We start from the raw sequence: 288,358 nt of genomic DNA, 5'->3' as shown, positions 1-288,358 counted from the left end.
TCATAAATATTGTTCTGAGATCACATCCTCCTTGACTTTAAAACAATAACTCTTTGTAACCCAAATGTTTTGTACACATTTATAGATCTTCCTATATACATATTTGATTTCCTATATAATTCCTTTTTATTTATGGAATGTTGAATATGACATAAATAATTTGATTGGAAGATTTGGGTAAGTGGTTAGCAACAATCTGCATGATATTTGGGAATCTGGCAGGGCCCTCTCTAGTAAATGATGGAGCAAGGGCCACCTGGAAACATAGATCACACCGCAAGGCTCTAGCCAAACACATGCAGACAGAAACAGGTTAAAGTGAACAAACATACACACAAACACACATACAGAGACACACACAAAACTCTGAAGGAAAAAGAAAGCCACCATAGGGCAATTTATAGCTTGGGGATATGTCTTAAAAGGCGGCCCCATCTTTGCGTTTGTAAAGGAACATACTCAAAATCCCTTTTCCATTCATGGATGCTAGTCTTGATTCACTATTTAGCATACATTCCAGGCTTCCTTGTCTTTAGGCAGTTCTGTTTTCGAACTTAACAGATATGTCCTTATTCAATTTCTCCTATGTTTTATACGTTAACTCACTCACAAGGCAGTGAGTGGCGCCTATCAGGCAGAGTTTGAGGATGTATGGTGACTTGGCATCACCTCTGTTTATTTTTCTCAGACATGTGGCACTCCTTTTCCTCATAGCTAGTATTTCTTATGAATCCACTGGAGTATATCAGAGTCTGAGAAAAAGGTCACCAAACCTGTCTCTAAGTAACTTCCACATATTAATGTGAGCTTATAAATCCGTGTATGGCCTCGTTTGCATGAGGGCGCAGAGATCGCTATTATTATTACTCCTATACTAATTGGCAAAGTCATCTAAAAGATTTAATTATCCTCCTAATACATAACTTACTGCCAAAGATTAAGAATTTAGAGCCCATTTAGTTTTGAAATAATGGATTTTTAAACCCACAAAAGGTACTTGAATAGATATTTCTTATGAATATTCTAATAAGAAATTATGCTAATAGCAACTGCTAAAGCTAAAAGTTGTTGAGAAGATTAATTATTTATAATATGCCATGAGCAACATGAGACAAAAATATATAATTCTTCAATCTTTAATGCTCAAGAATTTTATTGATATATTCTTGATGAGAAAAGAAGCAATGATTAACCTTCAGAAGTTTAGAAAAATATTTTAAGAAGAAACAAAAAATTTTTCAATATGTGTTTAAATGTTATAGCTTATCTTCAGCAAGTGCTATACAATCTATAAGATGCTTTTGTAAAAAATAGACTTGGTTTTAAACCACTAATTTTAAGAAGAAACAGAGGACTTACTCCACCAGCTATTAAGATTTATTATAAAGCTAAAGTAATATGTGTGGCATTGTTGCAAAATAGATAAATAGGCCAGTGGAACAATAAAGAAGGTCCAACAACTGACACACATATATAGATAGATGATGAATGACAAAGCCTATACTTGATTGAAAAGGAAATGACAAAAAATGACCTTTTCAAAAGATGGTATTGGGTCAGTTATACACCCACATGTAAAAGAAAAAATAAAATTGACTCCTACTTTCAAACATGCTCAAAAATTAATTCCAGGTTGATTGTTACTCTAAATGTAATGTACAAAACATTAAATCTTCCAGAAGTTAGGAGAGAAGAATATTTTCATGGACTCGAAATAGGTAAGAATCACTTTTTTCGTTATCATTAACCATAATAGAAAAAAATTGATAATTGGATTACATTGTCAGAACATCTGTTCAACTAAAAACACTATTTTTAAGAAAGAGAAAATGCAAGCCACAGAGTGGAGAAAACATTTTCAACACGTATAAGTAACAAAGGGCTTGTATATAGTATATATATGTATATATATAGAGAGGGAAAAAAAGCTCTTACAAGTCAATTTTTTTTAAAATGGCAGATAATCCAATAAAATGGGTGCTGGGCTGCACCCTGCAGGCGTGCAAGCCCTGTACTTGTCCATCTTCAAGACACAAGGAAGAGCCTGAGTCAGTAACAGAGACATCAATGGCTTAATGGATAGGGGGATCTTACATATCTAAAGCAAGGTTCTGGAGCACTGTGGAGTCACAGTGCAGATGGCTAGCAGGATGAGGGGGAGGGGAAGGTTACCAGTTATAGAGGGAATTGGCTCATCCGTTACCAGGGAAACAAGCAGAGGGTCATGCCCCTTTGATAAAATATCATCGTAGAGATAGTTCTGACCTAAAGATTCGAACAATCACTAGCTGAGGCCCAGGGCAAGTATGTAAGCATTTACTGATTAGGCTCTATGATTAAGCGGAAAGGCCAGTCAGCTGAGTAAGGTGTGGGCAAGGCAGGGACTGGTCAGCAGGGGATGTACCAAGAGCAAGAGAGCAGCCATCTTGAGTGGCCTGTATGTAAACAATAGCACTATATAGTTCTATAGGGAAGAAATGGAAGTACACTGTTGACAGGTTCTTGTATTGGGTTGGATAGTGTTCCCCAAGTTTTCATGTTCTTCCTGGAGCCTCAGAATATGACCATGTTTGGAAATAAGGCTGTTACACATTTAATTAGTTAAGATACGATGAGATCATACTGGAGTAAGTAGGATAGGTGGGATCTTAACTTAGTATGACTTCTGTCTTCACCAGAAGAGGAGAAGAGCCACAGAGACAGAAAAACAGAAGAAAAATGCATGTGACAACAGGCAGAAACTGGAATGAGACAGCTATAAGCAAGGAACACCAAGGATTGCCAGCCACCACCAGAAGCCAAGGACAGACAAGGAAAGATTCTACCTAGAGTCTCAGAGGGAACATGACCCTGCTGACACCTTAATTTTGGACTTCTAGCTTTTAGAACTGTGAAAGAAGAAATTTCTGTTGTTTAAAGTCAAACAGTTTATCGTACTGTTACAACAGCCCTGGAAAATAAAATACAGTTCTTACACTACATGTGAAATATTATATCACTCCAAGGTAGTCTGTGATAAGTTAAAGAGGCATACCATAAATCCTAAAGCTACCACTAGAAAATGCACTTGACAAAATCTAATATTCATTCCTGTTAAAAACAGACAGAAAGCTAGGAATAGGAGAAAACTTCCTCAGTCTAATATCAATAAAATTCATCCGTGATCAACCTAATACTAACATCACACCATGAAAAGTTTCCCCCTAAGATTAGGAACACAGTAAAGATACCTACTATCAAACTTCTAGTCCACATTGTGCTAGGGGGTCTAGCCAGTATAATAGGGCAAGAAATAAAAATAAGAGACCCTATTTATATAATAAAGACAGAATTTAGAATGTCTTTATTCATAGACAACATGATCATGTATGTGGAAAAATTGATAAAAACTACCCAAAAATGCTATTCAAACTAATAAGTGAGTTTAGTAATAGTTATTTAGCAAGGTTCATTGAGCTTCTTGCTTCCAGATACAAGATCAATATACAAAATTTACCTGCATTTCTATATACTAATAATGAACAATTGGAAACTGAAGTTAAAAGCAAAAATAATGCCATTAAAAATAGCACCAAAAATATGAAATACTTAGAGATAAAGATCTGTATAGTAAAAACTACAAAATATTGCTGAGAGAAATTAAAAACTTAAGTAAATGGAGAGACATATCTGTTCATAGGGTATATCTCAATGTTAATGTTAATGTTAATATTAATTACATTGATATAATCAATATTTGAGTCAGTTTTCCCCAAATTAATTATAGATTTGTTATATTCCCAATAAAAAATCAAGTGCTCTATTGTATAAAAATGGATGTTTGGCATCCAAAAGATCAAAGAAACAAAATAGTGTCTAGAGATAGACCTAAACATATACAATCAACCAATTTCTGACCAACAAAGAGAGGCAATTCAGTGAAGAAAAGATAGAGTTTTTTTCTTTTTAACAAATGATGCTGGAATAATTGTATCTGCATATGCCAAAAAATGACTTTGATTCGTACCTCACCCCACATAAAAAATTTTAACTCAAAGTTGACCGTAGTCTTAAATAAAAAATGAAACCACACAACTTCTAAAGGAAAATATAAGATAAAATCCTTGTGAACTTGGGTTAGATACAACAAACACAATCTACAAAAGAAAGTAATTGTTAAAGAGTATTACAACAAATTTAAAACTTCTGCTCTTCAAAAGACACTATTAAGAGATTCTTGTGTCCCATAGAGAGGGAAAAAATATTTTCAAAGCCTATATCTAAAAAATGATTTCTTTCTAGAGTATATAAAGAACTTTAAGAACTCAATCCTAAGAAAAGACAACCTAACTCTAAAAAAAAAAATGGACCAAAAATAAAAAAATTAGACACCTCACGAAAGAAGGTATGCTGATGACAAATATACACATAAAAAATGCTCAAAAATATTAAATATTAGGGAAGGGCAAATTAAAATCATAATGAAATATCACCATATACTTATTACGGATATCACTACATATTTCTGTTAAAAGACTAACATTAAAAACACTGGCAAGTTTGTGAAGCAACAGAAACTCTCATGCACAACTTCTCCAGAGAATGTAAATTAGACACAACTGTTTTGGAAAACACTTTGGCACTTTCTTTTATTTTTTTTTTAATTAGTCATCCATTTTATACACATCAGTGTTTACATGTCAATCCCAATCTCCCAATTCATCACACCACCACCCCCACCCCTGGCCGCTTTCCCCCGTTGGTGTCCATACGTTCGTTCTCTACATCTGTGTCTCTATTTCTGCCCCGCAAACCGGTTCATCTGTACCATTTTTCTAGGTTCCACATATATGCGTTAATATGCGATATTTGTTTTTCTCTTTCTGACTCACTTCACTCTGTATGACACTCTCCAGATCCATCCACGTCTCAACAAATGACCCAATTTTGTTCCCTTTTATGGCTGAGTAATATTCCATTGTATATTTGTACCACAACTTCTTTATCCATTCGTCTGTTGATGGGCATTCAGGTTGCTTCCATGACCTGGCAATTGTAAATAATGATGCAATGAACACTGGGGTGCATATGTCTTTTTTTTTTTTTTTCGGTATGCGGGCCTCTCACTATTGGGCCCTCTCCAGTTGCGGAGCACAGGTTCCAGACGCGCAGGTTCAGCGGCCATGGCTCACTGGCCTAGCTTCTCTGTGGCATGTGGGATCTTCCTGGACAGGGGCACGAACCTGTGTCCCCTGCATCGGCAGGCGGACTCTCAACCACTGCACCACCAGGGAAGCCCCATATGTCTTTTTGAATTTTGGTTTTCTCTGGGTATATGCCCAATAGTGGGATTGCTGGATCATATAGTAATTCTATTTTTGGTTTTTCAAGGAACCTCCATACTGTTCTCCATAGTGGCTATATCAATTTACATTCCCACCAACAGTGCAAGAGGGTTCCCTTTTCTCCACACCCTCTCCAGTATTTGTCGTTTGTAGATTTTCTGATGATGCCCATTCTAACTGGTGTGAGGTGATACCTCACTGTAGTCTGGATTTTCATTTCTTTAATAATTAGTGATGTTGAGCAGCTTTTCATGTGCCTCTTGGCCATCTGTATGCCTTCTTTGGAGAAATGTCTGCTTAGGTCTTCTGCCCATTTTTGGATTGGGTTGTTTGTTTTTTTAATATTGAGCTGCATGAGTTGTTTATATATTTTGGAGATTAATCCTTTCTCCGTTGATTCATTTGCAAATATTTTCTCCCATTCTGAGGGTTGTCTTTTCATCTTGTTTGTAGTTTCCTTTGCTGTGCAAAAGCTTTTAAGTTTCATTAGGTCCCATTTGTTTATTTTTGTTTTTATTTCCATTACTCTAGGAGGTGGGTCAAAAAATATCTTGCTGTGATTTATGTCAAAGAGTGATCTTCCTATGTTTTCCTCTAAGAGTTTCATAGTGTCTGGTCTTACATTTAGGTCTCTAATCCATTTTGAGTTTATTTTTGTGTATGGTGTTAGGGAGTGTTCTAATTTCATTCTTTTACATGTAGGTGTCCAGTTTTCCCAGCACCACTTATTAAAGAGACTGTCTTTTCTCCATTGTATATCCTTTGCCTCCTTTGTCATAGATTAGTTGACCATGGGTGCGTGGGTTTATCTCTGGGCTTTCTATCTTGTTCCATTGATCTATGTTTCTGTTTTTGTGCCAGTACCATATTGTCTTGATTACTGTAGCTTCGTAGTATAGTCTGAAGGCACAGAGTCTGATTCCTTCAGCTCCATCTTTTTTCCCCTCAAGACTGATTTGGCTATTCCAGGTCTTTTGTGTCTCCATACAAATTTTAAGATTTTTTTGTTCTAGTTCCATAAAAAACGCCATTGGTAATTTGATAGGAATTGCATTGAATCTGTAGATTGCTTTGAGTAGTATAGTCATTTTCATAATATTGATTCTTCCAATCCAAAAACATGGTATATCTCTCTATCTGTTGGTATCATCTTTAATTTCTTTCATCAGTGTCTTATAGTTTTCTGCATACAGGTATTTTGTCTCCCTAAGTAAGTTTATTCCTAGGTATTTTATTCTTCTTTTTGCAATGGTAAATGGGAATGTTTCCTTAATTTCTCTTTCAGATTTTTCATCATTAGTGTATAAAAATGCAAGAGATTTCTGTGCATTAATTTTGTATCCTGCAACTTTACCAAATTCATTGATTAACTCTAGTAGTTTTCTGGTGGCATCTTTAGGATTCTCTATGTACAGTATCATGTCATCTGCAGAGTGACCGTTTTACTTCTTCTTTTCCAATTTGTATTCTTTTTATTTCTTTTTCTTCTCTGATTGCCATGGCTAGGACTTCCAAAACTATGTTAAATAATAGTGATGAGAGAGGACATCCTTGTTTTTTTCCTGATCTTAAAGGAAAGGCTTTTAGTTTTTCACCATTGAGAATGATGTTTGCTGTGGGTTTGTCATACATGGCCTTTATTATGTTAAGGTATGTTCCCCCTATGCCCACTTTCTGGAGAGCTTTTATCATAAATGGGTGTTTAATTTTGTCAAAAGTTTTTCTCCCTCTATTGAGATGATCATATGGTTTTTATTCTTCAATTTGTTAATATGGTTTATCACATTGATTGATGTACGTATATTGAAGAATCCTTGCATCCCCGGGATAAATCCCACTTGATCATGGTGTATGACCCTTTTAATGTGTTGTTGGATTCTATTTCCTAGTATTTGGTTGAGGATTTTTGCATCTGTATTCAACAGTGATATTGGTCTGTAATTTTCTTTTTTTTTGTAGTATATTTGTATGGTTTTGGTATCATGGTGATGGTGGCCTCATAGAATGAGTTTGGGAGTGTTCCTTCCTCTGCAATTTTTTGGAACAGTTTGAGAAGGATGGGTGTTAGCTCTTCTCTAAATGTTTGATAGAATTCACCTGTGAAGCCATTTGGTCCTGGACTTTTGTTTGTTGGAAGAATTTTAATCACAGTTTCAATTTCATTACTTGTGATTTGTCTATTCATATTTTCTATTTCTTCCTGGTTCAGTCTTGGAAGGTTATACCTTTCTAAGAATTTGTCCATTTCTTCCAGGTTGTCCGTTTTCTTGGCATAGAGTTGCTTGTAGTAGTTTCTTAGGATGCTTTGTATTTCTGTGGTGTCGTAACTTCTCCTTTTTCATTTCTAATTTTATTGATTTGAGTCCTCTCCCTCTTTTTCTTGATGAGTCTGGCTAATGTTTTATCAATTTTGTTTATCTTCTCAAAGAACCAGCTTTTAGTTTTATTGATCTTTACTATTGTTTTCTTTGTTTCTAATTCATTTATTTCTGCTCTGATCTTTATGATTTCTTTCCTTCTGCTAATTTTGGGCTTGGTTGTTCTTCTTTCTCTAGTTCCTTTAGGTGTAAGGTTAGATTGTTTATTTGAGATTTTTCTTGTTTCTTGAGGTAAGATTGTATTTCTATAAACTTCCCTCTTAGAACTGCTTTTGCTGCATCCCATAGGTTTTGGATTGTCATGTTTTCATTGCATTTGTCTCTAGGTATTTTTTGATTTCCTCTTTGATTTCTTCAGTGATCTCTTGGTTATTTATTAACGTAGTGTTTAGCTTCCATGTGTTTCTGTTTTTTACAATTTTTTTCCCTGTAACTCATTTCTAATCTCATAGTGTTGTGGTCAGAAAAGATGCTTGATATGATTTCAATTTTCTTAAATTTACTGTGGCTTGATTTGTGACCCAGGATGTGATCTATACTGGAGAATGTTCCATGTGCACTTGAGAAGAAAGTGTAATCTGCTGTTTTGGGATGGAATGTCCTAGAAATATCAATTAAATCTATCTGGTCTATTGTGTCATTTAAAGATTCTGTTTCCTTATTTATTTTCATCTTGGATGATCTGTCCATTGGTGTAAGTGAGGTGTTAAAGTCCCCCACTATTATTGTGTTACTGTCGATTTCCTCTTTTATAACTGTTAGCAGTTGCCTTATGTAGTGAGGTGCTCCTATGTTGGGTGCATATATATTTATAATTGTTATATCTTCTTCTTGGACTGATCCCTTGATCATTATGTAGTGTCCTTCCTTGTCTCTTGTAACATTCTTTATTTTAAAGTCTATTTTATGTGATATGAGTATGGCTATTTCAGCTTTCTTCTGATTTCCATTTGCATGGAATATCTTTTTCCATCCCTCACTTTCAGTATATGTGTGTCCCTAGGTCTGAAGTGGGTCTCTTGTAGACAACATATATATGGGTCTTGTTTTTGTATCCATTCAGCAAGCCTGTTTCTTTTGCTTGGAGCATTTAACCCATTCATGTTTAAGGTAATTATCAGTATGTATGTTCCTATGACCATTTTCTTAATTGTTTTGGGTTTGTTTTTGTAGGTCCTTTTCTTCTCTTGTGTTTCCCACTTAGAGAAGTTCCTTTAGCATTTGTTGTAGAGCTGGTTTGGTGGTGCTGAATTCTCTTAGCTTTCGCTTGTCTGTAAAGCTTTTGATTTCTCCATTGAATCTGAACGAGATCCTTGCCGGGTAGAGTAATCTTGGTTGTACCTTCTCCCCTTTCATCACTGTAATTATGCCGTGCCACTCCCTTCTGGATTCTAGAGTTTCTGCTGAGAAATAAGCTGTTAACCTTATGGGAGTTCCCTTGTATGTTATTTGTCATTTTTCCCTTGTTGCTTTCAATAATTTTTCTTTGTCTTTAATTTTTGCCAGTTTGATTACTATGTGTCTCAGCATGTTTCTCCTTGGGTTTATCCTGTATGGGACTCTCTGCACTTCCTGGACTTTGGTGGCTATTTCCTTTCCCACGTTAGGGATGTTTTCGACTATAATCTCTTCAAATATTTTCTCGGGTCCTTTCTCTCTCTCTTCTCCTTCTGGGACCCCTATATGCGAATGTTGTTGCATTTAATGGTTTCCCAAAGGTCTCTTAGGCTGTCTTCATTTCTTTTCATTCTTTTTTCTTTATTCTGTTCTACAGCAGTGAATTCACCATTCTGTCTTCCCGGTCATTTATCCATTCTTCTGCCTCAGTTATTCTGCTATTGATTCCTTCTAATGTAGTTTTCACTTCAGTTATTGTATTGTTCATCTCTGTTTGTTTGTTCTTTAATTCTTCTAGGTCTTTTTTAAACATTTCTTACATCTTCTCGATCTTTGCCTCCATTGTTTTTCTGAGGTCCTGAATCATCTTCACTATCATTATTCTGAATTCCTTTTTTGGAAGGTTGCCTATCTCCATTTCATTTAGTTGTTTTTCTGGGGTTTTACCTTGTTCCTTCATCTGTTACATAGCCCTCTGCGTTTTCATCTTGTCTATCTTTCTGTGAATGTGGGTTTTGTTCCACAGGCTCCTGCAGCCTATTTTTGAACATCTCTGAGGATGATGTCTTTTCCTGGCTCCTTGGGTGACATTGTCACCAGCTGTGGCTCGTTAGATGTGCTGGTTTTCTGAGGTCAGGCTCTGTGCAGGTGTAAGTTCCCACAGGGTCCTGCTTTCTGCTTCCCAGTCTGTCCTCCTCTTTGCTAATCAAAATTCTCTCCTTTCCTCAAGTTCAGCTCAAGTGCAGAAAGTTCTTCTGACGTTCTGGAGGAGGGGAGAGGCTGCTAGTGTTGGAAGGTCTCCTGCAGAGTTGGGGGGTGACTCTGTCTCACCGTGAGGACAAGGACACTTGCAGCAGAAGTTCTGGGAAGTACTCCTTGGGTGTGAGCCATGCCAGAGTCTACTTTGGCACTTTCTTAAAAAATTAAACATATGACTACTTCATGACCCAGCCATTTCTCTCCTAGGATATTTCTTTACCTAAGAGAAATGAAATCATATATTCATACAAAGACTTATACATAAATGTTCATAGACACTTTATTAGTAGCACATCCAAAAGTAGAAACAACCCAAATATCCATTAATAGGTGAATGAAGAAACAAATCATGGTGTATCTATACAATGGAATACTACTCAGTAACAAAGAGTGATGAAAGTGATGAAATATCAATTCATACTACAATGTAGATGAATCTCAAATAACTATGCTAAATTTTTAAAAGGCAAAAAAGAGTGCATATCCTATTATTCCATTTATATGATATTCTAGAAAGTGCAAACTACTTTTTAATGACAGTGAGCAGACTAGCAGTTGCCTTATTGGCAGAGGGGGAGGAGGAAGGGATTACAAAGGAGCAAAGGAGCATGAGATAACTTTTGGTGGTGATCAACTTGTTTACTATCCTTACTGTGGTGATGGCTTTATGGGCTATACATAAGGCAAAACATATTAAATTCCGTAATTGAAACATGTACAATTTGGTGTATATCAGTTCGATCTCAATTTTAAAGTCTTTGTACATTACTAAGCTATTTCTCTACAATATTTGCAAATATATTCTAGAGGATTGATTGTTTACCAGAACCATATCTTTTGAGATTATATATTAAGTGGCAGAAGATAACATTGTTATTTATAACACTCCTTTTCAATCAATAAAGAGTAGCCTCCCTCTCCAATCAGAGCTACTGCTCAAAGTATGTTCTTTTCAAATATATGTAACTTAAATATTTGAATTAAGAATATTATTATTGGGCTCCTCAGTCCCTTTTCTCAACATTTATACAAATTATCTACTCTTACCTCTCAATGAGAATATATTATTCATTATGAGAGACAACCTGGGTGACAAAATGAAGGTCACGTCAGACAGCCAGAATTCCCCATTTCCTCAACTTCATTTATTAAGTGACCATGGGCAGTCCGTTAACCTTCCTGAGCCTTGGTTACCTACTAGAAATATCAGGACATTAATTCCTCCCAGAACTACTGCTACAGCAGATGATTTGTTAGGGGCGCTTCTAGTTCAAACAGCCATGACACTACATATATTACCAAAATTTTAAGTCAGACTTTTTTAATAAGTCAAGGTCATACAATGATTTTTTAGAATAACATAATAAACATCAAAATTATGTAAGAATCCATACAAAATTCTTTCTACTTAGGAAATATCCTTCTTCAAAAGATGACAATTTCTCCTAATGTTTATTTTATGCACCTTTCAATGAGGTCATACAGGGAATACAGGCATTTTAAAAATATTGATTTAAAAATTCTTCTTGGTAATATTTCTAAAAATTACCATTCTAACCAGAAAACACACACACACACACACACACACACACACACACACACATACACACACACACACACACACACACATATTTAGCACTTTCAGTTGATATTCATAGAGTTTTGTAGCACTTTAGGGCAGTAAAGGACTTGAGAGATCAAGATGTTTTAACCTTCTCATTTTAAAGTAGAAGAAAAAAACAAAAAAACCCTGAATCCCAGAGGTGTTAAATGACAAATCAGAAGCACTCTGCTATATAGCAGAATTTGGTGTGATGCTCTAATCTACAGAGAATTCCTAGAGCAACAAAAAACCCTATTTGTCCTGAGGAAATGTTCGGATAAAGATGTTCAATTCTTACTGTCTAAAAATAAAGAATTGTCTTATTGAAATTATCAAAATAGACTTGATCCAGTGGCCATATTTGTCCATTCAATAGGGATTCACTTTTAAAATGTATGATTCGGTGTTATATTTGACCAAAGATAGCTGGAATGTTCTAAAGTTGTCTTCACTTTTGTCATTGTGAATAGCATGTTTCATCCATTGTTATCTATGAGAACAGAGAGATATCACCCATATGGATCCCATATAGGCAGATAATCTTTTAAACTAATGCTCTACCTTTGTATTCAATACTATTTCATGTGTTTCCTGGAAGCTGTTAGTAATTACAGTATTTTATTCTGTCCCTTTAGGAAAAGCATTTAATGTCAACACTAGACATAAAATACTAGGATTGATAGCTAGTTAGATTTTTCCAAGATATACTTATATTTCTGATTAATACCTCTAAGCTGACTAGTATTTAATGCCTTGCTGGGATGAACAGAGATAAAGTAATCGTATAACCTTTCATTGTTTTGTTGCTTTCAAGAATTAGAAAAATCAATTCCTTAAATTCCTGCTTCTCATAAATTTTGTTCAGTCAAAAAAGTCTAACACAAATTCAGTACATAATGCAAGGTCATTTCTTAAATATAAATATTACATATTTCTTAATCCCTTAGAAATATTGTTATCCATCAAATTTGGGTAATGTAGCAGATATTGTGTCTTTCCATTACTTTGTGCAAAGATTTCAAACTGTAACTTTCCCTAGCCTAGTCTGTTTCTTTCTGTTCAACTTCAACAAGAGGAAATGTTCTGATATTACAAAAAGATGTAATAGTGTTCTCTTGAGTTTCTTGAAGATCATCTGTTCTGTCAGGCATGACGTAATTCGTCAATGATTACTGTAAAGTCCACTGCAATGAAACAACATGCACCAACAGCCATGTTGTATCAGTATGTTGCAGGAAAGAGAGTGGGGCACGAGAGGATGGTCATGTCCCAGGTCTCAAGCACGTCCCTGGGATGGCTGCCAAGTGTGGGTTCTTGACTTTGCGCAGGAAATAATTCAAGAGTGAGCCATAGTAAAGTGAAAGAAAGTTTATTCAGCGAGAAACACATGCCACAGACAGAGTGTGGACCATCTCGGAAGGTGAGAGCGGCACCAGGGTATGGGGTTGTCAGTTTTTATAGGGGTGGTTAATTTCATAGGCTAATGAGTGGGAAGAATATTCCAGCTACTTTGGGGAAAGGGTGGGGATTTCCAGGAATTGGGCCACTTCCCACTTTTTGACCTTTTGTGGTCAGCCTTGGAACTGTCATGGTGCCTGTGGGTGTGTCATGCTGATGTATTACAATGTTGTTGTGTTACAATGAGTATACTGAGGCTCAAGGTCTAATGGAAGTCGACTTGTCCACTATCTTGGACCTAATTGTTTCTAACCAGTTTATATTGTGTCCTCAGGCTATGTCATTCTTTTAAAGGTTGTGCCATGCCTCCTTCCTACCTCAGGTAGGCAAACAAGCCACACAGCAACCATAACCTGAGTCTACAAAAAGCTTAGATTTCAACATCAAATCAAACGTAAAGATAATTAACATAATGTGCATTGACGTTTTTCAAAAAGAGTAAATACATTTCATGTTGACATTGTTTCACCAGTGTGCAAAAGGATTTCTTAGGCCAGATGGGCAGTTTTTCTTTGTCTATTATTCTTTTGTGGTAATATTCTAACCCAGCCTGAATTAATACAAAAGTCAAGGTTATAACTTTTCTCTTCTCTTAGTTTATTTTTCAGTGTTTATATACCATTTCAGAATAAACATATTTCTCTAATGCAAGGCTGTCTTTTTGTTATTTTTTTAATCCTCTATACTACAACGTATGTGCAAATTTACAGGTGTTAAACTGCGTATGCCTTTATTTCTAAGAACTATGATTCCCAATCAGGCTGAGTTTCCTCAGGCTTTATCACATTTTCCCTTTGTTTTCTTCTGTTGTTCATACTTGTGTGGTCTTGGCTAAATACGTTCACCTCTTTCCTACTCCCCTATTACTTTGCAAAAGAACCAATCTTATTTTCCTTGGAATCTGTAAATGCTTAGGTTTCTACTGAGAGGTGGGAAAGAAGGAGCTTCTGGAGGAAGGAAGGAGTAACCCCATCCAGATACACTGGTTTGGAAGGAGAAAGAACTTCCTGACATTTGGGAGAAAACAGGAACATTTCAGGTAAGAAGAAATATACTTCTTCATGTCTCAATTACTGGGACCTTGAATTAGTGGTAGCCTACAACAGTTCCCAGTAAAAGACCTTCATCCACCTAGAAAAAGATACATACTCTTACCTTGAGTGGAAATAACTCCTCTTAGAAAACCATAGATTATATGGAGGGAATAATATTAGAATGCTAGGGGAAAAGGGTAAGGATGAAATGAAAAAAAAAATTTATTTATAAATTAGTGATATCACTAGTCTCTAGCGAAGACTAGAATATGCAACAGTTAACAGAATAGAAATTCACAAGGTACCATCTTTAATGCATTTTATTTAAAATTTTCAAGGTATACGTACCCACTTTTGAAAAATGCATATCATGTCACTGTGGGTTCAGTCATACTCAAATAATTCTTTAGTTTTGCATGTTCCTCAAATCCTTGATGTATTACCACTGGTAGATATCAGGACTGAATGCTTATCACCTAAAAATATAGGATTCTGGCACTCAGAACAGGAAAAGACAGGTAAAGAAAACCCCCAAACTTAAAAGCAAATGAAAATGGTATTTAAAGGAGTTTTCTATTCATGAATTATTCAAATGGGAAACTTAAAAAATTACTTATTCAAAGGCACGAATCAGTTCTGCAATATCCTGCCTCAGTTACTCAGAGGGTCACTGATTTGTTGAATGGTAGAAAAAGAAGTCACCAGAAATGGCAAAATCTATGACAATTTTAAACAAGTGTTTTATCAAATTACGGTCCATGAACTACTTGCATGAGAATCATTGGTGTGCTTTTTGAAAAAAAAATGCAGAGTCTTAGGCCTCATCCCCAGAGATTTGAAGTCTACGCAGGAAGAGGCTCAGGAATCTGTTATTTTAACCAGCTCTTCAGCCTATTTTTCAGCTACCTTAAAACTTAAAGATCTGTGCCCACCACCCAGTTCAGAGATCTCCCTGTGAAAATATAGAAAGCATCCTCTATTCTAGGACCCTAAAACCTCAGGGACATGTCTTTTAAAAAACTATCGAAACCAGTCTCCCAACTCTATCCCCATCCCCAACTCTGTAACCTAGTATTCTCTTTTTCTTCCTCCAGAGTAATTATTCTTATCACATTTTTTCTAACTAAAAGCTGAGGTCCATGAGAGCAGAGATATGCCTGACTTAGTCACCTCTATCCCCAGTGCCCAGTAACATAGGCACTCAAAAGTTAGTTGTGGATTTAACTGATGAATAAATAAACAAAAAAGGCAAAAGGATCCATTGATCGTAACTGAAATGACACTCTAGTAATATGGAATTTTTTTTTTTTTCCAGTACGTGGGCCTCTCACTGTTGTGGCCTCTCCCGTTGCGGAGCACAGCCTCCGGACACGCAGGCTCAGCGGCCATGGCTCACGGGCCCAGCCGCTCCGCGGCATGCGGGATCTTCCTGGACTGGGGTACGAACCCGTGTCCTCTGAATCGGCAGGTGGACTCTCAACCACTGCACCACCAGGGAAGCCCTAGTAATATGGATTTTATTATGGAGTTAAACTAGATGTTAGTAGTGTGTGTGTGTCCAATTACAAATGAAGTCTTCCCTTTGTGGGTGAGAAAACTGAAGTACAAAAGCCTTGTGCAGTTATTTCCAGTTTATCCTGTGAAGATGGCAGCATTTTGGGTGCCATCTCCATTGTGGATCTGTTATGCAATCAACTCCCTGATCATCACTCATAACATCTGGAATAAGGAGGCCCTTGGTGCCCCTTTCACACCAGATTCGGAAATAGAAATATGAAAGTTTGGTAATTTATGAAAGAAACATAATCAGCAAACAACAGAGAAATAAAGAATATACATTTCACATGGTGATCAGATGCTCTTCATTTTCCAAACAGTAGCATAACTCCTCACTAATTCATGGAACCATTTTGCAGGGTTCCAGCACTGCTGTGAAATCCTACTACACTTTCTTTCTGTAGCATCAATATGACAATCATATACTTTCTGCCATATACTGTTATTTAACATAGGGTGTTCCCCATAAATAAACTGTGAGCTGCTTAAGAGGTGAAACAGTGTATTTTACTTATTGGAATGTTAATTTCTCTACCCACTAAGAGTGTAAAATGGTGTTAAATTTGTAGTTAGCTTTCAAGAAATATTTTTTGAACAAATAAATTAATAAATGGACTGTACTGGGTTGAGTCACTCAAAAAGAAACACAAACCACAGAGCAGATTGTCCAGAAAAAGAGCTATTAAAATTGAGAAAGAGCTCTATTTCTTTGCAGTTAAATTGTTCAACTAAATCAAGCTAATTAATTATAATTAGACAGAAAAACTATTCAAAACTGTATTTTACTTTGTTTTAATTTTTCTATGTTAATACTGTATAAATAAAAGCTCTCCTTCTTGACTGCAGTAAATTTAGAGACCACATGTAATAATGTCTCATATTCACAGCACTTGGTCATAATAATAATTAATTCTCTCCACATTTCTAAAATTCACACTTTCACTATTTCCATAGAGAACATTTTTAAATAAAGTTTCTTAAGAGCTGATATGGCTTATCTTAAGTTAAATAGAAAAGGCCCAAGGCCTCAGTCACAAAGTAAAACTCATCTCTGTAAAACAAGATATGTCTGTCCGCATTTCTTTGCACAGAAAAATAATCTAAAACAGAGTTAAAATACATTTGGGGCCAAGGAGAGTTTCTTCACCACATGCTGTGAGTGTGAACATTTTACTATAAGGCTTTGGGCCTTCATTTTTGGTTGTCATGAGCCACTTTAAGGATCTATTGAGGGGCTTCCCTGGTGGCGCAGCGGTTGAGAGTCCGCCTGCCGATGCAGGGGACACAGGTTCGTGCCCCGGTCTAGGAAGATCCCACATGCCGTGGAGTAGCTGGGCCCGTGAGCCAATGGCCGCTGAGCCTGTGCGTCCGGAGCCTGTGCTCCGCAATGGGAGAGGCCACAACAGTGAGAGCCCCACGTACCGCAAAAAAAATAAATTAATTAATTTAAAAAAAAGGATCTATTGAAAATTACAGATTTCTCCAAGGCAAACCACACCTATACACAAAATCTTTATACAATTAGGAGACATTTTCTGATCTATTTGATGCTCAAGTCAAGACCCACACCCCACCTTAGGAAAGCCATTCATTTGTAATTGCTAAATAAACATGTTTCTACATACTCTGTTGGAGGCCAAAATAGGCCCTATTTTGAGGTTTCTCTTTTCTCTGTTAGCCTGTTCCCACCTTCATAGCCTGCCTTAGCATTGCTGCAAGGCTGCCATCTCAACTTTGAACTGCATCTCATTCATGGTATTTATCTGTATGTCTTGGTTTCCACTCACCAAAATCCTCTTTTTCTTCCATCATTGCTCATGGTCCCACATGATCCAGCTGCACGAATTTTTATTCACTATGACAAATTATTCACCTTGGAAATTGTAATGTCTTATTATTTTTCATTTTTAGAACTAAGGTTACATGCCAATGACTGATGAACGGACATATGCCAACTATCAAAGTTCCCTGGGTGCAAAGTCCTAATGTAACCCATGTAGCATAGCCAAAATAGAAATTTCTACTTCATTTGAAAAAATTGTCCCCATTGTGCAACCATAACATTCTAAAGGGGATACACATTGAATAACATGAGAGTAAGGAAGCATTTGCCTAACTAACCACAGCAGAAAATATTAGAGATGGAAGGGGGTGTCAAGAGCAGATTCTCTTCAGAACTTTTTTTTTAATTTATTATTATTATTTTTAATATCTTTATTGGAGTATAATTGCTTTACAATGGTGTGTTAGTTTCTGCTTTGTAACAAAGTGAATCAGTTATGCATATACATATGTTCCCATATCTCTTCTCTCTTGCATCTCCCTCCCTCCCACACTCCCTATCCCACCCCTCTAGGTGGTCACAAAGCACAGAGCTGATCTCCCTGTGCTATGCGCTGCTTCCCACTAGCTATCTATTTTACGTTTGGTAGTGTATATATGTCCATGCCACTCTCTCACTTTGTCACAGCTTACCCTTCCCCCTCCCCATATCCTCAAGTCCATTCTCTAGTAGGTCTGTGTCTTTATTCCCGTCTTGCTCCTAGGTTCTTCATGACGATTTTTCTTTTCTTAGATTCCATATATATGTGTTAGCATACGGTATTTGTTTTTCTCTTTCTGACTTACTTCACTCTGTATGACAGATTCTAGGTCCATCCACCTCACTACAAATAACTCCATTTCATTTCTTTTTATGGCTGAGAAATATTCCAGTGTATATATGTGCCACATCTTCTTTATCCATTCATCCGATGATGTACAATTAGGTTGCTTCCATGTCCTGACTACTGTAAATAGAGCTGCAATGAACATTTTGGTACATGACTCTTTTTTTTTTAATTTATTTTATTTTATTTATTTTTATTTTTGGCTGCATTGGGTCTTTGTTGCTAAGCGCGGGCTCTCTCCAGTTGCGGCGAGCAGGGGCTACTCTCCATTGCGGAGCGAAGGCTTCTCATTGTAGTGGCTTCTCTTGCTGGGAGCATGGGCTCTAGGTGTGCGGGCTTCAGTAGTTGTGGCACACGGGCTCTGCAGTTGTGGCTCGCAGGTTCTAGAGCACAGGCTCAGTAGTTGTGGTATATGGGCTTAGTTGCTCTGCGGCATGTGGGATCTTCCTGGACCAGGGCTTGAACCCGTGTTTCCTGCATTGACAGGAGGATTCCTAAGCACTGCACCACCAGGGAAGCCCCACATGACTCTTTTTGAATTATGGCTTTCTCAGGGTATATGCCCAGTAGTGGGATTGCTGGTAGTTCTATTTTTAGTTTGTTGATGAACCTCCATACTGTTCTCCATAGTGGCTGTATCAATTTACATTCCTACCAACAGTGCAAGAGGCTTCCTTTTTCTCCACACCCTTTCCAGCATTTCTTGTTTGTAGATTTTTTGATGATAGCCATTCTGACCAGTGTAAGATGATAACTCATTGTAGTTTTGATTTGCATTTCTCTAATGATTAATGATGTTGAGCATTCTTTCATGTGTTGTTGGCAGTCCGTATATCTTCTTTGGAGAAATGTCTATTTAGGTCTTCGGCCCATTTTTGGATTGGGTTGTTTGTTCTTTTGACTTTGAGCTGCTTGTAAATTTTGGAGATTAATCCTTTGTCAGTTGCTTCATTTCCAAATATGTTCTCCCATTCTGAGGGTTGTCTTTTCGTCTTGTTTATGGTTTCCTTTGCTGTGCAAAAGGTTTTAAGTTTCATTAGGTCTCATTTGTTTATTTTTGTTTTTATTTCCATTTCTCTAGGAGGTGGGTCAAAAAGAATTTTGCTGTGATTTATGTCATAGAGTGTTCTGCCTATGTTTTCCTCTAAGAGTTTGATAGTGTCTGGTCTTACATTTAGGTCTTTAATCCATTTTGAGTTTATTTTTGTATATGGTGTTAGGGAGTGTTCTAATTTCATACTTTTACATGTACCTGTCCAGTTTTCCCAGCACCACTTATTGAAGAGGCTGCCTTTTCTCCACTGTATATTCTTGCCTCCTTTATCAAACGTAAGGTGATCATATGTGCGTGGGTTTATCTCTGGGCTTTCTATCCTGTTCCATTGATCTATATTTCTGTTTTTGTGCCAGTACCATACTTTCTTGATTACTGTATCTTTGTAGTATAGTCTGAAGTCAGGGAGCCTGATTCCTCCAGCTCCGTTTTTCTTTCTCAAGATTGCTTTGGCTATTCAGGGTCTTTTGTGTTTCCATACAAATTGTGAAATTTCTTGTTGTAGTAATGTGAAAAATGCCAGTGGTAGCTTGATAGGGATTACATTGAATCTGTAGATTGCTTTGGGTAGTAAAGTCATTTTCACAATGTTGATTCTTCCAATCCAAGAACATGGTATATCTCTCCATCTATTTGTATCATCTTTCATTTCTTTCATCGGTGTCTTATAATTTTCTGCACACAGATCTTTTGTTTCCTTAGGTAGGTTTATTCCTAGATATTTTATTCTTTTGGTTGCAATGGCAAATGGGAGTGTTTCCTTAATTTCACTTTCAGATTTTTCATCATTGGTGTATAGGAATGCTAGAGATTTCTGTGCATTAATTTTGTATCCTGCTACTTTACCATATTCGTTGATTAGCTCCAGTAGTTTTCTGGTAGCATCTTTAGGATTCTTTATGTATAGTATCATGTCATCTGCAAACAGTGACAGCTTTATTTCTTCTTTTCCGATTTGGATTCCTTTTAATTCTTTTTCTTCTCTGATTGCTGTGGCTAAAACTTCCAAAACTATGTGGAATAAGAGTGGTGAGAGTCGGCAACCTTGTCTTCTTCCTACCTTAGTGGAAATGGTTTCAGTTTTTCACCATTGAGGATGATGTTGGCTGTGGGTTTGTCATATGTGGCCTTTATTATGTTGAGGAAAGTTCCCTCTATGCCTGCTTTCTGGAGGGTTTTATCATAAATGGGTGTTGAATTTTGTTGAAAGCTTTCTCTGCATCTATTGAGATGATCATATGGTTTTTCTCCTTCAAGTTGTTAATATGGTATATCACATTGATTGATTTGCATATATTGAAGAATCCTTGCATTCCTGGGATAAACCCCACTTGATCATGGTGTATGATCCTTTTAATGTGCTGTTGGATTCTGTTGCTAGTATTTTGTTGAGGATTTTTGCATCAATGTTCATCAGCTATATTGGCCTCTAGTTTTCTTTCTTTGTGACATCTTTGTCTGGTTTTGGTATCAGGGTGATGATGGCCTCATAGAATGAGTTTGGAAGTGTTCCTCCCTCTGCTATATTTTGGAAGAGTTTGAGAAGGATAGGTGTTAGCTCTCCTCTAAATGTTTGATAGAATTTGCCTGTGAGCAATCTTGTCCTGGGCTTTTGTTTGTTGGAAGATTTTTAATCACAGTTTCAATTTCAGTGCTTGTGATTGGACTGTTCATATTTTCTATTTCTTCCTGGTTCAGTCTCTGAGGGTTGTGCATTTCTAAGAATTGGTCCATTCCTTCCAAGTTGTCCATTTTATTGGCATAGAGTTGCTTGTAGTAATCTCTCATGATCCTTTGTATTTTCGCAGTGTCAGTTGTTACTTCTCCTATTTCATTTCTAATTCCATTGATTTGAGTCTTCTCCCTTTTTTTCTTGATGAGTCGGGCTAATGGTTTATCAATTTTCTTTTATCTTCTGAAAGAACCAGCTTTTAGTTTTATTGATTTTTGCTATCGTTTCCTTCATTTCTTTTTCATTTATTTCTGATCTGATCTTTATTTCTTTTCTTCTGCTAACTTCAGGGTTTTTTTGTTCTTCTTTCTCTAATTGCTTTAGGTATAAGGTTAGGTTTATTTGAGATGTTTCTTGTCCCTTAAGGTAGGATTGTATTGCTATAAACTTCCCTCTTAGATCTGATTTTGCTGCATCCCATAGGTTTTGGGTCGTCGTGTTTTCATTGTCATTTGTTTCTAGGTATTTTTTTATTTCCTCTTTGATTTCTTCAGTGATCTCTTGGTTATTGAGTAGTGTATTGTTTAGCCTCCATGTGTTTGTATTTTTTACAGACTTTTTCCTGTAATTGATATCTAGTCTCATAGCATTGTGGTCGGAAAAGATACTTGATACAATTTCAATATTCTTAAATTTACCAAGGTTTGATTTGTGACCCAAGATATGATCTATCCTGGAGAATGTTCCATGAGCATTTGAGAAGAAAGTGTATTCTGTTGTTTTTGGATGGAATGTCCTATAAATATCAATTAAGTCCATCTTGTTTAATGTATCATTTAAAGCTTGTGTTTCCTTATTTATTTTCATTTTGGATGATCTGTCCATTGGTGAAAGTGGGATGTTAAAGTTCCCTACTTTGATTGTGTTACTGCCGATTTCCCTTTTTATCGCTGTTAGTATTTGCCTTATGTATTGAGGTGCTCCTATGTTGGGTGCATAAATATCTACAATTGTTATATCTTCTTCTTGGATCGATCCCTTGATCATTATGTAGTGTCCTTCTTTGTCTCTTCTAATAGTCTTTATTTTAAAGTCTCTTTTGTCTGATATGAGAATTGCTACTCCAGCTTTCTTCTGATTTCCATTTGCATGGAATATCTTTTTCCATCCCCTCACTTTCAGTCTGTATGTGTCCCTAGGTCTGAAGTGGGTTTCTTGTAGACAGCATACATATGGGTCTTGTTTTTGTATCCATTCAGCCAGTCTATGTCTTTTGGTTGGTGCATTTAATCCATTTACATTTAAGGTTATTATCGATATGTATGTTCTTATTCCCATTTTCTTAATTGTTTTGGGCTTGTTATTGTAGGTCTTTTCCTTCTCTTATGTTTCCTGCCTAGAGAAGTTCCTTTAGCATTTGTTGTAAACCTGGTTTGGTGGTGCTGAATTCTCGTAGCTTTTGATTGTCTGTAAAGGTTTTAATTTCTCCATCAAATCTGAATGAGATCCTTGCTGGGTCGAGTAATCTTGGTTGTAGGTTTTTCTCCTTCATCACTTTAAATATGTCCTGCCACTCCCTTCTGGCTTGCAGAGTTTCTGCTGAAAGATCAGCTGTTAACCTTATGGGGATTCCCTTATGTGTTATTCGTTGTTTTTCCCTTGCTGCTTTCAATATTTTTCTTTGTATGTAATTTTTGATAGTTTGATTACTATGTGTCTTGGTGTGTTTCTTCTTGGATTTATCCTGTATCGGCTCTCTGTGCTTCCTGGACTTGATTAACTATTTCCTTTTCCAAATTAGGGAAATGCTCAACTACAACCTCTTCAAATATTTTCTCAGTCCCTTTCTTTTTCTCTTCTTCTTCTGGGACCCCTATAATTCGAATGTTGGTGCATTTAATGTTGTCCCAGAGGTCTCTGAGACTGTCCTCAGTTCTTTTTATTCTTTTTTCTTTATTCTGCTCTGCAGTAGTTATTTCCACCATTTTATCTTCCAGGTCACTTATCCGTTCTTCTGCCTCAGTTATTCTGCTATTGATCCCTTCTAGAGAATTTTTAATTTCATTTATTGTGTTGTTCATCACTGTTTGTTTGCTCTTTACTTCTTCTATGTCCTTGTTAAACGTTTCTTGTATTTTCTCCATTCTATTTCCAAGATTTTGGATCATATTTACTATCATTATTCTGAATCCTTTTTCAGGTAGACTGCCTACTTCCTCTTCATTTGTTAGGTCTGTTGGGTTTTTGCCTTGCTCCATCATTTGCTGTTTCTCTGTCTTCTCATTTTGCTTAACTTTCTGTGTTTGGGGTCTCCTTTTCGCAGGCTGCAGGTTCGTAGTTACCATTGTTTTTGGTGTCTCTCCCCAGTGGCTAAGTTTGGTTCAGTGGGTTGTGTAGGTTTCCTGGTGGAGGGGACTAGTACCTGTGTTCTGGTGGATGGGGCTGGATCTTGTCTTTGTGGTGGGCAGGTCCACGTCTGGTGGTATGTTTTAATTTTTTTTTATTTTTGCGGTATGCGGGCCTCTCACTGTTGTGGCCTCTCCCGTTGCGGAGCACAGGCTCCAGACACGCAGGCTCAGCAGCCATGGCTCACGGGCCCAGCCACTCCGCGGAATGTGGGATCTTCCCGGACCGGGGCACGAACCCGTGTCCCCTGTATCGGCAGGTGGACTCTCAACCACTGCGCTACCAGGGAAGCCCTGGTGGTGTGTTTTAGGGTGTCTGTGGCCTTATTATGATTTTAGGCAGCCTCTCTGCTAATGGGTGGCGTTGTGTTCCTGTTTTGCTAGTTATTTGGCATAGGATGTCCAGCACTGTAGCTTGCTGGTCGTTGAGTGAAGCTGGGTCTTGGCGTTGAGCTGGAGATCTCTGGGAAATTTTCACCATTTGATATTACATGGAGCTGGGAGGTCTCTTGTGGACCAGTGTCCTGAACTTGGCTCTCCCACCTCAAAGCCGCAGTGCTGACACCTGGCTGGAACACCAAGAGCCTTTCATCCACATGACTCAGAATAAAAGGGAGAAAAAATAGAAAGAAAGAAAACGGATAAAATAAAATAATTAAAATAGAAAATAAAAAATAATTATTATGAAAAAATTTTTAAAAACACAAAGGACAGACAGAACCGTAGGACAAATGGTAAAAGCAAAGCTATACAGACAAAATCACACACAGAAGCATACACATACACACTCACAAAAAGAGAAAAAGGGGAAAAATATATATATCGTTGCTCCCAAAGTCCTCCTCCTCAATTTGGGATGATTCGTTGTCTATTCAGGTATTCCACCAATGCAGGGTACATCAAGTTGATTGTGGAGATTTAATCCGCTGCTCCTGAGGCTGCTGGGAGAGATTTCCCTTTCTCTTCTTTTTTCGCACAGCTCCCAGGGGCTCAGTTTTGGATTTGGCCCCGCCTCTGCGTGTAGGCTGCCTCAGGGCGTCTGTCCTTCGCTCAGACAGGACAGGGTTAAAGGAGCAGCTGACGGGAGCTCCGGCTCACTCAGGCTGGGGGCAGGGATGGGCACGGAGTGCGGGGCGAGCCTGCAGCGGCAGAGGCCAGCATGACGTTGCACCAGCCTGAGGCGCACTGTGCGTTCTCCCGGGGAAGTTGTCCCTGGATCACGGGACCCTGGCAGTGGCGGGCTGCACAGGCTCCCGGGAGAGGAGGTGTGGATAGTGACCTGTGCTCGCACACAGGCTTCTTGATGGCTGCAGCAGCAGCCTTAGCGTCTTATGCCTGTCTCTGGGGTCCGCGCTGATAGCTGCGGCTCGCGCCCGTCTCTGGAGCTCCTTTAAGCAGCGCTCTTAATCTCCTCTCCTCCCTCATCAAGAAACAAAGAGGCAAGAAAAAGTCTCTTGTCTCTTCGGCAGCTCCAGACTTTTCCCGGACTCCCTCCCAGCTAGCTGTAACGCACTAGCCCCTTCAAGCTGTGTGCACGCCGCCAACCCCAGTCCTCTCCCTGGGATCCGACCGAAGCCCAAGCCTCAGCTCCCAGTCCCCGCCCGCCCTGGCGCGTGAGCGGACAAGCCTCTTGGGCTGGTGAGTGCTGGTCGGCACCACTTTGCCCTCCGCACCCCTGTTGCTACGCTCTCCTCCATGGCTCCAAAGCTTCTTCCCCACCTCCGCTACCTGCCATCTCCACCAGTGAAGGGGCTTCCTAGTGTGTGGAAACCTTTCCTCCTTCACAGCTCCCTCCCACTGGTGCAGGTCCCGTCCCTATCCTTTTGTCTCTGATTATTCTTTTTTCTTTTGCTCTACCCAGGTATGTGGGGAGTTTCTTGCCTTTTGGGAGGTCTGAGGTCTTCTGCCAGCGTTCAGTGGGTGTTCTGTAGGAGTTGTTCCATGTGTAGACGTATTTCTGATGTATGTGTAGGAAGGAAGGTGATCTCCGTGTCTTACTCTTCTGCCATCTTGAAACTCCTCCTTTTTTTAATCTTCAAAAGGACATCATTTCCTTTAATTGACACCGAGAAAAACATTCATGCCTTTAAATTACCGGTTTTTCCCTGATAGCAAAATGAATCATCAAAGAAAATTAATTGCTGCACAATCAATATCTTATTTCATTTATTTTACTATTGGAAAGCTCATATTTTAAAAAAATAAACAGTTTATACTAAAACATAATGATGAATTCTTGGTGTTAAAATATTCCTGCCTTTGCTATCAAGTGGAAGATAAATTTGCTCTCTGTCTCTGTCTCTCAGATTTAAAAAAAATGATAGTATTGAGTGTCAAAGATATTGTATTTTGATTTTCTTCTATGTCCATTTTATTGATGAATAAACATGGAAACATTCATGATGAGGAAAGAATCCTAAACCACTGATACAGAGAAAGGAAAAATGATGGGTTCCAAGCACAGGAAAGTTGACATCCATCTCTTATGTAACCTGCATGGGAAAATTCATTTCTTTTCTTGCTTTGGGACACTGAAATTCTAAGCAGATCAAGTACCAAACCAAAAAAAGACATTTGGTACATCTGTTCAGCTGCTAGGCTTCAGCTTCTTGACCTGCAGGATAGGAATGTTCCAGGAGCCAGCTACCCAATGTGCAGTCTGCAAATCAGCACCATGGGAATTACCTGGAAGCTGGTTGGAAACAGGGACATTCAGGCCTCCACCCTCCAGAGACTTTCAGAATCAGAGCACATCTTGTAATAAGATCCCCAGGTGATAGTTTGGTACATTCCAGTTTGACAAGCATTGATCACGACAGTTTTTCCCCAAGACCTGAAGGAAACCGTACTGAAAAAAAAAAAAAAAAATAGATGGCAACTTTCTCTCTGCATTTTAAAATCTCCCACTTATTTCACAGAAATAATTATAACCCCAGGTTGTCTGTCTCTGGGAAAGCACATGTGGCCACTTGTGAGTTCAATTAAGAAATAAAAGACATGGTTTTATAATCAAAAAGTGTATAGAAAATGTAAAGAAAAAAAAGAGCGAGACTGAGTAAGGTTCTTTGAAAATTTGCCCATTTGTTTTCTGTGACAGGAGAAGATGAAAATAGATTGACTTCTCCAGAAAGATAATAGGGAAAATTTGCCTAAGAGCATGCTATTGAAAATAAGATACAAATGCAATGAAGGAGAGCATTGACAGGTAACAAGAAAACAAGCACAGTATAGGAAGGATGTTTATTGTAATGCCTGGGTATATGTAACGCTGTCATGAATCCCAAAGTCGATTTTCCTTTCTTCTGAGGCAATGGTAACTTGAATAAAACAAAATAAAAAAGAAGAGAACACTCATAGTCTACAGCTGGACTGAGATGCAGAAGCAGCACTACTTGGCAACCGTGTTGCTTAATGATATTAGGACAATATCATTTGAAGGGAGAAATATGCTCTTTCCACTTGCTGACTCTCTGAAATGTCTACAAGGGTATAAAACGTGAGTAATAATGGAGCAGATACATCTGAATTTGTCAGAGAAAGTGCCCCACTGCACATAGCTCAGAAAATTAGAGCTATATTTTCCTCAAATGTTTCAAATAAGAAAATCCAGTTGAATGCTGTGGTTTGCTTAGTAATTTTTCAGTGTAAGTTTGGGGTTTTTTTCCCCCTGTTTTTGGCTGTATACAGCCTATGGGTTTTGGAAAGAAATAACATTGCCAGAGGAATACAAACAAAGTGAGAGGAAACCCATTCTCGGTAAAGCAAAGGAAAAAGGGTGCTTTTTATAAGCACTGATAATGTTCTCCATCAACAAATGTGTCTGTGGTAGATGGATACAAAATACTTTATCCTGGGACTGCATGGTAGGTTTTAGCTTCCCTTGCCTAAGCTAAGAAGTTTGGTATGTCTTTTTTTCATGATATCAGCAATTTGAGCAAATCAAAAATTTTGGATAAAGTTTTAATAAAAGTAAAGAGACTGGGGGAAAACCAGATCTGTCACATTCAGGACAGGCTTATCCCAAGTAGATACCTAAGCAGCTCAAAAATAGCAATGAAAATTAAACTACACAATGATATTTTGGGAATAGTGATTGTGAATGTCTAATAAGTTTCTAACATCCCCAGGGCAATGCTTCATTTTCTAATATGTTCAAGCTACTTTTTGGAAGTCTTTTTAAGAATGGCACAAGCTGTTTGCATATACAGAGGATTCTAAGACACTATGTCTATTAGCAGGAGCTCCAGGATTCTGTGAGGAGGTCATTCTGAAGAGTGTTTAAAGGGCATACAGAAAGAGTGAAGGCCGCATGTCTTAGCCCCTTTGAAGAGTAAATTTGGAACAACTTTACGCAAATCATGGTACAGACCCTGGAAACCAATTATCGAAAATACTTAAACTTAAAGCAACAATGCTTTCTTGTAAGCAGCAAATCTTCATTAAATCTTTTAGCATTGATTACTTTCACATGATTCATTTTGAACTCTTCTTAATAATGTGAATTTAATGCATAATTTCTTTGTAATTTTTACATTTTACATTTTTTAATTACCGCATAATCACGGGTGAAAAAAAGTATCTTCTATTTGGTCCATTTTATGAGGCTAAGCAAATAAATCTATAAAATAATTTATTCTGCTAGTGGCTTGGAAACCTTATTGTTGATATGACAACTATAGCATAATAAATCAAATTACCACTTTCTTTCATTTGCATGTAGAAGTCATACATTTTCAGAAGAAAAGTATTCTTTCATTTTGCTGTGCTACAGTGACATCTACAGAAAGAAAAATCAAAATGAAAGAGCTTTCTTTCTTTTTTTTTAATACTCTAACATAAAGTACATTAAAATTCCCAGCTTTAAGAAATAAGTTTAATGTTTCCAATACAAAATCTTTTTAATAAGTACCCTAAAAATCTCAGTGGGCCTAATTTATAGAAGCTTGTAACTTGTGCTTCCTGAAAAATCTAGCTAATAGCAATTTTCCAAGCAAAGTTAGTCATGTTAATTGCAAATAGAAGTAATTATTTCCTTCATGAGGATCAGTGAATACTTGAATTTTTAGAAAATCAGCACTTGTAATCAAGTATAAATAATCACTTGTCTTCACCGCTTTTTTCAAAATGTCTCATTCTACATGTTGCGATCCATTACTACAGATTACTATAGTTTTTTTTTTTTTAATTCCCTGTCCACTTTAAAATAATTTGAACAAGTAACCCTTTGGGCTTAGAGCTGGGGGGAGAGCAGGGATAATATAAGTCCTGATCTCCATATCAAATAAATTATAAATGAGACCTTCTTTTATTTCTCATTCAACCAAATATCTATCTTCTCTGACTACAAAGAGTGATGGAGAGAAAAAAGATCTTAATTTCTATGTTCTAGCGTCCATAAGTTATTCCATCTACACCTCATTAAAAAGAACATGAATGGAAATAATTCTTTTTTGTCAGGGTCACTACCACGCAGCGATGTTCAAGAGAAAAATGTCATTTTGAGCGGAACATATTGAAACAGGCCCCTTTCCTCCAGGGCTTCAACATATCCCACAATGACAGATCTGTGTGACTTCGAAGAGGTAGTAAAGTTATGTAAAGCAGTACAACAAAAGTTTTTGTATTAGTGGAAAGGAATCTTTCAAAGATCCTGTGTTATGAATACTTTCTCATTGTCTGTTCTTGCCTTACAAAACAGATCAAGGGGAAAAGGGATTATGACATTGTCATTGTCATCATCATCATCATCACCACCACCACAATCACCATCATGTTGTTTTGTATGGGGGAGAATGTAACTGCATGCTATGGTCGTGTTTGATAGGATAGTAAGGAGTCTGGCAAGTGTTGGGGCAATCATTTGAGAAAGAAAGGAATTTCAGTTCAAGAAAACAAATTAAATTATTTCAGCTGACACTTACAAAACACCTGCTACGTACCATGCTCTGTGTTCACTGGCAAAGTGAACGTAGAAGTGAGATATCCAAAAACATGGAAATTATTCCTTGGAATGGTGATGTCCTAAAGGGCTCAGTAGAGATTTGTCTTAAAAATAGCTAGACGTAGATAACTAGATATAGATAGAGAGAGAGAGAGATTAGATAGATGATAGATAGATAATAGATGGATAGATAGTTGATAGATAGATAGAAGAAACATTTTCCCTCCACAAAAGGCATTACTTTTGGAATTTGGATTTTGTGTTTAGCTTTGCAGGAACAGATTTAATTCTTAGAAACGGGTATGATTCCTCCTGTTGTATTATTTTAAATACACAGAATTGGTGTTTATTAGAGAGGATATTGCTTCGCCAAAAGCAACACCTTTGCTTTTCTCTGCTCCTGGCATCACACATTTCAAAAGTACATGATTCAGGGCTTCCCTGGTGGTGCAGTGGTTGAGAGTCCGCCTGCCGATGCAGGGCGCACGGGTTCGTGCCCCGGTCCGGGAAGATCCCACATGCCGCGGAGCGGCTGGGCCCGTGAGCCATGGCCGCTGAGCCTGCGCGTCCGGAGCCTGTGCTCCGCAACGGGAGAGGCCACAACAGTGAGAGGCCCGTGCATCACAAAAAAAAAAAAAAAAAAAAGTACATGATTCAATATGTCAGAGGCTCTTTCTTTTGAAGAAAATCCCTTAATCCTGCCTTCATCTAAGAGGCACTGTGCTCATTCCAGTAAACCCCACTGGAGCATTCTGCACAATATAGAAGGAAGTCCCCTTTCACAGGGCTGCTCCACTCACATTTAGCACTGGTCATAGCAAAGATCCCAGGGCAATCCCAAAGAAAATGCTAAAGAAAATAGTCAGTGAAGCACAAATGATGGAATGCTGATAAATGTTGATGTTAGGGTTGGATTCATGAGGGGTTTGTGATATTACAGTATGCATCTCACTATTGAAATTTATTAAAGGAACATTAAACTTCACAACAGTGACTGAGATCCTGATTCTATGACAACTGATCTACTTCACTGTTCACTATAAAATTTAAAACCCGTTTGCAGTGAATTTGTATAACTTCCCTTTCAAAGATCACTAGATAATAAATCCAATCTAAGACTCTATGCAAAGTTTATACCTGTGAGATAGGACCTGGTAAATCATGCAGAAATTAGGAGTCATCTATGTGATTCAGCTTCTCTTTTTTCAATGACTATCACATATAACACAGAAAATGGCTTCTAGGACATGACTGGGAATCCTCGGAGCCAGGCTTGGCACAAGTATGTGGCAGGTCAAGAGCTAGGAAAATCCAACAGATATGACCCAAGGAAACAAGCAAAATCAAACTTTTAAATTTACAAACTTTCCAAAACCTACTGTGCCTGCCTTTTCCCCACTGACTCTATTTACACCCCTTATTTTCCCACTTCTATTTCCTTGGGCACCCTGGTTCAACAGTTATTCTGATACTTGAACCCCCTATTTCATTTCTAGTATGTGACTGATCCTGCATCCTTGCTCATACTTAGATATTGCTTCCTCAGGGGGGTACCTGGGGCCCCCTTCTCTGAACTGCCTCCTCTTGCATTTCTCCAGTCAAAGGCCTGCTTTCTGGGCTCTACTCCAATCCTGGCTCGGGCCAACGTGTTCGGTCGGGCTCTGACAGGCAGTCTTCTCTCTTCGGGGGACTGCATAAGTCAGCAATATGAACTGGCATTGGGGAATCTGAATGTCCTCTCACTTCTACCTCGTACATTGCAGTTTTATCTGGCAAGGTCAGCGAATCCCTCTGAGTGTCAGATCTTCAGTTGCGATCCAAAAAGTCACATTTTACTGATATTTCATAAATATTCAAAACATAAGAGCTTCAAAAGACATAAAAGCCAATGCAAGTTACCACCTGTACACATTGTATGGAAAGCCACTGCTGAACTAGAGAGTCCATATTTGGTTTAGAGAATGGTTATGGCCTCAGACTTCACTTAGTTATTCTTCAGTTTGAGAATTAAAATATATAAGTACTATGTGACAGTGTGCAGTTATACAAAACGCTAGCATATGAAGGTACTCAGATATTATTATCTTGATTTCTGAAACTCATGCATACGGTTACACAGCAAATACATATTCAGCGCCTTTTATCCACCAGGCCCTGTGGCAAGGCATCCTGGGATGACAAGGTGAGCATGACAGACAGGGGCCCTGCCTTAATGGAGCTTTCGGTCTTGCACAGAGGAGTGGAAAATAGACTGTGATAAAATGATCATCAGGTGTACATTTTAAAGTAAAAGTAATTACTATGAAGGAAAATTATAAGAAGCCATAAACCCAGAGTGAGAGGACCTGATTTTGTCTGAGGTCATTTGAAAAGGCTTTCTAGGGAAAGTGACATTTTTGCTGAGATTTGAAAGGTAAGTAGGAATTAATTAGGTAGGGAGAATGATTGTGAGTAGGAGAGAGATTTTCCTGGCAGGGGAGATTCACATGTGGAAAGGCATCAAAGAAGCTATATGCCTTTGAGAAATTTAAAGAAGACCAGGGTGGCAGAGGCACTCAAGGGGGAAGAGGTTGTCTCATAAGGGATACAAATTCCCGGTCACTGTGGCTATGAAAACCTGTGAGAGAAGATGTACAGGTTGTATACAACTAATGACTGTCTATATATAGTTACTAAGTTTGTTTATAGCTTTCCTAATACTTAACCCCAGGTTAAATTATGTCGCCTAATTTAATTTGTTTATGAGGAAAATAATTTCCTCTTATTCATTTTGTTGATTTCCAAAATCACCTTGAACTGACTGAAGGATGTTCCCCTCTGTTTACCACTTGCTAGTAATCTACAAGTTCTCTAGTTGTCAGTAGCTGGCACAGTTCACTTATCTCCCACAGGTTCCTTGGTTTATTGGCAAGAATTACAGTGTTTTAGTCATTGAAGTAAAACTGGTAATTTTACAGACAAATAAAGTGATACTTATATTAGCTCATGATCATTCATTTCTTACTTTGTGTCAGGAGCTGAAATAAGTACTTTATCTGGTGAACTTACCACAGCCAGAACGGGAACCCACATTTTCTGATGGTCAGCTCGGTGGTCTTACTACCACACCATGTTCCTCTCTCTACCATTAATCGTGAGATACACACTTAGAATTTAATATAGCAGGAACATGCGCGAGACCTAGGGATTTGTTTAGGACCCACTTGTGTGAATGTCAGGTATAAAGCAGAGGACAGGCTTATCGCTGAGGAGGACTTCTTGGGACAGGGCAGCTGGCTATTGTGTTCTATGATTAGGACCAGTGAAGAGAGAAGTTCTAGGGAAAGAAAGGAAATGCATCCTCTGAAAAATAAAATTGAACTTCATTATGGCTGTCAGGATCCCAGGAGTCTTCTCAAGAGATACACTCCTTTTTAAAAGGCAGGAAAAAAATAATTATTCAGTAAGTTTAAGCATCCTTGCATGCTTCAGACTAGGTTGGCCACAAGGGTTTAGGAGCACACAAGCTGAGGTAAACGAGTCTTTCAAATAACTTCTCTCTCTCCGAGATCAGGGCTCTGGTTACCACTGGCGACATTTTTGCTCTGTAAAGTAAGGCAAGGGATAGGAAAGAAATCAGTGCCATCTGGTCTCTGTAACAAAGGGACCCCACATTTCATTTGGCCTAACAGTGGAGGGGTATATATATTTTCACAACAAGCTACATCTTCCATTGAGGGAAGGTATTTATTATGTCTTGCGCAGTTGGTGTCTGAATTATCGTGTGTGTTTTAGATATAATCAGTAATACAATTCCCACAAGACATAACACCAAACATGAAGCATTTTCTATTTCCACTATATGACACAGTGTGGAAAGAAGATGAAAATGGGCTGCAGTCTTGTCGCTACACCTACATAAAGCATTTTAAGGGAGAAAGTGTTTTTTTCTAAAGCAGTTCTCTAACGCTGCCTGTAGGTTTTAACTGATAAGCAAATAATTTGGCTTCCTCCTTTGTGGTACCTAATTAACCATACATCGACTGGAAAATATGATTATTCTTAAAGAGATCCTTCCCAAATCATGTTTATTGAGTCACCTGCATAATTACTGTCCTATGATTCGTTTCACATTTTATTCAAACATACCATATTACATATGGTTATATCGATTCATTTATTCATTTTTCAACCAATATTTTTGAGTAACATTGAGTAGGCGGTAAAGACACAGTTCTCATAGAGCCAGAATCTAGAGGAGGCTTAAAGATGTTACTTAAATCGTGCAGATGAATTTCAAGTCACATCTATGACAAGTACTTTCAAGTGTTACAAGAGATTTTGAGAAAAGAGATTGACCTTATTTAGGAGGCCAGAAGAAGCCTTCACCTTGCGTTGTGCAAGAGCAGAGAATGAAGCATTTCCAGTGGAGGAGAGAAGGCTGAGAGAAATTATGGAAGATGGATGGGGAAGTCAGAGTGATTGGAAAGAAAGAGGAAGTGGCCGGGACAGTCTTGTCACAGATGAGAATGGAGAAGGTAAGAGGAGACCAGACTGGGCTTCAAAAGTCATGGTAATGGGGTTCAGTTTACCCCATGGGAAGCACGTGAATGACATATCAGATTTGCATTTTCAAAATTTAATTTGTCTCATGTAGAGTATAAGTTAGGTATAGAACAGGGTAGATCACGGAGAACTGTGGCTTGAACGAGATTGGTTCTTCACATGAAAAGAGAATGGAAATCAAAAAGAATTGTGTTTTGGTGATTTACGAATTTCTATAGCATGTTACTCTAAACTAGTATATTATGATCTCTTAGGAACTCTGAAAATATTCCTGAGCTGTCACCAGCTTCCCATTTCCATATCAGCTCACTCTGGAACTCTAAGCCCAATGCAGCTGCCCTGAGAACAAAATTTTCTCCTACTTTTTTCCTCACAGAATCTCTGGCTGGTATCATGTAATTCAAACTGTAGGTGGTATTACTATTTTTGTCCAGTCTGGCATGTCACGATCATCACGCCTCTAGTCCTGGAACTCATGTGGTTTGAATTTCCATTATGTGCAACAATTTTCCTCTCCATTTACTAGACATTCCAGTGTTCCCAGTGTAATTATGAGAAAGATAAGAGCAGCTAGATTTTAATGTCGCTTGTTGATGATGGACTTTTCTACACTGGCATAGTGTTTGTTCTTATCCTCTGTGTGATCTCCAAGCGCAAAATTTTCTTAAAGTTCTATCGTTGAAGATAATAGATTTCCTTTTTTCTCTGAATTAGATTTGCTCATTTTTTTTCTTGGTTAAGAAATACATTTACTAATGATTAATAGTACATAATTCATGTTAATTGTCTTAATTGTCTTTTTTTTCTATATATGTTAACACCTGCTAAGTACCTCCACAAAGGCAGTTTCTGGCAGTAAGTTTACCCTCCCCGCCAAAGCAAATGTTAAATAAACACTTGTCTCACTAAGGAGCTCAAGAACAATGAAAAAGTCCCTTCATTTTTGAGTTGCAATTGCCATTATGTTCAAATTATTGCCATATAGGATTTATGACTTCTCACTCTCAAATATATATATTTGTTTTAATTTAAATTTAATTTTTTTTAATATGGGACAAGACTGAGTCTTGCCAAAATATTTCAAAAGCATGCTTTTTTCTACAATGTTTTGTAATTCATTTACTTAGGAAATCACAGCTCAGATGCAGCATCTGGTTTTCAGTGAGTTCTGGCATTTTCCCCATTTTTCCATCTGGATTGACGAGGTACATGTCAATCAAGTGTGAAGCCAAATGTCTCACAGCAAGCTAGAGTCTGGTCCAGCAATAAAATCCAAGAATTCTCCTAGTGCAAGCAGTGGACCGTGAGCCTTCTTTATATATGGATATTGTTTTACTAATTCTATATTTAAACATGGATTACTGCAGCCCTGCTTCTGTTAAAATTGCACTTTTGACTAAAGATTGCAGTCATAATAGCCATCATTTTAGAGCATCTGTCACACCACACGTCCAAGCTAGCAATTTTAATATTCAGCAGCGTGGCTTCCTTTGGTAAGCATACATCCTGTTTGGAAGGCTACACTATACAATCTACCACTAAAAAAATGACCAGCAAATAAAAATATATCCTTCATGAAGAAGAAAGTACAAGATTTTGTGGAAGAAGGTCTAAGTTTAAGACTCAGTTTTTTCGCTACCTGACTCTATGATCTGAGCAGAATCTTTAACCCCCTGAGGCATGTTCAGCGTCTTTAAAATGGGTGAAAGTACTTATGTAACTCAAAGTAGTGTTATGAGAGAATAAAATTTAAATGGCAGTTTGCTAATAAACATAGAAATACTTTAAATATCATATGCAGTTAATGGCAGTCATTACATTGGATTAAGCTTATGATGTTGCTGAAAATAGAGAAGAAAAAAGATCATTGGCTAGTGATTATATCAACTTCCTACTTAAATGGTTACATATAGAGTAAGATGGGGCCCAGGATATGCTCATTAAAAATTCAATGTGTGTGTGTGGCTTTCCTGTTCTCTGTGACAGAGAAAGCATTGCACATCGAACGTTCTATGGACTCTTCCACATTCCCTAGTTTCTTGCAGTCAGGTAGGTCTTTGTGATTAGCTGTGGAAAAGAGCTTTCAGTAGACAGGACCCATGTCACGTCCAGGAAAGATTTAAGTCCTACAACTCAATATGCCAGTAACCTCTTCCCTTACTGTATTATTTATTGCTATATAACAAATCACCCCAAGATGTAGTGGCATTAAACAACTCACATTTCTTTATCTCCCAGTCTCTGTGGGTCAGGAATCCCCCCTGATGCTGGGTCTCCTGTTTCAGGGTTGTTCACAAGACTACAGTGAAGATATCAGCTAGGACTGGGGTCCCAATTGAAAGCTCAACTTGTGATGGGTCCACTACTAATCCCACTTCTGTGGTTGCTGGCAAGAAATCAGTTCCTTGAGGGCTGTTGAAATGAAGCCTCAGTCTTTTTCTGCCCGTTGGCTGGAGGCCACCCATGTGGATCCACCCATGTGGATCTCTCAACAGGGCCTCTGGCTTCATCAAAGCCAGGAAGAGAGGGAGTCTACCGGTAATACAAAAGCCACAACTCTTTGTAACCCAATAATCAAAGTGTCATGCCTTCCACATTGTTACAGTCTACTGGTTAGAGGGAAGTTAATCAAGGCAGGGGAGATTTCACATGGCCATGAATATCAGAAAATGGGTATTCTAGTAGGCCATCTTAGAAGCTGCCTGCCACACCTACCAAAAAGTCTATCTAGAAGACAAAATAGCCACCCTCAGCTTGATTCCCCAATGACTGTGTAGAGCAGAGCCTTACTTGTGCTGGATGTGTACCACTGAGATTGCAGGGCATTTTGATACTGTGACTAATATAACATATATTTCATTTGACCCCTATGGCAATAATCTATAACATAAACTAGGCAAGACATTTCCCAAATGCAGCTAAGAGAATAGACTCAGAGATTAGGGCATTTTTTTCAAGGTAATAAAGCAAGTTATATCAAAACCTATGCACATTGAGGGCTTTTGACCTCAAAACTTGTGTTCTTTTCTTTTACACTTTGCTATAATGATGTGTCAGTTAGAACTCCTCTCACTCCCCATACTGCCACTCCTTTCTTCCCTAAAGAATGAAGTGCAAACTCATAGAATGGCGCAGGTAATTTTGTATTTCTTTTTCTGACTCACCCAAGCAGAGTTACTTGATGTATCCTCTATGCGATTGCAAAGTTTGCTCATACATCTATTTTAGCACTTATTACCCTGAAGTGGTATTTGTGGTATTGTTTATATCTGTACCTCTTCTAGATGGTAAGCCCTGTATGAGCAGAGGACCTAACTTACTCTTTTATTTCCATAGCAAAACGTATGATGAATTTGGAAAGCACTTTATATCTGATCAATAAATTTTGGGGAATACTACAACTTAGATATTTTACAAATTCCACGTCAAGTTCAAACAACAGAGTACGCCATTTACTAAATTTAAAAATAGCAACACAGATTGGTAGGTCAATCTATGTAGAAAATAAAAGCTAGTTAAGAAACTAATAAAGCTCACAATGACTCTTGTCACTGAAAGATTCCAATTGCAATGGAATATTTCAAATATTTCATGGATTTCATATTGTAAAGAGTTCAGATTCCCTTTCTTCTCAGATTAATCTCCCAGTAAAATTCCATTGCTCCTGTAGAATTTACGAATCCTTACTCCCTGATGATGGTGATGGTGATGATGATATGGTAACACCATCAGCACCTATCCCATGCCAGACATTATTCTGTCTGTAAAATGTGCTATCTTTTTTAACCCCTATTAAAAATAAGAAGTACCATCATTTCTCCATTTTATGTCTACAACTTAGAAAAAGGAAGAAAATTGCCCAGGATCAAACTGCTAGGAACTGGCTGGGCAGAACCTGAGCCCGTTGTGGTTAACACCAGAACCAATGTTCTTAATCCCATTCTGTACTGTCACCGCTGCCACATAGACCCAAACACCACTGCAGCCTATGGGCACCCTTTCCTTCTGACCTGGTACCATAATGGAATCAGCAATTCTACCTAACATGACTATATTCTCCAAACTTAAACCACACCTATTCTAAAACAATGTGGTGGAGTAGTTGAAATTATGAGTCTCAAGAATAGTCCAAGACATAAGATTTTATACTCTCACCTTTCTCCCGCAGAGCCTCTGACCTAAGCAAGCCTTGTAAAAAGACAAAATGGTTCCCAGCTTTTCTTCCAGGTTTTATTTTAGCCTCTTAACTGTCTAGTGTCAAACCCTGCTCTAAAAGAGAGCACAGTTCTAGTTCTCCAGATGGGCATCCCACAAATTACTGCTCTCAACCAAAAGAGCTCAAAAGACCCCAAGAAAATAATTCCCACAAAAATTTTAACAGTCCTGAGTCTCTCTGGTAGCTTACTTTTGAATGGAAGTACTTTGGGCTAGGATAATAGCATGCACTAGATCTAAACATCATGAGCTTCTTCCTCCTTTTCCAAGGGATCCATTGTCTCTCTACCTTCTCTAAATCCACACATTGGAATGGCAGAATAAGACGGCTTGATTTTCTTGATAGTTCCAGACATTTAAAATTGTGTCTGCATTACTCAGATAGATTCATTTCTCCCCTTCATCTTGCTTGAAAAACATAGCATTTGAATCTAAACCCTATTTCTCCCAAATGTTCTCAGGCTGGTCAAATGTTTAAGGCATGTTAATATATACAAAAATGTTTCCTGTCTAAGCACGTGTTTTTCCCCACACATCCCTGTTGTGGCCAAGCGCAGAGAGAGGGATGAGTGAAACTGACGTTCAGAGGCACTTGACTCAGCTTATTATCCACTCGCAGCAAGAAGATAAAATGGCTTTGTAGGGCTAATCTGGTGCGTTAGGCTGTTTTCAAGCAGAATCAGAGCTTTAAGAATGGTGTACGGCCACCAGCTGACAGATGAGAATCTATTCTACTCTTGAAACTTCCAGCCAAGGAGATTCCTTCGCGTCCTTCAATACCCTTTAAGGGAAAAGTGCACTATTTACAAAACTGACTGAAATGGGGGCTCATGATTTCCTTTGCAATAACTAGCAACAATGTAATATTGTACATTCTTTCATAAATGATGATGTGAAAATATAATAGTAAAATAAAAAGCAATAATGGGGCTTCCCTGGTGGCGCAGTGTTGAGAGTCTGCCTGCCGATGCAGGGGATGAGGGTTCGTGCCCCGGTCCGGGAGGATGCCACATGCCGCGGAGCGGCTGGGCCCGTGAGCCATGACCACTGGGCCTGAGCGTCCGGAGCCTGTGCTCCGCAACGGGAGAGGCCACAACAGTGAGAGGCCCGCATACTGCAAAAAAAAAAAAGCAATAATGACAGGCAACATTTAATGAGTGCTTATTATTTGCAGGCACCATGCAAAGAACATTACATGTGTTATCTCATTCAGTCTCCATAATGTAAAAAGGAAATGTTACCAGAAGAAACCAGACTAAGAAGTTAGATAATTGCCCAAGGTCAAAAACACAGCTTTTTATGGAATTATGATTCAATCTCTGGCTTTCTGATTTTAAGTCCTAAGTTGTTCTGCTATACTTTCTTTTGAATAAAATATACATTCAAATTTTATGACACTTCCAAAAATTTTAGAGCCAGACTAATTTTGTGAATCCAGAGGAGGTCCTATGTTAGAACGAGAGCATAGAGATCATTCTAATTGCTCTCCCTGCTTTCACCATTGCAAATCTATAGCTACTGTCAACTCAGCAGCCAAAATGATCCTTTGAAACATAACTCTGATCATGTCACTCCTCTGGCTTGAATACCTCGAACGTTTTCTCCCTCATACTAAAAGGCAGAATAAAAGCTCTCCCCAGTCTGCTCCACACCGTCTACCCCCTCTCTCTCTGATCTCATCTTCTACCCCTCCCTCCTTGCCCCCACAGAGCTATACTCACCTCCCCGTGGTCCCCTGAACACACTCTCCCTCCTCAGGGCCCCTGCATTTGCTATTTCTTCACATTGAAATGCTCTTAGCTTGTGATCACATGGCTGGATCTTTCACCTCCTTGAGGTTTTTGCTCAAATACAATTTTCTAAATGAGACTTTCTCCGACTACCTTTTTATTTTATTTATTTTTATTTATTATTATTATTTTTTTTTGTGGTACGCGGACCTCTCACTGTTGTGGCCTCTCCCGTTGCGGAGCACAGGCTCCGGATACGCAGGCTCAGTGGCCATGGCTCACGGGCCCAGCCGCTCCATGGCATGTGGGATCTTCCCGGATCGGGGCACGAACCCGTGTCCTCTGCATCGGCAGGCGGACTCTCAACCACTGCGCCACCACGGAAGCCCTGACTACCTTTTTAAAATCACAATCCCCTTCTGACTTCTCTTGGCATTCACTGAACCCCTTCCACAGCACTTACAACCATCTAATGTATTATATTTCACTTACCATCTCTCTCTCCATGAGAACTGAGACCTCCGAGAGAAGGGCTTATTTTTGGTCTATTTTGTTTGCTGTCCAAATCTCGAGTGCCTAGAACGGTCCACGACACATATTAGGCACTAAATGAATTCTTGTTAAATAAATAGAAGAGAATAAATGAGTGAATGGTGTTCACAAAGACCACAAGGCACATTATAATACCATTCTTGACTATATTCTATTAGCAAACTGGAAAAACATGTATTTGAACTGTAAATGGGAAATATGATCTACAAACCTATGTAAAAATAAAGACTAACCTTAAGGTAATTTTACATCAAAAAGGACAGAAAGATCTCTCAAGAGCACATTTTAAAGTTGTTAAATGGCCAGATTGAGAGTTCACAGAAGGACAAAGACATAAGATGAACCATGCTGATACTGTGAATAGAAAGTGCTACAGACAGAGCAACTAATAAAAGTTACCAACACAAAATGTCATGTTCGGAAAAATCAAGATTACAGTGTCATGACTTCATTGTTCCTGTCAATTGAGAAGTGTAGGAAATTAAGTAAAATTTAACCAGGAACACTAGTGAACAGACTGACAAGAAGACAAGGGAATAATAGCTCCACAGTCATGACTCACACACACGTCAATTTGTGCTTGCTCTTTACCAGTTTCACATTAAAACATGATAGAGAAAGATAAGAGGGAAATCCAGCCACACAAGACCTCTATGAGCTTGTCATATGAACATCAGAGAGATCAGAAATCAGAGAGAAGAGTGATCCTTAAATAATTTTTGAATGATCATTAATTCCTCACACTGCCAGCCATGGAAAAGAAGGCAAACTAAAAAAGTGAGCTGGGGCTGGGAAAACATTTGTGAAGCAGCATTATATCCCCAAATACTCATTGACTTGCTTTTTACCCATCTTTCCTTGGTACCTAAACCAGCCACACTTTGTGAACTCGGCTTTCTCACCGAATGGAGTGTTCGTAAGTTCCTCTCTACTACTATCTTCTCCAAGTATAATGGAAAAAGGCAAAAAAAAAAAAAAAAAGGAAAAGAATTCCAAGAGCTCGGCAGAGGGAACCATTCTTTTTACTTTGGCAGTGATGTGCAGCTCCTTGGCAGGCGGCACTATTAGTTAATGTCGTTAGCACTTTGGAACTGTCTATGACTTTTGTCATGTGTTTAAGCTGATTAGCCCCCTGGGTGACTTTGGCTTTCAAGGCAGCATTTCCTCTGACAGCTTGATGAGGGTACAGATGTCTGGACAACAGATAAAGTTCTTAACCCTTATTTCTGATTTGGTTTCTGCTCAACTATTTTGATAGCACCTGCAGACTTATAAACAGAAGGCAATCGTTTGTAATGTTTTAAGATGCTCACTTACGGGCTGACCACTATTGGCTAAGGCAAATTTGCATCAACAGATGCACAGAAAAATGTGACTCTTCTTTCACACTCTAACTTACTTCACATGCTAAACTCTGTAGATTCAACCTCTGCAATCTCAAATTGGCTCCAGCCTTTTCATTGCCATTACTGCTACCCTTCTCCACCCTGTTTCTTATGCCTGAAAACAGAATTAGCCTTCTACCTCCTCCTTCATGATATGAGCTCATTTTCAGGTTTATATTCTACTGTTTCCATCCAAACGATCAACGCTCCATCCAAAGTGGAATAATTTCTAATTCCTGATTATACCCACTGCATTCCAGGCTCTGTGCTTTTGTTCATGATTAATCCACTTAATATATTTTTCTATAATTCTTTGTTCGAAATCAGTTTTTTAGCCACAGCTAGCCATTGTGATATATATTTTCTTTCATAATTTTAAATTTAACATATCAAGTCCTAGTTCTGTTTTTCAAGCACCTTTAATTATTCCTATATATGTTCTCCATCCCATTAACCTTACACACTGCTAACAAAATTCATTTTCCTGAAGAACAAATCTTAACTGGCCATAAAATAAAATTCCAACCCACATTGATATAAGCTGTTATCACTATAATAAACCCCTTATTTTCATAATGATTGTGGTACTTGTGTTTTCCTGACTGAACTATGACTGATACAAATCCAAAGTTTAAAAGCACAGATTCTTTGACTCAATTATTTTTTAATTTATCTATTACAAAAAATACCCATCCAGGTACACAAAGAAAATGGATAGCATTGTTCAATGTTTCACTGTAATCACAAAAATTAGAAAACATTGAAATATCTATTAATAATGAAGTAGTTAAATGTATTTTGAAACATTCTTATGGAATACTAGCAGCAGTTAAAAATATGTCTAGATCTAAATGGCAATCATCAATATGAAAAATTTATCAATATAAATTGCAAGTGAAAAACAAAAAGTTGCATAAAACACATACCATGTAAATAATTCTTAATGAAAACAAATGCTTTGAAAAAATTCTGAAAGAATTTGCCATAATTTTTTACTTCTTGAGAACGATGTATGTTTGAGCAATGGGAATAAAAGGACACTTTCTTTTGTACTCAGTTTACCTTTATTTGAATTATTTGTTTGAACTATTTCAGAGAAATTTATTCAAGTGCTGTGCATTTATTTTAAATAGTATATAAGAAGGCAAATGTCTGGCCTCACAGTGGATGAAAAATGGAGACCTGTTGTGTTATTTTTTATGTTTGTTTTTTTGTTACTAAACAACCACATCAGAACAAACAGCTTATTGGAATTACCTAGAATGCTAATTTAATTTTATAGGGCACTGGCAAAAACAGAAAGATCCTCTCAAGCAGCCCTGGTCATCCTGTCTAGGGTATAATCTTCCATTTGGGGTACCACATTTCATGAGGAAAATTAATAACCAGTGTGGCTCTGAAGTAGAATAATCCATGTGGTAGTTAATTTTACATATCAACTTGACCGGACTAATGGATGCCCAGATAGGTGGTAAAATATTATTTCTGGGTATATCTGTGAGGGTGTTTCCAAAGGAACTTAGCATTTGAATTGTTAGACTAAGTAGAAAAGATCCTATTCACCAATGCAACTGGGCTTCATCCAGTCCACTTAGGTTCTGAATAGGAAACAAAAGGCAGAGGAAGGGCAAATTTGCTCTCTGCTTAAACTAGAACATCCATCTTCTCTTGCTCTCAGATAATCCTGGTTCTTAGGCCATTGGACTCAGATTGGGACATACACCATTGGTTCTCAGATTTGGACTAGAGCTATGACGCCACCTTTCCTGGGCCTCCAGCTTGCAGACAGCAGATGGTGGAACTTCTCTGCCTCCATAGCTCTGTGCCAATCCCTCATAATAAATATCTTTCTGCATATCTCTACATATGTATCTTACTGGTCTGTTTCTCTAGAGAACCCTGACTAATACAATGAGGATATAGAACCCATGGGATATGAAAAACGTTAACCTCTGAGAATGTTTACACTGAACAAGAGAAGGTTCTATCATTTAAGTTGTGTTTAGCTAGAAAGCATCAGACTACCTGCATAAACAAACTTCCAATATATCAATAACAAGATAGCCCCTGGTAGTCATTTTCAGGATGAGTTACTTCGCCAGATCTCTATGATTGTTTTAAATTTTCTACTCGTAGTTGCAAAACGACCCCAAGAATCATATACTTTCACGGAAATACTGAAGGGCAAGAAGAAGAGGAGGAGGGGTCATTTTTCCACGTTCACTTGTTAAGTATAGTCAAACAGAACCTCTGCCTGTCCACACATCAGCCACACAGGAGAAAATGGCCACGTGATGATACCATGTGAACTGAAAGCCTGTAGAATGTATTCCAACTCTAAGCTTCTAGGTTGTCCAAGTACCTCCAAAATCCACTAATCAATATAGGCGAAGCAGCCATCCAGCACTGTTAGAGAAGTAGAGAACAGTCTTATTTTTATTTCTTTTTTTTTCAGTTTTTTAAATTGAAGTATAGTTGATTCATAATGTTGTGTTAGTTTCAGGTGTACAGTAAAGTGATTCAGATATATATTAATATGTATATAGTATGGTATATATAAGTAAATTTTTTCAGATTCTTCTCCCACATAGGTTATTATAAAATATTGATTATAGCTCCCTGTGCTATACAGTAGGTCCTTGTTGGTTATCTATTTTATATATAGTAGTGTGTATTTGTTAATTCCAAACTCCTAATTTATCGCTCCCCCACTTTTCCCCATTGGTAATCATAAGGTTGTTTCCTATGTCTGTAGGTCTATTTCTGTTGACCTTATTTTTAAAGAACCAAAATCCAAAACTTGAAAACAGGTTATCTAGCCAGCAAAAAAAAAAAAATAGCAGTTTAAATAAGTTTATACCTTATTTATTAAGCACCTGGAATAACAGTGGTGTCACATTCAGGGCAGAGAAAAAATAATCATTTTGCACAGTTATAAATGTCATTTAGAAATCAGAAAATTGCTAAAGGTTTCCCATGTAAATTTTTTTATAAACCAATCTAAATGTACTATTATTGTGCCTTGAGATATAAAGCACATCTTTGTAGGCACATTTTTAATTATTATTTTAGAGTCTCATCTTTAAATTCAGTACCATATTCCCAGATTCTGTTATTTCTCCACATGTTCAGCCAATTCTTTTCTGTCACCATTATCTACTAAGCCTCCTCACTATGTGAAACTCATCGTTATTTCCAATTCACATCCCTGAGAAGATGGATTTAGGAGCTAGATAGTGATTATACCATAGTAATTTATAAAGGTCTTTTTAGAATTGGTCCATTTTACATGTGCTAATGACAAGCCCACTGAGTTTTACTTTATCCACTATTACTAAACCTGCAGAGATGTTTCCCAGGGTTTCAGCCTTAATGACAATGGAAAAGCAGATGGGAGGACCCATTTATAAAATCTCAACATCTAGTTTATTTACTAAGCAGTAAGTACAGGCTATTATATTGACTCAGTTTCTTTCACTCTACCAAACATCCAAGGCTATTGAATAATTTCTTCATTATTTGCTTATTAATTTTAAATCTAAGTACTAGATTTATGTTGCACTATCATCACCTTTTAAATCTAAAATGCTGTGTTTATCTCTTTATCTTCTCTCTTGATATATGCCTTATCTATCAGCTATAAATTGTCATTTGATTTCTAATACATACTTTATGACATTTGACCAGCTTTCTGCTAAAAATGAACACATCCATCTCTCAGATATTAACATTAATCAACAGCTAGCCAATGACAATGGCTTGATTTTTTTAAAGGATTAATACTCTTTAATTACATTAGTAGATTTTTTTCAGTTATATATATATATTTTTTCAGATTATATTCCATTATAGTTTGTTACAAGATATTGAATATAATTCCCTATGCTATATTGTAAATCTTTTTTGCTTATCTATTTTATGTATCGTGGTTTGCTTCTATTAATCCCATACTCCTAATTTATCACTCCCCACCTCCATTTCCCCTTTGATAAACATAAGTCTGTTTTCTATGTCTGTGAGTCTGTTTCTGTTTTGTATATAGATTCATTTGTAATATTTTCTAGATTTCACATATAAGCGATATCATATGATAGTTGTCTTTCTCTAACTTACTTCACTTAGTATGATAACCTCTAGGTCTATGTTGTTGCCAAAAACAGCATATCATTCTTTTTTATGGCTGAGTAATATTCCATTGTATATACAAACCACATCCTCTTAAGCCAATCTACAGATTTAGTGTGATCCCTATCAAAATATCCATGACATTTTTCACAGAACTAGAACAAATTAATCCTAAAATTTATATAGAACCATAAAAGGCTTAGGATTGCCAAAGCAATTCTGAGGAAAAAGAAGAAAACTGAAGCTGTAATCTTTCCAGACTTCAGACAATACTGCAAAGCTGCAGTAGTCAAAACAGTGTGATATTGGCACAAAAACAGACATATAGGTCACTGGAACAGAAATACCCACACTTTTGGTCAATTAATCTATGACAAAAGAGGCAAGAATATACAATGGAAAAAAGGAAGTCTCTTCAGCAAGTGGTATTGGGAAAGCTGGTCAGCTAACTGTAAATCAATAAGAATTAGAACACTCCCTCACAAAATATACAGAAATAAATTCAAAATGGTTTAAAACCTAAATATAAGACATGACACCATAAAACTGTAATTCAAAAAGACACACCATCAAAATGACTAGGAAAAATTAATTCTCCAAATAGAAAATACATAACTTCATAAAAATATATGTATGATTTAAAAAAATCATCATGAAGCTATGATTTTGCATGCTGTGTATTGTTCATTAAAAGTACATCCTACATTTTAGAGAGAGCTTTCAATAAAGCTAAGATGCAAATACTGAAAATTCTGAAAATTAGCTTTTTTAGCCAGACACTTTCTTTCTATTTTTTGTTTTTTTAAAGAAGATATTGGGGGTAAGAGTTTATTAATTAATTTATTTACTTTTGCGTGTTGGGTCTTCGTTTCTGTGCGAGGGCCCTCCCCAGTTGTGGCAAGCGGGGTCCACTCTTCATCGCGGTGCGCGGGCCTCTCACTATCGCGGCCTCTCTTGCTGCGGAGCACAGGCTCCAGACGCGCAGGCTCAGTAGTTGTGGCTCACGGGCCTAGTTGCTCCGCGGCATGTGGGATCCTCCCAGACCAGGGCTCGAACCCGCGTCCCCTACATTAGCAGGCAGATTCCCAACCACTGCGCCACCAGGGAAGCCCAGCCAGACACTTTCGATAGCTGAGCTGGGAGAGCTAACAAGTGTTACTCTCTACAATTTCAGAGTTAGAGGACACAGAGCCATAAAATAGTTTGCTTTTTCATTGGAATATCTATATTTTGAAAACAATCAAAGCATGTGGAGGTTTATATAGCTCCAATATTAAACCGCCTATAAAAAGGATTAAGAGTGAAAATTAAGTATGTTAAACTAACTTTCTAGTTTTGTTGAAATGTAGTCACTTAATTAAGGGAGGTAATTCATAAATCTCCATGCTTTTTTCTTAAAAACTGAAACCCAGGGCTTCCCTGGTGGCGCAGTGGTTGAGAGTCCGCCTGCCGATGCAGGGGACACAGGTTCGTGTCCCGGTCTGGGAAGATCCCACATGCCGCGGAGCGGCTGGGCCCGTGAGCCATGGCAGCTCAGCCTGCGCGTCCGGAGCCTGTGCTCCGCAACGGGAGAGGCCACAGCAGTGCGAGGCTCGCGTACCGCAAAAAAAAAAAAAAAAAAAAACTGAAACCCAACACTTAAAGAGTCAGGAAGACAAAGACTCTCATCTGAATGACTGAAACACATGACATACACACACACACATATACACATACATGCACGCACACACTCATACACCTCTGTCGATCAAGTGGAAATGCATTAATATGGTTTCTTAAATTTCCATCTTATAGTCATTATCAAGAACCAGTCGGTCATTATTACTTACAATGTCACTTAAAAATGCATAAGATAATCTTGTTTAATTAATTTTTGAATAAAACCAATTATAAATAAACTCATATATGTTGGGGTAAAATCCCAAACTAGAATAATCCTCCAACTTCTCCTTTGAGGGTGATTACTCTCATTATCTACCACAAATAAAACTATGGTGATAAATAATGAGAGTAACAATATACTTTTTAATTCAGAACGTTTTTGCAGGGACTTCCCTGGTGGTGCAGTGGTTAAGAATCTGCCTGCCAGTTCAGGGCACACGGTTTCGAGCTGTGATCCGGGAAGATCCCACATGCTGCTGAGCGACTAAGCTCGTGCGCAACAACTACTGAGCTCGCCCACCATAGCTACTGAAGCCTGCATGCCTAGAACCCGTGCTCCACAACAAGAGAAGCCACCGATGAGAAGCCCGCGCACCACAATGAAGAGTAGCCCCCCGCTCGCTCACCGCAACTAGAGAACGCCCACGCAGAGCAACGAAGACCCAACGCAGCCAAAAATAAATATTTTTTTTTAAAAAAAGAATGTTTTTGCTTTATGGACTCCCTATTTCCTTTTTTTGTTTTCTTTTTCATCCTGAAGTCCAAGAATGTAATGAATAGTATGATGATTTATATGTACAAATAGCTGGAATGGTATGCTTAATAAATCAAAAAAATCATCTAAATATTGTCAATATCATTAAAATTATAGAACCAAACATGTCTCAGGAGGAGAAAACTCATCATTTAAAATGCATAGTGAGTAAAGTGATTTTGACTTTCAAAACAGACACATTTCATTCAGCATATAAAATTTAAGTTGGTGATTCTTATCTAATACAGTTAGGAGAATTTTAATTTGTATTTTAAAATGAATTGTACTTGCAAACAAGATTGTAAATTGAAGTCTTGAACATCATAACTGTCTTTTAAATTGTCAGAAATAGGCTTGAGAATTACCCAAATTAATGTGCTACAATTACTTTTATGATAAGTTTTGATCAATTGTACAGCATATTTTCCCAAAATTATCAGTCATAAAGAAAAGCCTTCAGCAAAGATGAAACCTAAAAATAGTTTATTGCATTCACATTTACTCAGAATCTTAAAAAGATGCTCATTTATGTTTTTTATTCCTCTATATTCAGATGATTTTCTTGACCTCATTTCCTATATTATCTCTAAAGCAATATACCGGAACATTTCTTGATGTTTGACTTAATTTTTGCAACACAAAACTTTCAATGTGGAACCAAGATAGGTAATTATCTAAAAAATATATTTGCATTTATTTGCCAAAATTCATTTTTCAGAAGTGCTTTGTTGTTGCAAACGATAGCCTGTTGGAATACTGTCTCCTTTTAATTAAAGAGCAGTCTGATTTCTGTGAGCTTTTATAATTAGCAGAAGCAAAATAAAACTATGTCTCAAACCTTTCTCAGCCAAACTGTAGCAAACACCTAAAACTTTGAAAGATTAAAAATTGTGCCCAAGGAAGAAGGAATCAGTTTTGTAGAGACTAAAATTTATACAATTGGGGCTGGGGGTGGGCTCTAATAAATACAATATTACAGACACAGAATTAGGCCAAGGAAGGAGCTAGTAAGGAGCCCTACAGCTTCCTATTTATTAACTTCATGGCAAACTCACTCTGACTATTCACTAAAAGCATATCTATATACTTATTTTTAAACTGGTAAAATCACCTAATCCATATTAAATCTTCTATCACATTTCAACAGATTGAAAATTAAGGATTAAAACCAATTCCAATGTGGAAAATAGGTCAAGTGCTGCCAGAGATAAATATCATGCTGAAAAATAAATCTTTATTACGAACAAAAACATCCCTGAGCATTAAGGTAAAACCTGATCATTACAGAACTCTAACCATCACCTCCCCCTTTGGAATCCTTAAGTTATGGGAAACCAAATGGCAACTTATTTATTGCTGTTGTTTTTTTTCTTTTAAATCTAGCCAAAGAAATTAAACTCCAATGGTTCCTCCAAGTGTCAAAAAAATGTATGATAATACAGTGAAATCTGAGGTAACACAAATGTTGAAAAGAAAGAAAAAAAGTCTTGTTTTGGAGCTAAACTTACCGTTAAATTATGATTCTGCCTCTTACTGGAACCTGAGGATATAGTTTAATCTTCCTTAGACTGTTTTCTCATCTGTAGAAGGCAGACCATAACCCTTACCCGAAAGCAGTCTTGCAAAAATTAGAGCTAATTTATGCAAAATGTTAACCTGTAGGAGATTAAGGAAACAGTAGTTTCTCACCCTGTAATTGTCAGTAATACTATCCTCTAACCCTGTCTATAGGTAGTTTCACTTTGACCATATGTTTATGCACAACTGACCAAAGCAATTAAAGATATGACTCACTCTTGCCATTAGTATTATAAAGCTATGGACAAATTGTGTGTGGCTATGATTTTGTCCATGATTCAAATCAATCTGGCTAGACAGGTTAACCCCAAAATCACATTCAAGTGAAAGCTGAAATTCTACTCAAACATTTTGCCATATTCTAGAACAAACCAGAGAGATTGGTGACTTCTGTTTAAGATGCAGAAAGCTGAAAAGTGCATTGCTTCTACCATTATAACAAAAATAACCAAAATCTCAGGTAATCAACAAATCCACAGCTTTCTTGAACCCATCAGAGAGCTGTGGTCTCAGAACAAACAACTGACCTGAAATCTAAGGAGAAAAGTTGCCTCCAAGAAGAAACAGTATAGGAACACTTGTTTACCCAGGGGACAATCTACCTGTTGCCAAAGAAGATGGTAAGAAGAATTAAGGTAAAATTGTTAACCCATTTCTAAAGGCCAACTGTAGGCAGGAATGAGAATACAGAATCCCTGGGGGCCAAAACACAAGGGAGAGTTCACATCAGTTCAAAGATTTTTCAAAGACTTCAAATGATGCTTACAAGGAAGACTGGGTAGCAATGACAAGGCCTGAGAAAACCTCCTTCACTGTGAGGGTGTTAAAGAAGATAACAGCAGTGCTGTAGAAAAAAGCACAAAAATCCTTCCCCAGATTCTTCTCATCTATCTCTCCTATGGAAAAAGACTTAGACATCTGGGTTTAGGGCAGTAAAGCCTGTTGCCTTTAGAGCTGAAGAACCACTGCAGCTGGGGAAAGGAAACAAAAAAATAACCCTCTAATCCTGGGGCTGTGTGTGTCCTTGGACAATACCATGAGATATCTCAGCAGGCTATTTTGTTGTTGTTGTAGAAATTGGCAAGATGATTTTTAAAAACAAATAAACTAAATTAGCCAAAAAACTTAAAAAAACAAAACAAAGTTTCAGGTTTACAATAACTAATTTCTAACTGTATAACAGCAGTCAGAATAGTTTTGTGTTAGAATAAAGATAAACCTATGGACCAATGGAATTGAATGGAGAGTTCAGAAATAGAGATAGATTTACACATATATGTTCAATTAATTATCAGTAAGCATGCAAGGAAATTCAATGGAGAAGGAATAGTTTTTTTCAATAAATGGTGCTGGAAAAATAACCTATTCATAGGCAAAACAATATAGAACCTTCATTTAAGCGTCTTACCTTATATAAAAAATCAAATAAAAATTGATCATAGAAAAGACCCATTAAAGAACAGATTGATAAATTGAACTTCATCAAACTTTAAAACATCTGCTCTTCAAAAGACAAGGTTAAACAATAAAAAGACAGGCCGTAAACTAGAGAAAATATTTGCAGACCACTGATACAAACTGATAAAGGGCTTATATCCAAAATAGATTAAGAACTCTTAAAAGTCAATAATAAGGGCTTCCCTGGTGGCGCAGTGGTTGAGAGTCCGCCTGCCGATGCAGGGCACGCGGGTTCGTGCCCCGGTCCGGGAAGATCCCACATGCCGCAGAGCAGCTGGGCCCGTGAGCCATGGCCGATGAGCCTGCGCGTCCAGAGCCTGTGCTCCGCAACAGGAGAGGCCACAACAATGAGAGGCCCGCGTACCGCAAAAAAAAAAAACGAAACAAGACTGTGATACCACTACACTCATATTATAATGGCTAACCTATAATAGATATAAAGTGCTAGTGAGGTTGCAGAGCCACTAGAACTATATCTTTCTGGTAGGAATACAATAATGGTAAATCACTTTTGAAAATATTTTAGTAGTTTCTTATAAAATTAAGCATACATTTACCATATGACCCAGCAATCTTACTCCTTGGTATTTTCCAAGTGAAATGAAAACATTTTTTCACAAAAAACCTTATACATAATGGAGTGGATGGGCAGAATAGTCAAGAAGGTACCAGTCACATCAAGCAGCCAGGTCCTGGAGGCCTCTATGGGCATGAGATCCCTCTTGCCCATCCAGAAATATCCAGTGCCCTTGCCTGTTGAAAGCCCTTCTGTCTCTGGAAGAAGCACCAACAAGAATTAGTAGGAGTCCCAGTGGCAATAAATAAACCAAGCAGACCAAAACAACATGTCAAAGGCTCTATAAATTACACTGCCTTTGGAAACACAGCCCACAATAGGCCAGGACTTAACAGGTTAAACACAACAGGATAACTGCCTATTAAAAGATTTAAATAGGACCCCAAGTCATTGTCAAAATATTGGTTGTGCTATTGTACTATAGTTTTGCAAAATGTTACCATTAGGAAAAACTCAAGATCTCTTCATTATTTCCTACAAATTCATGTGAATTTAATAATATCTCAAAACAATTAAAATACAAAAAGAAAATCTATATATAAATGTTTTTATAGCAACTTTATTTGTAATTGTCCTAAACTACATCCAACCCAAATGACCCTCCCCCGGAGAATGGATAAAATAATGGTGGTACATTTATACAATGGGAAACCAATAAGCAATAAGGAGGAAAGAACTACTAATACACACAACAGCATTTTAACATCACAAATGCATTGTGCTGAGTGAAATAAGCAAGACTCAAAAAGCTACATATTCTATAATTCCACCTATATAACGTCCTTTCAGAAGCAAAACTATGGGGGAATAAAATCCAAAGATGGGCATGGGAGTAGCAGTTGACTCTTAAGGACATGATAGAATTTGGGGGGATAGAACTTTATTTTATTTCCTATCTTTTCCTTTTTTAATTTTATTTAATTTTATTTTTTTTAACTTTCTGAACTGTTTGCTATAAGGGTAGATTTTGTTGTATGTAAACTTTACCTTAAGTAAAGAAAATGGAAGAAAGGAGCCACATTAGTTTCCCCTGAATATGCAATACTGATTGTGATCATAAAATATGGTACCATTATGAAGCCTATAAAAACATTAAAACTGCAATCGTAGCATTCTTTAAAATCACCCACAATCCTGCCATCCCAGGATATCACATTCTTTCATTTTTCCATGTATCACCTATGTTTACTATAATTCTTTAACTGAATTCAACATATATTCTGCTTTTCCCACATAGAAATAAGCATTTTTCAATACAAATATAGTCAATATTTATAATCATCATTTTCCACCTGTACATTATTCCATCTAGTTAAAGTATAATTGACTTAACCTTTCCTCAGTAGTGGACTTTTGGGCTGCATTAAATTTTTTTTAGTATTATAAGCAAAAATCCATTGAACATCTTGATATACATAGCCAATTTTTCTTTAGATTTTTTTCCCCTAGGGGTAAATGTCAGTGCATGGAATTATATCCATAAGCCCTTAATTTTTCTTCATGCATGTTGCCCATTTTTCATAAAAAGATTTTTACTTATTTTTCCATCCACAGTGGAAATTGAGCAATTTTATAATCTCTCATATTCATTGGGGTATATAGATGTTTATATATATAGATGACACATTATATATTTTATATAGCATAGATTTATATATAGCATTTTAAACTTAATATGTGTGAAACGGGGTATTTTGCTTTAATTTTCATTTTTTTGTGTATTACTGATCAAATTATGTCAGAAGTTTGCTTCAAACTTTTATCCATTTGAGGTATAGTCTATCCATGTCCTTTGTCCATATACATTTTTAATATACAAGCATAGCAATTTTGCCATGAATCAGTAGTCTTCCCCTAAATGTTCCCTTCTGTGTTTTGGTCAAATTACAGTGGGAAACTCTACTAAGTAAAATTAAGCTAAGGGCCATGCGTTGTTCATCAGTTACTTGCATAGTGGCTGCCATATACCAGATGCTCAAAAAATATTTGTTGAAAGGAAGGAAGGAAGGAGGGGAGGAAAGAAGATGGGAAAGAAGGAAGGAAAGAAGGACTCAAGGAAAAAGCAATTATAAACAAGTACCAATCATCTTAACAGGCAGGTCTGGGAGAAGTCTTTCTGAGATAATCCCTAACACTGAAAATTATGTGGTCCTTATTCTCTCATGAGTCCCCTAGGCTTGAATCCCATAATATTTCCATTATGTATCTACAACTGTATTGCTGCTTTTCTCTGCTTCAGAGGAACAATTACAAAGAGAAGCACAGACTTAATATAAATTACTGACCTCAGTAAATTTTCATTCTAACAATGAAATATATACAAAAGTGTTTCTCAGCCAACAATATCAATAAAATGAAGCAGATAATTTGGAACTGAAGAATCAAAAAGTAGTACCCACCTTCAAATATATTGCTGATACAGATGGAGGAGTAAAGTCACATTGAGAAGGTTGCCATAGTCACAAAACTTCCTCTAGCTTACCATATGTTGCTGATTTGAGCTTTCTTTTCATTAGAGGAATTAGGATGCCATATTTTCACCCTTTTACATGTTGACCTATTCAACTTTAAAATGTGTTTTTTCTGGTAAGGTGAGCATGAAGTGTCATCTCTAACTGGGATACTACATTTCTATTCAGCAAAAAGTAACAACTCCAGGTATTTGGCTTTCGGGGTTTTCATTGTTTATATTGTAGAGAGGAAAAAGTGCTAAAAGTAGGGGAGGTTTGCTACTAGACCCAAAATACTCAGTTTTGTTGCGTTTTGTGTTTTAACTTCCACTCTCTTGCCATTATACTGTATATGATACCAGTCTTATTCAGATGAGACATTTTTGTTTGCCAAGTGAGATGACAAATGTAACAAATACATTTCTGGCAGAAGGGTGGAAATAGTGAGAAAGCTATCTTTGACAAGGAGTAGCAACATCACAGATTGGTGGTCACATGTGAGAACTGTACTCCACAGAAACATCTTCTCCCACCCCACCCCCAGAAGAATAGCTCCTGGGATATTGGTGGTCCATCTGGAGTGCTCAGAGCCAATTCTGCTAAATGCAGGAGGATGGTGTGTGCATCAGAGCAAAGCTGGAATAATCCTGGCAAGTTAGAAAATGATAATTGGTGACTGACATTGAAGGTTTTCAGAAAGGACAGAATCAAAGAACATCTCTCTTTTTACTATGAACGATGGAGCTTTGCGTTCGACTGTCACACTAAATCCCCTTGTGCTGTAGCTTTGTAAAATGAAAGCAAACATTATTTGGAACATTAGCTGTAAGTCATGCAAAATTCTGTAGCTCCAATTTGCATTTGAATAATAAATTGAAAAGAACCCAACAAATACCAAGTCTGCAACAGACTAATAGTGGAAAATATATTCTTAAGAATATTACCATCCAAGGTCACAAGGGATACAAATGAATGTTGGAGTTCAGCATAAAACTGTCCAGTATTTCATTCATCAATATTTACGAAAATTTGCAACTGATTTATGATTTCCATTTCTGGCATTGAATCACAGAACAGGAACTTTTCAAAGAAACGAGTTAATATTGACAATATATTTCATTGTTATAAAAACTGATAGAATGTCTCAAAGTAGAAAACTAGCACCAGAGAATCCCAGGGATCTCCAGAATGACATACCTTCCAAACTTTACCTCAAAGACAAAGAAGACAATTTGGGATTATAGTAAAAAAATAATAGAGAAAAAAATATGACTGAGGTTAAAGACAGTGTGGTTAAACTCTGTGGGATCAGGGGAACTACTATAAAAGAAATTATTTGGAGGAAAACCTTGTGGGAAGAGACTAAAGAATTTTTTGACACAAGAAAGTAGGGTGGTATTGGGGAAGATTTAGTTTATTTATTTACTCACAGATTCATTTGTCAAAATATTTCTTGAGTATATAATGCTTCTGATCTGTCTGGTAAGATCTAGAAATAAACAGGTAAGTATAAAATATGCATTTTTAAAAGATTTCATAAATCAGTGGGAAGACAACACGGAGAGAGAGAGTAAAACAATGTGAAAGTCCTTCAAGGGAATTATGTACAAGGATATCATTATTAAGAGCAGCTCTAACCTCTTCTGGTCGACTGTGATGCCTAAACTAAATCTTTTTTTAAATTTATTTATTTATTTATTTATTTATTTATTGGGTCTTCATTGCTGCGTGCGGGCTTTCTATAGGTGCAGTGAGCAGGGGCTACTCTTCACTGTGGTGAGCAGTCTTATCGCAGTGGCTTCTCTTGTTGTGGAGCACGGGCTCTAGGCACACGGGCTTCAGTAGTTGTGGCACATGGGCTCAATAGTTGTGCTTTGTGGGCTCTAGAGTGCAGGCTCAGTAGTTGTGGCACACAGGCTTAGTTGCTCCGCGGCCTGTGGGATCTTCCCAGACCAGGGCTGTAACACGTGTCCCCTGCATTGGCAGGCGATTCTTAACCACTGTGCCACCAGGGAAGCCCCCTAAACTAAATCTTAAAAGATGAATAAATGTTATGTGATCAGCTCAAGAAAAAAAGATCCACAATGTAATTTTAAATGTTCATTATTATGATACTGAAAGTCAGACAGACATTTAATATTAATGATAAGAGGTATTAAGAATACAAACTATTTCCTCACCCTTATGTTGACTCTGAAGACCTGATGACTTTAACCTTTCATCTCCAACATGGTTTTCCTTTGCTCATTTACTGCCCGGCTGTTTGAGTTAGAATACCCGTGTAAACGAGTCTGATTCTCAGGAATTGCCTGGAGGTCCAGTTGGTGCTTTCACTGCCATGGCCCAGGTTAGAGTCTCCAGGTTAAACAAGACAGTGGTGGAAAAGGTAATGTGTGTGTGCTTTTTGCTTTCAGGTGTATAAGGTCAGGGCTGCTGATTTTTGGCAAAAGGCCCCAAAAGAAGTTGTTGAGGAACCCCTTGAAATTTTAAAGGACAAATTAAGAATTTGCTGGACAAAAGTGGTTTCCATACTTTACTCTCTCAATCTTATGAAGGTGATTGTTACGTGTTTGGATTGAGGGATGTGTTGGAGAATGGGAGTAAAACTACAATTAGAAAATTACAATTTGGGAGATTATAAGATATTTAGAATGTCTGTTTCTTAGAATTAAGTTTGGTCTAGGATATCATCTGATATGCAAATGTCACATTGTGACTCCAATTAAGTTGCTAGAATTTCTGGCAGGGCAAAGTCCCTGTCCCCTATAGTCTCAGATCACATTATTCCAGAAAACTGGAAGTCATAGAAAGGCCTCAGGTTTTAGAGAAGAAAACAGATTCCTGTGATCTGAACACAAGGCAGCCACTTGCAAAAATTTCTCTCTCCATTTTCACATCTAGAGACTCTTCCTTATGCTCCCCCCACTTCAGCCTTCTACATTGAAAGATGTCAACAAGCCCATGAGGAATGTGCCATATTCTTCAAAAGTTTCAAAAAGTAAAAACCAACCATTACTTCACCACCATTTTTTTAACCACAATTTTGAAGTACACTAATAAGCGAATGCCAACCACACACACACACATACCAAATCCCCCTGAATTCTACAACCCAGAGTAATAATTATAAATAGGTACAAATATTTCCAGAATATTGTCCATTTTATATAGATATATATGTAATGATATATGATATATAAATATTTGAAAACACTTTTTTAAAAAAAAGACTTTATATTTTAGAGCAGTTTTAGGTTCACAGAAAAATTGAGCATAAGGTATAGAGAGTTCCCAGGTATACTCCAAAGTCCATGGTTTACTCTTGAATTAAGAGTCCGCTCTTGTACATGCTATGAGTTTAGACAAATGTATAATGACATGTGTCTATCATTATAAAAGACAGATACATTTAAAAGATATTTTCTTATTTTACATAGTCATCTGTAATTTCCTTTTTCACTAAATATCTGTTTAGGTCCATATAGATCCACCTTACATTTTGATAACATTATAGAATTTCATGAACATCTGTACTTTAATTAGAAATACTTTGTTGATAAATATTTAGTTTTTTGGTCTACATTTTTTATCACAAAAAGGGTACAATAAATATTCTTTCTCGTATATATTACCATTTCATGTACAAAGTTCTGGAGATCATATGTATAACATCTAGGTAGTACAGTAAAAGGATCATTGTCTTTGGAACCATAAATATTTTGCTTTCAATTAAGTTACATCATTTGCAATTTAAACAATTTTGATCAAATGAAACTATAGTTTCATCATCAATAAATTGGCGGTAATGATAATCTCTTCACAGGATTCTGAAGCTAGAATGACATATATAAAGTTTACTTTTGAAACTGAAAATAATGCACATGGTTTTATTGCTAGAGGTTTTGTGCAGTTGTTAGAATATCAACTTGTCAGTTGTTATCACTTATCTGAAGCAAGGTTATTCATTGAAATTCACACCAAAAAGATTTGAGGTGGGGATGCAGAATAGGGAAAGGAGGATGCCAGTGAGCTGGTCAGCCTTTGAAGTGAACTTCAGAACATCCCAGTGCAAAGAGTCTACTGGAGGTTCCTAGATTGGGAACAGGAATTGGGAACTGTACTTCTCTTTGTGAAGGCATGGCTCAGTTTGAAAACAGAGTAGGCAACAGGAAGGATTAGACAGCTCTCAGCATGGTCCTAGAAGAAGTGCCTGCCAAAATAAATATGGTGGTTCCAATGTGACAAATCCTGAAAGGCAGCAGCCTTAAAGAGGTCTGCTGTTTTTTTTCAACTAAGTTATTAAAATAGAAAACCCAATCCAGAGATCTAGAAGTGTCTCCCCTAGAAGTAAGGGGTAAGGGGAGCTCAAACAGATTTTGTCATATCCAGTCTCTGAAGAAAAAAGAGAAAGAAGCTGCATTTGCTGACAAGAAAACACATACTAATTCAGGCTATGTGTGTGATTCCTGCAGAGGAGATAGAACATGTATAAATTAGGACCCTGCATGGGCTGTGCCACTCTAGGGGAGACTTTCCCTCCCCATCACCACACTCCTCCATCTTCCTCCATCTCAGCAATATTGGGAAGAGATCTTGTGATCTTGTGAAGGTCTGCATTTATCTCTCCCCAAGAGAGAAGGTGTGGTCTTTTGATTGGTGAAATTGGCACATGGAGCGCAGGGCAGAGCAAGCCCTATCCACACTTTCTTTCCTTAAGATCCAGTCTGTCCACAGGCCACATGTATTGTTCATTCCTCCACACTGTGAGTAGCTTGTGCAGCAGTGAGAGAGAGACCTGAGTTCTCTGCCTTCTCTGCCTATGACTGTGTGAGTGAATCAATTCATGGAAAAGGAAACAGGACCCCTTTTGATCTCAAGTCCAAGGTTCCTTCCCCAAAATACTTGGTAGAATAAAAGGGATGTTTTGGTCTTAGACTCTTGTGTGTAATTTCTCATCTGGTTCAGAATTCGGAAATGAGTGAGATGTGTATGAAACTGAACAAACACAAAGAATGTGGCAATGATCAGCCAGGGACCTGTCAATGACCACATTGTTTAGGCTGAAGCCGAAGAAAGGCAATGACATCATTATCAGACTTGACTAGTTTCCATGTAGCCTCCAGCACTCATTTCCTTCAAGTGGACATTTTTTACTATTTTAACTGTTGGCTTGGGCTCCACAGAGCAACCAAGACTGATCTTAGGTAGGAAAGATTTAAGGGAAACTGAGTCTAACCTTTAAGACTAGAGGCAAGTTCACTGTGGAGCTAATGAAGCTCATTCCCTTGCACAGGAACTTCCCAAGGTTTCAGTGGCTTCTCTTTCTGAAACACTGGGAGGAACCAATGACCCTGGCCAAGCACCAGAATTATGGGACACTCCTGACTTCCTGGAGATTATCCTTTAAGGTACTGGGCAATAGGAAGGGTCAACAAGCTTCTAGCATTATCTCTACTCAGTTCCCAGCAACAACCTGTCCCTGAAGACCTCTTTGAGCAACCAGATTCTATCTTTGACCCCAAGGAATAGAATGTGAATTAGATGCTGTTTGTTCCATGGTAACCTCCTCCCTAAAGAATGACCCAAGATGAGGAGGTGATGGTGTTGAGAGAGTTACCAGCAACAAGGACCTGGCTGAGCTGGACCAGTTGTAGAATCAGAGGTAGTTCCAACGAATAGTGAAGGCCTGAAGTTTCCTGAGGGTTTGCCCTGGTCAAGAACCCCCAGCAACCAACTACAGAAGTTACAAACGTGGGATTACCAATAATGAGATATGAAAATGATAATAAACACATTTTGATTAACCAAGAAATAATAAATTTACTTCTCTTCTCAATATTGAAAACAATATTTTAAAAAAGCATTGTCAGATGAAGAGGCAATCATACATATGACAAATAGTGTAAAAATTATATTTTAGAGATGTACCAAGTAGTTAATAAATATGTCATTATACTGATTTGTGGCAGTTGTGATTTTGTCAACCTTTTAAAATTTATAGTTTGCTTTGATTTATTTTTTCATGGCTTAATAATCATTTTATCTTTCATATATCTGTGGGTTTACTGGGCCAACTGAGTGATTCTTTTGTGCCAGGAAATGTGGGCTGGACTCTAGTCCTTGGAGAGCTTGCTTAGACTGGACCATTGAGATGGCTCATCCCATGGGCACCAACTAGCAGCTCACCTGGCTGGCTTATCAACCAGAGCTCCTTCACGAAGGCTCTCTGTGTGTTCTGAGTTCTCAGTGTGGTGTTCAGAGTCTAAGGAGCATCCTGAAAGTGACATTCTAAGATTAAGAAAGCAGAAATGTCCAGTCTTCATAAAGGCTAGGCCTGGAACTAGCACAGCACCACTTCTGCCATATTGGAAGGGGAAATCTAGTCAACCTCTCAATAGAAAGAGTGACAAATAATTTGTAGACATTTTTAATCCACCATACAAGAATATGGAGTACCAGATTCCCAAAATTTACCATTAAAGTCCCAGGTGGTAGTTGTTATGTGAGGTCAGTGGCTCTTAGGTGAATGGTTTTCCTCTTTTGTACATTTACCTTTGAATTCTGCCTGAAATTGGGTAATCTTGGGATGGATTAAATCAGACTGTATTTCCCTATGCTAAAGGACAATCTGACAACTCCTTTTCCTCCTCCCATCTATTTTTCCTGTCTAACAGAGCATTATTTTCCTAATGAGAAAAGAAATCTGTTAAGAATAAAGTTCATTGGGCTTCCCTGGTGGCACAGTGGCTGGGAGTCCGCCTGCCGATGCAGGCGACACGAGTTCGTGCCCCGGTCTGGGAGGATCCCACGTGCCGCGGAGCGGCTGGGCGTATGAGCCATGGCTGCTGAGCCTGTGCCCCGCAATGGGAGAGGCCACAAGAGTGAGAGGCCCGTGTACTGCAAAAAAAAAAAAAAAAAAAAGAATAAAGTTCATCAATATCATTGAATGCAAATTCATTCTTAACTCTTAGGTTAATCATTCAAATTGACATGGAGCCTGGCAATAAGAGATTAGTGTTAGTCAATCTGCTTTTGAGTAACTATGAACTGAGAGCTTTCCTTCCTATCTAGAATAAAATAATATGAAGAATCCTCAAAAGAATCATGAATATTCTAAATAACCTGGAGACAAAACACATGCCAAACTAATACTTTTCCAAATAATATTTTACATAGAAATTCAAGTCACATGGTACTGTTGAAAGTATACATTTAATCAGCATCAGTCTTAATCAGACTAACAATTAATAAAACAAATTTTTTTCCTGGTATATGTAGTAATTCTTATATTGAGAGTCATACCATCTGCTGTGACAATAATATTTTGGAGATTTCTTAGAGAACAAAATCACCACGTATGCTGTTAAAATTGAAGCCTCATTGGTACCCTTTAAATGCATCAATTCCGATGTTTATAATGGCCGACAGAGAGCCTCAAGCTATCTCTACATTTCGAAGAATCTAAAGCAGTGGTTTCCAATATAAACTAATCAAGAGCTGTCACAGGACTTTACACCATCTGGTATCCCATAAACCCAAGTCTTCACTTAACATTGAAGTTCAGGAGTTTCACTCTCTCTAGATTAGCTCATTTTGGGATTGCACAGTATATGCAATCAGTAAAAAATAGTACATGCACACTGCAACTCTCGTGGTCTGTCTGAAAGCAGTAAAGCCATTCTTCAATCATTTCTTGCCCCATTGTTGTTAAAGTTACTATGGCTGCTATACATTCTTCCCCACGACATCAGTTACTGTATTCTTCAGCTCTGATGGGTTCTTTCTTACAGTTTCTAACTCAAAGTACTAATGGAGTTCATCCATTCTTCTCCCACGTTTGCTGAGCCTTCTTATGACCATTGCTTTGAACTCTTTATTAGGTAAATTACTTATCTCCATTTCATTTGGATTTTCTTCTGGAGTTTTATTTTGGTTTTTTGTTTGGAACATATTCCTTTGTCTCCTCATTTTGTTAGACTTTCTGTTTAGTTTCTGTGGATTAGGTGAAACAGCTACCTCTCCCAGTCTTAAAAGAGTAGGCTTCTTTGGGAGCCTCCCCTGTGTAGACTGCATGCGTGTACTGGGTGGCTTTGGCCAGCCAGCTAGCTCTAGAGTGGGCCTGGGCTGCAGGAGAGTCTTGGGGTGCTCCTTGCTGTGGTCACCTTGTCGGGATGACTGGAGCTAGAGTGGGTGTGACCAGAGGGAGTCCAAAGTGTGCTACACCTAGGCCAGTTTGGCAGGATGGCTGGAGCTGGGGTGGGCACAGGATGGGATCAGTCCAAGGGGTACTCAAACAATGGCACTTGCCTGGTGCCTCCAACCTTGGAGAGAGTCCCAGCAGTTCCCCGTGCATTTTGACAAATATTTTAAGCTTAGTAATTGGATTTCCTTTCCATAGAGTCTAGGTGCCCTTTCAACTGCTATTTTTTCACTATATCCCAGAGTAGGCAAGTCTGCACTTGGGCCCTTCAGTTATACTCCTCTTACTGCAGGACACTGTGGCAGGGGTGGGTTTCCTGTGGATACCATGTCTACATCTTTCCTATTCATTTCTGTGTGGTCCCTCTGTGTTCAGAATCTGTTCAATCAGCCCTCAGGTCTCCTTCAGGAAAAACTGCTCTGTATGTAGGTGTAGATCCAGTGTGTCCATGGGAGGAGGTGGTTACAGAGTCTTCCTTTGTTGCCATCTTGGACTCCTCTAAAAATTTCTTTTTTTATACCATTATTTTCTTTGACAGCCTCATGTTATACAAGGGAGTCAAGTAATATCACTAGAGTTTTTGTTTTTTTTATATGAGCTGCTATTTTCAAGTTTATCTCAGCTACGTCTATGAAATGGTTAATTCTTTTAGTATATGTGTAGGGAAATATTGTTAATCATGATTAATTTCATTTCTTGATCTTGAACCATCATTCTAGCTAATTGTCTGTTTTCCACCTTTTTTTAAATTTATTTTCCACTATATTTTTATTTAATATTTTTTCTTTCAGTTTTTATTGAGATATAATTGACATATAGCACTGTATACATCTAATGACAGCACAATGACTTGACTTACATATATCATAAAATGATTACCACAATAACTTTAGTTAACATCCATCATATAGATACAAGAGAAAGAAAATAAATAAATTTTTTTCCTTGTGATGAGAATTTTTAGGATCTACTCTCTTAACAACTTTCAAATATACCATACAGCAATGTTAACAATAGTCATCATGTTGTACGTTACACCCCTAGTACATATTTATTTTATAACTGAAAGTTTCTACCTTTTGACTGCCTTCATCCAATTCCCCCATCCCACATCCGCACCTCTGGTAACCATAAATCTGATCTCTTAAAAAAAAAAACTTCTTGAATTTTATAAATATGTTATGGTTTTCTACACATCATTATTTCTAATAGAACTGCTTTTACCACAATTAAAGACATTTTTAACAGAAGAAATCTTGCCTGAGCTATCACGGTCAAGGCTCATTTATCTAAAGCAGTCTACAAAGGCAAGGTACATTGTTGGATGAAATAAATAATAAAAATGTTCATATTGTTGGATGAAATAAGTAATAAAAATGTTCATCTTTCCATCTCTCAACATGTCATTCTTTGTTCAGTTACCCTAATCAGTCCTACTGAATTACTAATCAAATGGTATCTCAATATTTGCCTCAATCATCTTTACCCAGACTGAGCTGACTTTACAAGATATATATAACTACGCACCCTTGCGCATACACACACAAACACACATATAAACTAGATGTTTCTCTGCCTTTACCTCTTTGTCATTGTCATTTTTACAAGAGTTAATCTTTTCTCATTCTCCAGGACTGCTGGAGCTGGACCAAGGTAAATGTGTGTGTTCATGATACAAGTCTTGCAGCTCAGTCTGTAAGTACCACGTAAGTACCATTGTACTTACAGGCTATTTTAGAAAAATCTCATTAATCAACACCGAAGGAATTATTCCCAGGATTCATTGCTTGATAAAAACAGGGCCATTTGAACGATCTCTTCTAGAAGATTGACATTGATTTTTCTATCATATTATTTGAGAATTAGCCAAGACCCAAGAGGGAAGGAAAACATAATAACCCTCTCCAAGCATCTTAGTTATTTGAAGAGGAATGTCCTGGTAGTCTATATGTAGCATTACAGAAATGATTTCTCAGAATCATCCCTATACTTTCCCCTTTCGGTTTGCTGTATTTTTTAACATGTGTCAATGAATGTGGGTAGAGTTTGTATAAGGGCTTTATTAACCCTAAAAAGGCCTCTGTTTCCTTTTCTATTTTATTGTCACAGACACATGGGTATCTAATATAATAATGTAAAAATTTATTTATAATACTCTTGAAACATATGTAGTGTTGTGAAGACAAGAAAATCAACAGTACTACATTTGAAGGTGGCATAGCTCTTTTAAAAGTCAATTAAAAAGTTGTTAGCATAGATTCTGTGACTATTTCAAAAGAAGAAAGTTTAAAAAAATGAAAGCCATAAAATAGTGAGGCTGTGTTTTAGGACGTGAAAGATTAAATGGAAAGGGTCTTATGTAAATGGTCCAGTTTATAATTATGACAGGTTTCCAGCCACATGATAGAGATAAAAATACTTATCAGGTCTGAATGGAAACACAAAGCTTTAAAAACAACTGGGCAAAAACATAACTGGTTTTTGACTTAGGCGTTTTGAGCAACTCATTAAAATTTCAGCTGCTGGACTTGTTAATGACATAATGTACCTTCAAACGTGCCCTATACCTGTCAGGCAGCCAAGGGTTATCTTTGTTACACAGGATTCAGAAGTTTGGGCAAGTCTTTAATTTGGTTTTGAAAAAATGAAAGTAAAGCCCATTTAGTAGGAATGCATGCAGATTTAATCCTTCTGGAAAGCAATTTAATGGTATTTATTTTAAAACATAAACCTTTTAACATGTTCATTCACTTCTGTTTTTATTTGGAGTTTTCTAAAAGCAGAAAGAGAAAGAAAAAACAAATAAATTGGCATGTGATTTCAGGGGAAGCAGGACAAGGAAGCAGGGGAAGCCAATGAAGGGTGAGTTGATGAGCAGGTTACCTCTGTGGATAACTTTGTCCCAAACCCACTGGGGACCATCTGAGAGACTATAAAACACACCTCATGATTGTACCACTGACAAATGATAGAGCTGGAGGATCTATCCACCAACTCTCATCCTTTGTTGATTGAAGGTCACTTCAAGGACATGAACTTTCTGGTTCATCTGGCCTTATGTTGCCAAGTAGGCTAACTACAGCATTCAGATAATACTTTAAAGCAGAAGAACTCAGGAAACCATCAGGCTGTATAGGAATTGTATGCAGGTGACCTCCTGGGTAGGCAAAGAGGACAAGAGTGGGGCACTGATGCCCTCTGCTATGCCCTTTGACCCGGGGAATCACATGTAGAGACACATTCTTTCATCATGCCTCTCACAGTGAGTAGAGGAATGCTAACAGTAAAATTTCCAAAAGGTTTTGTTATATGCATATGATTATGATTATGGATGAAACCAGTGGATTTTTTTGATGTGTTAGAGTTTACCAAAAAGTCATCTTTTCCTATAGTCAATTCAAATTTCCATTGAAACTATGGTCTATTATATTTGTTTTACAAATATATAGCTATAATCACAACACATCCTGCTATCATGAGATGGGTAATATGACCAAATGAATATTCTTAGGAGGCTGAAGAGATCCTCCACAGGGTTGCAAGATTTGGCAAATAAAAATATGGGACACCCAGTGTATTTGCTTTCTCAGCAGCCATAACAAAGTGCCACAACCTGGGCACCTTCAAACAACCAAAATGTATTGTCTCATAGTTAGGAGACTAGAAGTTTATAATCACAGTATCAACAGGGCCAGGCTACCTCTGCAGGCTCTAGGGAAGGATCCTTTCTTGATTCTTCCAGTTTCTAGTGGTTGCTGGTACTCCTTGGTGTTCCTTGGCCTGTAGATATATCACTCCAATCTCTGCCTCCTTCTTCACTTGGCCTTCTTCCCTCTGCGTCTCTGTGTCTGTTTCTCCTTATAAGGATATCAGTGATTGGAATTAAGGTCCACCCTCTTCCAATAGGACCTCATCTTGACTTGACTACACCTGCAGCGACCCTATTTCCAAACAAGATCATATTCACGGGTTCCAGGTGGCACAAATTTTGGGGAGACACAATGTAACTCAGTACACCCAGTTAAAGTTGAATTTCAGATAAACAATGAATATTGCCCCAAAATATTGCAGGAAGCATACTCACACTAAAAATTACTTGTCTACTTGAAATTAAAATTTAATTGGATGTTCTGTATTTTATCTGGAAAAAATACTCCTGGAGGGAATTCAGGCTTTTCAGCATCACCTGATTTCTACCAGTCTTTTGAAGAGACTCAGCTGCACTTGAATTTTAATCCACTTTATCGACATATTTTCATAAGTAACCTTCCTCTTCTTTTGTCACATTTTCTCTTGACGTCTAAATTCTTGATGAATGCTTCCTAATAAATATCTGTTGAGTTATTCACAATACATGTGAAAAATGAGTATGGGCCCTCAGTCAGATGATAGAAGAAGAGAATTAATATGTGCTCCCTGTCCCCAGAGAACCTACAAGTTAGTTCTAGTGATGAGATGACACCTCCCCCATAAGTGCTGCAAGACAGAGCATGTACCGCCTAAGATGTGTAAGCAAAGTAGAAGGAACTTGAACTCATTGCTATCCCACCCATTCTGGAAGGTTCAGGTCAGATTTCATGCAAAGGTAGCTTTGGAACTGGGCCTTAGAAGATGGAAAAGCTGGAGAGAGTGCCCTAGGTAGAGAGAATAACTTGATCAAAGGAAGGAGTCATTAGCCTGTTTAAGGATGAGTCATCTAATTCAGTAGTCCCTAACTTCATTGTCTGTCAGAATCCCCTGTGTTCTGCACATATGTACTTCATCCCAAAGGGTGCTGATTCAGTAGGCCCAGGAGGGTTCAATTTTTTAAAAAGCTCCCTAGGAATCACAATGTACAATATAGACCCTAATGTGCAATAGCTCAAACACAACTTAAGTTTATATTTGGTTCACATAACAGTCCAAGGTCCATGTGGTAGACTAGGGTTGGGTTTGGTAAAAGTAGATTGAAAGGGGAAAACTATTTTGTGTTTCCAAAGAAGAAGTTATTTTTAGATCTACTCAGTAGTTTGAGTAGAGAATTTTATAGCCAAGAAGCTTTTTCATTAATACAAGTCCCTTCTTTCCTTCCTTTCACATATACTAAAACATTCTTCTCATAATTGAGGAAGAGAAGTAAGATGTGCTCCCTGCCCTCAGAGAACCTACAAGTTGGTTCTACTGATGAGAAAGACACCTCCCACGTAACAATAGGGCATGTACTGTCAACGATGTATAAGCAAAGTGGAAGGAACTTGAACTCTTTGCTATCCCACCCATTCTGAAATATTACTCATTCCTCATTAAACGAAGTCAAAGAATAATTCACATTCCAAACTAATTTGTAAATGCCCCATTACTAATGATTTCCAATTAGTAACATAAAATGAAGACTGGATGTTCTCAGTTCTAAACATGAACAAAACTATACTAATTGGTGATTTATTTTACGTTACTGTATAAATGAGTCAGGAAATCCTAAGGTAAAAATTGCACTAAAATAGAGGAAATGGCTAATTTTTCATGTAAACTACCAAAATAGTTGTCTGAAAATAACAGTTTAAATAACTAAAAATAACAGTGTGAGTCAAACTCCAGGAAATGCAGACTGTAGCTTGCTGTGTCTCTGCATTTCAAATAATGTGTATAATTTAAAAAAAAAAAAAGAACTTATCAAAACAGTAAAAATATGCAACTCTCCACATAGGAACGCGAATTTCTAGAGAGATGATCCCTGACAGTATGAAAAATGCTTAAGGTCTTTAACGAGGAAACGTCTGGTTCTCCTTGTTTTAGGAAGGCCTCGCATTTTAAGCACCAAGCACAAATTATGTATTACCTCTTTGAAAAGGTCAACACAGTTCTCATCTACATACTAGTTAACAATTATAAATGACGTTTGTGATTGGTGAAGCACCTGGGCTCGCTTGGTGGCATGTGGTCCCTAACAGTTGTGGTGGGTGAGGAGGGACAAGGGCTACTGTCAGCAATACATCTATCATACAGGTAATCAGTGTGAGGCTTAAGGATGTCCTGGAGATAGCCATGGGCGCATGGCTCCTTAGTGAGAAAAGCAGGGTTGAACCTGATTCACAACCCTGACTAACAGTCTGGTGGTCTTCCTATCATGCTAGGACGTTCCAAACTGTTTCAAGAAAAGCTTATCCTCATGAAATAATGTACCAGAGCAGAGAATGGGCAACTGTTCTCTTCGACTCAGATTTTTGAGAAGTATTATCAGGATGTGGGTTAAATAGCTGAGAAGCAGCTATTGGAGATATGCAACCTTTATTAGAATTTAATGTCTCTGTGGTTTTGTTTTAAAATAACTTAGTAAGCTGTACTAATCAACATGATCAAGTAATGGTCTATGAAATTCTATTTTAAAGCAAAGCTGTTAGATTAAAGAATCCAAAGATAAAATCTGAAATTAGTAAGCTGCTGCTCGTAATCCCCTTTATCATTTTAATGAAATTCAAACCAAGTCACAATGAAAGCTCAGAAATGAAGGGTTTATAAAAGAAAATGTGAAAATTGATTCTGCAGAGTTTCATTTCAAATAAAGTCTTAATAGCCATTAAAACCCTGAAAATGGAGGTTCATATGACAGGCCTTTAACTGTTTTAGCAATAAGGAGGTGCCTCTGTAATCAACCAACATGTTTTGTGGTGGAAAGTGGGATGCCTATTTTACCATTCTTAGTTGAAATAACCATCGGTGTTATTATACCCCAGAAAATCAACCCAATAACTTCCTATTCACATCATCTTAAGGGACCCATGGTTTCATTAATTCTGAACTTTGAAATTTCCTTAGCAAACAGGAACAAAAGCTGAATATCCAACAATAGGGAACAGTTAATTAAAACATGACGTTTCCCTTTAGTGGCATATTAGTTCATCAAGAATTTTTATTGACATGGCAAAATGCTCATGATATAATATTAATTGTGGAAAAGATGTGATATCAATTGAATTAGCTTGTGAGGGCTGCCTTAACAAAATACCACAGGCTGGGTGGCTTAAACAACAGAAACTAATTTTCTCACTGTTCTAGAGGGTAGAAGTCCAAGATCAAAATATTGGCAGCTGGTTTCTCCTGGGGCCTCTCTCCTGGGATTGCAGATGGCTACCTCCTCACCTGGCCTTTCTTCTGTGCATGCTGGCTCCTGGTGTCTCTTCCTCTGCTTATAAGGACACCAGTCATATTGAATTAGGGTCCCATCCTAACAGCTTCATTTTTATTTAATCACCTCTTTAAAAGCTATCTCTAGGGCTTCCCTGGTGGCGCAGTGGTTGAGAGTCCACCCGCCGATGCAGGGGACACGGCTCCGTGCCCCAGTCTGGGAAGACCCCACATGCCGCGGAGCGGCTGGGCCCGTGAGCCATGGCCGCTGAGCCTGCACGTCCGGAGCCTGTGCTCCGCAACGGGAGAGGCCCCAACAGTGAGAGGCCCGCGTACCGCAAAAAAAAAAAAAAAAAAAAAAAAGGTATCTCTAAATAAGGTCACATACTGAGATACTGGGCTTTGGGACTTCATCATATGAATTTTGAGGGGACATAATTTAGTCCATTACACCAATCATATGCAGAACGATTTTCCTCCTGCTAAATGTATGTATATGTTATGACAAAAACAAAAAAGAAATATGACAAAATGTTAACAGAAATAAATAAGTAGGGTAAATGAGGTTAATTTTATTTTCATCCTTATATTCTTCTAAATTTTAAAACAATGCATGTTTATTTAAAGAGAAAGGAACCAAATTATTAGTCATGAAATATCAGGGCATCTCCTTAAGGAAGTATTACAGTGGTGAACCAAAGGACTTCTACACTAATCTATCTATGTCAGTGATTATCTTTTTCTCTTTTCTTTTCTTTCCTTTTCCTTTTTTTAAACTATAAATTATTTCTTCAACAAAAGTCTTAGACAGTCACCCAAGGTGTAATATTGGAAAACGCAAAACTACTCTAGTTAATGCAAGGCCATTTTCTTCATAACCTATAAAGAATTCTGTTGCCCACAGTAAATTTTTAAGTACTTTAAGAGCATAGACTAAATCTTATTCATCTTTGAAACTTTTAATCCGTAGCATAGTGCCTTCATCTGAACACATACTCAATAAATATATCAAAAGACAAGACACTGAAGTATCTCATAGCTATTTCTTAAATAAGAAGACAACAGAAAATGTATTGGATTTAAATGCAAGCAATTCAGTTCAAGTCCTTGTTCTGTTGCATATCATATGGGTAACTCTCATCTATCCACATAAGTTCTCTGAGTTTTAGTTTCCTCATGTGGTGGTAATGCAGAAGAAAAATCAATTTTCTTAACAGGTGGTCTAGGTCCAGGGAGAGAATTGCCTTTATTTAGAAAAAGTCTGTGATAAGGCACTTGCAATAGAAATAAGGTCCTGAGAACAGGAACCAAGACAAAAAAAAAAAAAAAAAAAAAAAAAAGATGGCTTAGTTGTTTCTTTACATGAGAAAATGAGATATATTTGGTTCTTACTTTTAAAGGGACAGTAAGAAGAGGAAGAAAAATCAAGGAGGACCTAGAAGGAGAGAAAGATGACAGCAAGATGGCAAGAGTCTGGGGACACAATATAAGATATCACAAGCCTGGGAAATTTCTGCAGCGAGGCAGGAGCATGGAATAATATACAATTTTAAGTTGTTAGCTGTGTAAGGTCCAATTTGACCACTTGTCAAAATTTTCAAATTTCAGTGGAAGTTCTATTACACTGAAGAGTAATATAGTTACAGTATATTGATAGTTGATGGTAAATAGTAGGGGACACAGAGGGAGAAGGGGTGACTCAATGAGAAAGGGTGAGTCCTCCTCAAGAGAATAGCGAAGGAGCAAAGCCAACCATGAGAAGGTAAGCCATGGTGACTGCAAAAAAACTTTTAGGAGAGTGTTGGGCTTCCACAGCCCATGATCAATCTCATGAAGATCTTAAGTGGTTTTGAGATCTCAAGTGATATGTGGGTCATATGTTAAATGGGATAATCATGTGCTACTGCTGACTTTATAAAATGACTGTGTTAATCAAATAAGATGATAATTGTTAACATTTATACACAACTTACTGTATGCCAAGCACTTTGAGGAGCACTGTAGGTATTTTTAACCCTTTAAGCACTCACAAGAATGTCAGAAAGTTCCTACTGCAAGCTTCGTCTGCATTTTATAGGACAGAAGTCACTTGCCCTAGTTCACAGAGCTAATAAGTAATTGGTGGAGCCAGGATTCAAAACCTGTAATAAATACACTATTATAGCCCAGAATAATAATTTATGTAAATTAAAGTATATTGCAAGCAATACAAGGTATCGCTCTCTGGCATTTAGACAGATTGGGGAGTTAGAGTTAGGAAGAGAGAGAGTGGGAAAATTGTGTAGGATTTATCCCATCTCTCTTAAATTAATAATGCCCTCACAGATGTGAGGTCATAGAGGTTTTCCTAGTGTGATCCCTCGGCATGGAACATTCTTCTGCTTACATTGTGGAGATTGTGCCTGACATAAGAATTTAGGTGCAGGGAGGAACTGTGGCTGAAATCCAGTCCTCTAGCCATTATTCAAACTATGTGCCCATTGGGCTGCATCTTCCCAAGGAGGACATCTTTTGAAACTTTACGCAAAGGTGCTTGTCATCCAGAGTAGGTCCCACTTCCTCCTCTTCTCAACCTAACAATCATCTACTCATCAGTAGACTCCCTCTCCACCCCTAATATGGCCTTCCCCTCAGACTCCTCACAGCATGCCCAAATCTGGAATTCTGCTTGAGTTCACCACACTCTATACCATCCTCCCAGCCCTACTTGTATGTAAGCCCCTTGAAGCCAAGAGCTTATTGGTTCCTAATTCCAAAATGTCCAGCAAAATGCTAGGAAAACAGTAGGTCCTCAATAAAAATGTGTTTTCAATGAAGGAATAAAAAAACCAAATGGATTTTTCTTGAGAGAGATATGTTTGGAAACCATAAGTCATACATCCTGGAAGAGATTTTGTATGAGAATCCAGAGATAAAATTTAGTTTTAGCTCTGATTGTAACTTACTCCATGACTTTAGGCAAGTCACTTAACCTTTTCTGGTCTTCAAATTTCCCTTATAAAATCATTGGTTTGGGTTAAGTTGATCTTTCAGGTCAATTTTCGCTTTAACTTTCTATTAACACTCTTTCTCCTCTGTCAGAAATATGATTAATGACCAAACACACCTTATAACCTATTGAAAATAGTTCAACTTGAAAATTCAGGAAAATGTCTGCCTTTAAATCATTATTTTTTGTTTTCTTGGTCCAAGATCAAATATTTATAGCCCTTGAGAATTCACAACTTCTATTCTGTTATTCTTGCCAAATGTGTTCTTAGCTAGCCCCATGATCAAACTTGTATATCCTTATAACTAGTAGCTCTACCTAAACTATGTGACATTAAAAGAGAATGATTTCTCTATGATAGCTAATTGTTCCAACGTTTCTTTTATGAAGTACTAAAAAAAATTTTAGTAGATAAAAGTGAAATGGCTGGAGATTTTAATGCCTTAAGCACTTTAAGCTTCTCCAACCGCTCAGGTTGATCTGTTTCGGCAGACATGCCAACAGGAGGGAACATAGCGGGTGGGAAACAAAATATTAACAGGCTCAAATGTATGCCAATTAGCAGTCCATTATCTCCACATCAGGGCTAGATTGGTTTCCCAAAAAGCCTCTGAATTAACCAGCCATCACATTCCATGTAAATCAATTGAAGATATTTACTATATTATTTTCAGACTTCTCATAAGTAAATTGATTCATATTTGTTTAATTCAATGTATTTTTGATCAACTGGTATACCAAAGGTTTTGCTGTTCTGCAGATACGATAGATATCACTTTTGAATGCTATCAAACCACAGAAGAAAACAGTGTGAATCTCAAATTAATCTAATTTCATAGTTTATAAAAGTTAAAAATCATCATTAAATGCGGGAGTAGGTAGTTCTACCTCTGACCAAAAATATATATTTGAGAAATGTTATGGTATAGATTAAATATATAGTTGATTAAATACAGGAATATATAATTATATGAAATGTTCCTTTTGAAGTGTGTCACTTGTCATAACATTCCTGTAAATGTCAGCACCATCTCCCAATTTGACTTAAAACTTGAGAGCCACCTTCCATTACTTTCTCTTATCCATGACATCCATGTTATTGCCAGTCCAGCCTAATATTACCTTCTTTCCACCACCAGAGTTATAACATCCTCCACAAAACTTCTATCCCCCTTCCTGCCCCACAGAGGGTTTTAAGAAGTCAAGAGGTTTAGAGTCTATATATCTAAACTAGTCCAGGAAAAAGACTCTAAACTACTCTTCCTCACTTAGTTTTGCCCCATGATAATAAATTCTCCACAGAGAAGCAAGAGTGAGCTTTTTGAACCCTAAATTCAATCATGTCACCTGACTCCTTAAAGGCGTCCAATGGCCTCCTACTGCAATTAAAATGAAAGGCAACTACCAGCCCACTTTTTCAGCCTCATTTTCAACCATTCTCCTCCATTCTCTGTTATTTTCTGGTGACACCAATCTTGTGTATGTCCCTAGTGTCAACTGAAAAAAAATATATACAACGTGAGATTTATACGTTAAATTTTATTTGGGGCAAAATGAGGACTATAACCCAGGAGACAGCATTTCAGATAGCTCTGAGAAATTGCTCCAAAGAGAAAGGGGGGTAATTCAGTATATATCTGATTTTGATGAAGAAGGATTATATACAATCAAGCACATATTTTTCGCAGAAGGCTACTTCTAGTCATGAGGAGCAGACGTCACCATGAAAGATTTTAGTGCTTTTCTAGATATGAGTAGGTGCAAAAATTGGGTTCATAAAATCTTCTCCTGAAAATATCTATCTGAAGACCTGTTCTGCCAGTTTTCCCCAGAGCACAGAGTGCCTCATTCCTGATCTCCACCCTGAGCACCTTTCAGAGGGTGCTGAAGGTCAGTAGATGCAGCGGCTCGTAATTTGATACTGTAGAGGTAGATGGCAAGTGCCAATTTGTAGGTGACACTAGAAAACTCCAAGTTCACTCTTATCCATGTACGTTGTTCTCTCTGACTAGAACTTACGTCCCTTCCTCGTTTCATTGTCTTATACAAATAGCTAGCTTTTTCCTTATCCTGCAGATCTCAACTCATATATCACCTCTTCATAAAGGACTTTCTTGACTACTTAATCTAAAGTAGCCCCCCCCCAATCATTCTTTATGTTTCTTTAACCAAGGAAATATGAATGGAAGTGACATGTGTCACTTCTGGTCAAAAGTTTAAAGAGGGAATATCTGATTGCCTCATCCTCTTTCCCTGTGCCATAGTAACTGATAATGTCCCAGATGGGAGAGATGTCATCAGCTTACTCTTCAAACCACAGTGATGTAGAGTAAAGCCTCAGTGAACCAGCAATGGACACATGGCATGAGTTGTATTAATCCACTCATTTTAGGGGGATGTTTGCTATTGCTGCATAACTCAGTCTGTCCTAACTAATGCAATCTCAGAACCCTACTTATTTCCTTTATCTCTCTAACCACAATCTATAATTAATTATTATCTTTATAGTTGGACTACCCTACTAGAATATAAGTTTCATGAGAGCTGGAACCCGTTATATGCCTACACAGGGTGGATTACATTGTAGTGCTACATAAGCATTTGATGAATGCAGGAGAGAACCTAGGTCCTGGGAGATGCTGCTCACTGGAAAGGAAGCATACAGATCTCCTCCCTGATGAGCTGGGAGTGGTAGTCTTTGTTAATTGCCCTAAATCTGGCTAGAAAGAATCTTCAGGAAAGACAGAGCTGCACTTTGCCTAATTTCCCCTACCTCCTCTCAAAGCAGAGGCCAGCTAACCCTTTTGGTAGGCTGACTCCTACACACATTCTGGGTCCTTCCCTGTCCTTTTGGGAAGCAGTTTGTTATTCAGATATCTCATCCTCAAGTCTACCTTTACCTCAGTCTAATCTACCCTTGGGTACCATACACCATACAAACTTTTTCACATGGACTCTTTCCACAGTACAAAATCATGCAAGTTTACGATTTCATACGATTCACAAACTCCCTGAAGCTTCTTCAGGGACTCCTTCCCCCATATTTCCAGAGACCTCAGGTAAGAAATGGACTTCAATCTGATCAAGCCTCCACGTATCCCATTGTTTCTGAGCTCTGGTTGTTTTTTGTTTTGTTTTGTTTTGTTTTTTTTTGCGGTACGCGGGCCTCTCACTGTTGTGGCCTCTCCCGTTGAGGAGCACAGGCTCCGGACGCGCAGGCTCAGCGTCCATGGCTCACGGGCCCAGCCGCTCCGCAGCATGTGGGATCTTCGCGGACCGGGACACGAACCCATGTCCCCTGCATCGGCAGGCGGACTCTCAACCACTGCGCCACCAGGGAAGCCCCTGGGCTCTGTTTTGATGATCTGTTCAACACCCTGCATCTTCTCTTGCTGGGGTTCTGCCTTGATCTTACTCTGTTTACTCTCCTGAATACCAGGTGGGTGGCAGGGGCTGGGCTAATTGCTCCTCCCCTTTATTTCCAGTGCATCTTCTGTAAGGCTGGACCATTGTCCTTGCCTATAGATGGATAATGGTACCTTCCCTGAGACCCAGTGCATGTCCCACCAAGGGAATATGTTTTTAGTCTAGGTCCTGGACCTTTCCAATCTCTTCAGGTCCATCCCGAAAACACTTTCAAACACTCTAAAAGTAGAAAAGAAGAATATCTCTTAAATGAAAAGACTTTTAAAATCTCTCTTATTTGTTCAGTTCCTTATAACTATAAATGAATAAAAATAGGTTGTAGAGTCACTTCACACATTAAGAGGTTATCTCTTAAACTCCTTTCAGCAGAACCAGAGGCTACAGAGTTAAAGTGCTTTTTAAATTGATAAAAGTACATCATCAGAACAATGACTCAGCTTCTGTGTCAAGCTGAGTTTTTCCAAAACAAGGTGCTCTGCAGTCTGTCTTATGGATTTGTGCATTATGCTGCCCTAAGCATGTACACAGTACTATTCCACTCAATTAGAATAGCACCCATAAGAAGGGCTCCTTTCCTATTACAGCACACTTAGGATTGAACAGTGCTATATAAATATTTTAGATGAGAAATCTTTGGTGGAGAAAAATCTTACACAAAAAAGTGATAGGGAGAAGACAGAAGTAGAGTTTCTGAACTGAAGCGTAGATAAGGGTTGTGACCCTGCCCCCTGATGCCCTCCACCCTGAGAGGACTTCTTAGAACCACCAGCGCTCTGTGGAGCAGAGTTTGAAGCATATTGACATAAAATATTTTCTGCTTTGTTGAATCTAAGCTGCATATGACAATACAGGAGATAAATATCTCAATAAAGAGTACAGATAATGCTTCCCATCTTCCACAAAATAAAGAAAGGAAGACAGCCCATGACACTGTCAATCATTTTGCTAGATGTTCCCAGTGATGACTATTTTTCCAGGAATTCAAGAAGGCAAATCAGTGCATTGCTGTTCTGCTGAATGACATACTCCTGCCATGTATGGCTGGCTTCAGCTTGTCGCCATGTATCAGTGGAGGTCCCCTTGCTCTTTTTCCATCCTGTCATCACTACTTAATGTATAAATTGAAAAATAGATTCCATTGTTTCCTGTCCCTTTAGGACAGAATGTCAAATCCCTAGAGCTTAGAAGAATATACTGATCCCTGATGTCAAAACTTAAGATAACCTTAGCACATGAAAATTCAGAATCTTCCATCTTCAAAATTCAGAATCTTCCATCTTCAAAATTCAGAATCTTCCATATTCAAAATTCAGAATCTTCCATCTTCATAAGTTGTCTGAATACAGAATGATAATTACTGAACTTATTAATGAGAAACCCCAAAAGGCAACTGTTGCCCTCTCTATTGGGGGCCATCTCTGTCACACAAGTTTGTCCAAGACTGCTTTTCAACTTCTACCCAACTATCTTGGTTGAGATGACAAAACCTAAATCATTCTCAAGACCCAAACTGAAGATCACTTCATCTGTGAAGATGTGAAGATGAAGAGGTGAGGTCAATCTGCATTCATTAGTGCAATTATTCATGTGTGTATCCTCCTGATCAGACCATACATTCCTTGAGGCAGGATTCACACTTTATTCATTTAGCCCCAGAGCCTACTTCAGGGCCTAGCACATAATGGATTGTCAAAAATGTTTATTAAGTGGATAATACTGACTACTGATATAAATGAGGTGCCTCACAGAATTGCTTTGTAGGCAGGTCGCGTCCCCTCCGCGGCACGTGGGATCTTCCCGGACCGGGGCACGAACCCGTGTCCCCTGCATCGGCAGGCGGATTCTCACTGCGCCACCAGGGAAGCCCTAAGGGGTGATTTTTAAGGTGAAGTTATGTATTTCGAGTTGGAAAGGATCACTTAGAGAGAATATCGATATAGGAGGTCACAAGATTGTTCCCTGAGCACATCGATATTCAGAAACTGAGAAAAGGAGAAGGAATTTCAGACAACACTGTAAAGCTGCAGTCTGAAAAGAAAAATCATGAGAATGTTGTGTCCCCAAGGATATGTGAAGAAGAGTTTCATAGAGGATGGAGGAGTCAACCACATCAAACGGTGCTGAGAGGCTAAGGTGAGCTCTGAGAGATATGGAGGTTACTATGGACAAGAACACTATGATCAGATGGTGAGAACAAGAGCCTAATTTCATGGGTCAAAGAGAACGCAGGGCGTGAGGAAATGGAAGTGTGTATAGACATCTTTCCCTAGAAATTTTACTACAGAGGGAGCAAAAGTGATAGTAAGGGGAATGGCTAATGAGGATATGGGTTCAAAGAAATCTGTTTTTCAATGGAACTCACAACAATATGCTGTCCCCTCTCTAAAAAGAACTTTTTGGATTGAGCAAGAGATGGGATGAATTCTATCTCCTTTATTAACAAATCTCACACCAAATCTGTGGTGGGTATTGAAAAGGGTATTCATTCCAAAAAAAAAAAAAAAAAAAAAAGATGCTTCAACTGGATTTAAACTTTGTACAGTTGGATTCCATGAAGACAATGCAAAAACACTTCTTCTGAAGTATAATTTATGTTGACTGGTATTGTATAAACAAGTAGAATAATTTCCCTAAATCCAATTGAAAAACTGAAGCACTTCTATTTCTAGACCAGAAAATACCATACAGTGAAAATTTGACCATTTGGTACGATTGTAATCTATCGTTCTTGTTTATGGAAAAATAAAATAAAATTTTATCTATTCAAAGAAGTCTCAGTGAGTCAGATACTTTAATTTATGAAAAGATAGGAAATATTTTTTGGAAATATGAAAAATTAAATTGAGACCTTTTTAACTAGCTTTATGTCAAATTTGTCTTTTACATAACAGTGCAATGAACCGTTTCACTAATACCAACTAAATGTGTTTTTAATGATGTTATAATAAACCTAAAATCTTGAGAGGAGAGTGATGCTGTCAAAGTATAATTGTCTCAAACTTGGAAAATAAACCATTTACCCCTAGTGCAATGTTTATTTGTGGATAAATGGCTCATTTTCACCTTGGTATTTAGCTGATAGCAGGAGGAGACATATCCTTGGTAAAAGTTCTGTCATCATTATTCCTTATTTTAATCACAAGCATCTGGTTGAGGTTTCATTCCTCCTCTATAAAGAAGAAAATGGGGCCATTTAAAAAACCAATAGGGCTTCCCTGGTGGAGCAGTGGTTGAGGGTCCGCCTGCCGATGCAGGGGACACGGGTTCGTGCCCCGGTCCGGGAAGATCCCACATGCCGCGGAGCGGCTGGGCCCGTGAGCCATGGCCGCTGAGCCTGCGCGTCCGGAGCCTGTGCTCCACAACGGGAGAGGCCACAGCAGTGAGAGTCCCGCGTACCGCAAAAAAAAAATAATAATAAAATAAAATAAAAAACCAACAAAGGGGAATCTGTGTGAGACACGCTGTCAGACTCACCTGGCCCTGGATGGCAGGCAAGCCAACGGGAGGCGCCTGCCACATTTGTACCATTGCTTTTGAGAGTCCGCTGGGACCTCCAGAGACTACTCTGCCCCAAGGGGAATTTGGTGTGAAATTTCCTTTCATATTTGTCAAGTAGATCAGTCCTGGAAATAAAAAAGTGTCTGTGATGAGGACATTATGGAACAAAATTAGAATGAAGCTCCAGGTTACTCATTTCCAGCAATGGCTTTTCGAGAATAGAGTAATATTTACACTCCAGTCACGTGGGGGAGGATGGCCTGGAGGAGGCCTAGAGCACCTGCACTTCACGTTGATGCTGTCTGAGACGAGGTACCACCTGCACTGTCCCCATACGTCAGGGTGATCCTGACATGCCACCAACCCTTCATACCCTCTCCTTTACTGTCCTTCTCCTCACACCCACCCCAACGTTTTTACAGCTCGGTCCTACAAACCTCCTCTCCTTGACTTTGTGCTCCTTCCCTGTGGGTCTTTCAGGGAGGTCTGTGGCATACCAGACCCACTTCACTTTTTAAAACTGCCTTAAATCATAGCCCTGGGCCTGTTGAGATGCAAAGGCCATGTAACAAGTTGCCCTTCCCTCTATCCACTCCCTCACCATGGCCTGGCAACAATTGTTTGAGCCTGACCCAGCCCTGGGCCCTCCTTAGGCAACCACGTTACCTGGTTTGCAAATATAAACTGGAACAATCTAGCTTCTCTCTCTAGAATTGGAACTGAAAAACCACCTCAAGAGACTGAGACTGTTAGCTGTCTGAGTAGTGCTGAGAGGGAGGCTGTGAGCAGAATGAGAGGCCTGCATGAACATTAATAAATTAAATCCCTGTGCATAAGCAGAAAGGACGAGTGAACGTAGGAAGTCAGTCAGTAGGGAGAAACAGAAATAACTTGCCCCCGAAAATCAAGGACCCATGTGTGTCCACGACCATCCTGGTGGAGAACTGTCTCAGGTCCAGGAACCCTAAATCCCTGTGAGGCCAACTCTTCTATAGTTCCTGTTCTTGGATTTCCATACAATTCCACTTCTCATTAAAATAAGCCCACTTTAAGTATTTTGAGTGGTTTCCATACATGAGGAAAAAATTCTAACTAGAATTCAGTTGGCAATACAGGCAGCTAAGGTTGGATAATGTTTGGATACCTTCCAAAGAACTGAGGAGGAGAAACTATCTTCTCTCTGGTTCTCTGGGGTCTGGTTTTAAACCAAAGATATAAAAATCCAGTCACATATCTTAACAACATTTAACATTCTGTGACAACATAAATCTCAGAATACCAGCCTGAGAGAGGGCCCAGAGACCTCCTAGGACACTAGGTCAAGGATCTCTACCTTTTCTCACAGAATTCTTTCTTCAGTTTTACAAAAAACCTCTTTATATAAAAAAAATATCCAACTACAGATGCATCTGTAGTTGGGCATTTGTTGGGCATCCCCTTGATACTCCCCCACCAGATCAAGAAACCCTAACAGTCCCCAGAACTCAGTTTGAAAGCAATTAACCTCTCATTTTATATCTGGACTATAAAGGATTTAAGCACTGCCCTATGGGAACATAAACACAAGACTTTACCTCTGAAACCATCTGTAATCTCCGGCTCTACTGTACAAATATTCAGCAGTCCTATAAGAAGAAATTATTTTATATTTGTTCTCTACGTGTTCTTGTGAAAATTTCCAACATCATAGGTTTCAAAATAGCCTAATATTGGAACATTCATCTGAGACAAATATTTCCTATCACAGTATTTTTAACAGAATGCACTGAAAGTCTTTGCTAAAGCAGATTGGATTTGGGCACCAGCCCAAAGACTGAACTTTTAGGAGATGTGGAATGTGTTTCAAGAAGCCCTAAGGTGAAAACTTGAAGCTGAACAATGATGACGTCTCTGTTTTGTGTAACTCAAGTATGTCTTTCAGACTAAAAAAGAGGTACGGTTTCTGTAAGAAATTGAATGATATAAGCATAGCAGTGTCTCTTAAATTTGACTTATTTAAATCTCAAAAGGTGGTTTCTACCACATATTTCAAACCACATTAACTTCAAAATCCATATATTCTGAAAGCAAGAAGCTGTGGATCAGTGATGAGAATAACATTCTCTAACAGAGGCCAGTTGCCCCAGTATCCACTCTCCCCATCTTCCCCAGCAACACAGCCCCAGTTTTATTTTGAGCAGCAATGTGACCACTTAAGCAGCTACAGGTCCAAGCTCCCTTGCGTCTAGACATGGCTAAGTTCTGGCCAATAAGATGTAAGCAGAAGTGGTGTGTGAGATTTCCAGAAAGGCTGGTTTCAAGCAAGCTGCCTCAGCGAGGAGGTGCCTATCTTTCTCTCCCCACTGCCGCCCCCCTCGGTGCCTCAAACTCAGATTGTGATGGCCAAAGATCTACAACCTTCTCCTATGACGAGGGGACCTTGAGGATGGAAACAACGTAGTGAGATGTACTGCCCGAGGAGCTCTTGAGTGCCTAATCCCACACTTGACATACAAGGGGAACACACTCCATGTTATTCCACTGTTCTTTGATGTTACCTATAATATAAAATTAAACCAAATCCTAATTGATTCAGTAGTCTAACTTACAAGATATTCTTCCAGGGCAACAGCATAGGAGGTCAGAGGAGAAAGTAGATGTGATGATTACTTTTGAAGAATAAAATGTGCATCTGTTTATCTCATGCCTCCACTTGCAGCTCTCTTCTTTTAAGTACAGTAGCTGTTTAAGAACTCTGCCATCGTTTGAATAAACAACAAAACGTTATCCTATAAAAGTATTACATTTACCTAAATAATGTGAAATTATATCCAAACTCACCTTAAAACCTCTCTCTCATACTTAACTAATTTTGAATATATAAGGTTTAGTTAATTGTAAATAGGGATGAAATACATTTCCCCTCTTAGAAATCTTTCTAAGCATTTGTATGTAGAATAACGTGTATTTGTTTTCTGGACAGAAAACAGTTCACATATTGCTTACTTCTGGGAGAAATAAGGGCATATAGAGAGCACTTTCACACCGATGTTTCCATAACTGTTATTGTATAGTATATGTATCTGAAAAAAAAAACCCACAAGATAATCCCATCAATCAATTAATTCTTTTCATTTTAAACATAACTGTCACCTCGTGGAGAATATTAAGAAGATTCTCTCCTTTTTCTTAATATGAAAGACATTTGCATTAAAAGAAGAGGATCTTTATTTCCTTAGAGTTCATCTATGCCTGTTGGTTATTCCCCAGCTAAAGCCATAATCCTGTTTGCAACATCATAATCATTTACCCAGCAAACAATCAGGGTGTCACTAACAAAGAATTATGACTTTAGGTAGGGGATAAACTACAGGCACAGATGAACTCTGAGGAAATAAAGATTGTTTTCATGCAAATGTGGCTAGTAATAAATAACAGGGATGAAAATTATGATGAAACAGAATACTCTATAAAAACAGATTTGGGGAGGTATAAATAGTATGTTTTTTAAATTTCTCCTTTCTGGAAGTATGATGCACAGGGTGTTTATAAAGTACCAGTGCGATTATAATACTCAAAAACTCTGAATGTGCATGATAGAAGAAATCTATAAACACAGGGAAATAACGTTTCAGAAAGATTTTTAACAAAATTAGATATTTCGATTTTAACAAAAACACCAGCTTTATACAATATTCAATCTAATTGTCCAACTCACTGAATGCATTCTTCACTTTTGATAGTGAGTTATTTTTATGGATCATTGATGTCAACTTGGTTCTAAATTCACTAATCCATCCTCTAATTTGTCTGTATATTCCATGATTGTAGGGTAAACTCATGAGAAATGATAATAAGCATGGTAGAGCCCTTTACAGTTCCCAAAGGGATTCTACACTCATTACTGCACTTTATACTCACACCATCTTTTTTTTTTTTTTTATCTGTGCCACGCGGCATGTGGAAGCCTAGTTTTCCGACCGGGGACCGAACCTGTGCCCCCTGCAATGGAAGCACGGAGTCTTAACCACTGGACTGCCAGGGAAGTCCCCACACCATCTTTTGAGCTAAGTCAAGACAGTCTTTTTCTCCAATTCACGAAGAAACACATTCAAATAAGTGATCTGCCGTCTAGTAAACAGTGTAACCTGATAACCTGTGTTTCTCGCACTACATATATCATGCTGCCTCCCCTCAGGAAAAGTTAGGGACTGAGACAGTTTATCAGTTGGATCCTGCACATTCATTCATTCATTCATTCGTTACTAATGACCACCCAATCTCAGCCAGGCACATGATAGTGGCTAAGCTAATAGAGTGGTGAACAAAACAGATATAATCCATGTTCTATAGAACTGTATCATCTAGTTGAGAGACATACATCAAAAAAACCCACACAAATAAATTAATAATTATAAGTGCTACAAGGAAAAAGTAGGATGCTGTGAGAAAGAATAAAAGGAACAAGGGGAATTAATTTAGACAGACGTTAGAGAGTCTCTTGAGAAGGGACATTCTGAGACCTTGGAGATGAGAAATTGCATGTGCCCACAACCAAGATGAGCTAATCATTGCTCAAGATCTTTCCAACAACTGAATCACAGGGACAAAGAGAACTGGTTTTTCTGAATCAAGGCATTATTCAAAATATTTGAGCACATTATTTCAGAGATGGAGCCACTGTGTAACATGCATGTGTTTAAGAAAAATTTTGTGTACCTCACATATAAAACACAGAATTAGGTGGTCTTAAGGGTGGGGTGTGCCACTTGCCTGTGTTGTGTGACACACTCAGAGTGCACCAGATGTGAATGACTTCAATGAATATCAAACAACATATTAAAACTATCAAATATAATTTAATTTCAATTTGTTTCCATCATGTGTATGGCCAGAGTTACAAATTTACAGAATTTCCTATGGCTATACACCAGAGGCAAATCTGCATATAAACTGCTAAACCCTAACATGCATGTCAAATCATATGATCATTTGTCCAATAGTTGCTAGAAGCACACTATACTAACTCTAGAATTAGGAATATGGTTGTGATTCTTCTAGAATGTCTGTCACTCTCTCAATTCCACAGTCAGAACTAGGTGCATGCCTTTCACAGTGATTTTTAAGCTTGATCTCCAAGATGAGAGAGCACATTGAAGCTGCTTCGGGCAAAGGCCCTCATCTTATTTAGTTTTTATTTCCTCATTAGACTAATGGCAAATGAATTAAGGAACTTTTCTAAATGTCTGGTTATGGGAAGCAAATAAAGGCAGGAGGGGGTCTGCTCTGCCCGAGGACCCTCATGTTTAATTTCAATGTCGTATTAAAAGTCAAATGACAAAGTCATTGGTACACTCCTTATTTCAAATTCTGGCCAGAAATGTACTGACGACAACCAATTACCAGCTTAATTTTTATTTCAAAATTCTTATATTGTAAAAGGTAATGGCATCTTATAAAATCTCCTTCTGAGCTAGTTTATAAAAAAACTCAAGCTATGGCCAAATACACAGAAGGGATAGTAGTGGTTCTACTTTCCTAATGAGAATAAGACAACCTCTCCTGTCATTTTGTCTGAGAAAAAACATTGGAGTTTTATAAATTGCACCCAGAGGAACAATTTTCTTTTCCATCAAAAGGGAAAAGGAAGATGTCTTAGAACAAAGGAGGAGAGGGGAAGCCAAGAAACTTTAAACCTGAGCAGACAGGTTAAAAAGAAAAACAGTATCTTTTCCTTTCTGAACAGATGAAGAGGAAATCTCCATTTAAACTTAGATACTAATATTCAGAAAGCTAGCAGCCTCAGGATAAGATGCCAGAAGGGCTTTTGACACAAATGACAAAGATTCAAGGGTGACTCACTGCTGTCTCTCTATGGGATTGCAGTAGAAGTACTAAGAGAACAGTAACAATTACAGAGGAGTCACGCTGTTTATTTTAAGATATTTCTTCTGAAAAATTTTAGTCTGATACTATGATTGGCTTCCCTGATTACTTATTGTTCACTTATGTTAATCACTTTTAATAAATGGCATTTTTATGCTAAAAGACATAGAAAGGGCTATAGGTTCTCTTCACCATCATTTTCTATCCTGTCAGTAGATGATGTTTGTGAATGCCAGTAAATTTTTTGATGCTGTGAAAAAAGTATCCAAGATCAATTTACACTAAACAAACATCAGTCTTGTGTAAGGGGTTTCTACCCAGAATCTCAGAATTTAGAATCTTGGAGTACTACTCAGAAGGGTTTGAACCCCAAGATATGACTATGCTGTGGTGATAGCATAACCAACCTGTAGGGATGTTCTTCTGATAGGTCAACAGACTCCTTAAGGGGAAAGTGTCCTAAACTGTCACAAAGGGACATCCATAAAACTATCCTCCCATGTCGTCTTCTGCTCTTTTTTAAGCCCTTGCATTATAAAATTACGTAAAACCTTGAACACCTACCAACTCCAAGATCCACTACCACTCAAGACTAGCAAAACACTTCCAAATGTGTTATTTTCTTTGGCTACCACAACAGTCCTTCAAACTATGTTTGAATTAGTCAGGGTTCTCCAGAGAAACAGAACCAATTGTGATGGCTAGCAAATTCAAAATCTATAGGGCAGGCTGGCAGGCTGGAGGCCAGGGAAGAGCTGATGTCACAGCTTGAACCTGAAATCAGTCTGAAGGCAGAATTCTCTCTTCCTTAGAGGATTTCAGTCTTCTTTCTCTTAAGACTTTCAAACGATTGGGTGAGACCCACACACACTATGGATGGTAACTTGCTTTACTCAAAATCTACTGATTTAAATGTTAATCTCATCTAAAAAATACCTTCATAGAAACATCTAAAATAAAATGTGACCAAATATCTGAGTACCTTAGCCTGGCAAAGTTGACACAAAAAATTAACCTTCACACTGACCCTCCCCAAATAAGATACTTAGGGAATCTTTTCTGTGTTTTACTAGAACAGAGAATGGCAAGTATTATGTCCACTTTATTTTAGGTCCCCTTTTTCTCTTCCAGCAGAAACTTTTGATGTTACCAGAACTTCTATAAATGTCAAAAACACCAATAGAAAAAAAAAAAAAAAGCTGTAATCACCAAAGTAAAAAATGGATTCCAGGCTCAATTAATGATACTACCAAGTATAACTTGGCCATCAAATGTACATTGACGACATAATTATTTAAAATGTAATTTAACAATTAGTGTTACTTTAAAGATAATCATTTACTAATTTATATAATATTATATATCAAATGTACTTCAATAAAAATAATTAGTTAATTAATTTTAAAAATATCATGTATCATCTTATGATAAGTTCTTAGAGACATAGTTATAACTTACTTTTTATCAATTTCCTTTTTTTAATTTAATTTTATTTATTTTTTTATACAGCAGGTTATTAGTTATCTATTTTATACATATTAGTGTATATATGTCAACCCCAATCTCCCAATTCATCACACCACCGCCACCCCCCGCCACTTACTTTTTAAATTTCACTAAATTTTACTAATATGATCTGCGATATAGATTAGTATTTGACATACAATATACCATTTGGAAGAAAAAGCCCTTAAACTTGTAATTTCACTAACTTTTATTAGTCTGCAAACCTTGAAGTATCAGAGACAATCATCAAAATCTCCAGGGCTTCCCTGGTGGCACAGTGGTTGAGAGTCCGCCTGCCGATGCAGGGGACACGGGTTCGTGCCCTGGTCCGGGAAGATCCTACATGCCGCGGAGCGGCTGGGCCCGTGAGCCATGGCCACTGAGCCTGCGCGTCCGGAGCCTGTGCTCCGCAACGGGAGAGGCCACTACAGTGAGAGGCCCGCGTACGGCAAAAAAAAAAAAAAAATCTCCAGCACCTGGACACGTAATCACTTGATTACTTTTTTCAGTTGTTCGCTTTATTCTGGGTGCAAAATGGAAAAAGTAATGAACAAATGATCATTAGGTACTCTTTGACCACGAGAGTGTAATGACATGTTGCTCGTCAAGAAAATCTTCTTCCTCCTCATCCGTACTGCTTTCAGAAACTGTCAGCAAGGACTGGATTTCCGTATCTTTTTCAGAAGAGCTGGAAATACATGAAAAGATCAATACACAATATACAGAACCAGGTTTCAATTCTTCATTTATCTTCTGATCAATACTATACACGCTGAAGTCATCGGAGGCAGGCAGATGTGAGGGGGCTGTCTTAGACTGAGACCATAATTTTCGATGTGCCCAATACACAAAGCCTCCTTGTAGTGAGAGATCCCCATCATTCTCCCTCTCCCAAGAAATAAAGCCACAGTGGAACCAAGGAGAGAAGATTTTATGGTCTCTTGTTGTGTCGTTCATTGATGATTCAGAAGGTACTTCACAAACTTACAGAGCCTCCGGGTCATCGTTAAGAACATTCATCATTACATTGGCTCTTTAACAGAATCCCAGTGAATAGACTGCCAGATAAATCACCTCTTTTGGGTGCGGGAAATGAGGACTATGTGGATAGCCAGTCAAGATATGCCAAAGCCAAAATTCAGAACAGCAATTATATAGTTATTTTATTTTATGGTGGAAAGGAACTCGTGGAAACTCTAGTGTGTTGCTGTCTGAAATTTGGGGAAAGACGTAGAATGGGGGAACAGAGAGGAGCCTGCATAGTTCAGATATTTTGGTCCAAGTTATCTAGAATTTCAGCCGATGTATGCTACTAAATAATATATAATAGTTCACCCTGTGACAGATAGAACTCTTCTTTGGATTTTATGCCTAACACAGGCTAAACCAGCATTTCCTAAACTCTTGTTGGTGGACCAGTTCATATCTAACTGTGATTAAAAAAAAAAAAAAAAAAGTTTTCACTGGCCTGAGAAAAGAAGGACAAGGTAATAACTTTTTCATGAAATTTTTCATTTTAAAGAACTGTGCTTTATTCTATTAGTATATTCGCTTTATATTTAGTACTAAATGTCTTTCCTTTTATGAAATGGTGGTGAGAGCATGAAGTTGGTTTGGTTACTTTGTTCTTAATGACTTTTTTAGGGAAAAAATAGCAACTTTACATGATCCCTTAAAAAAATATATTCGTGGTGTTAGAAATGCAAAAATCCTCGGACCACAGCTAAATGATTTCCTCCTTCAGAAAGACAAAGTAATGGACTCTTGATTCCCTTTTACTGCAATATTAGACTTCAACCAATCAAAGGAATTTACAATTCAAGGGATTTTTATTTTACATTTATCTCAGTCTTTTTAGAAGAATCCCTCTTCCTTTTTCAGGGAATTCCAGTATGTCAAAAGTAGCCTGATATGATAGACTACTTTTCTGAAGATTTATTAGTATAACCCATGTTCCTTATAAACAGATCACCATCTCTAAATAAATGTTCTTATGTAAGGAAACAATGAAGTTATACAGATTAAAATATGCTATCATTAATGATCTAGGCTTGATTTCAAGGAGACTTCTCAATATTCCATTCTATACATTGAGTAAGAGGCTATTAACGCAAAGTGTTGAAATTCAGTAAGTTAATGAATGCAAGCAAGGCAACTGTTTTTCAATATAAGAAGAAATGCTGAAGGATTATTAAATTCCAAATGTTTTTTCATTTTCCTGACACACATTGTGCAGCAGAGAATTATCTCTTCATGTTAAAGTAAGAACTTCATAAGCCTTTCACTAAATCCTGATAATAGGTCAGCAAAGGACCTAAACATTTTACAAAGAATGGACATATAAAGTACACACATGAGGACAATCTTTCTTTTTGTAGTAAAGATAACGAGGTGGGGCTTGTCAAAAATTTTATTATGCACTGTCTGTACATATAAGCTGCAGATTTAACCTACCTCTGTTCCTCAACTCCACATGGGTCCCTCGCACATGAGCTCTTACGGAAATTCTGGGTAGTCTGACTTGTATTCAGCGAATGGTTGTTGAAGGCTGATAACTCTTCTGAGGTTAGGCTGTAAAGTTTTTCTGAAGGATCTGAAATATTTTATTTCATGCATTGTCAACACATAAATTCAAGAAACACATGTACAGCATATGGTGCTGGAAGTTTACTCAAAGTAAACTACAAGCAGTACAAAGACGGTCAGTACAGATTTTCAATCACCTCAACTTTTTAGTATTGGTGGGGTGGGCTGAACGTGAGGTATGTTTGATCTGAGATTCCAAATGAGGGCATGGGTATCGTCACGTTAATCACACTGATTTATTTTTAGCAAATTTCCCAATTTTTTCAGCTTTTTTGAGATACAATTGACATGTAACATTGTGTAAGTTTAAGGTATAAAACAATGTGTTGATTAGAGACACAAATATTGTAAAATGATTACCACCATAGTGTTAGTTTATACCTCCATCATTCCACATAACTCCCATTTCTTTTTTGTGGTGAGAACATTTAAGATCTTCTCTCCTAGCAACTTTCAAGTATACAATACAGTATTACTAACTATAATCACTATGCTGTACATTAGATCCCCAGAAGTTATTCATCTTATAACTTATTCATCTTATAAGTTTATACTGTTTGACTAACATCTCCCCATTTCTCCCACTATCCTCTCCTGGTAACCACCACTTTTCTCTGTTTCTATGATTTTGGCTTTTTCTGGGTCCACACAGAAGTGATATTTGTATAGTTTTGGATAGTGTAGTATAGACAGTATTTGCTTTCCTCTATCTGACTTACTTTACCCAGCCACATTGATTTTTTAGTATACGAATTTTGATTTTTTGACATTTTAAGTGTCAAATGCCCCGAAAATTCCCCAAATTCCAAAGAAAATCAAGTGAGCCTCTTTAAAGTTACAATACTGGGCAACTCCTAAACTTGCCTGAATGTTAAATACTTTATTATATCTTTTTATCTTCTAAGAATTAAAAGGTTTGCCCACACACAGTCTGAGGCAATGGTTAGTCTTGGAAAAGCTACCCTTTCTTTTTAGACTTCCTTGCTTTGTTTGGGTAGGTAATAGCCATGTGTATGTGAAAGGGGTGAAGCCTTAAATCTTCTTCATTTTCATGAATCTGGCCAGTGATTCAGCCTGAGTAAGGACAAGTAGTACAAGCTAAATAAGCAAACATATCCTTATATGAACTACCAAAAAGTCAAGTATAGAAATAAATACAATTGCTATGTTAGGTCATAATGCCCTCGTTTTGTCATTGATAAAGTTGTAAGAGCCATCCAACTTATACATGAGGTTATGTTATGGAGACTTTTAAAACTTAAAACTACTGGCTGCTCTTCCTCCCTTCACTCTTATGAAAGCACCAAGATCAGAAGGACCAAACACCAAACTACGAGTATTATACAGTTGACAAAAGATACTTTTGTGGTGGGGGGCTGGTTAGAAATAACTTGAAGTTTTTTGTGTTTTTGTTGTTGTTGTACGCGGGCCTCTCACTGTTGTGGCCTCTCCTGTTGCGGAGCACAGCCTCCGGACGCGCAGTCTCAGAGGCTATGGCTCACGGGCCCAGCCGCTCCGCGGCACGTGGGATCCTCCCAGACCGGGGCACGAACCCGCATCCCCTGCATCGGCAGGTGGACTCTCAACAACTGTGCCACCAGGGAAGCCCAACTTGAAGTTTTTAAGCAAGCAGAGCTTCCCCTACAGAAGGTAACTTAGATTATTCCTCCTGCAAGATAGAGCTCAATACATTTACGACTGAAAGTGTCCTTAAAATCCCAGTGACTTCTAAATTACAATACGTGGAGAAATTCAGTAGGCTGAGGGATAAGGCTGCGGCTCCCACCGCCACCCCATAGCAAGCAGGACAGCTTTCCCTGGTCTCGTTTATGTTTGGGAACTCTCTATAAGATTAACTTTGAGAAAAACAAAAGATTCCTCAGCTAAAATTTTTGTCCCATCCCCACTTGCTGGAGATTAGGAAATTGAGGGCCCACCGGGGATTGATAACTTATTCAAAGTCATGTAACTACATAACAGAAGAACTGGAACTCAACCTAAGCTCTTTTAGCTCACCGAAATAATAAATCACTATGTTCCAGAATCTAATTATTTAGCATTAGGCTACTATCTTCTCTCCTGTTTTTCCACAAGATGAAAGAAAACAGGCAGGCAAGGTCCCTTCACATACCCCGGTGATAGAGAATGTTACCCGTGGGAAAGCAGTCAATTCAGAATTTGGAATTGGTAGAACCACAGTGCTAAAACCCAATGGTGATACTTAGATCTAAGGAATCCCACCAGGAGAGATATTCAACCTCTGTTAGGCATTTGAGTCCTAACTGAATGAGTGCAGAGCTAATTCAAATTGTGCAAATAGGATGAGACTATTTTTGTAAAATTATTCATTCTCAAAATTATATTTCAGAATACCTTGTGAAGTTAGCAGGAACAAAGGTGACATCACTTGACTTTCAAGGCAGAGAAAAATAAAACTGCTAACAAAAACCCTACTGCAGGTTAGCGTTAAAACCTAAGAGGTCAACCGTACAAAAACCTAAGTCTTCTGATTTTCCTCATACAGGACCAAGGAAGACTGCATTGATGCTTACATTGGAGATTTTACTTTATAACGGTCAAGTCAGCTGATTGTTGAGGAGTGGACTGAAATTAAATCTTTTCTATCCCTGGAGTAAGAGTGTATGTTCTCTGATCACTGAAGAATCTCTTAAATGCAATAATAAAGAACGGCCAAGGAGGAAAATTGACTAAATATGAAGTTCTACAGTGTATTTCTAAAACTCAGGTCATTTAAAACATGTACATAAAACTTTATTCTACGGGGAAATAAACACATATGAATATGGGGATATATGTATACATATAGCTGATTCACTTTGTTATACAGCAGCAACTAACACAACAATGTAAAGCAATTATACTCCAATAAAGCTGTTAAAAAAAAAAAAGAAGTAAAGAAGAAAGGCAGGACCAAAGAAACAGGTTAAAAACTTCAAAGAACAAAAACAAAGCAGACAGGCTATTTCCCAATAAGGAATTCACCACCAACAACAAAAACAAGAACTAGATACACATACAAAGGACACCCCAATGTTCGGGAGGTGTGACAACCAGGACCCTCGTCCTGTAACCTGTGAGCCTGTGCCCAGCCCGCCAGCGTCTTCCTCCTCACCCCACTGTCTTGCCTTCTTTATCCTCCACCACTTCTCTCCTTTGCCTTCACTCTGCCCACACCCTCTCCCTCTCAAGTGATCACAATAGTGATTTGAAGGAAGGATTTCACACTGTTTAAGTGGCACTGTGGTCTGGTGGTAAGACAAAGGAATGTGGGGCAGACTTGCCTGGGTTTGTGCCTGGGGGCTTCTGAGCACCCAGGGGAGGCAGTTACTGCCCCATCCAGAGCCTCAGTTACTGTAGCCACACAGGGGGGACTAAAAGCAGCACCGGCCCCATCTACCTCACGGGGTAGCTGTGAAGATCAAATGGAGCAACATTTCATGGAAGAACAAACAGTGATTATTACTACTCACTGAATGGTTTCATATTCCTCACATCAGAATGTATTTAATATGTTGACTTTCACTTTTATGTGTCACTCAATTTTTTTTCCAAAATTCAGATGCCCTAAAGCAAACAGATTGCCATTCTAACCCAACTTAACCTGACTGTCTTTACAAGGGTTATCTAGTTAATTAGCTAACTATAAATCCTGATTAGCCCTTTTACAGTTTAATATCTTACTTGATGGTCAACCTTTTCATTACTCAGGAAACTACTGCCTCACTCTTTTACTTCACAGGCAGTATGGCTACATCTGCTAGTATCAGGTAGATTTTTATTCTTTCTTGTTTAAGAAAAAGTCTTTTCCTTCCTCTCTTTAATTACTTGGTTCAGTACCTTTGGGCTCGTAGAAGCATAAGATTGCCATGGAAATGTAAGGACCACAAAAACTCTTTTTTTTTTTTTTGCGTTACGCGGGCCTCTCACTGTTGTGGCCTCTCCCGTTGCAGAGCACAGGCTCTGGACACGCAGGCTCAGTGGCCATGGCTCACGGGCCCAGCCGCTCCGCGGCATCTTCCCGGACCAGGGCACGAACCCGTGTCCTCTGCATCAGCAGGCGGACTCTCAACCACTGCACCACCAGGGGAGCCCCACAAAAACTCTTAAACCACAAATCAGAATGAGTTTAAAACAAATGAATCATTTTTACCTATTGAAAAGATGAATGCTTTACTGTGTATTATTACTGATACTTTCTCATAATGCATATCTTCTGATATTTCCAAATTCTTCAGGCTATAACAATATCCCAAAACTGAAAAAATGCCTTGGTAAGTAAATTATACTGGTATGTTGAGTTCATTAAGGGAGTGACTATAGTGTTATTTACAAAGATATTTGTGGAGGGAGTAAAAATACAGCCTGAACTATAGCTAACTATAATCCTCAAAGTGCCCAGAAAAAAACATAGTTCTAGAATAGAAACAGCTTTTATATGTTTTTGACTAAAAACTGGACTTGTGAAGTGCACCATACTTTACTGTATGTTAAAAGCACCACCCATGGGTTTCTTATATAATTTAACAGTATTTTCAGGACAGACTATGTGCTGGGCACTTAAATGTTAAAATGCATGTGTGTGTGCATGTGTGTGTGTGGAGAGAGAAAATTTTTATAAATATAATATTTAATATATACCTGTACTCAAATTCAATCACTGAACAATTTTATGATAGGGCCTATTATCATACTCATCTTTCATACATGGAAACGGATGCAGCGTGAGTTTAAGAAAGTAATTTGCCCAATGTCAAGAAGGTAGGAATTTCAGAGTTTCAGAGCTGGACCCCTGGCCCCAGAGCCTGATTCTCAACCACCTGCCTTGCTGCCCCTTGTCTCCTGATTCAGCAGGAAGTTGTATCTGCAACCTGCATACATGTGCGCACAAACACACACACACATGTGCACGTGCGCGCGCACATCCCTAGCCCCCTGCCGGCCCCACCTCCTTTTGAAATGGCTCTACTGTCAGCTTTAGCAATCAGAGTCAAAGGAGAAACTACTCAATGTATTATAGTTATTTTGTGTCTTTTCTTCTCCAGGCTCCTTGGCTCTTTTCCTAGAACTTAGGGGAAGTGGATGTATCTATCCTAGAGCTAACAAAAAACAAGTCAGAAGGTCTGCTGCTCACAAAAAGGCAGGTTTCACAGGGGTGCGAACTCATATATATTTGCTTAAGAGTCCAATTGTGTAGCTGTGTCTGTGTGACACCAGACCTCATGAAGTTTCTCCAGAATGCACCATGGGTAGTGACATGTAGGTGGAATTTTTCTGCCCAGTGATGCTGAACAGAACACAAAAGCCTGTGCTGAATCAGTGAATTTTCTAGAGTAGGGCCTGATTGCACCATAGCATCTGTCCCCTCACTGACTGTTGGGACGATTCAGCTGATGTGCTGTCCTCTTCCTTCCTCAGCTCCAGGTGAGTGTCTCCAAAGCTGTGCACTCCTCCAAGGCCAATCTTCCCAGATAGAAAGAGAGCTGTTCCTGGGTAGAGTGTGTATAAGTGATTGCATTCTGCTCCTGAACTATCAGAAAGCCCTGGCGGTTCACAGGCTACATAGTGGGTGTTTGCTTTTATATATGAAAAGTTATGTATTCTAGTGAAAATATTGGTGTTGGAGTACGAGGAAATGAGTGACACGGAGAAAAAGTGAAGCATGTAAGGACAAACCTGACAGAGGAAATGGAAAAGCTGAGAGGTTAGAAACAAAGAAAGACCACTGTTTTTAAAATATTTCATTTGTAAATAATGGAACTTATCAATTTATCAAAATAAAAAACCTTTCACCTTCTGATATAAAATTGTATGATTATCCTTTTGATCCAGTTCAGACCTGACACGCTTCATTTTAGAATTGGCTTTTAATGTGAGAATTACCTCCAAGGATATTTCCATTTGATTCTTAGTAATGCGGAGTCAGGCAAATGAATGACAGGTAAAGATGGACCACAATCTCTCCTCCCCCAACCCCTAATGAAATGAATGGAAAAAGCAGAAAAATAAAAAATAAAATAAAATCATAAAAAGAACCAAAGGAAGAGGTACAAGTTCACATAATAAACTTTGACAAGGGACAACCAAAGGAATAAACAGAAGATTCATTCAGGTATAGCTGGGGGCTACTGCTGTCCACCCCCTCCCCTCCCCACCCAGTAAGCACACAAACTAGTAACAGGAAGAGGAGAGTCATCTAAGGTGCTGACAAGTCTCACTAATACCACACGGATTTAGAGAAAAGTGGGTGAAGGGGAAGTAAGGAGAAAACATTATAAATATTTTCAAGCCCTAAAACATCCACCAGAAGATCTCAGCAGAGGCAAGAAAACTGCAAACTTGCAGGTGTCCCCCCAGGGACAGAATACACTTGAAATCAGGTCCAGTAAAGTTTGGTGTTTAATAAAATCCAGAAAAAAAGACAAAAGAGCCCAGATCCTCCAACAAAAGAGGTTAAACTCCCCAGTCCTTCATGTATCCTTCCTGTGCCTTTGAGCCAGCAGGATACAGAAAAGAGTACAACAGCCAACCCCCAAATAGTAGCTCCAAAGAGAAGATTAACACATCTCAGTACAGGTGGAGAGAGTTTCAGGGAGAATGCAGTCTCACTATATCAGAAAAGACAGAAGATATGAGCAAAGCCACCCACAATGCATGTGAGCAAGTAAGATACATGGAACTGACAGCAACTAGTTATGCAAACAAACTGGAATCCAAGAATCCACAGCACACAAAGAATGATTAAATGAAAGACCAATCTGGTAGATGACAGATCAAGACCATAACAAAATTCCCCCATAAGTCCTTGCGCTACAGAAGAAATAATGAAAATGACATTTTGAAAAAGAATAAAACTAATATCAAAGATCAAACAACAACATGTCAGACATCAAAAAGGATAATAAATTAAATGATCACTTGTTCCTGGACTGGATCTTGCACCAGAAAAAAACAAGCTATAATGCACATCACTGAGGCAATTTGAAAACATTAGATACGCACTGTGGATTAGAGAATTATAGTGCATCATTGTTAGATTTCCTGATTTTGATCATTGTGCCATGGTTATATAAGAAAATGTTGTTGTTCGTGGAAAATACACTGAAGTATTTTTTAGAAAAGGGTCATGATGTTTATAACTTCTCAAATGGTTCAGAAACAGGGTTGTGTTTGTGTGTACATATACGCAAATGAGGTAAGAGACAAACAGGTGGTGAACTGGGTAAAGTGTATATGGCAGTTCCTTGTACTATTCTTGTGTTCTTGCAAATTATCTGTAAATCTGAAATTATATCAAAGTAAAAATTACCAAAAATAGTCAAAGCAATACCTGTAAAGGGCTAATTTATTAAGTCAATCAATAAAGAATGGACTAAAACCAGCTGAAAATTGAAATTCTGACATAGAAGATGTCAGTAAATGCAAAGGAAGATAAAAACAGGTTAAAACAGTTGAAGAAAATGTAAGAAGATCCAACATAAACAAAACAGGTCTCAGCAGGAGAAAGCCAAATGGAACAGAAAAGCAACTCAAATATACAATAGCAGACAATTTCTCTGAAAATAAGGAGGAACTTAAGCGCTTTAAGAATGCTGAATTACTGGGCTTCCCTGGTGGCGCAGTGGTTGAGAATCAGCCTGCTGATGCAGGGGACATGGGTTCGTGCCCCGGTCCGGGAAGATCTCACATGCCACAGAGCGGCTGGGCCCGTGAGCCTTGGCCACTGAGCCTGTGTGTCCAGAGCCTGTGCTCCGCAACGGGAGAGGCCATGACAGTGAGAGGCCCGCGTACTGGGAAAAAAAAAAAAAAGATTGAACAGCTCACTTCTCAAAGTGTGTTGGGCAATGGCTTTTATAAAGCAACAGAGATTAGCCACTCACTGAGTTTGTAGGAAGGAGAAAAAACAATTTTTTTATGTCCGCATGAAGGATGAAGGTCCTTAAGCCACAATTTAACTGTGTATTATGTGAGCTAAGGGGACTATCTCTGATATGTCTGGGCACCCACATGTTTTATAACATTTTCAGGGTGACATCGGGGGATAGTCAAGACAACAGACACAAAGGTTGATGGTTAAAAGAGAAGGGAAAGGCTTGTTTTCTTGGAGGATGATATGAAGAATCAGGTGGAAGGCAGAGTTAATGTTGTCTATGGTGAAAAAATAGCATTACCTGCAGGATTTCTCAGTGCATTTAATTCTTTTTCCAAACTGTCTAAGGTTTGTTGATCAGCAGTGTCGTCTAAGAAAGGCTCGTCATGGTCAGTATCATCAATATATTCAATTTCTGAAATTTCAGAAGCAGCTCTAGAGAGTGATCGAGCAGCTGTATTTCTTGACCAGGGATGAGAAGAGGAAAGGCGGCTGGAACTTCTTTTCACAGAGTTGCAAAGTGGTAAATTTGCTGTTGAAGGTCTCTGTGATGTCCAGCCTAAAATAAAAAAAATTTAAATCAACTGTTTTTAAAATTCTGAATGAGTGCTTAAAGATACAAAAGACCAGTCCCCTGAACTTAGAACAGCTAAATTCATGCAACAGAGTTTATGAGAAAATGAACTTTAGATTATCATCCATTTTGTTTTACCTCAATTTGTGAATCCCGAATTACTTTTCCTATGTCATAAAGAACACTTCTGGGTTATTCTTCCCAAATTTTTTCTACATTCAGAGAAAGGCAAGCTAATTTTAATATTAACTAAAACAAAACATCCGTAAACCCAGTCAATTCCACAACAATTCAACACCCCAATCTTATCATCTATCCCATAGCCAACCACTGTGCCCTGTATCTTCAATTCTAGGACAATGCCACACTGTGCCTTGTAAGAGGATAGGATAAACATGGTATCACTTCCTAGTGGACCAATTTTATTTGATGGTGTGTAACATTCTTCTATTAAAACAGATATGGAGACAAAATAGACCAGTATGCAAAATCTTTTAGAAAAACACAGGCTTTAAAGAAATTGAGAACACATCTCTAATTTTGCTAAACATGAGTTCACTCTCAGCCACTTTATAGGGTGCTTCAGTGGAAAAGTTCCAGAAGCACAGGTCTGAGTCAGGTTATCACTTTGTTCCAGTAGGGTAGTGACCACTTTATCTTGATCTATTTCAAAGGTTGACTTAGTTGGTTTCTTCAATATGTGTGTTTCTTTCATAGTAGGAAAACATAATCCGTTCAAAACATACTAACAGAGCATAACTATATATCATTTGGTACTGCTCACAAGGTTCTTTAAAAAAGGCCAAGGGAATGAATATTCAAGACATAAATTTGGAAATGCATAGTGCAGGTATATTTTTAATATCCTGAATCATTGTTCTGATTTAGATAAATATAGCTAGCTAGTGGGAAGCAGCCGCATAGCAAAGGGAGATCAGCTCGGTGCTTTGTGACCGCCTGGAGGGGTGGGATAGGGAGGGTGGGAGGGAGGGAGACGCAAGAGGGAAGAGATATGGGAACATATGTATATGTATAACTGATTCACTTTGTTATAAAGCAGAAACTAACACACCATTGTAAAGCAATTATACTCCAATAAAGTATATATGAAGCAATTATATGCCAATAAAGATGTAAAATATATATATTAAATGTAAATAATTTATAAGATAATCTTGCATTCCCTTAATATAAATTGCCTTTGTGTAAAATATTGGATTCTTTAAAGAAGTGCTATTGTCATTATCATAAAAGTCATGATTTGACTTAACATATGCCATATAACATTATGCCCACTCTATTGACTCAAAGGAAAATGTAAGATTTAGAAGGGTGGCTACAGGTAATTGTCATGTATTAAACGGTTAATGATTATGGAGTTTGTCTTTTATTTTTAACTTAAAAGATCTATTTTGAAGATAGCTACTACCCTAAGAAGAATCTTAATGCAGTATGTAATTATTTAAGCAATTAAAACTGACTAAGGTAAGTCCCAAAGGGCACCAATTTTAATGAACATTTCAGAAATCAATTTTGAAAACAATTTTTGTGGGAGTGAAATTGTGAATAAATTAAGATTCTGACCTTTTTGTGTCTATTTGTGCTCAGAGACAATTCTGAAGAAAAATAACTGACAAAAACGTGCCTATGTTTTTTAAAAAATAAATGTAAATATCCCTAAGATTTATTTTAATGACTAGAATTTGGAAATGATTTTACCTGTAATATGTAAGGAATCAATATTTTATTTATAGCCATCAAGAAAAACAAACTTGCCATTCCCAAGAGTGAAGTAGGAACAGTAATGGTGGAAGTAAAGGTCAGAGAGTATAACAGTAATTCAGCTATATAAATAGAAACTTCTAGATCTATAGAGAAAACCACACCCTTCTATTTGTATTGTGCTATGTCTCAGTCAAAATTAAAAGGAATTTAAAACTCGTTAAAATAAACAAACAAGGACACCAAGGGGGGAAATCGGCAGGGGGGGTGGTGATGGGATGAATTGGGAGATTGGGATTGACATGTATACACTGATGTGTATAACATGGATGACTAATAAGAAAAAATAAATAAATATTAAAAAATAAACAAACAAAAGAAGTTATTAGGAAGAACTGGACTTCTGCCAACACAGGCAAACATGAGGTGAGAAAAATTTAACATAATGTAGATGCCCTTCAGAAAATTCAGGAGAGTACAAACGCTTGCTGAACTCTTATAACAACATCTGGCTGCTACAGTATTAGAGGTTAATTGATCCCAGCTGAGAAAAAACAAGTACACTGGGGTTGGATCAGACTTATGCTTAGCACACAGCAAAGAGACAGACCATCTTTCTTACTGGACATATACGCAAAGTGTAATTTAAAGTACCTAAAACATAGAAAGACAGTGAGGCTTCAGGTGGTCCTTGATTTTATTTTGTTCATTTAGGTATGTCATTTCCTCTGGTGTTTCCTGTATAAGCTTATTAGTGTTATTGCTAGGGTTAAGATTAGAGAACCAGTTAAGACGGGCACTAATGAAAAATGCCACAACTAAAGGGATCATCCCATATTTTTTTTTAAAGTCCAGTTTGTAGATTATAAAACATAAGAAATTCCTTTTGGAAGTAACTTATGCTATCATTGGCAATGTAAATAATATTCCCATATATGTTTCAGGAACTCTTAGAAAATACATTTTTTTAATGTATAAATTCTCAGTAATTTACACAGTGGAGCAAGAATATCAAAAGACAATAATGTTTTGCGACCTTTATCCAGGGAAAAAATATTGAGTCCTTTGGTCAGAATGCTACTTGTTATTGAAACAGTATGCAAAAAGCATGTTGCTCTGCTTATGTTTCATCCACTTCTAATGTTTTATTTAGAATAGTAATAATTACTATTGTATTAAAGACTCTTCAGTGAGTGATTAATATTTTTTATATATCGGCATTCTTATGCCCATTAATGTAACCCAAAGCACCATTTTACATTATTTTCCCAATATTTCACTGGTCTTATTAGTAATCATAGCCTATATTATTGAGCTAATACCAAGGACAATTTCTTCTGTTATATTTATAGTATAACTGTGATCAGTGTTAATCTATAATTTCCTCAGATTACAGAGATAGGAAGTCGGAGTCGGGGAGCAGTAGGTTTGGGCAGCGGGTGGGGAGAAGCAATGGACTTCCTGCTCAACACACATGTATTTCATAGCTATCATGTTTTTACATTCACAAACTTAAAAATCTTACAGAAAGAGGAATTCCTTTATATACTGGCATCAGTTCAGAACATAAGATTTCTGTAACTTGTGGCACAGTCAGGAAAATTTCATTTTTATTTCAGGCCACTATCTCTGTCCAGAAAGGCATCTCTTTCCACCTCTAACTGGGAAGTCTTAATAATGCTTTAAGATTTGTCTGAAATGTCACCTACTCTCTAACATCTTAAATATCAACATGTTTCAATGGCAAAGCAATCATTTTACTATCTCCATTCCTAAAAGACTGCACATGCATCTACCTCTATTATGACTGATCATATGTACTATTATTAGTTACCTATCAGTCTCCAGAAGCATGTTACTTGTGGTTCTTTCATAAACCTTTTATTATTAATACATATGGTACAATTTATGTATTTACATGTCTAAACAGCAGTTTTCTCCAAGTATGATTTTTGGACTATCTACATCAGCATGACATGGAATTGTTGATAAAATAAATGCAAATTCCTGGACCTTATCTCAGCCTTAATGAATCAGAATCTCTAAGAGTGACAATGAAAAATCCTCATTGCAACAGGTTTCCCAGGTGATTATGTTCATGCTCACATTCGAGAGCCTTTGAACTGGACTCTAAGCTTTCGGGCTTCTGGGAAGAAGGTTTATTTTATATCACCAGCACCAGGCCTCAAGTAGGTGCTCCTTCAAATGTTTTTTATAGTAAATTATTGATTTCAACTGATCACTCTAAGTTGATACTTAAAGGCATTTGGCTACTTACATATAAAGATTTGTCTTGGGCTTCACTGATGGCGCAGTGGTTGAGAATCTGCCTGCCAATGCAGGGGACATGGTTCGGGCCCTGGTCTGGGAAGATCCCACATGTTGTGGAGCAACTAGGCCCGTGAGCCACAACTACTGAGCCTGCATGTCTGGAGCCTGTGCTCCACAACAAGAAAGGCTGCGACAGTGAGAGGCCTGAGCACAGCGATGAAGAGTGGCCCCCGCTTGCCACAACTAGAGAAAGCCCTCGCACAGAAACGAAGACCCAACACAGCAAAAATAAATAAATTAATTAATAAACTCCTACCCCCAACATCTTCCAAAAAAAAAAAAAATTGTCTTAGTAACAAATTCTCATAGCATGCATGTGAACTTGTTTTTAATCAATATATAGTGACTTTAAGAAGTATCTTTGACTGCCTCAGAAGGAAGCAGTCAGAATATTTAAAGCTGCCCTAGACTTTGATGTGAGAATAGGTTCCTAATTATAGAGCCAAAAAACATTTATCATAAATGAATGGATCTTCCACTAAAAAAAATACCTTTTAAAATCTGACAGGTTCTCAACATAAATGCACATGGAAAGAATCTAAGCTAGCCAAGTAGTTTTAATCATAGGATTTAGGGCAAGAGAGACATATAAACCTTACATATTTGGACAAATCATATGTAATTAAATTTCTAGCTTGAAGATGGCCTTTAGATGAAGGCAAACAGTCCCCTTTGTCAAGTGTTTCTCCCAAAGATCAGGGAACGTGCCTTATGCAACCATTTTCTCCCAGGGCCCGGCACAGTGCTGTCATACTCAGCACGTGTATTGAATTGCCTTAATTCCTCAGTCATCTATTACAACTTCATGTGAAATTCAGCACAAAGCAAACCTACTTCAGAAGGTATTTTAGGATAGCAATAATGATCTAATAATACTATTGATTTTAATCATGCCAAAATTCTCTGCATACCCTCACTAGGAAAATACTGCAATGAGCATTCAATATGTCGAAAGAGTTATCCTATAGAAAATCTTGAAATTATTTTGGCTAGAAGATAGAGTTAATGAACTGAAATCAAGATTCCAGGGTCAACATATTAAGCATCAGGTTTAAAGCAGAGGTTTCTTAACCAGAGCAGCAAGTAGCAATCTTATGGCTTTGTGTGATCATAATACGAATCAAGAAGAGGAGTATGCGAAATCTAGTATAGATATACTCTTTCCTGAAAGTGTAATGAAACCCAGCATGTATTTTATAAGCGTTGTTCAAAATATATGCCATATCCTGAGCTACATTTTAAAAATATTAATCTCTAATACACTGTTACAGAAAGGAGCTAAGACTGTAAAATTTATGTTTTTGAGAAGAATAAAGACTACTCTTGGTTTTTTGGTTTTGGAAGAAAAGTCCAGGACAGTTTAAATGAGTAAGTTTAAATTAAGTAACTGCAAAAACTAATTTTCAGGTGCCTAGTAAACTGCTAAGAGACAAACTAATAAATGAAGTGAGCCACCAATACGGCACTGCAGCCTTACAGCCAATCTTACCAGTCTTTTGCTGTGTTCTCCTTGATGATGCGCTCTGGGCTCTCTTCAGAACACCCAAGGCAACTGCATTATCAGCATAGGCACTTACGCTATGGTCTGGGATCCATTCTCTGTCTCCTAAAAATGGAAAAGTGGTAAAATTATATAAAGTTGACAAAGAGGAGACATCCATATTGTTGCTTTATTATATGTATTGCCTTACTGGATAATATTTAGCTAAATAAAAAACATTTATAACAGTGAGGTATATATTATGAAAGAAAATCTCATAATTATACAACAAAAGGAAAAATTCTAAATTTCAAAGATATTGCACACACACACACACATACAAGTTTGAACAGAAACAAATATTTTTAAAAGTATACAGCAATATAACATAAAATACAATCATTTGTATGTGAAAAAATATATTTGAATACATAGGAAATTTAAGAATACAGGCGACACCAAGACATGGCTTTAAAAGAAAATGATGGATATGTCTCAGAAATCTCACAGATCCTAAGATTTTAAGATGGCATTTAAGAATTATCGTACAATACTTAACACTGATTGATTGATAGTCAATCAAGTGATTTGAAGAATTACTATTAATTTATTAAGGGCCACACTTCTAAAATACGAAAATAATCTCTCTCAGTCTCATTATAGCCATGTTTTCTGACAGTAGCCTTAAATATAAATATATGGCAACTCTGACAGGGTTAATAATTCCAGCCAGAAAAGAAGGAAATGATTTATTTGTTGAACAGAATTGCCCAGTATTTCCTAAGATGTTGACAAACTGTTTTAAAAAAAGGTGTCAGAAAACTGTTAGCTTGGTCCACAGGCCGTCTGATTTTATGTCTGAATTTACCTGCAATTGTAATCCTAGTACTGGAGTAGCTGCATTCTAAGCTATGAGAAGGAAGTAAGTTGAGTCTTTCATTTTTATCGAAAGCAAAGAATCTTTCAAGTCCTTGATATTGTTCAGTTATGGGCTTACTTCTGAGGGCTATTTCTTGTAATAACTAGGAAACAAAATATTCAACAAAGTTAAGTTTATTTTATCTCATCCACACAAACCAGCACGTTCATTCACTGAGCGCCTACTATGTTCTTGGCATGGATTCTGCCCACATCAAGTTTAGGTTCTAGTTGTGGAGACATAAGTAATAACACAACATTTATATAGAGTAAATTCGGAAAAATGCACAAACCACAATTACAGTAATAATCTGAAAGTTGCCATCAAATCTAAGGAGGACAGAAGTTCACGAAAAAAAAAAGTAAAGTTTTCTTATCTCTTTCCTTTCCTTTATTTTCTTCCCTCAGTGTCTTTGCACATAAATTACTCTGGAAAATAGAGTCTCATATGCTGTGCTTTTGTATTAGTAGTGTCTTTGTCTATACATAAAATAAATTCAGAGACGAAAGTAAAATACTGATGGAAACAAATCTGATCTGATCATGGTCACAGAGAAAATCCAAGTTAACAAAACATTCACCATGAATAAAATATACCAGTAGGAAACTGAGGCAAGGGTGAGCTAAGTAATTTGTGAAGTTCATACAGGTAGAAACTAGCAGACCTAGATTTTGAATATACAGATCTAGCTGATCTGAAGCCTAGGCTTGCTCCACCACCCTATGAATTCATATTTTGTTATGCTTTCATCCTAGGGAGAATATAAATATGGGATTTAAAAAGTACATGGGTCTAGTAGGAAACAGATTGGAGATGTACCAGTGAGAGCTCTGGATGGACTTAAAATACAATCAGAGTGGCTATCAGTATTTAACAGTTCCATAATGTATCTAACTAATGCCCAGATGCCGTCTGGTTCAAGGTGGTAATCACACAAAGAAAATTACGATAACTCTACTCAAATGTATAAATCATATAAATGATATTACAAAACCAAGCTAGTGACCAATAAAGCACTTCCTTCAAAGACAAGTCCAAGTCCACCCTACTCATGACGCCTTCACTGGCTCTCCCAGACACTGATCAAATAATTCACAGGAATGGGCTTCCCTGGTGGCGAAGTGGCTGGGAGTCCGCCTGCCGATGCGGGGGACACCGGTTCGTACCCCGGTCCGGGAAGATCCCACATGCCGCGGAGCGGCTGGGCCCGTGAGCCATGGCCGCTGAGCCTGCGCGTCCGGAGCCTGTGCTCCACAACGAGAGAGGCCACAACAGTGAGAGGCCCGCGTACCGCAAAAAAAAAAGAAAAAGAAAAATAAATTCACAGGACCCCTTCAGCTCTAGTGGAGCTCATATTTGGATTAGACAATTGAAAATATGGAAGTTTCTTTGAAAGCCTAGGCTAACAGAGAACAATGAGAGTGAATTTGCTTGTTTGCCCAATGTCACCAAGTTAACTATTGGAGGTTTCAGATTCAAAACCAAGAGCCCCCGACTAGTCCATGTTCTTCCTGGCACATGCTCCTACCTCACTGCTGCTGCTTTACAACTTAGTACTCAATTCCACACCTTTATGAAGAACTCAATTTCTGGAAACTGAAGTGCAAAATGTACTGTCTTATACTCCATTTTGAAGTCAAGTAATGCCACTGCTTAAAATTGCCCCTACTGTCCACTCCTGAATTTTCTACTGGAGCAGAACTGATTTCTAAATAGTTTCTGCTCAGGGAATGGTTTCTACTAGGGCAGGGGAAGAGTAAAAGCAGTTCATGTAGAGTCATTAGGGATGAAAAGAAAGTAGATTCTACCACTAAGTGTAAAGCACTGTGGTTCTATGATATAATCATTTGCCACTTATTTTTTTTACAATAGTAGTATAAGAGATGAAAATTAGTAGTTTTTTAACATTTCAATTTTAATGATGAAATACTTTAAATATATAGATATGTACAACACATAATATAACTTTCTCACACAATATCAGTAATTTAAAAGACTTGCTTCAAATATCTATACCAAAAATATATATATTAGACTTTATAAGTAGAATTTATTATATTATTGTATTGAAGTTGACATACACTATTACAATGTAAGTTTTTGACTATTATTTCATCTGAGTGTGTCCATAAAAAGTTCCAATTATCTTAAATGTTTCCAAAAATGCTATCAGACTTATATTTACTCTATGTATCCTTTCATATTTAAACTTTAACATCACATTTTTGAGAATGTATCCACGTTAATAAAAGTAGCTATGTTTCATTCATTTTAATTGTTACATTGCTTTCCATTATGTGAATTACCACAGATTATGTATCTGTGAGTTTTGCCAAATGTCTTTTATTAGGTTACAGAAAATAATGTCCCCCCCAGGGCAGAGGTTAGGCAGGTTGACGCCCAGTATAAAAGAATTGGGTTCTATATGCTCAGAATTCCTCTCTTATAACACAGTACACAGCATGGGCAGGTGTCACCTAGCCCTCCGCATGCTGCCCCGTGGAAACTGGAAAATCAGAGTCCTTGTTTGTTCTGTTTGCAGAAATTCATTCTATGATTAATTGTTTTCTTCACTGGGGGAAAGGGAGAAATTCAGCTGCCGTGGGCATTGATTTGGGGAATCTGTTATTGGCTAAATTGTGGGAATGTCTTCCTAGAAGGGATTGGGGTTTAACTTTTGCCAGATACATCAGGGCATCAATAGACATGGATCGGGCTTCCCTGGTGGCGCAGTGGTTGAGAGTCCGCCTGCCGATGCAGGGGACACAGGTTCGTGCCCCGGTCCGGGAAGATCCCACATGCCGCGGAGTGGCTGGGCCCGTGAGCCATGGCCGCTGAGCCTGCGCGTCCGGAGCCTGTGCTCCGCAACGGGAGAGGCCACAGCGGTGAGAGGCCCGCGTACCGCAAAAAAAAAAAAAAAATAGACATGGATCAACATTAGTGTTAATGTATTGGCTTGCATATTCCAAGTAAGAAATGTACATTCAAACTCTAAACTGAAGCTGGATTAAAGTCCAAGATTTCCATTTTTCAGATAAGATATTTATTGACTTGGGCCAGATCCCCTGCAAAAATCAGTTTCCTTTCATCTTGTTGTACCTGTGAGTATGTCTCCTTGTGTATTCCTTCAGAGACTGAGCAGACTTTTAGGGATCTAAGGTTTTTGCAGAGGTCTCAATTCTAATATCTCACTTTGAAAAGGAAAAAGACCTGTCACTAAGTGGGCAAAGAAATCCAAACTCCTAAGCAGAAGTAGTAGCAACTCAATATTCATTCTTCAACTTTTTTGGTCCCTCCTTCAGTTTAGGCACCATGGAGATTCATTACAAATGACTGTAAAGTCTTGTTAAAGTGTTTGACTTCCTCAATTTCCAAATAATTTAACATTTGACTTGTCCAATTTCTAAATAACTTATTATTAATAATCATAATTACTTAAGATTTTTAGTACATAGAACAGAGATTCAAATATAGTTTTTAAATTTGGCAATAATGCAATAATGAACTGCTTTATCTTTTTTTCTCTAAGAAGAAACAAAAACTACACCCCTATTTCTTTATTAGCCATATTCCTGAAGAATTACCTTTTCAACCTTATATTTACATTAAGGCACAAAAACTGGTTTTATCTACAAAACTGCATTTTTTTTTCTCATTTTAACCAGTGACTATAGAGTAGAAAGCTAGAAAGGATTTATTACAGTAAATTATTCATAATAATGAATTTCATTTAGAAAAGTAACAGCACTCTTACTATGGTGCATGAGGTGGGCCTTAAATTATTTGTCATAGAAAATCACTTGTTATAATGGCATTTACCATATTAGAATTTGTTCTGCAAGTCATTTATATTCTTTCCCATGTGAGTTACTCTTCAACTATAAGGTCACACATTGTAAATTCAATAGGAAGTAACCTTTAAGAATATATTGTGTCAATATGAATTTTTTATGTTTATTATAAAATTTGTAATACAATAAACATAATTGATATTTACCAGTGGTGACTCTGTAGTTTTAGAATCTTCAGAGTTTGGCCTCTCATGCAGATTGCTAAATTCCAAGGATTCCTTGTCCTCTTGAGATAATTTCCCCTTAAAGGAGGCTTCTTCCAAATCTGTACTTGGCAAAGAATCCTTGCTCTCAAGTGATATGCAGGAATCGTCATACTTTTGACTACTTTCTATATCTATGCTGTCCTCTTTGAAATTTCTCTCAAAAAAGCTGTTTTCCTCTAATTTTTCAACAGCAGGAGAGTAAGCATCAGGATTCACAATGTCACGAAAATCTGCACTTGAAGTTCCTGCTGTTGAAAACACATATTTACAAAAGTTAAATAAACAAATAAATTGATTAAACTGTTCACTAGCCAAAAATTCTGTGCTATAAACCTTTATCATTAAACACTATTTTTTTAACCAATGTTTCTTTACTGAGTTCTCAGTGTTAAAATACTTTTACATGGCTTATGTTCATAAATGATAATTTTATATATATATATATTCAAGCCTAAATTATTTAGAGTAATGGAGGGGGACAAGATATTGTTTTCTAATGCAATCTTGAAATTGATGCAAATTTTTATTTCAGCCTGTGGTTCAATTCCCACTTTCCTACCCTCTCTCTCACTCAAGTTTTATATCAGCAACTTATGAGAAATAATACAGAGGGAACCTTATTTCCCACATTTTACGTCTTTTGCTTAGCATGACTAGTAATGAGAAGAGGGCAAAGGGAAATCTGCCAGATGAAAGAACAGCAGCATTTAGGGGCACAGAAATGTTTAAGCTGGGACACCTGCCTCTGAAAAACTACAAAATGAGCAAAATTATATTAGTCACCCACCTCATTATGTCTACTTTAAAAAATCACTTGGTTTAGATCACTGGTTTTCAACCTGGCTACACAATGGAATCATCTGAAGGTACTGTTTAAAACCATCAGCGTATGGTCCTGACCCCAAACTATTAAATCAAACACTGACAGTGGGACTTAAGCACTGTTTTTTGTTTTTCTCCCCCTCCACCAAGTTCTCCCGGTGATTATAATGTGCAACCAGGATTATGAAACATTGTTCTAGATTTTCTTAAGAATAAAAATTCTTTAAAAAGCTTTGTACCATATTGCTTTCATTATCTCTCTCTCTCTCTCTCTCTCACACACACACACACAGACACACACACACACACACACACACACATTTATCCAGGCTGAATACAGCTTCATCTGATTATCCCGTATTCTCTTTCCAATATACACGTCTTATCTCTATAAACAGACTGTGAAAATAGTAGGGGCTATGACTAAAATAGTCTCCAGTGATACAAACTCTGCCTTACAGTCCAAAGGACTTACTTGTTGCAATCAAATGTTTATACAATTCAGCAATTACACACAGTACTTAGAACTTCCACTTCCAATATCACCTCTTAAATTGCACAAGTACTGTGAGAAATGCAATAAGTTGTATGTCAGAGAAATATTTTATAGAAAAACTTTATAAAAGCTACTCAATTTAATGAAACTTTCATGGTAATGCTGTACTTTCCTACTAAACTTGAAAAGAAATTATCTGAATCTAATATTTTTGCGGATAGAGCTGCCATTTCCTACGCATAAATGTCTACAACGAACCTCTACAATATTTTTGCAAGATTGTAAAATTCCATTATTAGGATTTATTGCTGCTAAAAAGGTGAGAACACAGCCTCTTAATAATGTTTAAAATGCAATACAGAAAGTACAGATATGATTTAATTTAGTCTCATTAGAAGCCCTTTTAAGTCATAAAAAATAGATGTCTTGTTTCAACGTTCAAAAATCAATTATTCTAACCTGTCACATCAACAGGATAAAGAAGAAAAATCACAGGATCATATCAATCGATGCAGAAAAAGCATTCAACAAAATCCAACACTCATTCATGATAAAAACTCTCAGCATACTATAAATAAAGGGGAATTTCCTCAACTTAATAAAGACTACCTAAAAAAAAAACTACAGTTAATATCATAATTAATGATAAGAAACTAAAAGCTTTATCTCTAATATCAGGAACGAGATAAAGATGTCCACTCTTACCACTTCTTTTCAACATTGTACTGGAAGCCCTAGCTAATTCAGTAAGACAAGAAAAGGAAGTAAAAGGTGTACAGATTGGGAAGGAAGAAATAAATTTGATTTTGTTCACAGATTAGATGATTGTCTATGTATAGATCCAAAAGAGTTGACCAAAAACTTCTGGAATTATTAAGTGATTATTGAATGGTTGCAGGATATAAGGTCAACATACAAAAGTCAATTGCTTTCCTACACACCAACATGAACAAGTGGAATTTAAAATTAATAACACAATACCATTTACATTAGCACACAAAAAATTGAAATACTTAGGTATAAATCTTAAAAAAAATGTAAGATCTACATGAGGAAAACTAGAAACCTCTGAGGAAAGAAATCAAAAAACTAAATAAGTGAAGGGCTAGTTCATATTCATGGATAAGAAGACTCAATTTGTCAAGATGTCAGTTCTTCCCAATTTCATCTAAAGATTCAATGCAACCCCTATCAAAATCCCAGCAAGTTATTTTATATATATTGACAAAGTGATTTTAAAATTTATATGGAGAGGCAAAGACCCAGAATAGGCAACACAATATTGAATGATTGACACTATCCAACTTTGAAAATTATCACACAGCTATAGTAATCCAGACAAAGTGGTATTAGCAAAAATATAAAAATAGATCAATGGAACAGAATGGAGAATCCATAAACAGATTCACTTAAATATAGGCAACTGATCCTTGACAAAAGAGTAACAGCAATACAGTGGAGAAAAGATAGTCTTTTCAACAAATGGTGTTGGAACAAGTGGACATCCACACGTCCCCAAATAAATCTGGACACAGACCTTACACTCTTCACAAAAATTAACTCAAAATGAATGATAAACCTAAATGTAAAATGCAAAACTGTAAAACTCCTAGAAGATAGGAGAAAATCCAGACAATCTTGGTTATGGTAATGACATTTTAAAATACAACACAAAAGGCAGGATCCATGGAAGAAATAATTGATAAGCTGGACTTCATTAAAATTAAAGACCTCTGTTCTGTGAAAGACACTGCTAAGAGAATGAGAAGACAAGCCAAATATTTGGAGAAAATATTTGCAAAACACATACATAAAAATACTATTATCCAAAATATACAAAAGAACTCTAAAATTTTCAACAGTAAGAAAACAGACAACCCAATTAAAAAATGGGCAAAAGGCCTTAACAGACACCTCGTCAAAGAAGATATATATGGCAAATAAGCATATGAAAAGATGCTCAACATCATACGTCATTAGAGAATTTCAAATTAAAACGAAATACCACTATACAATTATTAGGATGGCAAAAATCCAAAACACTGACAATGCCAAATATTGGCAAGGGTTTGAAAAACAGGAAGACTCATTTGCTGTTGGTGGGAATGAAAAGTGGTAAAGTCAATTTGAAAGACAGTTTGGTGGTTTCTTACAAAATTAAACATACTCTTACCAACAACTGTGCTCCTTGGTATTTACCGAAATGAGTTAAAAACTTATGTCCAAACAAAAACTCAATCATGGATTTTTATAACAGCTTTATTCATAACTGCCAAAACTTGAAAGCAACCACGATGTTCTTTAATAAGTGAATGTATAAATAAATTGTGGTACATTCAGACAATGGAATATTATTCAGCACTAAAAAGAAGTGAGCTATCCAAGCCATGAAAACACATCGGGGCACCTTTAAATACATATTATTAAGTAAAAGAAGCCAATCTGAAAAGACTATTGTATGATTTCAGCTATATGACATTCTGGAAAAGGCAAAACTGGAGACAGTAAAAAGATCGGTGATTGCCAAGGGTTAGCAGGGAAGTTTGTGTGAAAAGGCAGAGCACAGAGGATTTTTCGGGCACTGAACCTACTTTGTATTATTCTATAATGTTGGATACAAGTCATTATACATTTGTCCAAACCCAGAGAACGTACAACACCAAGAGTGAACCCTAATGTAAACTGTGGATTCTGGGTAAAAATGATGTGTCTATGTTCATTGATTTTAATAAAGTATTGTTAAGTAATTTGTACTACTCTGGTTTGGGATGCTGATAGTGGAAGAAGATAGGAGTTTGTGGAGTCTGAGGGTATATGGGAACTCTGTACTTTATGCTCAATTTTCCTATGAACCTAAAACTGCTCTAAAAAATAAAGTCTATTCAAATAAATTAAGTATCTTTAAAGTAACACTTAATGGGCATTTGTATTCAGCATTTTCCCAAAGGCAATTGGAACTCCATGCTCCAGGTAGGTTAAAAATACCTTCTGGCTTAGACCTGGAGCCCTGTAATGTCCTAAATTCCCACGTGGGTATCGTTCATTGTCATATGATTTCGAGGCTTCGTAGCTGAAAATGTTAAAACCAGCATGATGACTACAAATCATTGCTCTCTGCCATCTGTTTCCCAATGAAAAGGTAATCATCAGTTTTACAACTAGTCACTTTAAATAATGATCTCTGGCATCTCTAAAATTCTTCACATAAGATATATTTATTGGTTTTTCTGAAAATCCTAAGTAGATAACATAAAATCCTAAGTAGATAAAAGCAGATTAGAAATAATCTAGCTCCCATATTTTAGTTTCGGAAAGTGAGATCTAAGAAAGGAAGTGACATGTTCAAGGTCACACAGCAATTTAAGGCAGAAATGAAAACAAAACCTGACTCGCAGGCCAGGATGCTTTGCTATGACTGTCTTTAAATGATGATCTCAGCATCTAGAAATTAAAACCAGACATTAGCACACAGTATTCTAATCGATAGATCCTGAGGGTACTACTAGTAATAACAATGTAGATATATAAACAGATGATTTGTTTTGGTTTTATCACTAATGTGAAACTTTACACAAACTTAAATATTTTAGGAAAAGATTTAGTGCAAGGGAGGGAGGACAAAAGAGTGTCAATCAGACTTTTGTCACTAAAAGCCCACCTATGTAATCCTTTAAATTCTAGCTCAGTCCATAATAACTTTTAGAGTAGTCCTATACCGGCTGCTTTTTCCTCTGAATACAAATACCATTGTCCATTGACCAAAAAGAATATTTGATAGAAAATTATGTATTTTCAACCAATTTTCTCCTGAGGACTAAATCTTCTGGGTTTAAAATGAACAGCAAAATAGGCAAAGCTTTTACATACTGCAATACCTATTGGTTTTATTCAGTTACTAACATTCACCATTAATAATATTAAGCAACAACAAAAAAAGTTACCTTTTGAGTTATCTTTACAATAAGAAGTGTTGTTGCTCAGATGAAGATGTAAGAGGTGTGTTTTTCCCTTGGTGAAAATATGATGTTGATGGATGTCATTTTCATATAGAAAAGTATTCTGATAATCATGAAATGTGCAACTTTCATGTTTAGGGACAAGCAAAAGAATAGAGTTGAAAGAAATTATATATAAAAAAGTTAAAAGACCCAGCTTATTAAAATAAATACAGTAAAACCTTAAGGGAATAGGGTTATTCACATTAATTTAATATTTGCTTCAACGTACTGTGGACAATTCTGAACTACAAGTAACTAAACAGTATTATGAATTTAAAGGAAATAGGCAACTGGGACAAACCTGATTTAACTACAAATTTTTAATTGACAGTTTCTTGTTAAAAATATTCTGAAATAGGGGCTTCCCTGGTGGTGCAGTGGTTGAGAGTCTGCCTGCCGATGCAGGGGACACGGGTTCGTGCCCCGGTCCGGGAGGATCCCACATGCCGTGGAGTGGCTGGGCCCGTGAGCCATGGCCACTGAGCCTGCGCGTCCGGAGCCTGTGCTCCGCAACGGGAGAGGCCACAACAGTGAGAGGCCCGCGTACCACAAAAAAAAAAAAAAAAATATTCTGAAATAAGTTTGGTTTCTCATGGTCTTTCTTCTAAAAATGGAGAGTTATCTTTCAGTCTCATCAAGCTCATGAAATCAAGGTTTTATTGCTTAAATAAACTTTTTATTTGTTCATCATGAACTATATGAGTTCAAAAGCCTTATGTGGTGTAGGTTCAAAAGCCTTACATAGCCTTATGTAAGCTCTACATAGTACCATCATAAAAACTCATGGATTATGCTTAACCAAAAAGGTCCTCTTGTGTCACTTATGATGCTTTATGACTCTTAGAAAAGACGCTCTATGGGCACCTCCAAACCCAAGATGCAAAACTATTGCCAAACTGTAATCAGTAACTTTCTCTGCCTTGTCTAACATGGAGGTCAAAGCAAAGACTTGTGATAAGATATATAAAAGAATCAAGTTTGAGAGTAGAAATCCATTTCCTTAGGGATACAGTAGTGCATATAAACCTCTTATATACTGACCATAAGGTTGTCTCCTGCCAAAAGCACATTTGCTGCTAAATATCTGGGTCTATGTGTCCAAACGTGGGGCTTTTCAGGTCTGAGGGCATCACTTAGGCCCACTGCTGCTCCAAAGTGCTGACAGGGGCCTAAGGTGATCTGAACATTATAAACAAAGAATCGGTGTAGGGGCTACTTAATAGGAACTTCATTCTGCTGTTTACCCAACTTAATGCTTTGTAGTCAAAACATGTGAAATCCTAGCTAAAGTTTCAACAGCAAAGAGGACTTAGAATAATTTTTAGCATTACTAACAGATACAGCTAGATATTATTTTTCATTTGGAAATGACAAAATTCTAAAAAAAATTTACAAGCTGAATCATTATAATTCATTATTTAATTTATCACACAGTAAAATCTACCTAGGAAGTAATCTACAGTTTGGGGGATTTTCTTGTCTCTCAACTTATTAACGTACCTGTTTTTATTTAGGGTTCATAACAAACTGAAGAAAAATCCAAAGAGTATCTTTGGAGAAAGTAAGGAAGTTCATATGAAATATATGACTTGGGAGGCCATTTCAAATAATAACAATTCCTAAATACAGAAGCATCTATTAAATAATCCAGATATTAGGTAAGAGTATAAATATATCATTATAGATAATTTTCTAATTACTGAATGCTGATAAATATTAGCAATATTGTACCCAAATTTAAACATGGCTTAAATAAAATATATTCTAACATTAAAGTCACATTTTTTTTATGTTGTGAATTTCTCAAGAGATAGTTAATTTTTGGTGAGTTTTTAGTAAGTATCAAAAGTGAATTAGAAAGATCTTACCTTTGTTGACTGTCTGCATCTGCTAACTCAACTTTATAAGGCACGACATTTCCCGGTTCTTCAAATTCTGCTTCATCAGTCTTATTAAACGCATGTTGTATAATATTAGTATGTTCAACAAATTCATAATACATTAACCAGCTAATTTGTGCATAATATTTAGAGAATTTTTTTTCTCACAAAGAAATGTCATGAGCTCTCTGACTATATGCCATAGAGCATTAGTTCTAGGAGAACTAAACAAATTCAACAGATATTTGCTGAGGGCTTTTGCTGTGTCAGTACATTTATCACTACTATCACACCCAGAACCAAATATAACAACTTAGGTTTTATTTTGTAACTACTAAGTGCCAAGTAGATCAGTGATTAAGATGTTTTTCATTCTCTGGCCAGCATGTCATACCATATGCATCAACAATTTAATGAAGAGCACACACAAATACACATGCATGTATGTATTTATTTGTTCAGAATCTTCAATTTATCCAGAGCAGAAATAAAAATGTTGCCAGGCATACATACACACACACACACACACACACACACACACACACACACAGAGCAGAAGCTATTAACCTCAAGAAGAAAGTAGTACTTGAAAAGGTACTTCCTCATTGTAGTCTTTCTCTGTGACAACCATAGTAAGAGCAACATTGAGGACAGGGGGTATACTCAGCTACTAGAGGACTAGAAAGTCAGAAATGCACTGAGTTTATCACAACTTAACCCTTCAGCCTGGAGCTCTAGCTCTGACTGGCTCTAGCTGCAGCTTATTCTACCTGGTGTCTTCTGGAGGTTTGTATTCAATTTATTATTATACTAAATCCCTTAAATCTTAATACTATTTTTCCTTTAAATAGAAAATATTAAATGACATTCAACAAACTAAATTTATACAAATTTTATTAAATAAATATCATATAATGAGAATAGTCTTTGTTAAAAAGCCTGATAACACAGAGAACTAAATAAAACAAACACTAAACTACATTTCTACAAGTTAAAAGAGTGAAACGTCTTCTCATCTCCCATACTATGACACAATACCAATTTAGCTCACAAATTTACTGTCTACATTAAAATAATAGTCTGTTGTATTCCTGTCAGCATATTTAAATTCAAATACTTGTAAATTTATAATACTTGTTATATACTTGTAAATTTATTTCAACAAGAAATCTTGTTGAAAATAACATGTAGTTGTAACTGTATGTTATGAATTTCCTGTTTGTTAAGTAATATGAGTGGTCATTATGAACTTACATCATCCAGTTCAACTATTTTTAGAGATGGTTCAGGTCTCTCTCTGTTTAATTCTTCTACTGGCAGAAAAAGAGCTGGGGGTTGTATTTTGATATCTTCAGCTAGAAAATAAGATTAAAAATAATATCATCAAAGCATATACCTTACCTGATAATTCATCTTCAAATAACATAGGCAACAATAGAAGAAGAATGTTCTCCTGTGCATCCACACAAAGGAATAAATACTGTCAATTTTCCCAGTTCAAGTAAAATACACATTTACTTAACATTCGATTTTTAAATGAAACTATTTAAACTAAGGCAAAGTAAATCTAGAGAATGGCAAGGAGAGTGTGCATGATTTTGATCTGGAGATAAAGTGTACACAGTGCAGTTGAGAATGATACAGTAAAGAAAATGAAAAGCAGATGCTGATTAATGCTCAGTGTATATAATTTGAAATAGTAAATTTGAAAATATCTAATTAAGGCTGAACTAACCATCACTATCTTCATCATTTTCATTCTGAGAACACTGTGCCTCACTACCGGTTTTACACTGAGGTATAAAGGTGTCCACTAGCATGTTTTGAAGTTGCTCCTGTGGAGTTCTACAAAACAAGAAAGAAGCAATTAAAAGCCTAAAGTACATTATCTGAAATTTCTCCAGACAAGATCTTGATTTATTTCACAAACAAGTGAGTCTACAAAATTAATAATGAAAACCATAGCCATACCTCTAATTCACAGAAGAAAAGTACAACTGTATAACATAATCTTAATCTACTAAAATAATTTTATAAATCAAATTAACATCACACGTTTTTAATTTCATATCTTATTGTTTTTCCTTTAGGATGAAAAGCAAAGTTATGATAGAATTCAGTATTTTTGCAAAAAAACACATGGAATCCATGAAACATATCACACTGTTTAAAAAGCTAATTTACAAATGTGTGTTGTATCTCACAGACTTGGCATTATGTTGATAAGTTCTAAGAGAACTGAAGACATTTTTCTGAACTTCCACCAAGTCAGTCGCATAATAAAATAGGCTTCCACGATAAGAATGTGAGGTGTTCCGGCTGTAGCATCTATTATCTAATTAACAATGAGGTCTGATGTGGCCTGTCTCACATACAAGGCAATGAAGCACAGGAATTCTTAGAGGCCTTGTGCATTTGGTTCCAAAGGATAGTCCCAAACAATGGGGAAGGGAGTCACTTTTTAACTGCCCTTAAACCGCACAGCTCTTCTAGATTATGCATGCTCATTGAGTCCCCATATAAAAGTCAGGGCCTTCTTAATAATATTAGCTGGTGACAATAATACAAAAAATGTACCAGGCTATGTTCTAAACAATTTGGGGTACTGCATCTTAACAGGAATATTAAATAGGTGCTAATATTATCTAAGTTTGATGAGAAAATTAAAGCACAAAGAAGTAAACCATACTGCTACAGGCAAAATCCACTGACAAATGCTAAAATTAGTAGATGAAAGTTTAAAGAAAAACAGAATTTTGCATCATCTCAAAGTATCTCCCCTAAAATATTTATTACTGTGATGTGATTAAGTCCCCCCCCACCCAATTCATATGTTGAAATTCTAACACTCAGTGTGATGGCATTAAGAGATGAGGCCTTTGGGAGGTGATTAAGTCATGAAGGCAGAGTCCCCACATGGGATTAGCACCTTTATAGAAGAGGCTCATGAGAGCCCTGCGAAGACACCATGAAAAGATTTCTCCTATGAACCAGGAAGCAGGCCATCACCAGACTCTGAATCTGGTGGTGTCTTGATCTGGGACTTCCTAACCGCAGGAACACTGAGAAATAAATGTTTGGTTTTTATAAGCCACCCAGTCTATGGTATTCTGTTATAACATCCCAAATGGACAAAGACAGAAATGGGTACCAGAAGTGGGGTGCTGCTATAAAATTCCTTAAAATGTGAAAGCAGCTTTGGAGCTGGCTAATTAGTAAAGGCTGGAAGAGGTCTGAAGTTCATGCTAGGAAAAGGCTACATTGCTATTAATAGACCTTTAAAGACAATTCTGGTAAGGGCTCAAAAAAAAGAGAGAGCTGAAGAAAAAGCTTCAATAGTCTTAAAGAATACCGAAGTAATCCTGAATAGAATGTCAGTAGTAATATGGATGGTAAATGCCATTTTGATGAGGTATCAGATGGAAGTAAGGAACAATTTATCATACAATGGAGGAAAGGCAATCCTTGCTAATAAAGTGGCAAAGAGCTTAGCTGAATTGCATTCATGTCCTAGTGTTTTATGGAAGGTAGAACTTGTGAGTAATGAAATTAGACATATGGCCGAGGCAATTTCTAAGCAAAGTGTTGGAGAGGTCTGGTTTCTCATGACTGCTCATAACAAAATGCAAGGAAGAGAGAAATGAATTAAAGACAGAATTAATCAAAAGAGAAGCAAAACTTAAAGATTTGGAACATTCTCAGCCTATTTATATTTATATTGGAAAGTATGGCACAACCTATACAGGAGAGAATAGGAAGTATATGGCCAAAGGATCATCTCACAGGGAGATCAGTTAGCCATCTAAACAGAAGATATGACCTATTATCCAAGACAATGGAAGAATGATCCCAAAGGCAATTCAGAAGTCATCAGGGCTAATATCTCTCCCGTCACAGAGAGCCCCGTTGGAGCAACAGCCCAGTAAATCCCTGGGGGCAAGGCTGCCCTTGTGACCCCAGACTAGACCAGCCACACAATTCAAGCCCAGGGAGTCACAGAGCTCAGAGCCATCTTAGGAATGGGGCCACTCAAAGCCACAGGGCAGAGCCAACCAGAGCCTTGGGGGCCCAGCCCCTGCCAGGCAAAGCTCGGGGCAGAACTGCTGCCTCAGTGTGTCCAGAAGTGGGGCTTCTATCCCAGTGGGCCTGGACAGCAGAGGATACTCTCAAGATTTAAGGTCTAATAGCATTTGCCCTGTTAGGTTTCAGACTTGCTCAGGACCTGTTACTTCTTTTTTATTTCCAATTTTTTCCTTTTAGAATGGGAATATCTATCCTATGCCTGTCCCACTTTTGTATTTTGGAAGCACAGAACGTGTTTGATTTCATACGTTCACAGTTAGAGAGCAATTTGTCTCAGAATGAATCAGACATTGAATTTCACCCATATCTGATTTAGATGATACTTAGATAAGACTTTAGAATTAAGACTTCAGAATTTTGAGTTGATGATGGAAGGAGTTAAGACTTTTGGAGCTATTGGGATAGAATGAACATATTTTGCATGCGAGCAGGACATAAACTGGTGGAGGGCAAGGAGCAGAAAGCTCTCTTCTGAATGTTTGTGTCCCCACAAAATTCATATGTTGAAATTCTAACCTCCAAGGTGATGGTATTAGGTGGTGAGCCTTTGGGAGGTGATTAGGTCAAGAGGGTAGCACCCCCATGAATGGGATTAGTCTCTCCCCAAGAGAGACCTCTCACCCCTTCTGCCCTGTGAGGACACAGTGAGAAGACAGCCCTCTATGAACCAAGAAGCTGGGTCTCTCCAGTCACCAAGTCTGCTGGCACCTTGATCTTAACTTCCCACCCTTAAGAACTGTGAAAAATAAATGTGTGTTGTTTATAAACCACCCAGTCTATGGTATTCTGACAGCTTGAACAGACCACAATGTTAATTATGAAAGGAAAAGAGTGGTTTTGCAGCAGGGAACCTTGGTGAGTACCACATTAACCATGTGTTCAAGGTTAACATCCAGGTGATGAGATATACTGATAGTATGATCGGGTGATATCATGCACTGAGAAGGGTGCACCCTCTCTGTGGCATTCTTCCTCAAAATGCACAACCTCAATCTAATTACAAAAAAACACCAGATAGACCCACACTGAGTATATTCTATGAAATACCCAGCAAGTACTCATGTCCAGGTCATGAAGACAAGGGCAGACTGAGGAATTGCAATGGATAAGGAGATAGGACAAAACTGCAATGTGAGATCCCGAATTGAATGCTGAAACAGAATAAGGACGTTAGTGACAAAAACTGGTGAAATCCAAATAAAGTGTGTAGTTTAGTGATTTATATTGTACTAATGTTAATTTCTTGGTGTTGATACATGCACTATGATTATATAAGATGTTACCATTAGAAAAGCTGAATGAATGCAAGTGGAAATTCTTCATGTTGTTTTGCAACTCTTGATTGCATGTCTTATTTCAAAATTAAAAAAAAAATTAAAAGAAAAGAAATCTGCCCATGAAAAACAGCTGAAGGGGTGTGGGGGCAGATGGTAACCTGTCAAACAGAAGCTTCAAGGAAGTCATGAGGGCTGATTTTTAAAAATATGAAGGGATACCATGAAGAGGAGAGATTCAATTGGCTCAGTATTGGTTTAATTGGTAGAATTAGGACCAAGTTAGCAACTAGTCAGAAAAAATTGCAGCTCACTAGGAGATATCATAGGAGACAGAATGTTCCAAGGATGGAGTGGGTCATCTCGGGAGATGGTTTTGTATGACTGGAAGTGAATGAAGCAAGGGCTCGAAAACCACTCCTCAGGTACATTCTAGACAGGTTTTCTAACACCCTGCTCCTCAAAATGTGGTTCAGAGACTAGCATTACCCACGGCAGTATCACATGGGAGCTATCAGAAATTCAGAAATGCAAAATCTCAGGCTCCACCCATACCTACTGAAGAAGAATCTGTATTTTGCCATAGTCTCTAGCTGATTCATAGGCACAATGAAGTGTGAGTAGCATTGCTATAGGGGAAACTGAGACCATGGCCTTTGAAGGTACCTCCCAACGTGGTTCTTATATCATGGTAAAATTATGCATGACTCCAACATGTACTCAGTCATCAATTTGGTTTGATATTTAACTTTTAAACCACTTATGAAATGCTACATCTAATGATATAGCCTTTGAATAAAATATATTTGAATACTATTAATAAAACTATAAAATCAAAGGTCTGCTTAACTTAAAAGTAACTTTAAAAGTAACTTAAAAGTTTCTGAAGAGTACAGCTCAAAAATTACCTCTTCAAAGTAAGCTTTCATTTATCACATTATTTTTGCTATTATTTTTAAACTCTATACCATATTTGTGCCTTGTTTCCCACATACACATTTCCACTTCTCAAGGCAAACCCTAAATCAATCACACATTACATACATAAATAGAATTAAAATTCTTATCAGAACGGTAGAAGCTTCACAGGGATTTAATATTGCTTTAAAATTATTTATGCAAATGTGAAGTGCATAAATAACATTGCTACAAAAAAGCATGTCACACACGGATCGTAAATAGCTTTCACATTTCTTATTAATAATGCAAAAAATCAGAAAATACCTTCTGTGTTTTTTAAGCCATAATTTTTCCATGTAGGATAAACTATCTTCTTTAAATTCAATCATAAGTGGTTCTGTCCAAATTCTCAGATTAGTTTGTACTTCACATTCTTCCAATGACTCTATAAAAATAAACATAATATGCATAATTAAGGTAACCTAGTCTACAAATTACCACATCTTCTCTCAAGATATAGAACTCACCATTTTTGAGGCAAATGTGCTTTGATATTTGTCTGTATAATCAATAGTTCTAGGCTTAAATGATGCAAAAGTGTTAAATATTGGTGATTTATTATATTACTGTATAGATAGTTTTCTTCAATAATTTCTTGAAATGAAAAAATCTTATGATTCACAAGGTGTAGGGCGCGGTCAGCTAACTGCCACGCAGCAGGAAGCTAAAGCAAGCTGAATCATCCTTCCTGTGGCCACTGCGCTTGCGCTAAGTATACTAATGAGGTTTTAAAGTAGCGACCTATCCGATGCTGGCTCACAAGTCGCACCATCAGCGAAAGCCAATCACAGAGCGACACATGTTCTTAATCCCTATATAAGCAGACTGCTATAGGATTGTGGGGTCTTCCTTCCATCTTTTCTTTAACCAAGCTGTGCTCCAATAAAGTGTGATACGAAAAGAATCTTGCGTGTGGCGACTCGTCATTCTGCTGGTCGGAGGCGGCTCGCCGCATTTGGTGCCGAAACCCGGGAACTTCGCGCCCTGCATGGAGGACCGATTCAGAACTCGACACACGGAGTGAACCGTCGGTGAGTAGTCCAGTCAGGTATGTTTTTCGGGGGTTTGGAGCCTGAAGTTTTTACTTTCGCTTTTGTCCTTTTAGTGTTTCTCATATTTTTCGTTTGCTTGTGGCTACGTTGCCACCAGCCCGATCGAGTGTGTCTTCCCTGGCCGATAGATAAGTCAAGCATTTTTCCAATTTAATAAGTCGCTCGTAGATAAGGGCGCAAAATGGGGAATAGTTCGTCCACGGAGCCTACAACTGATTTTCATGAGCCTATTCAAGCCCTTTTAAGGGACCGAGGGCTAAAGCTCTCTCATAAAACCATAAGTAGGCTGCTACAAGATATCGAAAGTGCCGCGCCGTGGTTTGGGGTATCAGGCAGCTTGACTGTTCCATCATGGGAAAAACTCGGAAAAGACCTAGAGGAGTGTAACACAAGGGAAGAACTTTCTCGAGGCGCTCTCCCCTTGTGGAGCATGATACTTTCTTGCCTAAAGGAAGGAAAATGTGAAGAAATTATTCAACGAGGACGCAAGGCTCTTAGCATGTGTCAAGATAGCGCATCAGAGAATGAACAAACAGGGACTACGGTAGACAGGCCTGAAATTATGAAAAGAGAAAAAAGAAAACAAAAGGAAAAGCAAGAAACGGTGCCAGGATTATATCCAATCCTAGATGAGTTTAAGGAACTATATTTGTTTCAAGATGAATTAAATCCTAGAAAGGAGGAAGATTTAGAAGGAGCGGCCGCGGCATATGAACAAGAGCGGTATGGGCATTGGTACATGCCGCCGCTCGCTAGCCCACCATATTTTAATCCTGCGGAGGCTAGAGCTTCCGCCCCTGCTCAGGCCTCCACCTCAGTTGCGGCAGTTAATGCTCCCCCTCCTATGCCAAAGTGTACTTTTATTCCTCGGGAAGCATGGTCCCAGTTGGCCACTGCTTTCCCCGTGTTTGAAGATCCAGCTACACGCCAACGATATTGTGAGATGATAGATCATAAGCTCATTAGGGATCTTGCAGAAGCGGCTAAAAGAGATGGCGTGTCCGCCAATTACACTATCATGTTGTTGCAGCGCTTCACGCGAAATGCGTTAACACCTACAGACTGGCAGGATATTGCCCGCGCTTGCTTAACGATGGGGCAATACCTAGATTGGAAATCAATCGTGTCTGACCTAGCACATAGTCAGGCGCGGGAGAATGCTGCCAATGGGCAGCCGGCCTGGAATGTTGACATGCTGTTGGGACAGGGACAATGGATAAATAATCAGACCATGTTCCCTGTGCAAGTTTACAGCCAAATAAACGAAATTAACATGCGGGCCTGGCGAGCCCTCCCCAACAAAGGAGAAGTTTCAGGGAATTTAACCAAGATTATACAGGGCGGCACAGAACCATTTTCCGATTTTGTAGCTAGAATGATGGAGGCTGCCGGACGGATTTTTGGTAATGTAGATGAGGCTATGCCATTAGTAAAACAATTAGTTTATGAACAATGCACAAAAGAGTGTCGCAGAGCGATAACACCTTATAAAGGGAAGGGCATTGAAACCTGGATGAAAGCATGTAGAGAGATCGGAGGGCCTTTGTCTAATACAGGGCTTGCTGCGGCTGTGCTGGCTGCCGCCCACAGTGTACAGAACCCTGCCAAGTCAGGGGTTTGTTTCCAATGTGGAAAGCCTGGGCACATTAAGAAACAGTGCAAAAATGCAGGTGCGAGACCTAAAATGCTACAAGCTCAAAGAGTTCCAGGAACTTGTCCTAGATGCAAAAAAGGAAAACATTGGGCTAATGAATGTAGATCTGTTAAAGATATAAATGGGCAGCCCATTCAGCCCGCTGCACAGGTAGCTAATCCAAGAAATATCCATACAGCCAATTCAAAAAACGGGATAACGGGCCCCCGGTCCCAGGGCCCGAAGATTTTTGGGGCCCACGAGAGTGTGAACCTTCAGCCACTCCGACCCCAAGGCGAGCCACGTCAGGCTCCGCAGGGTTGGACCTCCGTGCCACCTCCAGAATGGTATTAACAATAACCATGGGCATACAGCCCATAGATACAGACATGAAAGGACCACTACCTAGAGGGACGGTTGGGTTGGTGTTAGGACGATCCTCCTCTATTTTGAAAGGACTTATTGTCCTCCCCGGAGTGATTGATCCTGATTATATCGGAGTTATTAAGGTAATGTGTCAATCCCCCAGAGGGATCATTACTATAGCCCCTGGTGACCGGATAGCTCAATTGTTAATTTTGCCCTCTTTTCATGAAAATTATCCCGCATGTTCTGCAGAACGAGGATCCAAGGGTTTTGGATCCACTGGAATTGATTTAGCCTTTTTGTCATTATCCCTTGATGATCGTCCTATGATGAGTCTAACCGTAGAAGGGAAAACATTTTCAGGTTTGGTAGATACCGGAGCAGATCGGAGCATTATAACTACTAGAGATTGGCCAGGCTTTTGGCCCCTACAAGAGTCTTCTCAAACCTTGCAAGGTCTAGGATATGCACAGACACCCAAAGTTAGCTCCAAGGAATTAACTTGGATCTCTAAAGATCAGAAGGGAAGATTTCAACCCTTTGTGGTTGAGGGATTGCCATTTAATTTATGGGGAAGGGATGTACAAAGTCAAATGAAACTTAGACTTACTAATGATTATTCTGAAGTCGCACAAAATATTATGCTTAAATCGGGATTTATACCTAATAGAGGGATAGGACGTAAGTTACAAGGCATGACCGCCCCTATAGAAGCCCGCGGAAATTTAAACCGCCGAGGCTTGGGTTTTTCTCAAGGGTCACTGAGTTTATGATTCCTATTACATGGAGGACCACAACACCTGTGTGGGTACCTCAGTGGCCTTTGTCAAAGGAAAAGCTGGAGGCGGCATCCAAACTAGTGGATGAGCAGCTACAATTAGGGCATTTAGAACCCTCCCAGTCACCCTGGAATACTCCGATTTTTGTTATTAAGAAAAAATTAGGGAAATGGCGTTTGCTTCATGATCTGCGAGCTATAAATCAGCAAATGCAAATTATGGGGCCTATACAGCGCGGTTTGCCAGTATTGACAGCTCTTCCGCGAAACTGGCCTGTTATAGCAGTAGATATTAAAGATTGTTTCTTTTCTATTCCTTTGAATAGTCGAGATAAAGAAAGATTTGCCTTTACTCTGCCCTCTGTTAATCATGAACAGCCCGATAAGAGATATCATTGGGTTGTGCTCCCTCAAGGTATGGCCAATAGTCCTACTATGTGCCAACTTTATGTTGACATGGCCTTGCAACCAGTAAGAAATGAATTTCCTAAAGTTAGGATTATTCACTATATGGATGATGTTTTATTGTCAGCCCCTTGTATGGAGTTGCTTGAACAGGCCTTAGGCGTTTTGATCAAATATTTAGGGAATAGGGGATTATTTCTTGCTCCCGAAAAAATACAGAAGGGAGATGTTGTAAATTTTTTAGGAGCTACTGTACATAGGAATAAGATAGTACCTCAAAAAATTGAGATTAGGACTAATTGCTTAAAAACATTAAATGATTTTCAAAGGTTACTTGGAGATGTGAATTGGATTCGGCCATATTTAAGTTTAACCCGCTTGGATCTAAAACCTTTGTTTAGTGTATTAGAGGGAAATCCTGATCTTAATTCCCCACGCCAATTGACCCCAGAAGCCCATCAGGCACTTCAAAAGGTAGAACAAGCTATTACAAATGCACAATTAGAACGCTGTGATGATTCTCAACCGGTTTGGATGTGTATTCTTCCTACCTTGGGGTTTCCAACTGGTGTTCTTTGGCAAAGTGGACCTTTATTGTGGATTCACACAAAATCTATGGGAATGAGAACTTTGTCACATTACCCATCTATGGTTGCCGAGGTCGCCTTATTGGGTATTAAGCAATGTGTTTCCTCTTTTGCAAGAACGCCCGAAAGGCTTGTAGTCCCATATACGAAAGATCAAGTAGAAGTGCTAGCAGCAACTACTTCCGAGTGGTCCATACTTATATGTATATTTTCTGGTATTATTGATAATCATTTGCCAAAGAGTGAACTTTTGAAGTTTGTGACTCAACAACCTGTTGTATTCCCAAGAATTACTGTAGATCAGCCACTGTTTAATGCTTTGACCATTTATACAGACGGGTCTAAAACGGGAAAAGGAGCTTATATGGTCCAAGGAAAACAACCAGTGATCATTGAATGTCGACCTGATGCTCCTCAAGTGGTTGAATGTCAAGTAGTTTTAGAAGTTTTTAGACGCTTTCAAGAGCCTTTTAATTTAATTTCTGATTCCTTATATGTGGTGAATGCTGTTAAGCACTTAGAAGTTATTTCTTTTGTTAAAACATCTAGCACTGTAGCTTCCTTGTTGACAGGAATAAGATGTCAAATATTACATCGTCAACATCCCTTTTATATTACCCATATTCAGGCTCATTCTTTGTTACCCGGTCCCATGGCTAAAGCTAATGAACAAGTTGATCTGGCCACACGCGCTCTAACAGCGCTAGACTCTACGACACAGGCTCAAGAGTTTCATAAGCTATATCATGTGTCATCTACAGTCTTAAGAAAAGAATTTAACATTACCAGAGCTTTGGCTAGGAATATTGTGAAGAGTTGTTCTGCTTGCGCCCAATTTTTGCCTACCCAAAAGACTGGGGTTAACCCCAGAGGCATTCTTCCAAATGAATTATGGCAAATGGATGTTACCCATGTTTCCTCCTTTGGAACGCTCCAATATGTACATGTTTCAGTGGATACCTGTTCTGGAGTGGTACATGCCACGCCTCTTTTTGGAGAAAAGGTTCAAAATGTTATTACCCACTGCCTTGAAGCTTGGGCAGCATGGGGCAAACCCGCTAAGATTAAGACTGATAATGGCCCAGCCTATACTTCCAAAAGCTTTGCTCTTTTTTGTCAAAAAATGCAGGTGATTCATATTACAGGCTTGCCCTATAATCCACAAGGACAAGGAATTATAGAACGCACAAATCGCACGCTTAAAGAACTCTTAATAAAACAAAAAGGGGGAATCGCAGAGAACTGTACCCCTAGACAGAGACTTTCACTTGCCTTATTTACCATAAATTTTTTACATTTAAATGATGATAAAGAAACCTCTGCTGAACGCCATGTGGCAACAAACCATAAAAATTATGGCAAAGTGATGTGGAAAGATGTGTTGTCCAATCAATGGAAGGGCCCGGATCGTGTTATTACTCGATCCAGGGGATCTCTTTGTGTCTCCCCACAGGATCAAGATCCGATCTGGGTGCCATCAAGACTGACGAGAATTGTTGAAGAAAACTTCAGAGAAGATGCTGAGCTGGATGTTCCTGATGATTCTTCCCTTGCTTAGGGCAGAGAATATGACGTTCTGGGGAATTGGCCGGACCTGGCCAGTTCCCATGCCGGTTCACTCTCAGAGCAGAGTTCTTCCAATATTTTATTCCACTAGTTGTGAAATGAATACGGCCTGTACCCAGCCATTGAATTATGACTGGGCACCGTATAATGCCAGTGGTTTTATTTTGAATCGAAGTCTTTGTATTAGTTGGAATTCCACAAAGGATTGTATCCTTTTGGCCAGGATAACCTTGACCACTTGGAACAATCCACTTAGAAATAATTTGGTTCCATTGAATATGTTGAATGAAGCTTTGAGCAAGATAACTCAAGGCCACACTTCAGGTTTAGGTATAGGGAATTCCAGTGAAAATGAGATGAATATTACCACTTTAGTTTTGGAACATACAGGGATAGTTCCTTTAAGAAATAATGCTTCTGATAAAACAAGTGCCAACAGGACTGTTATCGCCCCCTATTGTGAGCCAGTCACATCAACACCCCCAGTCTTTACCCCTTGTCAGGGGGGAACTTATGCTAAGTATGAACTTAGTTCAGGCTTTCAATTTTCCCCTGATTTAAAGTCCTATATGGGAAGAAAGGAAAAAGGAAATGATACTAATGAGACAAAAGGAAATGATAGTACAAAGTGGTATTTTGAAGGATGGCCATTTTATTCTTGGTTATTAGTTAGTGAGGCAGGAGTAGGCATGGATATTTCTGCTTTGGCCACTTTACAGATGCCCTGAATAGGAGTGCAGAGATTGGAGAATTCCTAAAGGGAAACTGGTCTCAAGAAGCTGAACGGATGATATTTAAGCAAAAGATTCAGATTATGCAACTGAATGCTACCAAGCTGGAACCCGTTACCTTTGGAGATTTTACCTCTTGGCTCTCTTCTGCCTTTTCCTTCTTTAAAGAGTGGGTAGGGGTGGGGATCTTTGGGCTCTGATTATAATATGTCTCTGGTTGGTCTGTCGCATGCGCGTCAGGGCACATCGAGATAAGGTCCTACTCACTCAAGCGCTTTTGGCTGTTAGTGAAGGTGATTCTCCCGCAGCCTGGGTCTCCGTCCTGAACAGTTCGAATTGATTGCCCTTGCACAGAGAGGCCCTGTTGCCATTGCACCTCTATAGGGAATCAAAACTTACTCTGAGTCAGCCTTTGCACCCTGCAGCCCTTGTTGGCATTGCACGCAGGAAGGTGTCTCAGACATGCCAACAGAAGACTGCCCTCGAACAGTGAGCACATCATGAGGTGAACACTTGTACGGGCTACATTCTGCTTGGTGATCCTAGTAAATAAAAAAGGGGGAGATGTAGGGCGCGGTCAGCTAACTGCCACGCAGCAGGAAGCTGAAGCAAGCTGAATCATCCTTCCTGTGGCCACTGCGCTTGCGCTAAGTATACTAATGAGGTTTTAAAGTAGCGACCTATCCGATGCTGGCTCACAAGTCGCACCATCAGCGAAAGCCAATCACAGAGCGACACATGTTCTTAATCCCTATATAAGCAGACTGCTATAGGATTGCGGGGTCTTCCTTCCATCTTTTCTTTAACCAAGCTGTGCTCCAATAAAGTGTGATACGAGAAGAATCTTGCGTGTGGCGACTCGTCATTCTGCTGGTCGGAGGCGGCTCGCCGCAACAAGGTTTTTTAAAGCAACTAATTATTTTACACGATAAAGATAAATACAAATGGATTCATTATATATTCTATAAATGCACACACACATAAAGGTATGTGTTAGAGCCACTGACAATAATATTTACACATTATGGGAAACAGAAAATAAATAACTCAAAATGGCACCTGGAGGAGACAACTGTCCTCATGAATTTATATCTACATGGCAACTTACTTCCAGATGCTTAAGATGTTTCTGAAGTACTACTAAATTAAAACCACCATTCAAAGATATTTAAAACTGATGGAGATTTCTGGGAAAGAAAGCAGCATAAACACAGAGTTACTAGTCTCTCCACCCTCCTAGATATTAGCCCTCTCTCCATAATGACCACAACAGGAGGGAAAATGTGGGAGAAGATAGAGAAGTAGTAAAGACGGAAACAATTATTTTTTTATAGACTGAAACTAGAGAATAATCCCAAGCTCATACTGCAGCTTTTAATAAATAGCTTTTAGAAACAGCCAAATGCCAGCAATAGAAATAAACCAAAAGAATGTAAGTCACCCACTCCTATTCCTCCCAAAGTGTAGAGCAGTGCTGAAGAAAGCAACTGGAGGATGTTCTGGGAACCACCATCAGAACGCATGAACTGAAAGAGTAGGAGTCAAGGACAAGTGCAAGTCATAGAAAAAAGGAGAGCCCTCCACTGTGAGTCCTCCTTTTCATAAGAAAACAAAATATTTCCCGGCAGGGAAGCCGAAAGAGAAAAAAAATGAGGACTCACTTTTTTTTCTGTCCAGGTCATGGAGAAGAGTCGCTTGGCTTGAGAGATAACCCCCAAGTCTAGAAGGGTGATGAGGAGGAAGGAGATGAAGCAGCTGACCTGGGACTCACTCTTCTCCCATCACCAATGGCACATTCCCAGGAAATAAAGATGGCAGGTAGCCTGGGTTAACTTGCTTGTGAATATGCTAATAACTAGACTTTCTGGCAAACAGATTAATGATATTTTCTAGAAAGAGAGACTTTAGCTACGTAATGCATTCAGCAGGATAAGTTTTGTTTCAAATTGCTTACATAAAACAAATCTAGGGCTTCCCTGGTGGCGCAGTGGTTGGGAGTCCGCCTGCCAATGCAGGGGACAAGGGTTCGTGCCCCGGTCCGGGAAGATCCCACATGCCGCGGAGCGGCTGGGCCTGTGAGCCATGGCCGCTGAGCCTGCACGTCCGGAGCCTGTGCTCCGCAACGGGAAAGGCCACAACAGTGAGAGGCCCGCATATCACAAAAAAAAAAAACAAAAAACAAATCTAGAACACATGGATTCATGAGTCATGTCTCCCTGAACAATGCCACACAAGCTATGGAACTGAGGTTCTGGTTTGCTCCCTTGTTTAATGGTTCTCTAGCTACCTTTTGTGTGAAGTTGTGTAAGATGTCCCATTGTTCATATTGAAGGGATGATGGGTATTTTCCTTAATAGACAATGCTTTTAAAAGTCTTAAGGTAAATTTGCCCAAGGTATTTAAGGAACAGCCAGGAGGCCAGTGTGGCTGAAACAGAACAAGCCAGGGAGAGAGTAATAGGAAGTGAGATCACAGAGATAGGGACTTCAGATTACATTGAACCTTCTAGGCCATTGGAAGTATTTGCCTTTCACACTGAAGGAAATGAAATTACAGTTCACTAAAACGTAATCAAGTTAGAAATCAATAACAGAATCACTAGAACACTTGAAAATTCAAAGCTAATGGCCAAGAAACACAGGAAAACATACTCAATGTCATCTGTAATGAGGTACACAAATGAAATGTACAATTTCACCTCTATCAGACCCGCAAAAATTTTTAAAAACTGACAGTTAAAGTGTTGGTGATAATGGGAAGCAGCCAAACCATTTATATACTGCAGAGAGGAGTATAAACTAACACAAATACTCTGGTAAAGAAAATTCAGGTTAACCTAGTATAGTTAAAGACACAGACACCCTATGACCCAGCTATTCTGCTCCCAGGAAGAGACACCTAGAAATGTGTACACATGTGTATTAGGACACCTGTGCAAGAATATTCAAAACAGCAGTGTTTGCTGGGTAGGGTTAAGGGAATAAGTGATGTTGAAGCACTCAGAAACTAAAAATAATGGAAAGCTGTTACCAACCCTAGGCTTGAGAGGACAAAGTAGGAGAAATTTGTAAGAAGTCACTGAAAGCAACGGCTGTGGATGAAAGGTCATCTAAGTGCTGCTCTGTAACATAAGTAGAAAATGCAGTCACTGCAAAATCTCAGCACATCAAGGAGAGGAAAAGTAAGTACTTCTACCTCTTTCTTACCCCAAATGGGAATCAACCTAAACAAACATCAATATTTAAACAGGTAAACAGTGGTGTAGTCATATAAAGAAGACTTTTAAGCATAAGACTCTTAAGCAGGGAAAATGAATGAAATACAACTATGCACATCTTTATGGGTAAATCTCAGTAAATTATGTTGAATAATTTAAACAGGTTGAAAAAGAGTACATATACTAGTTTTCCATTTTACACAATGTTTAAATACATGCAAATTTAACAATATATTGTTTAGAGATACACACATGCAGTAAACTGCAAGGAAATCAAGGGAATGAAAAAATACAAATCCAGGCTAGTGATAATCACTTAGAGGGGAGGGAAGAGGAAGAGAACACGTTCTTATTGTTTTGTTTTTCTCCATAAGGTATATAAATTTTATAAATGTTCTTTTTATCTACTTAATATCTTAGGGAAAGGAAAATATTTACAAACACATACATATAATATACACGCACATAAACAATCACATTTATAATACTCTGAGGCAAAATAAAATCACATATTATATCAACAGAAGTCCTCATCTTAATGATTTCTCCATGGCAATCACACTGCTGACCTCATTTCTTTACTTAAAAACACTGTCCTCCATGGGTTTTTATGATAATACACTTTACCAACTTTCCTCCTATATCTATGCCACACTTTGTCTTGTTTGTAGCCTTGTCTTTCCAAGCCACTAAATGTAATTCCTCTCTAGCTTGTTGTGCTACAACCTTGCTCTCTGAGGTCCAGCCATGCACATCTACCTTCAGTTCCATTAACACGATATGCTCTCTTCACCATGGAGCCTTTGTACATTCTAATTTGTCTCCACTCTCCAACTCATTTTCTAGCCTTCAACTTGAATCTTGGCTTCTTAGAAATCCCTTTTTAATTATCAGTCAAGGTTCTAACAGGAAAGAAAAAACTCAAAGGGGTAATTTGAAGAAGATCAAATGAAGGGACTAACTTATAATCATGTTAAGGTTAAGGGAACAAGTGATGTTGAAGCACTCAGAGACTAAAAATAGTGGAGAACTGTTACCAACCCTAGGCTTGAGAGGACAAAGTAAGGCAAGTGTTGTAAGTAGTCATGGAAAGCAATGGCTGTGGATGAAAGGTAATCTGAGTGGAGCTAATGATATATGCAGACAAAGCAGTAACTGCAAAATCTCAGCACATAAAGGAGAGGGAGAGTGAATACCTCTACCTCTTTCTTCTCACCCTTCAATGTTCTGCTAGTGTCTCCAACTGGTCAAACCCAACCAGAAGCCAGAGGACAAGGGAGTTCATGTGATGCAGCCTCCAAGGATCAACCTCTAGGGGCACAGAGTAGGGCAGAAATGGGAAAGAACAGATTTGGAGAGACAGAGTCTACTTAGTTTGCATCTAAGCATCCATTTGTCTGTCTGTCTCTTCACTCATGTCTGAAGCACAGGGAACACAAAGTTCTACAGCCACTATGTATCAGAGGGAGATTTCAATTTAGTGATACTCCCAACTAAATTTAAATGTTAGATACCAGTAGTATGTGTCATATTAGGTATCAGGAAAAAGAGAGGAGAAAAAAAACAATTACTCAATATAAAACTTAGCTGCCATGGTTCTTCATTTTGTAGCTGGTTTTGAAGCCTACCTTGATTTGTTTACCATAGCTTCCTTCTCTCACCACCCATTCTGTTTACCTTACTGTCTGCCAACCCCTTTTACCTGGTAGAGTGACTAAAATCTTCATTCTCAAAAGATTCAAGACCATAGAAGCCCTCTTTTCATTGGCTTGCCACATTTTTCCAATGAACATTATTACTGGACACAGAAAAATTAAGTATGCCACTGAATGGTTTGCAGATGAAGTCTATCTTTTCTTTATTGTATGATAACAATCTAATTGTTCCTTCATACTTGTGCTCAAACAACATGGTCAGTACAGTGACCCTTCCTATTAACTCAGTGCTGATGAGCCCCAAATGGCAGTGGGTAGTCTCAGCTTCCAGTTTAATGGAAGTTTTGCTGGAGTTTCATGTAATATAGAGTCCCTTGTAGGAAAAGCACCCCAAACTCACAAGATGTTGTTTCTCAGCTGGAACCCATACTGAACCTTCAGCAGGCCATTCCACAAAACTATCAAGCTAGCTGGGTAGTGCTGCACATGGTAAGATGAGTGACTTCCATGAGTATGAGCTTATTCCTATACCTTTTTCATAATAAAATGAGTGTCTAGATCGAAGACACTCATTGTGTAAGACACCACAGTGACAAATAAAGCTTCTGCTGGCAGATACACTACAGGAAGAGAAGGCAAATCCTTTTCTGAAATATGTAGCTTTTCCCATGAGGACAAATTACTGCCCTACCCATGATGGAAAGGGTCCAATATAATCATTCTGTAACAGATACTCCCTGTTCACAAGATCCACTTAGCATCATGCCATCAATCTAATGGGCAATAGCTTTTGTACAATAGCAAGACAATCAAGGTTCTCTGGGACTATATAATGCTAGAAAGCTGGAGAGCTAATGTAGGTCTGAAGCAAGACTGTGAAGGTATACTGTAACCCATATGATATCAAACCATCTCTGGCTATATTTATTAATAGAAATAAAAAAGAATACATCTGATATGTCAAGGAGCAGTAAACTATAGCCCTTGGGCCAAATCTGGCCCACTGCTTTTGTATGGCTTTCAAGCTAAGACTGGTTTCTACATATTTTAATGGCTGAAAAAACATCAAAAGAAGGATAATATATTGTGACATGTGAAAATTATGTAAAATTCAAATTTGTATCCATAAACAAGGTTTTATTAGAAAATAGTCACACTCGTTTGTTTATATATTGTCTTTCATGATACAGTGGCAAAGTTGTATGGCCCTTCTGAATGGCCCTCAAAGCTTAAAATATTTACTATCTGTCACTTTACAGAAAAATCAACCCCTAGGCTAGGTCAATAGCTGTCTCCCTCCTCCAACCATGGAGAATGTGTTGGTTTTCTCCAGCAAAGACACTACATCCAGAAAAGCAACTGTGACCTGTATCATCATCATCAGATCAAGTTTACTCTAATCTGTAGTCATTTTCCAAGATCATTGGCTTTTGTACCAAATAAGTAAGGTAAATGGAAATATAATAAAAAGCAGTATTCCTGCATCTTTCAGGTCTTTGATGCTGGCATTAATCTTTGCAATCCCCAGGTATTGCTTCTGGCCTGGTATTTTATTAGCATGGACATTGGCAAGGGAGGGAGACAGTTCTAGGGTCTTCTACTTACGTACTACCATAACAACCTTCATGCCACAGGTCAGACCATCAACACAGGCATTATTCCTGTTACTAAGTATATCCGTTTCCAAGAATCAAGACTGGAAAAATAACCACATAATGGTCCCACAGTTCCAATGCACTATGAGACAGAATAAAGACAAGATTCTATCTATCATTCCACTTCCATAAATCTCTAAGACTGACTGGTGGATTATGGTGGTACTTAGGGTCTCCAGGGTGTCTAACTGTCAGTTCAGACCCAGAATCTAATAACCCCTCTGAAGGTCTGGGCATTGCCTTTCCTCAGTGCATGTTTATCCTGGTAAATAGCCATAAATTCTGTAGTGAAAGCTTAGAGGAAGATTCATAGTGTACCCTGTGACCACACTACAAAATCCTGCAAAAGGACCCAGCCTCTACCTCAAGGGGCTTTAGATCTGTGGTGTGGCTTAGGGCTGAGAACTTTATAATAAACTCTGAATCCCCAGTATGGTAGCTCAAGTTGGGTCTCTGTGCATCAGGATGGAAATTTTCTACTCAAATAGGAAAAACAGGAGTCTATACAAACTTTTTCATTCTTATGTACTCCAATTAGTATCACAGATCTCTGTGAACTGAAACAATCTAATTACTAGTCTTCCTTGCCCCTTATTTTGGTAATTTTTCCACTATAACTTTGATAATGATATGCCAACATCTGGCCTCTACTATTCCAGGTTTCCATGATTCCTTTGAAATCAGGCAGTTCAATTCCATTTAAGCATCTTTATCCACAATCTTCAGCCTATAGAGGAAAGCTACAACATATGAGTTCTTCTATTATTTTTAAATACTATGTCTTCAAAGTGGACAATCAAAAAGGTATTTCTATAGAAGACTTAATCCTTTTCAGAGTAAAAAAGTAAAAAATACATCAAAATGTGAAAGCACAAATAAAAGAGCACATAAAATAACATAGTCAATGAGAGTTATGTTGACGTACATGCTAAAACAGGGTATACAAATAAAGTCTTGGAAGTATTAACAAAATTGATGTATCATGAACAAATGTAGGAAAAATATTTGAAAGAGAGAACATTATTTAGTAAAAAATCAGATTTTAATCGGGAAAAAGGTGTGTGATATCTTGACATTAGGAATTACACTATGTTACAAAAGAGGACTAATCAGGAGAGGTCCTTCACTGGGAAAAAAATGAAATAAAAATCATAAAATTGAATGCTGTCAACTAAGTTACATGATTTAAGTTTATTATCTAATACTTTATTTTTAATGAAAAGCAATTGGAAGCCTCAACAAGATTCTGAGTAATAAAATTAATAAATTGAATACTTCTAAAGGTATGATTTCCCTCAAAAGGTACTGGGAAACAAAGAGAAGACACTGTACACTTCGGTCATCCAGATCTTCAATGTCTAGAATATGGATGTGAAAATTACCAAGGAAAAATAAAAACAAATATTTCTTCAAAAAGAAAGAAAAACAAAAGACAAATTAATTATCCCCCTGAACTTCACAGCAGTCTCTGAAATATATTTCTCAAGGCACATACAAGAAAATTCTCTATTCCTCTCATCTCATAGATCGTCCTGTTTTATGTGTTGTAATTACAGTTCAATATAGGAATAGTTGTTCTGACAAAACTTTCTGCTAGAAGAGGAGCTGAGAGAATCGAATTCTCTATTCATTTGACAGCCTGAATTTACGTAGGAAACAAAGGCAAATATATCCCCAATGCCCAATTCAGGGGGTTATAAATATTAAACCACTAAACCAATGGTCACAGAGTGACTACTCCTTTGAAGAGTTATATCAAACTACTATCCCAATGTTTCAGTGTTTCTGAACACTGCATTTATATTCATGGAGAATGGAGATAAAATAAATTCAGCTTTATTTTAAAGCATTCATTTTATTTAAAAAAAAAAAAAGCGGTACCTGGTTTTGCTGCATGTAACTTCTGTTTCTCATTGTCATCATGATGCCCAGTTCTCCATTGCTTTAGAACTTCTTGAAAGGATTGGGCAGAAGCTTGTTCAACAAATGGCCCTTCACACAAGGGCCTATCTCCTGTATTTGTACATTCTTCTTTTTTTGTTGTTGAAAGTTCTACCTAAAACAATTAATAGTGTATCTAAGTATGCTTTACTAAATGTTTTCTATCTTACAATACAGGTAGCATTAATTACTGAGCACTGTGAATCACACATTATTTTTAAACTTAGAATAGAATGTTTTTAAGTTGTACTTATTTATGTGCTTTACTGATTTCTTTAAAACTATAGACAGTTTTAAACGGTCTCTTCAGAAAGTACTAAAACTAGAGCCTACAGGACTGAGGGTTTATCATTAAGTTATCCACCAGTGTTTTCCCTGGAAAGCAGTGATAACCTTGTATCTAATCCTATTTCTCCAGTCGCCTGTTCCCTGCAACCTCCCCACAGCAGAAAGAACAGTTTCTTAACATGTAAATCTGATGTCACTTCTCTGCTCCAAACCCTCCAATGACTCCCTGTGAAACCCTCAGTTCCTACTAGGACTTACAAGGCTGTACACAACCTTGCACGCCCCTGCCTTTCACTTCACTTCCTTTAATTCTCCCCTTCATTCACTCTGCTCCAGCTAAACTTATCTTCTTTCAGTTCTAGGAACTCATCAAGCATATTCCACTGGAGGGCCTTGTGCTAGCTATATCCAGTGTCTGGAATGGTCCCTCTTCATATCTTCACACAGCCATTCCACTCATTTAACTCGGTGTTGGCTCAAACATCACCTACTCAGAGAATAGGTGATGACGCTACTGATGACCCTAAAAACAAAGCCCCTTTCTCCCCAACTTTCCAATCTCTTATCTGCTTTATTTTTCTCTCAATAACCTATCTCCATGGGAATTTACTCTACATGTTTGTTTATTGCTGGTCTCTCCCCATTAGAATGTTAATAGGATCAGGAATGTTGTCTGTTTCCTCAGTGCCAAGAGTAGTGCCTGGCACAAAGTAGGTGCTCATTAAAAGTTAGCTGAATGAATGGACAAATTAATGAATGCAGATGAAACACTGCCTGCTTCTCAATGTAATGACGGGGGGAAAGGATGAATTCCGTACAAAATATAGATCCACTGTGAACACACAGAAGAAAATAAAGGTAGGAATTGGCAGTTATCCAGTGAATCAGAGAGAACAGCCAAATTAGGAAACTAAAGCAAAATAAGTTCCTCACCAATGCTGAATTATCAAATGTGGATTACCTACACTGATGAAATTGCTAAATCTCCATGTGTATCTTCTAGATACAACAGTAGAATCCTCTGTGTTCAGCCCTTAATTGCAAAAAACCAGGCAGATTGTCAGAGGACAATTGAGAGAAAATCGTTAAATGTATGCATATATAAAATTCAGTATAAACAAAAAGCATCTGGAACCTACAGACACTATGCTAGTTGTTGACACAGAAACACAGAAATAGAAATAGAAGCAAAGAGCAGGAATTTAACTCAGATAAACAAGAATCCTATGGACAAAAAAGTGGCAGGGTCAGTATTCCGGAGTGAGAGAATGGTATATATGTTAAGGCATGGAGTTAAAGAACACAGTGGCATGGAACTGTACGCAGTTGTGTTGCTATAGCAAAGAGTGGGATATGAGAAAATATAAAGGGTGGAAAGACAAGTAGGGGCAGATTGTAAAGGATCCTGCCTGCCATCCAGAGAAAATTACACTTAAACATATTGGAAATGCAAACCTACTGAAGAGTCCCACCCAGTAGCTACTGAAGAGTCCCACACAGTAGTGTGGGAGAGAAAGAAATTGGAGAACAGTGAGTTTGGATGCAAGGAAACCAATTAAAATTTACATCCATTTCTCAATATCTATCAACATTACAAATGCATAACCTCTTCACCTAAGAATTTTAGGATTTTATCATATGGATGTACTCATATATATGCAAAACAATATTTTTCAAAATTATTTTTATACTATAGTTTACACTGGCAAAAGACAAAACAGTATAAATGCTTATCAGAGAAAACATAGTTTAAAGGTTATTTTATATCCAATACATGGAGTATTTTACAACCACTATATAGAATGAGAAGGCTGTGGAATACACTTATATGGATAGCAAAACTACTGTTTAGTGTAAAAAGCATGTTTGCAGAGCAGTATGCAACATACTAATATTTGTGTTAAGAAATACATACATACAAAAGTAGAATAATCATTAGCTTCTAGAAGGGGAGAGAAGAAAATGCACTTTTCACTTAATAGACCTTCTGCACTTTAAGCAAAAGCTAATTTCAGTATTTGGAATAACAATAAGAATAGAAGTGACCAAATATTCAAGAGTTTTCAGACGGTTTTAAGATGAGATGTGGTAACTGATTGGATATGCAAAGGAGAAAGAGAAATGACTGTAGAAAATAAATGTTCCTGGGCTTCCCTGGTGGCACAGTGGTTGAGAGTCTGCCTGCCGATGCAGGGGACGCGGGTTCGTCGTGCCCCAGGAAGGGAAGATCCCACATGCCGCGGAGCGGCTGGGCCCGTGAGCCATGGCCACTGAGCCTGCGCGTCCGGAGCCTGTGCTCCGCAACGGGAGAGGCCACAACAGTGAGAGGCCTGCGTACCAAAAAAAAAAAAGAAAGAAAAAGAAAAGAAAAGAAATGTTCCTGCTGGCTTGGAAAGCTAGAAGAGAGGCTGCCACCAACAGTAACATCCGTAGGTTTTGGAGAAGACATGATGAATTTCGTTTGGAAATACCTCTGTCTTAGAAGTAGGTGGGAAGGTATTTACAGGTACTCAGTAAGCAATATGTGAATGCGTGTGTATATGTATGCTGCACTCGTGAAGATGCACTGAAAACTCAGTGCTTAATACAAAATGAGTTAAGTATTCTGGTGATTCTAGCAGCTTTCCAGGGCAGCTCCTTTCCAAGCAATGAATCAGAGACATTTGCATTTTACAGCTATGCCTATGGAATACTTGGCTTCCACGCAGCGGTGGCAGGATAGGAAAAAGCCAGAGGATAGTACATTGGCTCTTAAATGTTTCAGCTCAGAACTGTCATATTTCACTTCCATTCAGAGCACATCAGGACCCTGCCCGATTCTACAGGGGCTAGGAAATTTGAAGGAGCATATGGAATCCAATGCTGTGCATCCATTACCCCTCTAGGCTACATGATACCCCACAAAATACGTTTTAATATCCCCACTTTCCAGAAAAGGAAACAGAGGATCAAAAGGCTAAAGTAAACTGCCCGATGTTACAAAGCTAGAAAACCAGAGTCAGGATTTCAAACCCAGGTTTCAGTCTCTAAAATGAAAGTTCTTTCATGAACTGCACCCATTTCCAAGGATATCCACTGGCTTGAATCCATAAGAAAAGTCCTAAGACAGATACCAGGCTTTAGCACCATTTTGACTCTTCCAGGCATGCAAATTGCTTGGTAAGCCAATTAAAAATCAGATTCCTGGGCCCAACCTAGATGTAAAAAAAATCGAAGTTTGAGTGGCAGGCCAGGAATGCACATTTTTTACAAACTTACCCAGTGATTCGGATGCTTATTGCAGTTGGAGAACCTCTGCTCTTCAGCACAGAGTAGTACCAAGCATATGAGGGGGATACTTCTTTAGTGCGTGCACTGTGTACAGGTGCACACCTGAGGGTCAACAGCAGGGATGCCCAACCAGGACTACTCACCAGAATGACTGAGCAGGTGTTAAAACCACACGTCTGGACCCACCCAGAGACATGCTAAACTCAGTCATGTGTGTTTCTCTAATGTTTCTCCAGTTGATTATAATGTGCATTCCTGGATGAAACCACTGAATTAATGGCTTTAAGTTAAGACCAGGGGTGGAGGGTCTATACAGCATACACAGTTACCAATGGGGACAAGAGGCAGCATTTATTTTAGGGATTAAAAGAGCAGGCAAAAGAGTAGCTCTATAGCTTTCTAGTAGAGCTAGTTACTTAAATCTTCTCTGGCTTTCTCATCTGTTAAGTGAGATAATAATGTAAAACTTATATGGTTATTTTGATTATTGGATCAGATAAAGCAATTAAAGGATTAAGCCTAGCATACAGTGTTTAATAAATGTTAGCTGTTGATTTATCACTATTTTTATTGGTAGGATAAATTAGATAAAATGAAAAAAAAATTAGATAAAATGGCAGGCATGAAGGAGAAACCCTTAAAACCACAGCCTCTGGGTAATGGTTAAAAGCAGGTAATTTGTGGTCATAAGGCCTGGGTTCAAACTGAAGTTCCACTATCAATGATATCTTGGGCAATTAAAAAAAATGCTTTGCCACTATTTTCTCATCTGAAAAAAAATTTAAAAGGGTAAAAAGAGATAATACACGTAAAATATGTAGGATGCTGTCTGGCACATAGTCGGTCCTCAGTACATTATTATTCTAATAAGACTGTAACTCATTCAGTGATTATTCACAAGCACCCTTGGCAGGTCTATTAGTGAAATTCATGCCAAACTGCTAACCTTCCTGGACAATTCAAGTATAGTTTCTCTGCTGTAAAGAGGGCCTACTACCATAGAGCCTGTTTTCTTTCATTTTCTCTGAGCAAAGGTTAGGAACTCACGGGACTGAAGTTCAAGTCTGATTCTGTCACAAAGTAACAAGCTGTGTGACTCTGACCAAGGTACTATTTCTGAACTACAGTGAAAAGGCGAGTGGCATCTAAAAGAATGAGGATTATTAATTACAAGGATCAAAATTTGAGGAAGTTTCTTTCTTGCTAAAGAATCAATACAACAAGTCTATTATTAAAACACAAACATGAGCTGATGAAAGCTTATCATCATAGGATCAGTAATCAATCTGAATGACCACACAATTTGGTATAAATCTGATTTTAAATAACTGTGAAATTGCCTGTCACCTAAAACACTTGGCAAGGTTTTGTATTTTTAGCCTCTCTGAGATCCTGATTAATATAAAATTGTTATATTGCACTGTGGTTTTTTTTTATATTTCTCCCAAATATTCATTTCCTGATGTGGTGAAAATGCCTGGAAAGCAATATGATCAAAGGATCATTCATCAAAAAACTAGTAGCCAGAGAACTCAAAGCAATCTCTTTAAAAGGATTTTTACAGTGAAAGTGTTTCTGATTAATAAAAAAACAAATTCATATTAACCAACAATGTGATCAAATAATCTCCAAAACTCTACAGGTCTAGCTGAGTATATGAATGACAGTTTCCATGATCATGTATGACAGCAAATGTCTACTATATTTTCCTCAGCTTACCTCAGAGCTGCTCCCCTGAAGAAGAAGAGATTTGGTTTTATGCTGACTTTCACTAATCCCTTTTGTAGAATGATTCTCCCCTTTGGGTTCATCCGGATTAACTTTCTTTATAAACTGATGGGCAACATCCAATACACTGGATAATATTTGAGATTTTGCCTATAAGTAAACAAAATAGGAATAAAAAGCCTAATATGTCAGCTTAACTAATTTAGATATATTAAATCCTGTTTTCATTATTCTATGACTAATAAAATTCAATGCATTTTATTTAGTATTTAAAAATACAAATTGCCATTTACATCAACCATATAATAGTGACAGCTGCCATCTACTGAAGGGCTAGTTTGAGCTCATACTATCCTAAGTATCTTAAAAACATGTCATTTAATCCTCAACTCTAAAGCATAACTATTTTTATCATTGTTTTAGGGATAAAGAAAGGAAAGTTTTGAGGGTTTAAATAACTTGCCCTTGGTCACATGGTGAGTGGGTGGCAGAGCTGGGAAGTGACCCCAGGTGTGTATAATTCTAATGACTCCTAGCCTTTCCACTATATCGACCCTAAATAGGTAGGTGTGCTATTTTGCGCACATCACCGCTAAAGAACTAAATATAATCTAGCGGGAGCCTGAATAAGCCGTAATGAGTATTTTGTTGGTGATAAAACATCTTTAGAAGGTATCAACTACTCAAAAGTGCATATCCAGAAGTGCCCTAGCAAACTCCAAGTTGTTCTTCTCGCCATGCCTTTGCTCATGAGTTTCACTTACCAAGAAGGCCCTCCCTCCTCTATTATCTTCTTTGCTGGGCACACTCCTACCTCTCCTTCTAGATTCACCCCAAGTTACTCCCATGGGTCCAGGCACCTCTCCCTGCCGCCCTCCCACAGATGCATGAGGCGCCCATTCTCTGCACCCTCTTTCTACACTGAGGAGATCCCTACCAGCCCACACAGTATTGATTTTATATCATCTTTTGATGTCTGTCTACACCATAAAAGTTCACAGAAGGAAAACGTCATGTCTTCTTCAATCTTTGTGTGGTTACCACAGTGCCTGGTAAATAGCATATGGCAAAATAACATAAAAATAAGGTGTTGGGGGAGGGAGAGGGAGAATTACAGAATTAAAATAAATAACTGGGAAACAAGAATTCAAAAAGCCTTTTCAAGTGCCTTCAGAGTAGCCGGAAAAGAACAGGCAAATCTCAGGAAGGCCCTATTTTCTAAAGGACTTCCCATCAGCAATAAGCCTGGTTTGCCCAAGGAGACCCTGCAGGATTCTGGATCCCATCTGAGCTTGAACCAAACAAACTCCAGAGGGAAGATGCAGACACTTTGGAGACTCTCTGAAAACCTGACATTAGGAACACAAGTAATAGGTCTTACTTCTTAGCAAATGTTCTCAAGATAGAGGAAAACTTCAGCAGGGATCAGAAATGATTATTTTATACTCTCCCATGAAAATGTGCCTATTTTAAAATTTTCATCTAGCTACCTATTTAAATAGCTAAGACTACTTTCCAGTTATGATCTTTAGTAAATCTATTAAGATTCACTGCAATCTGATTCTGGAATAAATCAGTGAACACCAAATTAACTAGTGTTACTTCATACTGAATTAATAAATTTATCTATGAAAAGTGACTAAAGTGACCTATGCACACATATTGCTGTCCATATACAAACCTATGGCATCTGCTCCAAATTTTCCCAAAGAGCATCAAAAAGCCTTTACAGACCTAAGCAGTCCTTATTTTTAAAAGAAATTCATATTTATAATACAAAATTGTTGTCTAGACTCATTATACTGTGCATTAGATCTCCATGGCTTATTTACCACTTGTTGCAAGTGTGTACCCTTAAACATCAGTCTTATCCCCTTCGTGGCCCCATCCCCTGTAAACACCATTTTGCTGTTTTTTATGAGTCTGACATTTTGGATTCCACATATAAGGGATATCATACAGTATTTGTCTTTCTCTGTCTGACATATCTCACTTAGCATAATGTGTTCAAGGTCGATCCATGTTGTCACAAATGGCAAGAGGATATCCTCTTTCTCATGGCTGAATGATATTTCATTGTGCATATATACCACATCTTTTTTATCCATTCACCTATTGATGGGCATTTAGGTTGTTTCCATATCTTAGATATTGTGAATGATGCTATATAGGAGTGTATCTATCTCTTCAAAATCCTGTTTTAATTTCCTTTGGCTATATATCCAGAACTGGAACTGCTGAATCGTATGGTAGATCTATTTTTAATTTCTTGAGGAAACTCCATATTATTTTCCATAGTGGCTGCACCAATTTACATCCCCACCAACAGTGTACGAGGGTTCCCTTTCCACTACATCCTTGCCAGCACCTGTTGTTTTCTTGAGGACATTACTTGGTTTGGGGTTAGTGGAGATTATAAAGAGACACAAAGGAACATTTGGGGGGTGATAGAAATACTGTGTATTTATTTATACTGAAGGTTACACAAGTGTATTGTAATGTATTTTCAGAACTAATCAACCTGCACACTTCAAAGGAGTGCATTTTACACAAAAATGTGAACATACTTATCATTGCTGAACTTAAAAATGGTTAAGATGGTTATGTTTACATTTTTTGTATTTTACCACAATTTTTAAACAATGTGGACACAGAAATAATGTGTGATTTTATTGTTCATAAATTAAACCTGAATAAACTTGATTTATCAAGAAAAAAAAGGAAATTAAGCCAATGGTAATGTTTCATTTTTCCAGAAACATCTGCATTTTAACAAATATTTTTTTAAGAGAAGTAATCCAATTTAACCTGATTTTAAATTCCCTAGAATAAAGTACTATTGACTTCAAAGGTGGTTAAAATTTCTAGTTTATATTTTATATTTTTAAAAATATCAAAAAACAATAGTATTTTATATAAAATTATCAAGATAGAATTAACATTCAAATATATATATACATATTTAAATAGCACAGAACAAAGATTATTTCTGTCCTAAAATGAATCTTGCTATCAATGATTCTGTAATTTTTATAACAGTTTTAGGTAGCATATTAAGAGACCCTTAAATGGCCAAAAAAATGATTTTATTCTTAAATTAAATTTAGTGGGCTTCCCTGGTGGGGCAGTGGTTAAGAATCTGCCTGCCAATAGATACAAAATTAAAGAAATAGGAAAAAATTTTTTCCTTATGATGAGAACTCTTATGATTTACTCTCTTAACAACTTTCATATATAACATTGATATATACAACGACACGGGTTCGAGCCCTGGCCCGGGAAGATCCCACATGTCGCGGAGCAACTAAGTCCGTGCGCCACAACTACTGAGCCTGTGCTCAAGAGCCTGCAAGCCACAACTACTGAGTCCACATGCCACAACTACTGAAGCCTGAGCGTCTAGAACCCACGCTCTGCAACAAGAGAAGCCACGACAATGAGAAGCCAGCGCACCGCAAGGAAGAGTAGCCCCGGCACACCACAACCAGAGAAGGCCCGTGCTCAGCAACAAAGACCCAACACAGCCAAAAACAAAAACAAACAAATAAATAAATTTAGTGCTAAAAAATAAGATAAATATCATGAATAACTGATAAATTGGAACCCTATATCTAAATGTCTTAAGATTCCATTAATTCAACATAAATAAAATGCCAATAAATGTGAATTTTTTTTTCCCACGACATTTAAATATTACTCTTCTTGGTTGTTAGAGTATATATGTATACTCTATTTTTCTCATTCTTAAAAGAATTTTACAAGGAAAGTGAACAGAACTGTGATCCCCATTACTGTGGATACAAAACGCTGCGGCCTGAGTTAGAATCAAGGTCTTCCTTCTTCCAGCCTAATCCCTTTTCCCTACCAAATTATGTTAACACGGAAAATGTGGTTTACTTTTGACTTTCTACAACTTAAAATTATTCAATTGTATCTCTAATAATGGATATGAACATTGTTCCTTCCATTTAAAAAAACTATATATATCGTGAAATGTTTACCACAATAAGTTTAGTGAACATCCATTTCTCATATAGATACAAAATTAAATAGGAAAAAGAATTTTCCTTATAATGAGAACTCTTATGATTTACTCTCTTAACAATAGATTGTTGAGTTCTTGTTTTTAATTACATTTATTGTGCTTATTTATTTTCATGTTTGACCAAGCACTAGCACATTGAAGGGAGGAATAGAGATACTCCTTTCACTCATCTCACCGACATATTGCAGGAGAGAGGGGAATTGGAGGGCTACATGAACTTTGAGAAAACAAAACTTCTGAGCAACAAAGTTAAAAGTATTCTATAAGAGTAGAATTATACAACAAACTTAAGCCATCTATCCCCTAAGAGGTATAAAATTTAACAGAATCATTAAGATTAGAAATTCACCACAATACTATTACATGCTATTTTATAATACTTAAAAGTTCCTACATATGTGAAAAATATATCACTCATATGTTATTTTTAACAATGTTAATTCTTCCAATGATTGCAGAATATCTTTCCATTTGTTTGTGTCTTCTTCAATTTCTTTCAGCAATATTGTTAATAGTTTTCATGCACAGGACTTTCACCTCCTTGGTTAAATTTATTCCTAGATATTTTATTTTTTATTGCAATGGTAAATGAATTGTTTCCTTAATATCTCTCTCTTCTAATTTGTTGCTAGTGTATAGAAACACAACCTTTTTCATATTGATTGCAAATCTATGGTTTTTATTATTCTAATAGCTTTTCAATGAAGTCTTTATGGTTTTCTGTAAATAAAATCATGTCATCCACAAATAGTGACAGTTTAACTTCTTCCTTTCCAATTTAGATGCTTTTTATTTCTTTTTCTTACCTAATTGTTCTGGCTAGGACTTCCAATACTATATTAAATAAGAGTAGTAAGAGTGGGCATCATTGTCTTGTTCCTGATCTTAGAGGGATAGCTTTCAGGTTTTCATCATTGAGTATGATGTTAGCTGTGAATCTGTCATATATGGCCTTTATTACTTTGAAGTATATTACTTATCTACATATTTTATTGAGAGTTTTTATCATAAATGGGTGTTGAATATTGTCAAGTCCTTTTTCTGCATCTTTTGAGATGATTACTTGATTTTCTCCTTCATTTTATTAATGTGGTGTATCATGTTGATTGATTTGTGACTGTTGAATCATTTTTGCATCCCTGGAATAAATTCCACCTGATCATTGTGCATGATCCTTTAAATGTATTATATCTGGTTTGCTAATATTTTGTTGTGAATTTTCACATCTACGTTCATCAGAGATATTGGCCTGTAATTTTATTTTTTTGTGCTGTCCTTGTTTGGTTTTTGGTAACAAGGTAATGTTGGTCTTGTAAAATAAACATTCCCACCTCTTCAAATATTTGGAAGAGTTTGAGAAGGATAGGTATTAAACCTTCTCTGAATGTTTGGTAGAATTCACTCATGAAGCTGTCTAGGCCTGGACTTTTGCTTTTTGGAGGGTTTGTGATTACTGTTACAATCTCCTTACTAGTGATTGGTCTATTCAGATTTTCTATTTTTTCATGATTCAGTCTTGGAAGATTGTTTGATTCTAAGAATTTGTCCATTTCTGCTAGGTTGTCCTATTGTTGGTGTATATCTATTTGTAACATTCTCTTACGATCCTTTGTATTTCTGTAGTATCCATTGTAATTTTTAGTCTTTTGTTTCTAATTTTATTTATCTGAACCTCCTCTTTTCTTAGTGAATCTAGCTAAAAGTGTGTCAACTGTATCTTTTCAAAGAATGACCTCTGTTTAATTGATCTTTTCTATTGCCTAAAGTCTCTATTTCATTTATTTCCACTCTGATTTTTATTATTTCCTTTCTTCTACTGACTTTGGGCTTCATTTGTTCTTCTTTTCCTAGTTCCTTTAGGTGTAAGGTTAGAATGTTTGAGAGGTTTTTTGTTTCTCGAGTCAGGCCTGTAATGCTACAAACTTCTCTCATAGTACCACTTTTGCTGCATCCCATAGATTTTGGTAGGTTGTATTTTCATTTTTGTCTTCAGGTATTTTTTTATTTCTCCTTTGACTTCTTCATTGACCCAACAGTTGTTCATTGGCAAGCTGTTTAATCTTCATACATTTGTGACTTTTCCAGCTTTCTTCTTATAATTAATTTCTATTTTCATATCACTGTCATCAGAAAAGGTGCTTGACATGATTTCAATTGTCTTAAATTTATTGATATTTGTTTTGTGCCGAAACGTATGGTCTATTCTTGAGAAAGTTCCATGTGCATTTGAGAAGAATGTGTACTCTGCTGCAATTGGATGGAATGTTCTGTATAAATTTATCAAATTTGTCTGGTCTAATGTTTCATTTAAGGTTGCTGTTTCCTTGTTGACTTTCTGACTGGGATGATCTATTCACTGATGTAAGCAGGGTGTTAAAGTTCCCTACTATTAACTATTTTTGTGTTGCTGTCAATTCCTCCCTTTAGGTCTGTTAATAATTGCTTTATATATTTTGGTGCTCCTATGTTAGGTACAAATATATTAATAAATGTTATATATTCTTGATAAATTGTTCCCTTTATCATTATATAATGTCCACATTTGTCTCTTGTTACTTTTTTAGCTTGAGGTTTATTTTAACTGATATGAGTATGTTTACAATCACTTTCCTGTGGCTACCACTTTCTTAGAATATCATCTCCCATCCCTTTACTTTAAGCTTATGTCTGCTTTTAGAGCTGAGATGAGTCTCCATGAGGCAACATGGAGTTGGTTCTTGTTTTTTAATCCATCCAGCAATTCTGTGTCTTTTGACTGGTGAGTTCAATCTATTCACATTTAGGATGACTATTGACAGATGAGGACTTAGTACTGCCATTTTATCTTGTTTTCTGGTTTCTCTATATCTCCATTGTTTCTTTTTCCTTGTGTTTCTGTCTGCCACTTTACTTTGGTAGTTTCCTACAATGTTTTTCAGTTTCCTCTTGTTTTATATTTTATGCCTCTGCTCTAGATTTATGTTTTGTGGTTACCATGAGGTTTATATAAAAGTCTCATAGATAAAATAGTCCTTTTTCTGCTGATGGCATATTATCTTCATTTGCCTATTCAAGTTCCATTCTTGTCCTCTTCCCCTTTATATGTTTTTGTTATCTCAAATTATCCATTTTTATGTTGTGAGTTTGTAACCAAATTGAAGTGTCTATACTTATTTTTACTGCTTTTTCCTCTTTAACCTCTATGCTATAATTGTTTAACAACCTAATTAATTTATCATTTTTGGTAAGGCAGGTCTAATGGTGATGAACTTCCTCAGCTTTTGTTTGTCTGGTAAATGCTTTATTTCTCCTTCATATCTGAAAAATAACTTTGCTGGGTAGAGTATTCTTGGCTGACAGATTTTATCTTTCAATATTTTGAGAATGTCATTCCACTCTCTTCTGGCATGTAGAGTTTCTGCTGATAGCCTGATGGGGTTCCTTTGTAAGTTACTATCTTTTTTCTCCTGGTTGCCTTAGAAATTCTTTATCATTGCCTTTTGACAGTTCTAATATAATGTGTCTTAGAGAAGGTCTTTTTGCACTGAGATAATAATAATGTGTTCTCTTAATTTCCTGGACTGGTATCTCCAGATCCTTCAGATTTGGGAAGTTCTCAGCTATTATTTCTTTAAATAAACTCTCTGCTCCCTTCTCCCTTTCTTCTCCTTCTAGGATACCCATTATCCTTATGCTGCCTTTCCTAATGGAGCTGGATAGTTCTCATAGAATTTCTTCATTTTCAAAAGATCTTAGTTCTCTCTTCTCTTCTACCTGAATCACTTCTATATTTATATCTTTGAGTTCACTAATTCTTTTTTCCATATGGTCTCTATTTCCAGTGCTTTCTAATGCCTTCTTCATCTCATTTATTGAGTTCTTCAGCTCTAGATTTTGTTTGTTCTGTTTTTCAGTTTCGGTTTTGCTAAAGTATTCCCTCTGTTCATTAATTTTATTCCTGAGCTTACTTGAATGGTCTTTCTGAGTTTCCTTGTAACTCACTGACTTTCATCATGACAGCTATTTTGAATTCTCTATCAGTTAGATTGTATTATTCTATGACTTTAAGTTCGATTTCTAGAGAATTGTCACTTTCTTTTTGTGATACTGTGTTATCATGGTTTTTCATGGTGCTTGAGGAGTTGTTCCTCTGCCAGCGCATCTGAAGTAGCAAACACCTGTCTTATTTAGATAAAGCTTTATAGCTTTGATTCTAACAGTTAAACAAGTTGGTATATATTAAAAGCCTTTCTTTTGTTTTTCAGTAGGTGGCACTACAGCACAAGTTTTTGGTTTCTCTTACCTGAGCTGCCTCTGGCTATATTTGAGAATGGGCATTTCCCACCCTCCACTGCCTCTGTCAGAGGTGAACTCAGTATCCAAGTTGTCACTGTTTGGGTCTCCGGGGTTGCTGGTGCCTTGCTGTGCCAGTGTCACTGCTGTTGCTAGAATTGCCACTGGGGACAACAGGGTAGTGGACACCCCACCACATCCAAGGTCACCCGGATTGTGGGGAGAGTAGCATGGGTCAAGAGTACCCCTGCTGCATCTGGGGTTGTCAGGTTCAAGGATGCCACTGCCAAAGGTAGGGGGAGGCCAGAATCACAGGCACCCACCAAAGATGGAGGGACCACGGTTGTGGGCCCTTGCCTCCAGCACTGCTGCCTGGTCCCCTGTGACCATGGGTGCCACTGCAGTTGGGATTCTGGAGTTATGTGCTCTGCTACTGGGTTCTCTGGGGCTGTGGGATCACCTGCCATGGTCAGCAGGCTGGGATCATGGGTACCACCTCCAATGCTCCAACAGTTCTGCCTCTTCTTTGTGTTCCAGTCCACTCACTTCCAGATGTACAGATGTGTGGAACTCTCTGGCATCCTAGTGTGTTGGACAGAGGAAGCTTTGCTGAGTTATGGATGTTTTACTAGTTGTAGACTGAAGGAGAGAGACAGAGCATCTCATGTTACCATGATGTTGACATCACTCCAAGAGCAAACTGTTTATCCTTTTGAGATGATGTTTTCTTCCTTAACTAACCACAGCAAAAAAACCTCATGTCTTCTGGGTGCTCTTAGAACTCCCAGCTTACATCTATGCTGGAGCTTTGCTTTTCAGTGTGATCCATCCATATATCAACAGTATCATCGTCACCCGAAAGCTTGCTAAAAATATGAAATCTATGTCCCACTCAGACTCACTGAATCAGAATCTGCAGTTTAATATGTAATTTAACATACATTAAGGTTTGAGAATCACTATGTCAGAACACTTAGTCAGCTGTGTTACAGTTGTTTGAAAATATCTATCTTCTCTTTTGTGATGATGAATTCCTTGATTCCTTGAGAGGGGGCACCATGTCATATATATAAATGTGTACACACACATATATATATGAAATTCTCCTCCCTGCAGCCCTGTCCTTCATGCTTTGCAACTAGAACATTGTTTGATGCTGGTAAGTACTTGAGAAATATTGGTTGAATCTAATTTAACTGACTTACTGAGATAAAAATGACTAAAAATTCCATTTGAACATTCATTCCTTATACCCAAGCTGAGTCAATGTCAACACAGGCAAAATAAGTGGCACTATTAATAACAGCACAAAAGGGCAAATCATTTACCTCTCTAAGCCTAAGTGTTTACACCTGTAAAATGAAGACAATCTCTACCTTGCAGGGCTGTTGTGAATACATATCTTTTAAGAAAAACACCTAGCAGAGTGATGACATAAAGAAATGCATTCCAATGACTGCTATCATTTTATCTAGATCACGATAGCATACCATTTCTCTGTAAATAAGGTAAATAGTTTAAATATCCAGAAAATAGAATTCCTGCCAAATTCAATAGACCTCTGACGACGGTATAATGAAGAGGTCAGTAAATAATTCTATCACCATAAAACAAATGCTAAACTGGATAAATTTGTTAAAAACCATTTCAGAACTCTGGAAACCAACCAAAAGCAAACAAATTAAGAAATATTTATTCAAGAAAAACTACGCTGAAATTAATGAAGAACAGTAAAAGTGTAAGGCTTCCCTGCATGGGGCTACTCCTATATTAAATGTCCCTTCCCAAGTCTGCCAATTACTAAGGCAAGACTGGCCTTGCTGAACAGGGAGTGTGCCTGATTGCCAGGGGAGGACAGAGTCTTGAAGTTACATTGGCATTATCAGTGAACTAGAAAATTTGGTTATAAATGAATGGGGAAAAACTTCGGTTCTGACAGCCTGAGGTTTTGGTCCCAGTTGGGAAGAGCAGTGGACCAGACAAACACTTAATGGAATGATCCTGAAAATGAGATCTATATAAGCGCTGATTAAAAAATGGAAATCACAGAAAAAACCCAAGTGAAAATTCTTGAGTATGACTTATATAAACTAACAATAGATTTGAAATGAAAGGAAGAAGATTCAATCAACTTGAAGACAGACCAAGATAAATCATCTAAATTGAAAAGAAAAATGTAAAAGATTAAAGAAAAAGAACACAGCTTTAAAGACTTATGGGACAGCATCAAGCATCCAACATACATTTAGTGGGAATATCAGAGGGAGAGAAATGAGCATAAAAATTATAAGAAATGAGGGCCCCAAATATTCATATTTGATGAAAAATTATCACTTCAAAAATCCACAAAGCTCAACAGGTCCCAAGAAAGATAAACATAGAGAGATCCACACCAAAACATATCGTAATCAAATTACTGAAAGCCAAAGACAAATAGAAAAATTTGAAAGGAAAAAGGGAAAAATGACTCACTACATATAAGGCTACATCAGTATGAATAACAAGCTGATTTCACATCTGAAAAAATAGAGACCCGGAAGGTAATGGAATGATACAAAGTGCTGAGAGGAAAAACTGCCAAAGATAATTTTATAGTCAGAAAGAGGATCATTCATTTCTAGCATATCAGCCTTACAAGAAATACTAAAGAAAGGTTTTAAGGCTGAAAGGTATTAAATCTACCAGAAGAAAGATAGAGGCCTGGAAGCATAAATACATGAGTAAATAGAAAAGATGCTTAAGTATTTATTTTCTCTTTTATTTTCTTAATTTCTTTTAGAAGCATAAAATCATATATAGCAACATCATTAGCATTATCATTAACACTATGGCCTTACTGATTTTCTGCCTAGCTGTTCCATTAGAAATTTCAATACCTCCTTCTCAGAAATTAATGAAACAGCTAGGCAGAAAATCAGTAAGGCCATGGAAAACTTTAACGACATCAAGTAACTTGACCTAAATAACATTTAAAGAACCCTCAACCTCACAACATCAGATTATGAATTCTTTTCAAGATCACATGGAACATTCTCCAAGACAGACATATGCTCCACATAAAATAAGTATTAATAAATTCATAAGAATTGAAATCATAGAAAGTATGCTCTCTGATCTCAACAAAAATATATAAATCAGGAACAAATAGTTTTGGGAAATAATAAAATATTTAGAAGTTGAACAACCCATTTCTAAATCACCTTTGGATGAAAAATAAGTCACAAAGAAAATTAGAAAATTGACTGGAAATAAAAACACAACATATAGAAATGTATGGTATACAGTAAAAGCAGTGGTTAAAGTGACAGTTACAGCTTTCAGTGCTATTTTGGAAAGGAAGAAAAATCTAAAATCATAATCTAAGTTTCACTTCAAGAAGGTAGAAAAAGCAAAGAAAAAATTTCAAAAGGAGGTAGAATTCACAAAATAAGGATCAGAGTAGAATCAATGAAATAAAAACTGCAAAAAAATCAAGGCAACTAAAATTGGAAAGACTTAAAAATTTATAAACTTTTAGCTAAACTGACCAAGAAAAAAAACAGAGTAAAATACAAATTAACAAATCAATAATGAAATAAGAAACATCGCTATAGACCTACAGTAATTTCTGGATTATAGTGGAATTTGAAACATTTACGCCAACAAATGGACAACTTAGATTGAATGGACAAATTCAATGAAAGACATAAATTACCAAAATTGACTCAAGAAAAAGAAGAAAAGTAGAATAATAAGGTAACGAAATTGAATTAGTAATTGAACATTTTCCCATGAAAAAAATCCCAGACTCAGATTGCTTCACTGGCAAATTCTATCCAACATTTAAGGAAGAAATTAAACCAATCCAATACAAACACTTACAGAATATAGACAAAGAAATACCTCTAAATGAATTTTATAAGGCTAATACAACCCTGATACCAAAGAAGATAACCATATTTCAGGAAAACAAATCTACAGCTTAATATGCCACATGAATGTAGACACAGAGTTCCTTCCCAAAATATTAACAAATTCAATCCACCAACATGTAAATTATGCATCATGACCAAGTGAAATTACACCCCAGTAATGCAATCATAACATCTGAAGATCACGTACTGTAATAAGCCATGTTAATAAAGGACAAACAGCATGATTATTTCAGTAAGAGCAGGAAACACACACAACAAACAGGAAATACAAAGGAACTTCCTCAAACTGATAAAAGCGTCTACAATAAAACCTATAACTAACATCAGAATTAATGGAAAGACTATATGCTTTGCCCTTAATCAGAAAAAAAGCCAGGAAGTAAACTCACTACTTCTTTTTAACATTTACTGGCAGCTCTAGGTAACACATTAAGACAAGCAAAAGAAATAAAAGGCATCTAGGTTGGAAAGGAAAAAGTAAAACTACTTTTATTTGTAGAGGATACAATCCTTTATGTAGAAAATCCCAAGGTACCTAAAAAAAAAACTATTATAATAAGTGAGTTCATCAAGGTCACAGAACTCAGGATCAACATTCAAAAATCTATTTTATTTCTATATACTAGCAATGAACAACCTGAAAATAAAATTAAGAAAAGAATTACATACACAGTAACTTCAAAATGAATAAAACACTTGGGAAAACATTTAACAGAAAAGCACAAGAACTTAAGACTAAAAACCACAAAACATTGACAAAGGAAATTAAATGAGATCTAAATAAATAAAACAAAATCATGTTCATAGACTGAAAGACAATATTGTTAAGTGGCAATTTTCCCCAAATTGATTTGTGGACTCCATAAAATCCTTAGCAAAATCCCATGAAGGGGCCTCCCTGGTGGCGCAGTGGTTGAGAGTCCGCCTGCCGATGCAGGGGACACGGGTTCGTGCCCCAGTCCGGGAAAATCCCACATGCCGCGGAGCGGCTGGGCCCGTGAGCCATGGCTGAGCCTGTGAGCCATGGCTGAGCCTGCACGTCCGGAGCCTGTGCTCCACAACGGGAGAGGCCACAACAGTGAGAGGCCCGCGTACCGCAAAAAAAAAAAAAAAAAAAAATCCCATCAAGATTTTTCTTTGTAGCAATTGACAAACTTATCCTATTATGTATATGGACACAGTGAGATATCATCTCATACCCATTAGGATAGCTACTATCAAAACAACAGAGTATAGCAAGTGTTGGTGAGGATGTGGAGAAATTGGAACACTCGTGCACTATTAATTGGAATGTAAAATGGTTCAGCAGCTATGGAAAATGGGGGTTTCTCAAAAAATTAAGCATAGAATTACCATATGATCCAGCAATTCCATTTCTTGGTATATATCCAAAATATCTTGAAGAGATATTTTCATACCCATGTTTATAGCAGCATTGTTTCTACCTCTTGGCAGTAGCCAAGAGGTAGAAATAATGCAAATGTCCATCAGTGCATGAATGGATAAATAAAATGTGGTATATAGATACAGTGAAATATTATTCAACCTTAGAAAAGAAGGAAAACTGATATGCCACAACATGGATGAACTTGAGAAAATTATGCTAAATGAAATAAGTCAGTCACCAAAAGGCAAATATTGTATGATTCCACTTATATTAGGTATCTAGAATAGTCAAAGTCATAGAAACAAAGTACAATGTTGTTTAATGGGGATGAAGTTTTAGTTTTGCAAGATAAAGTTCTGGGGATTGATTGCACTATAATGTGAACATACTGAGTTATACACTTAAAAATGAGTAAGATGGTAGAATTTATGTTATGCATGATTTAGCACAATTTAAAAATTTTAAATGTATATGGAATGTAGAAGATCTGGAATAGCCAAAATAATTTTAAACAGAAGAAAAATATTGGAGAACTTATACCACCTGATCTCAAAACTTCTTATAAAGCTACAGTAATCAAGACAGTGTAGTACTGGCATAAGGCTAGGTAAATAGATCAAAAGAACAGAATACAGAGTCCAGGAATAAGACCTTATGTTCAAATGACTTTTAACAAAGATGCCAAGGAAATTCAATGGGAAATGATAGCCTTTGTAACAAATAGTACTGGGCCAATTAGAGTGCAATATGCATAAATATGAACTTACAAACACTTACCTCACACCGTATACAAAATAAAATGCATTGTAGCTCTAAATCCAAGGGCTAAAATTACAAATCTTATGAAATAAAATATAGGGGGAAAGTTTAAGGACCTTGGATCAGGCAAAATTTTTAAAGATGACACTTAAAACATGACCCATGGGGCTTCCCTGGTGGCGCAGCGGTTGAGAGTCCGCCTGCCGATGCAGGGGACACGGGTTCGTGCCCCAGTCCGGGAAAATCCCACGTGCCGCGGAGCAGCTGGGCCCGTGAGCAGTGGCCGCTGGGCCTGCGCGTCCGGAGCCTGTGCTCCGCAACAGGAGAGGCCACAACAGTGAGAGGCCCGCATACCGCAAAAAAAACAAAAAACAAAAAACAAAAAAACATGACCCATGAAAGAAAGATAAATAGAGGCTTTGTTATGAAATTTGATCAATGAAACTTGATCTGAGAATGTCATATATTCTATACCAAAATTCCATCAAGTTTTGTGTTTGTTTGTTTGTTTTTGTAGTAATTGACAACCTTATCCTAAAATTGACAATCTTATTCTAAAATGTATATGGAAATGTAAAAGACCTAGAATTTGAATTTTTCAATTTGTATTAAAAAATAAAGTTGAGCCATAGACTAGGAGAATATATTTGAAAATCATATACCTGATAAAGACATATATCTAGAATACATAAAGAACTCAAACCTCAATAAACAAAGACAAATAACCCAATTTTAAAATGGTCAAAAGACATGAATAAACATTTCACCAAAGATATATAAATGGCTAATTAGAAAATAAAAAGATGTTCAACTTCATTAGTCATTAGAGAAATGCAAATTAAAACCACAATAAGATATCATTACACACATAGTAGAACAGCTATAATGCAAAATACTGACAGTACCAAGCTTTGGCAAAAATGTGGAGAAAATAAAACCCTCATATGTTACTGGTCAGAAATGTAAAATGGCAGACTTCCCCTGTTGTGCAGTGATTAAGAATCCACCTGCCAATGCAGGGGACACTGTTTGAGCCCTGGTCTGGGAAGATCCCACATGCCATGGAGCAACTAAGCCCATACACCACAACTACTAAGCCTGTGCTATAAAGCCCGCAAGCCATAATTACTGAGCCCACGTCCCACAACTACTGAAGCCTGCGTGTCCTAGAGCCTGTGCTCCACAACAAGAAAAGCCACTGCAACGAGAAGCCCGCACACCGCAATGAAGAGTAGCCCCCGCTCGCCGCAACTAGAGAAAGTCCGCATGCAGCAATGAAAACCCAACACAGCACCCCCCAAAAAACAAAAAAGAAATGTTAAATGGCACAGACACTTTGGAAAATAGTTTGATAGTTTCTTGAAAAGTTAACAAGTACTAACCTTGGGACTCAACAATTCCACCCCTAGGTACCTACACAAGAGCAGTAAAAATATGTCTTCACAAGCACCTGTACACAAAGAAATACCCCTAGCATCATTATCCTAACAGCCAAAAGTCTAAAAAAAAAATCTATATGTCCATCAATTGATGATTGAATAAACAAAATATGATATATCCATACAATGGAATATTATTCATCATTGGAAAGCAATGAACCACTACAATGAACATGCAACACTGTGGAAGAACCTCAGGAATCTTATGCTAAGTGAAATAAGTCAGACACAAAAGATTGCATAGGAATGATTCCATTTAAATGAAATTTCTAGAAAAGACAAATCTATAGCAACAGATAATGGACCAGTGGTTGCCCGGGGCTGGAAGTGGTAGCAAGGATTGAATGCAAAAAAGTACCAGGAAATTTTTGGTGTGATAGAAATGTTCTAAAACTCAATTGTAGTGATTATTGCACAGGTTTGTAAATTTACTTTAAAAATCACTGAATTGGTATTTCCCTGGTGGCGCAGCGGTTAAGAATCCGCCTGCCAATGCAGGGGACACGGGTTCGAGCCCTGGTGCAGGAAGATCCCACATGCCGCGGAGCAACTAAACCCGTGCACCACAATTACTGAGCCTGCGGTCTAGAGCCCACTAGCCACAACTACTGAGCCTGAATGCCACAACTACTGAAGCCCGTGTGCCTAGAGCCTGTGCTCCACAGCAAGAGAAGCCACCGCAATGAGAAGCCTGCGCACTGCAATGAAGAGTAGCCCTCGCTAACGGCAACTAGAGAAAGCCCGTGTGCAGCAATGAAAAACAAACCCAGCGCAGCCAAAAAAATAAATAAATCTATTTTTTTTAATCATCAAATTGTACAGTTATAATATGAATTTCAGAGTATGTAAATTAAACCTCAATAAAAGGAATTTAGACTAAACAATAAAACAATAGACGAGGCTGACTGCAGCAGAGACTTGTATTAGGGTGAATGTTCAGTCTCTTGTCATGTCCCCTTCTATCATAATTTCTTCCTGACCCACAGCAGTGCTCATCCTCACCAGCCCCACCATGGAAAATACAACTGCTCAACATATTTCTGCCCTCTGGGCCATGGTTCACTGGACAATAAGTGGGCACCAGGTTGAGCTCATGAAGATTTAGATTTGAAATCAAGAAAGCAACATTGGTCTCTCTGTCACTGATCCTCTATTATGTATCTTCATAATTTGTTAATTACAAGAAAAAAAAAAAGTAGACATACAGGAAAAAATAATAAAAGTGGAAGAAGGAGTCTGCCTAGTCTTTCAACAATTTCCAAAATCCAGTCCTGGTTCTTACCATGATTCAGCTACATGACCCCTACTCTCATACAATGAGACATCTGTGAGGTCTTTAATAACAAGAAAAAACTCTTTTTGACCAAGTTAGTGTAAAAAGTCCTAACTAATGCAAGGATCAGTGCTTCCCAATTGAGGCAAGGAAACCTGAAGAGTGGGGAGGTGTTTTGGGTTTTCACAAGCATTGGAGAGCATTACTAACATTTAATGGATGATAACCAGGTTTAATACATATTCTGAAATGTGAGAAATGGTCCACCTCAAGAAAAGTTCCTGCCCCAAACACTCAAGAGATTCCCATTGAGGAATAGTAACACAGACCTAGACTTACACTAGCAACATTTAAAAAAAAATTACAGAAACCCAGTGAAAATAAATCATCATGCCATCATACTAAAAAGTAAGAAATAGAGGTTCCTTCCAATTCATGAATACTACTTCTCAGGGGTAACCACTATTAACAGTTTGGTGTATATCCCTGCAGCCTTTTGTCTTTCCTTAGAAGAACACATCTAGATTTTCAACACAAAACACATTATCTTTCACTTAAAAATATATCAACTATCACTTTAAGTAATAAGTAACCAATGAACAAGAATGTAAAGGTTATTGTTATAAAATATTTAAAATAGATAACTATAAATATTGTGTCATAACACTGATATGTATTATAAGATATTTTCAAATTTTAAAACTTAAATATTTGTCAAATATTGTTCTGCCTATGTTTTCCTCTAAGAGTTTTATAGTGTCTGTCCTTACATTTAGGTCTTTAATCCATTTTGAGTTTATTTTTGTGTATGGTGTTAGGGAGTGTCCTAATTTCATTCTTTCACATGTAGCTGTCCAGTTTTCCCAGCACCACTTACTGAAGAGACTGTCTTTTCTCCTTGTTTATTCTTGCTTCCTTTGTCATAGATTGGGTGACCGTAGGTGCATGGGTTTACCTCTGGGCTTTCTATCCTGTTCCATTGATCTATATTTCTGTTTTTGTGCCAGTACCATACTGTCTTGATTACTGTAGCTTTGTAGTATAGTCTGAAGTCAGGGAGCCTTATTCCTCCAGCTCCATTTTTCTTTCTCCAGATTGCTTTGGCCATTTGGGGTCTTTTGTGTTTCCATACAAACTGTAAAACTTTTTGTTCTAGTTCTGTAAAGAATGCCATTGGTAATTAGATAGGGATTGCACTGAATCTGTAGATTGCTTTGGGTAGTATACTCATTTTCACAATTCTGATTCTTCCAATCCAAGAACATAGTATATCTCTCCATCTATTTGTGTCATATTTGATTTCTTTCATCAGTGTCTTGTAGTTTTCTGCATATAGGTCTTTTGCCTCCTTAGGTAGGTTTATTCCTAGGTATTTTATTCTTTGGTTGCAATGGTAAATGTGTATAGCACAGGAAAAAAAAAAAGAAGGTACAATCTGTTTGCAGGACATTTATTAAGTTAACCTTAGAAATACATTTCAATATACATTAGGTGCAGACAAATACTGTTGATTCCACTTATACGAGGTACCTAGAATAGTCAGATTCATAGAGTCAGAAAGTACACTGGTCAATGCCAGGGGCCGAGGGGTAGGGGTGGGGAGGGCTTGGGGAGGAAGAATGGGAAGTTAGTGTTTAAAGGGGACAGAGTTTCACTTTCAGGAAGGTTAAAAATTCGGAAGATGGATGATGGTGAGAGTTGCACAACACTGTGAATGTACTTAGTGCCACTGAACTGCACAGTTAAATATGGTTAAAATAGTATGTTTTATATTATGTGACTTTTACCACAATAAAAAAAAATTTTAAAAACTCCAAGATAATTTCATTTCCATCTTCATAAAAATTTACATATAGCAGTACTCATAGGTAGCAACTAATAGGAGGCAGAGGGGACTAAAATTGAATAAAATGACCTGTGCAACTTCTCTACATGCCAAAAATGTTTAAAAATCAAGACAAAACAGCCTTCAGGGCACATAGTAAATCATATATCTCACTGTAAGAGAGAGGCTTAAACTAAAGCCAAAGAATGTGATTTACTACCAGCATTTCCAGAGTTCCCCACAGCCTTCACTACACTGCATCATGGTAGGATTTCATCGGGTAACTGTTCTAACTTCTCGCCTGAACTTTTTTTTTCTCCCTAGAATGATATTATCTTTCAAATTACACTCTAGAAGAATTCATCACTCTGACAATGTATCATTAATCAAAGTAAAGAGGGTTGATATTTTATAGCATTTTGGAATGGATGGCACCTTATAGAAGTTAAGGTCCAACAGTAAAAGTTCTAGTTTAGTTAGAAAAATGATACACTTTATGGTAGTGTCAGTGTTTCAAAACTCTAGCACCATCATCCCAAACCCTGGCTATCCAGCAACATTAATAATCATGTTGACATAACCATGCATCCTTATATGATCCAGAAGTTCCAGCTCAAAGAAGTTCACATGTGATTTAGACCGACGTTACTTCCTAAGTTTGAAACAAAATGTTGAAATGTCTCTTTTCATGGTCCTAACTTTCACTGATTTTCCAGTTGCAAAATTTTAGAAGAGATTTACTGCAACCACAGCCTTGTATTAAAAATGGAAAACTCTACTGATGTGTATAAAATGGATGACTAATAAATAAATAAATAAATAAATAAATAGATAGATAAATAAACATTTAAAAAAATGGAAAACTCTAATTCCTGTAGAAGAGTTTTGTTATTTTATTGGTACTTGCTAGGCAAATAGATAATAGAGGTAGAGACAGAGGTGTACACATATACACATACACAGAAAAAATTGTGTTACATATACACAGAACCCAAGAAACATTATGAATTCACTGGTTACAATGTTGAACACAGTTGGAATTTGGATAGCTTTTAACTATAAAAATCATTTCAGGAAGATGAAATTATGCACTAATGGAATTTTTAAAAAGGGAAAAAAAAAAATATATATATATATGTATATATATATGTGTAGGTATATAGGGTTTTTTGGCCTTACTTTTGAGAAAACACTTCCCTCCCATATAGAGAATATTTTCCCAAGTACAGTTTTTTCTGGTTTCTTTGATGTGAATTAACTCATATGTAATTGGTAAATAAGGGAATGATGTCAGCATAAAACTATGGAGTTTTATTGATTCTTAAGTTTTTCTTTTCCAGCACATTACTGTTTTGAGGCAATCGGGGGCAAGCTGTCTCACAATTAAAGCCAAAATCTTAGCAATTTATAAAGATCTTAGGGGGAAAAAAAAGCTGAAAATCTATAAAAATGCCTCCCCACAGTGCAAGTACAGACTACTTTAATGACTTTAATGACCATGCATTCCACTAAGTTGAGCTATCTGGAAAAAATGTGAGTGCAGATAAAGAAGTAATAAAGATACTCTCTGATTTAAAACACTGGATTAAGAAAGGAGGCAAGAGTTTGATTCAGAGTTTTCATTTTGACAAAAATGATGTCATTAGAAGTGAATTACTACCAGGACCTATATCACAGAGAAGGAAACACAAGTCCTCAAGGAACATGTGCCAGTGGTTTTATAAGGACAGTTAACTGTTTTTCTTAGGGCTCTGATTACAAAGTGCCATGGGATTTGAGTGGCCTTCCCCTAACCCTAATTTTTCCTGGAGCCCTATTAGATAGGTAGGGGATTATCCAGAATGGGAAGTTTTTCAGAAATTGTATATTGCTACAGCAGTAATACATGTATACTAAAGAACTGTGCTTTAATTTATAGTAAAATATACTTTTTTATTAAAACTCATCAAAACATTTGCTCAAGGTATATTTATCCAAAGAAACCTCCACAGATTATTTTGCTAGCATATTTCTATCTATATATTTATATATATATATATATATATTAAATACAGTGCATGATGATAATGTAAGGATCCCGTTAACTAAAATCAACAATAACAAACCAGACTAAATCTCTCGGAGTTGGAAGCTACATAGAAAAGAAGGAATACTAAACATACCAAGCAGATAAATTTTCTCAAATTATCATGTATCTATGATAAGATGCAATAAGCCCATGAAATTTCCACCTAGTAAAACTATCTTTGCAGAGTAAAAATTATTTATAAAAATACATAACTATGAACATCTTAACCCAATAAACAAGAATGAAAAAGACTGAGGTAAGAGATGGATGGGCCCCTGGGCTGGACAGATGGTATTTGTCAAGCGGAGTAAAATTGGAGCTTTGTTTTCCCTAGACACTTCAAGGACCAAGTTAATGACAGGAGCTGAGCTCTGCTGGAGTAAAGAGATAAGATGACCACTCTTGAGGTCAAGGAGACCTCCCCGACTGCACATGTGCAGAAAGGCTCCTTGGGGGTCAAAAGGGAGGGGCGCCACCCCATAATAGGTGCTGTCAAACCTCCCACTAGCCTCTGTGCTGGAATCCATCTTGGTAAAACTCAACATGCTCAGGCATGTTGAGGAGTGTCCTAGAACAGGTCAGATGTGGGAAGAGAAGTGAGATAATTGGTCAAAGGTAAACAAAGACCCGGACTAACTGCCCTGTACAAATGATTTAACCATCTCTTTACTACACTCTTCCTCATTAGGGAGGACGCCCACACCCTTTCTCTCCAGGTATGTATTTCTGTCTTGCTTCTGTCTTAAATAAAAAAACAGTTTCTCTGTGTTCTCCCCCACATGTTGCACTGTGTCTCTAATAATAAACTTTGTACCTGTTTTTACAGTGTTTGCCTCCTTAAGAAATTGATTTTTCAAATGGGGCAAGAGTCGGGGGAACTTTGCTTCTAGCCTCTAGCCCCTGGTAGCTAGGATTCTGCTCAGGTAGCTCAGGTAGCTGAGCCCTGGTTTTCATTGAGGCTACCCAGGTTCGATTCCTGGGCAGGGAACTAAGACCCTGCTGCCGTCTCTCTCAGATCAAGATGGAGCCTCATCTCTCAATTTTTTCACATTATTAAAATATATACTCTATTCTTAGAGCAAATTGTTATTTTGCTTTTCTGATGAACCCACCTTTACAGATAGTCTTAGTACAAATTTATTCCCTAAAAATAGGCTTTACCATAGGGTCAACTCTGAATTTTCCATGAAAGTTGAAGTAAAAGGTATCCATAAATAAAGGACTTGACCAAAGTTTTCATCTACTGTTAGGATCAAAAGAAAGAAAGAAAAAAGTCAACTTCAGGCCAGCTGAAAGGTAAAGAAACAAAGGACAGGAATTTCCATATAGCAGACACCAGAAAGTAAAACAGAGTTTGACTAAAAGTCCCCATATAAATACATGAAGAAACAGGAGAAAACTAAATATTTATAGGATGAAAGAAAATTGCAACAGAGAAACTCACAACAGAATCATGTTTCAAATCCAGTTCTGCTCATCATATTTCTAAAAACAGATACGAAATTTGCATGAGTAGTACAAAAATGTCAATGGTATAAAGAACTACTTATTGCAAGCTAGTTAGGAATCAAATCCTGGAAATGTGAAATTCATTTGACTGAAGTTTATTGCTTATTCCAGCATCATTTCAATATAACTTTAAGTAGAACTTAAAGGACCCTTAGATTTACCTTTCCTCCAAAGATCTAATGGAAACCACAGGTTTTATTAATCAAAGATTTATGTGTTATTATTCCTTCTTGACACATAAGGGATAATAAAAAAAAAGCAAGTACCTGGACACAGGCCTCAGATAATAAATGCAATTTACTATTCAATAGACAGTAAATGTCAAATAAAAGTAATCTGGACTCAATATTTAGTACTATCATAAAGTAACGTGAGAGTAACAAAATAAAACACACTTAATGCCATTAAACTATTTAAAAATAAGACAATATGGCATATAAATGTAATAGCTAAAAAATAATATATTGTCAAAATTTTTAAATCACTTGCTATTAAGAAAAATAAAATGTGATCTCAGCCTTTCAAATTTTATTGCAACATTAAAAATTCTATTTAGAGAGCATTCTTAAAAGTGAGCCAGAATAGCAACAAGAAAACAACCTAGGAAATTCACACCTGCAATCTGCTTTCTATTTGCAGTTTTGATGCCATATAATTATACACTATATTAATTATCTTAGCAAGTACTTACTACTGTTTTCAACTAATATTACATGTATAACGTATCCAGATGAGTTAGCTGCTTTTAGCAATTACACATATTTGAGATACATGAAGAACAAATGATTTAATATGCAATGATTTGAATTACAGATTTTTAGGCATAGCAGAATAAACTCACTAATAAATAACAATCAATAGTTTTTCATTCGTTTTCTTATACATAGTAATGCTACTACTATGTATAAATAGTACATCACAATTGACAATTTTTATCCCATAAATACCAAGGAACATAAAATATAGTAAAAAAGAAAAAACTACTGTAAAATTTGTCAGACTCCATGAAAAACCTGTAAGATAATATGGGTAGCACCTGTAAATTATAAAGACTCCTCAAATAATCAGCATCAATGTGATTGATTAAAGGGTCAGACATGTGGTTAGACTAATGCTTTTTTTTTAATCAACACACATTTATTATCTCATGAGTTCCATGAGTCAGAGTCTAGTTCCAGCTTAACTGGATGCTCTGCTCAAGATCTTAGAAGGCTGCAGGCAAGGTGTGGGCCAGGCTGCATTCCTTCCTGAGTTTGGGGTTCTCTTCCAAGCTCACAGGGTTGTTGACGGAATTCAGTTCCTGAGGCTACAGGACTGAAGTTCCGGTTTTCTTGCTTGCTGCCAGCCTGAGGCTGCTCTCAGTTCCTAGAGGCTGCCCACACTTTCTTGCTATGTGGCCCTCTCCCTCTCCCAGGCCCTCTCACTACAGGGCAGGTTACTTCTTTAAAGCCAACTAGAGGATCTCTCTGACCTCAGGGAGGGCCTCGGTCTCCCTTTTAAGAGCTTTCATGTGATTAAGCCAGGTTCACCCAGAATCAACTCCTTTTTGATAACTCAAAATCAATTTATTTGAAACCATAATTACATCTGCAAACCCACTTGACCTTTGTCACATTCTATTGGCAAGTCACAGGTTCTCAGACTAATGATCTTTATGGTCCCCTCTAATATTGAGCTTCTATTATTTTCTATTTGGATAAGGAAGAGGTCTGTATTTTTCTAAAATTTTACCTCACTGTATTTTCACAAAAGTCTTCCAAAATATGTATTACTATAACACTTTTTAAAACTCCCTAAAACCAAAAGTAACCATTTCATTCTTTAGAGTCATTATCATTAAAATACTTTGTTTTCTAGACTCTAAATTTAGATGGTCTAAGAACTGCATTGAATTTCTACAAATACTATATCCTGACTAATAAAACCTAATGCATGGAGCACCTGCTATGAGCAGAATACTTTTATATTTGTTGTCATTTAATCAGATCATCACAACATCTCTGCAAGCTTCTGAGCTTGCATATATGAGTTTTATCTTAAAGATTCTTTTAGCATAAATATTACAGAAACACCCTCTTTTCCCTTTGAGATGAATTCAGGCCACCTCTGCATTAAACCCTAGCACTGCAAAATGGCCACAAGCACATGAAAAGATGTTCAACATAATTAGTAATCGGGAAAATGCAAATGAAAACCGTAATGAGATACTACTTCACGCCCACTAGGTCAAAAAGTGAGATTAATAACTGTTGGCTAGGGCACAGGGAAATCAGAACTTTCATATTGTGTTGATAGGTATGAAATGGAGCAGCCACTTTGGAAAACACTCTGGCAGTTCCTCAAACAATTAAATACTAGAGTTACCATACAACCCAGCAAGTCCATTACTAGAGATATAGCAACGAAAAATTAAAACATATGCCCACAAAAACCTGTCCATACATATCACAGCAGCATTATTCATAATGGCCGAAAGGTGGAAACAGCCAAATGTCTATCAGACAATGAATGGATAAATAAAATGTGATATATCCGTACAATGGAATGTTATTTGGCCATAAATAAACGAAGCACAGATACATGCCACAACATGGATGAAACTTGAAAACATTATACTAAGTAAAGGCAGCTAGTCAAAAAGACCACATATTGTATGATTCAATTTATATTAAACATCTAGAATGGGCTAATCCATAGAGACAGAAAGTAGATAAGTCGTTGCCAGGGGATTACAGGGAGGATGGTAGGGGGGATGGGAATAGTAGCAAAATGGTACAGCTTTCTTTTTGAAGTGATAAAAATGTTCTACAATTAACTGTGGTGATAGTCGCACATACCCGTGGATGTACAAAAATCTATTGAATTATAAACATTAAATGGATAAGTTGTATAGTATGTGAGTTATATCTTAATAAAACTGTTTTTAAAAAATTCTTGTCTATGATGCCTCTATAAGTGCTCTTGATCTATCTTTTGGGTAAGCCATCATTCTGTCTTTAGAAATTTTGGTTAATCAAAGACTTAATTGCAATGCCCTCCAAGGAGTCTACCTGGGTAAACTAAACTTTCAGACTCACCAGGCTGTCAGTAAACCACTCTTGGCAACAGTCTGCTCACAAGGATAAGAACAGGAACAACAGTTTACCAATGAGACGGCATCAGTTGTTATTCTTGGGAGTCTTGCAATAGTTCATGCAGAAGTACAGCTCAGATAGATGAGGGACAGACCTGTTTTAGAAGCCTTATTTCCCACCAAAGTCAATCCCCATCTGCAGGTTTCCAGAGCCCCACAGCCCACGTGTCAGCTACAAAGCTCGCCATGTTCAGGGAGCTGTGGCTTACCCCAAGTATTTATAGCCCTCCCATTAGATGCAATTTGCCAATGAGGAGTCACATTTACCATGAATATGTTGTCTAGGAACATAGGTGACATTAGGACCTTTATCTGTTTCCCAGGAAAAGAGCTAGAAAGTTAACTAAAGGTCAAATTCTCAGACACAAGAGGAAAAGCTTTTCTTAACCCTTCACCAACATAACATATTAACATACCATACATTCTTTTAATTGTCCAATCTTTGGTTTTCAAAATTTAGAGAGAAATAAACTTTGCCATTTAAAATGTAATTTTAAATGATTTCACGAGCTTGATCATATCATTCAGGATTTATTCATGCTTTCACTCATTCAAAAATGAGATTTTTACATGCCAGGTACAATGTTAAGCACTGAGAATACAGTGATGAACATGACAAATAGTTCCTCTCCTTACAAGATTTGAAATTTATCAGAAGAGATAAAAGAGTAAAAAGTCAATAACAATATAGTTTAAAAAATCCTTTGACAGAAGTTCAAAGTTATAATCATATTGAATCATACAGATTTATATTTAAGAAAGAAAAGCATGCCAATACTCAGTTGTTTATATATATTTTAAATATTTATTTTTTTCTTATGTGTAACACTAATATTTATAAATAGCAAATTTATAAATTTTTTAGGATATTGACATTACCTGGACTCTAAAATCATGTGAATTTACGATAATTCCTTTTTGAGGGAACATTTACTCCCCATCCTTATATTTCTATCTTATTTGTGAGACTTTGGGAGAAGAAAGTGAGTGTGCTGACCTCTGCCCTTTCTGGGTTCTCCAAGGGCTACCTGTCCAGAGAGGGATGTATTCCAGTCTAGATCTCCATTAAGGAGTTTTTCTGGGTAGGTCCTGCCCTGTCTATAACATTGGGGCAGGGAGGGGCAAAAAGTTCAGTTCCAGGAAATATCAGGAAGCTGATCTGTCTGAACACCCATGCTACAACCACCAATTCTGATTGTATCGACAATAAAACTGATATTTTGATTTCTACCCTCTGACTCTAATACCTGTTTCTCAATTGGTTTAGAACATGGAAAGTGAAGAAAGAGATGTTATATATTGCCCTTCAAAAATTGCAGTACACTCTGAAACTGGCCAACAATTATCTATACTGTAATCTCATTCTGATTTACATATTGTCACAAGTCAGGTTGGCCAAGAAACCAATTCTGAGATTTGCCTGCCTGACTTTTACTGGGGAGTTCTCTGAGAAGAACACCTGTGGGCGAGTGAAGGAAGCAGAACTGGGCAAAGAAGAGAGTTGAATTTGATGCAACTGCCAATCCCAAGGGAGGAGCTGTGATGGCCCATCGGAGTTGTCCCCAATTGAGGCAAGAGGTAGCTGGGAATTTGTACCCTAACATAGACCAGATATTGGCCCAGAGGATTGGCTGCCTCCAGGGATGGAGTGTAGGCTTGGAGGTGGCAGTTCTCTGTGGCCAAAGGCACTTCCAGGGGAGAGGCTCAACTATGATACAAATGCAGGCAACATTCCAGGCAGCTAGGGTAGTGAGTGTCTCATTTCTAAAGAGGAAGATCTGGGTGGCACACATAGCATCTACATTATGTGTGTACAGAGCATTTAAAACGGGTACATTAGGATCATCCAAGTAAGCAACGCACGATATTATCCAAAGGACCAGCTATGGCCTAAAATTACTGTATTATCCTGAACATTAACAGAATAACGGTAGTGTGAGCCTAAAAGCTGATACTGGTCATTGTCAAATGAAAGAAAAAAAATCGACCATTTTTCTACCAAAGTCGGAAAGCATAAATAGTATTATGATAACTGAGGTTCTGCCTGGTAATTATTTTCCTGTAGGTATGTTCAAGCAAACAAATACTCCCACTTATAATCCATATTTATGTAGGTATACCTTACTTCGTAGTTAAAAAAGTGAAGAGGCTGCATATAGATGCCTCATATTAGAAAACATAGAAAGTCTACCTCAGTTATCTCTTCTCTCATTACTAACCACCCCTCTTCCCAAGGTCTCTCCTTTCCAGTTAAGAAAATCTCCATTCTAATTAAAAAAATATATATACCAGAATCTATTAATGATTTTCTTAATCCAGCCTCCCCTTGCGCATGTCACACTTCACAATGAAATGCCTTTTGTTTGTTCCCCCCCCTTTTCCCTTATCTCTGATTAACCTTGTCTCTTCTTTGATCTTTTGTTGTTAAAAGGAAATAGGAATTCCTGATATATTGAGGCCTTATTTTTCACCAATGTGAGGCTTACCAAGTGAAAAAACCTTTTGTTTTAACCCTTAGTGTTGAAAATCATTCTAAATACAGAAGTAGAATTTTCATCCTTGGTAATTCCCCTCATGAATTTACACATCATTTTGCAGATAATTAACTATTTCACAGAGGTTAGAGAAGGTTAAAAAAAAACTTGTGCTGAAATCACTTCCAAGTATTAATCAATCGTAAATCAAAAGAAAGACCCTTTGAAATTATGTTAGTCTACATGGAAATGGTAATAGTTTGTCTTCAATTTTTCAGGGATTTCTCTCTTAAGTGAAACAAAATATGCCAGGACAAAATGGTCCCTACTGACTGTGAACTTTGTAAAGACTCACTGGTATGTAGGCTGGAGGCTGAAATGATTAACACTCAAAATAAGCTATTCTTCATAATAACCAGAAATGCCAACATAGGTTAAATAATATAAAGTATAGCAGTCATTAGCCTAGAATGCTTGCTTTTTATATAGTAATGCTTAATATTCAGATATAAGATGTCTGCTCTAACTTCTCAGATTAGGTATGAATTCAACAGTCAACAAAAAAAAATCTCATGACTTCTTTTTCTTTGTCTTCACAGTTTGCATATTTCTAAAATTGAGATACAGTTGCTGTACAATATTATATAAGTTACAGGTGTACAAAAAAAAATCTCATGACTTTGACAGTTACCAAAGTGGTGGAAAACTAAAAATGCTATGGCTGGTTAATGAGGGCTAAACAGAAAGAGGTATCCACTCGCTGCTGAATAATGGCCATCAGGCCAAGACACAACAGCATCAAGAACCTTACCTTAATGCACAGGGAAGAATGATGGAAACAAGAAGAAAAAAAGCAAGATGACTGAAAAAAAAAAAACCAACAAAGGGCTAAATAGTGCACAGAAATAATAAGAAAATGGCAGATAGCTAACGGGACAATGGATTAAATTCACGATGGGATGGCAGAGAATGGGTAAGGCCATGATAGAGGAGCAAAAATAAAGTACTAACCGGAAAAGCAAATCTCTGAGGATGAATGTGTAGTGACACATATTACATCAGCTAGTTGAGACCTCCTATTAACTGTTATAACAGCTACTGGTCAACATAATGGGCAGGAGTCACCAATATATAGTGAGACTCTGTCCACTGTACACTTTACTAAGATTGGAGGGAGTAGGTTATATATTCTGAAATAGCTTCCTTTAAAAAAACTTTTTTTAATTTTAAAATTTTAGTTGAATAAAATAAAGGCTCAAATTTTACTTGAATTACCTAAAAAAAGATAGCTCCTTCAAAGTATTTCATTACTTAGCAATCTGGGTACATAAAATGATGTTATATACGAAGAGAGTAGTAACCATGTATGTTTAGCTCCCAATACAGGTGGTCTCTGTTTGCTCTTTTCTAAGGGTCAGCCTCACAATCTGACTTCCCCAGCAGACAATGAACTTCCCAGGAAAATCCTCAAGATAGCACTAAGTAGCAACTTTGGTCTCCACAGGCTAGAGGGCAATCCAGAAGAGTAACATAAATATAGAAGGTATATAGCTATTTATCATTATTTAACTTCAAAATATATACATAAGAGAATCCCTGTGTTTGAAAAAAAACTCTCAAGGATTCATTATTACTTGCTATGTTCTTTGATTTGTATACATATTATGAAATCCATTTATGTTAATTTCTAGAGATGAATGCATCTTCTACAATTAGAAATTCACTAGGAACCTAAATACCATTCTGCTATTTCTGGCTTACCAACCTTTCCTCCCCTGCAACCAAAACTAGAAAATGTGATGCTGGGATGAGATGAAGCTTACACTCAGTAAGTATTAATTCTCTCACTTCAGCATCAATTCCACATTTAGAATTTTATAAGAATATAATTTACAAAAATCATCTTCTATGTTAAGATATCTAATATATCCATTTTAATGACATTAACATGGAATAGAAAAATACTCAATGTTTACTATACATATGCTATGTCACATAACTTTTAGTAAGCATGATTTGACCCATGTCATATCTGCCTCTGGATTACAATAAACCATATCATGGCAAAGTCTGACTGTGTTTTGAAATTGAATGTGGGGGGTGGGGGAGGACTGAGAGAGAGAAGCAGAAAGGGACAGAGGTCTGGAAGAGAAAGGGGAAGGAAGGGAGAGAGAAAAGAGAATCAGACTTAAATAAACCTTGAAGGTCAAATACTGAAGTTGAGGGAAGGAGCCATGTCTGATTCTTCTTTGTACCCTCCACACCATCTAGCACAGTGCCTAAATTCACTGAGCAGTAATTCAGAAAATGTGCTGAATGAATCATTGAATGGAAAATTCTAACAAGAATTCACAGTGGGAAATTACACTCCTTACCCTTACAGTGGAGTACCTTTAGTTAAATTCTATATTATTTGCATATTAACAATTACACTCACTTTTGTATACATAAATTTTCATTTCCTGTGACTGTCCAGTCTAGGGTACTTCCTGAGGCAGGGGAGTAGTTGGTGGATTTCCTTTTGTTTTCCCTCCATCACTTCTGCCAGAAGGCTCTCAACACTGACTAGCCACTCAAAAGTTAACAGACTTAGGTAAATACTGATAAAAAAGTAAGGTCAGTTTTATGCTTTGTGGTTATCATGACGTGGGTCATCAGCATCTGTGAGAGCTACCAATATTTATATATGTTGAAGCAACATGTAAAGATTGAAGTCTACCAGTGACCTTTCTAAATACAGATATCAATATTAAAATTTACAACATAATATTTAACCCTTCAATCCATTATACAACGTACTCGACTCTCACTTTTATTTCCAGGTCCTTAAGAGGAGGATCCTAGTGTTATTCATCTGTGTAGGGTCACTGCCTAGCACTGACCCTGCACAATGAATGAAATCTATGACAAAACAATGCATCATCAAACGTAACTGGTATAATGTTATATCAATATTTAACCATAATTATTGTTTAAGTATTAGAATCTTAAAGCCATCTGACAGGGTTTGAGTTTAGGCATTTCAAAAAACAACTATATGAGGATAAATAAAAGTTTGTGATATGTAGGAGGAAAAGTAGAAACCTGAGAGATAAGCGTATTTAAAAAATAGTGGGGGGCTTCCCTAGTGGCACAGTGGTTGAGAGTCCGCCTGCCGATGCAGGGGATGCGGGTTCGTGCCCCGGTCTGGGAGGATCCCACATGCCGCAGAGCGGCTGGGCCCGTGAGCCATGGCCGCTGAGCCTGCGCGTCTGGAGCCTGTGCTCTGCAACGGGAGAGGCCACAGCAGTGAGAGGCCTGCGTACCACAAAATAAATAAATAAATAAATAAATAAAATCAATAAAAAAAAAAAAAAATAGTGGGGGAGGACAAATAAAAGACAAATTAAAAAAAAATAAACATGAGAAGAAAACAAGAGATTTCTATTTATAAACTAGATAGAAGTAATACTTAAATCATGTGTTCATTTGAAACCACAATAGATAAAAATATTGTCTAATTTTCAAATGTCAAGTTCACAGATAGAATGTGTAATGTAAAAACTCTAATCAAGCTAAGTGTTCCAGGAGCTATATTAAAGCACAGTTTAAACAGCAAAATAAAATCCAGATTAGCATTCAGTAAAATAATTTTAAGTTATATGTAAAGACTGTAGATAATAGAATTTTACAAATTAATGCAAAGCATCCTAAATTCTAGATAATTAAACATGTTTTATATGTCTTTGTGTGGAAACATTTTATAAATACACTAAAAGTAAAGAGTTTTAAACAGTCATACCTGCAAAAGAGTTGTTCTATGGAGTTTCAGTGCCCCCTTTTGATGAATTTTAGCAAAGCATCCTGAACAATAATCTTCTCCACATTCAAGGCATACCTTAAAAGATATTGAAAAATCATACAATCTTATAAAATATGACTTTGAGAAAATACTTGCATAAAAAATTCATTGCTCTCATCTTTACTTCTCCAATTACACACCTAGATGTCAGCCGAACTGAGAAGCCCAAGGAAACGGGACATTTGTCTCAGTTAAGATGTAACTTTGAGAAAAATTAACTTATAAACTTTAACTACTCTCATAGCAAAATAAATATAATAGCTGTAAGTAGGTTTTAGATATATGTGTTAGGTGCATGTATGTATGTACAATTTCTGAATAAATCACTAAAAAAACGGCAACCTCAGATCAAACTTCTTAACCTGGTAAAAATTAACAGCAATATCTCTGGGTCAAAACTATTTCATTATGAGTTCTTTTATCTTTCTGTATTGATTTACATGACACAATTAGTGTCAAAGGATGTGTATACTATTTGTCTCCAAAATTCCCCACAGTCTTCTTTGAACGGCACTACTTCACTGGTGATTCTCAAAATGTTGTTTTAAAAGCATTCTTAGGAGATTCCTCAAAGGAAAAAAAGTGTAAGAAAAAAAACTGGATGGATCTTCATCAACATGTCAGCGATGTTTATGACTGGTGAAATGATTACAGACAAGTGTATATTTGTCTTGCAAGTTCTCTATGGTGCTAAAATGTCATTCTTTAAATTTGCGGATAAGTTGGAAAACGTGATATATCTCTACCTATGATGGTGCCAAGCAAGGGTGAAAGTGAGAAAAGGAAATGGAATTTTTACTGCAAGAGTAATTACTACTGTGCAGACATACAGCCACTCTAACACCCTTTACAGTATGATAAAAAAAAATAGTGCAAATGGCTAGTAGCCCCCCTTTTCTTGAGTTTGGCCTAGGTTGAGAACATCCAGTAGTACAAATAAGAAAGCATGAGGCCTGGAGAGACAGTGTCAGAAAGTCTGTGCCAAGGAGCTCACACTCCCTTTAGCTCTCTTTCATTTCCTCTCCCTTTAGGGTGCCCACCACCCTTCTCCCCCTCCTTCCTCTCCCCTCTCTCAGGGTATAATAAGCATAAAGCAGCTGGGGCAGACTGGGGAGAGACAGACCAGGTTCTTCTGCCTTGTACGGGTCACTGGTGACCTGATGTGCAATTCAGTGACACTTCTCAAACTGTACCATGCATACAAATCTCCTGGGATTTCCTTACAGTGCACACGCTGGTTTGGGAAGTCTGGAATGTGACCCAAGATCCTGCATTCTAACAAGATCCCAGGTGATGCCCATGCAGCTGCTGGGTGCAGACCACACAGGGAGTAAGAAGGCACTAGAGTGTATTGGATGAAGAAAAGGAGACTAAATTTAGGGGGGTATAAATTAGGAGTTTGGGATTAACAGATACACACTACTATATATAAAACAGATAACCAACAAGGACCTACTGTATAGCACAGAGAACTATTTTCAATATTTTTTTATAACCTATAAGGGAAAAGAATCTGGAAAAGAATATATATACAGGGCTTCCCTGGTGGCGCAGTGGTTGAGAATCTGCCTGCCAATGCAGGGGACACAGGTTCGAGTCCTGGTCTGGGAAGATCCCACATGCCGCGGAGCAACTGGGCCCGTGAGCCACAACTACTGAGCCTGCGCGTCTGGAGCCTGTGCTCCGCAACGGTAGAGGCCGCGATAATGAGAGGCCCACACACCGCGATGAAGAGTGGCCCCCACTTGCCGCAACTAGAGAAAGCCCTCGCACAGAAACGAAGACCCAACACAGACAAAAATAAATTAATTAATTATTTTTTAAAAAAAGAATATATATACACATATATATCACTTTGCTGTATACCTGAAATTAACACAACATTGTAATTCAACTATACTTCAATAAAAATTAAATAAAACCCAATAAGAGTCCATTAATTTTTTAAAGTTGTATTGCAAGTTCCCACATGATGATGCAGTTACCTACAATAATGTAACCATGTTTATTAAATATGAAATGATTAGGACAACACTCCAAAAATAGGTTAAAAGAGTAGGAAGTTGTATATAACTAAAATGAAACTAAAAAGGAAGGGTCAAATAACAATAACAATATCCACGACATTCAGGGAGCACTTACTCATTGTTCTAAGGGCTTCATATGTTCCATCTCATTTAATTCTCACAATAACCCCATAAGGTTAGCATGACAATTGTACCTCCATTGTGAAGATGAGGCAACAAAGGAACATAATGATTGAGAATTTGTCCAGTCATACAGCTAATGGAGCCAGGATTTCAACCCCAGAGTCTGGTTCAAAGCTTAAACTCTTACCCAAGACCCACATTACTAATAATCATTGACCATTAATTTCAGTATTAATCATTTATTAGAAAACCTTCATAAAATCTGCAATAAAATAAATCCAAAATGTCAAATGATTGCATGGTCTGGTATTTATCAAAATCCAAATGTATTTTTCAAATGTGATTATAGCTACACAGAACTGGATTTATAATTTTAGTGGAAGAAAAATAAATACCATCCCTAGTATGGGAACTAGTCCTAGCCTTTCAACTCCTGTTTCAAGAGCTATAGTCTCTTAGAGAAATGATGATACAAACATTATCTAAATCCATAATTTTTAAGTGAAAAATTAAAAGCTATAATTTCACATACACATATGGAAGTATTATTGTATTAACGTAGTAGACTTCAAAATGTATTCTACAACATGTCAGCTAATATTTTAATGAATTTCTCATAAATGTTCGGCACCATTTTTACAATGTAATATAGAGGACTGAGAGTCAGTTTCAGCATATAATTTTAAGCCAAATATTTGCTAATAATAGACTTTCAATGAAAGTAGCCAAACAGATGTTATACTGGAAGATCAAAGCTGGAGTCACAGAGGAAGCTTATATATTTTGTTATACAAGCATATTTGGATTTAAATTGGGTTAAAATGACCACCAACTGGAAAATCTTTTTAGGTAGTTTGTATAACTGGCAGGAACATACTAAAAATGTGGATAAGGACGCCATTCCACCACAGATGCTTCTTTGACGATGGAGTACTAAAGTGCTGTTTTAGCAAATATCTTTTTAATTTGTTCAAGGCTAGATCACTTATGCTAAGCCTTCAGAATCCATTTGAGTTTAATTAAATTATCCACATTTGCCAAATTAATATGTAATTTTTAACTATCCATTTCACTTTTGTTATGTAAAAACAGCCTAAAGCCACTGGAATTTCTTTTAAAAATAAGAAATCTGCAAATTTGGGGTTTTATTTTTACCACCAACATATATGAATGCAACATATATAAAATGTACCAACAACAAAAGGCATACAATTTACTATCTCTTCTCAATGTGCTAGGCACAATGCTAAACACTTCACATGCATTAACCATTATCCTCAATAACTCTGAGGTCGTTATACTACTGTTACCCGTTTTGTCCCATTTTACAAAGGAGAAGACAGAAACAAAAGAATTAAGTCATTTGCTGAAGTTCACATAGCTAACAACAGGTAAAGTTGAGATTCAAACCCCCAAAATGCAAGCTCTTACTCCCTACCTCCCATCCCTGTACAATTTTCCCTGATTAAGGTCCTGTCATAAGATATAGAAAGGTTGACTCTGATTATCCAGTCAGCATGACCATCTAGAATGATGGAAGCTAAGAACACAAGGTAACCTCACAGTTCAACACTATAGAGTTCATTACATCTACCGAGCTTGAATTTTTAAATAATTTTTGTGCTTTTAACAAGTATCATGGGATATTATTTTCATTTCAAATCAAAGAACATCTTTTCTTAAAATCTTAGTAAATTCTTTAAGAATGGTTAGGGCCTAAACCCTGACTTCTATTTACAACAGTTTTCAGGCAAATCAGTTTTGTAATCACTGCACACTTCATCACTCTCATCTGCTTTCCAGCCAAGGCACGTGCCACTTATACTGTCCGGGAATGTCCTTTGCTTGCTTTTCCTTCTCTCTGGAAAAACAGATCCTTTATTTCCAAGTCAAATCTTATCTACATATGCCATATTGTTTGAATTCCATGGCCTTTAAAAAGTGCTCAACATAGAAGAGGATTAATATGAAATATTGACTCATAGCTCCTATGCAAATACTTTTTCAGATCATGAACAGTGGAATCCAACAATTCAATTCTGCCATAAGACCCTTTTAGCTTTCATACTTCAAACTTCAGGAATATTAGCGTTTGTTTATATTTTCTTAACTTTTCTGGATAGGTATAACTTGTTAAAATTCCACCATCGTATCAAGTAAGGAGAAAAACAGTACGATGTATGATGTAAAAGTAAGAGCATTATACCAAGAGCCAGGGCTTTACATTTAATATTATTAGTGCTTTATTAGACTTAAAGCACTCTAACTCTCTGAGCTCAGTTAAAACTGCCATGAAATAAGGCTAGTAATACAATCTTAAACCAGAAGTGATTATAACTAAATTCTCTGAAATTTAATAAATATTAGTTATAGTGATCCACAAACATTAGTTATAATCAAATTCTTTGGGGGAAAACTGCTTCCTAGGTATGTATAATATTTTAATTGCAAAATATATTGGATATCTTCCTTTCAGTTAGCTTCAATGATAACAGTGTTTTCAATAACAGAAACGCTTTAAAGAAATGACTCATTCAACAAACATTTGCTGAGTACCTATTAAATTGCAGGCATAATTCAAGGTGGTAAGCACACAGCAGGGAACAAAAGTAAATCCCTACTCTCATGAAATTTACATTGTGGGTGAGTGGAAAATAAACAAATAAACATACACTAAAGGGTGATAAATGTTATGTAGATGAATGAGGCAGCTTCACAAAACTATAGAGAGTCATCTCAGCTGTTGCTATTTTATAAAGAGCTGTTAGGACAGGCAATGTTTGAGTTGACCTTTATTGATATGAGGAGACCTTGGGGGGAGAAAATTTGATGGGGAAATATTAAGAGTTGAATTTTGAACACACTAAATTAGTGATTTTGGTTAGAAATCCAAGTAGAAGTGTTGATTAGGCAGTCTGAGTTGAAAGTTCAGGGGAGAGATATGAGTTAAAGATGTAAATTTGGGAACCATCAAAATAAAGATGGGCTTTAAAGCCAAGAGAGTAGATGAAACTACCTAAAGAACAAGTATAAACAGACTAGAGAAGAGGCCTGAGGACTAAGCCCTGTGGCACTCCAACGTTAAGGGGTCAAGAATACAGAAAAACAACAAAGCCCTACACAGAAAAATACATACCATACAATTCCATTTATATAAATTTCAATAGGTTTAGCACCACTACATGTATGCTGCTAAAAATCAGAATAGTAGTTGGTTTTGTAGTGGGAGTTAATTGGAAAAGGCACAAGGGAACCTTCTGGGGTATTCTATTATCTTGATGGGGGTGTATACATTTAAGATTTGTCCATTTCACAGTAGGTAAATTATACATCAATTAAAAAAAAAGAGAGAGAGACAATGGGAGGAGATAATGTGATGACAGCAAGTGTAGACAACTCTTTAGAAATGTTACTAAAAGGGGTACAGGGGGAGATGTGGGGATCAAAGAAGAATTTCTGTTCCAGTTTTGGTTCGAGAAATACTGCATGTTCTTGTGCTGATAGGCACGATCCAAGGGAGAGAGGACAAAAGTTAGGTGGTGTCTTTAAACAAGAATGAGAGGATGAGATTCAGGGCATCGTGTAGCATTGGCCTTTCCTGGCAGCCTGCACACTTCACCCTTAGTAATGATCATGAAGAAAAAGACATGGCTACCAAGCAGGTTAAGTCGGGACAGGTGTATGAGCCCGTGTGAAAGTCTGATCTTACTCCAGTGTACATACTAGCAGAGCGGCTTTGTTCTCACACTGCCCACAAACCTTCCCTTTTATCTTGGGTTTTTCATGTTCAGAAGAATTTGCCATTTTATAATTAGATGGTTGTTTCACTGGCTCTGAAAGGGAAAAAAAAAGACCAATCACATTAAAATACGATGTTCAGTTTTCTGATTGATAAAGGAAATTATGCACATTTCTAAATTCTCAAACAGTATATAAATATTAGTTGCCCAATAAGAATGGCATGTAGCCAAGTCTAATCTTCCCAGTAGACTAGGGAGCCCACAGTCCCCCTCCCACCCACTGTGACCACAGGGCCACACATATCCACCCATATCCATTCTGCTGTAAACTCAGTTGAACTAGACATGTAAAATTACAGAATGTTAAAAACTATGCTTTGGATAGAATTCCCATAGTGTTCTGCCCCATCTCTGGATCAAACTAAAGCCCACACAGAACAACTTCTATAATAAATGTTATATATACTTCTATAATTTGTTCTATCAAATTATCTTAACTATCCAAATTAAATGTTTATCCTCTATTTTAAAAATCTTATTTCTTTTAGAAGTACTGTAAATTCAAATTTTATTTTTGGTTTTTGCTATTTTCAAATAATGTATTAAAATATAAAGCAATTTTCAACATTCTTTTAATTTCCCAGAGTAAAATTTCAATCTATAATTTTATACTGCTGAAATTTTCTTCCTAGAGTTTAAGGAACAATGCTATGAAAGTCCTCACTTTTCAAAAATACTATTATTATGATCATATCTTAAGTTGATTTTTGACATAAAATAAGCACCCCTCCCCAAAATACAGATAAAATATATTTTGAGTATCAAAGATAAAGAGTCACCATTTTGGGGTTTAGAATCTTTATGCTGCATGAACAGTTCTAGCACTTAAATTTTCTATGTAATTCAAATGTAAAAAAAAAGAAATTATACCTTTAGCATCTAATAATACAATGGTAAACTGTTTACCTTGAAGCTGCTCCTTCAGTAATTTTAATTTCACTTTTCCAGCAGAAAGCTGTATTAATAAAATAGATATTGTATGTCAGGTATACAAACTCAAATAAAGTTTAAGTTACTAATAAAAATATTATAAAGCCATAACATTTTGGTGCATCTTGAACAAAACAAACATTTTGAAAGAATAATATGAGATCTTTAATGCATATATAGGAATTTTAATTAAATCAAGAGAAAATTCATAAAAGAAAAATATATTTTGGAAATATATATAAACAGTTTTTTTTAATGTCACAAATTATCTTTAAACAAAAATTACATATCACCATGAAATGATTTTAGGAAAGCACTAGCATTCAGATGTTGTAAAGGCTCAGTAAGCCTTTTCTATCTCTGATCTTTCTGAAACACACAAAGCCTAATATTTGTGTAGACTGAATCTAAGCTGAATTCTGACTAAGCTATTCTGCTCACATAACTGTAGAAGCTAATATTATTATCTTAATTGCCCAAATCAGAGAACCACATGTTTAAGCATCATAGGCATAACCTTCAAGTATATTATTTGTGATCCCTGACTTTCCCAAGTTGTAGCCAAAAAAATTGAGTAAGTAACAATTATGGATAGGTATTTCAAATAAATAATCACTTAAAATCCTTGGATCTTAAGAGTTTAAGAAACAAAACAGACTCTCCAATTGCACATACTTGCCTTGGTCTTACTAAAACCAACGTCTGAAGTACACAGACATTCACGGAGCATGGCGCACACTTATACACACACTGTCAATTCATGCCTCATTTTCAATTTTCAATTTGCATGCTCAATTGCCCAATTTGTACATGAGAATAATGGTTGCCTCTATGTCTATGGCTGTACCAACTGCAGTCATCTTTGAAATTTTAGGCCTAATTATTTTCAGTGAATCTAGTGCTTTTGCTTCAAAAGGGCATTTGTTTGTTCCCATTCTTTAAGGAGCTGCTCAAATGCTATGTACCAAACACAGCAGACAAGAGAATAGAATTGAAATAATCAATTTTTATGTGAACCACACTTTTATTTTTAAACTGGCAGTGTTGTACAAGTTACAGATAATTTAATCCTATTTTTTATAACCAAATTATCCAATACTATTACCTTAATGATACATCTGAATTGCAACATGATCTATGTGTTTATAGGCTACCTGGGCAGAATGCATATACCAAAGCAAAATGAATTCATTATTAGGGACATGTTATACTTTGTTCTTGTTACTGTGAATAATATTTTTCTGCTCTATGAATATAGCCATATTTACTTCATATGAATCAAACTGTATACAAATATTTCAATGAACAAACTGCTAGCTTACTATTTTTAGGCAAATAGAATTTCCTCCTAAGTCTGATTTTTATCTGTTGGGGAAAGAGATGAGGGTGGAGTAGGGTTGGACCAGGGATACACACACACACAGGCAAACACCATAAAGATATATGGATATGCATATGTGTGTATATATAAAACACCAGGAATTCAATATACTGAAGCCTATACCTTATTAACCCACTTATGACTCCACCAGGAGATGCTGAAGGGGTCCTATCAGGAGTCAGGGCAGCTTAGTGTCTCTACCACACAGACATATCATCTGGGCCCTTGGGGTCAGACTACGTTGTATTCATCAGCCTTCCTGGCATTCACAAATGCCTCCATCCTGCCACTAATGTCCTAATCCACCGTGCTGGGCCCACACTCCTTCCACAAGCCACCTTTTCAAATATCCTCATTCTTAATCCAATTAGCTACTCAACCTTTGCCATTCTCCACTACTTGTCCTTCGGTCCAGGCTGCTCAGCCCTTCCATGAAGCCCTTATTAAAGAGTCCTTTAACTCTCTTATGCCTTAAAAATTTCCTTAAAGTATCTCTTCCAAAAGTTCACAGTAACTGGACCCACCTTTCCTCACACTCAACCTTCTCCACAGAACTCTCCAGAGGAAAGAGCTCCATTTCTACCCCCTTTCACTCACCAGGAGAGAAGGAAAATGTTCTCCCTGTTTGCTCCCCAGTGCTGCTTCCAGAACACTGGTCCGCTTTCACCAATACGCGAAGTTGCCTCTACTGAAGGTCCCCACCATCCACTTACCACCTTTATCAATACCCAGGATCCTCTTCCACCTGAAACCTCAGCAGTCTGTTCAGTATTTCTCTCCAGCACATTTCTGGGTGATGATCGTGGAGACTTTACTGTCCATGTTCACCTAATATCCTGATGCTGAAAACCCTCCGACATGCTGACTACTATGAACATCTAAGTGCCTCCTCAGCCACCTGACCATTATGACCAAACCTTGGACCTAAGCAACAATCTGAATGTCCACACTTTCAAAATCCCAAACTCAGAGTTTCTCAGTGCAAACTGCAATCTCCTTACCTCCTTCCTCTTAGACCTCCCATTATCTACCAACCATTGTGATGAAATTATAGCAACTGGGTCCCCTACAAATCCATGCTGAATAAGCCCCGTGGGCTCTTATGGCTCTTCAGCAATCCATTCATCCATTTGCTACTAAACCTCAAACATGATTCTCACATGATCTGGCTACTCCAAATCTTCTCCATTCCAAAAACCTCAGATCCACCCCATTTCCTTTCCTTAATCTGAACAGATGATCTTGCCTTCAAATTTACTAAGAATGTCAAGGTCTTCCTATTAATATTTTTCCACAGCTTCCTGCCTTACCGCCTGTCAAAAACAACCTCTAAAAATGTACCTTTACTGCCACCTGTTTTCTCTTCCATTTTTCTTGTCTCAGAGAAAATGTGCCCTCCTTCCCTTGGCCAGGCCCTCCTCAAGGAGCTACCTCTTCAAAGCCCTCAGCAACTGGCACCTCTCTCATTTGAATCTTCAATCTTTCTTCCACTAGTGAATCTATCCCTCAGCTACAAATTGGCTCACATCTTCCCCCGATTCTAAATATATATATATACACACACATATATATATATATACATACACAGTATTTATATATATAGTATTTGTTTATATATTTTTGTATTATATATATAAAGTCTCCTTGATCCTATTAAAGCCTTGAGAGATCACCCTCTGCTCTCATGTTTACTGAAACTTTAGCCTTTACTCATTGCCACCTGCCTTTCTTTTTCAACCACTTGAAATATATTTTTACATCTGATAACAATCCAACCATCAAATCAAATTTATTGTTTTTAAAATTCTCATTCTCTGTAAACATTTTAATGTGATTTTCAGTTAATATTACAATCGGTTTCACACGTATTATCTCACACCTTGCTCAAAACTCTGTGAAGTAGTCAGCAAGTACTGTTATGCATGTTTACAAATATGGTAACAGTAGCCCAAGAAAGGTTACATCATTTGTTTAAAATCACAAAGCTAATGAGATGAGTCAGGATTTTAATCTATATAGTCTACCAAAGGGTTTCTTGTTCTTGGTACCACTGACATTTTAGGCCAAATAATTCTTTGTCATGGGGTCTGCCCAGTGCATTGTAGAATGTTTAGCAGCACCCCTGGCTTGTAGCCACTACACACCATTAGCCAAAAAAATCCCTCTCAGTGGTGATAACTAAAAATGTGTCCAGACATTGCCAAATGTCTCCTGGGGGACAAAATTGCCACCTGTTGAGAAACACTGCTAAAACTAAACCCAACTTTTTCATTACGAATACATCAATCAAGGTTGACTTCTCCATTTTTTTTCTAAAAATGTCCTCCTTTACTTTCATCTCCTATGAAATTACATTACTTTGACTCTATTTCTCCCATTATTTCTCTTCTCAGGCTCCCTTTACTGGAGAGCTGGCAAATTATCTTAGAACTAGCCTGAAAGCCTGCATTTCAAATCTTGGCCCTGACCCTTGACGTGAGCAAGTTATTTAACTTTTTTGATGTTAAATTACTTCATTTGTGGAACTGGAAAAAATAACAACTGCCTCTTATGAGTGATATAAGCACTTAATGAGATATAACAGGAAAAGCACTGTTGACTGGTATAAAACAGGTAGTGAATAAATATTCAAGTTCTCTTTGCCTCCATATTCTCTGGGCTTTATCCTTCATACCTGCCCTTCATCCTTTACACCTTTCTTATCCTTTTTATAAATTCTTAGAGAGCACATTTACCCTCTCAGCTTCAATTAACACATGAGAATGCAAACAAAACTCTGAAATCTTTGAAATTTGCTAAGAGAGTAGAACTTAAATGTTTTTATTAAAAAAAACAAGGTAAATATGGATGTGTTAATTAACTCGATAGAGGGAATTCACTCACAATGTATATGTATATCAAATCACCGTGTTGTACACTTTAAATATCTTACAATTTTACTTGCCAATTATACAATAAAGCTGGGAAAAGAAAGTAAGATAAGGAGGGTAGAAGGGAGGGAGAGAAGGAGGAAGCCAACTATCTAGCTCTAAATCTAAACACCAGAACTTTTCTTTCCAGCTCCTTCATTTTTCTATCTCCTAGGCAATTCATCCTGGAATACCAGTTTTATATTTGACTTTTCTTTTCCTTTCTCACTGTGTTTTGGGTCCATGTTTCCTTTATATTTCTTCTGCTACGTTCTCATTCAGACTCTCCTCATCTGACCTTTTAATAGACTTATAAATAGTCTCTGCTTCTATAGCAGTGGCCTCCAAAGTAGCATGTATGCATGCCTGAGGGAGCTCGGAAAAGATCAAAGAGAAGAAAAGAAGCATCTATTCATGTTTATATCGTCCTTGATTAATTTCCATATTTTGTTTTACAATGAACATGACATATTAGTATGTATATAAATAAATTATATTTATAAGTAGATAAAAAATTCATGGATAGAAAGTCCATTCTCAAAATATATTCTTTTTTTTTTTTTTTTTGCGGTACGCGGGCCTCTCACTGTTGTGGCCTCTCCCGTTGCGGAGCACAGGCTCAGCGGCCATGGCTCACAGGCCCAGCCGCTCCGCGGCATGTGGGATCTTCCCAGACCAGGACACGAACCCGTGTCCCCTGCATCGGCAGGCGGACTCTCAACCACTGCGCCACCAGGGAAGCCCTCAAAATATATTCTTTATTGCTGTGGTACATGATCAAAAGAGTTTGAATATCATTTGCTCTAAACTCTACTTATATAAACTTCAAATGCACTGGATATTAACAAGATCAACTATCATATATCATTACCTTAAACTTGCTACTCTCCTGCTTCAAAGTTGTCAGGGAATTCTATTCACCCAGTGAAAAAGTCAACACTCCTGAGTCTGGTATTCAGGCCTCCTACCCTCCTGCCCAATCTTATTTCTACTCCCACCTTCTGTAACTCCCCAACCCCTCATGCTTTCATCATCAATTATGAGGTTTATGGGAATGGGCACTATGACTTATTCATCACTTTTCCTTACAAATATATCTAGTACACTCTCAAATATTTGTAGAGCTAAACTATTACTTCCCAAGCACAAATACACTACATGGCAAAAATTACATAGTGAGTTTTCCTATAAATATTTTCATATGTGCATCATCTTTTACATTAGGTAAGGATATCCTTGAGAACAAGGATAATTCAGGATAAGACAAAGAAGCATTAATAAATGCTATTAGTAAATAGCAGGGCTTCCCTGGTGGCGCAGTGGTTGAGAGTCCGCCTGCCGATGCAGGGGACACGGGTTCGTGCCCCGGTACGGGAAGATCCCACATGCCGCGGAGCAGCTGGGCCTGTGAGCCATGGCCGCTGAGCTTGAGCGTCCGGAGCCTGCTGCTCCTCAACGGGAGAGGCCACAACAGTGAGAGGCCCACATACCGCAAAAAAAAATAATAAATAAATAAATAGCATTAATAAATGCTATTGAATAAATAAATCAATAATCACAGAGTCAGCACTTTTAATATATTATATTTACAACAACATCTAAAGTATGGAACACTGTCTCAGAAAGATAATGAAAAATGCAAAGTGGATTATAAAACTTTTAATGCAAAAATTAAAGAAACATAAAGAAACATATCTCAGTAAGAGAATGACACTAAAGAATAAAATGCCTTTTCTAAGCCAAAAATGTTAGAAGTGCCAAGATGCCAACTGACCCAATGAAAGTTTAATGATAGGTATATAAAAAAGAAAAAGCTATAGAAGTTAAAACTTAAAAAGTCACAGATTTTGTACTGAAGAATCCAGAAGCAAAACAGTTTTCTTTACATAAGGACACTCATTTGCCTTTAACCTTAAATATTATGTAATGTTATATTTTACAATACACAGTAAAGATAAAGCAATTCTATGGCTGGGGAATTTTAAAGCATTTTCCCTTGGGTATCTTCACATATGGAATCAACAGTTTATGAATAATTATTATTCCAGCAGAACATAAATACATTAAATAAATGTGATATAACAAAAAGGCAGAAAAAAGTCTGTCCTTTGTTATATCAAATAAGTTTGCTTTCACCTTAATATAGAACTACATAGTTCTATTTCACATACTAAAAACCAGAACTGAACTGAATGGAAAAATTCAGTTTAGAAAATTCACCTGAAGATGAATTTTTAAAAATCAACTTTCAGATGAAAAACAAAAACATATCTGAATAGTGAAAGTTGCATATTAGCCCATAAAATATAATTGAAATCCAATAACATGCAAACTTGTTAAAACAAGAATAGGAGGTTCTTAAGTATGGAAGGGAATGCAAGATCTGAAAAAATAATTTATATCTTCTCAGCAAACTGCCTAAGAATCAAATGGTATTTTCTTACCTTAATAACATTTCCTTTATTTTGTGACATCATGCATGATTGATTACCCAATCTGCCCACTTGTGCAGATTTCCAGTGACATCCACTTAACCTTCAATATATATGAACAGAAGACAAAATGTAATTACTAAATATATTTCTCCTTTTAATGAAAACAAATATATTTTCCCTGTTTCAGAAAATGGAAATTCAGTTGTTAACATTTAACAGACCACCACAAAATGAAAATGAAATATCAAGAATGCCACAATATCCTCAGTAATTCTAAAATATAGCTCTGTTATATTTGGAACTTTTGAGAAGAAATGAATAAAAGTGAAATGTCCAAACACAGATGAAGAATTTCATTTTTTAGACATTTACAATGACTAAAGATAGCTTTACTGATTTATAGGAAATGTTACAGATTGTCATGCAGTTTTAAAAGCTAAGTGTTCACAAATGCAAAGAGAAAAAGGAAGCAAAACAAGACCCCCCAAAATTCAGCAGATCTACTATGTGATGAATTCCTATTAAGACTTCAAATTAGCTCCCACAGCAAAAGGTAACAGAGCTTGCAAAGAAGGCAAACTGTTTCGTTTTACAGTTTTCAAAGTACTTTTATTTGAGCCTCACAAAATCTTTTGAAGTCAACAGAGCAGGGAGGCCAATTCCTATTTTAAATAATAATGAGAGAAAAACTTGCCCAAAGCCACAGAAATAATAAATCATAAAACCAAGATTGGATAACCGGACTTTCCATCTTCCTGACCAGTGACTAGCAGGTTCTCATTCCGGCTGTGACATTTACTATCTGTGTGACCTTAGAAAAGCATTTAACTATTCTGAAAACCCAGTCAAGCTTTAGAACATTTTTGAAAACATCTAGAAAAGGTTCCTCAATTAATGAAAATTTACTCTTGGGGGCTGATTTCAGGAACTCTGATTCACAGATATATTCATGATCCACTGAGAAGCCCAAACTAAATCCAAATTAGTGAAGGTTTAAAAAAATAAGAAAGAGGGCTTCCCTGGTGGCGCAGTGGTTGGGGGTCTGCCTGCCGATGCAGGGGACGCGGGTTCGTGCCCCGGTCCAGGAGGGTCCCACATGCCGCGGAGCCGCTGGGCCCATGGGCCGTGGCCGCTGGGCCTGCGTGTCCGGAGCCTGTGCTCCGCGGCGGGAGAGGCCACAGCAGTGAGAGGCCCGTGTGCCGCAAAAAAAAAAAAATCTTTAAAAAAATAAGAAAGAAAATGAAAAACCAAAAAAAACAATAAAAAAAGAGAACTGGCCATTGGATCATTAGGATAAGAGCAGCAAGATACAGAATAAACTTTGTCACCTAGGATGTACTACATTGAGATGACTTTGATTAAACCAATACTCTGGTTATTAGAAAGGTTGTATGTATAGCTCATGAATACTTTTTCACAGAGTTAATCTCTAAAGATAAACACTACTAAAACTATAATAAACCTTTGAATTTTCTTTAATGGTTCAGAAGGTACTTTATAGATATTTGATAATCATCATTTTGAATACTAAACAAAAGCAAATTTAATACACAAAGAGTCTGGTAATATTTAGTACCACCAAAAGCATATGAAATATGCCCACTCATTCTCTGTAGGAGAAAGTTATACACTTTTGAAGCCTATTTGAAAGGAGTTCTCCAATGTCTACCAAAATGTAAACTGCCCTATACTTTGACCTAAAATTACATGGGTGGAAATTTATCCCATAGACACTGTTATAGATGTAAGCAAAAATATATGTAGAAGCATATTCATGGCAGCATATATAATCACAAAATACTGAAAACTTAATAAAGATATGAGAAATAAATGCTATTATAGCCACACAAAGAAATACTATGCAGCCACTAAAAGAATGAGATCACTGTGCACTGACATGGCAAGAGCACTAAGATATATCAAGTAGAAAAGTAGAATGTGAATCCATCCACAGACTTTTATAGATGAACTCATTTGAAAAATGTAAAAGACATGTCAGATACAAACCTACACACACACACACACACACACACACACACACTCAAACACATATATACATAGGCTTGAACAAAGACAAGACATTTGTGGGAAGAAACATTTTAATTGTTAAAAGTGGTACTACACAATGGGCTGGGAGTCAGCCTAAAGTGAAGAAGAGATAATTTTCATTATATAACTATCAGTTATACTTGATTTTAATTATATTTATGTATTATTTTTACAACAAAGCAAAATGCTCAGTAAAATTAGTACAGATATGCAAGCATAATATTAGAGAAGTCTCATTAATAAAATTTCAGCTAAAGCACATTTGCTAAAAATATTTCAAACATACGTGAGGGTCTGAATGATTCTTATCTATGTGCGTGTTAACCCCTGCCCCCCAAAAGTCTTTTAATAAATAAAAATGTCCTACACATAAACTGGCAGTCTCCTATTCATGGCAATTTTATGGGAGCAAAGGGCAAGTTCTGCATTGCTGTCCTCAACATTCCAGACTATAACTGGTTCAGAAGAGGAATGTAAGAAGAGAAATAAGAACATGTAAGACCAAATAAGGTTCAGAGGAAAGGGACACAAATAGAAAAAGTAGGGGAAATGTAATATTGCTTGTTCATCAGGAAAAGCCAGAAATGATTCATTCAGGACAGATAGTCATTGGAGTGACAATAATATATAAAATAGTTCTTGACATAAGGACTTCAGTTTATAATAAAATTCATTTTATTCCTCTAAAATCCTCTAAAAATGTCACCCACCCTCTTTCTTCCTTTTCTTTGCTCCTTGTTGCTTGGAATTCTTGTAGTTTCTTTTCCATCTCTTGGTTCTCCAACTCTAACTGCACTTTCTCCATTCTCAGTTCTTGAGCATTTCTGGATAAGATTTAAATGCAAAATGTTCATTTGGGGTAAACAAACAAACCCCCCAAAAAGAAAAAAAAGGCAAAGTAAGTTTATATTATGGTTTGCCCTTAATTAAAATTATGAATAATAAATATGTGAACTATTTTAACTACTTCCTTTGTAGTCTTTGAAATATGGTTTCTAAAGTCAGCATTTGCCTTCAATTAATATTCTCCTGAAGCAAGGTATCGCTCCAAATCTTACACTTTTGTTTTATTACATTGTTAGAGGTCTCAAATCATAGTTCATGTTATACATGAGCTATGTCTTTATATATGTACAAATATCCATGACACACAAATAGAAAATAAAATAAAAATTATTTTCTAATTTTCATACTGTCCTTAAAGGATTCAAGTATTAATACTTTGAATCATAGTGTTTAAAATAACTATTCTGTATGGGCAGAATACACATTTTTGCTAAATTAATCATCTTGGAAAACTTCGATAAATTTCTACCTTTATGCCATGTATGTATAATACAAAAAGAGAAAGAGAGAGAGAGAAAGAGAGAGAAGGGCCTGCTTGGAGCCTATTAGGAAGAAAACACCTATTAAGGGTTTTGGAACAGGAGCCATCAAAGGGATAAATGGGAACTGAGCCAAGCAAGCATCACCTATTGTTTCCACTGAAGGAAAGCAACAAGAAGAAAAGTTTCTGAGGACAGAGCAGAGCCCCCTTACAGATTCCTGTACAAGAGCTTTCGTAATAATATCTGAAGTTCATCAAGCTTTTGACACAAGCTATTTTCTTCATTCTACAATTCTGGTCCCTTGTCAGCCTCAGTCACTGAGTCTCTCTTTCAAGAAGTAAACCAACCTAGTTCTCTAGCTTTCATTCTCTATCATGAGTTTAAATCTCTTCCTTCGTTATTTCATTAGTGTCTTCTTATAATCAGGTAGTGTGGTCTACTTGGGTATGTGTGCCATGGCAAGGAACCAGAATAAGAATAATGAAGATAAGAGAGGGAAATAATTGAGAGGTGGTGAGCAATCCACCAAAGAGCAAGCGGGCCAAAGATATGTCCCCAAGTGGACAGTCCAAGAAGATGGAAAGTGACAGGAGGCGAAAACTGTCTAGAGCCTTCAGAGAAGCTGGTGAAGATATTGAGAGAGAGAGGCATTATTTTCATTATATCTGTTCCCCAAGGAGTAATTCAGCCCCTACTACAAACAAGCACTGTCGTAAGTGATAGGATGTGAGACCCAATGGAGCTTCCATTATAGACAGGAACGTAGACAAACGTGAAGGTAATTGAAGTATAGTATAATGGTGTTTTCATTGGAGAAGTACAGGGAGATACCTGAGCACACAGAAGGGGCATATACCCAGCCCCTGGGGCCGTAGGAACAGTACCTGGTGGAAGTGAAGACTAAGCTGAGTCCCAAGGGATGAAAGGACTTAGCCGGTCAAAGGGAAGTGGTGACAGCAGTGTTCCAGGAAGAAAGAAAAGTGTGGGTACAAGTAGAAAAGAGTGATGTGTGGGTCCAGGAACTAGAAGTTCCATGTGCCCAGGCATTAAGTGCAGGATGGGGAGAGTGGCAAGAAATGGAACTGCTGAGGTGGACAGTGCCCAGATTATGAAGAGCTGTGTAGGCCATAATGAGGAATTGGGATTTGTATTCTATTAGCAATAAGAATTTTTAAAAGGTTTTGAGAGAATTGAGACTTGATAATACTTGCACTTTAGAAAGTTCACTCTGGCTGTATAATGGAATATTAATCAGAAGTTGTAAGGCTGAGAGCAAGGCAGCCAGTTAGGAGACTATCTCAGTAATCCTAATAACAGAGAGACTGTGCTGGTCTGACTGGACAGAGACAGTGGAGAGAAAAACGGGAACATTTGAGAAATATAAGAAAATAGAATTAACTGGAGTTGGAGACTGACCAGAAGTAGGTGACTGACCAAGGAAGGGACAAGGAAGGAACCTGAGATAATCCCAAGAGCAACCAGGAGGCCAGTGATGCCACTTCCTGAACTAATTCACTCTGGGGTGGGCTGGGGACAGAGTTCAGGATTAGTGGCCCAAAGTCTCAGTGACCCACAACACTTTCCACATGGCCTCCAGAGGAAGAGTTCAAAAGCACACATGTGATTGTGTCACTTGTTTGCTTACAAAACTTTTGATGTTTTGAAAGTCCCCACTACGGTAGAGGAAGGGGGTGCGACTGAAGAAAAGCAACTGGCCTACTGACCAAGTGGTCAAGTTGATGGTGCAATTCCGTGGGTCTGGAGCAAGACAAAAGATTCTTCCTGGAGACATCCTTAGACACAGAGCCAGAAGGGCAACTAAAGTTGATCCCACAGGGATCGTGTCAACACAACAAATCCAAGAGGCAGAAACAGCCCACAGAAATGGTGTGGAGGCTGGAAAAGAGTAGAGAGGAATTGGAGAACACCAAAACGTAAGACAACATTAAGACAATTGCTGAGACAATGTCAAATAAGAAAGACTTGGAAGAAGGAAAGGGCAAGAAAAGAAACTCCAGAGCAATTACCATAGAATGGGTGTTCCCGCCCTAGTTTCTATGGGTTGTGGTTCATGGGTGGACCAGGGAGACATGCAGGCCAGGGAACAGTGATTCCCCCTCATCTCCAAGATAAATCCCAAACTCCTTAGTGTGGCATACAAGTTAATTTATTAGCTACATGACTTGCCATTCTCACCAATTTTGTTCTATAAATCTTAGTGAACTGGATATGTCTGAAAGTCCCCAGACTATGTGTCTGTGTGCCTTTGAACAAGTTTCACCCAGTAACTACCCAACTAACTGCATCTTTCAGGCAAAGCTTGGAGACCTCCTCACCCCTGGCCTAGCAGTTTGGGCCATGTTCTCATAGCTACCTGTGCTTTAATATCACACCATGTTTCACACTACTTTGTAAATGTAATTTTACTTATTCACATCCTCCACAAGCTACCTGAGGGCAAAGATTGTGACTTTCTTCTTTTGTACCCATTGTTCCTTAGCACAGTGTATAGACTATGTGTACTTAATAAATGTTTGTTGGATGAATGTTTATAGATATATACACACAGACTTAAAACATATCACCAAAATGCATTGTCCCTTCTCTTTTTGCATTAAAAAAGTAAAATTAGTAATACTAGCAATTGGATAGCTCCCCTCCCTACCAAAAACTAGTAAACCTAATAATGATAATGCCATATAACTTTTTCCAGTTGACAAAATGCTTTTCCACACAGTATCTCAAAAGTAAAGAGAGAATTAGGAAAGCTCTGAAGACACTGAGTACCCACAGGACTATTTATCTGGATCAGGGAACTCAGAAACTAAAATTAAACATTGACAGTCTGCCCCCAACCCATGATGGCTGGCCCTGAATCATATTTGAGAGGAAGGCCTTGGGAATTCCCAGTAACTCTAGATGATCTAAAAGGGAAATGGTATATTGAACCTTCTGGTACCCCTACCATGTCCTGAAATTTCCAGGATACCCAGAATTGCTTGAATCAGGCCAAATGCATCTCCAAGGCAATCTAGGACAGAAGATACCTGTCCTGGGAAAGGTGAATTCAACATAAAGTCCTTTAAAGATGCAAAGTGCAAGGGTAGTGATTTCTATTCCCTGTTTAAAGGTCTCGTCTCTCACTTTTACAGTCTTCCTAAATTTCAATTTCTTTCAGTTTCTTCAGGGTGATTCTTTTCTAATTTTGTATAAGTGTTACAAAAATATTTGTAACTTTCTGTTGTATTGCTTCAATAGTTGATGAACCCAAGTCGCAGATTCTTGTGTCATAAGTATTTTTAGTCCTCATTTTTAAACCATTATAGATTTATAATATTTCAAACCTACTCTCTTAAAATAGAGCAATGTGAAGAAAATGGAGATGAGAATTCACAAAATTTTATTTCAACTCTAAACAGCCTCATATGAAAAGAATACTTTAAATTATAAAATACAGAAACTTTAGCAACTATTCTATTTAAGTAATAAACACATATGCACTTACTTATATTTTAGCTTTACAGAATTTCCAGCTTTTCCCCATGGAAGAACCACAAAATCTTTGGTGTTCATGATTACTATCTTAGTATTGTCTAAAAATTATTGTGATTTGCGGAAACTTCTGAAAAAGTAACAAAGGCAAAAGAATTATGTCAACATAAAGTGGTTAACGTTACAAATTTGAAAATACATATAACTCAGGAAAATTTTTAAACAAGAAAACATTATGAGGGAAAAAATCGAATCAATGGTTAAACAACAAGAAATTATTATAAATGATAAATGTATTATGTTATACAAATATTTATATGCTAATATAGTTATAACTATAACATATCTGATGGAACTAAAATTTTGCCAATAATTATATAGCAAAAGACTGTGGAAACTGAAAGTGAAGAATGAATTCCTTAAGACAAATAGAGCACATATTCTGGCTCTTTCTATGATTAAGATTATAACAATATATATCAGGTATTTGTTCCCAGCCAAAAATAATATCCAAAGCTAGGTAAGTAGTGAAAAGAACCTTAGAAACACAATCCAAACTCGAAAACCCTTTTTTTTTTTTTTTTTACATATACGGTAATGTAAAATGAGAACTAAGGTATGCAAAAATTACCCAAAGGCATTCAAGTATACTCATTTATCAAAGAAAAATTTAATGATGCTCTTTGCCTAAGATCAAAAATTAGCATATTTAGAAAGAATTTTTCAACAAGAAATGAAACAAAAAAGATTTTTTGCCTAACTCCAAGTTAGCCAGAAAATTAAATTATTCAGAACACCCTATTTCCTGAGTATCCCAATTACTCACGGTTCTACAATAATTTACTCTGTAATGCTGAACTGCTGAATCACATGCACAACTATTAGATTTTTATATGAATAAAAATTTCCAAATTCCAAACACTCTTAAATATGAGGCAATATAATAGAGTCCATAGTCACAAATGCCCAAACCATTTGATACCGTCATTTTATATATGTGCTCCCATGTGCTCATAACCCCTATAAATATTTATTAAGGCTCTGCTATACGCACAGCACTGTACTGAGAGACATGAAGGAGTCAAGGCCCAAGGAGATCTGTTCTCTGGGCTCAAATAGTGTAGAGTCAAATAGGGCATATAAGACCTATATATCAAAGCCATAAAACAAGGTAGGAATTACAAAGGCTATAAAACTTACAGATATAAGAGGGGAGCAAAAGAAGAGAATTCAAGCTGGATAGCATTTAAAGTGGTGCTTTAAGGTGAAGGGGGCTAATATATATAAAGATATGGATGGGATGAACTTTCCTCACTGCTAGAAGAAAACAGCTCTTGAATAGAGGGGGAAAAGTAGGTGTAAACTTGTAGGCTGAGGCCCAATAATGGGTGACATTAAATCCCAAGTTAAAGCATTTGGAATGTGTTCTGTAGCTAATGAGAATCACTGAAACGTTTAGAAGGAAGAACAGGAAATAAGCCTAGAAGGTATGCTCAAAGACTTAAGCAGAGAAGACATCAGAACAGGAGTAATCAAGTGTAAGTCTACTGTGACATTAAAGTCAACACGATCGAATGAATCGAATCTCTGGGAGACTATTTTACAATTCCAATGATGCAACCACTGATCAAAACATTTTTGGAATGCCTCTTTTGAGACTGTCTGCAGAGTCCATCATATATCCAACAAACACACAAATCTACTTTGCTATACCTCATTCAAAACTAAAAATGATGGTGGCCAGCAGAAGCAACTACTTTGTTCACTCAAATCTAGTTTCAAATTACTCTACCTCCAGAAATCAGATTTAGCCTGAAAGGGTAGATTTTTAATTCCTTAGAGGAAATTCTAAGGGAATTTATTCTCTGAAGAGAATTCCAAAATGGAATTATACAAAATAATTTTATACTGTAAGTAATGTAATGGCTGCATCATAGGACAAAGTATATTTGTGCCTTCAGTCAACAGTTATTTAGCTGCTCCTTTGTGAGCCCTATTGTGAGTACTGAAGTTACAATGGTAAATAAGACATGGTGTCTTCCCTCAAAGGACTCACAGTCAAGGGGAAAACACACAAATAAAGACAATACCTTGTGACATTCTGAAAGAAGAAAGTACTTAGGGGAGATGTCTAACTCAGACTCATTTCTCAACCACCAAGTCCTGTCTCTCAAAGCTAAAATCAGTGTCAAAGAAAACCAAAGATACCACAGGAATGAAAAACAAAATTTGGTTTGCTTCTGCCCCTTCTCTGTAGATAAAACCTTTGTCTCATTTCTATCAGAGACTACAAAAGGCACCTTTTAAAAACTTCTAGGACATAGAGTAACAGAGAGTCTATGTATCCCTTTTTGATCTAAATCAGGAAATCCAACAGCTGGACACTCATCTACTGTCAGTAAGTTTTTCGTGAAAAGTTCCATAATGTTATCATTACCATTATCATCAAAAATTAAAATAGGGCTTCCCTGGTGGCGCAGTGGTTGAGAGTCCGCCTGCTGATGCAGGGGACGCGGGTTCGTGACCTGGTCTGGGAAGATCCCACGTGCCGCGGAGCAGCTGGGCCCGTGAGCCATGGCCGCTGAGCCTGCGCGTCCAGAGCCTGTGCTCCGCAACGGGAGAGGCCACAACAGTGAGAGGCCCGCGTATCGCAAAAAAAAAAATTAAAATAAAAGAATCCCCAAAGTTAATATGTCTGACTAATTAAAATAACTTAAATTGCCTTAACTTCATTTATGCATTGAGATATACAATTTTATATGTGTGTGTACATTATGCATAAAGCTGAACTGATACACAAGGACTGAAATGAATGAAAGAAAAATCTGTAAATTTCATTAGGATGAGATGATTCAGATTTATAGCTCTGCTGATAATGTGATTTAGCCAATAAATAGCCTTACTCAGGGGGCATTTCACTTCACTGAATGCAATTAGTAAGGCTTCTTCTCAATTAAATGTTTTATCAAGCCAAAAACAAAGGCCAATTTTCTTGCATGAAGAAAAAAAGGAAGATTATAATTGTGAGTCACGCTCTTCTGCCTGTTTCCTTTCCTGAAACCAACAGAGAATTAGTCACCGTTCTTGGGACAGCAAGGATATAACAATGTCAGCAGGAAAAATAGCAAGGCACAAAACTTTAGTCACTTAATGGAACCATGGAAATACAGATATACTCTCTGTTATGCAAACCTCATAATTCCATGTGTCCTTTGATCAATAAATTTCTTCTTATAATTGAATACCAAAAGTTCAGTAGTTATTTGGAAAATTTTCTAGTTACCTGATTTATTAGACTGCATCATTTTTGTCCCCAACCTTCTTCTTCCCCAGACACATACACACAATATGACCCAGAACTGCCCATGATGGTTTGAAAGATCCTTCTACATAAGTTCCCATTTTGGGAAAGCAACCCAAGCATCAAGGCCTGCCGCGACAGAATGGAAACAAGGAATTTATGCTCTATAAATCTACAAACTCAGAGTATTCAAGAGCTGCCCTAGGCTCAGAGAATTTATCATCACACCATTGGCAGAATGGGATATTTGGGAAACCACTGTTTTCATATAACTGAAAACTTATCTAAGGTTAGTTGATTCTTCTAACAACCCAGATCATCTTAGAGCTGAAAACTTAAAAGCCAATAAATAAGGATTTTTCTTTACTTTAGCACATACTTTCAAGGGGTCTAATAAGCAAGCTTTTGGGGATGGGTATTTACCATAGTATTTAGAAATCAAAGGCCTAAGCAAGAAATGTTAAATGAAAATGCATTTAATTAAAAATAGTTAAATTGACAAAAGAATTTTAACAGTTTCTCTGCCGGATATAATCCTTATTTTAAATATATATGTGTGTGTATATATATATATTTTTTAATCTAAGGAAAGGACTAATCTAAGGACACATGGTCCTTAGCATAACATCTTATGCTTGAGTGCCCTACTAAATAAATATATGTCATTTTCTCCTACCATAGACCCTGAAAGTAAATCAGAGATTAACATCCAGGCTGCATTCAATCTTTCAACCAACCAAAATATCTGATAATTAAACACTGCTTCAGGGCACTAAATGGTACCCAAGTCACCCACTTTTTACCTTCTATGTGCCAGTTCCCTTGAGAACAACTGAAAAAGTTTGGCTTTAAATATCAAGGGGCAAGATATCCTTTTAAGATAATTTCTGACTAAAAATGATAAGCAGTTCCATGAAGAATAACAATGGAATATTACTCAGCCCTGAAAAAGAATGAAATAAGGCCATTTGCAGCAACACGGATCGACGTAGAGATTATCATACTAAGTGAAGTAAGTCAGAGAAAGACAAATATCATATGATACCGCTTATATATGGAATCTAAAAAAATGACACAAATGAACTTATTTACAAAACAGAAATAGACTCACAGACATTGAAAACAAACTTGCGTTTACCAAAGGGGGAAGGGTGGGGGAAGGGATAAATTAGGAGTTTGGGATTAAAATATACACACTACTATATACAAAATAGATAACCAACAAGGATCTACTGTATAGCACAGGGAACTATACTCAATATCTTGTAATAACCTATAATGGAAAAGAATATATATATATATAACTGAATTACTTTGCTGTACACCTGAAACCAAGACAACATTTTAAATGAACTATATTTCAATAAAAATTGTTTTAAATAAAATAAAAATGATAAGTGATATTAAAAGATGCTGGGTTTAAGTTCAGAAGACCTTTGTGTTAGAGGGTCTCTGAGCTTCAGTTTGTTTATCCAGTATAAAAAGGTAGGGATTTCCCCCTCCCTAATTTGCAGAATATTGAACAAAAGGTCTCTGATTCGTGGCCTATAAAGGGCTTCAGAGAGTTCAGGGTTAGAGAAGGGGGCAGGCTTAGAAACTACCTTGAGAAGCACATGAGGGGAGCATCAAGGCTCTGCTTTACCCACAGCTGCCCTGATTTCATCTATTTTTACATAATGAGCCTCTGGGTCAGACTTAAAGAAACTCTTCTAGAGCTTAAAAAAGTTTGAAAGGCACAATAATAAAGTAATATATAATTATTATTCTGTATCAACTAAAAACTTTATATGATTATAAAAATACAAGTTTTAAATTTATAAATCATACCTTTTAGAAACCTAAGTCCTTTTATATATTTATAGTTTATTTCTACCATCCATTCTCATACAATCTACTGTTATCCTGGGTGCTCTCTTGTGACTATTTTAGGCATGGGAAAATTAAGGCACCCATCCAAGATTGGTGACAAAGCCAGAAATTACAATTTTATTCTCAGTCCTGTTAGCTCCCCTTAGGATTTAAAATCTAAATTGTTCTACATACTTAAAATAACTAATTCATATCATTCAGATTCTCCCCCGCTTTCATACTCTTAACCTATCATAAAAAGGAAATTTAGAGTAAGAACTCTTTTACCAAAACTATTTTCTAAATTTTACAGCAATTTATTTAAACACCATTGAAACCCTTTTGAGTGTCAGATTGCTCTGTATTTTGCCTCTAAATAGTTCCCCCTAAACACAGGAAAAAAAATACCCAGCTACTCAGCTTGGTACTTAAGATTCTCCATGATCCATTATGCTTTATTTTCCAATTCTCAGCTCACCAAGTTTTATTCTATTCAGTGCCCAGTTCAAAGGCCACCTCTACCATGAAGGTTTCTTCCATCAGAAACGAGCTTCTCTCCTTTAAGGACATAATGTGTATTACACTCACTTGCTACTATATTCTGTCTTGTGTTATTTTTGCTGCTTTACTTATATAGATGTTATTTCCCCAAGTATCCCAGATATTTGAGGGTAGTCCTACCATTGATCTTTGAATCCCTAGCAATTAGTAGAGTGTCTACACATAGTGTACTGTCAATAATAGTGTTCTAGGTTTTAGCATTTAATAGTTTTCTACTGCTTTGAATTTACTGTATAATCAACTCCATGAAAAAAGAATTTAAAACAAACACACCCACTTCAACAAACCTTTTTGTTTTCTTTTTTCCATGTGCTAGGTATCAGGTTAAGCACTGAGGAACAAGGTGAACCAGACAGGTATAGTACTAACCCTCACTAAATTTACACTCTGGTGAAGAAGTAGGAAAAAATTTAAAAGCAAATAAAATAATTGTAGAAAGTATTAAATGTTTTGAAGGAAATAAAGGACCGAGATTCTTTCAAATAATTAATTTGTAATACAACTGGCAATATTATGGGAGGTCAGGGCAGACCTCTAGTAGCCTCTAAGATAAGGTGCTAGAGGGAAGTAGAGGTGTGTGCGTTGTGTGTGTTTTCTCATCTTCCATAAGCATACAGTTTACATAGTTTTAATCCTGGGTAGCGATCAACTTTATAGGATTTTTTTTAATGAGTCTTGATAACTCCACAAATAAAATATACATAACTGAACTTATACAGTATATCTAAGCTCCTCTAATGCTGATGGGAGGAAGAATAAAAAACTTCCACAGCTTCAGATTTCTCAGGAATCTGGCACCCCTCACCGTGACCTTTAGGGAGGAGTGGAATTCCAGAATGAAGTGTATGCTTGTGGCCGCCCAGGCAGAAAGAAGGCTACAAAAGGTGTGATAATGGTTTGTCAGGGCACCAAATTTTTCAAATAAGACTCAAAAAGACTTCATTCGAGGGTTTCCCTGGTGTCGCAGTGGTTGAGAGTCCGCCTGCCGATGCAGGGGACACGGGTTCGTGCCCCGGTCCGGGAGGATCCCACATGCCGCGGAGCGGCTGTGCCCGTGAGCCATGGCCGCGGAGCCTGCGCGTCCGGAGCCTGTGCTCCGCAACGGGAGAGGCCACAACAGTGAGAGGCCCGCGTACCGCAAAAAAAAAAAAAAAAAAAAAAAGACTTAATTCGAAAAGGCTGGCTTGTAGAAGGGGTACAAGTGATGTGACGAAGGCCCGGTTTCACTCTTTAGGGTTCACCCTCGTTCATGTCTCCATTAGCATTAAGGGCTGGGAAGTCTTTGCTTTGTAAAAAAGACGACTCCCAACTCCAGCAGTCCAGGCCGCTTCCTGCAGCCCGCGGGCCTGGTACTGTGTCGGGCACAAGGCAAGAGCTCAACAAACACCCGCTGGGCGGGCGCCCCCAGCTCCCCTGGGGCCCAGTATCCTTTCCCGCCTTCCGGCCCGCTCCCCGCACCACCCAGACCCGGCGTGCCGCCCGCTACGCCGACTGCGAGGCCCACCGCCACCGCAGCCAGCCGACCCACCTGGAGCCCCCAGACGTGTGCGTCACCATCGCCGCCGCATAGAGCTGTCTGGAGCTTCCGCCTTGGTCTCCTTGGTTACCGCGTTACCTCGGTACCCATAGCAACCAGAAGGCTTGGTACTGCGGCGCTCGGCCCGCAGAGGGAGCAAGGGAGCCCTGCAGAGAAGCAGGAAGAGGGAGAGGAGGAGAGGAAGAGAAGGAAAGGGCAGGTGCCGGAAGCTTTGTGCTGGAGTGGGTAACACTTGGCTAACACTTACTGAGCCCCTACCGTATTTCAGAAAGTTTGAATAACAACCCAAAATTACAAAGCTAGCAAATGGCAGACGCAAGAATTAACCCAAGTAGTTCAGAACTCCCGCATATATACTGTTCAGTCACTCATCAAAGGTCACAATAGGCAAAGTCAGAACTAGAATCTAAGTCTTTTACACTAACTCTTGCACCACTGCTTTCCACATTAATGTGCCTGCCAATACTCATTTAAGAACACATCAAATATTTTCCCTTGGCAGTCAGCTATATAAGATTATAACCAGCATGGATAAGAAAAGACAATGATAGTCATGTGGCTATGACTGGGCTTTGAAATGAAGGCAGACCTGAGTTTGAGTCCTGGTCCTGCCACAACTCACCTACTGTGCGACCTTGGGTAAGCTGTTAAGACCCAGTTTAATTGGTTAAATGAGGTAAGGATACGTTTAATTCACACATGGTGTAACATGGAAGAGTAAATGAAACAATGTATGTTAAGTCTTTGGCACTAAGCCAGGGCAACAGTAGGTGCTAAATATTTGAAAAATATGGTGGTTTTGAGGCTATGGTGGTTACCTTACTGTTCATGGTATAAATTCACCAAGTCTTTCCTTTAAATCTAATACAATGACAACTTTCAAGTGGATGTGTAATACTACTAGAAGTTTCTTGTGCAAGACTGTGTTTCTCAGACAGCTGTGCTCTTTGAATGATCAGGAATGGTATTTCCAGTATGCATCCCTTGATTCATTTATTCAACAAATATTTATTGAGAGTCCACTGTTCCAGGTTCTGAAAATACTGCAGTGAAGAAAACATAGCCCCTCCTGCTGTCCATCTTATAGTTTACTGCCAGCAGAAAGACAATAAACAAACATATAATTATAGGTCAGGGGCTTTGAAGAATAAGGATCAAGAAATAGAAAATAATTGAGCCCAAATTTAGGTTAGATGATCAGAGAGGTCTCTGAATGCAGGGATAGAGGAAGACGTGGGGCAGTCAGAGCAAGGACCATTCCAGACAGAGGGAACAGTAAACAAACTTCAATTCTGACTCAATCAAGAGCAGTATGTTGCATAAAAACTCTGATCACTTCTGTACAGCACTTTTTTTACTTCAAAAAAGAGTTTTTACAATGCATTGACTGGCGCAATAGAAACTTAAACTCATAAAAATATTGTATAAATTATTCTGGCACTTTTCAGAAGGCTTAAATGGACATTATCATACTTATATTTAGGGAAATATCTTAGTTTATGCATACTTATGCAAAACAAAGCAGAGCCAAAAAATAATCCCATGCCAAGTTACATATTAAAGTGCAAAATATGAAGTGCTTGTTTTTCAAAACCATGATTAGTGACAAAATGAAATGAAACATGTAGAAACAGTAACACCTCTAGAGATAAAATATCCTTTCTGCTGAAGCAGAATGCATGTAACTGGCACACCAGCAATTGTGCAAACAGGTTACCACGTCTGTATCAGGAGGACAGTATTCCTGAGAGTTTGGGCAAATCCATGCTTCATTGTGTCAGTCTGAAGACAAGATCTGAATGCAAGTTTTCTGAACTAGAAATTCAATTTAAAGAGATAAAAACTAACCATGAAGAAATTGAGAGCACAGACTTACTGAATTCAAAAAAATAACTGCAAGGTCATGCTTAAAAAGACACATTCTCTCTCTCATACACACACACACACACACACACATACACACACACACTTCCATTAAGTAAGCCCAGCTCATCAAGTAACCTTATTTTGTACTTGGTAGACACTACCTGGAGGAAAACTGTGGCTGGTCTCAGGACTTTTTAGTCACTCACAGGTAATAAAAGTTCTTAGATGAGTAATAAAAATGTCCAGTCCTGCGTAATTGTCAAAACTCTGCATGTGACTTAACATTAAGGCTGTTCTGTTTCACAGTGGTTGGGCCTCCTGAATGCAGGGAAGCCCGGAGTCAAGCAACCATTAAGAAAAGCTTGCAAAAAATAAAAATAAAAAAAAAAAGAAAAGCTTGCGTTTTCATTCCTCATCATCCATTCATGTTTCAGTCTTATTGATTGCCTATGTTAGGATCACAGGAAAGGATGGGGGTTAAAACAGGACAGTCTTAACTTGCCTGGTATGCACCTCCCAGGTGTTTAAAGCAGCCCATTCTCCAAAGACCAGTCCACTCCATCCAGTGGGGACTTCTTACCTGCATTGCTCTGGATGCAGGTGGCACGTTCTCCTCAGACCTTTGCTTATGAGCCCCTAGGCATCAAGTGATCATTCTCACTTCTCTCTGCAGGATATCAGTGGTCCTCCTGGAGAGAGTTATAAATGACCCACTTTCTCTTACGTTTTTGCAAGTCCCATGTCAGACCTATAGAAACGCTCTTTCATCCTTTGCCCTGCCACACTGTGGGAACGCAGGACAGCCACATGCTCACCTCTCTTTGGCTCAAACACCAGCAACCCACCAGCCTAACAATTGCACTTCTGACTCCTCAGATGGAGTAAAAAACCAGCCAACTGTGTCCCCAGCTGCAGGGACCCATTGATGTACATCTTACCAGGTTTGAAATGATAGTCAGGGACTGTCAACAGACATTATCCAAAACCTGGAAATAAGGTAAAGGAATAATTACATGTCTTTTCAGATACACTCTAAGAGCCCACTCAAAGGTTATCTTATCCTCTAGGAAAATGTACCTTTGTGTGATCATCTTTTACTAACCATAAAGCTCTGTTTCTGTGAAGTTACATGTTAATCGGTAGGGTTTTTTTCATCTACAATTTTCACATCATTTGCATCTAGATTTTTGAACCATCCTGGTAGTTCCGTCCTCAATGAATAAAAGAAACATGTAAATTCTATATTCATAGAACATCATGTTCGTAACTCTTGAAATTATATTTTGATAGTAGGTACCAAGCCTTCCTCTTCTGAAGGGAGATGGGACACAAGGCAGACCAGAAACTGGCCAAAAGCACTCTTTCAATCTTCACTCCACTCTTGGCTTCTCAAACTTTTTTATAGTTAGAAGTTGATGGTCAGTTCGGGATTGTAAAACAGTTTTCCACCATCTCGCTTTTACACATCCTGAAATTTAGCTTTACTTTGAAATGGGGCATCTACATTCTTCATGCCCCGGCAGACACTGACTATGTGTCCTATTACATATGTACGGGATTTTTCATATTGTCAAGGATAGCCAAGTTTTAGAGGCAACATAAAATTACAAAAAGATTTCTCAAAAATGTAAATTAGTATGATATAAATATATTTAAATATATCTTAAGGACTAAACTTAAAAAGGAAAAAGAAGAAACTTGTAGTTAGGAGGTGAGATTGTCCTTTTATAATTTTTCTCAGCATTGTAATTTCTGGCTGTCACCTATGACACAGAATTCTTCAGCAAATAAATTTCCATAACACAAGGCAATGATCACTGATGTTTCAAAAGTGGAGGAGAATCATCAGGGCATATGATAAATTCCTGCTTCCTGCAATGTGCAGTCCTTTCCCAGTTGAAAAATAAATGTATAAGCTTTTTTGGATGGGCATAGTGTTTTTAACCAGCATTTATTCAACACCAGCTCTATTGCAGACACTGCCCTTAAGAGGGACACAAATAGGAACAAAGACTGTATCTCTGCCCTTGAGGAATCCATTGTCTATTGAGGGAAGTGAGAGATAACAAATAATTAATATGTAATGTAGCAAGTATTATATTCACAAAGTATGGGAGCAAGACGTGTGTGGCATGGCCAGAAGTTCTGGGTGGTTCAAACATACCATGTGTGGCAGGGAGATAGGATAAAAAGCTGTGCTGGGGTCAAATTTAAAAGCACCTCAGACATTACACTGTTCACAATGGAAATTACAAAATTGTTTTTAAAACAGAAATTAATCATCTCAGTATGCTTATAACAGCATCTTTTAAAGATAATTCTGGTGGTAATGTAAAAATAGAGCCAAAGGAGAAAATGGAGACAAAGAGACACGCTTAAAATATGGTTATATTAGTCTGAGATAGAAATGATGAGTCTGGAATAAATCAACGCAGAGGGCACAGGCCAAAGATAATAGATTCAAGGGGATTTCATAAACTCCAACAGGATTTGAAGACTGAAGAAACGTGGTTGTCGAAGAACAGGGAACAGTTCACAGAGTGCGGATTGAAGAGATGGCACAGAAATGAGTTCAGTTTTGAAGTTTTTACTTTTGAGATAGCAATTGGAAATAATAAAAAGTAAAATATAGGTCAAGTTGTTGGGAAAGTGATGGGGTTGGCCGTGTATATTAGAGTGTCATCAGCGTATATAGAGTAACCAAAGCTAAAGGAGGAGTTTTGAAAACGTCCCAGGAGCCTTCAAAAAACTATGGAGGAGGGCTTCCCTGGTGGCGCAGTGGTTGAGTCCGCCTGCCGATGCAGGGGACACGGGTTCGTGCCCCGGTCCGGGAAGATCCCACATGCCACGGAGCAGCTGGGCCCGTGAGCCATGGCTGCTGGGCCTGCGCGTCCGGAGCCTGTGCTCCGCAACGGGAGAGGCCACAACAGTGAGAGGCCCGCGTACCGCAAAAAAAAGGGGAAAAAAACAAAAAAAGAACTATGGAGGAGGTGGTTTTGAGAGAGACATTCATCCGACATTGCTAAAATAGATGGGTATGAAACTCATACTTGGCATGTTTTATCCAGCAGTGTTCATTGCAAGGTCCTCACAAATGAGCATGACACCCTGAATGAATTTATTAATGTGATCCTCATTTATTCTCACTGTCATTCATATATTTACCACTGAGAAGCATGGACTACATAAGTGGTAAAAAAAAAAAAGAACTGGCATTGGTCCCTGAAACATGTGTTGCCAATACAAATACACCTACATACAACTTAGGTAAACAGGTTCAGAGTAGATGAAGATAGAACTCAGATGAACTAGAAAGACACTTTATTTGAACATAACATTATGTTCTTTCTTTTTTTTTACTATATCCTCTAATTTAATATGAGGTTAGTATTTCTTGGTACCATCCAGAGATGAATAAACACCTATAGTGCACCAATAATCTGACCCTCGTTTCCCTCCCTTTGCTTGGCAACAATCTGTGAGCTTTGGCAGCCATGTTTTCCTGCACTACCCAGCCCACTCTTGTAATGATTTAGTGGACAGAGTCCATAAATAAGTGAATAAATTCAAACAACATTCTTTCTCGTGAGAATGTATATTTGAGACTGAGAGAGTGATTCTTGGGTTAACGATATTCTGCCATGTCGACTAGAAAAAGAAAAACAAAAAAAAACGGAAGGACAAAAGTAATTTTAAAAAGGAAGAAGGGAGAGAATTTTATGGAAGCTTTCCCTTTCCTGAGGACTAGCTACATTCTAGCCTTTGGGTTCCATGATACACTCTTATATCCTTAAAATAAATTTCCCTTTGTTACTTAAACTGGCATGGCTTGATTTCAGTTGTACAGAAAAAAGAATCTTGACTAAGACGACTGTCAGAATTGTAATATTAAAGTAACTTCCTTTATAAGGCAAGTCCAAAGTTAGATTCCCAGAGAATTATTTTAAACAATGGTTGAACATTAATCTATGTCTCTCATAATTTTAAATTAATATTCCTACATATACAAAGATAGGAAGGTCATTTGGCATTCTTTTGAAGCCATTCTATTTAAAAAAAGGTAAAATCTCTTGTTTATTTTTTAATCAGATTAATTTCTTAGTTTATTTACTTTAAGTGTAGCTGTGCTAGTTTTGCTAGCAGACAGTTATTTATAATTGATGTAGCTTTAGGGAAAAGCTAACCTTAAAAAGAAAAAGGCTGGCATTTCAGAGAAAAAGACATTCATTTTGATCCTTGACAAGTTTTAATAAGTGTATCATACTGTCTTCTTGAGATTTATGCACTGTTAGCTGTAGTTCATTTGGAAAATTTGCATTTTTTCTCTTATGCACTCAAGCTGGGAGGCACAAAACAAGAGCTATAAGGTTTGTTTGACAAGAGATGTCTAACAGTAAATTTCTTTCATCAACTTTATTCTACAGCTCTGATCCCCAAGGGCATATTTTTCAGCATATTTTGTGAAATATTTTATAACAGCCTTACCTTTTGCAGAAGTTGCTCCCAAAGCATTCCAAAGGAGCTGTTACAACTCTCTCCACTATAGAACAAACTAGATTTACCATTCTTATGCCCACTGTGAGTTAACATGACCTATGTATCCATCTTCACATTAATTCAGAAAACCATACGCATCTAATGTAGCCAGCTTTCATGAAGGTGTAGACATTCACCAAATACTTCTTGAGGACCTATTATGTCCCAGTTACTTGGATAAATAATGGCTACAATGATGAACAAGACAGATTTGCATTCTGTCCTTGCAGAAAAGACAGTTTAGATGGGAGGTACAGACAAGAAACTCAGAATATTAACTACTAAAACTGTATGAGAAATAACATTCTAGAAGCAAAGAGGAAGGAACCTAACCCAACAGCTGAGGTTCAAGAAAGGTTTCTTAGCCTAAGTGATGCCCTATCTGGTTTTGGCCCAGTTGTTGAGTAAGAGCTCCAGACTGGTTTGGAGAAATGGGTGAAATTAGGGGGTATTCTGGGTAGAAAAAAAAGCATAGGCAAACATCCCCACGATGAGTTAGAATATGGTTAAGTTTAGAGAATCTAAAAACGTCCAGCATTACTGAAACTTGAAAGGGACTTAGGAGAAGTGGGGAAGAGGGAGAAAAATAGTGACAGTCACACAACTTTGGCAAAGGGGAGAATAAAAGCCCATTGCTACAGTCAGGCAGATACTAGTGGCCTAGGACAAGATAGCACGATTAAAAGAAAGTTTAAGGATTCAATATTTATATGAAAAATTCATCAGTGGACTTGGAATTGATTAGATGAGAGGCTGAGGAATAAAGGGTGATCCTTAGTATCTATGGACCTGAAGATAGGATTTTTGTATTTATGTTCATGAGAGATATTGGTCTGTAGTTTTCTTTTCCTGTAATGTCTTTTTCTGGTTTTGTTATAAGGACAATGCTGACCTCATAGAACGAATTAGGAAGTATTCCCTCTGCTTCTATCTTCTGAAAATAATTGTACATGATTGATATAATTCCTTCCTTAAATGTTTGGTGGAATTCACCAGTGTATCCATTTGGGCCTGGTGCTTTCTGTTTTAAAAGCTTATTAATTATTGGTTCAGTTTATTTAATAGATATAGGCCTGTTCAGATAGTCTATCTCTTCATATGTGTTGGCAAATTGTGTCTTTCAAGAATTCAGTCAGTTTCATCTAGGTTATTAGATCTGTGGACACCGAGTTGTTCTCTCATTTTGCCTTAGGTGGCTTGGATAGAAGCTTATTGATTTTATTGATCATTTCAAAGAACCAGCTATTGGTTTCATTTATTTTCTCTATTGATTTCCTGTTTTCAATATTATTGATTTCTGCTCTAATTCTTATTTCTTTTCTTCTGCTAACTTTGGATTTAATTTTATCTTATTTTTCTAGTTTTCTAAGGTAGAAACTTAGGTGACTGATTTTAGATCTTTTCCCCTAATGTATGTATTCAATACTATAAATTTCTCACCTTAGCATTGCTTTCACTGTCCCACAAATATTGATAAATTGTGTCTTCTTTTTTATTTCGTTCAAAATATTTTTTCATTTCTCTTATATTTCTTCTTTGACCCTTGTGTTATTTAGAAGTGTGTTGTTTAACCTTCAAGTATTTGGAGACTTTCCAGCAATCATCCTGTTATTGATTTCTAGTTTAGTTTCATTATGATCTGAGAGCAGACACTATATGATTTCTATTATTTTTGTTACTGTGTGTTTTATGGCCTAGAATGTGCTCTATCTTGGTGAAAATCCATGTGAGCTTTATAAGAATGTATATTCGGCTCTTGTTGGATAAAGTAGTCTATTGATGTACTTTATATCCAGTTGATTGATGGCATTGATGACTTCAACTCTGTCCTTACTGATTTTCTACCTGTTGGACTTGTCCATTTCCAATAGAGGAGTGTTGAAGTCTGCAACTATAATAATGAACTTACATATTTCTGCTTGCCATTCTTCCAGTTTTTGCCTCACATATTTGAACACTGTTGTTAAATATAATATATAAATATTAAGAATTGTTATGTCTTCTTGGAGAACTGATCCCTTTATCATAAGGCAATGTCCCTCTTTATTCCTGATAACTTTCCTTGCTCTGAAGTCTGCTCTGTCTGAAATTAATATTACTTCTGCTTTCTTTTGATTAGTGTTAGCATGGTTTATATTTCTCCATCCTTTTACTTTTTTGTATATGGGTCTTTATTTTAAAGTGAGTTTCTTTTAGACAATGTATAGTTGGATTTTGGTTTTTGACCCACACTGACACTCTTTTAATTGGTCCATTTAGTCCATTGGTATTCAAAGTAATTTTTGATATAGTTAAATTAATGTCTACAACTTTGTTACTTTTTTCTTTTTTTTTTTTTTGCTCTTGTTCTTTGTTATTTTTATCTTCCACTTTTTTCTACTTTTTCTGGTTTTAATTGAGCACTTTACATGATTCCATTTTCTCTCTTCTCTTAGTATGTTAGTTTACCTTTCTTAAAATGCTTTTTAGTTGTTGTCCTAGTATTTATCATATACATTTAGAACTAATCCAAGTCCACCTTCAAATAACACTAAACTGCTTCACAGATAGTATGAGTACCTTATAATAACAAAATAATCCTAATTCTCCCCTCACCTCTTATATCACTGCTATCATTCACTTCATTATATATACATATGAATATATATATATATATACACAATATTGAATACATTGTTGCTATTATCATTTTGAACAAACTGTTGTCTGTTAGCTCAACTGAGAATAAGAAACATAAAAGTTTTTCTTTTATCTTCACTTATTCCTTCTCCAGTGTTCTTCCTTTCTTTGTGTAGATATGTTTCTGACCTATACCTTTTTCCTTCTCTCTAAAGAACTTTTTTAAAACATTTATTTCAAGAAAGTCTACTAGAAACAAATTCCTCAATTTTTGTTTATCTGAAATATTCTTTACTCCTCCTTCCCTCCTGAAGGATAATTCTATGTTAACTCTTAAATTACAGACTTCTATGTCAGTGGGATGTTTTTCTCAACACTTTAAATATTTCATTCCACTGTCTCCTGGCTCACATGGTTTCTAAGCAGAAATCTGTCTTTACTCCTCTCTAGGTAAGGTGTTTCACCCTCTGGCTTCTTTATCTTTGATTTTTTTTATAATTTGAGAATGATATGCCTAGGTAAAGTTTTTGGCATTTATTCTGCTTCATCCTCTCTGACCTTCCTAGATCTGTAGTTTGGTGTCTGACATTTATTTGGGCAAATTCTCAGTCATTATTGTTTCAAATATTTCTCTCTTTCTTCTCCTTTTGGTATTCCCAGTGCATGTATGTTACACCTTCTGTAGTTGTCCCATAGCACTTGGATATTCTGGGTTTTTTTAGGCTTTAATCTATTTGTTTTTCAGTTTTGGAGGTTCCTATTGAGATATCCTCCTGTTCAGAGACTCCTTCTTCAGCCATGTACAGTCCACTAATAAGTCTATCAAAGGCATTCTTCATTTCTGTCCCAGTGTTTTTGATTCCTTGATTCTCCTTGATTCTTTCTTAGAATATCCATCTCTCTGCTTACATTGCCCATCTGTTCTTGCATGATGTCTTTTTTATTCATTAAAGCTCTCAGCATATCAGTCATGCTTTAAATCCTCTGAACTGATAATTCCAACATCCCTGACATATCTGGGTCTGGTTCTGATGTTTGCTTTGTCTCCTTGAACTATGCCTTTTGCCTTTTAGTATGTCTTGTAATGTTTTTCCTGAGAGCAGGGCATGATGCACTCGGTAAAAGGAACTGGTGTAAGTAGGCCTTTAGTAATGTACTGAAAGGTGTGGGAAGAGGGGAAATGTTCATTTTATGACTAAGTCTCAGTCCTTTAGTGAGCCTGAGCCTCTGGACTGCGATCTTCCCATATGCTTCTCAGTTGTTCCACCTCCCCTTCAGCTGGGACAGAATGACTGAAGCAAGCTGGAGTTGGGTATTTCCCTTCCCCCAGGTCACTTAGGCTCTGCTAAAACCCCAGCAGGTTAGACTCTGATTAAATAATTTTTGCTAAGGGTGAATCTTCTGAAGAAGAACAGAAAGCTCTGGTATATTTAAAAACAATTTTTTCCCCTCCCTTTGCCAAAAGCATAAAGGGTTTTCCTCCAATATTCACTGTGAGAACCTGGTAGAATTTCAGGAGGCAAAACACACAAAAGTGTGCGGTCCCTCCAATGACTGGGTCCTTCTGGAGTTCTTAACTTTGTGAGTTGTCTACACTGCACCTCCTTCAATTCTTCAATTACAGTTCAGGTTTCTTGGCCCTGGCACTTGTTCCCAAGGACATTTCTGGTCCAGAAAGTTGTGATTCTCTGTATTTGCCTATGGGTCTCTATAATTTGGAGGCAGTGGTTGGCCCTGTGACCTCACTTCTCTTGCGGATCTAAGAAGCACTGCTGATTTTTTCAGTTTATTCAGCTTTTTACTTGTTGTTAGGACTGAATGGTGACTTCCAACCTTCTTGCCAGTAGAAGCTCACCAGACCAGAAACCAGAATCCTATGTTTGTTTTTTTAATAGTTCATATGAGACAATCATAAAAATTTGCAAATCTTAAACTTGCATTTACTTCATAGTGAGTTTAAACATTTTCTAATGGCCATTTGTATTTCTAGTTCTGCAAAGTGCTTCTTTTCAACATGATTGATTTTTAATTGTTACCATTTGGTCTCTACTGTAAATAAGGTCATCTTTTCTTTCACCCAAATTATTGAGATATATACTTAAAATGTAATACAATAGATTACACACATTTTAAGTTTACAGCCAATGAGTTTTAACAAATGTGTACATGTAACTACCACTAAAATCAAGATAGAGAAAATATATATCATCCCCAAAAAGTTCCTGCTTGCCTCTTTGCAGTTAATACCCCCAAACAATCACTGGTCTGCTATCTTCCACTGTGGAATAATTTTTCCTGTTCTAGAATTTATTATAAACATAAAGTTTGTTCTCTTTTGTGTAAATCTTCTTTCACTCAGCATAATGTTTTTGAAATTTTTCCATGTTGATGTGTATATCAGCAATTTGTTCCCTTCTGTTGCTGAGAACTATTTCACTGGATAGATATACCACAATCTGTTTATACACTCACCTTTTAATGGATATTTAATTGTATCTAGTTTTTGTCTCTTACAAATAAAGTTACTATAAATACTTATGTGAAAGCATGAGAGTTCAATTTGCCACCACTTCTTTTATGGGCATGACCTGGAAATTGTACGTATGCCTTCCGTCTATATCCCATTAAACAGGGCTTCGTCATGTGACAACACCTGGCTGTGAGGGAAGCTGGAAATATAGTCTGTATCTGGGAGACCAGGTATCTGTCTAAAACTCAGGGTTTCTATTACAATGGAAGAAAGTCAAGATGGAAATGTCAGGGATTGTCTTCATGCAAAGGGGAGAAGTCTAATCTGGCTTCTAGATTTTGGATGGGTGTTGGTGCCATTATCTGATTTGACATTTAAGTGGATGGATGAGTAAACTGTTCACTATAACACTCTGATATATTTCCAGCACAGATCAAAGCTGAGAATATAAATTTGGGCATCATCAACATATGGATGGAATTTAAAGCAATAGGATGAGATAAGAGTCCCTAGGGAGTAAGTGTAAGATATGGTTTCTATCTGATGATGCAATGATTTCACCAACTGCTTTCAGAGCCCAAAATATAACTATCGCTAGTAGAAGACTAGTTAGCCTAAAACAAAACAAAACAAAAAATCCTTTTACCTGGTAATATAGTAAACTACTTAAGGATTACATTTCCCAGACTCTCTAAAAGGTAGGTGTGGCTGTATGACTAAATTCTTACCAACAGAATGTGAGTGAATCTCCAGTCTGGATGCCCATCCCCAGACAGACTCTTCTATAAAAGGAAAAACTAACTTCTTTCCTATTTAAAGCCACTATATTTGAATTTATTTTTAGCAGCTTAAGTTTTTATTTTCAGGATCAGATGGCCAGATTTAATAAATAATATTAAAATTTGTCAAAGGCAACGAGTAAAAAAATTGGGATACTGACAAAAATTCACTATGAAGTCAGGAAGTTGTAGACCTGGTGTTTCTTTTATTAAGTTCTGAGGACCTTTTCCATCAGGATCACCACAGATCCTTCTTATTTTTTCCAATACAGATTTTGGGCGTCCACCTTGGATTTACTGAATCTGTCTCCTAGAATCTTCATTTTAGTAAGTTCCATAACTGACTTGATATAAAATTTTTGAAAATCAACTTTATAGAAGAACATTAGAGCACTATTTTCCTCCCTCCTCAAGTAAATTAAATATAACTTTGTAGTAAGGATTTGTCCTTGGGGTAGAAAATTTATTTTACTGTAACAATAGTCAGGAAGTGGTCTATCAGATTACTGTAGCAGCTTAATTTTTAACTGATTCAAGAAGTATATCCAATTATTTCTTATGCTAAACTAAATGAATCTCCACTGCCACTCATTTTATTCATTCTTATTGATTTTATCACAATCTTGGGATTTTTTTTAGCATTATTTATTTGGGTTTGGTTTTCAAAAAGTATCAGGTTGCTAGTATTTCTAAACTGCTCCAAGAAATAAAGATACTACCTTAAAGAATATTAATGAATATTTTCTTCATATACCTGCAATTCTTTCCAGTCATTGCCTCAATTAACTTTGATGCTAAAGTTTAATAAATAATATTAAAATTTGTCAAAGGCAATTAGTTTAAAAAAAGATAGCTAATGTGGTTGTCCTCATTTCACAGAAGAGGAAACTGAAGTAGAGATATAATTTGCCTATAAGGAAACCAAATTAATGGAGAAGGTGGAAGTAAAATGCAATTACCTCACTTCTGTCTTTATTGAACTATTGAATTACAAGTCACAACCAATTAAAAACATGATGTAAGAGCTAAGCAGTATAACCTGTTTATCATGTAAACTATGGGCCCCAAAAAACTGCCCATTAGCAGTTTGTAAAATGTTTCTTTTAGTGAATTTTATTGACCTTTTTCACTATTAAGTTTACATAGATATACATAGATATAGACAGATAGGTGAAGATGTAGAAACTATTTTTAAAATAGAAAATATATTCACTCCAAATTTTCCACACTTATCAAATCTGTTTATATCTGGATGTATTTTTTCCAGCCCTTTCTCCATCCATATCACTAATCATTTAATTTTCACATAATTGTGATCAAATATAAATTCAGATGGCATCTAAAAAACATAGTGTTTCTCAGCACAAGTGAAATTCAACAGAAATCCATTGGGTGGAGTTGTACTATAGCTTAACATTTCGAAGTATTTCTCAACTGTGTCTTTTTAACTTTTCCTCCAGTCTTTATATAGCTTATGGCTAAGCAATATTTGCTATTTGAAGACCTAAAAAATATTTTATTCCAACTAGAAATTGTTTGGAGATTATTGGTTTAGGCATTATTCTCTTTTCTGATTGTGTCTAATACAAGTCACATGCAATTTAGAATTTAAAAATCCTGTCAAAGAATATAGTTGCTTATTTTCCAAAAAATATGCAGATTAATGAGATTAAATAGAAAATAACAACTGGCTTGGTAAAAAAAAAAAAAATGCTGCTCTGTCTTTTCACCTCTCAAACTCATGTTTTTTCTGCCATCAAAAAAGACAGGTAGGGGCTTCCCTGGTGGCTCAGTGGTTGAGAGTCCGCCTGCCGATGCAGGGGACACAGGTTTGTGCCCTGGTCTGGGAGGATCCTACATGCCACGGAGCGGCTGGGCCCGTGAGCCATGGCCGCTGAGCCTGCATGTCCGGAGCCTGTGCTCCACAACGGGAGAGGCCACAACAGTGAGAGGCCCGCGTACCGCAAAAAAAAAAAAAAAAAAAAAAAGTAAGCATCTGATATTCCAGCTCCTCTGAGACAAAATGCTACGTACCCCAAATAGGCAAGGTTTCATTAATGTTCATCCATTCTAATACACGCTACAGAAAGTTGCCAAAAGTTTTACATATTCTTGAGGAACAAGCTCTCAAAAAAGTTTTGTACCTGCATACACAATCAGGTTAATCTCTCTCTGGCAGAATTTCGGACTTAAGTGTGCATTAATATCAAGGACCCAATCTTAGAAATTCTGATTTAGCCATAAGAGGTGGATCTCAAGAATTTCACAGGTACCTGCAATAGTCCAAGGATCACATGTGAAAGCACCACCCTGAGGGAAGAACAAAGAAGATGGGGACTTGGCCTCAGTTAGTTCTCAGTCTTGAGCCATGGGAGGAAATAGAGGCATATTAAAACTGGCCTGTGACTCAATTAACCCTCCAATTCCGTTCATTCATCTTCTGAAGGAAGAAATAAAATTTTCTCACTTGCTCCCTAGGGTTCATTCCCCAACCCTCTCAAAAATGCACCAGCTACTTAAGTCATTTAGAAGAATGAAGGCCAAGATTGTAGTGGGAAAATGATGAGATATAGGAATTTACAGATTGTTCTAGATAAGCATTTTCTTTGATTCGTTAGGAATTACTAAAATTCTTTCTTAGGAAAAGATAATGTTCTTGAATATTCTGCTTTTTTTTCTCACAGTTTGTATATAATGGTTATCAATTTTGGTCCTAGCTGATTTCACAAGTAGTACTGGTCTTTTTATGCAGGAATAAGGTTGTGAATTTTCTTTTGCTGGGTATGCAGTAAGTATAGGCAGGATTACTAGTGTTAGAAAGCAGGCTGGCACCATGGAAAGATCATAAAGGATCCTGAGAACTGAATTTGAATCTTAATTCCATACGTAGTAGCTGAGTAAAAAAGGGGTAGGTTCTTGACACCCATGAGTTTCAGATTTGTAAAATATCAATAATAGTGCTTTAACAACTTCGTCATGATGGTTGTGATGAAGTTCTCAAGAGAGTAAATAATAAAAATACTTTGTAAGCTGTGAAATATTTTGAAAATGACAATAACCTTGTTTCTAACAACATATTCACACTTACAAGTCATTATCCAAAAGACCACTGGCTGTAAACTATGCATATGAATTGAAGGCTGGGAGTCTGTCAAAATGTTCATCAATGAACAAGTAAATCAACACTGAGCACCCTTTCTGTTTTCAGTGCAATGTCAACTCTGATACAGCCATTAAAGATATATTCCTCATGGGCTTTCCTGGTGGCGCACTGGTTGAGAGTCAGCTTGCCAATGCAGGGGACACAGGTTCGAGCCCTGGTCTGGGAGGATCCCACATGCCGCGGAGCAACTAGCCCCGTGAGCCACAACTACTGAGCATGCGCGTCCGGAGCCTGTGCTCCGCAACAAGAGAAGCCGCGACAGTGAGAGGCCCGCGCACCGTGATGAAGAGTGGCCCCCACTCGCCACAACTAGAGAAAGCCCACGCACAGAAACGAAGACCCAACACAGCCATAAATAAATAAATAGATAAGAACCTATTCTAAAAAAAAAAAAAAAGATATATTCCTCATGGTCCAGGTGATTACAATAGAATTACAGAATATTAGAGTGAGAGACACCTTATAGGTGTGTTTCTTGATCATAAGACTCACTTGGGGTGTTTGTTAAAATCTCCAGTTTCCTAGCCCCACATCAGATCTAGTGAATCAGAATCTCCAGGAGACCTGAGAATCTGCATTCTGTAATAAATACAAGGATATTGTTATGATCAGAAACAAAAACCTAGGAAACTGTTCCTAAGCCACTTTTCTCCGAACTCCTATACAATGTTAAGTATTGCTGAGACAATACCCTTTAACATTTTGTTGACTTAAAAAAAAATACATGCACTACGTGAGAGCTGCGAGTTAAGTTTTTTGGGGGCAAAATGAAGACTGCAGCCCTGGAGAGCGCGTTTCAGATAACTCTGAAAAACTGCTCCAGGTGAGCGGTCGAGCCGGGATATATAGGAGGTTTTCAACAAAGGACAGGTAGTCGGGGACGTCAAAAATTATTGTTAATTGAAGAAAACCAGATATCTCAAGTTGAGGAATTTAGCGCTTTTCTATGTATGGGAAGATGCAAGAGTCTGGGCTCACTGAAATCATTCCTCTGATGTGCACCTCAGCTCTCTGGGGCCAGTATCCTGACACATCCTGAGTTTCCTCAGGGCCCACTACAGGGAGTGGTTGCAGTCTGATGGCTGTTAGATGGCAGGGATTCTTTTCAGCCCTGAGTTTCCTCGTCTCATGTTGGAGGGTTGCAATCATTGATGATGATGATATCCTTTGTTTATTGATATGGCAGGAAATATTTCATTTCTCGGTTTCAAAGGGTAATGTATTCTATCATTAGTCTTTCAGTCAAAGAGTTGGAAAGACAAGATCACATACATGAAACAGCAGCAAGCACTGTAAGTGGCGAGTTTTGTGATGAGACACACTGATGCTATGTGCTGGACACCTTTGCTCCGAGTAATGTGGACAAAGACATACCCCAAAAATAAAAGCATCTAATTTGGTCTGGAGAGCATGACATATGTGCTTCTACAGTCATAAATATTCAAAAGGAGTAAGGTTTTTACTTTCTTATTTTTATGACAACATCAATTAACCTATGAGTGACATCTTTAGAGCTCATACCACACCCACGCCAGACACTGTAGAAGGAAATAGGAAAAATTACATGTTGGTTTCCTCCATTCACATGTGGCCCTGAGCTTCCTCAGAGCAGGCACCATGCCTCATTTTTCTACCGGCCCCCTTTGCTCTGGGACGGAGAAAGAGCTGCACCTCCTTTCCCAACTCCAGCGTATAGAAGACCAACTTGGGTCATGTTTTAAGAGGCTTTGAAATAGCTAAAACGTCAACACCTTGCTTTACGTGCTCCCACCTTCTCCCTTCTCCTCCACTCAGTACAGGCTGGACGAGGAAAGCACCAGCGCCTGCGCCCTCACCATGACCCTGCCATCCTTCTCACCCTGCCTTGCCGACATAATTGTGAAGTTTACATGTACTGGCCCGGCCTGAGGCTCACCTAAGAGGCAACTTAAACCAGCTTCACCGTTATCAGGGTGCACACTTTTTTCCCTCTTCCTTATATCTCTCTCTATTTGATTCTGGCCCATTTTGCCTTTCTGCCCACACACATCATAAATTACCAGTTTGGAGGCGCGAAGGCAAAAGTATGGAATGAAGAGAGAAAGCCACGTGGCCTGCTTTGGTTTGAGGGTTTGGCTTACTTGGTATATAAGGAGGCTTATTGCTTTCTGAACCATCTGACATTGCTGCAACATCCAATCCCCACGATTAGTGAACTTGTCTCATTGTGCAGAGCATAGAACAAAAATGTCAGTCCTCCACAGATTAAGGAAAAAAAGGACCTTCATCACACAGAGTTTAGGAAGTCCTGATCTAGATAATTCTGATGCAGATAGATCACGCACCAAAATTTGAAAAAATATGCCATTAGGAAGTTCCATGAAAATCTTAATTCAGTCACATTTGAAATGTATTTTATGTGTATAGAAAAGAAATATTGTGTGTGTGTGTGTATTTATTTAGTTATTTATTTATATATCCAAGTGGTATCCAAATGGACTCATAGCTTTCAAAAGGTAGGTAAAATTGAGATTCACAAACCTAGAGATTTTTGTTATATCTTTATACCTAGATGTGACCTATCTTAAGAAGTAGCAGCTCATTTTGTTTTCTTTTTTTTTGTTGAAACAGGTCATGAATGCCTGGGCATGTTATAAATATTTATGATATATGACTGAGAGTGTGCAAATGACAAAGTCCTTGCAAAATAAACACAACGATCATGATACACTAAAGTCTAAAGGTTTTGTCAATGAACACTTTAATTGGAAAAATTGCATTAGCAAATTTTTTGTGTCCTTTTCTTTCGAAGAGCAAAAGGTAAGGAAGACTGAGATATATCAAAATGACCTCAGAGAACTTAAATGATCACGATTTGTCTCTGCTTTTCGTAGGACTTAAATAAAATACCACCACAATGTCAGATTTGGTTGTTGTCACTGGAGAGGAAAGACCAGGGAGAAAGGCGATGTGCCCTAGTCTCATATGGTAATCATGACACCGCCTACCTGTTTTTTTCTCTTTCTTAATCATTAAATCCTTTGAGTATCTCATTTATAAACATGCAGAACTCAGTTACTCGCCTGCAGAATTGTTGAGATATTCGTTAAGCACAGAGATTCTTGGTGGTAGAAGGCTGGCTCCTTTCCACAAACTCTTTTTCTACATCTCACTTGACTTCCCTCATTTCCATTTCTTTGCACTTTTCAGGTTTTTTCTTCAGCCACCAGTTGAATTGCTAAGTTTCATTTGACTGAGGAAGAGCACTGCCCTAGGCTTGCAAAGATACACAAGTCACCTCATAGACACTGTATGGATGAGACATGAAAATAAATAAATTACTTCCTATCCCATTTCAACGTAAGTACGCACGCGCATGAGTGCGCGCACACACACACACACACACACACACACACACACACACTTTTCCTCTTCCATGTCATGAGAAAATTATCAGATACATGTTATTTCCTTACTTTATCTTCCTTGAAACACTGCTTAGTCTCATATATTAATATTTCATTCCCAAATATAACATGTCAAAGTGGAGAGTTGTGTTGACCAGCAAGAAGTCAGAAGGTAAGAAATTGCCCTGCTACCAGAAAAACTATTGTTAGTACAGCAGACAATAAATAAAAGGGAAAGGCAGGAGGGAGCCTTTATGCTGAGAAAAATGCAGACGATGACAGAACTTATAAGGCTAAGAAAAAACAAATCATTTTTAGGAGAACTTTCACTCAAAATGGTTTTGCCTTTCAAAAGGAAAAATGCCCTGCTGAATCAGCAGCCTTTGGGGGGGAAAATCTTATGCGGTTTTCTAAATACTAAACTTAAACTCACTGGCAAAAAAGAAGGTTGTGTTTGTATGTAAAGTGAGAATGAGTTTAAGCTTGGCAAGTTTCAGATGAGGACAATCAAGCAGAGGGGTTGGGGAGAAAAGAAACAAAGCACTTTTGGGCTGGTGGCATCCTGACGTACAACAGAAAAATCCACATAGTTGGGAGTGGGCCCATTTCACCCTTGCACTTTGTTTCATGGGTGTGCTACAAGATAAAAAATGAATGAGTTCTAATTCTTGCTCAGTCATAGAGCCTTTCAGTCAAGCAAGAAAACAGATAATGGACCTCTACAATGGAAAATTGATTTGTGGGCTCTCAAATTCTTCATTTTGTTTATGTTTCAGAAATTTATAGATGTGTAAGGATGTCTTACTAGGTTTTTTCCCCCTTTTCAATATTTTATCACAGCAAAAAGGGATAATTTGACTATCACTGTGAAATGCAAATTTATTTTATCTTGAAATGTCAGATATACTATTGTCAATCTACAACAAACATAAAAAGGAATAAGATTCTCTGAAGGACTGGATAACATAGGCAATAATATGCTTTTACTGTGGAAAATAAACCCCCCCCTCCTTCAGAAAAATATTGTCTGGATTTTTATGAACTTTAAAATTACAGGCCATAAATTGTGATATGTATGTTGTATTAGCTAAGAAATATTTTCTATATCTAGTGAATTTATTATGTAATATGTACAAATCAAATATATAAAAATTTAATGAGTGTTTATAATCACTGCTGGTTGGTATTTACTCTAAATCCTTCTCTTTTTTGTCTAAAGAATTATGATAGCACATGAAAGAAAGTCTAGTTTTAGATATCTGATATTTGCAACCTTTTAGCAAAATTTAAGGACATGTGAGACACCAGAAATATATTGTTCTTAAATAGGGTATTATCGTAGGCCAGTGTGGCTTCATTCCAAACCTTGTACAGGAGTAGATAATTAAGAACCATTGTTAAACTGATGAGAATGAGCAAATATCAGACACAAGAAAAGGTAATTTACAGAGATAATCCACGCAAAAGCTAAAGCTGCTGAAAGTTTGATTAAATCACGACAGCTGTTGTTCATTCACTCACTCAGGAACTCATTCATTCAGTCACTCACTCAATAAGTCTCTTGTGAATACTTCATCACAACAACTATTTTGTTAATACAGCACAGGGACAGTAACTGCCATTTATAGAGTACCGGTTATGTGTCTGGAGAACAGGAAAAAGATCAAGTTAGAGACAATGGCAGCGACTGAAGTCATTGGAATTGTTGAAATAACCCAATGAGAAAAGGTAGATGATACAGAAATCTTGAACTCTGTCATAGAAAAGGTAGACAAAGGATAAGCACCCTGAGAGGGAGACTGAGAAGGAAAGAATGAGACGATGACCAGAAAAACTATGTCACAAAAAAAAAAAAAACAAGGAAAGAGATTAATTCGAAATGAGGATAGTGTCCAAGGGAGCTAAATGCTGCAAGAGAATGAAGATTGAAGCACATTCATTGCACTTGGGGAATAGAAGATTGCTCCCGAACTCTAATAGGATATTTTCATGAAGAGGTGGGATGGAAAGCTGACTGCACTGAATTGCAGACAGAATGAGAGATGAAGGTGAAGAAAAAATTAATATAGATTTTTCTTTCCTGAACTTCTAAACTGAATGGGAACTCCTGACCTGAAATTAGTAATTGAAGAGGATATTCCAGTGAGTCGTTGTCACCAACAATTAAAAAGCCTATGATGTAGCACAGGGAGATCAGCTCGGTGCTTTTTGCCCACCTAGAGGGGTGGGATAGGGAGGGTGGGAGGGAGACACAAGAGGGAGGAGCTATGGAGATATATGTTTACGTATAGCTGGTTCACTTTGTTATACAGCAGAAACTAACACACCATTGTAAAGCAATTACACTCCAATAAAGATGTTAAAAAAGAAAAAGCCTATGATGAGAAAGATGCAGTAAGCGCTTTCTCCAACTTAAGCAACCAATAAATTCTTCCCAACTGGAAAAGAGATTATCATAGCTCCCTTTATGTTATGTTGATTTGCAACCTAAGTGACATCTTCAGAGATAATTAGCCCTTAATAATATGCTTTTATGAGCACCACTTCTGTGTGAAGGGTCTAGGTAAGGCATACATTTATAAAGAAGAATATCAATAAACGCTTAAAGGCAATTTGGGCAAAAGCCAACTTACATTTTTCCCAACAGTGGAAAAGTTTAACACATCTTTCTTAGTAATTTATACAATGGAGACACTTTCCAGGGAGCTCATGAGATTGAAAGTGTGTATGGAAAAGATGTAAATGTTAAGGGAAAACTAAACTATAGGCCCATTAATAAGATGTTTCTTAGGATGGTCCCCAATGTGAGCACCATGGATATATCTAGGAAAATGTTTTACACTTCAGATTTCACTGCAGATTAGTGAGCTCTCTCCGTTTTTCTACTGTGATCTCTAGGAAGGAAGGAGAAGGGAGAGGGAAGGACCTTGAGGTGTGGTAACCAAGAACTAAGCCCTAACATTATTCCTGAAAAGAAGGCAAGGAATGGAAATTGTGGAAGGTGGAAAAGTTCTAATTTTGTGGGTAGGACTTAGCATTTGAAAAATAATAATCTAACTCAAGAGATCAGTTTTCTCCTAGTAGCTCCTCAGTGGCCTGTCTGCCTACTGACACAGGAACGGGGAGGACAGGCTATTGCTTGCGAAGCTGGAAGCTTTCCCATTCAGTCCACCACTAGGAGCGCCTTCTGCCTGTTTGCTCCACTCTCTGTCCTAAGTGGCTACTACGTCAATGTTTACTTGATCTGCTGGGTGGCGCCAGATCACCACATAACTACAGAATCCCAGCAGCATCAAGCATTTCAAAACTTCAAATGCATAAGTATAAATGTACAACTTTCACTATATTTAAAAAATGTTTCCAACAAAATCCAAATAACGATACCAGAAAGAAAGAGTATGAAATCTCTCAAGTGTAATACATTAATTTAAAATAGTTTTTTTCTAAAGTTAATGCTAAAACATTTTTATATAGAAGGAATGCCCAAAGGTAATGTCTGTATCTACATGACTTTTCCAATCAGAGAGGCAAATAGAGGTGCAATATGGTTTATGAAAACAATATCCGAGTGTTATAATTACTGATACGCTCTCAGACGGTTCTGGGAAGATCTTGACCTGGTCTTACCACCAGCTCAGTGTAACATCTCCACTGTGCCCCAGTCCCTCATAGTGCCTCCAAGTTTATCTTTGGCTACCATATTCTCCTCCAAACTTATTTTAGGCAACTGTAAACTCAACTCCATATCCAACTCATAATCAGGCCCAAGTAGCCTACAGAGAGGGCTTATTCACTCTCTCCCCATTAAAAATATTCTTGTCGTATGTCCCATACTTTCAAGTTTTCACTAAAGCAATAGTTACTTTATTGAATTAATTATGAAGAAAATGTTCTGAATGATTCTATGGTAGATACTGCTACTGGTCTATCAAAATCCATACTCCTGTTTTTCCATAGTAATAGGGTTCAAACTGGATATGTGGCTGTCTAGCTAGAGACTATGTTTTCCAGATTCCTTTGCAGCTGGGATGTGACTTAGTTATCATCAAGGGACTGTGCATGGAAGTGATAAGTGCAATTTCTACCTCACTGGTTTAAAATAAAATTGCCTGTCTTAGACTTCAGCCAGAACATGGACTTGTGGCAGTTCAGCTTTTATTGCAGAGATGAAGACATTTCCTAGGAACTGACAGATCTTTTAAAGTCATTGTATTTAGGACCTACTTTTTTTAAATAGCAATTTAGCCATTGCTTAACTAATACAGATGTTAATAGAGCAGTTAGTTTCATCTCCCACGTTTGCATTTTTGACACAGGTGGCCCAGAGACCTATTTACTTAATGACAAATAGCACCTCTACTACAAGAATTCTCCACACCTAGCAAGTCAACCATGTCCGCTACTCTCCCAGCACTAATGATTCGAAGGAAAAAACTATGTCTTTCTAGCTTTAGCATTTAGCACAGGTTTTAGTACAATGGTAGGTATAGAATAGATGTTTGCATAGAATAGATGTTTAAAAATATTGGGAATAGGAAAGGTTTACAGCCTCTAAAGTCCTGCCACATTGGCAGCCACTTAACCTACTTACACACAGGGTGAGCCCTGAAAAGGTTAGGCTTTATGAGAACTACTACTGCGACATTGATGGATATAATATCAAGCCAGAAAAAAGACCCTACGGCTAATGCATCCACATTTTGACCTGCCAGAAAATGTGGCAGCTCATCAGAAGATCAGCAGTAATATTGACATTGCTAACTTTACTGACCTCTGAACTGTGCTTTAATATTAGGTGTCATAAAATTACAGGAATGGTGAGATACCTATAGGCTTAATTAAAAAAATACTGTGGAATTAATTTACCAGCTGAAAGATAATAAGAAATTTGAATCTTTAGCATTCATGTCACTGTCTGGATGCTGTATTAAAGCAATCATGGCTCTCCCTGGTGCCCCATCAAAGGCTGTGTTTGGATAAGTTAGGGCACACCTGGGCAACACTGACCTCATTTAAGCATTATTCTCTAAAGGACACTGCTTAAGAGCATTTCTTAATCTGCTCTACACAATAATCTTAGCTTCAGTTGTGTATTTGGTCTGCCAAGTCTAGGTACCCATCTATAACAACCCTGGAAAGTGATTTTTGTTCTGGACTTGATAATAACAGCAAAATAAGTCATGGAAGAATGTATTCAACCTATAGTTTTTTGACTTAATATATGCCCAAGAAATACAAATAATATCTTGATGGTAATTTTCAATGCCTCTTCACTAAAATCAGAGCCAGGTGTAGACAGAGAAAATGTCTCTCAGGACCCAGGATAAGTCTAAGATACAGGATGGTCCTAGTCTACTGTTCTCTGAGTCTTAGTGTGAGCCCTTTCTCCTTCACTCTTCTTTGTCAGGCATTTTTTTAGATTCACCTTCCCTTGCTTTGGAAGATTGAATATAAAAGGGATGACAGGTAGCTCTGGGCTTGGGAGAGATATAAACAAGCTGCTCTGCCGGATCTGATTCCAGTTGAAGCTGCCCTATCATAAACCAGAGGATTTCATTTTCGTCTCTTTCTGTCCAGTTCAGCCTATGAAAAAAATACTTTAGAGTTAAGGCTAAAGGTCATTATTAATAAAGCATTTGCATTTTCCTGGTCTGGAAACTCCTAAGAATCTGGGCATGCTGACCGCTAATATTTGCAAGTCCTTGGGAAGAGTCAAATGGAGGCCCACATACCATATGTCCAAGTATTTAAAAGTTATAAATCCAGCCAAAAATTTAAAGGAAATATGTCTATTCTCTTACTTTAATAAATAAAACTTCAAAATAACCTGGAAGGCCAGATTTGAATTTAGAATTCTTGAATTAATTGGGTTCCTTTAGCAAAATAGGGCAGCATAAAGACATCCAGCCCCTCATCCCCAAAAGGAAGTAACCCACACTTTTCTCTTTCACCCTGCCTCTGGCTCACTCTGGAAGGAGTCTGGTTGCATGCCCATCCCAACCTGTAAGTCCAAGCTCCATCTACCACCCTGCAAATACCAGTCCTTTGGCCCTTTCTTGGGTCTCAAGATGGTCCCTCTAGCTGTGCAACAATTCTTAGAGGGAACAGACGCTTGGGAGTGCCCTACCCTAACGTTGAAAGAAGGCTTGGGACTGTTTGGGAAGTGAATTCTAGGATTTCAGGTATCCAAAGCATGATCTAAAAGATCTAAAAGAGAGAGTTCCAAGCTCTGGATGGACTCATTCCCTTGGTTTTGCAGATTTTTAGCTCTTTGGTCAAAGGAGGTTTATAACAGGGGACCCAAACTTTCTTGCCTGGGACTAATTGTGAATCTAGGGCAGCAGTAGGCAGTCAGGAGAAGATTTGGAAGTTGGGTTCTGGTCCTGTTTCCTAATACAGCCACCTGATTTCAACATTTGGGAAAGGATCCTTTTGAGTATATCAGTTGTGAGCTGTGTTATACAATGGCATGGGGATTGATCACATCAAATCAGGTTCCCAAGACTGGTGAAAGACTAGGAAGAAATAATTTGAGGCAGAGCTATGATAAGCATTGGAAATGAGAATTTTAGAATTGTTTACAAAAAGAACTATTACTAAAGCATATGTCATATTGCCCTAGTTACTAAATTAGTCTAATTAAGATCTAACTCTCTAGTCCCAAGTGTAGAGCTATAGAAATGATTTTTTTTCCCCTTTAATTAAGTGGGTACTTACACAGGGACATGTGTAAGACAGTACTGATAAGACACAGGCAAGCCTGAATACCACTTCCAATTTCTCCCTTTAACTAGAGGAATCAAGGACAGTGCATGGCAAGGAAGAGATTTGGGTGTTACATTTTTTCAGCATTCTCTAGGCAGGATTGAAGAGGAGTAGATCGCATTCGTAAACAGTGTTTTGGCTCTTCCAGGAGAAGCCCATGGTTGCATGTCAGACCAAATTGTTCGTGTCCTGCTGACTTAGGCTGTAAGGGTGGGATGGCATTTAGGCCTTCCATTTTATGAGTGGAATTGGGTGTAATTCTAACATCACCAACAGTGATGAGGCACTCTGACAAACAGCGTTCTGGACAGAGCACTTTAAAAAGGGATGCCAATGCTAAAAGTCAACCACAGGCTCCCATTTCAGACTTACAGATATCACCAGTTATTTTCTCAGGTTGCATCAGCCCCCATTTATATATAGGTTCTGATTCATTTAAGTGAGAGTCTGGTGCCCAAAGAGAGAAAGTTCATTATAACATAGCAATTGCTTAGGGAGGCCCAAACTTCATAAAGAGAACTGTCCAGGGGACTTAACACCAAAACAGATACCTACAATGATATGTAAAGAATGTGGTTTATGCCAGTTACTAAAACTGCAGTGATTACGTGCTGATATCATGATTGACTGAGACTCTGGGTAGGGTAACTAAGTTACTTAGATATAAGTAGAAATCTGTACCATATAATTACATATCTCTTATTTCTAGTGAAAGGCAGTGTTTGTCCAGCTCTCAAGGCACTCCTCTGAGACCTAATTTATATTCCATCATGAACATCAGCCCCTAAATACCTGTAAGCAATAACTATGTTAATCAGGGCTGAACATATAACCCAAATTGGGCTAATCAGATTATTGCCAGCTGGAATAATCTGGAATCGGAATTCAGTGATGCTAGCCAGCCTCTGCTGGTGGGTTGGCTTGTAAATGTGGAAACTTACGTGGGAACTTACTTCATACTTAACCATATGCATAAAGCAGCAAAAAAGCTGATCTACAGAGACAAATTAATTTATCAGGATCCCAATGAGAAGCAAAGATGAGAAACCATAGTGTTCCAAAAAAAAAGGATAATGCTTTAATAACCTCCTGAACACTTGATGTTGGTTACTTCCAGTTTCTTGTCCTTCCTGAAACTTGGTTGCAGTTTCTCCCTTGGTAATCAAAATATCCCTATATCCTCAAATAAAACCTCTTTCCTGTTTCAGCATGGTAGGTTTCTGTAGCCAGAGAGCCTTGACTAAACATTACTTGAATTTCTAATTTACCCTGTAAAGAACTCCGCAAACACTGGGTAGATAAAGATGAGACTTGCTCTTCTTTTAATGCATGTTCTCTACAAAACAATTTCGATGATGTTTTATTTCCTCAGAGGAAAAAATACAAACACACACACACACACACACACACACACACACACACGTAGTTTTTTTAATTGCATTAACGCTCTGTTGCCCTTCCTATGCCTATATTCTGCTCTGTAGTCATGCTCTGCAGTCCATCTGTCCTGCAGTCATGTAAAGGATTTTATAGCTATTCTGTTTCTTTTTCTGGTATGAGAAAAAATTGGGGGGCTGGGGCACAGTAGTACTTGAAATAGTTACCCACATTATGTAGATATCTCTATGATGTGCCTATCTCACATTACCATACACTCCTGGTTCCCAGACTTATGCTGCTACTTCTTCCACCCATCAGTCATCTCATTTTTTTGTTTTTGTTTTTGTAATCTTTAACCATCTCATATCAATGTGGCCTATGTAAATATATACTAGGGGTTTACAAGAATTTTGGTCTCAGTGTATCTTTCCACACTTAAAAATCACTGAGCACACCAGAGGTAAATATTTTTCATACTAAAGAATAAAACTGAGCAATTTTTTTAAATATTTATATTAGTTCATTTTAATATAGCAATAATAAACCTATGACATGTTAACATAAATTATGTATCTTTATTTTAAAAAACTACATTTTCCAAATTTTAAAACAATCAAAGGGAAGAGTAGCAGGTGTTTATATTTTTCATATCTCCTTTTTATATCTCATTTAATAGAAGACAGCTATAGTTTCGTATCTATCTGCATTCAATTTGTTGCAATATCATATATTTTGCATGTAGCCTATTGAAACTCCAGTCCACGCTCATGAGAGACTGAGAGTGAAATGGGCAAATACCTTCATAATATTATTATGAAAATAGTTCAGACTCATAGAGTCTCAGATACTTTCAAGAGGTCCTAGACCATACTTCAAAAAGTGCTGCCATATACTATAAAACCACAATATTAATCTAACAATCAAAAAATAAAATATTAAATATTTTACAAAACATAAATCTTTCTGTTTTGGTTTTTAACTAAACTAAAAAAATTCACGTATTTGTGGCACCTTATACCACTAATTTCTGAAGGGAAAATTACTTTCCTGTTATAAATTTGCTAATGCATAAAATACTTTCGTGAAATTTAAATTGAGTCTGGAAAAGCTTATATAATCTATCCATATAGTGGACTAGTTTGTTAACTTTTCATTGTCTGATAGATAGAATGAATAAATTAGTAACTTACTTTATTAAGTGTCTTAGAAGTCTAACATTACCTTTTTCCTTTGAATGCCCACATACAGAATTGGACTATTCTAGCATTTTTCAATTTGATATATTTTTTATCCTAACCTACTGGTACAATAAGTATATAAATAAATATACTAGTCAAAATCGAATTGCAGAATTCTATAAATCTCTAAAAGGAAAATGTATGCTGTGATTTGGTACATCTGAGAAAGCTCAAACACCCCAACTCCCAAATTATCTTTCTTCAATAATCTCTAGATAATTTGATCCAACACAATTTCCTCTCTTAACAGTCTTTTGAAAATGCACCAGAGTAGAACTCCCTTAAATATATTCTATCTGTTCTTAGATGATTAGTTCCATGTCAAATTCAATATTTATAAAGATATAGAAAGTTACCGCCTATTCTTTTCTCCACTCTGGGCAGGTACAACACTTCAAGGTGATGTTAAGGGCTGGGAAATCAATTTAAGAAGTAGCTTACCTGGATTGCAGTGAAACATTGCACAAGACATGGAGGAAAATATGTATCTACTTTTTCCCTGTTGAATTCTAGATTTTTTTTCCAAGGTGGAGACAAGATGAGAAAATATGGATACTAAACTAAATAAATAACTCTTTATGTTGACTTTAACAATCAGCAGGGAAAGCAATGTCAGCAGCTTCCAGTTCCTTTAAGACTTAACCCTTTTACATGCAAATCATATTCTTCCCTTTCATTTTCTGTATATAGCTGAATTTTCTGTCTTTGGCCTTGAAAACTTCAAACTGATCTGCAAGTCATTTATGGCTACTAAAATAAAACTCAACTCTCTTTAAAGTCAGGCAACAAAATCCAGATCACAGCAACATAATAAAAACGTTAACAATGACCAGCACCTAATCAGAATCACTACATACGCAAAGAAGCAGAAATGTGATCCATCAATAAAAGGAAATCAACCAAAATAACAGTGATAATGGATTTAGTTGACAAGGGCTTAAAATAGCTATTATAAATATATTTAAGGATCTAAAGGAAAACTTTTAAAAAATTGGAGAAAAAGGAAGGTTTTTTAAAAATAAAACTTCTAGAGCTAAAAATATAATATAATAAAAATTTTACTAGATGGAATTCAGTGAAGATTAGACCCTACAGAAGAAAAAACTAATGAACTTTAAATATATTAAAATGGAATCTATGCAAACCAACTTATAAATAAAAACATAAACAAAGCTACAGTGTCCTGTGGAGTGATGCAATGCAGTTACCATACATGCAATTGAAGTCCAGGTGGGGAGAGGAAAAAATGTTTGGAAAAATAATGGCCAAAAATTTCCAAAACTGATATTAACTATTAATCCATGAATCCAATAAGGACAACAACCCCAAGCAGAATAAACACAATGAAGATAACATCACAGCACATTGTTATCAAATTGCTGAAAAGCAGTTAGAGAACAGGGCCACATTACCAAAAGGAAACACTTGAATTGTGCATTTCTCAGTCTCAAGAACTGTGAGAATTAAATGTCTGTGTTAAGCGCACCCAGTCTATGGCATTTTGTTGTAGCAGCCTGAGCTGACTAAGATACAACACCATAGGGATGGAATTACTGAGGGAGATTGAGTCTCTGATAGTCGTGGGACCTCTGTTCCAGCCATGGACTGACAGCCCCCAGTCAGTGAACTTTTGTTATTTTAAGTCACTATTTTTTGAGTCACTGTTATTCATGGTTGAAACAAATTCTACCTTACACAATTATCTACAATTTTGGGGTCCTCATACTGTCTGATAAGGCAAACATATACCTGAATTGGTGACTAACAAAGTTCTTTAATAACTTCGATTTGATGACGCCCTCACTGAGCAACTGCCAGGACGCAGCAGAGTCCTAGGTCCTATGAGAAACAAATGTGAATAAGGCTTTATTATGATGCAGTTAAAAAACACACAACTCTTCCTGGGCCCATTGTTATACGAGCAACTCAAATAACTCTTAGGATACAGGGGAGAATGTTGGAGGGAAGAAGTAGAAATCAAGAAAGACTTGGATGGCATTTTTAGGAAAGGAAATATTTGGACTAAGTCCTGACGCTCAATTAGAGCTTTGACAGACAGAAGAGTAAAGCATTTCCAGTCAAAGGAAGTAGCTTTAGTAGACACCACCCAAGGTGAGAGATCAGAGAGGTGCTGGATGACCAAGCACAGATGAGTGAAGCTTAGTCTAGAAGCTAGACTAGTCTAGAAGCTAGACTAGTCTAGAAGTCTTAGTCTAGAAGTCTGGGATTAAATTATGAAAGACTTTGAATATTGGCTGCAGAGTCTTGGTTTTATTCTTCATGCAATGAAGAGTCATCACCTTTGTAATTTATTTACCTCCTTTCATTTGGATTCTTTTTTTTTTTTTTTCCGTGTCGGGTCTTCGTTACTGTGCGCAGGCTTTCACTAGTTGCCACAAGCGGGGGCTTCTCTTTGTTGCGGTGCCCAGGCTTCTCATCTTGGTGGCTTCTCTTGTTGCAGAGCATGGGCTCTAGGCACGCGGCCTTCAGTAGTTGTGGCATGTGGGCTCTAGAGCACAGGCTCAGTAGCTGTGGCGCACAGGATTAGCTGCTCCGCGGCATGTGGGATCTTCCTGGATCAGGGCTCAAACCCGTGTCCCCAGCAGTGGCAGGCGGATTCTTAACAACTGCACCACCAGGGAAGCCCCCCTTTCATTTGGATTTTAAAGTAATCTTTTCTTATTGGCCTTTTTCTTCACTGAATCTTGTGTTCTGGTGGCTTCTTTCAAATCGTACTGATTATTGGATCATTCTAATTATAGCAAAAAAAAAAAATCATAGAAGAGAAGCAGTTTATCTTATTTCAGTGGTTCTCAAAGTACGGTTCCCAGACCAGTAGCATCAGCACCATCTGGAAACTTGTTAGAAAGGTAAATAGTTAGGACCCAATCCAGACCTCCCAGGGTGGTCCTCACCTACCCTGAGGTAGGGACCAGCAATCTGTGATTTGACAAGCCCTCTAGGTGATTCTGATGCACAATGAAGTGTGAGAACTACTGGCTTAGTGATTAAGATGTGAGGTCTGGAGTCAGAGAACCAGAGTTCAAATACCAAATTTATACTCCATGCATGCCCTTAAGCAAAGTATCTAATATTTCAGTTTCAATTTTCTCATTTTGCAAAGGGTGGGGCAGAAATGTGAGGATTATGTAAGATGCTGTATATACTTTACTCAGTGATAGTAGGACCTCTGTAAATATAAGGTATAATTAATTACAAAATTGAAATTTAATTGCCAGAAATTTTTCTCTGTATTCTTTCATGGATACAAAGAATATGAATAATGTGATACAGGCCATGACAAGCCAAAGAATTCAAATCTAATATGTATAGAGAATCCAAAAGAAAATCTGTTTTGATCTCCACAAATGCTTGTTGAGATCTTCTAAAACTAGCTTTTTTTCTAACATTTTCTGTGAATCATTGAGCACATGCTTTTAAGAATCATTAGCGAGGCCACATCTGCATCCCTTGCAAGTAGGCATAATTTTTTATATAAGTCAAAAATCTTTTCATGACAAATCTTTAAAGATACCCTCAACCACCACCTCCCACTTCCACACACACACGCACACTACACACACACACACCACACACACACCCCACACACACACTACACACACACACCACACACACCACACAAACACACCCCCCACACACACCACATACACACACACCACACACACCACACACACACACATACCCCACACACGCACCACATACACACACCACACACACACACCACACACACCACACACACACCATACACACACACCACATACACACACCACACACACCACGCCCCCCACACACACTACACACACTGCACGCACACACAAACACACCACACACACTACACACACACACCACACACACCATACACACACACCACACACACACACCACACCACACACCACACACACACACCACAAACACACCACACACACACCACACCCCCACCACACACACACCCCCACCACACACACACCCCCACCACACACACACCACACACACACACACACCACACACATCACACACACACCACACACACCACATACACACCACACACACACCACACACACCACACACACACACCACACACACAAACACCACACACCACACACACACACCACACGCCACACACACCACACAAACACACACACACCACATGCACAAACATACACCGCAAACACACACCACACACACACACCACACCCCACACACTACACACACCGCACGCACACACACACACAACACACACAAACACCCACCCACACACGCACTATACACACACAACATAGACACACCACACACACCACAAACACAACATACACACACACCACACAAACACAACATACACACACACCACACAAACACCACAACACACCCACACACCACACACACACTACACGCACACACCCCCACCACACACACACCACACATACCACACACACACACACTACACACACACACCCCACACACACCACATACACACCACATACACACCACACACACACCACCACACCACACACACATACCACAGCACACACACATCACACACCACACACACACCACACTCACCACACATCACACACACACCACACACACACACACACCCCCCCACACACACCCCACACACACACAAACACACACCGCAAACACACACCACACCACGCCCCCACACACACACTACACACACTGCATGCACACACACACAACACACACAAACACCCCACACACACAACACACACATGCCACACACACACTACACACACACACCAAACATACACACCACATCAAACACACACACAGCACACACACACCACACACACAGCACACACACACCACACACACACCACACACATGCACAGACACACCACACACACACCACACACACACCACACACACACCATACACACACACCACACACACCACACACACACCACACACACCACACACACACCACACACACACACCACACACACCACACACACACACCACACACACACCACACACACACATACACACACACACCACAGACATACACCACACACCACACACACACACACTACACCACACACACACCACACACACACACACACTACACCACACACACACCACACACACACCACACACACACACCACACACACACACCACACACACACACACACACACACACACACCACACACACAGAGTAACTAGGAGGTAAAGCTGGTTTTATATTACGAAAAGAGTCTCAATCAAGAAAGCTATGTGGCAGCCAGCAAAGCACCCCATTAGCGAGCTCTCTGCATTTTACATCCTTTCCTCTCTTTTGGTTAAGATACATTTTTACCATGGAGCTGAGCAGCTAGCATGGGAAAATGCAGTGGATCATTCCTGAACTTCTTTCACAGAATTAGCCAAAATGAAATAGCATTCCAGAATCTGGTCTTACCAGGTGACAGCATCAGGATGAGAAAACGTACAGTACAGACTAATACATGGAAAACATGTATTAAAAACATAGGTGTACTACTTACTTGAGCACTAGGTACCTAGCTCCTGTGGCTTAACATCACATGGTATATTTCTTGTTCCTAGTAGAGTCCAGTATGGGAATCCCTGGTCAAGGGTGATGGGCAGAGAACAGAATGGTTGTGATCCATGTAATTATTCAGGAACCCAGGCTGATGGAGATTTGTCATGTTCCAGATGCCTTGTAAGGCTTTCCACGTCATCCTTGATGTTGATATGCAGCCAACAGAGTGAACAAAAGAGAAAGAAAAGTAGGCCAACTTGCTTCCTCACCACTGTGGCCAGAAGGGACACACAACATTTCTGCTCATATGCCACCTGGTGAAGACAGGTCAAGTAGTCTACCAAGTTCAAGTTCAAGAGAGATATGAAATGTAGTCTCTAGCTAGATACTGGGTCTGTATACACATGGTTTACTTTCTAGGTTATCACAGGCAACAGTTACCAAATAGTTCCACAGCTTAACAAACTCTGCTGCTTTCAACCTGCTCTGTCTGTGTTCTTATTGTTGTTGTCATTGTTTTTGCTGTCCAACTACAAATTACACCACATACTTTCCATACTTTACAAAAGCATCCCATTAAAGGTACCAAATTAACACCCACTATTGTCACTTAAAAGCTCTTAAATTTCAATGAAAATGTAACTCTTCCTCACATCAGTCCCAGGCCGGTAGGTATTCCTGATCGACTTTGGCCTCAGCAGCAGAGAGAATCTGGACACACGATGACAGAGGAACCCAGGCTAACAGAGGCTCTGTCATCTTCTAAATAGAGCTTCCAGGGTGTCCTTGAGTATTGGCATCTAGCTGGTACAGGAGAAGAGAGCAGTTAGAGAGGGACATTTATTTCTTAATCATTTGGGCTCACAAGTGACACACTCACCTCCACTCAAATTCCACTAAGGAGAAATAATTACAAGGGTCCACTTAGATAAATGCAATGGTAGGAGAAATGAAGTCCTCAGCTAGGCTGCCACTGCCCAGCAACATCTCTGCACCTCAAAACCACGCTCAAAAGTCTTCACTAGATAGGGGTCTCTGCCACAATGGTAAAATTGTTTTATGTGCGTTCTATTTTTAAAAATTAAATCTCAAATTTATGAAGAAACAACTGTATCATTTTTTATAACCTATATGAGAAAAGATCCGAAAAAGAGTTGATATATGTATATGTATAACTGAATCACTTTGCTGTACACCTGAAACTAAAACAACATTGTAAATCAATTATACTCCAATGAACTATTTCTTTAAAAAGAAACAACTGTAAATAGTTAAAGATAATGTCATGGATCAAAATTCTACTGAGAGATGCATCCTGGATTTTTGTTTTGTTTTATTTTATGAAAAAACACTGCTTATAGACAATATTGACTCAAAAGACATTTTTCCAAATGTATCTTTGTTGAGAAGATTTACAAACATAGGACTTTGGGAAAAGGACTTAAATAGGATTTGTCCAACTTTTCACTGTACAGGTGAGGACATTGAAGTTCCAGAGAATTGAGGTGACAAGCCAAAAATATAACGTTAGGCAGTGAAACTATATATCATCTTTCATTTCCTTTATATTATATGCCATCAAGGTGGTGACTTGAGGCATCAAAAAGAGAAAGAAACTAGACTTTTGACCTCTTGAATTTTAGGCTTCAGATTTAGAGATGATCAAACAAGGAGCCAGAAAAAAAAGGAATGGCAGGAGGAAAAAGTGCTCTGACAGGGCTTCCCTGGTGGCGCAGTGGTTGCGAGTCCGCCTGCCGATGCAGGGGACACGGGTTCGTGCCCCGGTCCGGGAAGATCCCACATGCCGCAGAGCGGCTGGGCCCGTGAGCCATGGCTGCTGAGCCTGTGCGTCCGGAGCCTGTGCTCCACAACGGGAGAAGCCACAACCGCAAAAAAAAAAAAAAAAAAAAAAAAGAATACAGACTTTGATACCTAAGACAGGAAGCTGATATCTAAGCTATCTTAGATGGATTGTTCTACCATATTAATATTAATATCTTATGTAAGTTCACTACTTTTGATTCATGTATACTCTATAAAAATACAGAAAGAACAAAAACATTTAATGCATAATTTCATTTATTTATGAATACAGATTAATAAAGGCACAGTTTAAAACAGAAAAAGATATATAGAAAATATTTGATGATATTTTGACAATCAACTATTTTCCATATTCTGAGGCTGTGATTTTCATTCACAGTGAATCCAAATCTCTTGTCTTCATCTTCTGGGTGTCAGGATTTGTCACCCTTCCCATAAACAAAATTGAATCTAGGAAAAGAAAAAAAAACTTTCGGAATTTCTGGAGAAAAAAATGACAATAATATTTCTTAATATTTTAACAAATCATTGTCTTTTTTTCTCTATATGGTAAATAAGCAATGTCTAATAGCAAAACCCACTCCTTTGTCTAAAATAGATAATTATATCATTATTAATCATTTTCTGATAATTTATGAAGTAAATTAACACCCACAACAGCTTGTCATGGAAAATGCATTAGTCCTGTTTTTCATAAAGGAAAGCAAAAATAAAGTGACAGAGAGGTGTTCTTCTAAATATAGAGACTCAGTCAGGCAAACTTAGAATAATAAAATGGTCATGAGCATGGACGCATTTTAAATTTAAGGTATTAGCAGTCATCTCTTTATGCATGTAATATAAACTACTGGGGTTAAAAGTGCAGCTTCTCACATCTCTTCCTTCAGCTCTGAATCAAAGCTTACTGCTAAAGACAATATTTTCACATCTCTAGTGCTTTCAAATCCTCACCGGTGATATAGTATAAAGCATAAATGTAAACACGTAAACATCTATTTCCAGCCATTCTGTGTGTGCAAGTGAAAAGGAACTAAGAACTAGAGGACAAAACAGAAATAAATATGTTAAAATGCATTCACCTTTCTTTTCAACTAGGGTAAGGGAAGTGGCTCTATGTCAAGCGTTGCCTTGAGTTATGTCCCTTAAAGTCATATGTAATAAAGGTTTATTTCAAAAGTGATAAAATAAAATTTTACATAATGTTAAAGCTTACATGTATTTGAAATAACAATGGCAGAAATGAAATAGAAAGGAAGAACACTTTTTCATTAACTCCTTACTGTTCAGTCCAAAGACAGACACAGTCTTAGAAGAGTCAATAACATGGAAATAGACATAAACTCTAGCAGATTTTTTCTTTTTATGATTATAATTAATAATACTTTGCCTCAAAATTCTCAGAATAATTCCCAAAACACAAGAAGACAAATACTCTATTTTTCAGATAGATAGAGATACATAAATAACTTCCTCAGGATGTATACTACATTTAGCCACAATAGGAATCAGTAGTAACTCTTGTGTCTTTATAATTCTATGGCATTAAAATGCTTGTCAGAATTGCTTGCTTGGGGAATTTTTCGAGTAACTTTCATAGCAACTAACCTCATACATTGAAGTTAATAGTTTAAAGTTTTAAACACTGAGAAGTGTAGGACATTACATAAAAGCCATTTGTCCCAGCCTTTTTAATCTGTTTTTTTGACCAAGAGAACCACATTTTGAGTAGAGTCTTCATGCAATCACCAATCTACTCAGTACTAAATTGGATAGATTAGTCAAATCTTCCTTGACATAGTCACAGTGGACTCACAGGCAGGCTGAAGCAGAAATCATTGTTGTTTCCACATTTCTTTTCATGCCCACTTCTTAAAAAGTGTCCCTCATATTTAATCAATATAGTTATAAAACATCTCCATCAGATGGAAGCAGTTTTTACTTCATAATGTAAAAATACAATAGCATAACCAAAGCTAATGACCTAGATAAAAAGATTTCTTAGTGAATACCCTGCAGTCTGCTTCTCCCTTCAACCCACGACCTGAAAAATTTATAAACACAACATTTTTTTATTATGTATGGAGTACTGTCAGTTTCAAAACCATGATTCGCTACTTTCTGAGAAATGGCACATTTCATGTAGCATCTTTGACAATTTTCTTCTGAAAGTCTCTAACGCTGGCCTATACCCGCAGCCTAAAAGAAGAAAAATTGTTCTTCATTTCCCTAGAAGTTTGGCTTGGTAAGAGGTTTGGATGAATATACTGAAATATATATGATAGGAAGTCAAATACTGATAGGAAAATACAAGTAATGTATGGATTTTGCATAAGAGGATTGTTTGACCAAAACAAAATTTAAAATTGAGGTAAAAATTGGTTGTACTAAATCTAAACTTATTCACCCTCATACTCCAGAAATTGTCAAATGAATATATTTTATATAAATCATTAAGCCATTTAGTAGTTTACTACACCATGCTAAATCACCAGCTTCGTTAATCCCAATGATTTCTTCAGTTCATTTGTGAGACGAAAAATAAATAAATCACTGAATGTGTATTGTCTTAAGGTAATAACCCATTCTACATTTTATATGGCAACAATTTACAGCCTCCAATAAATGAGTGACCATTCATTTTAAACAATACTTTAAGGGAGTAACCCTAGTTTAGAAAGTCTCATTACAATAGAGATCATAAAACAGTGGAAATAGCCATTAAGGGTCTGATAGTTAATTATTATCATAAATAAATAAATAAGTGAATTATTTTGGGTTTTGAATTTTCACTGCTGTTTAACTGATAGCTATTACATGTCCATAGTCATCAACTTGGAAAATAAAGAGTAAAACATCATTATGCTAAACACCATTATTTCCCAGTGTATTAATGCCCAATGAGCTTCATTTCTTTCTGTTCTCCATACTCAGTAGTTACACACTGATGGCAAGAAGTTAGAGTTACCCTAAGGTTAAAGATGTATAGATCAAATGACATACTCAGAATATCTCTTAACACTGACGTCCACTACTAGAATTGAAGTTGTGTTAATACAATCTCAGCAAATCTGAAACTGTCCCATTGTTTCCAAGATATAACTTTCAGAAAGGTCATTTAGCATTAGTTTCATGGAACTTAAAAAAAGTGACTGATATATCCCTTAGGGAACCAATAATATCAGTATTGCTAGTTAATCTAACAGATTCAGATTCTGAAATTAACTCTGTCTCTTCTCCACGTAAAACAATTTATATAGAGAAAATTTCCATTTTTCTTCCTTCATTTATTCAGTCGTTCACTCATTTACATTTATTGATGTATTCACAATGAACACTATGTGCCAGGCAGTGTCACAGGTTTCATATATTCTTTTATTTAACTCTATAAGTACTAATATTATGTTCAAATAGGAGGTGGGGAAAATAAGGTTTAGAAAGTATGTGACTTGTCTTACAACTATTAGTTCATTAAGCTGGGACTTGAACCCCAAGTCCAAACCTTCAATCTCTAGGGGCACTGATATTAAGTGCAAGGCACTTTGCCAAATACTGGGCTGGATAAAGAAATGAATAAGATATCATCTATTTTCCCCTGGTTTAGAGTCCTCACATGGCGTTATGACTCCTGAGAAGTCCTAAATATACACTTAAAGAAAGTTTCCTCACTGTATCCACATTTCTGGCCTCTCTTTCTCATAAGAGAAATTGCAAAAACATCTACTCGGACAATCTACATTTACGTTGCCATCGTGTCTAACGCCAGTCCAATCGACTACTACCCTTACCTTTTGTGCCCCTACCTTTTGTGTATTATCTTTCACAATTGCCCAGATTGCAGATTTGGAATAATATTTGACTCCTCCAACCCACTCAGAGCCTATAGCTAGTCACTTATTCTTTTAGAATCTACCTAGGAAACCTTTCACAACCGTGCAACTTCCAATTTCCACTCCCACAGTGGCATCATTGAAAGAAAAGTTGACTTCTGAAACAAAAATGTCTTATTCTCACTATGCCACTTTTCAGTTGTATGACCTTAGACAAACTACACAACCTCTCTCTGAGCATCTATGTCTTTATTCATCAAATATCTAACTTATTGGAATGGTGTTAGCTGTCGAGATTGGTATTTAAAATCACCAGCACATATAGTAACTATCTCGGCAGCTATCACTACTATTGCTCTATTTTAGGTAACTGTCATCTCTTAACACACAATGCCTGGTACAGAACAAGCACTCAAGAAATAGACACTAAAAAAATTTTGAAAAAAATTAAATTCAATAAATTGAAATAACAAATGATCTCAGATGTATAGACTGAGATTAGCATCTAGGACTAAGTCTATTTAACTTAAGCAGTCCCTCCAGGGAATTCTCAAAAAGGTACCTGTTGGGTTATTCTTCAGAATAAACAGAAACGGATGGTTTGCTATAAATTGGTTTCGAGGCAGACTCATGATCACAGGGACGTGTATGCCTATGAAATAGAGACAACAGTTATTTAGATGTGCACATTAAAAGATCAGTAAAGAAATATATCCATAATATCCGTACTATTTTTTGGAGACAGAAAAGGTCATTTTGTTTGAGAAATTAACATGTGGAAAAATAACCATTTTCTAAATACAAAGAAATTTGGAATAAATGTAAAGATCAAAGATCAGAAGAATAAATATTGGATTACTCACTGAATAATGCTAACTTCACATTTGTGCTCAATGAAGAAGAAAACCAAAACTTGTTTCAGTTTAGTGAAAGCAGTTGAAAATTTCATCTGTTAAGCAGTAACTTTCTGCTCACTTTTTATTTGCATTATATGATTTATCTCATAATTTTTCAACTCCTAATTCCTAACCAGGTATGTTTGTACTTTATTTCTATTCTCCAGGCTTGTAGTAATCACATCTGACTTCAAATTTATTTTTTTTAACTTTTCCAAAATTATTCTGTGAGCTCAGAACTTTTAGGATTTGTGCTGTGAATGTGTATGGGATTTTTATTATGATATTAGAAGTTTGCTGCCTTGACAATATTTACTATAATAATTTGTATCATGCTTCTCCATTGTGGCATTTATCAGTATTTCAGAGTGGATAAATTTAAATGGCTGGATTGTTTTTCTTTCTAGATTAAGTATTTCTGCACTCAATTCAGATGTTTTATTTACCAGTAATGTAATAATTTTGTATAATTTTTTCAGACCTACGAAAACAGTTTTTAAAATGCAACACGTGATCAGAATTGAAAAACAAAGGTAGAGAAGGAAAAAACTATCCCTCTACGCTTTTTGTTTGTAACTGGGGTGTGCAAATTACACTGACAAAAGACAGATGAACAAAATCAATGGTTTTATTTTGTATCCACACAGGAGCTTCACAGAAAAGAAGTGAATACCCAAAGAAGGGGTTATATCATTTTAACAAAAAGTGGTAAATTGTGGAGAAGTGACTACACAAAGGAAAAGGGGTTTGAGTGTCTAGGGGTGGTAAACTGTGGGAAGGTAAATGTATGGGGAAAATTAATGGTATATAAGGATTATTTAGTAAGGTTTTCTTATGCAGACTTACATCAGTGCCCACTTTCATCTCCTATGCCAAAGGGTCCTTCTCTTGGCATGGAAGACAAGAAGGGAGATACCTCCACAAGGGAAATCTATGCCCTGATTTTAGACATGTAGGAGGAGGGTAGAGAGCTCTTTTTGTATCTGCTGTTTCTCAACTGCCTTCAGCTCAAAATAACTCTTCTGCAAAAATGGCATATTTCGGGGTGGTGTATTCTGATCCCCTGCACAATCCAAAATAACCTTAGTAATCATAAACGCATGGCATTCTCCTACCTGAAATAACAGGGCTATGGTAACCAAATGACCAGTGAATATAGACACATGTCTGTATTAATGAGATAATACAGAAAAGCATAGTCAGGATCACGCCCATTCTCATTTGGGCGAATACTTGAGTTCTTTTTTTCCTAAGCATCCATTGAGTAGATGCCTGAAAGTCAAAATACTCACACTAACTATTTAAGTGTGATACATCAGGGTCACTGCTGATCCCTTAATGATGGTTACATCCTCTTAGAGAGCTCTACACTTAAAACAAGAGGCATCAGGTGATAGCAGAAAGAGTTCTGAACTTGAAGTAAGGGAACCTGATTTCAGTCCAAACCCTACTGTCTATTATTAGCATGACCTTAGGCAGACCACGTCACACGTGTGCCTGTTTCTTCACCGACATAATGAGAGGTTCAGACAATGAGGACTCTTCCAATTCTGTGTAAAAGCAAGTGGAAAATTTGTCTACTTGAACTAGCAACTTCATCCCAAAGCCACCTTTGATTTCTCCAAGGATTGTAATAGCTCATCCCCTCCAATCTAAGTTCCTTGAGCACAGTAATGCAAAGTCCTTCAGGAGATGACAAAACAGTAGTGGGAGTCCAGTGTGCCCCACCCAGATGTCAAAATCCATCGCCATTACATAGCATTATAAATTAATCAAGAAATTAATAATGTGGATATAAATTTATCAATATGACTATTTAAAGGATGCATATCTTTTACATACAGGTTAAAGTCATGGTCTGAAGAATTAAAATAGACTTATGAGGAATTCATTAAAGTTGCCCTTCCATTTCTAATTGAATTTAAGGCTTTTCTCCAATTATTTTTTGAGTATTACTTTTACACAGCACAGATACTATTCAAAATGTTCAAGGAAATATATCATTTGTTCAAGGAAATATATCATAGAAGTGGTTCTCAGGCTGTAATATGCACACAAGTCACCAAGAGACCTCGGAAAATGCTGATGCTGGATTAGTAGGTCTGGAGTTGAGCCTGAGGTTCTGCATTTCTAATTAGTTCCCAAGGGGCACTGATGCTGCTGGTCTATGCATTACACTCGCAGTTGCAAGGATAGGCTCCAAGTCACTGGACAGCAGTGTTTCTCAACCTGGGATTCACATTGTTATCATTTAGGGAAAGGTAAGAAAATACTGAAGGCTGAATCTCATCCGCAGAGATACCGATGTAATTATTTTGGGGTGCGGTCTGGGCACAGAATTTTTAAAAGCTTTTCAGCTGACTCTAATGTGCAGCTAAGTTCGAGAGCCATTGCCACAGAGATAACAAGAGTCACATTAGAAAAGTAGGGACTAAGAGTGCAAAGGAAGAATGAAATTAATACAATTTCTTACGAGTGAACATTCCTGAGCAATCATGATTTCAGGTTTGAGACTACAGTTTTCTCCACGGGTCCTATCTGCTAATGGGCAGGTAATCCAATTGACAAATAAGTAGATATCAGTAGATGAGCCTCAACTCGTAATCAAGTCCCTTCCCTTTCCTTTTGCCTTAAGCTCCAGCCGCACAGATGCATAAATAGCTTCTATAGCCATTTTTCCCTTCCTTCAGTGTACTGGACAGCAGGAGGAGAAAAGCAGATCAGAGGACCACAAAGTGGCAGCATCCTCACGCTCATTTCCTCCAGTCCTTCCTCATGACTTGCTGTGACATCATTTGTCCTACCGGTTGATGTTGCAGCTTCACTGCCATCTTCGTTTATCTCAAAGAAAACTTGTTGCATGACTTGGGAAACATACACCTCAGAGGAATCTGTAGGAAAATATGAAAGTGCATTGAAGGGTTAAAACTCCGGGCTATTACTTATTGGATCCCAGGTGAATTACATTTTCAAATGAACAAAGAAAAGGAAAAAATTCCAAACTCTTTCCAAGTTAGTTAATTTGCTAGAGATAAATGTGGTTTAGGTTTAGCTCTTGCAGAGATGATGTAGAGAAGATATGGAGAGACCAAGTTTAGCTCAGATATAAAAGATAAAGATAGAAGGCGATAAGCCTCAAATCAGGTACCCCACTAAGTGAAATATTTGAATGGACAAAGGGTTTTGCCTGCCTTAGTCATGATCTACAAGCAAGATGAAAAAGGCTTTACAGATTTGAATTAATCCCACCCTATGTCTTCGACCTCAAAGCCAACTTGCCTTTTAAATTCCATATTGGGTTTTGATCTGAGTTTAGAACAAAATTTACTTTCCTTCAAGACTGATGAGGCGATAAAAGTCTAAAGAGCTTTTGTGTCATCTGTTACAAAATAGCTTCAGAGCTATGCTTTAAAACCTGTCAAATTTCTAGTGTAACATAGTGTCTTAATAACGTTTTGTTCTGCAGTGGAAACAAGCTGAGAGAGAAGGCCCCTCTCCTCCCCTTGGTGGAACTGATGTATGTGTGAAGCGTTTCTGGTATAGTGACCTGTGAAGAGTCTCCTTGAGAAGGGGGAGTGAAACCATGAGTTCAGAAGCCACCTGCCACCCCCCTGTGTCCAGACCAGATAGATCTGATAGTGTTCCTCAGAGAGACAACGGAAAGGTGGTCGTGAGTTCAGTGGTGGCGAAAGGGTGAGGAAAGGAAGCGAGCCTTGAAACTTGAAGAGAAAGGAGCTTTGTCCCTCATGAGAGAGAAAGCTGATGTGATGCAGGTGGACTCCACCAAGACGACCGAATTTAGAAGGATTCATGAAGAAATAATTTAGTCAAGGGGAACCAGCTCTGACAGCTTACAGAGAAGTAAATCCCCTCAGGCAAGATAGAGAGACGTCATCAAAGGGTTATTTGCATAAAAAATGGCTTCCTAAAAATAACTCCAAACTGCTTGTAATGACTCTGTCTGGGCCCCTGATTACCTCTCATCCTCATCTACTACCCTCCTCTCCGGGTCCAGTAGCTCCAGCTACAAGGTCAAGAATCAAGACTTTAGCCCCACCTCTCCGTCTGCTGAAAATCCCTTTTCCCAGAACTTTCCCTGATTGGCTCCCTTGTTACTTAGGTCTCAGCAAAATGACACTTCCTCAAAGCAATTGTCCCTTCTCACCATGTCTAATTCTGCTCTTATCTGATCTAAATCTCTTTATCCCATGACTCTATTTTAGTTAATCCATAGCATCTATCACCTCACCATTTAATTAATTAATTACTTGTTAATTGTCCATCTGCCCTAACAGATGTAAACTTCATTAGAAGAGGGAATGTGTAGATTTCATTCAACTCTAGAAAACTGCCTGGCACATAGTTGGCTTTCAATAAATACTTACCAAATAAATCAATCAATGGATAAGGCTATGTCTAGTGATAGAAACATGTAAGATGGAGAAAAGGGGGCATCCACATCATTAGTGTGCGTTAACTAAGATGCAGGACTGTGGTTTTTTAAGATCATGCAAATAAGCCTGTTCTTTTCCCACAACTGCCTGGAATAAGATGGGATTCACATATAGAGCACAGAGTAGATGACCACGGGGCTCATGCAAAGAATGAAGACCGAAAAGCAGGTTGGGGTGGAGTGGAGAATTTCACGCATGCGGTTTAGCACTGGCACCAGACCAAGTAACTCCCTGGCCATTAGACTGAGCAATTTGGTCTTCTGTATTCCATCTTACAAAGAGGGGGCCCGGTCTTGGAAAAAGAACAGGACTTGGGAGATAATAGATTAGAACAAGGGATCTGAACTTCATAAACTCACTGGTTTCTACATCTTTGCAATAATTCTTTCCCTTAATTTCCTGTGAAAATTCCAAGTATGTCTTTGTCAAGTTAAGAGGACAAGAAACTTTCAATAGCTTTGCTAGAAGATGTGCAAGTAAATATTAATGTGCCCATTTACTCACTTTTTTTTTTGTATTTAACATTTACTGAGTGTCCACTATATAATAGATGTTGAACAAGGTGATTTACATATATTCTTTTTTTCCACCACTAGGATATATTATCTCATTTAATAGATTAGAAAGTTGAAGTTCAGAAAGGTTAAATATTTTACCAAAGGTGACACAAGAAGTAATAACAGTTAGAAGTCAAATATTCATCGTAAAGTTTCCAAAATAACTCTTTTGAAAACATTTCATTCAAAACTTGTGAATGACATGAGTATAAGATAGTGTCTCTTTTGTGTAACTATCACACAGCACTAGCATTGGACTGGTTCACAGTAGCCTTTAGCAAATGTTTATCGTCTACTTATAAATTGTAAGTAGGGATGGCAGGGAATTAATTCACTATTCTGAAGACCAGAAATAGTGCCAGTCTTGACTGTGGTTGTTCTATTTCAGGCAATAAGACAGAACCAAAGAATCAAAGTAGTTAAAACAACTCAAATAGGCAACTCAGAGCAAAATATGTTGGACATTTATTCTTTTCTGTTCAGGGTTATTCTCTTGCACAAATTCTTTTATAAAGCATTTTGGAGGTATTTTCTTGATAAATCTTCTTGTAAAAGGAGATTTTATAGAAGTCACAAATTGCTGGGAATTTAAAGAGTGAGTGGCTGTTTGAAAGTCTGAGATATAGCAAGTGAGCTTCCGAAGCCAGAAAGAAATCTAAGGGGAAGAGGTATTTAAAAAATGGCTTGGTTTATTTCAAGTTGGTGAGGTGTCTGCATTCCAAGACACACTTAGATAGCATCCTGTTGCAGTATTTAATTTTGACTGTCTCATTCCTGATGCTGATGAAATTGTCAGAGAAGTCAGATCTATCTGGCAGCGTGAGAACAGCAGCTAAATCATGCGTGAAGGTGATAATGAACAGCTATGTCACCTGTGTACCCCACCCACCTCCTCCGCCAGGAAAATTAATTCATTCTATTCATTTACTCACATAATTGATGAGTGCATAAATTAATGAATACCTCTCCAAAGCCCAAATGTTATATAGGAATACACAATAAAGCTGGGTTATGATATCCAACCCCATCAGACAGACAAGCCTCTATCATTAGGACTGTTGTGTGTTTTTCTTTAAATATATAAAACAGAAGACTGAATTTAAAAAAGCGTAGATAACTTAGGACAAATTGGCCCTCTTCATCCATTTTTTTTCTCTTTAGTTATTTTTGAACTAGTGGGTACTGCCAGGATGAGAAAAATTAAAGACTGTCTTAGGCTTTGTTGTGTAAGTAAGTGTCTTAACTGTACACAATTTCCCAGGTGCCAGTTAGCATAAAAGCTCCCTCTCCTCAGATATGTTGTCAGTCTCAAGCTAAATCTACAAACGGCAGCATTACAATTTCTAGATTGTGTTCATCATCCAGCAGCTTGTGGATGTCTATTTCATGGCCTCTAATATTACCGAATTAACATTTGCTAATTGGTTTATAAAAGTTTTATTAGCTCTGCTTAGATGAGAGCCTCAAAGTTGTAATTCCCATTATTCAGATAAGGAAATCCAAACAGGGCTGGAATAAAAGCCCATATAATACTTTTCCTACACAGTCTCACTGTAAGCGTGGTTAGAAGTTATCTAACATTCTATAATGCTGTCTGACTTTCATTAAGCAAAACTACTTAAGTGCAAAATAGAGTGCTTGTTTACAGACAGCTTGACATGACTATGACATTTATTCTCTGTGCATGTATCTTCTGGGGCCAAATCCTCTCTCAGTTTTAAGATCAGTCAGTTAACATCATTACTAAGAAAACATATTTACACGATAATATAAGAATAATCTTCCATATTACCTGTTATTCCAGACAGGTCACAGCCAGCACTAAATATCTCAGTTATATTCAATGAATACAAAGCTTCTTTGAAGTCTAATTTTTGTTCTACTTTAAATCTGTTTTAAAAAATGAAGAGGAAAATTTTTGAAACACTGTACACATTTTCTACCAAAATGATTTTTATAAAATGGATGACTTGGAAGAGATTTTATTGTGAAATATTTTGTTTTCATTATCCCAGTTACGTTTCCTCACTTTTCACACCATTTTTCCCCAGCTCCACTGAGCAGTTCTGAGTTGCTAATAACTTGTTTCCCAGATAAATGGTTGGCTGGGAAGGGAGAAGCAAATACTCTATTTTTTGAAGTAACACCTAACAAAACGGTGAATTCTAGCTAAGTTTTCAATTATTTGCTTCTTCGCTAGAAATGTAAAGCTTCCCTCCAGCAACTATACACACTCAGATTTTTCACATCATCAAAGATGGTTCCTGGCAGGCATCCAAGAGACTATGAGGCGGAAACAGAAGCCAAGGGTCCTTAAAGAAGATTGTTGGCTACTGAGGTACAGAGAGGGGGCATTAGTAACCTATGAGCCTTCCCATCCATTGTCACAGTTGATGTGACTTCCTTCAGTTTACAGACACACCTAACATCTTTCCCCAAAGCCCTGTATTTTACAGGTAAAAGATTGAAAGGGAACTAAATTCCTTTCCAATACAGTAAAAATTATAGGAAAAAAAAAAAGCTGGCCAACACTTCTAATTCAGGGCCCTAAGTTAGGACTCCAGATTCTACGCAAGTCTCCAAGCCTCCATTTGCCTGAAGAGGGAGCTTCACCAAAGAATCTCAAAGATTCTCTCAGGTACTGATCTTCTTTGATTCCAAGTCAACAGCAATCAGTGACCCTCGCTTTCCTATTTCAATAATAAGGGGGGCGGGGGGGGGGGGGCGGAAAGAAGCTAGTACTTACTGGCTTTAGAGATGCTAAAAGAATCCATTTACATTTTACAACCAGGTTGGAGAATTTGTTTCTGAAAGAAAAGAGTCTAAAGTCCTCCAACAGGGGGCTACGTATATTTCCTGCCTCAGGGAAATCCCAGGACAGCTCCTGCCCAAGGAGCTCTGTCTGTGCCCTAGCTGGGCCTTTGCCCGTGTGCTCTCTGGTTTGGATGCAGACACGATTGCCCAAGCACAGGATCCTTGCTTAGCTAACAGGTAGGCCCACATCTGGGGCTAGAAATTAGCTTGTGCAATCAGTCTAATTAGATCATTGTTTTAATTGCCAAATACTGAACAAGCTTCTTAATTATAGTTCTTCCAAACAAGGAACATGCTGTGGCAATAATTTACTGGCCCTAAATTATTTCTTGGTAAAATATTATGCCCTTTTGGAAGATGTTTATTCATTCAGAACCCTAGCTAACTGGAGATGGGCACAACTCAACATGCACATTAAAACCTACTGATAATGAAAATAACTTGTTTTATGCCAATCATTTTCAACTTCTTCCTTTTAACTTCCTGCTAAGAAAGATAATATGCAGCATGATGGCTTTGAGGCTTTGGGGTTGTTCTTTTTTTCTATTTTCATTACCACACTTTTTTTTATACTGAATGGAGTATGGGCTTCTAAAAGGTTGAGGAACAATGCTCTAGTCCACCCATAATTTGGCTATTTTTAGTATAATAGTGGAATGATTTTGGATTAATGACAAGAATACTGCAAGACTTATTACAACCTCTAATAAGGTCTAATCATACCAGAGAGTCACTTAAGTAACAGTCTTTCTCATAACATAGTCCAATGAAACCTACAGTGATAGAAACCCATTCAACCATTTAATAAAAGTATAATCTATGGCCGATTTCTAATTAGCCATAATTATTGGAGCCATGAATAGCCAGGTGTGAAGTATGCAGGTCCCTTCCCAGTCAGAGCTAATGTGCTAACTTCCACTGCCTTCTAATCTAAATATAATCCAAAATCGTAATCTCAATCAATACAATATGTGTAGTGTTAATTGTGTCCCTCTTCCAAATTTTGTGGATCTTAATATTTATTCTAGATGTGGTTCATTTCCTCTTTTCCTTGACTCTCCTCTAAAATTGTCAAAAAAAAAAAACAGCTAAAGGTAAAAGAATGAGTAGCAAAAGGACTGGATAGACAATGACCAACCAATGATGAAATGAATGTTTTAGCATCTGTAAACATTATCTGCCTCCTTAAAAGGCAGCAATTTACTGCCACAGGCTACCATTGTGCTTAAAGGGGTCTCACACAGGTTAAAGCTGCAGAAAACGAAGGAACACAATTCCGAATTTCTTTTTTTTTTTTTTTTTTTTTTTTTTTTGCGGTACGCCGGCCTCTCACTGTTGTGGCCTCTCCCGTTGCGAAGCAACAGGCTCCGGACGCGCAGGCTCAGCGGCCATGGCTCACGGGCCCAGCAGGGGGCACGAACTCATGTCCCCTGCATCGGCAGGCAGACTCTCTACCACTGCGCCACCAGGGAAGCCCCAGTTCAGAATTTCTGTTTGAAGAAGGAGTCACTCCTGGTCTGCAGACCCTACTGTGGATTGGTGTTGTCCCTTTCTTCTTTATACCCAGGACTCTTGTTTAATGACAAAATGTCTTCAACTGATTTCCCTCAAGGTTCCTGTCCTTATTGTTTGGAATTCCACTTTTGATACAGTGGGCTTGAGTCATCTTTGGAGGGTTCAGGCTTAGAAACAACCAAGTCTTAGGGCTGCCCACAAGGATAAAAATATAACACAATCCTTGACAGTGGTGGGCTTGGACTATTATGTGAGTACATAGTAGTTTCTGGTCACTTGTGTGTGTGTGTGTGTGTGTGTGTGTGTGTGTGTGTATGTGTGAAATATTCCATTGGCCTCAAGGGCTGAATTAAAAATGCTTTCTGTCACATAGGAAACATATCTGGACAATGCTTAATGTAAACTTGGATTCCAATTTGTATCAGTGTTTGATAGGCTAAAGTGAAAGAACATTTAGAATCATCATTGCAGCTGGTCATGACTTATCTATTCTCACACCCAGCCTCATTTTCCCTGAGGTCACTTTCTCTCACCCACACACAGTTCACATTCACACACTTAGAGATCCAAAGCTGTTTGTTTGGGATTGACGTATATACACTACTATGCATGAAGTAGTTGGCTGGTGAGTGCCTACTGTATAGCACAGGGGGAAAAAAAAAGGTACAATCTGTTTGCAGGACATATATTAAGTTAACCTGAAAAATGCATTCAAATATACATTAGGTGCAGACAAATACTGTTTGATTCCACTTATTTGAGGTACCTAGAATAGTCAAATTCATAGAGTCAGAAAGTACACTGGTTGATGCCAGGGGGCGGGGTGGGGGGGCAGGGGAGAGGGGGAGTGGGGAGTTAGTGTTTAAAGGGGACAGAGTTTCAGTTTAGGAAGGTGAAAAATTTGGGAGATGGATGATGGTGAGAGTTGCACAACAATGTGAATGTACTTAGTGCCACTGAACTGTGCAGTTAGATATGGTTAAAATAGTATGTTTTATATTGTGTGACTTTTACCACAATAAAAAAAACATTTAAAAATAAAATAAAATAAAAGAGTAGTATTTTGAAATACAAATAGTTACAGCAGCTAATAATCGTAATTAGCTACCATTACTGACTGCTTGGAACTATACTAAGCTTTTTACATATATTATATCATTTAATCCTTTAAATGACTTTATGAGGTACAGAGTAGTATTATCGATTTGCAGATGTGGAAGCTGAGGGTGTGAAAATTTAAGTAACTTTCCCAAGGCTAAATAGTTGCTCAGAGGTGGAGCTGGGATTTAAATCCAGAACTGTCAGACTCTAAGATCATGTTCTTCACCACTGTACATACCCCTTCTGAGTGTGTCTCAATAATTGTGCAAAATAGCACTCACAGTCAGTAGAGAACTTCCCAGAGATGCTTCCTTGTAGGAGCAAATGGCTTTGCTCAGTGGGATCTACCAACTTGCTAATTACATTGCATACAACATCCTGAGGTTAAGCAGGGGTACTGATCAAAGAACAGAACAAAGCCCGCCAAAGACAAAGGCCACTGAGCTAACCAACCACCAATTCCCAAGGGAATCCTGACTTCTTATTCAGTCCCACCCCCCTGCCTAGAAATGAGCTGGTCTCTGGGGGAATCTCTTAGAACTAGATTTCCTGGGATTATTCCAAACATCCTAAACACTTCCTCTTCCCTTTCGGTTGTTGAGGTCGGATAGCATCAGCTAATCCAGTGCTAGAACCTCTAAATCACATGGGATAGTGCAGGAGAGAGACATCAGGTAGACATCAGACCCACCCCTCACCACCACCACACACAGACAGGGCCATGTTCTGAGTCTGCGGATGAAGAATTACACCCAGAAAATGGCAATGGGGCCCCCTAGGACTTTGCACAATCTTTAGATTGCATTATTTGGTCAAGTGAACCCAGTACCTTAGTAGGTTTACATTTTCTACACCTCAGCAGCTATCTAGAAAAGCAAGCTCCTAACTCATTCTCATGTATTATCTTTTCTATTTGGCAGGCAAGCAGGGAGGAGAAAGAAATAGAAAATATAGAAAAGGAAAAACAAAATGTTCATAATGCCATAACCCTATTACAACTAATGTTAACATTTTGGTAAATTTCCTTTGTTTCTTTCTGTAGATTTGTTTCTTTACATAGCTGTAATCATTGTAAAAATTTTTTAATCCAGTTTTTTTTCTATTAAAATATACCATAATTTTTTCTCATTATCACAGTCTCCATACCTATCATTGTTATTGGCTAGGTTACATTCTACCACACTTTTCTTAAAATTCGTTTACTGTTGAACTTTTACATTATTTCTGTATTTTTTCAAAATAAACAATGTTGTGATAACATTGTTTGGAATTTGTTTGGAAAAGGTGGTACAACTACCAACTAATGTTTCTGCTTCCATATAACTGAAGATTCGATTTCACCTTTTAAGGCAAGTTCTTCATTTGTTTGGGAAAAGCAACGTAGTGAGTTTTTTAATGCAAATAGAACCCCTGGGATGGAGATGGAGAAGTTTGAGATGATGCGAGTGGAATCTATTCTACCCCATATGAAGACGCTGTTTTCAGTAAGGGTTGAAATCTACTGTTATAGATTCCTATTACAACTAGGAATCTGGCCTTAGAGGGGATGGAAGAAAATCTGTGTTACCTTCATTTTATGCTAGGAAAAGTTGGAGGACTCTGGATGCTGGGTAGGATGGAGATGGGAAAGACACCCCTTTTGGGTGAGTGGGCCCTGGCACCATGACAATGGCAGGCTAAGGATAATAATGGACAGGGGAAGACTCCCTGGTACAAGAAATGACCTACATTCCAGGAATACTCATCCCTGAAACCTGGTTTTAAATTTCTTTGTAAGCCCTTTTTATTATTAGATTTCAGTAAAGTTTGGTTAAACATTGAAGTTGCTCTTACATGTAGTAGCTTGCCAAGGGCTACCTTAACAAATTACCACAAACTATATGGCTTAAATAACAGAAATGTATTGTCTCACAGTTCTGGAGTTTAGAAGTCCAAAATCAAGGTGTCTGCAGCATTGGTTCCCTCTGAGAGCTGTGAGGGAAAGATCTGTTCCAGGCCTCTCACCTTGGTTTGTAGATGGCCATCTTCTCCCTATGTCTCTTCACATCATCTTCCCTCCCTGTGTATCTTTGTATCCAAATTCCTCCTTTATATAAGGACTCCATCCATACTGGATTAGGGCCACTCTAATGACTTCTCTTTAATTTGATTACCTCTACAAAGACTCTATCTCCAAATAAGGCCACATCCTGAGGTAGTGGGAGTTAGCATTTCAACATACGAATTTGCAGAGCTCATAATTCAACACATAACAGTTGTTCCTGGGCAAATTAAAAGCAAAGTCTGTGTCCACACTATGGGAGAAGTTGTATGAGAAGTGTGGCTACAGTTTGGAGTGGCTGATAACAGGGCCAAGCAGTTTGGAAAAGCTGTCCAGACTACAGTAGTCTAGGCAGATTTGTGGACTGTGAACCATTCCTGCTGGGATTCCTAAAATGTTGGAGAAGGGAATTCTGAAAATGCCTGTATTTCCTATTGTCAATTCAGTTTGGAACTTATACATTATTATCTAGGCATTTGTTATCTAGGCTAATGAAGATGAAGATACCTTAGTTATATGTACCATTACCCCCATTTTGTACTAATAAAACCACAACTCAGGACATTAAGTGACTCTCCTAAGACCCCACTACTAGTACATAGCACAGACAGTTCTCAAACTCAGGGGTATTTTTGTGTGTGACCCCAAATATTAATCTTTCCAAAGGGAAAAGAGAGAGAGACGTAAATTTGAAAGTAACCAATTCCAAAAATGATTATTTCTATGATCAATAGGTAAACTATCTATCACATACACCATTATATCCCTGGTGTTTGGCACATAGTAGGGGCTAAAAGAAATACTCTTTGAAAGACTGAATAACATCCAAGTAGAGATTTACAGATGGTAGAGAACTGGAAGAGAGATTGGAAAGAGAGAGTCGATATTAGAGACATGAATAGTAAGGAAAAAATAAAAGAGAGAAGAAGAGGAAATTTCTGAAAATGAAAGTCTGGTAAATATTATCTGGGGACAGAAGGAAAAAAGGTATAAGTCAGGGAGAAGAAAATTTCACAGAAAGAGAGAAAAATAAATAGAAGTAAGTAATGCCATAGGGGTTAAAGAAAGAAGGGTTTTCAAGAAAAAGGGGATGGTTAAAAATATTTGGATCCAGAGCCCAGAGTTAGGGTGAGGGAATCATAGGATACCTCTTTCTCCAGGATATCAAGGAAGACAGAGGAAGAGAAGTTTAGCAAAAACGTACACAATTTTTGACGCAAAGGGTAGAGAGGTGAGTTTGCACGCTAATATGTTTTCTTTAAGGAACAGGTAGTTGAGACATACATTGAGAGTAAGAGAATGAACATGAAGCAGTGCCTGGAGAGCAGAGGTAAAGTCTTGGTGAGGTGTTAGAAGAGAAAGTTCTCTGAAGAGAAAGACTACTAAGCTCCAGCCTCAGGGAGACCAGAGTGACTGATTTGGAGAGTTTTGCTTAACAAAATCTGTAGTTGGGAAGCAGGAGTACCTTGCTGAGGAGAGAACTACAGAAGGACAAAGACAAGGTGACAGAAATATTTAAAACGTTTGGTGAGAGTACAATTGAAATAACTGGCTGGATCCTGGCTAAGTGGGAAAGTAAGGAAAAGTCAAGAGGGTGGAGAGGTGGAGGGCCAGGAAGGCCTTGATGAGTGTTTGAAGAAAAGTTTAGAAATGAAGGGACAGAAAATAATCTATTAGACATCTGTCTCTTTTTAGAAGTTCAGGTAGAGTGTGATTTAGTTGGGCACCCCTTACTCTCTGAAGTTTCTCTTGTCTCCAGGAACCAGGATATCAAAAAATTAGTGTTTATAATTATGGCTTCCTGAGATATACCTTTGTGATTTCCATTTTGTATAAACTATCTGAAATGACCCCAATATTTCATAATAGCTATAAATGGAAAGTAACTTTTAAAATTGTGTAAAAATAAAAAAATTTTAAATATGTATATAAATATATATACCCCAATAATAAAAAATGACCCTAGGATTTATATTTTATATTTTAATGACTCTTACAGCACTATCTGTCAAAGGCACTTTTACATATCTTTTAATTGTAGAGTATCGCAAGAGTCTTGGGGATTATATTTTCCTTAAACACAATAGAAGACAAAATATTTTAAATTCCAATCAGGAAAAACAAGTTAGAGAAAGATAAGTTTGTATAATAAAAAGAATAAAAATTCCCTTTAATCCCAGCATTCTGTTCTGAAGACTTACATTTCTTCATCTCTTTCAGAGAATACTGAGTACTTAAATTCCATCCTTGTCATGGCAAAGCAATGCTGGCAATGTTCAACCTGCCTTTGTAACCATAAAGTAGAGTAACAACTCCAAACGGGTTGTTTTCTTTTTATGTTTGTCAATAGACTTTTTGAGCATTGGCTATCTTTCAGCCGGCTATTCAAGTCCCTCTATAAGTGAACACATAAGAAAAAGAATGATAAAATGACATTACCAACCTAGGGAGGCTTATTTCCACTTCCTCTTCTTGCATCTCAGAGAACCACTGCAGGATTTGATGAGCAGTAATTAGCTTTTCCATTTCTTCTATGTTCACATCTTCTGCAGGAAGTATGATAATTAAACTGAACTCATCACCTTTGTAAGGTAATTCTAAAACCTGGTAGTTCATGGAGGACTCAGAAAAATAACCTGGAACAGAGAAAATAAAATATTAATATACTTGGCAATTCCCAAAATAGTGCTTTAGAGTGTGATTTTGTTCATATTACCATATTTTGTTCTCAGAAGAGTCTTCATCATCGGAATTTCGACTGCTGCACCATATTTCTGAGTGAAATCCATCAGCCTTGTGTCTTCTTTTCTAAATTTCTGTTTCCAATCCCCCTTGAAATAAATAGCGTTCACCAAAACAAGCCGAGTCAGAGGGCCAAATTCTTCCCCTGAAAATATGTCTTTAATTTTTCCTGTGAAAGGAATAGAGGAAGAGGTGGGAAGAAATATGCAATAGTTATTCAAAGGAACTGCTTGAAATAGAATTAAAACAAAAATTTATTTTGCTAATCAATTAAAAACAGGGTGCTTTATCATTTAAACTTGGCAATTTTGACAACAAAGGGGGGCTTTATTAAATATTTCACTTAGAAACAGGTACAAACAGGATTTCACTAGGAAACAGGAGGTACAGGATTGTCCTAGGCAAATTTGGACAGACCTAGTAATGGCCTCTCGTTAGTGAGATTATTTGTGTAAATTGTTTTTCAGACAGAAAGAACAAAACCTAAGTATCTCTTCCTGCATATTTGTTGGTAATTTTTAAACTTTATTTCAAGGTTCTTCAGCAGGTCAATCAGAATTAATACATTAATGGTTCACTCAAATTCTCCACTCTTGCAACTGCAGCCACTGACCATTGGGAGAAGACAAGAATAAGGTTGCGAGTATGATTTTCCTCTTTTAAAAAACCAGTCTCCTGGACTTCCCTGATGGTGCAGTGGTTAAGAATCTGCCTGCCAATGCAGGGGATGTGGGTTTGATCCCTAGTCCGGGAAGATCCCACATGCCGCGGAGCAACTAAGCCCGTGCGCCACAACTACTGAGCCTGCACTCTAGAGCCCGCCAGCCACAACTACTGAGCCCGCATGCCATGACTACTGAAGCCTGAGCGCCTAGAGCCGGTTCCCCCACAACAAGAGAAGCCACTGCAATGAGAAGCCCACACACCGCAAGGAAGAGTAGCCCCCGCTCGCCGCAACTAGGGAAAGCCCGCACATAGCAACGAAGACCCAATGCAGCCAAAAATAAATTAATTAATTAATTTTAAATAAATAAAAATAAAAAACCAGTCTCCTATTTCTATGTCCAATGAGTATTTCCAAGCTGTGAGTCAACAATGATTAGGTGCCATGGAGCTGTCTAGGGATGCGTATCATTGTGTATCCCAATAATAGGACTTTCCTGTGAACACTGCTTGCAGCACCCATCTCATATTTTCAACTTATGCTTCCCCATGGGAGGCTCCCCATGAAAAATATAGTGGCGTCTTACACATCACAGCTTTTTGTAACAGAACGAATGAACAAAGAAACAAGCTACTATTAATTGAGGACCTGATATATGCTGTTCACTTCACATACATTTTTTTTAACCTTCCAATAATCCTGAAATGTTTTAATAGTATCCTCATTTTAAATGGAGCATAGTGTAGAACCTGCAGAATTTGAACTCACATCTGTATGAGTTTCATCTTGTGTTCTACTATGTCACTCAGTAGCACCTTTGGAATTTTTGCCAGCTTACACTTAAAGTTTAGATTACAACTTTATGACAGAACTATCAATATTTATTATGAAACATTAACACATCCAACTAACATGAGTTAATTATTTACAGTATATGTGGGAAAGAAGGCATCTGAGATGGACAGATCTAAGTTTTACCTGGCCAAAGATATTATTCCTGCTGCCATACTTAAAAATCCTATACTTAAACAAAAATTATTATTAAAATTCTTCCATCAAGAATTCTACAGATAGGTGTCTCTCTCAAACAAAAAATAATAATCTGTATACCTTTCAAAGCAGCTTACAATTTCTCTCTGTTTTACAATTTAGTATTAATTTGAATAACAGGAGAGCAAAATAGGAGATTTGATCCCTCTGAACCATAATTTAATAGGAAAATATTCAACCATTCTTTGCTTTAGGATATTAAAAACCATGAATACAATGGCAAATAATGACTTTATGAAAATAGGAAACTTTACCATCTGTTTTGCTTTCTACCCAGGTACTTATTGTCTCTGCACAAGCTTTTGCATTCTGAAAATCCACCAGTTTTATGGCACTCTGAAAAAATTCCTTGTTGCCATGGAGATACTGTTCTTTCACAGTGAATCCTTCTTGAAGGTAGAGGGCATTGGCAAGATTAAATGTAAATTCTTGTTTTTTCTCTGAGATGGCAGAGAAAAATGACTTCAGCACAGAAAATTCTTCTCCTAAAAAATAATTATAATGTATACTGACATATTGAACAACATAAGAACAACAGCTTCTCATCTTTGCTTCTAAACACTCTGATTCATATCACCAGTTTTTGCACCCTTAGGTATAACTAACGATCCTTTATAAGTTAGTATAAATATTTTAAGCATTTATCTCCTGTGGAATATGCATTTTGTAGAGAAATCAGCTCTCATACAGGAAACAAAAATGTCCATGTAAATTTGAAGTTTGTCAAAAACAAGAATATGCATTTAAACAGGCTGAAGGAAACTCCCTCTTTATAATCAAATTTAGCTCATTCTTAGTTGTTGGAAAGGTATCCTTAGAATCTCATTCTTTGCATAACATGCAATATTTATGAAAGAGGAATACTAATGAATGCTGATGGGGGCTAAGACAGTGATGAGCAATCCTTTTCACTACTACTTTTATTTCAGCTTAAGAAAGATTTGCTCTCTTATGAGCAACTGTGCCTGTCCAAGTTTTGAAATTTATGAGGTACCCCTATAATTATCTCTGGAGATGCATAAGAATCAAAATTACCTATTTCTTCAGGTTCATGAATCTATATACTTTGGCTGTCTTTGTGAACAATAAAAATCTTTAACCATTCCAAATATAACCACTAGCCAAATGAGTCTGTCAGAGTCAGCTACTAATCACTGTTGGCCCATTACTTATTTATCACTGGGTCGTTCTGACCACCATGTTTTCAGGAAGCTGTATGTGCTGTGAGAGAATTCAGCTCTGATCTTTACTCAGTGGCTTCCTATTTATTACCAGAGGGCACCAATATTTTTCATTCCTTTCTGGCTTAATTCTGGAACTCAACTGTTGAATCTGGGAACTGCATTTCAAATCCAAGGTTCCTTCAGAGCCTTTGTTTATTTTGAGTTAAATACTGAATATACCGCTTTCATAACTTAAAAGTTGATTGCATGCAATTAATCTCTATTGAAGAAAACACAAATGGTTCATCATTGGGAGATGTCCATTGAATAAAGAGGGAAAATAAAGACTGAGAGGAACTTGCTATGAGGTGTCTATTGGAAATAAGGTGTGTAAGTGTGTGTGTAAACCTTTTGTCAGAGAGCTAGCAGTCCACAGGGCATTTTTGCGCAAATAAGAACTCATGCCCTCACTGAGTGGTGGTGGTAGGCTGCATGCCCATAACTTGTCCAGCTGAGTGGAGACTACATTTCAGTCCCCACTTGCCTCTTTGTCCTGGTGCTCTTGTGCAGATACAACCTACATAACCATAGAGCAGGCTTGGAAGGTATATTGCATCATATTTCAAACTCCATGATTCTCCATTTGTGGCGATATAGACACAGACATAAACAATTTTAGTTACAAAAACTTACTTCCATATGATTGGATATGAAGAATATCAACAATTCTTTACAACCCTGGAATTCCTTACATAAGGAAGAATGTTAATCTATTTTACTTGTTTATACAATGATTTCAGATGCAATCATTTCTTGCTGTTGGAAGCTGAGAGAATATCTCAACAGCTGAGAGCCTACAAAGAAGACTTTCTGAGGGAAGGCATAGAGCTTCTCCAAAAGAATTAAGTAAGGTCAGAAATAAAGTGGCAGAATTTGAAACCAATTTTCAGAAGTTTGTAATTTATGAACATCTTTAAAGGAATGGGGAAAAAAGGAGAGGGGGAGAAAAAAATAGTTCCAACTCATTTGTCAGAGCAAATAAATTTATGTCATGTACTTAAGGTCTAAGACTGTTTGACAGTCAGCTGCCCTTTGATAAATCACTGGACTCAGAAGTCAATGAAAAAATGTCACCAGTAGCACAAGTTTGGAGAATATAAAGTTATCTGCCTTATACATTTGATTTAATTTACAGATTAATAGTTTCTTTTAGCACAGATCAAAAAGAATACATATCCATGGCTCCTAGTAAGCAATGAGAATAAGTTTATTTCATTTCCTAAAATAGAGCCATGGAAAACCTACCAGTCATGGAGTGAATGTGACTTTTGGTTTGGTTGTACCAGACCTCCAAAAAAATGTTCTAAAATTTAGTACATGTTTACTTCTCCTGCTGTTAAAAGCCCAAAGACCAACCATGTGTACAATGTGAGAGATCCAAAGATGAAAACAAAGGCAGTCATAGAATTATAGATTATTTTAGCTGAAAGGTCCAGAGAAATCATCTAATCCAAACTCCTCTTTTTATAATGAGGAATCTAAAATCCAGAGAGAAAAAAAAATAAAATTAAATAAATAAATAAAATCCAGAGAGATAAGATAACTTGAAAGGTGCCCGATCACAAGGTCATTTGTATGCTTAACTGAGACAGGAGTTCATGCTCTTCTCTTTCTATAACCCTCTTGGAATAAAGAAGCACCTTTAAGTTAGTCTTCGATTAATAAGCAGCATCATTAGAGGCAAAGCAAAATGGAGTATTATCAGATGCTCAGTAAACTGGAGAAGGTAAATTCTGAGCCGACGCTTTGGCAATGGGGAAAGAAGGATAAGTGAGGATACTGAGAGCTCCAGTGGGGGTAGGGTGCTAGGAGTTGTATGCCCATCTGAAGAATAAGCAGTTTAGATGTGAAACAGGTTGGTAGCTGGAAAAGTAAAATATAGCCTGACTGAACAGATAGCACCATTTGACAATCAGAGGGAACTGAAGGCAGGGCCAGGACCAAGATGGGTCAATGAGACACTCATTTTGGCATAAAATTTAAGGAGTTGCCAACAAATTCAGTAATCAAGATAAATAATATTTTACTGCAATATATTTTTAAATCAATATTAACACAAAGAAATCCATGATGAATAAAATATAAAAATTTTAAATAAATAAAGACAGGCTCATTGTTACTGATTTTTCTTTTTGTCTTGGGTTCCAATATGGCTCTGCTAGGCACTACCTTCTAATCTGTCATACCCTTTGTTCTACCCTTAACACCATTTTGCTTTTCTTTCTTTTCATTTTCCTGCACTTTTTCTCTCTGTTCCCTTCCTTAACTCTGTCTTCTTTTTCTTTATTTCTTAATTTTCCCTTCCTTTTTTTATTTTCCAGAGTTTAATATTTCTATTTTCTCCCTTTTTGGTTGGTCTTCTTTTCTTTTTTGTACTTATCCTCTATCTGTGCTTCTTTCTCCCTCCCTTAACGAAGTATAATAGAAAGCAAGTTTGGTAGATTTTGTTATGTGTGTTAAAAGGTTAATGTTTAATTGTCCATATATACTCTTTCAAAGAAAATATTAAAATGTTCATTATTGCTCTTGTGACCTATAACCCTCAGGGAATCATTTTTAGAATTAGTTCTGGGCAAGTTACTCAACCTTTCTCTGACTTGGTATCCTCATCCGTATAGCAGGGTTATGTCTGACTCACAGAGTAATTGTGAGGATTAAATGAGATAAGCACATAAAACAGTGACTGGTACACTATATATATATGTTTGATAATGTCATCATTATTATTACTATGATTATTTTTATATTCACAATCCAGAGTTGTTAAGACTCCCATGTTCCTCTATAAGATGGATTCATTTAAAGTAATTTAAATTTCGGAGGCTCTAATTTTGCTAGTTTATCGTGGAATCAACTTTACATATCTTCATAAATCCTCTATTACTTTCCAAAGCAGTATCATGTGATATAAATGTTTCCGGGACTGGGTAGTGGGATTTGCTGAAATTAATACAGACAATGAAGACTAGATCTGCAACACAGTGGCTTCATTTTACATTATCTACAAAGGAAAACTCTTGCAATTAACTTCACTATCACCAACTTCTTTTCTACATAAAATTGCCTTTATTTAAAACGAAGCAAATAAAACCTTGTAAATAGTTTATTCAGAAAAACAATTTCCTAAAAATAACTACTCTGTGCTAAGGCAAATATACTGCAATTGGTTATAGTTACAGTCACTAAATGTCCAAATCAAAAATCTGGAAGTCACCTCTGATGTTTAGGACACAGTATCTGACGGTGATATAAACATTTTAAACTAAAATGGAAATTGGAAGCACAGGATAACCAGGGAGATGGAAAACTACCCCCTGAAATGGTATACCAGCACTAAAGCATCAACACAGTATCTCAGATAGGCCTTTGGGACACTAGAAAACAACTACTCACATGCAATGGGTTATATAAATGCTTCTTTTTTAAAATTTTCTTTAAAAACTATTAAATAAGCTTTTAAAAATATAAATGAATTCTTTTTCTTGGTCTCACTTAAGTGAAAAGGTTAAATTCTAATTAAAAACTAATCTTTAAAAGCTTACACAATAATAAGAGATGCACACAAAGATTTCTGGGTGAGGGTACTCACTGAAGCATTTTTATAAGAGAAGTATTGGATATTACCTAATGAAGAAGGGTTAGGTGAGTACGCAATAATGTTTTCATCAGAGGCAAAAAGACACAGCAATTAAAAACTACATTCTGAAGCAGTTGCATGATATGAAAAAATGATCAGGACACAGTAAGTGCTAGTAGAAGAATATGTGTATACAAATATATGGGTGTATATCTACTCATACACATACACATGTGCACATACAACATAATCTCACTTAAAACTGGCTAAAACAGGCTAGAATAAAATATACAGACATAGTCACAATTTTTATGTGTATAGAATTAATTTTTTAATAAATTATTTTGGTAATATTTTCATTAAGAAACAATTATAATTATTTACATTGACAATTATTTGCATTTAAAATTCTCCATTTTATTATAATTTCATACTTTTCATAACTTTTTATATTTATTAAAGTTCTATGACCCTGAGCTTCTCTGATAGTTTAAAAATAAATTTGGCCAGATCTTATCCGGTATAAATAATCATATCTAAGAATCTCACCAGTTGAGGTTTCTTGAAATTTTAAACTTTGTCTTATCTGCTGTTGTGTTTTTCCTTTTGCTCCCAGTTGTACCATTCCAAGGGCCAGAGTTGTTCCAAAAGGGGAAATTATGATGTTGTTCTTATGAGCTAAACAAACAGCTTGATAAAGATCCACTGCAAATTCGGTATTTCTTTGAGCCAAGGGGCTTGAGGCTTGACTTCCAGAAAAAGTCAACAGGAGACTCCACAACAAGATCTTATCCATTTTGACCTCTCTGCATTGGTTAATTCAAAATTTGTTAGTTTTCAAAATAATCAGAGTTTACCATAGTAAGCTCAACAGAAAGATTTCTATCTATTAGAACTTTCTGTCTTATTAGAACAAACTACCACAAGAAGATTCTAATGTCAATTTTCAGACTAAGCATCTTCTATTAGGAGAAATAGGCCATGTGCTAATAGCATTTTTAATATGCATTCAGGAAGCAGTACAGATGTACTGCAGTTTTTTTAAATTAAAGGAGAAATTATAATGCTGGAATATTATCAATAGCAATACTATCTCTGAATAGCTATGTGATAGTTTTTTGCATCTTTTCCATGGTTTTAAATGGGATATTTGCAGCTCTGATATCAAGGGAAATTTCTGTTCAGACTACTCTAAAATAGTTTAAAGAACAAAAGGAGAAATGGAATAAAAACCTAACACACTCCAGTGTGGTTTTGAACCTATAATATTAGGAAATTCAAGTATTCTAAATCAGTTGAGTAATCTGGCTAACTTCTTACAGCAACAAGTCTCACACTTTACGGAATGGTGAAATAACCTCCAAACCCACCTCGTACTTTTCCAAAGAGAGGTTTTAAAAACTCAGAAAACAATTATAAAGAAACAAAATTACAATCAAATATAAATTGTACAATAACAAGAAATGAAGAAAGCAATTTTTTTAAAATCAAAGAATAATTTGACAAATAAATTAACAAATATAAGAAAACTGCAACTGAAAACTGTAACCAGTTCACAACACTAATGACACCGTATTAAACTGCTCTCCACTAAAACTCCAGGAAATTCAACCATCTCATTACCTCTGGAGCAGAATGAGTTTTACAATATTACTGCAGACTTAGTAGAATACTGACTCTGAAGTATTTTAAATTTTAAGTACTTTAAATGAATAAATTTAAAATAAAATTTCAAAGTATTTAAAATTTTAGTAACACTAGTTTTATCTTACAAATAATCCATTTTAGTCACTTTCAATAACTCCTACTAGTTTAATAGGTTACTAGGAAGTAGCCCTTTATTGGACGTAAATATGAAAACCTCCGGAATAATGTTTTGTTAGCCTTAAAGAAATGAAGAACTATAGTTCTACTGTGTTTTGCAGATTATTAGGAAGGCTTCCATGACCCCTAAATGGCTAAGAATCACTATTATACATAAAGATTACTAATAGTCAATTATTTTCCAAAACTAAGTTGTAGAGTCATTATCTAGATATTTCCATTTCTTTTCTAATATGTGTAGTTAAACTTAGATATACAATTTACAAAGGAAAAAAAACTCAAAACACAATCCAAAGCAATTGTTAGCAAATAATGTGTTGATAAACTGATAATATAAATATATGTTAACAAGCAAATGTCTTATTGAAGATTAAATTAGCACATAAGGTTGTGAGTGGTAGTACAACAATAGTAAAAGTAAAAGTGTAAAAGATGTTTTACGTGCAAAATAAATTTCTGAGTATCATTTTCTAATATATTCAATATCTCAGAAGATTTCTGACCAAAATATCAGTTTGTAGATATATAAATAGTCAAAATGTTATCAAAAATTTTAAGTCAGCAAGTGGCAATTCATTTGGCCCATTTTTAAGTACTTGGTTTATATTAGAATAATAAGCAATATTATGAAGGATGTAATTTTTCCCTAGTAGTAGAATCTGGGAGTTGCCTTATCATTATTAACAGTCTTAATAATCAAAATGTATATTCTTTGAGCATCCATTTCTCCCAGGAAATTTTTAGGCCCTTAATAAACTACAAGCTCATGCAAAAAAATTGTTTTAAAAATTCACTTACCTCATTGGGTTTGGGATTGTGTCTCATCAGAAAACACAAAGCACTGGTGAACTAAGCAACCTGATGAATAGTCTTATAAGAATTTGGCCTTCAAATTTGTAGTGAAAATTTAAGGAAATTTTAATCTTTTAAGGAAAATAAAAGTAATGTGTTAATTTGATACATTTAAATAATACCTGCACCAGAGTGAATTGAAATGCCATTCCCTTACTCTATTAAACACTCATGGTCAATGTTGTTACATACATACTTCATTCAAACACTATTTAATTTCAAGGTACTTACCCGAAATTGGCTTCTGATTACTCACTGTAATGTTACAGCTAAAATGTGCCTGCTGGGAAACACTAGTACATGGAGCACCTGATCAGTCAAGGCCAACTCTACTTATCTTGAACACTGCTCGATTAATTCCTCTAAAACCAAAGCAGGTGTTCACATTTGTACAGAAGAACTAACATGACCAGGTTAATGATCAATTATGAAATATGCAAGAATTGAGGGAGAAAACAATAGAATTTTTTAAAATAATTAAGTTTGAATTATTATCTCATCCATTATTTCACTTCTTTTTTAAGTAGAAACAATGTGGAAGAATGTGCTAGTGGTTGTAAATCTGCTAGTAATTAGTTCTTGTTTTTTACAGAACTCCCGTATCAGATTACCAATGTATTCCATCATAAATATTTCAAAATGCCTATAAGAAAAAGAATAAAGTTAAATCAAGTCCAAACTGCAGAGACAAATTACTGCTGCGTTTATAGAGTTCTCAACAATTCATCAAATTATACAATAGTCAGAGGAGTTTCCTGGGGATACAAGGCCCATTTGAATCCTTAGGAAACAGAGAGAATATTGAAGAAATATAGTCTTTATGTTGAGCAAAAACACCAGATTAAGATTATTGTCTTACCAAATTATCAGGATAATATCAAGATATTATTAAATATGAATAATTTGATAATAAACATTGGTGTTACTTGTATATGCTTTTAAAATTCTACATGATTTTCTCTACAAACAGGTTATTAATAAAAAATGGATGTACAATTGAATGGGTTTTGATCTCATTTTTCTAGTTCAAATCAATCACCTCAGGGACTTCCCTGGTGATGCAGTGGTTAAGAATCTGCCTGCCAATGCAGGGGACATGGGTTCGAGCCCTGGTCCAGGAAGATCCCATATGCTGTGGAGCAACTAAGCCCGTGCGTCACAACTACTGAGCCTGCGCTCTAGAGCCTGCAAGCCACAACTACTGAGCCCGCGTGCCACAACAACTGAGGCCTGCACATCTAGAGCCCGTGCTCCTCAACAAGAGAAGCCACTGCAATGAGAAGCCCAACACAGCCAAAAATAAATAAATTAAAAAAAAAATACTATAAAAAAAATCACCTCAATGACAATCAGATATTAAACACATTGTGTTATTCATCAGAGGCCTCTGAGAAGAGAAGGGGAAATTTTGGACCAGTTTCAATTAAACAAATATTCACTATTTTTTTTTTTTTTTTTTTTTTTTTTTGCGGTACGCGGGCCTCTCACTGCTGTGGCCTCTTGCGTTGCGGAGCACAGGCTCCGGACGCGCAGGCTCAGCGGCCATGGCTCACGGGCCCAGCCGCTCCGCGGCATGTGGGTTCATCCCGGACCAGGGCATGAACCTGTGTCCCCTGCATCGGCAGGCGGACTCTCAACCACTGCACCACCAGAGAAGCCCCAAATATTCACTATTGATCACTAAATGTAATATTATTTCTGATAAATTTATGAGAAAGAAATAAAATTAATGTAGATACCTTTAAAAAAATTCATTAAAAAAAAAAACTTTTGCAAGGACCCTGTTAACCTCTTTCAGTGTCCTAACAGGGCTATAGCTCAGGCCACAGAAGGCTGATGACAGTCATAGGCCATAATCTCTTAATTTACTAAAATTCTTAATTTCCCATCTAGGTATCTCTAAATGTTTTCTAAATCTTGGGTTATATTCTAGTATTACTTACTCTAACATAAGCAAACTCTATTCCAGCTTCAACTTAACGCTGTTGGAGATAACTTTCCAAACACAGAATTATACAACACGAGAACATTATCATTCCTCTTGTTCTACTCGGCAATTCATAAATAAGTCTGAATGCCTAAGACTATCATTCAATCAACGCTCTTCTACCCATGCAGTGACACCAGCAAATATCCATCACAAGTACCCTTGGCTTCCAAATTATTATGTCTGTACATTACTCAGATCAGATTTCCCTTTACCCAGGGAAAGGCCATTACTTTTCCTTCCAATGACAGAGACGGACACTCTGTCTTAGTAAGATCACTTAATGAAGTTGTTCGGTAAGAACCTCACGTTACAGCAGTTCCAGCAGAATGTATACTTTCCTGTCTCTTGGGTAGTAAAAAGCAATGGCCATGAATTTCTCCTCCCTGGTTTAAGCTCTTTAAACTGACAGTAAAGATACCATGATTGTCCATAAAATATTGCTGCAAACCTTTCAAATATTTTCACAAATCTGTTTTCTCTATAACTCTATTTGCTCCTAGATCATCAAGAAAAAAAAACATTCATTAGTGAGAGCCAAAGCATCCTGCTATAAATTTGAGCACCATCACTACCGCCACTGTAAAAAATACACTTGAATGTGTATAAAAATAATAGCAAGGGGTTGCAGCTTCAATCTCATTATCTTTCTTAGCGTTTTATAGTTTTTTTTTTAAGTAAAAATGTGTTTAATTCCAAACTAAAAACATATAAGCAAGCGCTCTCATTTGTAAAGGACATAGAAGTTAATTCTTCCATCTGAGTATGGATTAATTTCAGGCATTCTTTCCTTTGTCAGTTTGCTCTATATATTTTGAGTGATAAGAGGAAAATGTTCTGTAAAGAGAACAGGCTAAATTATATTTAGTGTAAGTCTACACAATACAAACAAAGTAGCCTATTGAAAATTATAGCACATGCTATTTTGCCATTTTTCCACTGCAGAAAAATGACTCTTAAATAATTGAACCTAAATGTTAATTTCAGAAACAGCTTATAAAGTCTTCTGTTCTATTAACATTTGATAGGTGAGACCCTGCTACCTGCCTGGCACAATTAGATGCTGTAAGATATAAAAGAGTTAAGACATAACAACTAAATGTCTTTTTATTTTTTCCTTTTGTGAGTGTTTTTGTTCCACATTATTAGAAACAGTAACATTAAAAGAGACTTTCATACACTTAAAAGTTCTATTCTCATTAAATATAGAGAATAGACAGCTCTATTAATGAGCTGTCTGACACAGCTCCTCTTAATTCCTTTTACAAGGAAATTAGGGTCACACACAGCATAGTGCCATGCACATGTAGTAGGCCACAGAGAGAAGTTCTGTCTACATGAACCAAGCTATTTCAGAACAATCACTTCAAACAGAGTCGTCTCCAGGGCTAAAAAAATATAAAATAGGTCTAGTAAAAGAATTTCCAAATTATAACAGAAAAACTAGAGGGCTCATTCAATCTTTACTTTAAAACCATTGCATTTTATGTGCCTTCACTCCAGAAACCTGATGGCAGGAGAAGTGTATTCTATTTATATGTGTATGCTTGGTATCTAAAACAGTCCCTTGCATATGCCTTCAATAACTGGTGGGAGAGATGGATGGATGGATGCAGAAAAGGGCCTTCACGAAGTATTTGGTAACCATATTACATCTCTTTAACATCTTAATATTCCTTTAAATTTCTGGAAATAAGGCTCAAATTTCACTCCACTGTACTGTCACCAATCTATGATTCATAGATCATATGCTCTAAGTTTGAAATGATGTATTGTCCAACCAAACCTGCCAACTAATCCAAGAATTCTCTTCAATATCCCTGTGAGAGTTATTCAGCCTCTGCTTTGACATCTCAAGGAACCCTTTGGATTAAGGCAAAATTTTTCATTTTTTAAAAATAATTTACTTTAAATACCTTAAAGTTACAGAAGAGTTGCTGATATAATACAAAGAACTACCATCTCCGTCTCTCCTTCTCTCTGTTTCTTCAGTTGTTAACATTTCACCACATATGTGTGCTCTATCTATATACCTATCTCTCTTTCCCTCCCTCTCTCTCTTTTTCCTTTCATATATATATATATATATATATATATATATATATATATATAGTGTGTGTGTGTGTGTAGATAAATATATGTGGTGTGTTTGTTGTGTACATAAATATATATAAACATTATAATTAGTATTTTTTGAATCATTTGAGAGCAAGATGCAATCACAATTTTCAATCACTCCTAAACATTTCATTCTATCTATCTATCTATCTATCTATCTAAAATCATGAGTTCACACTGTTATGTGTAATCCCAATCCCAAATCTCAGGATTGTTTCTAGTGTTCTCCCTTTCAAATTTTATAAATACCTTCTATAACAGTGAGATACTCGGCTCTCATTATCCTCTATATATTTACTAATTTATTCATTTATTTACTCAGTATTTATTTGTACAATATGACCAATCTCCCAACTATGCTGGTCATCTCCACTCACCCCTCTGCCTTCCCACCCACTAATTCCTCTCCCATGGACCCCTCCCATACTCTTGGGTCCAGTAAGCTTATTTCTGCTGGGTCTTCTCTCAGCTCTTCCTATTTCCTTCCCTAGCTGTACAGTGGGCCTGCTGCCAACAATTCTGTACCAAGGTGAGAAGTGAAGATGGGAAGGAAAGGGAAAATAAGAAACCTTTTCAAGTTCAACAGGGATTAGGAAGAAATTCTAGAATCTGCCTTCTTAGCATTGTGCCTGTCAGTTCTACTCTCTTTCTTCCCTGCAGCTTTGAAATATTTGAGGATAGTTTGTATCTCCCATGAATTCTCTTTCTTAAGCCAGACCTCCCCATTTCTTTATTTGTTCCTCTAGAATATGGTTTCCAGGACCATTACTGCTCTGACAACATTCTCCAACATTTGTTGAGATTGATTCTTCCAAATATCTTTCTCCTACATTTTTCCCATATGTGACTGTCATTCAATGAGAAGGAGAAGGATATTCATAGAACTCACAACGTCTGACTCAGGATTCACTTAAATGTAGATGAAATAGCAACTGTCTTCTGAAAATCTTTCTTCTGCCACCCTCTCTACCAAGCTAAATCATTTGCTCCACCGATGCTGAAAATTCTACAGTTAGAGTTCATTCCACTGACTTTATACTAATAAGAAATGTGTGAACAGAATAGTGAAAGGTGAAAACCATGGCCTTTGGAGTAAAACAGATCTAGGCTCCAATCCCAACTCTGCCATCAATAATAATTGGGCACTCTCCTAATGTATGCAAATCTCAGATTTCAACCTTAAAATAGATATATCTTATACAATTATTGTGAGGTTTAAATATGATAAACTTTTACAGTAACTGGACAGAGTAGACCATAGACCCTTACATATTGTCAATTTCTTTACTTGCGTGTGTTACTGCAAAATTCTTAAAAAACATATTTTTAAAGGAGTCTTTAAAATACAAAAAAAACTAAAGTTATGTGAATGAATTGATTAATTATTCCTACAGGGCGCATTAGCTAATGTTTTATAAGAATACTGGTTGCCTAGTAGATAATATTTATAAAGAAAAATGGATCAAAAAAGTGATGTGTTTCAGAACGAAACAGTCCCTACTTGACCTTCCACATAAAATGAAGCTTTTACACAGCCCCAGTCCCCTATTTTCCCCCAAGGCTATTCCCTCTTTGGTGTGCCATGCCTCTCAATTTTAGAGTATAACGAAGTATAGAAGTAGAACATATGCAGTAATTTCTCAAGAAGTACACAGAAGGATAAATAAAAGTCATTAAAAATTAATAGTAATAGCTGCTATTGACAAGGTTTAATTGCATTATCAGAATCATTTTTTAAAAACCTAGAAAGTGCATGTAAGTCTGAATGCTTTTCTAAGTCAAGTTTATATAGATATTCACTGTGTCAGTACATGTTTAATTTCAATGCAAATTGATTTTACAATGAAAACTGACCAAAAATATTTATCTATAGGAGCAACAAGAAGTGTGACTGGTTAGAACACTTTGTTCTGGAGTTGTACATTTTTTATATAAAAACACTTGAGAATAGATAATACCAATTGCTATTGCTCCCCTCTTTAGTCATATTTTTCTATTTAAAATGCAGAGAAAGTGAAAGGTGATGGATAAAAGCAGCACTAAAACATTGTTTCAAAATGAAGCTTCCTGAAGTTCAAATATAAAGTAAAAGAAAGGAACAATATTTTTGATTCCATTTTTTTTGCATTTTATATACATACTTTATGTGACCATGAAATATTTATTTTTCTTTCAATTATAATGGCTTCTTATTCCTTTTAATCTTTACGTCACTACTTGTGTCTTGACATAATTGCCTGGCTCTTCGTTCACAATCCAGAATTTCTTTGGGGAATAGGCTTTTCTCATCAAATACTGCTTTCAATGCTACAAAATGATGAAGAAAATGACATATAAATTATACTTGGCAAAAGATCCAATTAAATGAAATAGTGGGGAGAAATGTTCAAATTTCACTTCTCAAAATGTGGATGTTCTTAAAACCAAGAGTGCTCTGGGAAAATTTCCTCTTAAGCTTCTGCTATTCCTTTTAGTTCAATTTAAATTTAAAAGTTAAATTTTAACAGAGTTTGTCCTAGTAATGTATTTATAACATGATAGAGATCTACCATTTCACAAGAGAAGTCTAAAGAAGTTTGTGTTTTCCATTTTTGTTTTTTAATCTACCTAACAGCTCTCAAGGACTCATAATAAGCAAAGAACAAATTATTCTGTATTGAAATAAGACAATTAAAAGCATCAAAACACAGTTTGACTGTCTGCATGACTAAACAAGTACATCTGCAATCACATCCTTATAAGATAGTTTGACCTGCAGGGATCTGTGGCTTCAGAAGAAAAAGAGACAAATTATCCCCATGAATGGTTATATGTGCATCAGTGAGAAGTGGAATGAAACTGTGCCATGCATTCAAAAACATAATTTTGGCCTTTTGCTAAATTTTGTCATTTCAACAAATGTTTATTGAAAATATATTACGTACTGTGCTCAGGCATAATGGGGCACAAATATGACTAAGTCACAGGCTTCCTTCCAACTGGTAGAAGGTGGGAACAGTAGCCTAATAACCAAAATGTCATCTATAATATGATACCATTCTAAGAGAATATGAGCAATGTAAATTATGTGGTTAAACATATAAAGAGCTTATAACGATACGCAGAGATCAGAGAAAGAGCTTGAAGAATCAGATGCTATTTGAGATAGATCTTGAAGCCCAGAGAGGATTTTCACGGATAATGAGGACTATGGAGATGAGGAAGGGTTTGCAAGGGGGAAAAGAAATGTCAACTAGAAGGAACAAAGTAAATACAAGTATGGAGAAACAGAGCTACTCTTCAGGTAACTCTGAGTAATTCAGCACAATTTAACATAAAGGAGAGGAAAGTAGAATGAGATTGGAGCTGGACTGAGGGGCACTTTAAATACCAAGCCAAGAATTATGAAACAAAGAAACTACATGAACATTGAATAACCTCACAGTATAGAGGCATCTTTATATATTTGGATTAAAAAACAACAACAAAACTCTCCACTTCTCGTACAAACATAACTATAAAAGTCAATATCTTGCCCCCTTTGCTCTTGGATATTATACAAGAAAAACCAAGAAAATGAGGGGAAGTAACTCTGCGAATAAATTCCACGTTCAGCAAAACCCAAAGGTAGATGTAACCTGCAGCCTACATAACGTGAAGAAGGGTAGCCAAACAGCTGAGCTTGGGCAGAAGTTACACAAGATAAATCAATCCGCATGGAGAGTATAAAAAGGCCAGCAGCAGCTGCAGCATTTCAGAAAGTGCTGGCAAAGAGATGTTCACTAAAGATGAGGGGCTCACCCTGCGGTACAAATGCTGTAACTTTCATTTCTATCTATGGATGCTACACGGGGTGAAGAAGGCTGGGAGCAAAAGCTCTCCCCAACCTCATTTGGTTCAGCGAAACATATGAGGCAGGACTATATAAAGAAGCACACCCACGAGCCATCTTCTGCTAAAAGCAGTCCGCCTCTGTAGGTTGTAAAACTTGAAGGCCACACTGATCCCATGTCCCAGGCTCTCACCCAGGGACCTGCTACAAATTTCAAGTCTAAGAAAACTAAACTCATTAAAGATAATTGATTAAAAGGGTAAATTTTAAAAACGGGCATAGCATAGACATAAATGTGTTACAAGCAAAATTAAAAACTAAACAAAATGAATTTTAAAAAGAGCAGCAAAACTAATCAATACATAGATCGCCACCAGGAACGTGTTGCCATTGGACAAATACTGTTACTAAGCATTTTGCCACAAATTAAATTTGAAAATTTGAAAACGCTCCTGTCTCTATGAAAGAAGATCACAGAGCAAAAGTCCCTTCATCTCAGGGATGAGATGAAGACACAACGGGAAGTGATGAAATGTCAGCTGGCAGAACTCAGGAAAAAAATTATCACAAGTGAGAATAGACTGCATGGTAACACAATGGGAAGCGTAGAGTGCATGAGTAAGAAAAACAAATAAGATAAAATTAAAAACAGAACAAATTAGAAGGAAATGATAGATATTGGGGAAAAAAAGACCCAACAAATACAGAAATGGGCTGAGTCCTTAAGAAAGAAAAATTAAGCAGAAAAATTATAAAGTGTCATCTAATAAAACTTTCCTCAAATAAGAGACAACCTGACATATATAAAAAGGACATACTGTTAATTACCTCTTTAATGGACCTATCTTTAATGGTGTCACGTTATACGATGCTGTGGGGTTAGGAATTTGGGGAAACACAGTTCAGCCCATAGCATATATTTTGGAACTTTTAAATGACCAGTGAAGCTGCAGGAGCTTCAGCCGTGCTTCTGCATTTTTGGTAACTCAGTTCCAAACACAATCACAGTTTTATTAATGTGTCTTCACTTTTCCAAAATCCTGATCCTTTTATTTCTTGGTAAATTTGGTATTTCTTGGTATAATTTATGTCTTGTATAGCTTAGAGATAGCCAATCTTTGTTACTGGCCTGAGACAATTTTTAAAAATTGTGGCAAAGATGGAGTTTGGCAATATCTCTAGTGGAAAGAAGGAGTTGGAGGCAAAAAGGATATAAATAAAAGACCTAACTTTTCTTGCTCTGGGGGAAAAAAAATGACATAACTTGTGCCAGGAATAACAGAAGAGTCAAAAACAAGGCATATCCCACTAAAGTTACTAGACTTTAAAGATAAAGGCAGAATCATTTGGCAGCCAAGCAAAATGATCAAGCCACTCAAAAGAAGAGAAATAGGGCTTCCCTGGTGGCGCAGTGGTTGAGAGTCCGCCTGCCGATGCAGGGTACACGGGTTCGTGCCCCGGTCTGGGAAGATCCCACATGCCGCGGAGCGGCTGGGCCCGTGAGCCATGGCCGCTCAGCCTGCGCGTCCGGAGCCTGTTCTCCGCAACGGAAGAGGCCACAGCAGTGAGAGGCCCGCGTACCGCAAAAAAAAAAAAAAAGTAAAAAAGAAGAGAAATACATGTATTGCATTTGATATCTTCATAGCAATGATCAATACCAGTAGACAGTAAAGAGAGCAACTCCCACAAGATAAGTAAGGAAAGAACATATGAGGTACGAATACTATAAACATCCAAACTGCCCATCAAATCTGAAAACTTCCAATAGTTTCAACGTGCAGGGAGTTCATGGACTATTGTTCCCAAGAGTCCTTTTTGAGGAAATTACTACAACATAAACTGAGAAATGACTGAGGAAAAGATTTGGTGGTGAGCACCAAATATATTTTAACGTAGAAGTGAGATTAAAACAACATAAAGTTTAGGATGACAAATTAGAAGGCAAATGCCACATGCCTGACAACGTAGAAATGATACAATTAACAAAAATTGGGAAAGTAAGAAAGAAGTTTCATTCATGATAGATCAGTAACAGCTGAGAGACAAAGGACTTAAACCAACAAGTCAAGTAATAGCCGTATAAGCAAATTTAACAAAATAGAAGCAGAAAGAAAAATCATATTATTGAACAAAATTGTGTGGTGGAAGAGGGGGAGGGGAATGAAGAAACATGTTCATTTATCATCAGTCAGCATGGATTTAATTGTTACTGCCCTAGAAAGATAAAGGGTGACAACAATTATAATTATATGAATCTATAAGTATAAAGGTACTACCAGAACAAACATATAACACCCACCCACCCACCCCCCTCAAATAAAACAAAGAAAAAGATTACAGGTCCAGTGAAAACTTCAAAAAATATATACACAGTAAATAGCAGAAAAGAGTATGAGAAATACAAAACCAAACTGTCTAATAAACAACAAATTTAAATGTGCTCAATTTCATGATTTTAAAAAATTGATTTTTTAGTTGGATCAAAGGCAAAAACCCAATTCACGTCTAAAATAAAATGATACCAAAATTTTGAAATAAAAGGATGGGAAAAGTATACCAGGCAAATCAAAATCAAAAGAAAGCGGGGATCAAAATCTAAAATCATAGATGCATGAAGAAACCCTCAAAGGATACACAGACACTCGCAGTAGTGGTTGCCAGAAATAGGTGATAGTGGGAACTGGACAGATCAGCATCATGGAAGGGAGGTAGACTTCTCACTGAATAATTTTTTATATGTTCTAATATTTGATCAGTGTGAATATATGTTGTTTTTCATATAAGAAAGTATATGAAAAACAGCATATTCTGTTTTTAATAAGACAAAAATGCAACCTGGACCTACCTCATAAGCAAAGTTACAAATGAAAACCCTTTCCACTGGCCTAATACCAGGGGTACAAGATAGTGTGGATCTCTGCACATTAGTTGATTCTGTCCTCTGTTGTCTGAAGGTAAGCACATCAGAATCACAAGGCATTCTGAATGCCTCAGAGCTCTTCTGAGGTCCACTGTGAAAGACAAAATGTTACTTCTGAAATAAACCCTAGCTGCTTTACTGAGATTTGTCTCTCAACTAGACAAGGAATTTTCATTGTAATTGACTGGGTTTCAGGACAATTAAACCAATAACTAACCGATAGGCCTTTGCAAGTTCTTTGACAGGGATAATCTTTCTGGGATAATTTATTTTTCTGAGTTAAAAAACAAGTGATAAAAAATTCATATGCAATTCATATGCAAGGGTAGATACCCGTTTCCTGGGCCCGAAGCTTACAATTTGGGGAGCTTTGTTTAAGAAAATGAACATAAAATTACAAATACAAAATTATTCATAAAAGTGGTTATGTACTTAGAATGAGAAAATAAATCTCAACAAATTACTGGAGTTTTGTAGAGCTGAATCCTTTTCTTCTCAGATCTCTTTCAGGAAAGTCACCTGAAATGCTTACCTGGAAATGATTCCTACTTGCAACCTGGCTTCCTCTCTTCACCCAGAACACCCTAAAACTCCCAGCAACTCCTAATACTCACAAGGGACTTTGTAGATAAGACTCATAAAACAACCTACATTAGCTTCACTAGCAATCTCCTTTATGTGGCGAAAGCCATGTCATTAACCTAACACCTTCTAAATGAATAATGGTCATCAATTCCTCTCACTGTTCAGAGTAACAGCATTTGCTGGGTTAATGGCATAATGTTTGCATATAAGTGAGTCTGCCATGGATTTTGATACATGTAAGAAACCATTAACCATTTATTGAACCTGTTTAAGATTATAAAAGCATGTCTTTAACCTTGCTGTGATGACTTGTTTTCTTGATGAACTTGGCAAGGCTCTTCCCAGTTATTCAATCAAACACTAATCTAAGTGTTGCTCTGAAGAAATTTTGCCTATATAGTTAAAGTCCCTAATCAATGGATTTTAAGTAAGGAGATTATCGTGGATAATTTGGGAGAGCCGGACTTAAATCAGTTGGAAGGCCTTAGAAGCAGGACTGAGGCTTCCCTAAGACAGAAAAGAAATGCCAACACTGGACAAAACTTCTGCCTGTGCCCATGGAGTTCAGTCCTCTTCCTTTCACTGCCTGTGGACAACAGCTTTAGCCTGTGCCCAGTCTGCGCTGATCTTCCCTCCTGGCGCAACTCTACTCCTTTTGGACTTGCTCCACCAGCCCTCACAATACCATAAGGCAATTCCTTGCCATAAATTTCAATATATGGTCCTGCTCGTTCTGTTTCCCTGCACCCTGACTGATACACTTGCCATAAAGTGCATTGTTTAACGCAGAATCATCGTGAAGGGCGAAGCATTCTTATTGAGACAAATAGACTGGTTTGTCAAGCTTCCTGCGGTTTGTGACTGGAGTCTGTCGGACACTCCTTGAAAAGAAAATTTACGTTTATTCAAATATACAGCTTATCTTAAAGCACCTTCAAGTTCCCACACAGGTGTTATGTGGGACCTCAAGCCTTAAACTTCTTGCCTTATGGGTCCAACAACTTACTTAGAATCTTGGTGAGTAGTTCACTCAGAAGGGTTAGTAACAGCCAGTGTATTTGGACTCATTGCGTCCAAATGGACCCATCTTTAAACCTTCTAAAGGCTTCCTTCTCACTTAAAAGAAACCCAAGTTTCTTGCCCAGGCTACCTCATCCCACATGAACTGATCCCTAATTCTTCCACCCTCATCTTGGGCTCTCTGTGAGCATCTCTCACACTCTACCCTGGCAACGCTGACTTTTCTGTCCCTGGAATATGCCAACCTTTTTCCCACCTCAGTAGCTTTACACTTTTGCTCCCATCCTTGGAATGTTCTGTGCCCATTTGTTTGTGGAACTGCCTCCTCTTATCTTTCAGGATTCAGCCCAACAATCAGAGAGAACTTCACTGATGCCCCTCCTTAGTCACGTTCCATCACATTGTCTTGCTTTATTTTCCTCATACCTTTTATCAATATCACTATCCAAACGTATCTTCTTCTGTTCAGTTATTTATTTATTGTCTATCATGATCCTAGGTGATAAATTCAATGACAGCAAAGACCTTGTTTGTCTTTATACCCCATATACCCTTAGCACCCAGCATTGTGTCTGGTATTTACAATAGAAGATGGTCACAAAAATGTATTTGTTGAATAAATGAGCAAATGAATGAAGATACCTCCAGGCTTGTAAAGGATCCCTCTTCACACTTTGGAATTCCTGCCTTCCAGAGACCCGAGGGCCTCTATTATGGTAATAGAAGGCTGGTCCTCCGTGTCATTTATCTATATATCCATCCACTTACCGCAACCCCTGCTCTTAAAAATTAACATCAAGTGTTATTGGTAACCATTTATGTTCCCTATTTCCTACTTGGGAAAAGATGACGTTATACATTAATCACTTCATTTTATAGTGGGCTGCCCAACAAGGCTTGTTATAATGATAACCAAAAGTGTTTTAAAAGCGATGAAAATGAAAGATGTGGTAGCCATGAAGCATTCAAACATTTTCACTAAAATAAAATGATTCAGTGATTTTCATAAAGCAAAGTTAATCTTTATCATCTGATCCCTCCCTTGCCCCATAATTGGAGACTAACTATATATCAGATGAACAACAGTGGCAAACCTCACAAAGGCACCCTGGCAAGAAGGGACTTAGCGACTATGTCAACACAGCACTGCAATGACCAGCTGTTGTTAGTTTATGAACATACGGTATTCTGAAAACTTTCTCTTCAATTCACATCCTCCATCCTATTCTAAGTCCTCTAGGTAAGTGCTTCTCAAACTTTAATGTGCATAAAAATCACCTAGAAGTCTTGTTAAAATGCAGATTCTGATTCCATAGATCTGAGTTGAGGCCTGTGATGCTGCATTTCTAACATGCTCCTGGGTGACGCCCAGGCTGTATCCACTGCCCACTTTTGACATCAAGGTTCTAATTCCTAAATATAGACTAGATCAGGATGGCCAGGCTGTCATTTAATTTCAGCCATCACTGTGTAACAATCAGGTAACAAAGCAACAGGTTGTTGGCAGAGTAGTGAGAGTTTATCAAAATGCTTTAGTGGTCTTCACATGGCTCTTAAATGATCGTGCTTGGGACCTGTTCAACCTTTTTTTTTAAGACTTTTTTTTTTATGAGCCGTTTTATTTTTACAACAAAAGTGAAAGGAAGGTACAAGTATTTCTTATATATCCCCTGCCCGCACACATGCAAACCCTCCCCTGTTATCAACGTCAGTCACCAGAATGGTACATATATATATATATATATATATATATATATATATTTTTTTTTTTTTTTTTTTTTTTTTTTTTTTTGCGGTACGCGGGCCTCTCACTGTTGTGGCCTCTCCCGCTGCGGAGCACAGGCTCCGGACGCGCAGGCTCAGCGGCCATGGCTCACGGGCCCAGCCGCTCCGCGGCATGTGGGATCTTCCCGGACCGGGGCACGAACCCGTGTCCCCTGCATCGGCAGGCGGACTCTCAACCACTGCGCCACCAGGGAAGCCCGGAGAATGGTATATTTTTTAGTAAGGGTGAATCTACACTGACACATCATTATCACCCAAAGTGCATTGTTTACCTGAAGTTTCACTCTTGGTGTTGCACAGTTTAAGGATATTTAAAGGATAATGACAAATATCCTTCATTATAATATCATACCGAGTATTTACATTGCCCTAAAAAAATCCTCTGTGGTCCCCCTATTCACCTCTTCTCCTCCTCCCCTGGCAACCGCTGATCTTTTTATTGTCTCCATAGTTTCGCCTTTTTAGAATCTCATAGAGTAGGAATCATACGGTGTGTACCTTCTCAGATGAGTTTCTTCCACTTAATAATATTCATTGAAGATTCTTCCATATCTTTTCATGGCTTGACAGCTCTTTTTTTTAAGTGCTAAATAATATTCCATTGTCTGGATAATAAACTGTACCACAGTTTATTTATCCATTCACATGCTGAAGGACATCTTCGTTGCTTCCAAGTTTTGGCAATTATGAATAAAGCTGCTATAAAGATCTGTGTGCAGGCTTTTGTATGAAAATAAGTTTTCAGGTCCTTTGGGTAAATACCAAAGAGCATGATTGCTGGATTGCATGTTAAGAGTATGTTTGGTTTGTAAGAAACTGACAAACTGTCTTCCAAAGTGGCTGTACAATTTTGCATTCCCACCAGCAATAAATGAGAGTTCCTGTTGCCCCACACTCTCACCAGCATTTGGTGGTGTGAGCATTCTGGAGTTTGGCCATTCTAATGCGTGTGTAGTGATAACTCATTGTTCTCTCACTTTGCATTTCCCTGATGACATATGATGTGAAGCATCTGTTGACTCTTTTAAAAAAATGTTTTTCACATGTTAATGACTTCTGTTTTATAGGACTCAAATTATGGTGATATGATATAAACAAAGATATAAAATAATAGGAAGGATTTTTTTACTTCTAAGATATCTCTGAGTTTTGTGCTCAGTCTGGATCTTCAGTTATCTAAGACTTCCTGGCATGAATCATGTGTAGAAATCTCTCATTTCCTACTAAAAATGAATATATCTATAAATGCATTCTTCTTGTATTTAATTATTTGTTCAAGTAAGAAGATTTCCACAATATTTGATTCTTTTTCTTTACTGGTACTAGATTTAAGATAGTACTTTAAAGCAAAGATATATAAGGTTGATTTTCCTAAAATCCTGTGTGTATACTTTCTACCTATAGCTTAAGAATTATAGAGAGTAAGTTTGTATATCAATGAAAAACCAGTATTGTCTCTAGCACAGCCTTCTGAGTAGGCAGATTCTGGCTGAGTTCACCATTTCTGAACTATTTTGCCCCTCTTTGTAAATTGCAGGTTACCATGGATGTGCAAACTCCGTCTCATCTGGTAGAGTGTTAACTGACTCGCTCCCCTTCCTTGGAAGCACCCAGTTTTTGTACCTACCTGCAAATTGGGTCAGGGACAGTTATCTTGCACAAATTATCAATTCTCACCAAATTTTCAATCCTCCCACTTTTCTTCAATATCTGACCACAATCTTCCAAACTTTTTCAATTCTCACGTCTGTCTAAAACTGAGAACTAAAACCTGACAGCCCAAATCTTTATTCAGACTCTGTGCTGCCTTGCAGCTGTCCTTTGCTCTCAGGACCTTCAGGACACCAAAACAACTGACCTTCCCCCCTCCTAACATCTGGTTCTACAGAAGCAATGCCAACAAGAATCCCTGAGAGACACTTCTCAGACACTGTTCTGCCCCACCCAGAAGATTCATGATCACCTCTGGGCTGTTCAACAGTGAGCGGTAATCATTTGTCTTGAACAAAAGTAAGGGGGCTGACAACATTAACCTTTACCCTGTGCAACTAGAAAGTGGAGGCAGTTAAGAAATGGCCCGACCCTCTTGCGTTCCAGAAACAGATAACAGCAAAGGACCACTCTTCTCTCTCTCATTCTGAGATAAGACCCTCTTCACCCTCCTCCCTAGTCTAATAAGACTCATGGATTCATTGACCTGTCTCTACAGTAGCTCAAGCCCCCTTCCTTTTTTTGAGATACTCCTCTTTAATGACTACTCTCCCTGTTGCAATAGCTTGAATAAAATCATCTCTTTAATTGTCCCGCACATTTTGTCTTTGACAAACAACAACAACAAAACAATTCACCTGAGGTGTCACTAATGCAGCATTTTCTCTACGCTGGAAGTTTTAAAGATTTTATATGTACAATATGATGACTTCTGGGAAATCTATGAGCAAAACCTGACCCAGAGCCACTTCTAAGTAGATTCCAGTTTTTTGAATAAAGCATATCAAAAAGGAATTTCAAGCTGTTTGAGAACCCACGGGGAACAACTTGGAAGCTAAAGAGAGAGTGTGAAAGATGTTTCAACTTGAAAGGGAAAGAAAGAAAATACAAAAGGACATTAAAAACACAGTAGGTAAAACTAAAAAGTCACCTGGGGCTTAAGAAGTGTTTGAAACTGTCCCAAGTTCCAAAGCGGTAGTTTAGAATGTTGAAAGTAAGTCTGGCAAAATGCCTCTCATCGTACAATTGCCAAAGAACCTTCAGCACACTGTAATTATGGAGATTTCAGGAATGTGTGTAAAATGCAGTGCAAAGACTTAAGGTAGACTCTGTAATGATAGTGTGGAGGAGGGCATGTATTAGTAATTGAGATTTTTCTTAAGTGCTCATTTATAATAACAATTTTTAAATTCAGTAACCTCCTACGAAAAAGGAGATGAACAATTTTAAATGAAAGTGTTAAAAATAGGTAATATTATAGTGAAATAGCTGGTTTTAGAAAGCCGCATAAGAATAGGCTGCCTAAGGACTATGATTTCAACGTTATCTGAACAAGGGAGGCTGTACCTAGAAATATTAATAACATGGACACCTGTAAAACAGGGACACTTCTCAACTAGGGTCCACCTTTTACTAGCTATGTGAGACTAGGTATAAACTCTTTTTTCTATCCCACAGAGTCTATGCCAGAGACTCTTTATATAGTAAGTAGGGGCAATAATAATTCCTGTAACAAAGAGCCATTTAGTGGAATAATAATAATAAAATACCATCAATAAAGAAATGTATCAAACTCTTATTAGGTGAAGGCTCTGTGCTAAGGGCTTCACATGGGTTATTTCACTTAATGTTCACAGCAACATTATGAAGACGGTAGCTTATACGATGCCCATTATTAGTTGAAGAAACTAAGGCATAGAGAGTTCAACTGACCTGCTCAAGGTCATATAGCTAGCAAGTGGTAGAGTCTTGATTTGAAGCCAGGTTTATGCTTGAAATTTTGCCCTTACTATACCTTTATTGCTTTGAGTCTTCCAAGTTTTATTCATTCTATAAATGGAAATTCTCCAAAAGACAACCATAACCGTTAACACCTTATAACTGAGTAGGAATCATGACTGTGATTTCAAAGCTTATAAAATAATGTAAAGGACCAGGAGTGGGATAAAAAGCATGAATAGCCAGGGAAGATGGTACTATGCCAAAGATCAGTGCATTGCCCCTGAGCTCCAAAGCCACTCTTCACTGCTCGCTGCGTGATAATGGACCAGAGCCTTGTAAATGGTTCTCCTTTGACAGCTGGTACAATGTTGAGCTCTGTCACTAGAGGGACGCTGTAGGGGAAATGGGTTTCTCTCCAAGTGGGTGTTCCCCTCACCAGGCTCCTGCAGGGCAGTTCCTCCAGCACTAGACTCCTACAGCATGACTTCCCCAGGACCAAGCTCCTCCAGTGCCTTCTGCAGCTCCAGACTCCTGTGATGCAAGGATGGCTTTTCCAGAGCCACAGCTTCCCTTGCCACCCTCCCAGGTGACTTTGCAGCAGAGCGCCACCTGTCTGCCAGCATGCAATGAATGACTTTCTGTAATACCCCAGGAGGCAAGCAGAGGGCCACCAGTGTGACTCCTCTCTGTGAACAGCCTCCCCTGCAGCCCCTTGATGGCTCTGCAGTGAGTTCTGAGACACATCACCTCCCTGTGGATGGCTTCCCCTGATGGCCCTGAGAGCAGATTTCTGCAAGTTCCATCTGCAGCAGCTCTGCCAACTTGCCAGGTGGCAGAACAGCGATAAGCCCTCTTGCACAAGGTCTGGGTCTCCGCCCTAGCTTAGGTGGGCCTATTCCTTGGTCTGTCTCAGGCCTGGGAGTAGTGGCTTCTCTTTAGATCTTCTATTCCTGTGTTCTTTAGAATTCTCTTTGCTGCTTACTAGCCAATGTTCTATAATGTGCATATATTATATCTAAAATCGGAAGAAAAAATGAACTGAAAAATAAAATTAATTCTAAAACATGCCTTGACTGTAGTTGCTCTTCAGTTACCATTCTTTTTCTTTCCTCCCTTCTATAGTCAGTTTCTTGGAAAAGTGTTAGCTTTTCTTGGTAGATGCCCCACAGGTACCTCCGACTCAACATATTCCGAAAACTAACTCTAAATCATCTTCTCCTCCTATATTCCCTCTCTCAGTAATTGCCTCTCTTTGACACAGTTATCTGGGCTGGAAACCTGATAGTCATACATGTCTTAACATCTCATCAGGGCACAAAATCCTTTAAATTCTATCTCTGTAACACTTCTCAAATTAATAGTTACTTCCTTTCTAGGGTCCCCTTATCTTCAAAATAATAATAGTTACCATTTATGAGTGCTTATTATGTGCTAGTCATTGTGCTAAAATTAACCCACACAACTTCAAGAAGCAGGTACCATTAGCCCCATTTTACAGATGAGAAAACTGAGACTTTGTAGCTTATTTAATTTATCCAGATATAAACAACTAGTAGAAGGCAAAGTGAAAATTCAAAAGAAGATAGCTGCGTCATACAACAAGTTCCCACCACTCTAATACATACACTGCCTTCAGTCTAGCCCCATTATAATGCATCAACTACACAGTTTCCAGAAAGCTTTCTAGAATGCAAATCTGGTCATGTCACTTGCCTGCTTAAACATTTCAACAGGAATTTTGTTTCTGGATAGGATTTAATAAGTAGTGGGGGCTTCCCTGGTGGAGCAGTGGTTGGGAGTCTGCCTGCTGATGCGGGGGACGCGGGTTCGTGCCCTGGTCTGGGAGGATCCCACATGCCGCGGAGCGGCTGTGCCCGTGAGCCATGGCCGCTGAGCCTGCGCGTCCGGAGCCTGTGCTCCGCAACGGGAGAGGCCACGACAGTGAGAGGCCCGCGTACCGCAAAAAAAAAAAAAAAAAATAAGTAGTGGCAGGTCTTCCTTCTCACTGCACCAGATAGGAAAAAAAAAGGTAAATTACAGAAATAATATTCTTAAAGCCTTCAGAGAGCTGTGAAAACAAATATTATCAAATTAAAATTCATGAGATAGTAGAACCATTCTCAGATGAGCTGAGATTGCCAAATCTTTTCTTCCCTTTGGGGATTAATCATGTCTGGGCATTGCTAAGAAACAGGCTTGCCATAGACAGATTTTCTAAGGGAAGGGAAAATCAGAAGAGCTTTTGATGACTGTGTGGGTTGGTGTGATGAACTGCAATTTAGAGACACTTTGTAACTGTGGCCAGGGTTCCCCACATATTCTGAGTGCTGGGGTAGTGTGGCAGGCTATGGATTGGACTGGGGAGGCAGATTAATGTTTTCTGGGGTCACAATATTCCACTACAGGGAGAGGACTAAAACAAACATTTGAAACTGCAAGTAAATGAAGTCTAACTAAAGCCATAACCCAGCACTGACCGAACTCCATCCCTAATTGGATTAACATGATCCACCCTTCATGCTCTCTGTCCAGCTAAGGAAAGGGTGCACTGCCTCAGAGAAAAAACGCTAAGTTCATTATCTGTAGATCTTTAACACATAATTTCTGCCATATAATAAAAAATTATACAGAAATTACAGGACTTGCAAGAAAGAAGGAAAATGTGACCAATGACCAAGAGGAAAAAATAAACATTAGAAACAGATCCAAGGATCACCCAGATACTGATGTTAGCAGGCCAGGACTTTCAAATTATTATAAATATGTTCAAGAAAACAGAAAATTTGGACAAAATGGATGAAAACAGAAGTAATTTCAACAGAGTATTAGAATATATATAAACAAGATTCAAATGGCATTTTAGAAATATATATACATATATATATACACACACATATACATATAAAATCTGAAATTGGGAACTGATATCATGGGTTTAAAAGAGACTGGCAAAAGAGACAGGACTAGTGAATGCAAAGGTAAGTCAATATAAAATATCCAAAATGAAGCCCAGAGAAGAAAATAAAATGGAAAAATGAGAAGAACATAAGAAATGTTTGTGATATAATGAAAATCCAACATATGTGTAATTGCAATCCCAGAAGGACTGGAGAGTGGTAACTGGAAAGAAACAATATTTGAAAAGATAATAGCTGAGAATTATTCAACATTGAAGAAAGATGTATTCAAGGATTCCTATCAACCCCAACCAGTATATATACAGAGAAAAGTGTATTTATGCCCACTGTGATAAAACTGCTAAAAAACAAGGATAACGATAAAAATCTGTAAAGCAGCCAGAAAAAAAATTACATTCAAAGAA

The 288,358-nt window shown here is 37.4% G+C and overlaps 2 protein-coding genes across 2 annotated transcripts; both read right to left on the bottom strand.

The window, feature by feature from the left end:
- Positions 1-87,620: 87,620 nt before the first annotated feature.
- On the bottom strand, positions 87,621-236,540 carry ZBBX (zinc finger B-box domain containing). Its single transcript, XM_030864250.2, has 21 exons — positions 236,419-236,540; positions 202,684-202,838; positions 195,459-195,575; positions 191,336-191,449; positions 188,586-188,676; positions 181,828-181,876; positions 180,845-180,954; positions 174,912-175,007; positions 143,024-143,182; positions 137,687-137,861; positions 122,425-122,545; positions 117,579-117,688; positions 117,098-117,198; positions 115,832-115,911; positions 113,907-114,046; positions 108,588-108,895; positions 104,540-104,693; positions 103,681-103,797; positions 97,866-98,123; positions 89,545-89,683; positions 87,621-87,778 (listed from the first exon to the last, which is right to left on the bottom strand). Exons 3-21 carry the CDS (start codon positions 195,524-195,526, stop codon positions 87,652-87,654), a joined length of 2,517 nt encoding a protein of 838 aa, XP_030720110.1. The 5' UTR covers positions 195,527-195,575; positions 202,684-202,838; positions 236,419-236,540; the 3' UTR covers positions 87,621-87,651.
- A 1,988-nt stretch (positions 236,541-238,528) lies between these two features.
- SERPINI2 (serpin family I member 2) lies at positions 238,529-266,771 on the bottom strand. Its single transcript, XM_030864236.2, has 8 exons — positions 265,252-266,771; positions 260,157-260,387; positions 258,163-258,357; positions 257,890-258,082; positions 249,768-249,865; positions 245,769-245,855; positions 242,631-242,720; positions 238,529-238,691 (listed from the first exon to the last, which is right to left on the bottom strand). The coding sequence occupies exons 1-8, from the start codon at positions 265,496-265,498 to the stop codon at positions 238,615-238,617; spliced, it is 1,218 nt and encodes a 405-aa protein (XP_030720096.1). The 5' UTR covers positions 265,499-266,771; the 3' UTR covers positions 238,529-238,614.
- Between the last annotated feature and the right edge of the window lie 21,587 nt (positions 266,772-288,358).

Source organism: Globicephala melas, chromosome 4 (assembly GCF_963455315.2).
Source record: "Globicephala melas chromosome 4, mGloMel1.2, whole genome shotgun sequence".
Taxonomy (NCBI): domain Eukaryota; kingdom Metazoa; phylum Chordata; class Mammalia; order Artiodactyla; family Delphinidae; genus Globicephala; species Globicephala melas.
This window is presented reverse-complemented; position numbering and strand designations above follow the sequence as displayed.

Excerpts from the sequence above, each read along its gene's own strand:
- SERPINI2 (XM_030864236.2), bottom strand. The coding sequence starts at position 265,498 with ATGGATAAGATCTTGTTGTGGAGTCTCCTGTTGACTTTTTCTGGAAGT. Across the intron at positions 260,388-265,251 it reads ATTTCAAGAAACCTCAACTG|GAGAAGAATTTTCTGTGCTG; the intron begins GTGAGATTCTTA and ends ATTATTTTTTAG. Across the intron at positions 249,866-257,889 it reads GTGGAAATAAGCCTCCCTAG|ATTTAAAGTAGAACAAAAAT; the intron begins GTTGGTAATGTC and ends TTTTTAAAACAG.
- ZBBX (XM_030864250.2), bottom strand. The coding sequence starts at position 195,526 with ATGAACACCAAAGATTTTGTGGTTCTTCCATGGGGAAAAGCTGGAAAT. Across the intron at positions 115,912-117,097 it reads AAATAGTTGAACTGGATGAT|ACTGATGAAGCAGAATTTGA; the intron begins GTAAGTTCATAA and ends GCGTTTAATAAG. Across the intron at positions 87,779-89,544 it reads TGTGGAGTTGAGGAACAGAG|CTCTTCTGAAAAAGATACGG; the intron begins GTAGGTTAAATC and ends ATGTATTTCCAG.